The sequence below is a fragment of the Microcebus murinus genome, chromosome 21 (assembly GCF_040939455.1).
Source record: "Microcebus murinus isolate Inina chromosome 21, M.murinus_Inina_mat1.0, whole genome shotgun sequence".
Taxonomy (NCBI): Eukaryota; Metazoa; Chordata; class Mammalia; order Primates; family Cheirogaleidae; genus Microcebus; species Microcebus murinus.
In genome coordinates this window covers 16,540,898-16,813,154 of record NC_134124.1, presented here as the reverse complement: position 1 = coordinate 16,813,154, position 272,257 = coordinate 16,540,898, and the positions used below count along the sequence as shown (strand labels likewise).

The window sequence follows — 272,257 nt, the reverse complement described above, 5'->3', positions numbered from 1 at the left end:
CATTCCACAAAAATTTATTTATTTATTTATTTTGAGACAAAGTCTCACTTTGTTGCCCAGGCTAGAGTGAGTGCCATGGCATCAGCCTAGTTCACACCAACCTCAAACTCCTGGGCTCAAGCAATCCTACTGCCTCAGCCTCCCAAGTAGCTGGGACTATAGGCATGTGCCACCATGCCCGGCTAATTTTTTCTATATATATTAGTTGGCCAGTTAATTTCTTTCTATTTATAGTAGAGACGGGGTCTCACTCTTGCTCAGGCTGGTTTCGAACTCCTGACCTCGAGCAATCCACCTGGCTAGGCCTTCCAGAGTGATAGGATTACTGGCGTGAGCCACCGCGCCCGGCCATCCACAAAAATTTCTTAAGCTCCTATTACTATATTTCAGATACCATAAAAAGTCCTGGGGACATAGTGGGGACTGGAGATGATACGGTACTCTGGCTCATGAAGCCTTAAAATCTGGTGGGAGAGCTGTTAATGATAACAAGAACAGAAATAATATTAGGCGGCTTATTTATAAATGTTAAGATTGACGATGATGGCGGAGAGAGGGGATGGAGGCTTCCTGCAGGGGCTGGTGGGGAGGGGTGCAAGGGGGAGAGACTTAGGCGAGAGAATTGGCTGGGCTGGGAGGCAGATGGAGAGTGGGTGTGGAGGGAGAGGGAGGAGTCTCGGATGCAGCCCAGGCTCCTAGCTCTGGTGACAGAGTGATTTTGTTAATAGAGATCAGGGATAAATGGGAAGGAGCAGGTGTTCCGTGGAGCAGGGGGATGAGTTAGGGTTTTGGATTTCTGGGGGGGATGAGCAGCGGGCAGTTCCACTGGGGGCCTGGAGAGCAGGGCAAGGTGCCAGCTGGGGACAAAGGTTTAGAAATCATTTGTGCAAGCATAGGGTGGGGTCGACGAGATCGCCAGGGTGGGCGGATAGCACTTAAGACAGCTAATGGCCACTTCCACTTGGGAGGAAACCCTGGAATTAATGGATCTGACTTAAAGACTGGATCCCACCACTGCTTAGCTGTGTGAACTCAGGCAAGTGTGAACTCTCCTAATCTCGTTCATCCTATTGCAAAATGCGGAGAGAAGTACCCCCCACCCCCAACACACACACGCTGGCTTCCCATGGGCAGTAAGAATCCTGAACATTGTGCAAGTCTGTGGACATGAGTGACCCCGGGGACTGGACTGACCGCAGCCGCTGTGGTCATGCCTCCGCCCCCAGGCAGGGGTGAGACACCCCCCAGCGCAGCAGGCTGGTCAAGGCCCTGGCTTCTGGCTGGGGCTGTGCCAGGAGAGTGCCGCAGGCGGGCGGAGAGATAAGCGCATTACCAGGCCCCAGGGCAAGTCAGAGCCAACCAGGGGAAAGGCAAACAAGTGACAAGCGTCAGGATCAGAAAGATATCCTGGCACCTGTTCTATCAGCCTCAGCGGCAGGGAAATCAGGAAAATGAAGCCCACCTTCTGCCCGAGGGGAGGAAGAGGAGCTCACAGTACTGTGCACCTATTTCATCCTGGGCGCTCGCTCGGGTCACTGCAGCAAGTTCTCACAGCAACCCCGTGAGAGCAGTGCCTTGTTACTGCTCCATCGCAGTGCTGAGGAAGGAGAGGCTCAGATCGGTGAAGTCGCACAGCTAATGGCCGGGACTAACCTGGCTAACCTGGCTCTAACCTGGCTCTAACACCTTGACCTTGATGGTGGCCGCAGAGACATGGCAGAGACGGCTGCAGGCCCTCACTCCTCTCCAGGTGCTTCCTCACTCACCGGCTGCTGCCATTTGAGTTGCAAAGACTCTTAGACCCTCAGAGGAGCCAGTAGAAGTCTGAGAGACCTGACTGGCTGTGCAACCTGGGCAGGGCTCTCAGCACTCTGGAGTCAGCTCCCCGAGGGCACAATGGCAGTGCTGACCCAGACCATGCTGGGGGTCCATCCGACTCTGGCATTGCAGGACCCACGATGCTAAGCCAGCCCCCACTCCCAACCCCCACAGAGCCAGATGGCCAGAGGCAGACGAGTGGGCCTGGGGAGGGGGCAAGGCTCCTCCGAGTCCCCGCAGGGGCCTCGCCCCACTCTATCCCTGCTTCTGTTTTGCTGTATTTGACGGTGGCCACGGTTTCCAGGAAAGAAGAGAGAGGCGGAAAAGTTAACTTTCCGCCACCCACACAAATATTTTTGGCCGGCGTTGTCTTCACGTTGCCAAGCCAGGAGGGAGGGGTTGGCAGCAGCACCCTGATTCGAGGCTCCGTTCCAAGGAGGGAGGAGGACTCCCAACCCAGTGGGGGGCTGGGGCAGGCCCTGTGCAGGCCTGAGCCCCGGAGCACCCACCCCTGCCCGGGAGTTGTGGGTCTCTGGACCCACAGCAAAATCGGCAGCTGCCACCTACTGAGCACCTGATAGGTGCTGGGCTGAGCCCTTTCCCTGACACTCCTGCAAGGCATCCTATGACTGTAGTCTACAGATGGGGAAACTGAGGCACAGAGAGGTACCCACCATATCCAGAGTCACATGGGCGGTGAGTGGCAAATAGGATGTGAACTGAGACTGCTGGGGTCTGTGCGCTCACCCGCTGCTCTCAGCAGCTGCAGATTCGGGTTCCAGGGCCCCCCACAGACCCTGAGGCTGCTGAGCTCAACCACAGCGCAGACCACCGGCCCACGTGTGGGCAGATCTCCTCTGTGGGCAGAGCAGGGCCCACTCCAGCCTCCGCAGATGTGGGAGGGGATCTTGCAACACTCTATTGCATTTCCCCAAATGCATACTCCTCTCCTGGTCCCCAGCTCTAAACACCTAAGCTTTGGCAGGAAGAGCTGATAGACCCCATTAATCCCATGGTCCTCTGGAGAGGGGAAGGACTCAGGGTTGTATAACAAGTCAGAGGCAGGCATGGGACCGGGACCTGGGTACCCATACACTCCAGCTCTAGCTCCTCAGGTTAGCCCTGGTCCCCTGAGGGCTCAGCCTCCCCTAATCCCTCCCCTTCCCTCCCATGAGTCCAAGCAGGGTCCCCAGGCTACAGCCCAGCTGAGTGTCAGATGCTCTGCAGCCTGAAGGGCTGGCTGAGTCTTCCCAGGGCTCCTTCTGTTGTTGGCTTCTGCAATGGGTGGGCCCAGGGAGTGTGGCCTTGGGACCCTCCTGTCCCTTCTGCTGCTCTCTATGTGGATGAGGAAGGGCACTGGCTTTGGAATCAGATCTGGGTTCAAATTCTGACTCCACCGCCCAGTGGCTGCCTGACCCTGGGCAAGTCTCTGCTTTCTGAGCTTCAGTTGCACCATCTGCAAAACAGGGCTTAAAACAGGAGCTACTTCCTAGGGTTGTTTGTAGGGATTAATAGAGAAAATATAGGCTCATTTCTTCTCCCCGCAGGGAATGAGAGAGCACTGCTGTGTGCTGCTAGCCTGCTGGCTCTGCCAATGCTTGGGGAGCCTGCCATTCAGGGCCCCCATGCTTGGTGCACAGGCTGCAGTGAGTGTAAGGCACAGTCCAGCCTCGCTCTGATCCCCTGTTATCTTTAGTGTCCTCCCTGGCCAGAAGAGCCTGCCTTGTGGCTGTAGCAGAATGTAAAGGGAGTGAGGGGCGGCTCTGAGCCTCGGGGCTTAAGTAGGTACATTGCAGGGGTCAGGGCACAGGTCCTTATTTTGACTCTTCCATTGACTCATTGAGTCATGCTGGGGAGATCACGGGATCTGATTCTACAGTGGAAGGCTAACGTAGGCTGGGAGGGGAGATGTAGTACAGGAAGCTAGACCCTCATTCCTCCAAAGGCCCTTCTGGAAGAAGTCTTCCTATCTGGCCTTCCCACCTACAGTTTTCTTCCTGTCTCCATCCCATACAGAATCTGATCCATTTTCTTAAAGTGTTGCTCTGAATGTGTCACTCAGCTGCTCAAAAGCATTCCATGGCTCCCCATTGCTCACAGAATAAAGTAACGTTGCAAACATGGATTCGAAGGCAGACCTCATGATTCTTGGCTGAGGGGCATGAAGGGGGGGCTTCCTGGGGTAAGGATCCATCAAGGCCCAATGAAGGCAAGAAGGCGGGACCATTGAGGATGAATGTGAAGCACCCCAGGCTTGGATGGGCTGGGGTTAGGGCATGTATAGAAGGGCTAAAAGAGGTAAGACTGGGAGAAAATATCGTGATGGGCTTTTTTTTTGCCTGGATTCTCTCCTGCTGGGTGAAGACACAATTTGGGGGCAGCCCTGCAGGATTGGGGGAACCACCGCAAGGCCCAGCTCTGTGGTTGGGGCTGGAGGCAGCAAGGCCAGAGCAGGAGGCAGGAGACCGAAACAAGGGCTGGTACGCAGGAGTCCCTGTGGGGGAAGCATTTTGGAGCAATTGCCTCAGTGCCTGGCACAGTGCCAAGCACATAAAACAATAACAATGATAATAGCTGATGTTTATGAAGTGTTTATTATGACAGGTGCTATTTCAGACACTTAGCATGCATCAATTCATTTGATCCTCGCCACAACCCTATAAGGAAGGTGCTATTATTATCCCCATTCTACAGATAAGGAAATCGAGCTTATGTGACCTGCCAAGCTCTCACAGCTAGTCAGTGGCTGAGTCAGGGTTCACATCCTGATAGTCTAGCTCTGAATACCACTAATCTAAGAGGCTGTACTATCTCGGTAGTGTTGCGGAATAAAAGAATGAAAGGATGAATGAATGAAATAAAAGGATGGGAAGATGGAAGGATGGAAGGGAGGGAGGAAGGAGATTCTCCCTGATGCCTGGTACATTGCCTGGCACATTGCAGACACTCAATATTTATCAAGTGAAAACAATTTGAATGTGAAATGAACAAGGAATTAACTATAGATAGTCCACAGGCAAAATGGAGTTACCCTGGGGTGCAGATGGCTCAGGGGGTGCCTGCCCACCCCACCCCCGTGTGGCAGCCCTCTCAGCACTAGCGAGGCGTGGGGGTCATGTATGACCTGCCCAGAGCTGAGTCCTCCCTGACACTAGGAAGAGAGCTTCTGTTGTCCTCAAGAATCTGAGCTAAGAGTATGCTCCTGCCTTCGTGCCTCTCTCCAAGGAGACAAGGTAGGGGTTCCTTCCCCATGGCTCCAAGGCGGGGCAATCCCCAGCCCTTCCGACCTCCAGAGCCCGCGAACACGAGGAAGCCTGGCGTTTGCCATTGCCTTGCTATGCATTCTTGGAAGAATCACTTCCTTCTGCAACAGGGTCTCCGTGTCCCCAGCTGAAAAAGGCAGAGTGGTTGGTGGGAGTGGTAGCAGCCAAGGTTGATGCCACACCTGAATCCTCTCTGGACCTGCCCCGTCCCAGTGTTTCCAGTGGGCACAGTCAGTCCTGGGGGGATGTGCACTGTGGCCCCCACATGGCCCACCCCTCCCTCTAGTGCTGTGGGACGCACTGACCAGTCCCGGCCTCCTTCCTCCCTGTCTCGGCATCACCAGCCTGGCTGCCCGGCCTGTCTGACCTCGTCTCCTTCCTCCCTCCTTCTCTCCTCCCTCCCTCCCTGTGCACCCCCTGGCGCCGAGGGCCCGGTGTTGGGTGGTCACCAGATGGAGCAGAGGAGAGGTCTGGGAGCAGCAGGAAACTGTCCCTTGATACCAGGCAGTGGTGAGAGGCTGGGAAGATTTCCCAGCTGGGCAGTGGTCTCAGGAGAGAAAAGTATCAGCCAGGTCTCAGTTCAGCAGGTGCCCTTTGGGCAGAATGGAGACTCAGTCATTCATTTATTCATCTGTTCACTCAACACGTATTCACCGGACGCCCGCTATGTGCCGTCACTATTTTAAGTGCTGGCGGTACACAGTGAACAAAAGAGAAAGGAACCCTGCCCACGGGAAGCTCACATGTTAGCTGGGGTGGACAGATAATGAATAAATAAGAAAGTATGTCAGATGGTGCTAAATACAATGGAAAATTAAGCCAGAAAGGGGGCCAGGGAGTGCCATGCATCATTAAGATAGAGAAAACAGTGGTGTTCATATGAGAAACCTTGACAGATGCCATGTATGGCTTGTGTATTTCAAGTTCACTATTATGTTAAATTTTCATATGCAGTTATAAAAAACATAACATCAACATGAGGTGGCAAACTCAGAAACATAAGCCCTGCAAACCCCTGAGAGATATTTCTTATGCTAATATTCTGTTTACTCAGTGATTCTTCATTTTAGAACCTTCCGATTCCACAATGGCTATGTCTGCCAGTGAGGACCGAGTGTTTTTTGTTATCCTGTACATTAAAAAATATGATTTCCCATATTAGCATTATTTTTCGAAAACATTCTCTCCTAACTTCATTATATCGATAGAGCATCTCCTCGTCGTAAAATACGAGTCCGAGGATGATAATAGTGATGTCACGTGGTGGTTGTGAAGATTAAATAAAGTAACCAGTATAAGTGCTGGAAAAGATGCAGCTATTGTCATCATTATTATTTTTGTGGAGGGGTGACTGAGGACAGAATTAAAATGAAGGCTATCATTCATTGGACATTTAGCATGTGCCGGGCCCTGCACATGTACATGGGATTGATTACGATCTCATGTCCTCCTCACAATAACATTACAAGGCCAGCTCTTGCTGCTGTCCCAATGAACAGACGAGGAAAGGAAGGCTCAGGGAGGGTGAGTCTCTGCCCACAGTCCCAGAGCAGGAAAATGACCACGCTGGGACCTGGCAGGTGTTTGGGGTCTGGGACGGTCCCTGGAGGTTTCCCTAGGGTCCAGGAGAGGCCGTCTCATAGCGCAAAGAGCTGTTCATTCCAGCTCGGCTCTTGGGGCTTGGCGACCCCCACCACACAACCACAGGGCTGGGGATGGGGTCTCCAGGTGCTCTCCCAGCTCTGGATCGCCTGTGGACCCAGGACGCAGAGGGACTCCAGCCCCTTCTCAATGGACTTGCTGAATCCAGCCTGTTCCCAGCATCAGCCAAGTCTCCTGCACGTCACTTCTATTTCTGCCCTGCTGGGTTTATAAATACGCGGGCCAGGGAACCGGCTTCAGGGGAACTGGGGAGACTGAAATCACAGCTATAAATACAGGGCTGAGGCTGGCCGGGGTCGGGGGTGGGGTGGCAGGGCCAGGGCCAGCCTGGAAAGCCACAGCCCGCACACAGTCTGGAATCCTCTTGACCACACCAAGCAAATGGGGACCCAGATGGGGAGGGACTTGCCCAAGGCCACACAGCACAAGGCACCTGGCTATGGCGCTGTTCCTCACTGTCACCCACTATCCACATTCACAAGCTCCCCCCTCATCCTGCCCCGAGGGCTAGCCTCGTTTGAACAAGAGCATGATGTCATGGCTTACATTTATAAAATAAACTTACGCTGATAACATACTGCTTTTTTTTTTTTTTTTTTTGAGACAGGATCTTTCTCTGTTACCCGGGCTGGAGTGTAGTAACGTGCCCATAGCTTACCACAGCCTCAAACTCCTGGGCTCAAGAGATCCTCTCGCCTCAGCCTCCCAAGTAGCAAGGACTACAGGTGCACACCACCACACCTGGCTAATTTTTCTTATTTTTTGTAGAGACAGGGTCTTGCTATGTTGCCCAGGTTGGTTTCAAGCAGTCCTCCCAATCTCAGGCTCCCAAAGTGCTGGGATTACAGGCACGAGCCACCGTGCCCAGTCATGTTGCTTTTTATCTTTTGCATGAGTTGGGATTCTCAAATATTTCATTGGAGAAAGGGTTCTGGGACTGAAGATCCAGAAAATTCCTAATCATATCTACCTCCCACCCAATAGGACCCCCTCTTCACCATGCCAGCTGGGCCAGCCATGGGCTAATGTCAGCCATAATGACTCAGCCAATGTGCACACCCTTCCCCAGCTCTGCACTCAGGGATCTCAAGCTGGGGGCTTGAAATGGGCCATGGTGGAGCAGCAACACCATGGAAACAGGCAGAACGCTACAGATCAAGGCTCCCTGCCCAACCCCAGGAGCCAGTTAAACGTTAATCAGCACACCACTGGTTAAAACCGTGGCTACTGAATTCCCACCATGCCCGTTTCCTGGCTGTCTGAACTTGAGCCAGTTACTTTACTTCTGTGAGCCTCTGTTTTTTCATCTGCAAGCCCTAGCCACACCTGCATCATAGCTGCTGGGAGGGCTACGTGAGCCTGTGCCTCTCCTGGTTAGCACCATGGGTCCCAAACTTGGCCCACATTACAATCACCTGAAGATTGTTACATGCTCCAGAGACCCAGCCACACCCCAGGTGAATCACATCACAACCTCTGCAGGGAGGACCCGGGATCACTATATTTTGAAGCTTCCCACGCGATTCCTGTGTGCAGGTGGGTTTGGGAAGCACTGGCTCTTTGCAAGCACTATGTAGCTGTCCAGCAACCGGACAGGGATGTGGGCAGTGCAGACCCCTCATTCCTGCTCCTTTTTTTTTTTTTTTTGAGACAGGGTCTTGCTCTGCACACCCCCCCCCCCCCGCTACAGTGCAGTGGCGTCATCATAGCTCACTGCAACCTCAAAATCCTGGGCTCAAGTGATGTTCCTGCCTCAGCCTCCTGAGTAGTAGCTGGGACTACAGGTGCGCCACCATGCCCACCTAATTTTTCTATTTTTTGTAGAGACAGGGTCTTGCTGTTGCTCAGGCTGGTCTGGAATTCCTGAGCTCAAGCAATCCTCCCTGTCTTGGCCTCCCAGAGTGGTAGGATTACTCCCAGAGTGAGCCACCATGCTCGGCCCCTGCTCCATTTTTTAACTCACAGGGTTTCATAAAAAAAGAATTTGTATTAATACTGGCAGGAAGGGATATCTAGATCTGAGAAGGGAAAAAAAGAAAAAGAAACGGCAAAGTAAGAAAAATGGTACAGTTATGAGCTCTGGCCTGGACCTGCCTGAGTTCAAACCCTGACTCAGCCTCAAATATTCAATTCATCAAGACATTAAAAGAAATTATCTAACAGGGTTGCAATGACTGGATGAGGCCATGCATATAAGCAGAGAATAGAGCCTGGTACCTAGTTAGTATTCAAAAAATATTCCCTATTATTAAGAGAGCACATTCTTTATGGAAGTTGGGTGCAGACTCTGCTATGTACCTGCAAAGGACAAAACGCGGACCGAGAAAGGAGTTAATTTCAAGAGAAGGAGGAAATCAATAAAGTTTGAAAGTAAACTTGTGGGAAGAGAAGGAGAACGGTGGGTTTTGTTTGTTCGTTTCTCTGTTTAAAGGTCTCACCAGCCTAAAGAATGCAGGAACCCCAGAAGGGGCGGCCTCCCTCTCCCGTGCAGATGTGGGCCTGGCCGCCCACGCTGCGGAGCAGATGGGCCACGGGCTTTGAGACCCCAAGGAGGCCTCACTTCATGTGGTACCCAGCTGGCCAGCCAGGGACGTGGAGGGGCTTCAGCCTGGCCTCCCCTCCCCTCCTAGAGTGGGGGGCTCTTCTGGACCCACAGGCCAAAGGTTCATGAAGTTGGCTCAGCCAACTTGGAGGAACCGGATTAAGAATAGCGACATCAGTGCAAGCTTATGCCAAGGGCTTCTCCTTGGACCAACAACAACAACCAGTGACAAAAATAATCATACTAGGGGCTGACATTTATTGATTCTTCCTTATGCACCAGGATATACCCTAGTAAGCACCTTGACAGGCAGCATAGTATAGGACCATGCTGTCCAGCATGGCAGCCACCAGCCACATGCACTACCAAAGCACTTGAAACGTGGTTAGCCTAAGCTGAGATGTGCTATAAACAGAGAATACACACCAGATTTCCAAGACTTAGTACCCCCCCCAAAAAAAAGATGTCTCTTTAGCAAAACTTTCTTTTACATTTATTACATATTAACATGATGCTATTTGGAGTTTAAATAAATGCATTATTAAAATTGATTTCACGGGTTTCTTTTTTCCACCTGTTTCCTTTTACTTTTTTAGTGTAGCTGCTAGAAAATTTAAAATTACACATGTGCTCGCGTTACATTTCGACAGCGCTGGCGTAGCGGTCAGGAGGGCATGCTCTCCACTGCCGCGCTCCCAGGCCTCGCAGGATTCCTGCATGCTGCCCCTTGCCAGCCGTGAGACCTTGCACAAGCTATGTAACTCTCTGTCCCTCAGTTTCCTTATCTGTAATACTGGGACAGTAGTCGCGTCTACCTCTGATGGCGGTGGCGTGGGTTTATGTGGGCCTGGTCCAGAGAAACTGCTTAGTAAAGATCAGCTACCCCAACACCCTTTGGCACTGGGCTAAGTGATTTCCTTGCATTACCACATGCCTCTCGATATGTGTGCTGAGCTCCCTGTCACTGGTGGTGAACAAGCAGAGCCTGGGAAACTCCTCAGCAGGCTTCCCTGGAGGGAGTCCAAAACCTGAATGTGAGTGAGGGAGGCATTGGGTGGAATGGTCTTTGGCGATGGCTGTCAGCATGGGCGCTAGGTCTTACTGCCATCTGTCCCTTGCTTGGTGTTCTCCACGGATCCTCCCTCACCCACCGTGCACTCTTTTCCCTTCCCCAGTTCCCACTCGATCCAAGGGAAGGTCACAAACACTCACAGGGGCCCCCCAGGCCCACGTCGTGCAGGACACTGTGGGGGGGACAGAGGGAAAGCAGATGTGGCTCCTGCCTTCAGTGGATCTGGCATGGACAGGGGAAGGAGACACAAAGTGGGAGGTGGCAAAGGCCGTGAGGAGCTACCTAACTGCTTAGCCTCAATTTCCCCATCTGTCACACAGGGCCAAGGGTAGCACCCGCTCCGAGGCATGGCCGTGAGATGACATGGGAGAAGCACTGGACACCATGCCAGGCACGTGGATGGGCCCGGGAAGGGCGGGTTGCTGGGCGGCTGCAGAGGGCTGGGCTGTGTCAGTTTTGTTTGTCATTCACTTGTTCAGCAAGTAGTTTTGAACGCACACTGCCAGCCAGGACAGCTGTGGAAGCTGGGAGCGAGGGGGACAAGACACTCTCCTGCACTTGGAAGTGTTGAGAGTGGTGCAGAATGGGGCAGGGAGACGAATAAAAATGCCAGGTTATTTCAGACAATGGAAAGTGCTCTGAAGGTGACAGGGCGGGAGGAGACTGTCACCCCCTGCTCTAATGTGGCAGCCATTGCCTAGGGTCCTCTGTAATGCCTGGCATCCAGTAGGTGCCCAATAAATGCACACTGAACAGAATCTCCAATAAGAAACACTATGGGTTCTGGGCAAGAGCCTTCTCTGACTGGGGGAATCAGGTTTTCAGTCCATCCGTGACCTGGAGGACTGGGGAGGCAGGAGTTTAGGGTTGGAGCCCCGGGTTCAAGCCAGAGTTCTGATCTGCCACCTCCTATGAGCCCACTGACTTCAGGCAAACCATCCTCACTTGCCTCAGTTTACCCCTCCATAGAGTGAAGGAGTTGGACAAGATGCTTGCCAAGGCTTCCTCCAGCTCTGATAAGTCTGTGGATCCCCACTGTCTGATGTCCCGGTCCTACCTGGGGGTACTAGAAGGTGGGGGTTGAGGCTAACAGAGAGCATGGCAAGGCCATCACCTCCCTCATTCTGGGCATTCTACCTTTATTAATGCAGCCTTACATCAGATTAGCCTTTTTTTTTTTTTCCAACAGCTGCGTCCCTGTTGGATCTTACTATGCTTGTGGTCCACAAAGGCATCACTATACAACTGCTACTTGTGTGCCATATGGCCGCATCCTGTCCCTGTGCAGTTGATATTTTGAGCCCAGTGGAGGACCTGGGATTATCTAAATTAGTTTGGTCCCCAGCTGGCAAGGACTCTTGGTAAGGAGCAGAGCCAAGATGCAATCTATCGAAAGAAGATAATAACCCTCCTCCTACCACACACACGGGATGAAACAAAATTAACAGGAGGGAAATAGGTTTTGTCAACAATAACCCAGAATTTTTTTTTTGAGACAGAGTCTCACTTTGTTGCCCAACCTAGAGTGAGTGCTGTGACGTCAGCCTAGCTCACAGCAACCTCAAACTCCTGGGCTCAAGCGATCCTGCTGCCTCAGCCTCCCGAGTAGCTGGGACTACAGGCATGCGCCACCATGCCCGGCTAATTTTTTCTATATATATTAGTTGGCCAGTTAATTTCTTTCTATTTATAGTAGAGGCGGGGTCTCACTCTTGCTCAGGTTGGTTTCGAACTCCTGACCTCGAGCAATCCGCCCGCCTCGGCCTCCCAGAGAGCTAGGATTACAGGCATGAGCCACCGTGCCTGGCCGACCCAGAACTATTATTTTAAAAGTTCAGGATACACTGGTTGAGGCAACGGCTGGTGGAGGAACGGCGTGAGGGTGCGAGAGACAGGACAGGTGAGGTCTGAGGGACAGAGGTGCTGGAAGAGGAGGCTGGAGGGTGTCCAGCTGAACCCTGCAGCGCTGGCAGGCCGGCCAGCCCCAGCCCCGCCTCTGCTCCTCACTGCAGCCACGGCCCAGCACGCGCTCGGACGCCGGCCCTGCTCCCGCTCCCTGTGGCCGTGGCAGGTCACTTCCCCTCCCTGGGCCTGCGAAAAGGCAAAGTCATGTTGCTGCTTTGCTTGGCCTGGCAGTGGTGGAGGTGGCCTCACAGGCAGTGCGGGCGGCGGCCAGCCAGTGGGCCTGCTCCTGGGGCCTTCTTTGGAGTAGCCACTGCACACGCTGCGTGACCCAGGGCGGGTTGCTGCTCCTCTCTGAGCCTCCGTTTCCTCATCTGCAAACCAAGGCTGATCACAGCACCCACCTCACAGGGGGCTTGTGAGGATCAAACAAGTTAACGGAAGTAAAGAGCCTGTCCCACAGCCTGGCCCACAGCCTGGCCCACGGTGAGTGCTCCAAACGTGGCAGGTGGCGTTATTGTCACAGTGAGGCGCCCAGCTAGTGCGGGTGGTTGGGGCAGGGGGGAGGGAGGAGGTTGAGATCGAAGAAGCTTCAGAGACCCTCCATCCCAGCGCCTGCCTCCTGCGTGGGGCTTCCCTGCTGCATGTCTGTGCACGTGCGCGTGCGTCCGTGTCTGCGTATGTTTGTGTGTATATGCGTGCATCCGTGTGTGCGCATCTGTGTGTCTGTATGAGTCTCTGTGTGTCTGTGTGTATCTGTGTGCATCTATGTGTCTGTTCTCTATCTGTGTCTACGTCTGTGTGCATATATGTCTTCTCTGTGTGTCTGTGTGTCTGTGTGTCTCTTTGTATGTAGGTGTATATATATGTCTGTGTGTATACCTGTCTGTGTTCCTCTGTGTGCGTCTATGTGACTGTGTGTATGTATATGTATGTCTCTGGGTAAATATGTGTATATCTGTGTGTATGTTTGTCTCTGTGCATATCTGTCCATGTGTATATATGCATATCTCTCTGAGTGTGTGTGTGTCTATATGCCTGTGTGTTTGTGTCTGTGTCTGTGTGTATGTTTGTGTATGTCTATGTCTCTGAGTATGCACGTGTCTGTGTGTATACCTTTTGTGCATGTCTGTGTATCTCTATGTGTTTCTGTGTATATCTGTGTGTATTTGTGTGTATGTATGTCTCTATGTATGTCTGTCCATGTGTAATATGTGTATCTGTCTGCATGTGTTTGTGTGTCTGTCCGTGTGTGTGCAGCTATGTGTCTCTATCTCTCTGTATGCATGTGTGTTGTGTGTGCACGCACACGCAAATGCATGTGGCGGGCCACTGGGAGGGGCCCGGGAGGTGGCTGGGTCCGACCAAGCACCCCAGCAAGCCGCTCAGGCCTTCTCCTGTTTGCTTTTTCCTCTCCTTTCCGGCTCCCCTTTAACCCGTTGCTGCTTCCCGGGGAGCTGCAGGGAGGCCCCGCCGGGGCAGGTACTGGGGCCTCCCCTGCCCTCTCCCCGCAGGGTTGCCACCCTCTGGCCTCCACGCCCCAGCCCTGCCTCCCGGCCCCATGGCCCCGCGCAGGCCCTTCCCCTCTCGGAGCTCCTCCGTTTCCTGACTGTCCTCATTTCTCCAAACCCCCTTCAGGTATGAGACCACCACACTCTTCCTGCCGTCAGTGCCAAGGGAGCCACCGGTGCTGGCCACCCCCCGTCCCGGAGACTCAGGCAGAACGTTCCAGGAGGGGTCTAGTGGTGTTTGTGGCAAGATTGGAGACCAGCCGCTGGGGCAGAGCCCCTCATGGGCTCCAGGGCCCCTGGCCGCCTGGCCTGACCGCTCGCAAAGGCTGTGGCCCCACTGGGGACTAGAGGGAATATTGGAGGGGAGCAGCTTGGGGCAAAGGCTTCTGGTTTCCATTCAGCTGGAGTAGTCCTCACTGAGCACCTACTATGTGCCAGGAGCTTTGGGTTGGCTTATGTCATCTCCATAGCTGCCTGTGAGGTAGGTAGCATTCCTGCCCATTTTATAGACGAGGAAACTGAGACTGGGAGGGGTTAAGTAACCTGAAGTTGCAGAGCTAAGGGGGCAGGGGTGGGACTGGAACCCAGGCCTGGGAAGGAGTTGGTGTTCTTCCTCATCTCAGGGCCCATCACTCAGTGTCCTGCTCTGCCCTCTGTAAAGGGGAGACAATGACACCCCCTCCCTAAGTCAGCAGAGTTATCGGCAGGCCTGACAGATACCTTTGAACTACAATGTATCAGGTGCCAGCCGCAGTGTGTGCCAGGGCTTCTGCACTGGCATCTTGTGAAGCTCTGGGAAAACCCATTTTACAGACCAGGTAAGTAGAGCTGAAGAGATGCAATGATCCGGCAAGTTCCCACAGCTGCTGCAGGAGCAGAGCACCGGTTCACCTGACTTCTTTTCCTTCTTTTTCTTTTTCCTAACCCGACAGCAAACTTCAGTTTTCCCTTGCCTGAACGCTGTCACCAACAGACCTGGATGTGACTCTATAGGTAAACTGCTTTGTCACCACTTCCACACGCTGCCTCTGCCAAACCCAGGAATAAGAAGTCAAGGTGAAATCTAAGGAAGCGGAGAGCCCAGGGCATCACTGTCAGTGGTAAGCCAAGTTTATCTAGAACCCTCTGCCTCGATCCCAATCCCACTGCTAAGCCCACCAAGGGCGGCTTATGCAGACCTGGGTTGCATGACCGGTTTCATTTTCTAGATGAGAACGTTTCTTTGGGAAGGAGTTGCTCTTTAAGTTCATGTGCCACCTCCCACCCCCAGGTCGGGCGGGTCTCTCTGTAACGATGCCCGTACAGCTGCCCAGAGCATCCTGAAGCAGGACTCTGTTTGCCCTGGGCCTTGGGTGTAGCTACTAGTGGTTCAGCAGGACCCATAAGGACACTGAAGGCCAGTTAGGCTGCGACGAGTTCTGCAGGCAGGGACTGTGCCTCTGCCCCTGGCCAGTTGCTTTCCTAGGGGTTGAGACAGCTGGCCTAGGCCTCACGGACACCTAGACCCAAGGAGTATCCCAAGGAGAAGATTCCACGGGGCCCACCCCGCTGTAGGGAGCCCGACCCACAAACTCACAGAGTTCTTCCCCATAAAAAAAGGGCACCTTTCTGTAAGAACAAGAATCCCCTATGGCCGGGCGTGGTGGCTCACGCCTGTAATCCTAGCACTCTGGGAGGCCAAGGCGAGTGGATTGCTTGAGGTCAGGGGTTCGAAACCAGCCTGAGCAAGAGCGAGATCCCATCTCTACTATAAATAGAAATTAATTGGCCAACTAATACATATAGAAAAAAATTAGCCGAGCATGGTGGCGCATGCCTGTAGTCCCAGCTACTCGGGAGGCTGAGGCAGCAGGATTGCTTGAGTCCAGGAGTTTGAGGTTGCTGTGAGCTAGGCTGACGCCACGGCACTCACTCTTAGCCTAGGCAACAAAGTGAGACTGTCTCAAAAAAAAAAAAAAAAAAAAAAGAATCCCCTAGAAGTAGGATGTTGCTCCTCTCTAGGGCAGAGCTGGAGAATCACTTCAGTCTCATCAAGGACAAGCTCCTGGGGTAGAGAAGAGGAGGGCCAGAGAGGGCAAGGAGCTCGCCTAGGGTCGCACAGCACGTTAGTGTCAGGGCTCGATGGACCCAGCCCTGAGCTCCTTCCTCTGCACCTGCTGCCTCCCCAAGAAGGGGCCATGAGTTCATCCCCACCCAAGGACACTGTCCACATCCTTGAGCCAAAGCTCGGTACCCTCTGCCAGCTGCAGGCTGAGACAGGAAAGAACAACCCTGGAAGCTGCACTTCTTGCAACAGAGCCGGGTCAGGCTTCCCTAATAGTTGCTGATAAGGCAAATCACCCAGGAATATCCCCACAGAAGCACTTACCGTCACAGGTAACAGTAACGGCAACAGCAAACACGCAGGAAGACGGTGAGGGGTATGTCCCCAAGGATGCCAGTACTGACCAGCCCAGCCCGGAGAAGTCACTGGGGAGCTCGGCCAAGGGGATCCCCCCAAACCCCTGCATCCTCCCAGTGCACCCCTCCCGGGCCAGTCCCGGGCTGGCAGATAAAATGCAGCCAAGTGGCCACAAGCCAGAGCTGAATGGCAGGAAAGGCCAAGGCCAGGGTGGCCTCCCGCCTACGCCCCTACTCCGGTGATTCAGAGTGAGGCTGAGGCCAGACAAAGCACTTGAGAATGTCAGTGAGGAGACGAATCTCTTTCCCAAACTCCCTGCCCTTGACCTTGGCCATCCTGTCCTTATGTGGGCTAGGCTGATATTTTCCCCAGCTTTGCCCATTCTGTCCCGGCCCCCTCCCACATGGCACACACAGCGTGTGCACACGCGCGCACGCACACACACACACACACCACACACAGCCCACACACAGCCCAAGGTGGCAACTGGGCTTCCCACTCTGTAATCACAGAATTATAGGGCTGCTAGTTTGCAGGGGCCGAAAGATGGTCTACACAGCAGCTCACATCCTCGGGCCCTGGACAGCCAGAACCAACATGCTAATAAGCCTTTTAAAATGGTGGAAGCCCATTGTCAATGGACAGGACCCAGGGGTCTTCTACTGGTCCCACCTTTCATTCCTTTGGGGCAATTAGACCTTTATTCATTGGATATGCTATTTATACATCTTTCCCTAATGCAGGTAAAACCAACACCCAAGCTATCCACGTGGCACCCGTCCATGAGCCGCCAGAGGTATGCACACCACGTTTTGGGAAGGCTTATCCTGGCCCAACCTTGCCATTATAGGGACAGGGAAACTGAGGCCCAGAGGTGGGATGAGACCTGTCCAACATCCACAGCAAGAAAGTGGCAGGGCCGGCACAGGAACCCAGGGCCTGGCTGCCAGCAGGGCTCATTCTTTAGGGAGAGACAACCCAGGACTCAGATCACCTGAGCGCTGGAGGGGGCCTCATTTGCCATAGGACCTGAGAGTGGCCTCTGGCCTTTCCCCAAGGCCGACCCCATGGCCCGGCGTCTTCTGAGCCCCCTGGATGGGTCTGGACAGCCCCACCACCATCTCCCTGATGGCCACAGCCAAGCTGTCCCCGCGTTCAGGCTCGGTTTTCTTACCTTCCAGGGCTACGGTGACAATGCCCAGCTCCCGGAGGTGACTACTCCGAAAAGATGGAAACAGATGTGGGAGAAGGGACGTTACCACCTCCCCACTCTACTTCCCAGCGTGCCCCTCTGGGAGGTGGGGAGCGGATGTGCAGGTGCCAGAGACGGAGCTGGGCCGGAGAAGGAACAGAGGACGATGGTGGCCACGGGGAGTCTCAGCTTGGTGAGGACTGTCTCCCCACCCCAGGGGGCCCTCCCAGGAGGCGGCCAGACGGCCCCAAGCTCTGGGTGACAGCAGGAGTCCCCCGAGGGCTCTGGCCACAGGAGGCCAAGAGGGAGACCACAGCGAGCAGGGACACCGGACCTGCAGACGGGCTCACGCACAGACACAAACGCGCACGCACTCGCGCGGCGTGCGCACACGTGGGACTCAGGCGCCCGCTCACACTCTCCGACACACTCTCGCTTGCACCCATGAGAGTGACCCCAAGCCCTCCTGCATGGCCCCTCACCCGCCCGGGGCACGAGGCCGGGCCGGCCCGCATCTTTCCTCCCCCGGTCCCCAGCCCCAGGCTTGGCGGCGTGTCTGCCCCGCTGCCTGGGAGACACATGTGGTTTCAGTTAGCAGCAGAGCGGGCATTTCCGTCCCAGACAGCCGGGCCCTGCCAGGGCCCCGGCCCCACAGGCGCCCACAAGCAGGGCCACCTCCACCCCCACTCTCCCACTGGCCATCCCGGGGCCCCCGAGGCCCCTGTGCCCTGGAAGACGCCGGTCTCTCTCCCCGAGGTCGCCCCCTCACCTGGAGCCGGACACGGCACCCACTGACACAGGGCCCGGCTGCGCCCCGGCCCCGGCCGTCCGCGGCTGCCCGCTGCCCGCCGCCTGCCCGCTGCCGCCTCAGTCGCGCTCTGTCTCGAGCAGGCTGAGCGGGACGGGAGGAGGGCAGGGTGTCAGGGGGGCGGGCGGGAGGGAGGGGAGGGGGCGTGTGGAAATGAAACTTTAATAACAGAGCCCCTTTTGTTTCCGAGCATATGGGATATTTCATACATACTGAAGACATTAGCCGTCTATATTTTTAAGGGCTCGGGCTAAAGGATGAATAAATACAGCCCATGTTCTGCTCGGCAAACATAGGCGCGCAGAGCGCTGACTTCTGGAGCGTTTCAAAACCCAAAGAGAAAGCCCCCCGTGACACAGGACACTTAAAAGTAAATATGTGTCTAAAAGCTCAGGCTTGTCTCGCCTTCTCTCGGAGCCACCTGGAGGACGTGGGGCTCCTTTTCTCCCACGGCACGCCCCCACTGCCACCCCCTTCTGCGCTAGGGCGGGAAGCCAGTCCCCGGAATCCAGCCCCCCACGCCATTCCCGTTCCCAGGACCCCAGGCCCCAGTCGGATCCCAGAGGGTTAGAGTTCCAAAAGAGCTGGGACATCTCCTCTTGCAGAGACCCAGGGCCAGGGCCCAGAAAGGGGCAGGAACTTGCCTGAGGTCACACAGCAAGTCGGGATCTTGGGCCAAGAGAGAGTGCTGTCTTCTCTCAACAGGAGGGATCCCCCACTTCCTCACCTGGGGGTGGAGGCGGGGAGACCCCAGGGCCCCAGAGGGAGGGCCGGCATGTGGGCTGGGAGCGTGCCCGCCTGCCTTTCCCCTGGAGTGCAGCTCTGGGCACCCATCCAGCGGCGACGTCAGCAGGGCTGGGAACTGGGCCGGCCCCAGGAAATCCCCTTCGGGCCGGCAGATCCCAACAGGCCTGGAGGCCTCAGGTGCAGGAGCCTCCCTCCCTGACAGCTCAGCTCCCAGTCACCCTCTGCCCCCCATCTGTCCTCTGGGAACAAAAATAGAGGCCCAGAGAGGGCCAGGCCTCGGCCAGAGTCACACAGCAAGACGACAACAGAACAGAACATAGAACCCGGATCTTCTGAACCTGTGCCTGTTGGCGTGGCTCTGCCGCTGAGCTGTCCCCACTGCCTCCAGTCAGGGCCCCTTCCTCCTGGTCTGCGCGGTGTCCCCGAGGTGTCCGCTCATCCTCCAGAGGCAGCCTCAGCTCCCCTCTCGTGTCAGAATTCAGTCCTGGCCCCTGGCTGGCTAAGGTCCATCTGTTCGGTGGTTAGCACAGTGCAAACGATGCACCAGGATGATATTGACCGAGGCCCTGCCGCGCGCAAGCCGTGCCAGTACCCAGCTGCAGCCGTCACTGCGGGACAAGCCCATGCCCTCCCCGCGCTGCAGCACGACAAGAGCCTCCATCCTCACCGGCACAGCCTGCAGTCGGTGCCACAGTTGTCCCCATTTGAGGGCAACTGAGGCTCAGAGAGGTTCCGGTGCTTCCCCAGCCACACCGGTATTCAGCGGAGGGGCTGGTCCCCAGCCGGCGCGTGTGACCCTCGGGGGGCTCACTCACTGCTTGGCCCCAGCCCTGGGCCCCAAGACTGCCCAGCAGCCCATTGCCCTGAATGTCTCTGCATCTAATGACACTCTCCTGGCCCCACCAGGCAGACACCCCCAGACCCGCCATGAAAGGAGCACTGATACTGGAGCAGGAGACCCGAGTTCTTGGCCTTGCCCGGCCACTAACAAGCTGCGTGAGGGCCCTTCTCTGAGCACACAGCCTCTCACCTGGGAAGCAGAGATAACCGTTGCACTGAACCGTGAAGACCACGTGACATAAAGCATGTGAGAGGGGCTTCACGCAGGACGTGGTGATTTCCCCGTCTGGAATTTCATGCTGTGTCTGGATCCTGGCATTAAAGCCTGTCTGGGTCCCAGCAGGCCCTGACCCGCCTCCTTGCCTACGGGTGGCCCCGGCGTAACCTGTACCCGCACCTGCAGCCAGCTTCTGAGGAAGCCCTTCTGTCCCGACACCCCACAGGGGACCGACAGCAGTGCCCCACGCCACCCAGGGGGATAGAGGAGATCCAGTACCCCTGTGAGCCTGGCCCCCTTCATGTCCGCCTTCCTCCCCACCCCAGAACCTCCACCCGTGTTGGCCACCCCCTCGGGCCTCCGGGCACCCCTTCCCCGGGCCACACTCACAGCTGTCCCTTCCACTTCCTCGCCAGTTCGCCGATGACGAAGGTCTATGGGCTTTGGTGCACAGACGTGCACAGACATGGACCTCTCCACTGGTGACAGCTTGAGGCCTTTTTAGAAGCGGGGCTGCCTAGGAGTTCTGGGCTGGGCTCAGCATTAGGAAATCTCCCAGGTAGGTGCAAAGTTATCATCCAGATGTCAATTATTTCACAAAATACAAATAAAACTGCCCTTCGTGGAGCGTTTACTCTGTGCCGGGCACGGCACTGAGGGTTTCACATGTGTCACATGCTCGTTCGTGACAACCACATGAGGCTGGGTGGGAGACTGAACTGTTTGCCCAAAGCCCCCCCAGCCTGTCAGTGGCTCAGCCGGTACCCAAGTGTGGCTGTTGGCTCCAGCCTGTGCTCTAACCTGCTGCACAGACTGGCCCTGGGGCCTGTGTTTTCTATCCCCAGCGACAGCGCGAGCCCCTGGAGGAGTGAGACTCGGCCTCAGGCTTTCCTTCTCCCTGCAGCAGCGACAGGCACAGGGCCTTGTTCTGAACTTGCATTAGTGAGTACTGCCTGCATCGAACGCTAAGGTGGCCCTGGCTGGACTCTCAGGTGGAAGGAAGAGGGTGTCCGCAGGTGTGTGTGAGCTGCTTCCACAGCCTGGGAGGCTCTACCCAGCCTTCGTGGACCCCCGGACCGTGGTGTCGCCTGGAGGGCAGTGAAGGTGCACAGGTGGGACCCTACGGCTGACGAGCTTGAGGGTTTTGAGCCACTCTGTTTCTGATCCCGGCCAGTTCACCCGTTCATAGGTGACCTGGTGGTCTCCCACTCCCAGGAAGTCACTGCATGGACCCAAATGGTGGAGATCCAGTCAGCACAGCACACTCCGGCCCAGCACTTTGGGCTCAGTGACCCTCCCGTGCATGCTGACGCCGAGGGGTGGGGGCAGCAAGAAGGTGCTACATCCAAGAAAGCAGCACTTGAACAACGGGTGTGGAATAAGAGGCGTCGAGTGGAGACGTAAAGACACAGGAAGCCCCAAAGCCCACTCGCCAACTTGGCAGAAGCCACAGGAAGACAGCAGGATGATCCTGACTCCCTAAGGAGGGCTTACCAAGACACAGCACTCGCCCAAAGCCCCACTCACCTGCCGGCCCTACCACCCAGGCTCCCTGCTCTGCTCGGGTTCAGAATGCGGACAGAAGTCAGGAGGGCACCACCTTGTGCAGACTCCTTTGGTGGGGCGCTTGGTGGGCCAGGGGGTGTAATATTTATACACCATCATCCCTCACACTCCAGCCTCCCTCCATGCCCTGATTCAGGGCTTGGAATTGGGGCCCTAAGCCAGTGGAGCAGGGGACAGCTTCTCAGGGTCCCTTCCCCTTGCTAAGAGGATAAGAGCAGGACATGGCTCATTGGACCCCATCTCCCCAGGGACCTCAGGAAGGTCCCCTGGGCAGTGAGACGGGTGGAGAATTGCAGGCCCAGGAACCCCCATCTCTGGCAGAACAACCTTCACCAGGGCCCCCTCTGACACATGAGCCGTCCTGATCAGATCGCTGGTAATTGAGTTGCCTTGGGGGGTAAATTCCATCCAGATGTGGAGGGCGGGGTGGGCTTCCTGAGCAGAGCAGGGGCGGGGTACAGATGCATGGGAGCCATGCAGTCCACTCGCCAAGTACCCAGGAGGCCTGAGATGTGTTCTATCATCTTCTGAAAAAAGCCAGAGGGAGAATTTCAAGGCCAAGGTATCTGAGTCCAATCCCTTTCATGGGCAATTGGGGAAACTGAGGCCTAGAGAGTCTAGAGAGCAGAAGGGACTAGACCAACAGTGAGTGACTGGTAGATTTGTTGGGTCAGGATCCCAGATCTCCTCCCCGGCCAGATCTCTTCAGTCTGGGGGTCTTTACATGGAAGGAGGCAGGATAGCCCCCCACCCCAGGAATCCCCATCAACCTATGGATTAGGAGGTCAGGAAGTAGAAAATCTGCAGTTGGGGGAGGCCCTAATCACCTGCAGCTTAAACTCCCAAACCAGAGCAAGTTCCGTGCTCTGCTCCAAGACCAGGGTTGTGGGTGAAGGCACCAGGCCCCACCCCCACCTGCCCGCCCCACACAGCCTTGGCCGGGGCCTCTTTTCCCAGGGGACGCCCCTCCGTGCTCCCCTCCTTTGACCTGCGCTGGCCACATACCTTCCTGACTCCATTGGGCTGACTTACGGGAAGGCAGGAAGGGGCCAGCCAGCTGGGGGTGGGGGGGCATGAGAACTTGGAGAGAATGAGAGGAAACGAGGGGGGAGTAGACTCGGGTGGGGGGAGACTAAGAAGGGAATTTCTTTCCTCCTGCCTCATGTTTTGGCTGCCTTAGTGTGAACATGTCTAGGCGCCTTATCGCGGAGGCCAGCACAGTCTGCACGAGAAAGAAAATAGTGTCTGCAGCGGGAAAAATTACATCTTGATAAAATATCCCTTTGGAATGGCATTGTCGGTCTCTTATCAGCGAGTGGCTGGGCCCCACATACCTCTCGTCTGCCTGTCCCCAGGCCCCCACCCCTTCTTGCCTTCCCCCTCTCCTGCTCCCCTCCCCTGTTGCCTCCCCAGAAAGTGGCCCGTGCCTAAACTGTCAGGGAAGTCACAAAGACCCCAGTTCTAGTCCTGTCTCTGTCACTGATGCTGTGTGAACTAGGCCACAGTCCCTCCTCTCTCTGGGCCTCAGTTTCCCTTTAGTAAAGAGCAAGGATGGCCAGATGGGCCAGATGATTTCTAAAGATCCTTCCAAGGCCGGGCACAGTGGCTCACGCCTGTAATCCTAGCTCTCTGGGAGGCTGAAGTGGGAGGATGGCTTGAGCTCAGGAGTTCAAGACCAACCTGAGCCCTGAGCAAGAGCAAGACCCCATCTCTAAAACACACAAAAACATAAAATAAAATAATGATCCTTCCAGCATTAATATTTTGTGATGCTGACATTTTCATGCTTTGTGCTTCTATGTGTTTTGAAGTTTTCCTCCCACCACCCAGTGTTATCATGTGCTAAATGTCTCTGATGTGAGATGTGCAAATCCGCTTCATTTCCATTAGACACATGAAATTCTTCCTTAATCCAACCCAGAGCTTGCACAGCTCACAAGAGGGCCCACCTCAGCTTCCACCTGAGAGGTCCTGCAATAGAACATGGCTCTCAATTTTTTTAGACATACATAATTTTCCCTTAAAAGACTTCCTGCATGGAAATCCCTATAGAAAACAGGCAATGAAGCAATGGCACCTGCTCCTACCCATACCCCTCCTCCCAAACACTCTGCTCCTCCACAGCATCCGGGGTCCCACTGAAGCCCCTTGCAAACTTCTGGGGACGTGGATGGAGTCTGTGCAGCGGCAGGAGTCCCAGCTCAACTACTACCTCCCCATGGGACTGTCAAAGAGCCTTTCCCCCTCTCTGAGCCTCAATGTTATCATCTGAAAAAAACTGGAGGGCTGGGCATGGTGGCTCACGCCTGTAATCCCAGCACTTTGGGAGGCCGAGGCGGGAGGATCTCTTGAGGCCAGGAGTTGAGATCAGCTTGAGCAACATAGCCAGACCCTGTCCCTACAGAAAATGAAAAAATTAGCTGGGGTGTGGTGGTGCACACCTGTAGTCCCAGCTACTCTGGAGGCTGAGGTGAGAGGATCCACTTGAGCCCAGGTGTTTGGGGCTGCAGTGAGTTATAATCATGCCACTGTACTCCAACCTGGGTGATAGAGTGAGACTATGTCTCGAAAAAGTGAATAAATAAATGCTTGGAGGGATACTGCTCACCATGCCCACTCACCAGGTCATTGAGAGAGAAACTAAATGGTCACTATGAACATGCTCTGGAAACTGTAGGAGCATATTATGGTGATGATGAAGTCTGCAAATGTGAGACCTGGGACCAGCTACACAAATCCTTCCTCCTACAGTTGGGGAAATGGAGGCTCAGAGAGGGAAAGGGACTTGACAAAGGCCACGCAGTGAGACAGCAGCGGATCCAGGGGCAAAGGGAGGCCAGGGCGGTAGCGACACCCACTTCCACGGCCATCGGTCAGGAAGGCTGTCTGCAGGTGGAGGGAAAGACTGGGTGCTTTTCAGGGACCCTGCCCAGCTTGGACATTCAACAGGACCCCTCCGAGATACTCAGAGTCTGGGCTTTCCCCTCTTCCAGCCTCGCGGCCGTGCAAGTCAAAATTGGAAAGAAAGCCCCTTTATGCAGCAGCCAAGCCCCAGCTCTGACCCAAGTCTCTGTTCCCTAAAGAGCCTCCCTCTGGCAGGGAAGCCCCATCTGCAGGCGCCCGGCCCCACGCGGCTAGCCTCCCCTGAGCCCTCCACGCCCCCTCAAGCTGCGCCTGAGTCCTGGCTGCACGCAGGATCCCACAGAGCACCCCTGTCCTCCGGCCGTCTGGGTGGCAGGGTGGCAGCTAACACACGTCTGACCATCGGCAGGACAGCGCCAGGGGCAGCGCAGCCATGCCGGGCAGCCTCCTCCACCCAGCAGGGACACGCCCTACCCCAAATCTGACTTCGCGGACCACGTCATCTTGTGGCGCTTTGTCAGTCCAGAGCCACACGCTGCCAGAGCTGGCAGCCCCCTTGAGACCACGACAGGCACCTGCGCAGCTCCCAGACCACCGTTCCACTGGCCACACTGCCCGTGTTCCCTCCAAACCCAGATGCTGCCTCAGAATCCTTCTTAGCACGGAACTCCAGCCAGCACTGACCAACCGGAACAGACATGCACATTCTTCCCTGTAGGAATAGGCCGAGCCACTCACGGCATGTAAAACAGGCCCAGCAAGGAGAGGAGAGTCCCTGGAGTCCCAGAGCAAACGAGGGGCTGCACCGGGAACAGAACCCAGGGCTCCAGTCCCTGAAGACTGAGCATCCGCAAGCGAGGAGCTTCCCGCCCTGCCCGGGTCCTGTCCTGGCCCCAATCCCAGCGTTCCCATGGCCAGCCTCTTCCTCGCTCCCTGCCTGAAGACGCCACATGTGTCGGGGCCACCCCAGGTATGACCCAAGGCTAGGGTCGCAAGCCCCTTTCTCTGTGAAAGAGGAAGCCAGAGACCAGACCATAAGGGGTGCACTCCAAAGAGTTGGGTCTCCAGTGGGCTATCACCACGGCTGACAAACCTCTGAAGGACTGTCCTGGGGCAGAGCGGGGCACCCCGTTCAGAAGGCGGAAGTGAATCTACAGAGACACTACGGGAAGGTGGGTTTCTGTTCAGTCTAAGGAAGAGCTTTCTACGAGTCAAAGCTGCCCAGTCATGGAAAGCGATAGCTTGGTAGGTAGGGAGCACCCCATCACTGGAGGCAAGTTTTAGATTCCCACGTGGGGTGAGCAGAGGTGGGAGGAAATGTTAGAGGAGAAGCCTTCAAAAGCCCTTTTCTGTCCCGAGAGGGTGTGATCTGGACAAACACACAGAGTCACTCATGCTCACAAACCACAGTCATTCCAACACAAGCTCCTCTGTCCTCGGAGGGCAAGGTCAAGCCTTTATATCCAAGGAGTGTCCTCGGTCCCTCAGGCCATGGGTCAAAGAGGGGAAGGGTGCTCAGAACTTCGGGAGTGTTGCCTTGCGCTAGCTGACCTCCAGGGTCCAGCCCCAGCTCCGCCTTCTCCATCATGGAGCATTCAGAATCCCCCACCTGGAACACCCTTGCCTACCTCCAAATCCCCGAGCTAGTGCCTCGTTGGTCGAATTCCACCTTGAATCACAACAGTCATTCTCAAGATTTTTTTTTTTTTTTTTTTGGTGGCATAGAGACATCACATGGAAACATCTGATCTCTTCACAATGAAAAAATTGTCCCTTTAAAAACTCTTAAAAACTCTTCATTGATCAAAGGTAGGGTTGTCAGATTTAGAAAGTAAAAATACAGAATGCCTAGTTAAAGTTGAATCTCAGATAAACAACAAATAACCTTTTTTCAGTGTAAGTAGGGCCTATGCAGTATTTGGGACATACTTATACTAAAAAAATTATTCATTGTTTATCTGAAGTTCAAGTTTAACTGGATGTCTTACATTTGACCTGGCAAGCCTAATCAAGAAGAGAGTCTTAGTGGAGTGCTGGCCTGTCTTTAGCACGGCTCTCATACTTGTTAGTCTCCGTTTTGTATCAGAGAGTGAACCAGTCTCAGGCTCTCGGTAAAATTTAACAACGTGGTTTTGTTTTTATTGTCTTTTATATATATGGTTACTATGTATGGCAAGTGATAGTCAAGACACTCAAGTCTTCCCTTTAGAGTAGCAATATAAAGTTCCTTTTGAAATAATTGTAGTCAAGCTTTCAAAAGTGAACCAATATTTTAAAAATGTTACATAAGTCCTATCACAGGCTAAACACAGACATGACAAAAAGCAGGAAGGTGGAGGCCAGGAGGCCAAGGCTGGGGCTGTCTGAGAAGGCACTTCTCTCGTTCCCCATCTGTGAGCTCCCGGGTCCCCTCCTCCCCTGCCCTGTCCCTTGTCCCGCACTTGCTGGGCTACCGGAACTCTCCAGCCCGAGGGGCAGGCCTGCAGGAAGTGCGGGAGGCTCCGCGTGTTGCAATTCTGGGGGAGAGGTTTCGGCCGCTCCCCATCACCGAGGTCCCCAGAGCCCCTTTATACAAAACAGCCTCCCTGGCCCGGGCCCGACTTCAGAGAGGCCGTTTCTGAGGAGGCAGCCGCCAGGGACTTCTCAATGTGTTTCCAAGTCAAATCCAAGCCTTTTCAGCTTTGCCAAGAATCCCACCCCCCTTCCCCTCCGGCTGCCTCTGGAGTCAGGGCTGCAGGGCCGCGTCCTCCAGACACCCTCCCACCCACCAGACCTTCCGGTCCAGACACCAGTGGTGCACCCACCCCATGCCTGGCACCTTTTCCTCATCTGCCGCCCACCCCCTCTGAGCCCAACCCTCGGGCTCAGAGAGAGCCCTGGGATGAGAGGTGGCGGCTGGGAGGGGAGCAGAGAAGGAGCTAAGTCCCTGGGTTGCAGTGAAGGCCCAGCCCCCCAGACCAGGACCGGGGTGTGGGGGGGCGCCAGTGAGTGTCTGGTCACACGCCCCTTCTCCAGAAAGCCTTGCCCACTTCTTCTTCTTCAGCAAGAGCCACTCTTTCTGAGACTGTCCATAGAGCGGGCGCTGTCCTAAGTCCGTTCCATGAATCCTCTTATCCCACCCTCACAGGGACCCTCAGCGGTGGGACTTGCCATCGTCCAATCATGGAGAGGCTCGCATGTGTTAAGTGACTTTCCCACGATCACATAGCTAAAAGGGACAGAGCCCAGGATTTGAACCCAGGCAGGGCAGGGTGGCTGCAGACACCCGCACACAAGCACCACCCTCAGCTGCAGGGTGTCAGCACCCAGAGAGTTCTAGGACGTGACGGAGGGAAACCGAGAGACAGAGAGAAGCAAAGCTGCCTGCCAGGCTCTCCTTGCCCCTGGCAGAAATCCCTCTACGTCCCGCCCAGCATCTGATTGGCACCAGAGCTGGAGTGCTCTACCAACTTGCTGTGTGGCCTGGAGCAAACCCCCTTGCCCTCTCTGGGTCTCTGCAGCCCTGGGCTCTGTCATAGAGCCCTTTCAGCTTGCTCATGAGGTGGTGGTCCCTCCACCTCCCTCCAGGGGCCCGAGTCCCAGCCGGAGTGGAGCCAGGGGGACACACAGGGGGGCTGCGTGGGGACCATGGCAGGCTTCACTCCCCTCTTGCTCCTCAGCAGAGATGCTTCCCCCCAAGGCGGAGGCAGGCTCCAGCCCAGACATCAAAGGGCCTGCGCGGCTGGCGCTTTGATGGGAGCCTTGTAAAGTAATAGGAAACATGAGGATGACACTGTGCCCCAGCCCAAAGCACAAGGCTTGGAAAAATGAAAAGAGGAAACTCTTGGCAGCCCTCCGCGCGGGTTTTGGCTGAACTCGGCTCCTCGCAGCTGTCGGCAGCCTGTCCCCCCCCCCACTAGGCTGTTTGCAGCCACCCTAGGGGGATGCGGGTCCTTGCATGGCCCGTGAGCAGGGCACCTCTCCCCACAGCAAAGGAAGAGTCCTCTGGGGCCCCTCTGTCCCAGCCTCCAGAAAGCACCAGAGAGAGCACAGGAGCCGGGGGCTTGGAAAGGGCTCCCAGGGACTCAGAAGGAATCCTCATTTGAAGATCCTTTAGCCCATCTCAGTCCTCAAGACTGTGTGGCTCATAATCCAACAATTTGCTCTTTCCGCCCCCTGCCAAATGCATCAGCAGCAACTGACCAGACCTGGGAGGCCGCCTGTCACTGCCCTGCTCTGAGCCCTCTGAGGTGGCAACACGGTGCTACCCGCTGAGTTGCACGCACATGCCCTCCGGCCGGCATGCGCCGCTGGGAAGCTGCCCAGCTCGTGCACCAGCGCACGTGCTCGAAGGTGGATGCACCGGGATATATCTGTCGCACTTCTGTTTGCAGAAGCAAAAGCCTAGAAACGATGTCAATGTCCATCTCTAGGGACTGGTGACGAAGTATGGAGCGTCCATGAGCAGGACAGCAAGTGGGGCCAAACCCACAGGCAGACACACAGGAGCTGCTGAGAAAGGGTCTATGAAGCACACACCGGCACGGAGACCGGTGTGTTTAATATGCTACCACTTACGAAGGGAGGGGTGGGCACGCTGAACCAACATAGCGCAGGCCATTGCTCCAGGGGTACACAAGACCTGTCCACAGGGGTTGCTTCTGGGGGGGGAGGGAACTGGGGGAGGGAAAGGGACATTTATTTTTTATTGAACATTCAGTTGTACTGTTTGCTTTTTTTTTTATGATGAGCGTGCTATATGAATTTTTTAATGCCAAAAAAATACGCAAAAGCTTTTTAAAAAAAAATGGTTCTGTACTCTGTACAGGTTAAAGTCCAAAGGCCTCAGCCTGACTTTATGGCCCCTGGGAGCCCCTGGGAGCACTGCCCCAGCCTCCTCTTCTCTTCTCAGTCCCCATCTCCCCACCCCCCACCCCCACACCTCTGCCACATGGCATGGTTCTACTCCCCCCGCCCCATGCACAAGCGGAATGAGCCCCCTTCTCCCTGATGCTCACGGTCCTGTGTCTGGGCTCTGAGCGCAGTGGAGACCCGCTTCTTCCATGGCTGCCACGGAAGCCCCTCCCTCGCCAACAGTGGCCGACAGGCTGCTCGAGGCCGGCTCTGGGGGAGGTCTCCTCAGAGAACACCCCCAACAGCTTCAGGGCGTCAGGGCTGGGTTGCAGGAGTCCAGGGCTGTAAGGAAGTTCCAGGCAGGGCGTGTGGAGCCAGAAACTCACTGAGGGCCCCTTCCGCAGCCTGCACTCCAGGGCACTCCAGAGAGTGGAAAACCACGCGTGGAGACGCAGCTGGGGGTCAGGCTGGCTCGAGGGAGAGGGGAGGCTTGTCCTCTCCCCAAGATCGGTGCCTCACTTCACCCCCAGGGCCTGGTGCACCCCCAACAGCCCCACTGGGCTTTGAGAAAGGTGCAGGGGGCGTCTGCACCCGGGCCTGACAGAGCCCCCCGTGGGCCCGGCCTTCCCAGAATGCAAGGGAAATGCTAGGTTTGGGCCCTGGGGAAAGAGCCAGCCTTTTTCTTTTAAAGAGAAAATGGAGTCCCCAACAACATGTTCCAGGTCACATAGAAACCTCAGAAGAGACAGAACTAGACGGAGGGATTTCAAGCCCTTTCCCAGAGGCTGTTTCACACGGTGGTGAAAAAACAGGGATTTGGGGGTCACCTAATTTGCTTGTGCCCTTGGACAAATCTGTTTTGCTTCTCAGAGGCTATCTGCTCACCTCTTGTGAGAGGGAATTGTCCTTTCTAATTATAATGCTGAGCTACGTTTTAACAATATAATCAATAAAAAAGTATATGACTTTAGCATTCAAGAGCTTCATGATTATTGACATTCTACAAGTCTAACATTTTAAAACTCCATGCACACATCCAGCCAGCTCTCCATCCATCCACCCCCATCTACTCACCCACCTACTGACCCAGCATCCGCTCATCTACACCTTCTTCCACTCACCCACCCACCCATCCACCCACCATCCACCCACCCATCCACCCACCATCCATCCATCCATCCACCCACCATCCACCCATCCATCCACCCACCATCCACCCACCATCCATCCATCCACCCACCATCCATCCACCCATCCACCCACCATCCACCCACCCATCCACCCACCATCCATCCACCATCCACCCACCATCCACCCACCATCCACCCACCCATCCACCCACCATCCATCCATCCATCCACCCACCATCCACCCATCCATCCACCCACCATCCACCCACCCATCCACCCACCATCCATCCATCCATCCACCCACCATCCACCCATCCATCCACCCACCATCCACCCACCCACCCACCATCCATCCATCCATCCGTCCATCCGTCCGTCCATCCATCCATCCATACGTGCACACGTACGTACATCTACCCATCCATTTATCCATTTGTTCAACAGGGTCCAAGGCTGTTCTGGTGAACATGACAGACACATCTCCTCCCCTCTCAGAGCTTGCAGCTAGAAAGGGCACAATGTCCATCAAATAATCCCACGAATGGGTGAGTATATATAAGTGCAAACTATGATAGGAGAAGCCCCAGTTTTAGCGTGATGTTCTGGAGGAGTCTGACCCCATCTCCAGTTTGCAGCGGGGGAAGGGGCAGGCATCAGGGCAGGCTTCCCTGAGGAGGAGTCACCTGGGCTGAGGCCTGAAGGAGGAGGGGCATGTAGCTAGAAGAGGGGGAATGGGGTGGGAAGGGAGCCCGCGGGTGTGCTGAGGAGGGTCCTGCCTGAGTCTTTCACAGGCTCTGGTGCAGTGCGATTGGTTCAAAGCCCTGTGACTTTGGGATGTGATATCGCACATCGCAGGATTGACCTCAGCTTCCTAGAGCGAGACAACTGGCAGGGATGGGGTTTCCCTTCTCCTTCCCCATTTTCCAACCCCACCAGGTCTGCCAAGGACAAGGACAGCCTGTGCCTGGCACTCACCTCCGCCAGCCCTGCAGGCTAGCTTGCCGCTGCTCCGTACACCCGGGACCTTGACGCCAATGCAATGTGTCCTGAGGACCTTCAGAGCCTGGTGCCCATGCCGGCCCCTGGCAGCGTCCCTCTGTGGGGTGGCACAGCCACTAGGGGCCTCTCGGCTCCTCCTCTCATGGAGCCTGGTTTATGACGCTAAGAAGACCTTTGCCCAGCTCAGGGCGTCCCGGCGGCTCCTCTGGGGCCAGCCCTGGCAGAGTCTGCAAGGGCTCCCAGACCTGGGTACCTGGGCCAGGCTCACCTGTTGCTCCTTCCTCCAAGGAAAGATCTGAGGATGCCAAGCGCTCCCATGGCTTCCTTAGCCATAACCCCCCTGCCTGACTGCTCTGTCACCCCGGATTCACCAGGCACATGTCAGCCTCCATACCTTGGCTCCAACAGTGCCCACTTCCCAGAATGCCCCTCTCTCCTCCCATCGTTTTTCAGCGCTGCTCAAATCCCAGCTCCTTGCCAAAGCCTCATCGAAGGCCATGCATCCTGCTGGGAGAGCTGGGATTTTAGAGAACACAGACCTGGGTTTGAGTCTTGACTGGCTGTGAGCCTTGGTTTTTTTTTTTTATCTGTAAAACAAAGGACAGACGGTAATAATAGCATCTACTTGTTGTGTTATCAGGGATGGAAGAGATGCGTATAAAGTGCTGGCACACACACACACACACACACACACACACACACACATACACACCACATGGGAGAGGCTGACTCGTCCTGAGGATGGGGTCCTGGCTCCCCCCCACCAGGCACCCAGTGGGTGGGTAGGTCCTCAAGGTTGGCTCTGGGGAGCAAAGGGGCAAAGGGGAGGAGGCAGGGAGCGCGAGGGAGGGAAGGGGACAGGACTCAGCGAGATGGGGGTGGGCACTGCTGCCCCCATTCAGCTCAGGGCCTGGGGAAAAGTCTGGGTTCACATGAGAAGCCAGGAAGGTGGTTTACAGCCTGGATTTACTGCGTCTCCAGCTGCCTAAATCTGGACAAGCCAGGTCTGTTCGCCTGTGTACCAAGGGCCGGGCGCGGCACAGGGGGATTTATGTGGTAAGCTCTGAGCTGCCGCAGGCCGGGGTGGTGGCGGAGGGCGGAGGGTGTGTCTGAGTGCCTGCCAAGGGCGGGGCTCTTCTGCTCAGCACCTCTGTGACCTTAGGCTGGTGCCTTCACCTCGTCCATGCAATAGAGCTAGCAATGGGAGGATTAGACAATGCCTGGGAAGGGCCTGGCATATAGTAAATGCTCAATAATAGGGTATTACAATTATCATTATATTGTTACTATTGTGTGTCTGTGTGCGATCATGCTTGTGTGAGGCAATGAAAGTGCAGGCTCCTGTGTGTGTGTGTGTGTGTGTGTGTGTGTGTGTGTGTGTGTGTGTGTGTGTGAAGGGCAGAGAATGCTGCTGGCACTAGTTGACAAGCAGGTCTTCGTGCAAAGTTAAATGAGAGTGTATGCTCGGGAATGTCCCAAGAGATGCTGCGTCTGTGCAGCTGACAGGATCCTTGGGTTCCAGGAAGCCTCGTGAGGTCACCCCCAAGTCCACTGCCCTTCTCCAACCTTCTCTGAGCGGTTGCAGCTCGTGTTGCTTTGTCACACCTCCTTGTCCCCAAGGAGGAGCGGCCATGTCTTCCTTAGTAGCTCACTCCAGGGCTGAGCTGCTCTCACCCTGGAAGGCCTTCCCCGTGGCTGTCAGCGGGAAGCTGGTTTGTCATTGCACAGGCCTGTGCCTGGGGCCAGTGCCCGTGCCACAATGTCCTGCCCTCGTGCCCACCATAGTCTCTGTGCCAGTCACACAGCCCCTGCCACCGGGCTGATTGCAAAGGAGCTGCTGTCATTCATAGACCATACGAACTGATGAGGACAATGACTCTGGCTCCCCCAGTCACAGATGGGGACTCAGCCACGGTACCCTCCGTTCTAGTCCAGGACCTCCCCACCCCATGGTGTTCTCTAGAGAGGGAACAATAGGGAAGGGTGTGTTTTTGGCCTGCGGGCAGACTCCATCTGGCCAGAGTGCCACCGCAGCCACAGGTGAGGGACCCTGCCGGCACTACCAACCCCTTCCTCCAAAGTGGGGTCAGGGCCCAGCAGACATCCGGGCAGCTCCTGGGGTACAGACATGAGCAGAGCTGGGAGAACCAGGGCCCGTGTGTGAAATTAAATGAGTTCACATGACATACTCTTTGAGCAGTTCTACTTCTTGGAATTTATCCTACAGAAATAATCCACATGTGTGCAAAGGTGCAGGTACAAAGGGATTCAGTGCTGCATAGTCCATATTATGGAAATTTTCAAAATCACCTAACAGCCCTGCAGCATGGGGCAGCTACACACGGAAAAGCACTAGAAAGGGCAATGTAGATCCACTTTCCTAACATGGGCAGATGTGCACCATTGCTGTTGAGTGAAGAAGGCTACTTACAGAGCTAGGTATACATCATGAGCCCACTGTTTTGAAAAGTCTACCTACATAAATATAGAGAGAGACCCAGAATGTAAATAATAGGGAACTTACGCCAACCTATAAGCAGTGAGTCGTTTTACATGGGGAATCTTGGGTGATATTTAACTCTCTTTTTGGTTGTTCCATATATATTCTTTTCTTTTCTAGTTATTATGCGTTTAATAATAAAATCCTTGGAAGGGTCAGAGATGGTGCTGTGCAACTCTCTGCTACAACTGTGGCGTCTGAGAAGAGCTCCTGGGGCCACATCCCTCCATCTGTCTTAACGGGAGGAGCCTTCGCTGAGCAGCCCAGGGTCTGCTCCAGACCCTCCCCCCAAATCACAGATCCAAGGGCCTCGCCTGGATTTCCCTCCTCCATGGAGAGCTCAGGCCCTGGCCAGAATAATACAAGAAGCTTGGGCAGGTGGGACATTTTGCTCTTTGGAGCTGAAAGCCTTTCCTGGGCAGCTATGTGCGTCTCCCGGCAGTCCAGAGTGAGTCACGACCCCCATCCCCATGAACAGTCAAAGCCCGGGGGGACACGGCCCCTGGCCAAAGGTCTGCGGTGGAACCAAAGCCACCTGAGCCCAGCTGCTGAGAAGGAGGCAGAAAGGCTCAACATCTGGGCAGCTGCCCTCTGGCCCACGGCCGGCCTCCCCTGCCCCCATTCCAGCTCCCCAAAGGCCAGAACATCTGGCTGCTGGCCTAGCTCCAGGAGGGGTGAGCGAGGGGCCCAGCCTCCACCAGGCCTCCGCTGCTGTGGTGCAAGGCACATCAATCAAAGCTGCAGGCCTGGCTGGTGCTGGGAGAGCAGCCGGCTCCTTCCCCACCCCCTCCCCAGACATTCCTGCGTAATGGAATCTCCTTTCCTGTTCATTTATTACCAGCCACAGAACCCGAGCTGGTCTGCAGACTCAAGCCCCACTGGCCTTGCTGCCTGTTCCCAAGAAAGGGGCTCCCTGGAGGGAGGGACGTGGAGGGGGCACCAGACCCCCAACTCTCACTAGCACGACCCATTCCCACCGTGTCCGATCGAGCACTTGCCCAAGGGGCCAGCTCTGCTAAGCACCTCACACACTGGGCGGATCTGGAGTGCCCAAGGCTGTGACATGGGTACCCGCTCATTGCCCTCACACCGACGCGTGAGAACACTCAGGCTCAGAGGCACAAGGCCACTTGCTCAGAGTCGCACAGCGAGACAATGGCGGGTCGCACAGTGAGTCTGCCCGATGACCTCAAAGCCCAAGCTGTCTTGCCCTTCCCCTCTGTGGAAAACTCTATTCTTTTCCCCCACTGAATGGTCTTGGCACCCTTGTTGGAAATCAGTTGACCACAGATGGGTCTGTTTCTGGACTCAGTTCCATACCATCGACATACACACCCTTGTGCAAGTGCCACACCGTCACTGTGGCTTTGCAGTAATCTGAAAGTATGAATCCTCCTACCTTAATCTTCTTTTTCCAGGATTGTTTTGGCTTGAAATCCCTTGAAATTCCGTGTGAATTTAGAATCAGCTTGTCACGTTTTACAAAGACGTCACCTGGCATTTTGATAGTCACAGATGGGGACTCAGACAAGGTACCCTCCGTTCTAGTCCAGGACCTCCCACCCCATGGTGTTCTCTAAAGAGGCAACGATGGCGAAGGGTGTGTTTTTGGCCTGAGGGCAGACCCCATCTGGCCAGAGTGCCACCACAGCCACAGGTGAGGGACCCTGTGGGCACTGCCAACCACCTTCCTCCAAAGGTGGGGCTTTGAATCTGTAGATCACCTTGGGGAGTATTGCCATCTTAATGATGTTAATTGAGCCTTCCAGTCCATGAATATATGATTTTTCCATTTACTTAGAACCTTAATTTCTTTCAACAAATTTTGTAGTTTTCAAGAGTATAAATTTTTTACTTCTTTTGCTAAATTTATTTATGTGTGTTTTATTATTTCTAATGCTACTGTGAATGGAATTGTTTTCTTAATTTCTGGATTGTTCATGAAGAATGTAAAGAAATATGGCCGGGTGCAGTGGCTCACGCCTGTAATCGTAGCATTGTGGGAGGCCAAGGCGAGTGAATTGCTCAAGGTCAGGAGTTCGAAACCAGCCTGAGCAAGAGTGAGACCCCATCTCCACTAAAAATAGAAATAAATTAATTGGCCAACTAAAAATATATAGACATAATTAGCTGGGCATGGTGGCATGTCCCTGTAGTCTCAGCTACTCGGGAGGCTGAGGCAGAAGGATTGCTTGAGCCCAGGAGTTTGAGGTTGCTGTGAGCTAGGCTGATGCCGCAGCACTCTAGCCCAGGCAACAAAGTGAGACTCTGTCTCAAAAAAAAAAAAAAAATCAACTGATTATGGACTTTAATCACATCTACATGGTACCCTCGTAGCAACACCTAGATTAGTATCTAACTGAATATCTGGGGACTGTAGCCTAGCCAAGTTGGCACATAAAATGGACCATCACAACATGCGCCCAAAGTGATGACAAGCCTGTAGTCCCAGCTACTTGGGAGGCTGAGGCAGGAGGCTGGTTGCTTGAGCTCAGGAGTTCAAGACCAGTATGGCCAATATAGCAAGACCCTGTCTCTAAAAATCAAAATTAAAGAAAAAAAAAGTGATGGCAAGCCCATAACTACATATTAGCTAATTTGTTTCCCCAACAATACTATATGGCAAATTTTTAAAATTCTTTTTTTCTACAAGAATGGGACTTGCCCAAGGTCATAAAACTGGCAAGGGGAAAAGCTGGGGTTTAAACCCAGGTTGCCTCCAGAGCACACGCTTCGTCTGAGGCTCTGCATCACTAACTCATCTTCTCAGTCCTCACGGAGTCCCCTGCAGTGGGATTCTCTTCTCTGCTTTAGGAGGAGGACAGAGAGGCTCAGAGAGGGCAGGTGGCCACCCCAGTCACACAGCCCCGGCAGAGGCCGTCCCACACCAGCTCTGAGCCGCCTCCTCACGCACGACAGCCATCTGCTCACTCCCATCGCCCCAGCAGCCCACCATGAGGGGAAGTGCCGAGCTTGTGCTCACGGACTCTGGGTGACACGGCACCCCCGTCCTCCTGGACTCAGCCCTGTATAAGGAGGGGCAGGGCTCTTCCAGGTTTGATGTTGGAACACCTAGTATGCAAGGTAGGGTCTGGGGAACCCCTAACTCTAAGGAGCGCCCATCTGGGGGCTAGTCCCACCCTTGGAGAGGGTGCTGAGGCCATCCCATGAAAGCTGCCCAGTCAGGACCGAATGCCCTCAAACCGTCTCTCTCCCCAGCCTCATGCTGGAGCAGGCCTGAGTGGCCCATAAGAACACGCATTCCTTGGGAAACCAGGACGCCTTCTCAGAGACCAGGCCCCCGAAGGGTCCTGGCTCAGCCAAGCCTGCGGTCAGCGCCGGCCATGGCCTGGCCCACTCGCCCACCCCTTCCTGTGGGGGCCTCATTGCCTGGGGAGGCGGCCCTGTGAACAATGCCCCGCTCTGTTCTCCGCCTGGGTGGGGGTAGCTAATCCAGCTGCACCTCACGCCGGGCTGGGGGCCAACACTCCCCTGCTCAGCCCCACCAACCGGCACCTCCAAGCCTCAGAGAAAACCCAGACGCCCCTCGCACAGCACCCTCCCAGCTCACCGACAGGCCACAACTCAGAGGTCAGGAGTCAGGGCCAAAAGGACTTAGGGGCCCCAGGGCTAGGGGCCAGTGAGACCAACCATGAGCATCTCAAAGCCCACCCCTGGCCGGGCACAGTGGCTCGTGCTTATAATACCAGGACTTTGGGAGGCCAAAGCAGGAGGGATCTCTTGAGGCCAGGCGTCTGAGACCAGCCTGGGCAACACAGTAAGACTCTGTCTCTACGAATAAATAAATAAATAAAAATTTTAAAATAAATACATAAAATAAAAACCCACCCCAGCCAAAGTAGCTCCACCTTTGCTCAGCCACTCTGACCAGGCCTCTGCCATTATTTGGTGAATGAGGATGGGGGCTCAGGCAGGCCGGGCAGCTTGCCTCTGGTCACGCAGCCCAGGAGCAGCAGAAGTGGAACTCAGATCCAGGTCTGTGAGCCTTCAGAGCCCATGGCCTTCACCACTGCACCACACTGTCCTTTCAAAACCCTTAAGTGATCAGGAGTGCAAGGGCTGAGGGGCAGCCTGCGTAGATTTCAGCACGCATGCGTGCGAGTGGGCGCGCACGCGCGCGCATAGGAACCAAACCCTGTCGTCAGGGCCTGCCCTTCCCAGGCAGCCTTGGAAAGGGCCCTGCAAGGGCCTGCGGCGTTCCAAGCCTGGTTCCCACCCTCACCTGGAGGGGCCCTCTCTGCCTTCCATATCCCCAGCCCGGGCCCAGGAGTCAGGGTCCCAGTTCAGGGTCCCCTGGGTGTGTGCACATGGTAGGGGGAGGTCAGTCCTGCTCCAGAGCACCCCCAACCTGGCAGGCCTGGGGGTCAGCCGACCCCCTCCCCCAGCCGTCTCAGGGCCCACAGGGCCTGGGCCAGGCCTGGCTTCCGGAGCTGCCGCCACCTTGGCCGGCCACACCACACATGGTTTTAATCAGCAGCCTGCCTGGATGAATGGTGCCTTGTGAGCGCGCCGAGGGCTCACCTCCATGGCAGGGCCAGGGCGGGCCAGGTGGGGCAGGCTCGGGGAGGGAGGAATGCGAGGGGACCCCAGGCGGGGGCCAGGACAGCACAGCAGAGCAGTCACGAGCCAGGGCCTGTGGCCAGACAGACAGGGCTGGGGTCCTGGCCCTGCCACCCACGGTCTAAGTCTGTGCAAGTCACAGACCTCTGAGCCTGGCTGCAGCCTCCGGATCAGAGGAGGTGCCCAAGCCCCTCACTCAGGCCCGCGGGGACCCCGTGACGGGACTAGTGGCGCACTGTGGGCCTGGCACTCGGTATGCACTGGGTACCTGGAGGCTTGCCCACCTGTCGGGGCTCACAGCTCAACTTCCCGAGAGAGAGAGAGAGAGAGAGAGAGAGAGAGAGAGAGAGAGAGAGAGAGAGAGAGAGAGAGAGAGAGAGAGGAGAGCACTCAGCGTGGAGCAAGGGGGCTGCCTCCAAAGAGGTTGGGGCCAGCACCTGTGAAGGGGAGGCTGCAGGCGACTCTGGTGTCCCCAGCTCCTGGCCAGGGCCTCTGCAGCTCCCTCCACACGTCGAAGGGGCCTCACTCACAAAGAGAGCTGGAGCAGCGCCCTCAGCTCCAGGAAGGCCGCCACTCGGCCACTGCGGACGGACGGAGCTGCAGACAGGAGCAGCTGGTGTGTGCCGAGCACTCTGGGTGCTGCATTACGCACCCTACCTGATTTTATCCGCCCTCTTTTATCGTTGTTCCCATTGACATGTAACGAAATGACGGCTCAGACAGGGCAGGCAGGCAGGCTGCAGCCACACAGCGCAGGAGAGGTGGGGCTGGGATGTGCAGCCACGCACACTGCACCTTGGTGCCCCCACGCCGCCCCCTAAGGGGCAGCGCCCGCCCAGGTGGACGGAGAGCGCCTTCTCTCCCCTGCAACCCTGCTCGGCCTCCTTCCGCCCACAGAGCTTCCAAAGGCCCAGTCCCCAGCGCCCAGGCCCACGTCTACCCCCTGCCTCTCCCCCCCCCCCCCCCCGTCCGTCTGCACAGCCCAACACAGGGAAGGGGCTCGGGGTGTTTGAGAGCTCAGGGGAGGGAGGGAGGAGATGTCCGGGGAGGCCCGAACCTCCTCATGTCTCTCCTTACTGAACCAGAGTCGGGTCCCATCCCCGTGGGGTGAAGCGCTGACCCCCGTCCCCCCAGCCACGCCCACGCCACCCCTGCCCCTGACCTCCGCTCTGCAGGCCGAGGCTGTCCCGCCCTTAGTCCTTGGCAGCCGTGGCCCTCAGTCTCTCTCCCACCGCCAGGCTGGGCTCCTCTTTCCCCTGCCTGGAACCCTCTCCCGTCTACCCTGGGGAGCTAGTCCTCCGAGACTCGCCAAACAGCCCGTGCACCAGAACGACTAGGTTAGGCCCCCGTGGACCATCCCCACGAGTGCTTCCAGGAGCAGAGCCCCGGGACCTCTGGGAGCTGCCCCAGATTCAGAACCCATCTGCGCGGAGGAAGGAGCTGCATCCTCTTTCTTCTGTTGCAGGCAGAGACGCCGCCTTTTCAGACTGGTTTGCTGTTCTTCTTCTAACTGAACTGTCTGCAGGGCCGTGGCGGCCGCGCTCATATGTCTGCGTGGGCGTCGTGTGCACAGGGTCATCATGTCTGACTCCCAGCTGTTCCGTGGTTCTCCGCGCTCAGCCGAGAGACCGTTTCTGGAAGACTGCTTACCCAGGCCGTCCTGCTGCCTCCCACACAAACCAGGACGGCTCCCTCAAGCTGAGACTCCCCGGGCCCAGCTGAGAACTGGGTGCTCCTCCCCCCCCTGGGATAAAGTGGGATAATGGCTCGGTGAGGGCAGGAGGGAAAGCAGCCCTGCGGAAATAACCGCGGCCGTGCTCAAGGGTTAAGCCACAGAAATGTTCAGCATGGCTTTGTTTATGATGCTTAAAAAGTCTACAATAACCCACCTATTGGACAATTAAACAAAGTGTGGTCAGTTCTCAAAACTGAATCCATAAAGAAGAATATGTAACAACACCACCAGGAAATGGTCACAACGTCTCTCTAAGTGAGAAAAAAAAGCAGATCATAAAACCTTATGTTGGAGGAGAAAAAACTTCCAGAAAGCAGCTGAGGGTGTGGAGTGAGGGTTGCTTCAGAGCAGGGGAGACTCGGCCACCCTGCAGCCAGGAGACCGGGAGATCCACCAAACCTAGGAGGACAGAGGTGCGCCATTTATGCGACAGGAACTGTGCGGACCACGCCAGCCACTCGGCGCTGCAGGGGGAGGCGCAGCCCGGTCACCCCGTGAACATTACCAGCAGCAAACGTGGCCAGCACTCACTCCCACAGCATGGGGGATTTTCGTTTTCTTAAGCTTGCTTACCGGAAGTCTAAAATTTCTCTGCAGAGAATGTGCGTTATTTGTATTCATTTAAAAAGTAAGAGCAAACTGGACTTCGCCAGGAAACAGCCCGCTGGAACTCGGTCCTGTGTTTTCCGCCAGCACGCTGCTGAGGACATGGCTCCTGAGGCTGCCCTGCTGGGATCTTCTGGGAGAAGCCGATCTGCTCTTGGAACCAGGAGGCTTCCCCGGTCACACTGGCTGCTCCTGGGCTTCGAGCCGCAGCCGTGCACCTAACTCCAATGCCCAGCGCGAGGGGATCATTTCAACAAATGATGGCACAGCTGAACTGCGTGCACACGTTTGCAAGGAACACAGGAGAAGGTCTGAGGGACTCCCACCACAGAGTTAGAGTTATCCCGGAGACAGAGATGAGGGGGACACTTGTGCTTTTGATTTTGTTCACTAATTGATTGCAATCCTTTCACGATAATCTTGTATTACAATAAAAATGGAAATAACATAATTTAATGGAGTAGAAAAATATTTAATGCCATGTAAAGATGTTGACAATTTATTATTAGGTTTGTATAATAGAGTTTAGGCATAGTCTCCTTTTTGCAAAAACAACTTTGTATACCAGATAGAAAGCAAAAGTCCTAAAGCAGTGATTGTTGTGGGGTAGTGGGACACAGACATTTAAATTTTCTTCTTATGCGTCTGTATGTTCTAAAGTTTCCACAACGGACATTTATAACTTTTGTGATGGCAAAAAGTGTATTTTCTTAATAGGAAATATTTGGCCCAAGTTCTTGCCTGTCCTAAGTGCCTAAGTCACAGCTGACTGCATTTTTAGCCTTTTCCTTGTCTCTCTCCCTACCCATGTGAGTCTGTTTCTCATCAGCTCTTAACTGGGCACCATCTTGCTGTCCTTCCTGTGTCCTTGTGACAAGCCCGAAATCCTCATTGGAACCAGACGATGCAGAAGCCGGGGCCTGGGCCCAGCCCACTGCCCCCCGTCCCGTGGGCTCCCACCACCCCACGCCGCCTCTTGGGGCATTGTTCTAATTAGTGGGACGTGAAGCAGACCCGAAGGCGGAACTATAAACACCAGAGGCAGAGACCCATAAACAGCTGGGTAACCCACTCCAGCTGTGCAGATGGGCCCTGGCCCTCATTCACACTGGCGGCCGGATGGGGCTGAGGATTGCCCTCCGCCTCCCCTGCCCAGACCATGAGCTGCCATGAGCTAGACAGGCACCATGAGCCAGAGAACTGGGGGCAGAGCCAGGGAGAGGGGAGGCCTACACAAACCTGAGCGAGCTTATATGCAAGGGAGCAGGGCATGGGGCCAAGGATTCTCAGTCACCTGAGCCCCATTACCTGTGCACCTGGGCCTCAATTCACCTATCTGTGAAATGGGGAAGAGAGGAAGTAACAACACTAGATGGGCTTTCTCAGCTCTACCATGTCACAATTAACCCGTGAATCTATGCCTAAATGCCTGTAATATATCTAGCTGTAACATAATATAAATATATGACCGGCCGGGTGCAGAGTCTCACGCCTGTAATCCTAGCACTCTGGGAGGCCGAGGCAGGCAGATCGTTTGAGCTCAGGAGTTCGAGATCAGTCTGAGCAAGAGCAAGACCCCATCTCTACTAAAAAAAAAGAAAAAACAAATAGAAAGAAATTAGCTGGACAACTAAAAATATATAGAAAAAATTAGCTGGGCATAGTAGCACATGCCTATAGTCCCAGCTAGCTACTTGGGAGGCTGAAGCAAGAGTATCGCTTGAGCCCAGAAATTTGAGGTTTCTGAGAGCTAGGCTAATGCCATGGCACTCAATCCCAGCAACAGAGTGAGACTCCGTCTCAAAAAAGAAGAAAAAAAATATATATATATATATGCATGCCATATGATAACAGAAACATGTGCTAGAATAAAATTTCCTGTAATATAGCCCATACATATTATATGTCACTATATCATACCCCTTGCTATTCTATTTCTGTATTTGTGCTGACCGTCTATGGATGGCTGTGATCAGAGAGTATGCGGAGACAAGCCAGGAAGCCTTTCTGTAGGAAGGGAGATTTGAGGGCTGTGAATTCGACAGGCAGGGGAAGGAGCCTCCATAAAGGCCATAACGGAAGAGAAGGCAGAGATTTGAGAGTGAGGGGACTTACAGGGTCTTTGGAGAGTCGCCCAGGGAAGGGATCCACGTCCATATTCCACCCAGCGGCACCCAGGCTGGCGCGGTAGAGGGCAGGAGGAAAGCTCACTGGACTAACCTGGCTACACCACAGGACCTCCTAGGAACTTGGTAAAACACAGACTCCCGGGCCCTTCTGAGTCAGAATCTAGGGCAGAAAGGCCTGAGCATTGGAGCTTTTCGTAATTGCCTGGTGGATTCTGAGACTAGAAGGCCGGCACAGGTAGGTGTTCAGGCCCAGAGTTCCCAGTGTCTGTGGACAGAACATGGGGTGGGGGAGTCACCAGGACTTTCACATCCTGCCCTGTGTGCCATCAACCACCACAGGGCACAGGCACTGCCAGGCAGCCAGGTGCCACCCATGCCTGGGGCCTGAAGGGGCTGGGGGCCCTTGGAAAGCTCGTCACCTAGTAAGGGGTCCAGACCCCATGTCAGCCATCTGAGCTCAGTCCTGGACACCCCAGAGGAGGGAGAGCAGGGGTAGGAGAGAGGGGGCTGCAGAAGGCTTTCTGGAAAGGTACCCTGAAGGCTGAGAGGCTTCCGGTGGTAGGATGGGAAAGGAAAAACAGGCCAGGTGGAGGGAATCATGGAAGCAAAAACAAGGAGTGGAGATGCGGCAGCAGAGGGAAAACCACGTGGGGACCATTTTCTGGCCATGCAGTTTGTCAGGGGCTCTCCCTGCTGGGCACTGGGAAATGCAATGTGCCGGGTAGCCTGGGGCCAGGGGACCAGGCAGCACATGCCCCATATCACAGGCAGCAGGCCCGGGTCCCGGGGGGAGAAGCCAAGCCTGCAACTCCCCCACCTACCTGTGGACTCCCCCTTCCAGGCCCAGCCATGCGACTGGCCGGTTCCCCATCTAGGATCCCACGGGGCAGGGGAGAGATCTGTCCCCAAGATCAGAACCTCCTTCCCCAGAGGGGCCCCTAAAGCCAAGTCATCCCTGACCCAGGTCACACCTCCCCAAACCAACTCAGTTCCAATTGCCATTTCTACCCACACCCCTTGGTCATACTCTAAACATTTTCTATGTGATTATAAAAACAACAGAGTCAGATTGGAGACAATGCAAACCACAGAGCCTCACTGAAAACAGTTGAAGAGGGTGTAAATAAATGGAAAGACATCCCCTCTTCACGGCTTGGGGGACTTCGTGTTGTTAAGATATATGTTAAGACTCCCCAAATTGATCTACAGATTCAACTCAATCCCTATCAAAATCCCAGGTACCTTTTTTTTTTTTTTTGCAGAAATTGGCAAGCTGATCTAAAATTTTGTGTAGAAACGCAAGGAACTCAAAATAACCAAAACCATCTTGAAAAGGAAGGACAAATCTAGAGGACTCACGCTTCCCAATCTAAATACTTACTACAAAGTTACAGTAATCAAGACTGTCTAGAACTTGCTCAAGGACAAATAGATCAAGAGAACAGAACTGAGAGTGTATGTATATACTTATACTTATCATCAACTGATATTTGACAAGGGTGCCGTGACAATTCAATGGGGGAAAGAATAGTCTTTTTAACAAATGGTGGTGGGACAACTGGATATCCATACGCCACGCACAAAAATTAACTCGGAATGAAACAAAGACCTAATGATCTATCTGATAAGAGGCTAGTATCCAAAATACATAAAGAACTCTCATCAATACAAAAAGACAAACAACCCAATTCAAAAATGGGCAAAGGACTTGAATAAACAGTCTTCCAAAGAGATAAATAAATGGCCAAGGAACACATGAAGAGACAATCAGCATCATTAGTCATTAGGGAAATGCAAATCAAAACTATAGTGAGGTATCACTTCACATCCACTAGGATGGCTATAATAAAAAAAAAAAAAACGGAAAGTTTTGGGGGAGGATGCGGAGAAATTGGAACCCTTGCACATTGCTGGTGGGAATGCAAAATGATTCAACTGCTGTGGAAAAAAGTTTGGCGGTTCCTCACAAAGTCAAACCTAGAATTACCTTGTGACCCAGCACTTCCCTCCTGGGTATGTGCTGAAAAGAATGTCAAACAGATAGTGCACATCTGCAGTCCCCAGCGCCTGGGCTGTGGACCAGTATGAGCCTGTTAGGAACTGGGCGGCACAGCAGGTGAGCAGCAGGCCAGTGAGCCAAGCTGCATCTGTATCGACAGCTGCCCCCTGTTGTTGGCATCCCCGCCTGAGCTCCGCCTCCTGCCAGATCAGATTCACACAGGAGCGCGGACCCTACTGTGAACTGCACGTGCGGGGACCGAGGTTGCTGCTCCTTATGAGAACCTAATGCCTGACGATCTGAGGTTAGCTGAGGCGGGGATGCTAGCGCTGGGGAGCAGCTGCAAATACAGATCATCATTAGCAGGGAGGTTTGACTGCACAATAAATGCGATGCACTTGAATCATTGTATAACCGTCCCCACCCCCGATCCGTGGAAAAACTGTCTTCCATGAAACTGGTCCCTGGTGCCAAAAAGGTTGGGGGCGGCTGTAGTATATGAATGTTCATAGCAGCACTATTCACAATAGCCCAAAGTGGAAACAACTCAAAAGTCCACCAACTGATGAATGGATAAACAAAATATGCCATACAGCGGAATATTACTCAGCCATTAAAAATGAAGTATTGAGACATGCCACAACATGGATGGACCTTGAAAACATTATGCTGAGTAAAAAAAAAAAAAAAAGACACACAAGGCCACATATTGAAGGATTCCACGTATGTGATATGTCCAAAATAAGCAATCCATAGAAAGAGAAAGTAGTTTGGTGTTTACCGGGGGCTGAGAGAAAGGAAGAATGGGGAATAACTGCTAATGGATATGGAATTTTTTTTGACATGATGAAACGATCTGGAATTAGACAGTGGTCATGGTTGCACAACTTTGTGAATATTCTAATAACCTCTGAATTATACACTTTAAAACATTCTTTTATGGGGGCACGGTGGCTCACGCTTGTAATCCTAGCACTCTGGGAGGCCAAGGCGGGCGGATCACTCAAGGTCAGGAGTTCGAAACCAGCCTGAGCAAGAGTGAGACCGTGTCTCTACCATAAATAGAAAGAAATTAATTGGCCAAATAAAAATATATAGAGAAAAATTAGCCGGGCATGGTGGCACATTCCTGTAGTCCCAGCTACTCGGGAGGCTGAGGCAGAAGGATTGCTTGAGCCCAGGAGTTTGAGGTTGCTGTGAGCTAGGCTGACACCAAGGCACTCTAACCTGGGCAACAGAGTGAGCCTCTGTCTCAAAACAAACAAAAACATTCTTTTATGAATGTGAATTCTATCTCTAATTTTTAAAAACAGAGCTTCCTTGAATGCTGTATATGTATTTTTATTGTGGAAATACATGTAAAATTTGCCATGTAAACCATTTTTAAGTGTACAACTCAGTGGCATTGAGTACATTCACAGTATTATGCAACCATCACTTCCTTCTATTTTCAACATTTTCCATCACCCCTGAGGAAAACTCCAGGCTCATTAAGCAATAACCATTTTCCCTCTCCCCTGAGTCCTGGTAACCTCCGATCTACTTATTATCTCTGTGTTTGCCTATCCTAGTTATTTCACATAAGTGAAATCACACAATATTTGGGGTTTTGTGTCTGACTTATTTCACTTAGCATAATGTTTTTAAGGTTAATTTATGTTGTACCATATAACAGGACTTCATTCCTTTTTATTGGCTGAATAACATTCTATTGTATATTTATGCATATACCACATTTTGTTCATCCATTCATCTGTTGATGGAAAATTGGGGTTTTTTTTTTTACTTTTGGCTATTATGAATAATGTTTAACTTTTTGATGAACTGTCTGTTTTCCACAGCAACTGTACCATTTTATAGTCCCACCAGCAATGTATGAGGATTCCAATTTCTCCACATTCTCGCCAACATTTATTTTCCTTTTTAAAAAAATTATAGCCATCCTAGTAGGTGTGAAGTTATTTTGATTTGCATTTCTCTATGACTAATGATATTGAGCACCATTTCATGTGCTTATTGGCCCAGTATGTCTTCTTTAAAGAAAGGTCTATTCAAGTCCTCTGCTCATTTTTGAATTGGATTGTCTTTTTGTTCTTGTCTTTGTTGTTCTTTATATATTTTGGATATTAAACCCTGATGTGACATATGATTTGCAAATATTTTCTCCCATCCTGTGGATTTTTTCTTCACTCTCTTGATAGTGCCCTTTGATGCAGAAAAGTTTTAGAAATTTTAATAACCAATTTATCTATTTCTTTTCTTTTTGTTGCCTGTGTTTTTGGTGTCATATTAAGGAAACATTACCAAATCTATGAAGGTCTGTACCTATATTTTCTTCTAATAGTTTTATAGTTTAGCTCTTAAATTTAGGTCTTTGACCCATTTTTGAGTTAATCTTTGTATATGGTATAAGGTAAAAGTCCAACTTCATTCTTTTGCCTGTGATACCCAGATTTGGCAGTTTCATTTGTTGAAGAGACTATTCTTTCTCCAGTGAATGGTCTTGGACTCTTGCCTTTTAAATCAATCGACAATAGATGTGAGGGTTTGTTTCTGGGCTCTCAGTTCTATTCCATGATCTATATGTCTAACCCTATGCCAGTACATCACTGTTTTGATTACTGTAGATTATAATATGTTTTGAAACCAGAAAATGTGAGTCCTCCAACCCTGTTCTTCTTTTTCAAGATTGTTTTGACTAATCTTGGTCTCTTTAGATTCCATATGAATATTAAGATGGATTTTTTTCATTTCTGGGGGAAAAACCTTGTTGGGATTTTCATGGGAATTCTATTGAATCTGTATATTCCTTTGGGTAGTATTGTAATCTTCACAGTATTGTCTTCTAATCAAACATGGCATGTCTTTCCATTTTTATTTCGGTATTCTTTAATTTCTTTAAGCAATGTTTTGTAGTTTTGTAGTATACTGAAAGTATACTGAGAGTTTGAGAAGAATTGGTGTCAATTCTCCTTTAAATGTTTGGTAGAATTCACCAGTGAAACCATCTGGTGCTAGGCTTTTCTTTCCTGGGAGTTTTTTGATCACTGATTCAATCCCCTGACTTGTCATAGGGCTATTCAGATTTTTTTATTTCTTCCTACGTCAGTTTTGGTAGTTTGTGTACCCCTAGGAATTTTTAGGAATTCCATGTAGGTCATCCAATTTGTTGGTACACAGCTGCTCATAGTAATGTCTTGTGCTCCTCTTTTTTCTGTGAAGTCAGTAGTTGTGTGTGCATTTTGAAGGGTCATTCTCAGTGCCTAAGATCACACAACCGCTTCCATTTCAAGGCCCCAGGGGGAACAATCAGGTGTAATGAGTTTCCACGTTGGGTTGGGCCTCTTGGCCCCAGCCCATCTTCATCAGCCACAGGACAAAGATGGCAGTGCCACCCCCGGGCTCAGGTTCAGACGTGGGGGCTGCATGACACCCAGAACCAGAGCAGACCTCACTGAGCACTCACTGTGCAGCAGGCCCCTGCTGAGGGCTTCCCAACACTGTCTCCTTAGTCTTCAAGATGGGCCTGTCACCATCCCCATTTCACAAATGCGGAGACTGAGGCTCAGAGGTAGGAAGTACTTGCCCAAGGTCCCACAGCCAGTACGAGCCCAGATTTGAAACCGGATCTGCCCAGCTGTGTGCATTTTGACGACTGCGCTGTACAGCCTCAGTCTTCCCCAAGGGATAACACCCCAGAATGGGGCAAAGTTTGGGGAATTCAAGCTCCAGCTTCTCCCTCCCTCCCCGAAAGGTGTAACAGAGCAAAGCCTCCTGGAGAACCTGTGGCAGGGCAGCTCCCCATCTGCTGCCCGGCAAAGCAGCAAATAATTCTCCACCAGATGCCCAGAGACAGAACAGCCTGGAAGTCGTCGGGCTGTGGAGTCTCGTGGGCCAAAGGCTCCCAGCTGTGTGGTCCTGGCAGAGTTACTTACCCTCTCTGAGCCTCAGACTCATCGCCTATACAAGGGGAATGATGATGATACCTGCCTCAGAGAGTTGTTACAAGAATTAAGAGATGAGCAGAGTGCCTGCCTGACACAGAGTGAGAAATACTTTTTATTATTTATATTATTTATTGATTTTATTATTTATAACATTACCCCACCACCATTACCCAGCAGCCCAGTCTTTGGAGGGGAGGCGCATGCGACTATCCTGAGATAGGCTGGGTGATGGTGCCCCCTGGTGGACACAGTCTGGACTGCACCTGAGCAGGACCAATCTGACCCGCTAGAGAAAGAGCATGAGTCAAAATTCAGCTTCATTTCTTCCCATTTACCCCTAAATATTTCAGGGTGTACTTCATAGGAACAACGAGATCCTCTTACATAACAGTAAAATAATCAAAATCACAAAATGTAACACTTATAGAATACTATTATTTAATCCACACAGTCCAAATTCACACTTTGCCAGTTGTCCCTGTGGTGTCCTTTATAGCTATTTGCTGCCTGGTCCAGGATCCCTCCAAGCGTCACACATGGCATTTGATTACCTGGTTTCTTTAGTATCCTTTAATCGTGAACCCTTTCTCAGCTTTCCTGTATATTTCATGACCATGAGGTTGCTAGAGTTCAGGCCAGCTATTTTGCAAAATGTCCCTCGGTAAGAATTTCCCCCTGCCATTTCCCCCTGGCTAAATTCATGTTGTTTTTGTCAAAAAATTCCCAGGTGTTAGGCTGGGTCCTTCTGAGTGCATCACATCAGGCGACAGGTGGTGTCAGTCTGTCCCAGCACTGGTGATGCTAACTGTGAGCATGGGGAAGCTAAGCTCCTAGGGCCACAGAGGAGTCTACAGTCACCTGAAGGTCAGGCCCCTCCGCCCCGGGTCTTGACAAGTCCCAGGATAGACGTGGCAAGGCAAGAAACTGACCAGCACCGCTCTGGGCCTCCCGCACACCTTAGCTCTGGAAGACGTGTGAGTACAGCTGGGTACAGCAGGACTGGCCTTCATAGCATCAGCCCGTGAGTCTAGCCTGCAGTCCTCCTCTCTGCTGCCTCCATTATTATTGAAGATTTTTTTCATTTTATAAATGATACATGAATACATTATCCTTGTCTTGAAAAAAGAAAAAAAGTATTTCAGCCAAGGCTGAAGTCCCCTTTGAAACCTCCCCTTCTCACTGTTATCAGTTTGTTGTGAGATATATACATATCCCCAGGAAAAAAACATGCCCCGTAGTGCTCTCTTTCCACAATAGGCACAATGGTCATTCTTATAGAAATTTCCCTGGCGGGACATGGACAGTGAGCTAATTATTGTCAACTGCATCATGATGCTACAGCGGATGGGCACGCTGGCGGAGATTCAGCAGGTGCCCTGGGGACGGACATCTAAGTTGCTCCGGTGTCTTGCTGTTCTGAGACACGCTGCCCTAGGCACGTGGCCCGGGATGTCTCCGAGGGAGCCGCCCACCTCTAGAACCCAGAACTACTCCCGGTGTGCAGATTCCCGGGTGGACTCGTTGCTGTAGGGGATGAGGATGGGCTGAGGGACTTTTTATTCACTGAACCTATTATTAATAGAATTACAGGAATCTCGGGACCTCTCCGAGCAGCTGGGCTGGGTTTTCGAAATGTGTTTCAAGGAATCTGAGGGTTGGGCTAGACAGGATGCGCTAGAGGGAGGAGGTGAGCTGGTCAGAGCCTCGCCCCCACTCCAGCCAGAGCACCTGCACCTTCACCTGGTTTTCAATGAAGTGACTCTTTCAAAAAAGAATCTCAGCTGTTTTAAAAATTCAAGACACTCTGATGTAGTCTGGCCCCTCGGCTGGCACAGGTGTCCCTTCTGTATCATGCCTTGGCTAGAGCTTCCTGCCAATGCAGCCCCAGCTGTGTTCTGCCTGCCGGTGGCCACGTGACCTGCGCTGAGCTTCCAGCTGACAATCCCCAGAGTTCTCTGCAGGCACCACCCTTGGGCCACTGGGGCTGGCATTTTGCTATGTTCACTTTGGCCGCTCAGTCCACCCTCCTGGGTCCTGGGCCCACCCAGCTGTGTCTGCGGCAGCCCCTGCTCTGCCCGCACATTTCTGTGGACCTTCTCAGGCTCACACTTGGTGGCCTGATCCAGTGTTCCCAGATTTTCTTGAGCACCAGGGAGTTTGTTAAAGTACACAGTGCTGGGTCCCACTCCCAGAGTTTCTCAGGGAGTACATTTGGAGAGAGCCCAGCAATGTGCATGTTTTAAAGCTTCCCAAGGGACACTGAGAGAGCAGATCCCGACACGTGCGCTGCCCCCCACCCTGCAGGTAGGAGGGGAGGGGGGGGCTGGAAAGCCATTTGTTGTGCCCAAGGTTTTCTTGGACAATGGGGCTCTCCGCATTAATTACAACCCGTAGGAACCATCAATCTGAGCCCAGGTTTCCCAAAGTGGGGTGCCCCACCTGCCGGGGAGCTTGTTTCAAACGCAGATGCTTGCAAGGCCCCAGCCCACATCTGCTGGAGTTGAATCCCTGCATGTGGGCCTGGGAATCTGCATTTTGGGCAAGTTCTCCAGTTGAAGTCACTGAGTCCAACCCCCTCCACACCCCTAAAAGATGAGGGAAACTGAGGATCAGAAAGTAAAAAAAGGAACTTGCCCCCCATCCCCAAGTACCTTAGTGGCAGAAATGGTGCTTGCCCCTGAGTCCCCTCTCAGTCCAGTGCTCCGACCCTAGCACTTCTGACAATCCGGCTGCCCTGGGATATGCCTCTGCTATATCTGGAAAAGCTTCAATTTATAACTCAGTGGATCACAAAATAGATGGAGTTGTAAAAATTTAAAAAATAAATATATTAAATAAAGTTTTAAAAAATTTTTAAAAATATATATAACCCAGTGGAAATGATCTGATTTGACCAAATCACCGTGTGTGTGTGTGTGTGTGTGTGTGTGTGTGTGTGTGTGCGCGTGCACGTGGAGGATTAGGGGGAGACAAGTTTTGGCCATGCATGCAAACACTCCTATCTCCACCCTCCCCTGCAGGCCTTGCAAAAAAAGTCAGACACACAGACAGACAGGACCAATGTGTACAAACAGAACCCCACTTTATTAGCAGTTAGTTCAAGATTGTACATTAATGGAGGAAGGTTCTCACCTTTAACACAACCCAAAACGGCTGGTTTGAGAGCCCTCACAGGCGAGCTGGGTAGCACCCCCTCTCCACCCCTTTCCCCACCCCCCACAAGGGAAGGAAACCTCTGCCTGCTCCCCTAGCGTGCCCCCCTCCCTCTCCAGTCAGCCCTCTCCTCTCCCCAGGAAATGACATGAATTTCATGCACAAATTACAAAAGGAGCCCTCTTGCTGATAATAAAAGCTAGCACAGTCATAGAAAACCCTCTCCTCCCTCATTAGGGCCAGAAAGAGGAAGAAGAGCAGTAGGGATGAACTTCTTAGGATAACACACAGCCAGAGCCTCCCCCAAGCCCTTGGCATGGACCCCACATAAAGCCAATGCCCGTCGCTCGGAGTAACTAACACAATCTCTGGCCGTCTGAGCCAGCGAGAACATCTAGCTCAGAGATGGCAAAGCAGGGACCCAGCGCTGTCTTGAGGGCCCGGAGCGGGGTGCAGGTCTGGGCCCCCATCCTCACTTCAACCAGGGCAGAGCTGCTTCCTTCCTGCACTTGTGAAAACCCTGCTGCGGCTGTACCCCACCTGCCCGCTCACCCGGGAGCAGGGGCCTGGGAGGAAGATGGTGGGGCTGCTACTGAATGCACCCAGTGGGAGATTGCACAGCTCCTGCCTCCTGCAGCTGGGGGAGGCCTTTCCCTGGAGCGCCCCGAGGCCCAGCTCTGCTCCAGTGCACAGACCACAGGCCTCCGGGAAGCGAGAACCCTGGGACCAAAAAACAGACAGAGAAATGCTGTGTTTTTTGTGCCCTGTGGCCCATCCCCAGGGTCAAAGGGGGCAGCACAGGACTCTCAAGCCAGAGACGGCTCCTTCCCAGCAGGTTCCTTCCCCTTGCCTGGCCCAGCCTCCTTCCAGGGAGCCCTCCGTCCCTCCCCCCAGTCCCTCCCCCCAGGCCCAGCGTGACGTTGCCTTCTCCAGGGAGCCTCCCTGGCCCTCCCCTGGCTCCTCTGCTGGTTTGGCACTTGGTACAGGTGACAGTGGAGGCGCATCTTAGGCAGGAGTGAAGCTGTCAAGTCAGCGTGAAAGGCAAAAACCCACGTAGCCTGAATTACCCTTGAAAACACAGGGGACCGAGGAAGTGGTTGTGTGACACTATGAGGGAACAATCCCACAAATCCGGAACGTGGCACTTCCGACAGGACAGCGGGCCTGCTGGTCTCAAAAACAATGTCACTAAAAAACTCAAAGTGGGCAGAGGGAAGACTTTTTTGCCATTCAAGGAGATTTAAAAAACACAGCTAGAAAATTGCAGTGTGTGCACCTTGACTGGAGCCTGATTCCAAAACCAGGTCAAAGTTATTTGGGGGACAGTGGGGGACATTTGGATATAGACCGGATAGCAGTTGTCGTTAGGAAATGATGTGCTGTCTTGACTGCAATGTTGGACCAATAGGTGGGAAAATGCCTACCTCTTAGGAGATGCATTTAAAGGCAAAGTCCCACGACCTTTGCAACATACTTTTAAACCAGATCAGAAAAAAATATATAGATATGTACAGAAAGAGAGAGAAACAAATGTGACAAAATGTTAATAATTTTAAATCTAGATGCTGGGTAGCCGGAGTTCGTAGTAGAATGTCCGGTAAGACAATTTTGTACTTGCTCCTCCCTTTACCAGGCCTGTGGGCACGACTCCGTGTGGGGGCCACTAACCTCTGCGGTCAGTCCAGCTTCTTCAGCTGGGCCCAGAAGCACCGACTGCTTGTACACAGGGGCTCGGAAAAGGCCCATCTTTAAGCTTCACATTCATCCTCTGAGCAGCAAGGTGCTCACATCATGGAAGGTTCTAGAACCCAACAACTGAGGCTGCTGTAGGTGACGCCTCCCGCCTGCACCCTCCCAAGGCGAAGGCTCGTGGAGAGGGCTGCAGAGCGGATGGTGGAGTCACCTGCACAATTCAAGCTAGTTCTCTATTTTTTTGGCCAAACGCTTACAGTGAATTAGTGGACATTAAAGACTGACCGCACAGCCCCACTCATGTCTGGTCCCCTCTTCCCGGGCGGGGGCGTCTGTGTGCCTAGTCGCTGAGAGCCCCTAGGGCAGCTTGTCTCCCCCCCACACACACACACACACCCAATACCTGCAGGTCCCGGCTGTGTCTGGGCCTCGTGGGTCCTCAAGAAAGATCTGTTAGTGGGAAGGGAAGTAGCAGCAGGGCCCTAGACAGACGGATCTGGGACACGTGGCAAGTCCGGTCCCCAGGCTCCCGGAAGGTCCCGGGCGAAAATATCTCCTCTGCCATCACAGGATCCCGAACCTGCCCGCTTTGCCGAGGCCGGAGCACAGAGAGGAGCAGCCGCCTGCCCAGGCAGGGCCGGCCCAGGCCAGCTCGACTCTGCATCCCAAGCTCTGAGAGAAGGAAGCAGCCCCGCCCAGAGGGGGGATTTCAGAACTCGGGAGCGGCAAGGTCTTCAGGGATCACAGAGCCCACGCCCTCCCTGACAGATAAGGAGTAAAGCTGTCAAGTCGGCGTAAAAGGCAAGACCCGAGGAGCCTGAGTTTCCCGGGGCTTGCGCTGCGGAAGTCGCCGCCCCTCTCCGGGAGCCTGGCTCCACGGTGCGGCCAGGTCTTTCCGAGCGCACGAGGAGACATGCCACCCTGTCCTCAGACACCGCTCCTCGTCCCTGCCGGGCCAACGACGCCCGCGGCTCCCAGGCTTGCAGGCCCCACTGAGAATCGTGAGGGGACACTGCTCTCGACACGACGAGACTGCACGCGGCCAGTCCCCGAGAGTGTCCAACTTTCTTCTCCACCCCAGCGGAGAACGTGAGGAAAGGGCGTCGGTTCAGAAGGGATCCAGGCGCGCGCGGCCTGGGGCGGGACCTCCGGGCGGGGAGAAGACAGCAGGGCACACGCACACCTGGGGGTGGGGAGGCTCAAAGGCACCCTGGCTGGGAAGGAGTGGTTTGTCCCCATTTTCTGGAATGACCACGGTTGTGACTGAGGGAGGGACAGGAACCTGGCACAGAGCAGGGTCCCCAGAAGGGCTCAGAGGCAGTGTGGCATTGGAAGAAGAGCACTAGACTCGGAATCGGGAGCCTCGGGTTCAAGGCTCGGCCCTGCTCCCAGCCAGCTCCGTGACATCCCCCGAGCAGGCCAGCGCCCCTTGCTGGACCCGCTCCATACCCGTCAAAGGACCCGTCCAGCCCAAGATGCTAGCGTCTTCTGAACAAGACAGGCTCTCCAGAAAGCACTTCCTGGGTGTCGATTCAAAGCTGAACTGGCAGTTGGGAGGGGGCCGGGGAGAAGCACCCCAGCCTCAGTCACTTCACATTGTTAAGGGGGGAGAGGAGCAGACCCCAATCAGACATCAGCCCAGAAATCCCACTGTCTACAGGGGCCGGGAGCCAGTGCTGTGGGTGCCGGTGGGCACCCTAACTCCCAGAGCAGCTCCCAGCCTAGCACCATGTGAGGGAGAGGGGACGGGCCAGCTTGGGCCCCAGCTCTCCTACCGCAGCCCTGGCTGTTTGCTTTGGCCAAAATTTCCCCAGGGTCACTGGGCTTCATGAAGCCAGATTTCCTGGAGAGAGTGGGTCTCACCACCTCTGTCCACCTAGGGTAGCCCCAGGACAGCCATGGCACTGGGGAGAGTAAAGAGAGACCTCTCTGAGGGCACCTTCCTGCTGACTCCTTGAGGCCCAGACACATAAAGACACACCCTCCCTCCCTTCCATCTCCTTCTCTAGCACGAAGGTAAGACACCCCCTGAGACTGGGGCTTACCACCATTTTTTACGACTGAATTAAAAACAAACCCAACCAAAAAAAATATAATATATATATATACACATTATATATATATATATATATATATATAAAAAACACAGTGCGACCCCAGCACCCAGGGTATAAACTCTGGCACCAAGAAAAGAAAAAACAAAATATTAAAATACTTTAGCTTCTTAGTATTTGGGAGGTTAGGGGGGTCTCTGGAAACCCTCAGCCGCAGGAAGCTGGGGCAAAGCAGTGGCTGGCGTCTCACCAGCTCTGCCCACGTCTGCCGGGAGCCGAGGCTGGGTGGGTGGGGGCACGTCTGTACAGGGGAACATGTATACTGGCAGACTCCTGAACCGCCTCCGTCTTTTACCACAGGAAATACCACGCACGTCATACCCCAGGGTGAAGAAGGGGTCCAGCTGAGGCCTGGGTCCCTGGGCCCAAATGGCATGGCAGTGCTCCAGGGCCCTACAGGAGGCCTTGGGAACTGGGTGGATACTATAGGAACCAGAGATTCTTTCCCCCAAAAGGGAAGGTGAGATGTGAAGGTAGGAACCAGGTGTGGAGGTTCAGAGTTCTCTCGAGGTGGCCACCCTCACATCCAGCCTGGTGACTGACTCTGGGTATCCAGCTGACCCCTTTGAAGAGCCTGGCTTGAAACAAGTCAGGGAAGTGTCCAGTCTCTCTCCCTGGTTTGGCAAAAGGCCCGGCTGGGCTCTTCTCCCTCATTGTCAGTGGACAGGGAAAATATGGCAGCTAATACTGAGGGGATGCCCTGCTGGAGCAGGGCATGATGGGATGAAGGAGAGGGGATGGTTGGGAGAACACAGTGAGGAACAGAAAAGAGAGTTTGTGGACTTCCTCTACCAGGAAGTGGCCGTCCACCAACAGGAAGTGGCCATCCACCAACAGGAAGTGGCCTCCCCAGGAAAGGCTGTGAACAGAATGGACCTCTGGTGGTTGGGAGGTCCTGTTGGCCACAGACCCAGCAGTGGGTGTTCTGAGGCGCTTGTGGACCTGGCCGGGCTCTTCTCCTGGCCCCACACGGGCCTCAGCAGAGTATTGCTCATGTAAGTGCTTGGCTGGCTGCGGCCCGCTCCCGACTCCGCAGGTGGGTCTGGCTCAGCGTGCGGCGGGACGTCCCTGCCATCACTAACATTCAGTCTGGCTGTGGTGGCCACGGCTACCTGGTGTTCTGGAGGTCCTCCCGCAGCCAGGTGGGTAGCGTCTGGCCCATCTTGTACAGTAGCTTGGAGAGCTCGATGTTGTGGTCCCGGTAATAGTCCTTCAGGAAGGCTCGGGACTGTAACGGGAAGGAAAGCTCAGATCTCGGTGCTGCGCTGGCTCAAGAGTGACCCCCTCTTTAAAACCACCACTCTGTTGGCACCAAGCCATACACCTCTTAATGATTCACAATCGTCTTCTAAATGGTAGCTTCCAATAGAAAACTCCTGTATGGTAGGAGAGCACCAAAATATAGCTCACAAGGTCAAAATTCTTGTGACAGGGAGAAAAGAGAGAATTAATCAAAACCAGAAGCAAACAGGAAAAAGGGACCACCACAAGATTCACAGTCCATGACCTTTCCCCTATGTTTCTGCATATGCTGTTCTGAACTCAAGAATGGGCTATCACCCGATTCCATAGGTCCAAATCCTACGGGATGAACCCCATCTTTCCAGGCCCAACTGTGGAGACTGCCACCCCTCCTTTGAGAAGCCTTCTTTACCTCTCCCAGCTTCAAGTGACATCCCCTCGCTCTCAGTTCCCAGAGCACTTGTGTGCCTCTCTTACTGCTCGAAGCACTCTTTGCCTTGTATTCTATTAACCTCAGTGGCACGTGTGACTTCCCCCTCCTAGACTAGGAGTTCCTTGAAGCCAGAGACCATGTCTGACATCCTCACGACCCCCTTCTATGATCAGCCCACTGCGCTTCAGCCTGGGAGGCAGAGCGAGACCCTATCTCTAAAAAACAAAAGAAAACACTGACTCAAACTGTACAAAAGCCATACATGGAGCCTAAATATGTGTACCCCCCCCCCGTAATATTCTGAAATTATAAAAAAAAAACCAAAAAACTCACAGCACTCAGCCCTTAGAAGGTAATAAATACTTGTTTGACTGCATCAATTCTGTCCCACCATGTCCCAGCCCGTATTTCTTTCCTCCTCTTAAGAACACTGCCCAAGAAAAGGCTCCTCCCACTCACAGCCCCTTCCACTCATCCCGCTGCCATGGGCAGCGTGTCCGCCACTTACATCCAAGTCCATCTCTGGGTATTTCCGGCCCTTGCTTTTGCCCAGACACTTGGTTTTTCCTCCTTCGAGCAGTTGGCACCAGAATCCTTTCTTTGGATCAAACCTGCAGGGCGGGGGGAAGCCTCTGGGTGAGGGCTGGCCCGGCCCATCCTCTTCCCACCTTAGGGCAATGCTCCAGCTCCTCAGGAACGGCAGAGCCCAGTTCAGGGACTCTACTCCCCTACGCACACGGAACCCGTGCTCATCTAATCGGTGGGCTACTATTTGCCGTCTGTTGGCCCACACTTTTCCCTGGGCGACACCAAACACACCTGCCCTTCCACCCAGCAGAAGGCATCTCACATACTCTGGGGCTTCTCTGGGCTGTGCAGCCTTCTCTGATAGGAAATGAACTTTCCTATCCTTCATTATTCTGGGAAATCTTTTCCAAGCATTCTCTAATTTACTGGTAAGTAACATTTTTTTTTTTAACCCAAGAAGCCTTCTTTACCCCTCCCAGCTTCAAGTGACAACAGAGGAGAAAAAAAGCTCAATGAAGGTTCTTTTGCTTTTTAATAAACTGCATCTTTATCAAGAAATGCAATATCTGTCAATTTTTTATTTTATTTTTTTGGAGACAGAGTCTCATTCTGTTCCCCAGGCTAGAGTGCCGTGGCATCAGCCTGGCTCACAGCAACCTCAAACTCCTGGGTTTAAGTGATCCTCCTGCCTCAGACTCCTAAGTAGCTGGGACTACAGGCGTGCGCCACCACACCTGGCCCATTTTTTTTATTTTTAGTAGAGATGGAGGGGTCTCGCTCTTGCTCAGGCTGGTCTCAAACTCCTGACCTCAAGTGATCCTCCCGCCTCAGCCTCCCAGAGTGCAAAGATTATAGGCGTGAGCCACAGCCAAGCCCAGCCAAGAATGCAGTATCGGCAGCTGCACTTAAGCATGCCTATGATTTTTTGGAGTAACTTTAAGAAATGACGGAGCAAGACTGACTTCCATATCCAACATCATGCTACCTTCAAAGGCATTTTGGGGATATGAGATCTGAAGCTGTCACGGAGGGGAGGCATACTGGTATCAGAATCCAGCCCAGATCAGGAGCCACTAGGACATTCTTGAGCATGAGGACGTCAGGAAAACAGAATCAATCTTAAGGAAATGGATCTGGGATCCTAGTCCAGGCGTCCCTGACACCACAGCCCACACCCTTGGCAGGTGCCCCTTTCTGCCTCAAGGTGAAGAACTGATTTCCCTCCCTTCTCCACCTTCAACTTCCACGACAGTGAGAAAGGAAGGTTCTTGCTGCAAGGCTTTCCCAAGAATGGAGTCAGGGAGGCTGACTCCATTCCTCCTCCTCTTGAGGCTCCTCACCCGGCCTGACCTGTCACACAGCCCTGGAAGGGGCCTCTCCCCGCCCCGCGCCCCTGCAACGCAGGCGGCCGCCCACGCATCACGGGCGGGCATTTTCAGTGCGCTCATGCCAGGTTCTGAGTGAATGAGATCATTAGCCACAACAATTACATGTGTGGTTTCCTTTTCCTGAAATTATATTTAAGTCAAAATCTAATGCTGAGAAAGCCCGTGGGAATCGGGGCTGCTCACTGCTGGCCTAACTTATTTAGATAAAACACTCTAACAATGTTCAGCCCAGACTGAAGAGGACACCCCGGGGTGGGCTGACCTGAGTAGGACAGATTAATTACCTCCTTTTTTCTTAAGTGGATACCTTTATTAATATGACTTGAGTCATGTTAATAAAATTTCATACTTGCTAATGAACCTGCGTCTTTCCCATAATTATTCAAGCCTTTGACTTTCTGGCCCAGGTGCCTGATCAGGGAAATTGCCCTGCTGAAAGACCCAGGCGACACTCACGCCAAAGTTTTGTGGTAGTCAATGGTGTTGGTCACCCCAAGGAACTTCTGCACTGTGTCCATCACTTTGGCAGGTTCTGTTCGCAGCAGTTTGCCATCCAAGACCAGAATCTGGAAAGAAGGAAAAAGAGAAGGTGATCTGGACCTGCTCCCACTCCCACTCCAGCGGCAAACAGGGCAGTGGGCACAGCAGCAGGCACGGGCCTGCTTACAAACCTGGGACCCTGCACGCTCACCCTGCTTCTTCCTCTGCAGCTGGATAACAAGTATCTCCAAGCCTCGGTCCTCTGTGGGCTAACTCCCTGCCGGCTTCCCCTGCCCGATGTCATCCTCTCTTGGAATTTAAGCTATCACCAAAACCCTGTCTACCCCTCCTAGCCACACATCCCCCTTCCAGTCTCTCTCCGAGCTTCATGCCCATGTCTCCTGCTCAGATGCTCCAAGTGTTTCCCTAAAAGGCCTCATGTGATCTAACCCCTGCCTACCCCTCCAACCAGGCTCTCCCTCCCAGTCCCCTCGCTCCCAGCTGCCCACCCCAGGGATTTCTGGTCCCCTTAGGGCTCCAGAGCCTATGGTGATGGGACATGGGCGTGGGGAGTTCCCACGTATCAACCTGGGGATAAACAGAGCTAAAACCTTTTTAGAGACCCAAAGGTCTAACTCTCCAGTGAGGGCATTTGTAGCCCTGGGCCTGGCGAGAGAGGTTCTGGGCTCTCTGCTAGCTACAGCAAGCCAGCACTGTGACTGCCTCCCAAGGGCCAGGGACAGGCAGCTACCTGGTTGGCGTGAAAGGCGCTGAGCCAGCGCTCGATGTGAGTGGCGTACCAGCCGGGGACCAAGCAGCGGTTCTGGAGGGCGCGCAGCTTTGAGGACACATCGGGGCCGGCCGTGATCACCTCGTGGAAGGTGTACTTCAGGGCCACTGGGTCATCATGGGCTCGCTGGTGCTGCAGGCAAGGGGAGAAGGTCGGCATGTCACAGGGAAGGCACAAAAGAAGTGGCCTTTGGTGGGACACCATGAGGTGGACAGATCCTGGGCTGGAACCACGAGCTCTGGGTTCAAAGTCCTGGCTGTCTGGCCTCAGGGAAGCCACTGGCCCCAGAGGCCCCATTTCCCCATCTCTGCAAGACAGGAGTTGGACCAAATCAGGGCTTATAATAAACATCGGCCATTTGTACCCCATCTCTGTGTTTTCTGCCATATCCACAAACCACTTGTATGCGCCAATGTCAACATAATTCTCTTTATACTGACTCACCTTTCTTTTTCACAAAAATTTATTTCAAAAGAAAACTATCAGCTCCATAAATAGAAAACTAGGATCAGTTATCACCTACAGAATGCAACCATTCATAAATGCAGATAAACAAAGCAATGTTCTCAAACTCCAGTCGGATACAAATGTCTGCTACAGGCCCTGAACCCAAAGCCTGTACTCTCTTTATTGAAAACAGAGCTTAGTAGTGTTAGAAAGGACAAAAGAGCCACTTGAACCAAACTGAGCATTTTTTCTTTCTGAAATCAGAAGGATTGGGAAAGAACTGTAAACGGGAAAATGCTGAGTCTGAACCACCTCAACTAATGCCATGGGTCATGAGAATCTGCAGAATTTTCAAAGTCCAGGGTTTGGGCAAGACCCTCACCAGCCAACCCCCCTCCACGGAGGATCCCACACGGCCCAGGGCAGGGGCCATAACGGTGTACAGCAACCTCCTCTTCATCCTGACCTCCTTTTGAGACAGGCCACCACCATCCTTCCAGCATCTTCCTAGACCCTCCTGGTAGGAACTAGTCTCTTCTTATCTCCCTCACCCCTCTCGACCATGGACAGAAGAAAGAATAGGGTCTTAGATTTAGAAGGCCTGAATTCACAATGCCACCACGTGAAACTTGCTGAATGTTGGTTTTCTAATCTGCAAGAAGGGGACACACACACAAACCACCCCAGCAGATGGCTCTCTGCTCATCGCCAGGAGGTGGGGGCACACCTCCTGGTGTGCATGGCAGAAGAGACAAATGCCCTGTGCGTGTTTCTGAGGTTTTTTTTCCCCTAAATAAAAGGCCCATGGGAAAGGGCTCAGGGCATAAACAGAAGCCCTGAGGTGTAAGAGGAAGCGAGGGCTTCCTCATCCGGCTCCAGGAGTGGCAGGAGGGGGAGAGAGTCCTGTGGGACCAGGAGCAAAGAGCTTCTGCACCTGCCTCCTGCCAGCACTGCGGGGGACACAGTGACACCCCAGACAGGAGCAGCCACTAAAGTACCCAACTGAAGAGGCCCAGAGTGGGGCAGGGAGCTACCAGAAGTGGCCAAGCCTGAAGGAGCCTTCCTAACCCAGGACAGTGGGCACCTCCCAGGTAACTGTGGACTAAAGCCCAGGTGCCCCCAACACCAGGAAGATGCCTGGTCTGTTGGGTTGATGAGGATGGTCATGACTTTGGCCTTGGACAACAGGGCAGCTGCCTGCTAGGGTGCCACTTCTGAATCAAAATACTCGGCAGTGTGGCATAACCCCAGGAAGGCTGTCAGCCAGGGGAGGGACTTGCTCCCACCCCCACAAAAGTCCTGGAAGTGTTCCTGTAAGCCCAGAGGGCTGGCACTCAGAGTAAACTAATTCAGGCCATAGAAGTTAAAGAAAGTTCTGCTTCTTACGTGTCTCAAGTAGGGACTAGGAGTCATACCTCTATCATGTACTGAAGTCCAGGTGACCGCCTTACCCGATCAGGCGTCTGCATCCTCCACTAAGGTGGCAGGTCCTGTGTCCCATCCCCCGAGCTCCCACCCCACCTCACCAGTGTGCAGCAACCAGACCACTGCTCACCAAGTCTACGCTTCCTCAAGGTTCACCCAGACCCCACCTCTTGTCAGTGCCAGAATCAGGGACCACACGCGAAGCTTGGTGGGCAGGGTGGTTAACTGGCGGCTGGCTTTTGCCATCAATGTCTGCCTGTGTCCTCCACCAGGCTAGAAGCGCCATGGAGGTGGGGCTCTGTTCTCACCCAGCACCACGCTCCAGGTGCTTCACGCAGAGCCCACATACGGAAGGTGCTTAATAAAGATTTGTTGGCCGGGCGCAGTGGCTCACGCCTATAATCCTAGCAACTCTGGGAGGCCGAGGTGGGCGGATTGCTCGAGGTCAGGAGTTCAAAACCAGCCTGAGCAAGAATGAGACCCCATCTCTACTATTAAATAGAAAGAAATTAATTGGCCAACTAATATATATAGAAAAATTTAGCCAGGCATGGTGGCGCATGCCTGTAGTCCCAGCTACTCGGGAGGCTGAGGCAGAAGGATTGCTTGAGCCCAGGAGTTTGAGGTTGCTGTGACCTAGGCTGATGCCACGGCACTCTAGCTCAGGTAACACAGTGAGACTCTATCTTAAAAAATAAATAAATAAATAAATAAATAAATAAATAAATATTTGTTGAGTGAATTAGTAACTGAGTGTCAGACCGAGCGCTGCACCGCCCCCCCCCCCCAGAGAGACCAGCCCAGCCCCACTCACCTGGTACCAGGAATAGGCCCGGTCTGCTGGGTTGATGAGGATGGTCAGGACCTTGGCCTTGGGCAAAAGGGCTGCTGCCCGCCGGGGCGCCACTTCCGAGTCAAAGTAGTTGGCGCTTTTCTCAAAGTAGAAGTCGGAGGTGGTGTTGGAAGGGATGGGGAAGAACTCCATGTACCTGCAGGAAGCCCAGAGAGCGGGGCTCACAGGCCAGACCTGTGAGGAGGGGGCCTGGGGAATGTAGCGCGAGAGGGAGAGGGTCGCTGGGGGCAGCGCCCCCAGTCCCAGGAGGACTCGCTCTGGCGGGGATTCTAGTGGGGGATGGCCACTGGGCAGCCTCCCTGTTCCAAACCCATTCCTTCACAGGGGACGCTGTGGGGTCTGGAGGGTCTGAAGGCTCATAGGTGTGCCACAGGCTGCAGGGCACGGGAGGTGGGTTGTCATTCAGTCCTAAACCCCGGGATCCTGCCCGCCATCCCACTACGCTCCTGCGGCTACCTGGACAGGGCTCTAACTCCCTCTGCCTCCAGGGGGCGCACTGGGGCTTAGAGCCCAGCGCTGGCTGACCAGGGAGGACCAGCATGGGGAAGAGGGAGGCCCCCTTCTCCCTCCAGAAGGTGGGGGTTCTTTCCTGACCTGGGATGGCACTTTCTAGGCTGTCACTGTGGACCAGGAGACAAGAGGGGGTCACCTACTGCCATCCATATCGCCTCCCCAGCCTGCCATGGGTGAGCACCTGGAGTGATGGGTGGTGCATGGGCATTAGTACCCTCTGAAAGCAAAAACACTCTGGACCCTCCCGAGGGCACCTATTTATGCAAAATTCGGGTACAACTTCAGGGGGTTTGTGGGGAGCAAAGCCCACCCTAATTAAGGTTGTAGGATCCTTCCTCTATCCTGGGAAACAGAGTTCCCCAGGGTGACCCAAGGACCCCCTTCCTTTATCAGAGTCACCTGGGGGCTTGTTGGATTCCTGTGCCCACCTTAGACCTATCTACAAAATCAAAACCTCAGGAACGGGGCCAAGGAATCACACTCTCTCTCATCTTTCTGAATTGTCTTTGTATGTCCACAATCTTTCGCTTGGAATATCTAAACTGAGAAAACTCCAAAAACAGAAGCTTTGTTTCCTGAGTTTGTAGCAAAGCCATTTGGCAGCAAACCCCGAAATATTCATACACTTTGCTACATATTAAGGTATTCACTAATGGGTGCTGCCCCAGGCGCTGCTGAAGATGTTGCTAAATACATGGTTTCATACCATATTACTTCTCTAAAATGTGAAAAATGTTGACTTCCAATAACACACCTGGGCACAACGGGTTTTAGATAAAAGATTGTGGACATGTTAGAGATACAGATGGATGGATGGAAAGATGGATGGATGGATACATAGATAGACACACAGGCAGACAGACAGATTGATGGATGGAAAGACAGACAAAAGAGAAATGTGCACAGAAAATACCAAAAAACAAACAAATAGAAGGCCCACAATCTCTCCACCTAGGTAACCCACTGACGTAAAAGACAAACAGTAGAGAAAGATGCAAGCTGAGAAACTGGGAAGTAAAGCCATCTCTGCACTAGCCCCCGCACCCTTCAGGCAGCCTCTGCTAGCCGGTTCTGGTGGGAAGCGACCATTTTCACCACCTCCCTAGGTGACACCTTAAGGCTGGCGAGCTGCCTCAGAGGGACCCGCCAGGACGCCTGCTCCACCACCAGCCACGCGCAGGCTCCATGCAGTGGGAAAGGCCAGCTCACACAATGGAAAGGGCCAGACATTTGTGCTTTAGCCCCTGCTCTGTCCCCAGCAGACCTGGGGACCTTAGGCAAGTCCCTCTCCTCCCCTAGGACTCAGATGTTTCTATGCAAGAAAGGGAGGAATGGACTCAGGCCTCAGCAGTCTCTGGCCCCAGGTGACAAGGCAAAGGTGCAAAGGGCTTCCTCCTCAAGTGTCCTGTCCGTGACAACATTCTCATGCCATGACTCAGGGTCATCGTGCTTTGTCCCTGTTTACAGGAACTTCAGCTGCGTGTGAATAAGCACCAGCTGCTTCCTGCCGCGGCCACAGCCGGCCCCCTGGGAAGGCTCCATGATGGCCTTCCCATCCTGCTATGGACAGAAAGGCCCACTCACCAGTCGATGCCTTTGTGATAGTTGTGGCCGTTAAAAAACTGGATCTCCTCAAAGGTCTCTGAGCTGGGGTAGTTGCTGCTTAGGTCCGGGTGCATGCCCAGGAACAGGTAGAGAGCTGTGGTGCCTATGGGGAGGGGAGGCGGCTGAGACCCAGAGCCCAGCTCCCAACGAAAAGATGGAATCTGGGTTCTGGGCCTAGCTCTCCATTGTTCACTGGGAGATCCTGGGAAAGTTCCTTCCCTTCCCTGGGTCTTAGTTTCATCATCTGTACAACGAAGGAACTATACTAAATCCAGGATGGCAAACACAGAGCATGCATGTGAACACCCTAACTCCTGTACCCACTGCAGACATCACTAATCCATCAAAGCATTCTTCATCGCTAACCAAGGACTTGGCCTCAGAAACCTTCTCACCACTGCATTCCACAGCCATGCCAAGTTGATTGCTGTCTCCCCAGAATCCCTGAGCTGGATGCTCTCTGGTGGTCCTTTCCGGCTCTGAACCTCTGTCCTCTCTGGCACTTGGGAGGAGCTCAGGGAAAACCAAGCTCATGATCCTCCAGCTCTGTTCATGTGAACTTCTTGAAGACCTAAGAAATCTGGCTCCAATGTCTCCTATTTCGGGTGCCCCACCCACCCATCTCCTTGTCCTACCTCCTCCTCGGGTAGTTCATTCATTCCCTGCGGTGTGATGGTTTATATGTTATAATGAGAGGGCCTCAAAGAGAAAGAGGCTAGAGAGTTTGGCAATTAACAGTATACGCTCTGGGGTCACAGAGACCAGGGTTCAAGACCTGGAACTGCCATTACCTAACTAAATGTGTTAAGGGAAGTCACTTAACTTCTGTGAGCCTTGAGTTTCTTGACTATAAAATGGGAGTATCCATTTGTGCCTTGCAGGGTTGTGTGGATGGCAAACACTTAGCAATCATGTCAATACTTCTTCCCGTACCCCTGGTAGACATGAATAGTTGATCATAGTGCTCTTTGCAATGAACTACTTTTGCCTGGCACTGCTCAAACTTGCAGAGCAGCTGATCTGGACTTCTCTGCCTAGACTCAGAGACTCCCAGGAGGACACAGAGAAAGCTCCCCGAGGTTGCAATTCAGGGCAAATAGGAGAGTTCCATGCCCACCCTCCACCCCCTTCCCACCTCCATACTGAAAGGCAATTCACCCCAGCTTCACTCCCACTTCCTGGGAAAGAGGGAGCAGATTACTGGGCAGTGGGCAAGGGTGAGGTCTCTCCAGCCTTCTGTGGCTGAGACAGCAAGCAATGGGGGAAGTTGGCCCAAGAACAAGAAACCTACCTGTTTTCTGGGGGCCGATGATGAGGAGCTTCGGGAAGCGGTCACAAGTCTTCTCCTTGGACCAGATGTCTTTGTGGCGTTTGTCCTCGCAGGGATCCTAAAACAGTAGAAGGGAAGTGAGGGCGCCCAAGAACCCAGGGGATGGACTCCCATTGCACACAGATACGTGGCTCTGACAGCCCTGACCGGCATAATACCTACACTGGTCCTTGTCACAGCCCCACCTCCAGACGCTGAGTGGCTGACACGTCCCCCAAAGAGCCTAGAAAAATGCCCAGCCCTGTGCTTGACACATAATAGGAACTCATGAGCACTTGTTGAATTTAACTGAACAAGCTGCATCTGAGCCAGGGGTCTGCAAACTTTTCCTGTAGAGCTTAGTAAGTCTTTTAGTAAACGTTTAGGAAATGTTTTAGGCTTTGGCTACTACCCAGTTTCTATTGCAACCACCCAGCTCTGCTCCTGTAACAGGGCAGCAGCCACAGACAGTACACGCAAGAAGGAGCGTGGCTGTGCTCCAATAAACCTTTATTTACAAAACAGACCACATCCTGGATTTAGCCCATAAGTCATGGTTTGTGGGCCCCCTAGTCTGAACTGTGAGACCAATTTCAGCTTCTGCTCCCAGTTTTTAACTGTCCCTAGGCGCAGACTTTCCCAAGAACTATCTCCAAACCCTCCCCTTCCCAATAGCTCAGAGCCTGCTGGAGTTAGATGGGAGCAAAAGTGATTGGAAAGAGTCTAACGCAGGGCAGTCGCTTTCTACGTGTCACCTACACTGCGTTCACTCGGTTTTTTAACAGTTTTTCCCAAGGCTGTGCATGAGTGTGCATGCATGCAGGTCTGCATGGGGAGGTGTGCACACATATATACATGTTCACATATGTTTGCACAGGAGCAAGTGTGTCCACCTTGGTGAGCAAACATGCCCGAGTTTACATTCAAGGGAGAGTGTGAGGGCGTGGCGGCCGAGCCTTGAGCCTGTGCCCAGATCACGGGCATTCCATCCCAGCCACAAGGTGCCCAGGCTGCCTGGCCCCCCACCTGCCAGAGCGGGTCCTTCTCCTCAGAGAAGATCTGGAAGTACTTCTGGGCCAGCTGCACGGGGGGCAGCGTCTGCAGCCGGAGGTTGGTCCAGGAGTGCAGGAAGCGCACCAGGTGCTTGAAGGTGTACAGGCCCAGGCGGTCGTTCCCGTAGTTGGACAGGTGTGTCATGAAGATGCTGATCTGCTCCGGGGGATGGGAGAGGAGGGAGGCAGGGGCTGGTCAGCGTCTGAGCCACCCTCTCCCCACCTCTGACCCTTCTGACCCTACCTCAGCATGCAGGGCTGCCCAATGACAGGGCAAGGTACGCTGGGGCCACCAACAAACTTGCCATATGACCTTGGGCTGGACACAGCCAGGTGTGAACCCAGAAATGGGACGTGGATGTGGGAGCTGTTTGTGTTTTGTTCTGTAAATTGGGGGAGGGGGGGCAGGAAAGGGAACATGCACAAAAATGCTAACACTTCTGTATTAACATTAAAAAATGCAAGCTTGGATTCTTTAGCCAGGGTCACACGGCAGGGGCAGGACACGGCCAGGGCTGGGGAGAGCAGGTCTCCCAACTGCCGGGCCCTCCCTCGCGCCTCTCCGCCCTTTCCCGGCTCCGGGAAGCCTGCGTCGGACACAGACGGGCTGTCCAGCTGCTGTGGAGCACTCACAGGATTGAGGAGCACGGTGAGGAAGAGTTCGCCCCCGTTGATGATCTTGTCCAGCTCGCTGGAGCCGCCAGGGTACTCATTGTAGAAGATGGTGTGTGTGAAGAGGCCGCAGGTCTGCCTCGGGAGGACCTGGGGACGGGGCGGCAAGAGGAGCGATGGCATCTCCAGGCATGGACGGTGGTGGGAGGACCCTTCCTCAGGAGAAGGGCCAGGAGGGTGTCTCCTCAGAAAGGCAGCCTCCACGCGGCCGCCCAGCCCCCAAAGACTCTCCGTAGCCTTCCACATTCCCCCAGGCGAGCCACAGGCCCTCGCTGCTTTGCCAACTTCACTGCTATTCTCTGCACAAAAGGAGCAGGCCCCGAAGTAAGAGTGGGACTGTTGGACCGTTTGTAGCTAGGCTTCCTGGTCCTCTCTAAAGCAGCTCCTGGGTGCGCCCTACAAGTCCCCTCGCAGCATCCGAACCTCGCTGGCGGCCTCGTGGTCACGCTCAGGCTTAGTGTTTGCTGTCTGTCTTCCGGAATTGTGGGCTCCAAGGCAGCAGGGAGCCTGCCTTGTCACCACCTCATCCCTGGGGCTCACCCGAGTGCCCAGCACTGAGGGGGTCAGTGGGTGGGTGGCTGGCTGCACGAGGGCACAGACCTTCCCACGGCTGCCCACCCAACCGAGGACAACGCACCCTTCCAGCGCCTCAGGCTAAAATCCTCACAATCAACCTGGACTCCTCTCTCCCCCACACCCTGTCTATCTCCCACTCACCTAACCCATCGGCTCTAACCATCCCAAGTCCAGAATGTGACCACGCCCCAACGCTGTGCCCCAGGTCCAACTGCAGTGCTTCCTAACTGGTCCGCTGCTTCAATTCTCACCCCCAACAGTCTCTGCTCCACACGACAGCCAGAAGGATAGAAATCCTCTTAAAAGACCAGTCGGATCATGCTCCATCCAAACCCTTCCCATCTCAGACTAAAAGGTGAAGGCCATCCACTGGCTGGCCTTACATGGCCCTAACAATCTGGCACATCACCCCTCTGTCCTCAGCTACCCACCTCCCCTCACTCGCTAACTCCCAGCCATACTGACCTCCTAATTGGCCCTTGAACACACCCAGGCCAGCCTGCCTCGGGGCCTTTGCACTTGCTGTTTTCACTGCCTTGAGTGCTCTTCCTTATATAGCAGCATGGCTCATTCCCACAAAGGCCCTCCTAACCTCCTCATATAAAATAGCTTCTCCTAGCTGGGTGCAGTTGCTCATCCCTGTAATCCCAGCACTTTGGGAGGCCAAGGTGGGAAGATCGCTTGAGGACAGGAGTTCGAGGCTGCAGTGGGCTGTTATTATACCACTGTTCTCCCACCTAGGTGACAGCTCGAGACTCTGCTTCTAAAAAACACAAAATAGCCTCTCCTCTCCCCCGTCTTCTCTTCCCCCCCACGCACATACACTCCTTATCTCCCTTCCTGGCTGACCTCTCTGCATAGCACTTATGACCATGTAACCATACTTAGCACATGCATGAGCACACTGTCTGTCTCCTGCCCTAGCATGTCGGGTCTGCGAGGGGAGGAACTTTTCTCAGTTTTGTGTACTTCTATGTCCTCAGTGCCTAACACGTGGACAGATGCATAGTAACGGCTGGAGAAGTGACTTTAAATGAGCAAACAAATGAACGCAGCAGAGCCCTGAGCCACGTCCTCATCGGAAACCCCTTTCAAGTGCACTCACTTTGATCCTCTGTCACGAAAGCTAAGAAGGAGCTCATGAAAGGGGCCGGACTGGTGGCCCACCTTCCCTGGGGGGGAGAGCCACAGCGGCCAGAGGAGGCAGCAGACACTGGTCTGCAGCCCCTAGGCCACACTTCCCGGAACAGCGCGTGGGGACGCACATATACACAGGCGCGCGCACGCACACAGATGCACACGACAGGCTGTGCCCACCAACCTCCCACCCCGCTTACCATGATGCCGTTGTGGATGAAGCCGCGGCGGTATCGGGCTGGCTTCAGGTGGGGGTACTCCTCCGTGCTGGTCACGCGGATGCCCCACACCTGCTTCCAGGCCTCGTACAGCTGCACGTGCACGGGGTACACGCCCGAGTGGTGGGGCGCCACCGCGTAGCCCATGTCCGTGGGAATGCCGTGCTCCTGGGGAGAGGACGACAGGGCAAGATGAGCCTGGGGCCCTTCCCCTGGGGCCTTATTCCCCCTTGCAGAATGGGAGAGAAAAGTCAGAGGCCGGAGGGCAGGGCCGTCGTCCAAGCCCTTGTGGTACGGACTAGGAAGTGGAGGCCCGGGAGGGAAGGGACGTGCCCAGAGTCTCAGAGTGAGTGACTGGCAGACCTGGGACCCAGGTCTCCTGCCTCTTGGTCCAGCGCACAGGCCCTCCAGCGCAGAGGACTCAAGCACCCTGTAGCGAGGAAACAGGACGGGGCCTCTTCCTGCCTCTTTTTGCCTCTACTTGGCTGTGGGGCCCCGGCTAGCCTACCTGGCACTCAGGGCTCAGTCCCTCCTCATCGAGCACCTCTTCCAGCTTCCCGGAGCCTCCTGCCCTACTAAGAGCTTGGGCTCAGGAAACAAACAGGCCCAGGTTTAAGTCCTGGCTGGACCTCTCAGGACTGGTGTGACCCCGTTGAGCCTCAGTTTCTGCTCTGTAAAGTGGGGCTATTCTCTTGAGGCTTGGAGGAGACGGTGGCTACAAATGCAGCTCGCCCTGGGCCCTGGCACGGGGATGTCATTGAAAACCCATCAGAGCGAACTGCGACGGCAGTGAGAGGCCAGCAGTCCAGCCCCCCAGCCCGGCCCCTAGCCCGCCCGCCTCTGCCCGTAGGGAATCTTACTCACGACAGCGAACTTCTTGTTCAGGGCCATCTGCTCGGCCAGCACAGACTGGTTGTGGAAAAGGTGGGGCTGCATGTGGCTCCACATGTGGGGGAACCACCAGAACTCCTTCACGTACGACAGCAGCAGGTCGTCCCCTGCATCCTCGGCGTCGGTACCTGCAGCCGGCACAGGCAGCTCAGCCCAGCCCGCCGGCCGTGAGCCCTCCGACCTGGGCCTGCACCCAGGCAGGGCGGCACACGGCCACGGCCACCCAGGAGCTGCCTGGAGTGGCGGCTCTGAGCCGCAGCACTGGAGCAGACACAGCCCCAGGCCAGAGCCCCGAACTCTCGTCTAGAGCACGCTCTTGACTCAGTGAGGGACCTTGGCCAAGACCTTCTCCTCTCTGGGCCCCTGGGCCCCATCTGTGCCACATGGGGTTCAGAGTCGACCATCTCAAAGGTTTCTCCCATCTCTGATCTTATTCCAATGACCCAACCTGGGCCATTTGTCTTCTGCCTACCGATTCGTAGCAGCTCTTCATATGCATACAGGATGCTTAGCCCTCTGCCTCTTTTGTATAACCACAACCACCTCCAATGCGCTAAGGGTCACGAATATACAAATGCAGACAGACCACCAGTGCGCAATCACTCCTATTTGCCTCTGGGGCTGTGTTGCACATCTCCCTCCTCGGAACTGTGGACTAATACAGTTTTGCCTGGAGTTCAAGACAGGCTGTCCTCACAGCGGCCTGAGCAACAGGAATGGCCACTGCAGATGGCCAGCTCGGGGGCTGTTCCCTCTTGCACAGTCCCTGAAGGCAGCAGGTGAGGAAGCTGAGAGCCCGAAAGAGGAAGTAAGGCGTGAACCAAGCAACCCACAGCCATCAACCTCAACCCTATGGCTCTGCAATAAATTTAGGACACTTGTCATCCTGGGGTGGTTGTACAAGGCATTTTCACTTTCTGTGCTCTATATTTCTGTAATGTCCTTCAAATACAGCCGGTTTCATTCATTCATTCATTCATTTATTGAGACAGAGTCTCACTCTGTTGTCCAGGCTAGAGTGCCTAGCTCACAGCAACCTCCAACTCCTGGACTCAAGCGATCTTCCTGCCTCAGCCTCCCGAGTAGCTGGGACTACAGGCACACGCCACCATGCCCGGGTAATTTTTTCTATATATTTTTTAGTTGTCCAGATAATTTCTTTTGATTTATAGTAGAGATAGGGTCTCGCTCTTGCTCAGGCTGGTCTCGAACTCCTGCCCTTGAGCAATCTTCCCGCCTCAGCCTCCCAGAGTGCTAGGATTACAGGCGTGAGCCACTGCGCCCGGCCCAGTTTCTTTTATAAGAAGAAGGAATACGAATAATTGTAAAAGGTGGGTGGTGAGGAAGAGACGAGAGGGAGGAGGTGCCCCATGCAGGACACCACAGCCTGGAGGGCAGGGGAGGGGTGAGCAGAAACCCAGTTGTTGCTACAGCTGCTGTTATCCCCAGCTGCCTGGGGCTGTGAGTGCTCTCGCGGGCTGCTGGCTCAGGAGGCCCTCGTGCTACCCGTGTGGCATGGTGCTCTGCGGAGCCCGTGGGAGTTGCTAGCAAAGGCAGGGGCAGGCCCGCTTACCTGTGTGGAAGAATTTCCCTGAGTAGCCCAGGTTGAAGGTGAAGTTTGGGATGTGTGTGCGCAGCTCGTTCTGCGTGTCAAACAGGGCCTAGGCAAAGGAGAAAGGAGGGAGTGAAGGGAGGCCAGGAGCTCCCTGTGCTCCGGGACCAAGCTACAAAGCTTGCAGGGCCCAGTGAGAAATGAAACTATGGGACCCTTGTTCACAAATGATGACAAATGTCAAGAAGGCAAAAGCAGAGCATGAGCCCCTGCATGGGCCCTTCTCAGCACAGGGCTGTGTGACTGCAGAGGTTGCACCCCCATAATGCCACCCCCATTGTACTCTGGCGTTAGGACTGCGTGATTCACAAAGCTGCTAAGAAACCCCTAAGAGCCTGTTAGTAAGATACTTTGCAGACTGAAAGTCCTGGCCACGCACTGCCTAGGAGACCTCCACAACTTCAGCTGTGTCTCCTCCTCCACCAGGCCCCTGGCCAGAGGAGACCTGCACCTCTGCCTGCCTCTGCTATGGGTCATTGAAAAAGCTCTGTAACTTCTCTAGGCCTCGGTTTCCTCAGGTATAAAATAAGGATGATAGTATCTCCCTCCTGGGGCTCTTGGGAGAATTAAGTGAGATACTGCATGTACAACTGCTAACATTTAGTAAGCGATGGAAAACGGTTGCAATTGCTATTGGTCGCTGCCACGGTGAGCCTGTGTCTTCACCTGTCAAATGTGAAGGATTTCTCCTTGTTGGTGGAATGCAAGGCTGAGGTCAAAGGATCGTGACCTTTCCAAGCATGTACTGCGTGCCCAGCAATGCAATGCTCCCATGCACGGCACACCCAGCACTTTGCAAGTCAATGAAGGGATGTTGACACTTGTGAAACAAATGGACAATTGTACTCTGGGGTTAGGACTGCGTGATTCACAAAGCTGCTAAGAAACCCCTAAGAGCCTGTTAGTAGGGTACTTTGCAAACTGAAAGTCCTGGCCACGCACTGCCTAGGGGACCTGCACGCTCCAGCTGCGTGGCCTCGGGCAAGTTACTTCGCCTCCCGAGCCCAGTGCCCTGCTCTGTAAGATGGGATTCATGACAATACCCACCTCGCCAGGCTGCCGTGAGGACCAGCAAAGCGCAGAGAGGGCTGAGCGCAGGGCCTGGCGCCCACCACGCCCTGAATAAGCGGCTGCTGTTGGTTATTATTCAAATCGCGCTGCACAGCCAGGATTGTACAAGCTAATGAGGCGACATTCATGTCTCAGAAAGAAGGCTCAGTTGTAGCCTGTGCCTGGGATTAAAGAGGGAAACACTCTGCCCTTTCTGACTCACAAGGATGTTTAAGGCAAACGAGACCCTGGCTGCAGAAGCACTTTGCAGTCTGAACTGAGCTGGGCGCACGGAAGAGGGCGCCTCTGTTTGCATTTTTCTATTTGTATTCTATTTCTCTATTTATAGTTTCTATTCGTATGCTTCCTTAGAAATGGCTCCAAACTGCTATCATTCCTCACATTTTAAAAACGGGGAAAATCAGAAACCAAAGAGGGCAATCCAGGGTTCACACGGGACACGATAAGCCCCGCAGCCTGATTTCCCTGTGGGGTCAACCCAGGCCACAGTCTCACCTGGACTCCCCCTAGACAGGTAAGCAAGGGCCCGGGCTCTAGCAGGAGAGAGCAAGCTTGGGCCACTAGAAGAGAATCCTAAGTAGAAAACAGAGCGATCTGCTTTGCCACAGGTGGGTCGTGGCATTGCATGAAGACAGAGTTGGAAGGCTAAAATTTTCTTCAAACAGGAGAGCCCTTGGGGGAATGAAATTTCAGGAGGAAATACGACTCGTGAAAGCAGACCAGAGCAACACCGCCCTGTCCAGCTGAGGCAGGAGCCTGGAGGGCTGAGCCTGGCCCCCTAAACACCTCCTCACCCCTACCCTAGCTATCCAGCCACCTCTGGGAAAACCCTGGGCACCAGGAAAGACTGAGAACCTCCCATGGACCCTAGAGTGCTACAGCTGAGGCTCAAAAGCAGAAAGGGACTTGCCCAAGTCACCTAGTCAATCAGGGCCAAACTGGGACTTGACTCAAATTAGGTCTTGACTCCCCAGACAGTGGCTGCTCCCCGATACCATCCTCTCTGCTCTTCTGCTCCGGAGGACTGAGGCAGGCCAGAGTGTTCGCTCCTCACCAAGGCAGGGGACGAACCCCACCAGAACCTTCCTTCCAGGCCCCATGGCCAATCCCTACCAGTGATTTTAGGTGCACGGAGAACGCAGCACCCACAAGCCGGAAACACTCAGGGAGAAGAGCATGCCTCTTAGAAGTCTCTTTGTAAAGCCTCCTACCGACATCAAAGCGAAGTCTTGGTTTGGTGCTAATATGCTTCTAACGCTTGCTAATCTCCCATAAGAGAGAACAGGCTGTCAGCAGGCTGCAGAGTCTCCAGCATTTAATCCCCCGTTTTGTTTTCATTGGATTTATTGTTATGGTTGCCCTCTATTTATGGCAACCTATCCTGATTTCCCATTTACACCAGGATGCCAGCTCCTTTGCAAATAACTTTAAGTAACATGGTGAGTAGATGGAAACTGTTATTTTAAAGATTGCTTAATGGTCTTAATTTGGAAGCTTCTCTTTCACAGTCATAGTTCACATGTCTGTGAAATTTTGTGGTTTATAAAGTGCTTTTACATATAGTTTTGTTTGGTAAACACTTTTTGAGTGAGACACATGCATTCCACTATCTATATATATCTCAGTTAAAATATCCTTTATGTATGATTCAAGCTCTCATTCTTGTTTTAAGAGTTTTGCTCAGACATTTTTTTTTTTTTTTTTGGAGACAGAGTCTCACTGTTGCCCAGGCTAGAGTGCTGTGACATCAGCCTAGCTCACAGCAACCTCAAACTCCTGGGTTCAAGCGATCCTTCTGCCTCAGCCTCCCGAGTAGCTGGGACTACAGGCATGTGCCACCATGCCCGGCTAATTTTTTCTATATTTTCAGTTGTCCAGCTAATTTCTTTCTATTTTTAGTAGAGATGGGGTCTTGCTCTAGCTCAGACTGCCCTGGAACTCCTGACCTTGAGCGATCCTCCAGCCTCGGGAAACTCTGACATTAACATAAACATTTTCTTTTCCTTTTTTTTTTTAGAGACATTATCTCTCTCTGTCTCCCAGGCTGCAGTGCAGTGGTGCAATCATAGCTCACTGTAACCTTAAACTCCTGAGCTCAAAGGATCCTTCTGTCTCAGTCTCCCCAGTAGCTGGAATTACAGCTGGCTAATTTTTTTTTTTTTTTTTTTTTTAACTTTTTGTAGAGACAGGGTCTCACTAAGCCTGTCTAGAACTCCTGGCTTCAAGCAATCCTCCCACCACCGGGAGGATCACTCCCAAAGTGCTAGGATTACAGGCATGAGCCACTGCGCCTAGCCATAAACATTTTTAACAGTTAAAAACTGTATCTAAATTAAAAGGCGAATAATAACATTGCACAGCTCCCATCTTTCGGTGATTGGGTCTCTTCCTCCATAGATAAACTCTGCACCTCAGGTGCAAATATTCCTCTATATTGAATACTTAAATTTCAAGTAACTTACATTGTGCATATAATCCCAATAATAAAGATAAAAAAAAAATTTCAAGTAACACTTAAGACAATTAATAAAAACCAACTGGCCAGGGGAGGGAGTGGGGGCGGGGCTGTACCTTAAATGACTAACAACACAGGGGAGACACACACCAGGCAAAGGCATGGCGGCCTCAGCAAGGTCTGACACCCGCAAGGCCCTGCCTGACGCGGTCTGGCAGCCGCGGCCGTACCTTCACATCCTCCACCTTCATGCGCGTGCCTTCCTTGCCCACGAAGATGTCGTCGATGTCCACCAGGATGTAGCGGTCCAGAGGCAGCGAGAGGCGCTTCCCGGTGAGGAAGGCCACGGCGTCGACAAAGACCAGCTTGTGCAGCCAGAAGTTGAGGTTGTTGCCGAACAGCACGCGCTGGATGCCGTCGTGCAGGCCCAGGTCCTGGACCACGGTGGCGTGCAGCGCGGCGTGCAGGCCGGCGTCCGCGCCCAGGTGCGGGATGGACTCGGACGAGCGCGTCTTGGCCAGCAGCACCGGCTCGTAGGTGGAGTGGTTCGACTGGAACACGGTCCAGTCCTCGCCGGGCAGCACGCCCTTCTCCACCTCGCTGGGCCGCGTCACGTAGAGCAGCGGGGACTTGGGGTTGATGCTGCAGTCCTTCAGGCCCAGGTTCGAGTGCAGGAACAAGGGGAAGCCCTTGAGCTGCGCGCTCAGCAGGCTGTTCTCGTTGGCCTGCAGCCAGGGTGGGTGGCAGGAGCGGGGAGGGGAAGAGCCATCAGATGCAGAACCCCAAGGGACACAGACTCTCACACGTAGACCAGTAACGGCGACATCGACAATATTCGCCCGCATTCATGGAGGGCTCGCCATATCCCCAGCCCTGTGCTCCACCCTCCCACGGTGCTATACTGGCTATACTCACTTACCAAAGCCTGGCACTGGGTTCCGTGCACTTTGCATGCAGGAATGCTGTCAATCCTCCCAGTGACCCCACGACGGAGGCGCTGCTGTCATACCCATTTTACAGATGAGCAGACTGAGGCCTGGAGAGGCTGAATCACAGAGGAAAGTCTAGCAGTTGAGAGCATGGACTCTGCCAGACTGCCTGGCTTTTGGACAAGTTGTGTCACCTCTCTGTGCCTCAGTTTCCTCTGCTGTAAGATGTGGCTAAGAAAATACCTCTAGGGTGGTGGAGGATGATCAGTATTAGTGCTGGCAAAGTGCTTAGAACAGGGCCTATGGCATGATCAATCGCTCATTCAGTCTTTGTATCGGCCTGGTTATTCCCCCTCACAGGGAGGAAACTGAGGCTTGGAGGGAGCACTGCCCTCAGGAGCACGGCGGTCAGCAGGAGCCATGGCTCGCAGGCAGAAGGCCTGGCCCTGGTGCCCACGTACCTAACCACCAGGCTCAACTGCCTGGGGCTGCCGCACTGGCTTTGGCCACATAAACCTTTCTTTAGGAGAAATCTTATGTGGATAACAACATATTAATAGAAGATCAAAGAGGAGGTGTCTGCTGGGGGCTGGGGGAGCCCCACAGTAGCCCCAATTCCCCATATCTCCCTGAAGCCCCCAAGGCCACCCCCTCACAGAGTCTAGCTCCCATGCCCACCCAGTCACTGCTGGCCATGGTGAGGTCTCTGCCTCCCTTCTCCTCCCAGGGCCTGCTGCTGCCCAGCTCCTAGGGATCTGCAGACAGTGCCCACAGCCCCCCATCTCCTCTCCCTGGCTCATAGCCCGTTCCCTCATGCCCTTCCTCACCCTCCCAGCCCCTGCCTCTGGGATGGCAGTCTGTCCTTGCTCCATTCTGTCATCTTGGCCTAGCAAGCCCTGCTCATCCTTCAAAACCCAATGCATGTGCCCTCTTCTCTGCACTTGACTCCCTGAGACCTCTCTCTCTCTCTTTCTCTCTATTTTTTTACATTTATTTTTTTATTTCAGAATATTACAGGGGTATAAGCATTTAGGTTACATATATTGCCTTTGCACCGCCTGAGTAAGAGCTATAAGCCTGCCCATCCCCCACACAGTGCCCACTGCAGCCATTAGGTGTGAATGTACCCATCCCCTCCTCCCTCCCCCACCTGCCCGACACCAGACCCCGGGAGCACGTTAAAGCCTCGGCTGCAGCACTTCTCATTTCAGCTGCTGCATTATCTGCTCAGGGTCTCTCTCCCACCGGCCTGCAACCCCTAGAGGGCAGGGACCATGTCATTTCCACCTTTGGAGCCCTGGTGCCCAGCACAGGCTTGGTACCCAGTGGGAGCACACAGTTTGATGAGTAACTGGACTTTTTAAAAGAATGAAAGAGGAACAGACAGGTCCCCAGTACCTGGCACATGAAAGCTGTTCAGTACAGGTTTCGTCTGTTCGTCCCACAATTATTCACTGGGCGAGACACTGTATTAAGTGCCATTGATACAGTGAGAAAAAACAGGCACGGCCCCTGCCCTCATAAACCGTAAAGACAAGCAGGGAAGAGAAGCATCCATGAAAAATCCCAGGAATAAGGCCGGGCGTGGCAGCTCACGCCTGTAATCCTAGCACTTTGGGAGGCCGAGGTGGGCGGATTGCTCAAGGTCAGGAGTTCGAAACCAGCCTGAGCGAGACCCCGTCTCTACCAAAAATAGAAAGAAATTAATTGACCAACTAAAAATGTATATACAAAAAATTAGCCGGGCATGGTGGCACATGCCTATAGTCCCAGCTACTCGGGAGGCTGAGGCAGTAGGATCGCTGAGCCCAGGAGATTGAGGTTGCTGTGAGCCAGGCTGACGCCACGGCACTCACTCTAGCCTGGGCAACAAAGTGAGACTCTGTCTCAAAAAAAAAAAAAAAAAAATCCCAGGAATAAACACAGAACTGCAGTGTAGCACACGCTGCACAGAGGAGCTGTGTAGCTGTAGAAGAGTAGTAGGTTGCTGGGCACAGTCAGTTGGCTCAGAGGGCAACTGACCATACCTGGGACTTTTAAGCTAACATTTTAAGAACAAGTGAGCACCAACTAGGGCAAAGGTAGGGGAAAGTTTCAAGAACAGCAAGCGCAAAGGCCCTGAGGTACGAAAGGCCTCAGCATGATCAAGGAATAGCAAGAAGCCAGCAGAGTGATCAAGAGGGAGAGGAGGAGATGGGACAGAAAGATCAGCTGGGGCCAGACCTGCAGGACCCTGGAAGCTTTAAGTGGCAGCAGGAAGACATCAAAGACTTCATCAAAGGGTTCTGAGGCCTGGAGTAGCAGGTTCCAATTTGCATTTTTAAAAGATCCATGTGGGGTGGGGTAAAGCAAGAGTGGACAAAGGGCACAAAATGAGTTTGGAGAGGGATATAGGGTCATGTGCAGAGCCCTATGGAGAGCTACCCAAGGGAGCACTATACGCAGGCAGGGAGCACTATACATGGACCGGGAGCACTATGTATGGATGGGGAGCACTATGTATGGATGGGGAGCACTATATGAGGATGGGGAGCACTGCAGGAGGGTATGCAGCTGGGTGGTGAGCAGGGCAAAATCTCAGCTGAGCCTTGTGCCCAGGTACAGAGTTGCACCTGTCCAGAACAATGCCTTTTACTAATCTCCACGTGGAAGTGCTTTGTTCTAACTCCCAGAGAGGCTCTGCAGGGCCCTGACCCTGTAAACCGCAATAAGGAGCCTGCACATCACTCTCCAAACACAGGGGTACCTGCCAGCTCCCCACCCTGTCCCGAGCCAGCCTTGGGGTGAGGCCCAGTGCACAGCCCGACACTCAGAGGCTACCTCCCCTACCTCCAGGCATCCCATGACCCCAGGCCAGCACTGGCCAAGTATGGGAACTGCTCAGGCCATGTGGGGGCAAAAGCAGTGAGGGCCAGAGACATTTCAGTCCCTGCCTGTCACCTGCTGAGGCCTGGGATGCCACACTGGACCACAGGTACTGAGGGATCCCATTTCAAAGTCGCAACGCCGAGCTGACTGCCAGGCGCTGGCAGCCCAGCCAGCTGCCTGGCCATCGAGGAAGGGAGAAAGCCAAGTCACTGGCGGCCCACCCCAGCCGGGGCAGGGAGGAGGGAGGCCTGGCCTGGCAGAGGCCGGCTCCCATTGCAGGCCTCACCCCAGGAGGAGCACGGACATAGTCAGAGTGGAAGTCCCCCCAACTCCTAACCACTGAGGACCCACTCAGGAGATACCAAGTCTTCCAGTGGGGTCACCCAGGCAGAGGAAGGAACAGCCCCGATGTGGGAATGGGGAGGTAGCAGTCTCATCCAGCACAGGTTGAACTATTAACCACCTGGATGGCCTTAGGGACCCTGCATCTCCTCTCTGGGCCTCAGGCTGCCCATCGGTCAGTTTTCTCTCATATTGGGTTAGAAGCAACAAGCTTGATTATGAAATCCTAGCTCTATGACCTACTATAGATTGAGTGTCCCTAATGTGAAAATTCAAAAAGCTCCAAAATCCAAAATTTTTGAGCACCAATATAATACTCAAAGATCATGCTCAAAGAAAATGCTGATTGGAGCATTTCAAATTTCGAGTTTTCAGATTAGAGATGCTCAACCAGTAAGTAGAATGTAAATATTCCCAAATCTGAAACACTTCTGGGTCCCAAATATTTCAGATGAAATCTGTAGCTATGTCACTCTGGAAAGGCCATTTAACTTTTTGAGCTTCAGATCCTTACCTGAAAACGAAGCGCCTACTTCATGAGGTAGTTGTGAGAATTAAACAGGATAGCGTCTGAAAAGCAACAAGCTCAGTGTCTGGCATGCAATAAGTGCTCAAAGATAGAGGCCAGGTAGCCTCTGCAAGACCTCTGCCAGGTGTGCTCGGCCCCAGGGCACCCACAGTTGCAAGACTGAGGTGTGACAGTACCAAGAACTGAGGTTCCAGGTGAGGATGACCCCGTTCCAACCTCCAGGACCTCACAGGGTCACATGTTGGTCAGGGCCACAAGACAGCCAAGGGGCTAACCACCGGTGCTTTTGCTGAACTTGGAGATGACGAAGCATGATGGCTGCTGTCAACTGGTTCCAGGTACCAGGCACTGGGCTTAGCGCTTCCCACCTGCTGTCTTGTTTTATGTTCAATACCACCCAGCGAGGCAAGGGTTGTAATTGGCCCCATTTACGGATGGGTTGAGAATCCTGCCCAGAAGTCTGCTTCTAAGTGACAGGAAGATCGGGACCTTCCTGGACTTTTGAGCCCTTGCTCTCACATTGCCCTGGGAACCCGGCACCGGGGGAACTGGAAAATGAGTGTCTCCAGATCCCAGAGTTCACAAACAGTCCCCATCCGGCCAGCCCCACACACAGCGCCAAGGCTGGTCTTGCAAAGAGCCAAGAGAAGCGCCTTGACCACCAGGGGGCATGCACTGGAACAGAAAAGCACGGGCTGCTGCTCCAAACCAAGCATCTTATGCAACAGGGTAGGAAGAGCACCAAGTCCTGCAATTGCCATCGACCCCACAGTGAGACTCTGAGCATGTACCCAACCCTCCTGGGACTCTCTTGTTCATCTTCTGTAGAGCAAAGAACTGGGGCTAGATAGGGCCCAGGCCTCACTGTACCAACTGCCCAAGGCCCGCAGCCCTGGGCCCGGTCCCAGAGAGTGCGGGAGCCCCGAGCACTGCGTGCAGCCTCAGATGCGACTTCCCCTAAGTACATGGTACTCGAGGCTCCTGGAGTCATCACTCAGCAGTGAAGACTAAGACCTCTGGAGCCGGACTGCCTGGGTTCAAATCCTAGATCTGTACTTATTGGAGATGAGGGCTTGGGCACATTCCTTAAGCTCTCTTCAGCCAGGATGCTAGCCACCTGCCGCGCGGGGCAGTTGGCGTGCAGGGAGTTGACGCACAGAAAGCATGTAGACGGCGCATGGCACCGAATGAACACCCAATAAACCTCGGCCATCCTGACACGCTCCGGGCCTGGGGCTCTGGACCAAGCCTGATGGAGTTCATGGCAGGAGAGAGTACAGAGTCCAGGAGAAAAGAGAAAGACAGACAATGGAGACAGTCTGACTTGATGCCACTATAAAGCCACAAAACCAGGCCAGCGTTCCCCAAGGGTGCTCTGTGAAAGAAAGGGTTTGTGACCAAGCCAGGTGGGGGACAAATCTCAACGGGCTGCTCTACTGCAGGACTTCGAATGGACTTCGCTCTTGGCTCACGGCACCGTTCTAGTGGCAGGGCTCCCTGCTGCATTAGCGCGTGAGAGGACGTGCCGTGAGAAACCCTCCAGTACGCCAGCCCCTCCCGGCACCGAGCACGGGGCCCCGCGCAGTGTGCGGGAAGGTTCGGTGAGAGTGGGCACCCCGAGGCGGGCATGGGCAACCCCTGCCCATCTCCTGCTCCTCCTCTCCTCGCTCATGCCAAGCAAGAGGCTGCTTCGGGACCCGTGCACTTCCTGTTTCTTCTGCCTGGAAGGCTCCTCCCCGCTCTTCCTTCAGGTCACTTAGCAAAGACGACTTCCCTGGCTGTTCTATCAAAAATAGCGTCAAGCTCCCACACCCACTACCCCCTGCGCCCTTTCCCTGCTTTGTTTCCTTTTGTATTAATCACCACCTGCCACATCCTAGGTTTATTTGTTCACTGCCTGTCACCCACCCCACTCCCACTGCATTGAAATGCCAGCTCCATGAGAGCAGGGAATCTGCCCTTTCCGATCACCCCCGTGTCCCCGGCGCCTAGCACAGCACCGGGAACACTGGAAGCGCCCAGTAAACACTTGCAGAAGGAAGGGACCAAGGCCCTCCAGAGCACACAGCTAGCGTCCCAGCGAGCACCTGCTTCATCTTGCAGCTCACGGTTCTCCAACCACAGCCTCCGGGTGCCCCACCTACTGTCACAGCCTCCCCTCCCAAGGACAGAGTCTGCCCATGACACCCTTCAGCAAGCACCCCAGAGCAGCTCCCCACCCACCCAGTGGGATTTCTCTCTTCTTTCTCCCAGTGCAAAATGGCCCTGGGTCAGGAGGTGCACAAACTCCACACCCAGCTGCAGCCAAGAAGAACGAGCATGGGATGGAGAGCCCAAACCGTCTACACTGGCTTCAAATCTCAGCTTCCCCACTCACAGGCTGCATACTCTCAGATTAGTAACCTAACCCCCCTAAGCACTGGTTTGCTCATCTGCAACACAGAGACAAAAGCCCTTCTTGGGGAGGACTGCCGTGACAGTTTTGGGGTACCTAGCAGAGCATGCCCCTCCCATCTTGCACCCACCCCCAGGGCCTCCTTTAGGCAAGTGCCTGCTGTGTGCTGGACCCCATGTATGGCAGGCTGTCCCCTACTGTGCTCCCCTAATACTTCTAAAGCACTCACTGTGTGCTCCGAGTGCTTTGCACGTACCCCTTTAACTTTCCCAACAACCCCGGGAGGTGGCTGCTGCAGTTACACCCATTTCACAGATGAGAAGTCTGGCACTCGACTCACGAGCGCGGAGACGGGGCTCTGAACTGTCTGGGGCCCCTGCTCCCTGCGTACCTTGAAGAAGCCAATGATGCCCACGCCGTAGGCCACGCAGTACTTGTCCAGCAGCTCCCGGTTCCAGGCGTCCAGGTTGACGTACTTGAGGATGTTCTCGTAGATGATGAGGGCGAAGCGGCCGCGGCCCTTGTCCGTGAGCGTGGGCATGTCCCCCTTGCCCGGCGCAATCTCGGTTCTGTACTTGAAGCGGCTGGACTCCAGGATGGCCACCACCTCCTGGCCCAGCTGCGAGTAGAGGCTCTCCACGAACACCAGCACCAAAGGGTCCGTGCGGGAAGGGGCGGCCGCCTGCACGGGCTTGAGCGGCAGCAGGCGGCTGGGGGCCACGGGAGGGGGGTCCCCACAGTCGGACTCAGGGGCGTCCGCCGAGGGCTCCAGGCCCCGCTTCCAGCCATACAGGTAGTAGGCCGAGACGAAGACGCTGAACAGACAGAAGACGAACAGCAGGAAAAGGACGGCCTGCGGGGACACGTGCCGACACAACCTCCGGAGGCACGCCAGGGCAGGCATCCTGGCCCCCCCAGACCGCGGCCACCGGAGGCCTGGCCTGCCCTGGCCACCCCAAGCCCCCACACAGGAGGCACAAGAGTCGTCCGCTGGCCAAGCAATTCACAGAGACTTAGGAAGCGAGGCCCTCGGTGGGCAGTGGGGGTGGAGGGTCCGGGCCCCAGGCCCTTCCCCCCAGCCAGGGGCGCAGTCTGCAGGCTGGTCGCGCTCCTTCCTTCCTCTGCGCCCCTTTATGTCACCATGGCAAACCCCCTGGTGGTCCTGTGCAGAGCAGAAGTGCCCCAGGGCGTCAGGGCCTCCTGGGGGGTCTGGGCAGTGGGCCAGAGGACCCTGGGCAGGCCTGGGGATGTCGCATGACACTCACTCCGTGGGGCCCGCGGGGCCGAGGCTGTGGAGAGAACAGGAGAGTCAGAGCGCGGGCTCCGGGGATCAGCTCACTGAGGACACGCAGGACCCCACCCGGGCAGCCCACGCTCAAGTAGTGCCGCCCAAACTGGTGCATGACGTGGGACAAGCTCTTTAATTGCCCCGAGCCTCAGTGTCCCATTTGTGAAATGTGGCAAGCAAACAGTACCCACTCTCACAAGAGGTTGGATATTAAACAATGGATATAAACAATGTTTATAAATGACTTAGAGCAGGCTGGGCGCAGTGGCTCACGCCTGTAATCCCAGCACTCTGGGAGGCCGAGGCGGGCGGATCGCTCGAGGTCAGGACTTCGAGACCAGCCTGAGCAAGAGCGAGACCCCGTTTCTACCAAAAATAGAAAGAAATTAATTGACCAACTAAAATTATGTATAGAAAAAATTAGCCGGGCATGGTGGCGCATGCCTGAAGTCCCAGCTACTGGGGAGGCTGAGGCAGGAGGATCACTTGAGCCCAGGAGTTGGAGGTTGCTGTGACGTAAGCTGACGTAGGCTGACGCCATGGCACTCACTGTAGCCTGGGCAACAAAGTGAGACTCTGTCTCAAAAATAAATAAATAAATAAATAAATAAATAAATGACTTAGAGCAGTACCCAGCACCTGGTACCTACAAATGGTAGTTGCTATTATCAGAGTCTAAGACTGGGCCAAGAAAAATCCAGAAACGGGAAGGACAAAGAGAGACAATAAATACTTGCAAGGCCTGAGAGATAGACGTGGAATTCTAAATACTACCAAGCACCACGTCCTTGCCACCTTCCCTTCACTTCCTCATCCACTGCTCACCCTGAATGGGCCCAGCAGCCCCATCTGACAGACGAAAAGACTGAGTCTTTGGCGGAAGCAGCCAACCCAGGATTCACAGCCCTGGCCATGGGGCACCCGTGTCCCGGCCGTGCGAGAGGTGAGTCACTGCACCTCTCGGGCATCGGTGAGCTCCCCTGTAAGATCAGCACCCCGGCAGCACCGGCTGTGGCCGAGACTCACCGTATAAACGTGTCTGAGGAGCTTGGCACAAGAAACACTCAGAAATGGCAGCTGACACATTTGTCCCTAATGCAACCAGGCATTTGTCATCCTCAGGTGCACATGTCGGCCCAGGACGGCAAGTGACCAAACACCCTGTCCGAGGATTTCTAGCTTGCCATGAGATGGGTGGGGAAGCTTCCCCTGCATTGGGCCTTCTTCCGCCCTGGCAGCCAGAACTGTGGGTTCCAGCCTCCCCCTTCAGCCTGAACCCCCGACCCAGGCCATGCCACCTACACGCATCTCACCAGAAGGAGCCAATGAAGACCCACACACACACCGCACAAAGGCCCCAACTCCCTCACTCCAAACAGCAAGCCCAAGCACAGCCCTCCAGTCTCCCTTAAACACGAGTCAAAGCCGCAGGGATGAGGTTTCCCAGCAATCCCAGCACCTTCCTATCAGCCGTAGCTGCTGGAAGCCAGCAGGGGGGCTCCCCGGGACCAGAAAGGAAGGTGAGAGAAGCCAGGGTGGAAGGCAAGGCTCAGGCACAGCCCTGGGAGTAAAGACCTGTGAACTCCTGCCCAGCCCCTGGACTACACGGTGCGCTCCATGCTCGCCGTGGGCACGGCATGCTCCAGACTTCACAGGGGCACTTCTACAGATTCACCCTCCAGGTACTTACTGCGGAAGTGTGTAAAGGTTTCCCCACAGGAATACGAATCCCAGTGCTGTTTATAATAGCAAATGCCCGACAATAGGGGAACATCTTCAGAAATCACAACGCAAGCCTGTGATGGAATCTCAGGCAGCCATTTACAATATGTCGAAGAAGTACATTCACTGGCATAGAAATGTAATTACCATATATATTGTTAAAGCAGAAAACGTTTATAAAACAGTCTGTACGTATGTATGGTCATATTTTTGCTAAATGTTTTTGTGCATAGGCTAGAAACTGGTGCTCAACACAAAAAAAGCACTAACAGTGATTATCTCTGGGTGATTTCCATTTTCCGCCTTTTGCCTGATAAACGAGGAGATGGCCGGGACAGCAGGTCTGGTCCCAGCTCTGCCACGAGGCACCGTGTGACCTCAAGCGTACCCTATCGTCACTTCCTGCCTTTTAGCGGGGGGTTGGGGATGATTTCTGGGGGCTCTTCCACCTCTGATATTCTACATTTCAGTCCCCACTATGTGCCAACACCCCAGGGAAGCAGAGGCAGCCGAGAAAACAGGCATCTACAATGCAGGGGGACAGTGGGGGCAGGAAAGGGTGTTTGGGAGAACTGAGGGGTGCTTAACCCCTCTGGAGGGGGGAGGGGGGACTGGGAGGGCTTCCTGGAGGAGGTGGCATCTGAGCTGAACAGAACAAGAAGTAAGGGTTGACCAGGGGTAGGAAGAGGGAATGGCACATGCCCAGCTTGGGGATAAGGCAGCACTTTCCAGGGACTCCCTGCAATTCTAGCTGAGAAGAGGGCAAGAAGGTGCAGGTGTCCAGAGCAGATCCAGGAAGCCTGGGGTGACTGGTCCTACTTATGCACACCATGTTCCATTGGCCACTGATGAGGCAGCCTGTGGCCACAGCCGAGCCCCACCCCTCAGCCTGGGGCCAGGACAGAAGCACAGTGGTAGGGATGCCCTGATGCCCTGATGGTGCCCTGCCCACGCTGGCCACCAAACCCCACTACTCCCCGCAGGCCTGAGCATCGCAGTGGCTGGCCCACCAGCTGTCACAGTAACAGCCTATCAGCATGTTAACGATGCAATCCACTGAGGCCCAGGCGTCTGAGGGTCATAGACCCCTGTGGGAGTCCGACAAGATTTTTCAGATATAAAAAATATGCACATTAAAAAAGAAACGCCCAGCGTTGCCAGAGGTTGCAGGTTGGGGAGATGAATCAGTGAAGCAAGGAGCGATTGTTTGGCAGCGAAAGTCATGTTATTCTACGTTTGCCCAAGCCTGGAGGGTGCACGGCACCTAGAGGGGACCCTAACGTAAATTGTGGGCTCTGGGCAATAAGGCACCGTGTCAGTGTAGGTTTGACAGTTGTCACGGATGTACCACTCAGTGGGGCCAGGCGATAGTAGGGAGGCTGTGCGCGTTGGGGGCAGGAGCATATGGGAAATCTCTGTGCCTTCTTCCCTGTGATGCTGTGAACCTAGAACTGCTCCAAAACAATAAATCCCTTTTCTCACAGTAGTGAAGGATGGCATGTAAAATACACACATGCACACACACACACACACACACACACACATGCACATATACTGGAAAAAGTAACAATTTTAACAAGTTCAGAGCGCCCCTCAAGCCCACCCATGGACCTAAAGTCCTAGATTAACAGAGCTCACCAGTCACACGTGCAGAATGGAGCCCAGGGCTCCTTCTTTCAAACCCAAGCTCCGCCACCTAGTAGCTGTGTGATCTTGGGCAAGTTATTTAACTCCTCAGGGCCTCGGTATCCTGGTATTTAAAACAGGAAAGTTTTACATACTTCCCAAGGTTGTGAAGATTAAATGAGCTGATATATAAAATGCTCAGAACCAGGGCTGGCGCACAGCTGCTGTTATCACGTGCCCTCGTCGCTTATTTAGCGTGCTCACAACTGAGCTCACAGAGCACTTCCCTCTCGCTCACCCCTATGTCCGCAGCCCTGTGAGTCAGGCGGGAAGAGTGTGCTGGCTCCTGCCACAGACTGGGGGGGAGGGGGGCCTGCTCTTTACATGGGGGTACCCAGGTGGCCAAGAGCACCCCCTCCCCTCACTGCATGCCTGAAAACAAGCCTCCTCTCTGGAGGCCATGGCCTTCCCCAGGAGCTGGATGGATGGATCCACAGTCAGAAGCCAGGAGGCTTAGGGTAAGCTGCGGCAAAACTCAGGCCAGACAGAGCGCAGAGTAGCCCCTGTCCCCAGAGAAGGTGGAAGGAAAGCCGGTTGCTTTGTAAACAAAGTGCAGACCACCCAGCTTGCCAGCAAGGGGGGGCCTCCAGCACAGCCCCCTGCAACCCACCCCAGGCCTGTCGCCAGCGATCCAAGGCCCTCCCCACCCACCCGCACTCCCCTGTGGCTCAGGGCTAAAGAACTGGGGGGCTTCTAATCCCCCTGGAGCCACCAAGGCCTCAAGAACATCTGAGGCTGGGGCCTCAATGTCCCCTGCCACGCTGGCCTGCTGGGCCTTGCTGACATCACCACCCCTAGACTCCAGCCTCTCCCAGCCAGGCACCAATATCGGTCAAACGTCTGGGCCTTGCTGGTGGAGTTCCCATTGCCTGGAATGCCTCCCCCAACCCCCCTTGGGATACTTACTCATCCTTCAGGATCCCAGCTCCAAAGCCATCACCCTCTGAAGTCATCTCCAACCCCCGCCCCGGCTCCCACCCCCAGTCCCATTCCCGCCCCGCCCCCTCCCCCTCCCCGAAGTGCAGGACCCTGGGGCCAAAACAAAACGCAGATGTTTATGCGTTCTTTGGCTTACACGGCATTTTTCTATAATTTGGAATTTGTTATTAACATTTTAAAATTAGGAGATTTTATGCAGAGGTCAGAACTTCTAGCTCCTCTTTAAAGGGGGTATGCTCCGGTGACGCTGGGCACACGCCCTCCCCAGAGTGCCCGCCTCGCCATGCGTCAGAGTGCCCCTCGTCCTCCGGTTGGCACAACCTCCGTCCCTCTCTGTAGCCTCACAGCCAGCCTCCCCCCTGGCCTGGCTTCCTGCCCAGCCCCTGCGTGCACCTGAGCTTAGGGTCTGTGTGGCGTCTACGGGGGGCGTTTCTGCACACGGCTCTGCCTCCTGCTGCCCGTGGACCAGGACTGACCGATCTCTGCAGGGGAGGCCCTGCCCGGCACCCGGCACACAGAAGCCCGCAGCAAGTAAGTCTCCTTTCTTCCTCCTGACCCCAAGCCTGGGTGCCGCTCAAGGGCAGAGACCAAGACCAATTCAACATAGAGCTCCCACTTTTCCCAGGACCGTGTCCATACTGTGGATACAAATGAATAAGCAGCTTTAGTATTTACAAAGAGAGGAAGGCTCCAAAGTGAAGTGACTTGCCACAGTCACATGGAAGCTGCTTTTTTTTTTTTTTTTTTTTTTTGAGATGGAGTCTCACTCTATTACCCGGGCTAGATGCCATGGCATCAGCCTAGCTCACTGCAACCTCAAACTCCTGGGCTCAAGTGACCCTCCTGCCTCAGCTCCTGATAGCTGGGACTAAAGGCATATGCCACCATGCCCAGCTATTATTTTTTTTTGAGACAAAATCTCACTGTTACGTGGACTAGAGTGCCATGGTGTCAGCTTAGCTCACAGCAACCTCCGAGTCCTGGGCTCAAGCGATCCTCCTGCCTCAGCCTCCCGAGTAGCTGGGACTACAGGCATGCACCACCATGCCCGGCTAATTTTTTCTATATATTTTTAGTTGGCAAATTAATTTCTTTCTATGTATAGTAGAGATGGGGTCTCGCTCTTGCTCAGGTTGGTTTCAAACTGCTGACCTCAAGCAATCCTCCCACCTTAGCCCCCCAGAGTGCTAGGATTACAGGCGTAAGCCACTGTACCCAGCTTGAAACCACTAAATCTTGACTCAAACAGGTTTCCTTCCTGACTTTGTCTTTGATCTTTTAGTCCTCCATTAAACCCAGGGGTTTCTGTAATAAAAATAATAACAACACCATTATAATCATCATCATTATTAATACTGCTACCACTGTTAACCTGGCGCTGTGCTAAGCATCATCTCATTTAATCATTACAACTAATCCTGTCATTATCCACATATACAGTTGAGGAAAATGAGGCTCAGAGAGGTTAAGTCATTTGCCCAAAATCACAGAGTGGCAGAGCTGAAATTTGAACCCACACCCCGTGAGGAGGAGCCTGTGGGGGAACCCTGGCTGGGGGTAGGCAGGAGCATGAGGCAGAACCTCAGCCACCCAGAACCCCAGCGCTCCGCCAGGCTCCCACTGCACTCTTCCAGCCCTAGTCCCAGCTTTCCCTGCCAAGGTGCTGGGGATAATGAATGAGATGCTCTGGTTGTCATGGAGACGCCATGGCAATGCTGCACTTTCGGGAAATACCACGGTAACCGTGGCCATTGCTCTGGAGTTGAAAGTCACTCCCTATTCCACCTCCCCACCCGAAAATGCTCTGGTTCCCCACAATCCTCCCCAGGACCCACAAGAAAAAGGGGGCTGAAGTGCAAGGACCCTCTTACAGAGCAAGCTGTCCAGAGACTGAGGCCAGGAAAGGGGTCTAGGTTGGGCCCCGGATGAATGGGTGGGCTCCAGGAATGAGAATAAGAGTTGCCTGGGAGCAGAGACTACGCCAGCTGTGCCCAATAACCCAACTCACACGTACTTGGCGCCTACTGTGTGCCAGCAGACATCCTGGGAAGGGCTGTGTGCATCACGCTAGCTCACCCTAGCGTTGGCAGCTAGCATCACAGTTAAGGGCTCAACTGGAGCCAGCCTGCCTGGGCTTGAATCTTGGCTCCATAATTTACTAGCGCTATGCATGACCTTTGAGCAAATCTGTCAACCTCTCTGAGCCTCAGTTTGCCTAACTGTAAAATAGGGTTTACACTACTGAACTATCTCACAGGCCTGCTGCCAAGACAAAGAGAGATGATGTGTATAAAACAATGAGCTCAGTGCCTGGCTAATAAAATGATTATCCATTAACAGATTTGGAAACTGAGGCTCAGGAAGGAACTGGTCCAAACCACATATCAAATTAATAGTGGGTGGACAAAGAGAGAAGGAGGGAGGTCAGGCTGAAGCCAGCAGGGAAGACAAGAGAATGGGCTCCAGGAAGAAGTGAAATGTTTGAGATCACACTGGGAGTTGGGAACAAGCAAATGATCCACTCCCTGTTCCTTATTCTGCATTTATTGAGCACCACTAGGTACCAAGCACAGAAGTGGGCACTGAAAATGCAGTGGCCACCAAGACCTTCCCACAGTGGTTTCTAGAGGCCTTGGGGCTCCAGGGTTTTAGGTCTCTGGAGTGATGCTGCTGCGGGGTGGATGGGCGAGGTGCCCCAGCCCCAAATGCTCACCCAGCTCTCACATTTTATTTCCAGCCTGCATCCTTGCTGCCCATGCCCCTGCAGGCCACCCTCCTCCCATACCACACCACTCACACGCAAATGAATCCACAGGAAAACTCGCAGGGTAGTGACATGCTTAAATGGTGTTGTCACAGGCATTGGGACAACATGCACAGGGGCAAGGGGCAGGGGGTGGCCGAGAGGAGGCCAGCGCAGGAAGAGCCCTGCAAGCAGGCCCAGAAGCATGTGAATGGCACCCGGGCTCTGGCAGGGACTCTGGGCGGGGACTCGAGCAGGAGAGGAGGCAGTGGCGGCTGCAGGCCCAGGCACTGGTGGCCACATATACACCCAGGGCCACTCCCCACAGCTGGCCCAACCCCTCCCAGCCCGTCACACCCCCAGCACAGTCACACCACCCGCCCATCCAGGCACACCCACAGCTGCCCCACTCCGCAGCCACCCTGCCACGGCCTGGCCTGCCCCACCCACCAGGTCCAATGCAGCAAGGAAAATCCTCCACATTTGCTTCCCAGCTGTGCGGGAGTTTCTCCAGCCCAATTACACCCCAGGGAGGCCAGACCAGAAGCAAATCCCTTCCTCTGCTGGAATTCGCTGCATGCCCCTCCCCCACCACCCCTGCAGTGCCGCCTGGCTGGGTGCCAGGCTGCCGCCTGCCTGTCAGTCACCCCACCCTAAGTCCAGGGCCGCCACCCCAAGGGAGGGGCTGTCGGAAGTCTGGCTCAGAGTCGCAGGGCCACAGACAGCACAGTCCACCTTACAGTAAGCACATGGGGACGGGGGCCCAGAGAGGGGGAAGGCCTCCCTGCCCTTGCACTGGCCAGGCCGGCCCCACTCCCACCTCCTGCGGCCCATTTTCCTGTCTGTTAAAACCCTGCCACTCCTCCTGCAAGGCCAGCCTCAGCAGGGAGCTGGGCTCCGCTGGCCATGGATTTCAGAAGTCCCGGTCAGCTCTCCTGCTCTGCATCCCACCGTCCAGTGCCAGCTGTTAGCTGCTCTCACGACGACAACGACCAGAATGCCGGTCTCCAGCTTCACCGAAGGTCTTCCAAGGCACAAGCGGTCTCCTACCCACAGTAGGTGCTCCAAAGCGACATGCTTTTGCCAAGTTCATCCCCCTCTGTGAATCTGCTACCAGGCAGCTCCAAGCTAAATGCATTACTAATGTTAACTTCCACTTACCAGACACACTCTGTCTGTATTGCATGCTACTATTTCGCCCTTACCACAGCACCACAACCTGTATTCCCATTTCACAGATGAGGAACTGAGGCCCAGGGAGGGCCGGTGACTTGCCACATCCCACAGAGCTAATGAGGGGGTGAATGGCAATTTCAGCACAAACCCGGAGCCTGGGTGTCCGTCCCTCAGTCCCACAGCCTGACTGTGCTCACCTGGGACAGCTGACGCTGGCCGGGTGCCCCGCATATCCCATTCTCTGCTCCCTTCGAATAGTTCTCTCTGTTTTTGTTTTCGTCCACGTTATGTGTGTTTTAACATCCCAAGCAGCCTCTAATAGATCCTTCTTGGAAGCAGCCCCACAAATCACCCATCCATCGGCAAGCAGAGTATAAAGCGCTGGTTCACTCCCTGGTTCTCAACCGGGGCGCTGGTGCTGGGCTCCCTGGCAGGGAAGGCCCAGCAGAAAGCCTCGGGAACTTAGACCTCGCTTGTTGAGAATTTGTCTTTCTTCCAACAGGGCTTGGGTTGAGAGTTTACCTTTGTACCAGCTCTGAAGAAAAGGTTTACCCAGCAAACAAACCAGACAGCCTGAGGGGGAGGGGGCCGTGTGGGGACAGGGCAGGCCAGGAGCAGCCGCCCTCCAGGCCCAAGGACAAGCTCCCCCCGGCCCACCGAGCTCCTCACGCAGACCTGGGCTGTCAGGACCACAGCAGGGAATGCCACTCAGTGGCCCATGCAAGCCTCCCAAGAGAGGGCTTCCCTTTCCCCCCAAATGCCAAATCTGCCCACAACAGAGTCACATCCATCCCAAACTATTTTTCTTAGGCTCAGATCAAAATCGAAAGAAAGAAAACATTTCCCTACAAATGTCATAACCTCCCTCGCCGACACCAGCCAACACTGACTGAGCTCCCCCACCCTCAACTCTCCCACCCTGAGAGGCGGTGTCGCTGGCATGTGCACTGGACAGACAAGGAAATGGAAGTTCAGAGAGGGCAAGTAACTGACTCAAAGTCACACAGCTGGGCAGAACTGGTGTTAGGACACCCCTTCCAGCCCACCTCGGAGCCCCTGTTCATAACTCTTATACGGTCCTGCTGCCCAGCATCCCACACCCAGGAGAGAGGCTTCTTGCAGGTGACCAGCCCTGGGACTGCTGGGCCAGCTTCTCAAGCAACGGCAAGTTTCAGCCTCCTGGGAAAGCCTGCCCCAACAGAGTGGGACACCAGGGACCCCCAAAAAGGCAGTTCCTCAGCCAGAGAGACCCCCACAACAAACCCCATATAAGAAAGGGGTCTGTCCCCTGCCCCAGGGAGAAGTCTCAGCTAAGGAAGAAGGAGGAGGCAGGAGTGAGGGCCAGAAGCAGAAGACCTCAGCCAGCAGGCACAGCATACAGGACAATGGTGACCAGCATGCCTCGTGGGCTGGGTGCGTGCCAGGTGCGACCCCAAGCTCTCCCCAGTCCTTACTCGGTGTATTTGTCATTTATTCCTAATGAAGTAAAAACAACTGTATCACACCCTGAGCTTCTCCCCTGTCTGTGTCCCTGCTGACCAGCTGGGAAGCGCCGGTCACCACCAGCCCTGCCCCCCCCCTCGCACAGCCAACCCCAGGCCGCAGACGCCCCTGGGAGACCCCAAGGAGCAGGCAGACTCAGGGGCCCCCACCTCATGGATGCAGGAGCCAAACCCCACGTGAGCCTGGAATCCACATCGGCCTCCCAGCCCCTCCCCAGGCTCTGAACACTCGGGGGACGAGAGAGAAGTGTCCCCTCTGAGTCAAGCCCCATCACTCCCTGTGTGCAAGCCCCTGCCCTCTCTGTTTCCTCACCTGCAAGACGACGGGCGGGACTAGAGCAGGAGCGTGTGACCCTCTGGGGGTCACAGAAACCTCTGAGAATGTGATGACTGTTAGTGGACTCATGCCCCAGACACACAAATCCAGGGTGGCTGGGATCAGCCGCCGCCACCAAAAACCAAGTTAAGAGTGTGGAAACTTTCTTTGACAGGCCACAGCTCTCAGGGTCCATAGCATCTGGGTGCCCTGGGACCTCCCATTCCAGCATCCCCTGTGGGATTGTGAAGTCAATCCTTAACTCCTGGACCTGTTGGCTTCAGGTGGCTTTGTGGACTTGCCCCGCTGTCGGAGAAGCCGCAAGAGAAACGGAGCCCTTGCTCCCCGTCCCGCAGCCCCTCCTCCTCCTCCTCCACCAAGAACCGGCCAGGTCAGCAGCGGCCCCCGTTGTGGGGCAGCCAGGGGCCGGGACACTGGAGGAGCCTGCCCGTGACCCTGGGCACAGACAGGACCCAGCGCCCCGGTAGGCATGTGCATGCACACACACCACGCGCACGCACACTCAGACCAGGGCACCAGGGACAGTGGTCAGAGGGCCGGGAGCCGGGGAGAGAAGGCCAGACCTACCGGAGCTCGGGCGCCGGCTGCGTGGCTCCGCTCCCCTTCACTGCGTCCTCTCGGTGGCTGCACCTAATCCCAGAGCCAGGACAAATGGCATTACTGTCAGCCCAGTCCCCTCCCCAGGAGGGAGGGAAGGAAGGAGGGAGGGAGGGAGGGAGGTAGCCCCAGGGCACCCTGAGCCACCAACCACGTTCCCAGAAGCCTCCAGCCTCCCCCATCGCCACCTCCCTTGTCAGGGCGGCCAGCCCCTGCGGCCCACCTCCTTCATCTCAGAAAGATGTGCCCCCCCCCCCAGTTTTGCCCCACGCCCAAGGGTCCCCATAGCAGGCAAGGGCCCTGCATTGAGAGGCCGTCCCTGGAAGAGGAGAAGCATGTCCCTGACCCCATGCCAAGGGGTGCCCTGGTCCCTCTCAGGACAGGCGGGAGCCAGAATGGAGGAGCCCTTGCGGGCAATAATAAGGGTAACTGGGCTCTGGTTCCAGCCCTGCCTAACTTTCTATGCAACCTCACGGAAGGCCCTGCCTGCTCCTGACTTCAGTTTCCCCACCTGTCCTGGGGAAAAGAGTCGTCCTGATGCGCCCAGCTGATAGGATGCTGGCTTCTGGCCCCGCCCCCAGCCCAGCCCAGCTACCAGGCCCTTCCCATTGCCCCACCCTGCAGAGGAGGAAGAAGAGTGACGGACAAAGGTGTGGCGGGTGTTAGGATCCGTGCCAGAGTGTCAACATGCTAGAGTTGAACAGGGCCTCGAAAAGCCCAGGCCCAGACAGGAGAAGCGGCCTGGCCGCGGTGGCACGGCAAGCTGGCAGAGGGCCAGGCCAGCTGGGTTTGCGTCTTGACGTCTGTCTGTGTTCACTTAAAAGTGTCCACCTGAAAAGGCACTTGCCTTCTTAGAGGACGCCAGGGAAGCACAAGGCAATTTGCTAATGGTAGAATTTCAGGGCCCAAGAGCTGCAGTAGGGAAAAAATAGAAAGAAGAGTGGTGTGTTTATGTGTGGGGTGTTGAGGGATGGAGACCGGTCTGGCTGTCCAGGCACCTTGTGTCACCCCATAAGGGTGGCCAAGGGTCCCACCAGCCCCAGGGAAACCCTAGGAGCCCCTTCCAGGGATCAGCAGCCTTGGCCACCTCTTGAGAAGTGACCCGAGGCCCCGCAGTGGTGACAGGGAGACTTGCCCAGGTGGACACCCCAAGACCAGCACACGCCGGAAGATACCAAAGCCCCGGGAAAACCGAAAAGCCTTCAGGCGGTGGCCAGAGAGGAGGCAGTCGGGCGGGCTGGGGATGACACAGAGGAAGGGAAAAGCTTTGAGGGCCTTGGAGCCGCAGAAGCCCCCTAATCTCCCCGAGGCCTGGCGGGCAGGACAAGGGGCCTGCTGAGACCAAGGGGCTTCACCGAGGCCCACATGAAAGCAGCCTGTTCCCTGCAGACTCGCTGGGGCTTGTCGCTAGGACGAGAGCCTGCTGCCAACACACCTCGGGCGTGAGGGGCTCCACGCACTGACACGGAGGCGCAGCTGGCGGACGGAGGGGCGGGAGCCGGGGTAGGTGTGCAGGAGGCCTGGATTTCTCCAGAACACAGACAGCTAGAGAGCAGGCACACAGCAAAAAGCGCCCGGTGACCGACTTCACCCAGCCTCCTTTTAAAGGGCCCCACAGGCCTCGGTGAGACTCTAGAAGGTGCCTCACAGGGGTCCCGAACGGTTCACAGGGTCAGAAGACCTAGGTGAAGTTCAAGTCCCAGATGAAGCACTAACCCAGGTCTGCGCTCAGGCGCCTCCTGATTCTCTGCACCTAGATGCCCACAGGCACCTATGCCCCTATTCCCAGCCTCGCACCAGCTGCCTGAGACCGCAGGCAAGCACCACCCCTTTCTGGGCCTTGCTCTGTTCACATAAAATGGAATCACAATACTGGGCTTGGTGGCCCACACCTGTAATCCCAGCTCCTCGGGAGCCTGAGGCTGGAGGGCTGCTTGAGCCCAGGAGTTCAAGTCCAGCCTGGGCAACATAGCAAGACTCCATCCCTAAAAAAGGAAATTTTGGCTGGGCATAGTGGCTCACACCTATAATCCTAGCACTCTGTGAGGCCCAGGCAGGAGGATTGCTTGAGGTCAGGAATTCAAGATCAGCCTGAGAAAGAGAAAGATCCCATCTCTACTAAAAATAGAAAAATTAGCCGGGCATGGTGGCACACGCCTGTAGTCCCAGTTACTCAGGAGGCTGAGGCAGGAGGATCACTTGAGCCCAGGAGTCTGAGTTTGCTGTGAGCTAGGTTGATGCCACAGCACTCTAGCCCAGGCAACAGACTGAGACTCTCAAAACAATAACAACAACAACAAAAAAATAGTGATCTCAAAAATAAACAAATATTTAAAAATTTAAACAAGTAAAATTTATTTTAACTTTTTTTTTTTTTAGAGACAGGATCTTGCTCTGTCACCCAAACTGAAGTGCACTGGAGCATTCAAAGCTCACTGCAGCCTGAACTCCTGGTGATCCTCCTGCCTCAGCCTCCCAAAGTGCTGGGAGTATAGATGTGAGCCACAGCACCTTTTACTTTTGGCCGGGTGCCATGGTTCACACCTAGTATTCCCAGCACTTTGAGAGGCCAAGGCGAGAGGATCACTTTAGGTGAGGTGACAGGATCACTTGAGGTCAGGAGTTCAAAACCAGCCTGGGTGACATAGCAAGACTCTGTCTCTACAAAAAAAGTAAGAAAAAAATTAGCCGGGCCTGGTGGCCTGTACCTGTAGTCCCAGATACTCAGGAGGCTGAGATGGGAGGATCGATTGAACCTAGGAGTCTGAGGCTGCAGTGAGCTATGATCATGCCACTGCACTCCAGACTGGACAACAGAGACCCCATCTCAAAAAAATAAGTAAATAGAATAGAAAATTAATTAATTTAAAAAATGGAATTGTGCCAGATGATCCCATGGACCCTCCTAACTCAAAACTGGGTGATTCTGCGGGGAGCGTACCTGACCTCTGCAGCAACCCCCAGCAACAGGTACGACAGTCCCAGCTCCCTGCTGTGGATAAGCCCATCTGTCCCCGTGTTCCACGCCGAATGCACATTATACGACTACCCTATACCAGCATGTGCTGGGCCCTTTGCTAAATGCTTGCCCTCCCCTTCCTCGGGGCCTCATTTCACAAACGTGGAAACTGAGGTTCACAGAGGCTGGGCAACCTGCTCAGGCTCGCAGTTGGGAGGTGCTTAGCTGAGATTCGAACCAGCATCCGTCTGGCTCTTAATCCCCACATTCCCTGGCATCAGTCACAGATAGCCCAAAACCTACCGGGGCCAGGAAAATGCCATCGGCTCTTTGCACCTCCCACATGTCCCAGCATACAATGCCGAGGCTAGCGTGCAGGCAGGCTGGTGGCCAGGCGGGGACGGGGACATCTGCGGGGGCACTGAGCATTCCGCAGACTCACCGGCCTCCAGCCCGGCCCTCTGTCCGCAGCTGTGGCTACGACGCGCTCACTGCCAGCAGCACACCACAACCACCGCTGGGTCATTTCTAAATCGTTGCACAGATGTGAACGAAGCTTTTTCACAGGCGTTGCTTTGGTGTCACATGCCAATTTATAAAAGTGTAGTGGGGATTTCTTCCTCCTTTCTCAGAAGAGGAAAGTGGGCTTCCTGGAAGACAAGCGACTTCCCAAGAAGCACACAAGGAGGCACTGTCTGAGATGAACTTGGGGCCCACATCCTCTGCCTCCCTGCCCAGGGCTGCGCCTGCCCCTCCGTGCTCTCGACTTTCCAGGTCAACCAGCACTGGCTGGGCCTTTGGGACAACAATGACCATTTTTGGTCGTTTTTGGTCATTTTGAGAGTTTACTCAGTGCCAGGTATTGTACTCGGCACTTCACGTATTATCTCATTTAACCATCTCGACATCCCCGTAAATTCAGCACCGCACCTGTTTTCATTGCACAGACCAGAGACACGGAGGCTCAGCGATGTCAGGTATCATGTCCAGGGTCACCGCGCCAGAAGGGGCAGAGCTGGCATTCAAACCAAGCTCGGTGTGCCCCAGAGCCTGGGGCCTAAACCCCTGCGCTGTGCAGCTCTGTCTGGGAGACTGTCCCAGGCAGTTCCTGGAGGGGACAGGAGGCAGACACACCAAACAGCGTGTGTGCCTGGCAGGTTATGGCATGATTACGATAATGGAAGGACAAACAAAACTCTAAGGGAGCCCACAAGAGGGAAGCTGTTACAAACGTCCGGGCAGAAGGCCAGGAGTCTGAGCAAGGGACCTGGGAACAGAGGGAGGTGACAGATATGAGGGAGGCGGCCTTGTGAGACCTTGGTCAAGTATCTTGCTCTCTCTGGACCTCAATTTACCCGGCTGTTAAGAAAAGTCCCTGGAATATCTCCAAAACCCACTCCATCCCTAAAGACTCTAGGTCCCTGGGAAAACAGGCAATGCCTGGAGACGGCCTGGCTGTGAGCCCCGGGGACTCTGAAATGTCCTTGGCCGTCCTGGCACAGCTCGACTGCTTGGAAACAGGCTTGGAGAAGCAGAGGGCTTGGCTGGCATGCCTGGGCACCAGTGAAGTGTGGGTCCTGAGAGGGCCACATTCCGCCCATTGTCAACCTCTCCATGGCTCCACTGGAGCAAGCACCACCCGGCCTGGACCCAGCCCAGGAACCGGGGTCACGCCAAGTGCCCAGGGGAATGCCACTCCAGGCCCTGCCCTGCCCCGCCCCGCCAGCCCTGTCCAGAACCCTGCATGCAACTTCGGTCCACTCAATTCACCCACCCCCCTCCCAAGCCCTCACTCCCAATTCCCTGAAGGCCGGCCACTGGGATGCAGAGACAAGGAGTCCTATAGGAGACCTTAAGGACAATGACCACCCCCAGTCCCAAGGGCCCTGTGCAAGACAGAGGCTGCCCGTGCCAGGGCAGTGAGGACCTCGGCTGGGGCAGGGGACAGAGTCCATTTCAGCAGCCCTTAGCTCTCCTCTGCAAGGCAGAGGGTACAGGGACTTACTGAAAGCACTCAGCCCAAGTCCCCACACTCACAGCTGCCCCAGCGAACCACACGCCTGTTCACCAACCTGCCACCCACTGGGCAAGGCCCCCGAACCCGACCGGCCACACGGGTCACTGACACAGCCTCTGTTGACGGGGCGTGCCAATGCCTCGCTAAGTGCGTCATGGACATTTTCTCACGTAACCCTCACTGTAAACCTGTGAAGCAGCTCCTATAATTGGCCCATTTTTACAGACGAGAAATTATTGGCTCAGAGAGGTTACATCACTTGCCCAGAGTCTCACAGCCAAGGAGCATTCGCACTCACGCCTGCCTGACTCCACGCGCCTCCTCAAATGCTCCCTGCCACCCTTTGAACTCTGGAGCCGGCCCAACACTTCTATGTACAGGAGGGGAAACCAAGGCACAGAGCTCTCTCTGTTGGCAGCAGAGCCAGGATAAGGCCTGAGGTCTCCAGCCTCCCTTCCGTCCCCCCCTCCGCCCCGGAAGGAACTCCCGCCCACAAGACATGCCAGGCAGCAGGGCTGGGACGGGACCTCCCCTGTGACAATGGGAGACTCAGAATCTTCCTCCTCCTCTGTCCAGAAGGAAGGGGAAGCAGGGGGAGGTCTGCAGAGAGGAACAGGCACGTGAGGGAGCAGGACACGTTTGCTCCCAGCGTGGGGGTGCACCCTACGCACCACCCCCAGGCACCCTGCAGGAATAGCCCGGGCAGCAACAGGAAGAGGGAGGGCCCCGGCCCCATGTGCCCTCCCACCACCAGCGCAGGCCCCCACCTGACACAGCTGACCCGAAATCTCCATTTCTCTCCCCAAACCTGCCTGCCCTGCAGCCTTCCCTGTCTCAGTAAATAGCAACGCTGTCCTCGCGGTCAACACCCTCTCCTCCTCGCACCCCGTATCTAATCCACCAGCAAATCCCATCAGCTCATCCTGCAAAATAAATCCAGAGCCCAGCCCCAGTTTGCCTCCCCGCCGTCCCTGCCACGGGCCGGCCTGTCCTCCCTCGCGCTGCGAGTGCAGCAGCCTCCTGGCCGGTGGTCCCACGCCCACCCCTGCCACCCTCCACACGGTCTCTCTAAAATGTATGTCAGTCCTCAGACCCAAGCCCCCCACAGCTTCCTATCACTCAGACTTAAAAAACAGAGTCCTCTGGGTAAGCCAGGAAGCCTAGCCCGATCTGCTGCCCTGAGCCCTCGGCCCCATCTCTGACCCCATCTCTGACCACAGTGACTTACTCCTTCCACCCAGCCACCCCCGCCTCCTGGCTATTCCTCACGCCCCGCCCACGCCCTCCTGCCGGGACGCCTCTGCTGGCTGCGCCCTCTGCCTAGAAGCTCTTCCCAGATCCCCCCCCCCCCCACCAGGGACCTTCCCTGACCACCTGCCGTGGCAGGGCCACTCCCTCAAATCACACTTGCTACTCCCCCCATCCAGCTTTATGTTTCTTCCAGGCACGTCTGGGCACCTGAGGAACCGACATGTCTGCGGGTCTGCTGGTCCCGTCCCACCACTCGCATGTCAGCCCCACGTCCAACAGGGACTTGGTCTGTTTCGCTCACCACCATGTCCTAGTGCCTAGAGAAGGGCGGGGACCAAAGTGATGTTTAATAAGACTGCGGAATGAGGGACTATTCCTTCCCTCATCCAAACACACCTTTGGCCTCCGGAGATCAGGGTTAGCTGGGGGCGGGTGTGATACGCCACCTGCACCCGCTGAATCCGGAGGTCTCACATGACCAGCTCCCGGCCAAGTCCCCAGTCCTGTGCTGGGACAAATACCGTTGGGACCAATGGACAGGACTCTGCATTTGTCCCTGTCTGGGGCCTTTGCCCATCCTTTTGGCCATGGGAGGAGAACTTCTGGGTGCTGGCACCTGGGCCACTAGAGGGAACATGAACTGGGCTGCCACCATGCTCCCTGACAGCCCACCAGTGGCCGGGGCCTGGCATCTGCCCGTGGCTGCCTGCCCTGTGCTCCCAGCAAGAGGACGCAGAGGGGGGAGGCCGTGCCACGCCTGCCCTTGTCCTGTGGTCAGCAGGGCGGCCGTCAGAAGGAAGCTTTGTTCTTAGAATAAAGAGCATGAAGCCCAGTGCCAGGCAGAAGCGGGCACAGGGGCAGCGGGCCCATTAGAGACAGTTTAAGGAAAAACAAAAAAAGAGGCCGGGCGAGGTGGCTCACGCCTGTAATCCTTAGCTCTCTGGGAGGCCGAGGTGGGCGGATTGCTCAAGGTCAGGAGTTCAAAACCAGCCTGAGCCTGAGCGAGACCCCCGTCTCTACTATAAATAGAAAGAAATTAATTGGCCAACTGATATGTATATAAAAAATTAGCCGGGCATGGTGGCGCATGCCTGTAGTCCCAGCTACTCAGGAGGCTGAGGCAGAAGGATCGCTGGAGCCCAGGAGTGTGAGGTTGCTGTGAGCTAGGCTGACGCCACGGCACTCACTCTAGCCTGGACAACAAAGCGAGACTCTGTCTCAAAAAAAAAAAAAAAAAAGAGAGATGGAGGATGTCTGAGTGGTAATTTGCACACCCAACCGGTTTCGTGCCTCTAGGGTGGCTGTGACCATGGTTCACTCTTCCAGCTCTAACCAGGTGGTCACAGACAATCAGATGACTGTCCGCAGCTGGCCCTGCGGAGGGAGGTGGGGCCGGAGGAGCATGGCCTGGCCTGGTGTCGGAAGACCTGGGGTCCCAGCACGACTTTCCACATGCTCATGTGTGACATCAGGAGGGTCTCCTCCCTCTGTGTACCTCAGTTTACCCAGCTGTAAACAGCTTGTTCGGGCCCACCCTTGATGTCTCAGCCTACCGGCCACAGGACCACACAGCAGGGAGCCCCTCAGCCTGTAGCCAGGTCACTGAGCCACCCAGGTCACTGAGCCACCCAGGTCACTGAGCCACCCAGGCAAGGCCTGATACCTGGCACAGCCCCTGCCCACTTCGACCCGGGCGTCCAGCCTGCCCTGTCCCCTGGATCAGAGCACTCCTCTCCCAAGCTGTTACCCAGTGTGAACGTGAAACTCCTCTGGGCCTGGCCGGGTGGGGGCCAGGGCTGGGAGCACTCACCGCACCCAGACACCGGCACCTGCCCTGGGCCCTTCTGTTATCCTCCCCAAGGATGGCGCACAAGGCCCTCAGCCCAACAACCAGGAGGAGCCAGCATGTTAGCGCAGAGGGCGAAAAGAAGCCCAGAGACAGAAAGGGACATGCTGATGTCACGCCTGGGCTCTGTGCACGACGACAGGGTCCTCTGGCTCGGTCTACTGGCCCCCCTGATTCTGAATCTTCTGGGGAGCGGAGGCTCACCCTAGGCTGAAGGAATGGGGAGCTGCGAGGGGGGAACGGGACAGAAATCTGTGTGCGTTTTTTGCACGCTTCCCAGGCTCTTCTTGTACCCAGAACCACTGCAACCTCTCAGCTAAGATCTCTAGGAGGAACATCTTAGGCCTTGGGGGACAGTTACGATTTCAGTTAAAAGAGCCAAACAAACCTTGAAGGGTCAGACAGCCGGATGAAGGAGCTGGTGGATAAAGTAACACGCTCTAGGAGGAGAAGCAAGCTGAGAAAGGCCCACGGTCAGGAAGCCCAGACCAGCGACACCTGAACTGACCCACAACCCCCAGGACACACAGGTCTGGACCTGACAGTCTCTGAAGGCTGCCGAGCCCGGTCCTCCCCCTCCCCAAACTCCTCCAAGCCCCCTGTGAGAGGGAAACCTGGGGACAGGTGCAGGTGAAATGCTCCTCTCCTGTCATACTGCAGCGCGGGGACAACTTTCAGGCACTGTTTATCCGCAGCTTAAGAAGCTGCCTGGGTCAGTGGCTAAGCAGCCAGAGCTTATCTGCGGGGAGGATGCCAGGGCCACAGGGCAGGCTGATCCAGACACCTCTAGTAAATGGAACCCTCACGGCTGGCAGGACAGAGCACTGCCATGCCTTCCTTCACACAGGAAGCACTTATTATGCTCCTGTTCAGTACCCGGCCCTGAGCCTATGCACAATGCTTCCAGGTACACATAAGTGAGTCAGCCTCCGGCCCCCACTGCCCTCAAAGAGCCCACAAAGGAACAACACAGAAGAGAAAGTTGTCCACACCTTAAGCACAGGGCTGCAAACTCAGATGCCTCTCGGGACCTGAAAAATCATGGAAGTGTATGAAGTGGCTGGCTGGGGCCAGGGCTGGGGCTAGGGCAGAGTGGAGCTTAAGTGCCTCGTCTCCAGCAGTGGCCACTGAAGAGTATAGGCTCAAGGTTTTCCTATCTTCCAATTTTTTTTTTTTTTTTTGAGACAGGGTCTCACTTTGTTGCCCAAGCTAGAGTGAGTGCCGTGGCGTCAGCCTCGCTCACAGCAACCTCAAACTCCTGGGCTCAAGCAATCCTCTTGCCTCAGCCTCCCGAGTAGCTGGGACTACAGGCATGTGCCACCATGCCCGGCTAGTTTTTTCTATATATATCAGTTGGCCAATTAATTTCTTTCTATTTATAGTAGAGACGGGGTCTTGCTCTTGCTCAGGCTGGTCTAGAACTCCTGACCTCGAGCAATCCGCCCGCCTCGGCCTCCCAGAGTGCTAGGATTACAGGCGTGAGCCACCGCGCCCGGCCTATCTTCCAATTTTTGAAGTAAAGCCAGAAGTCTGGACTTTTATGTAAAACCTCCCATTGGCAACCAGCTCGATATTTGGCATGGGCCAAACAAAATCTGCCCATAGGGCAGAAGTGGCCTGCCAGTTTGTGGCCTCTGTTTTCTTAAGAGGATCAGAGTACACACTGTGGAGCTCAGTGGAGGCCAGCTTCCCTGCAGCTGAGGCATCAGGGAGGGCTTCCTGGGAGAGGAGGCACTGGTGCTGGGCTGCAAGCAGGGGTGGGAGTGGGCTGTACCACTGCGGCCACAGGGGCCATGGCGGGAGCCTCCTGGCCCTACCACCTGGCAGACTGGACCAAGAACCCAAGCCTTCTAGATGGCCTGCCTTTCCCCAAAACAAGGAGGCACAAAGGCATCAGCTCTGTTCTGTTTCCAGGTGGCACAAGGAGGGGCTGCCAGCCCAGCAAATCTCAGGACTAAATTGACTCGGTGGCAGAATAGCTGGGGTCCGGTTTCATCCCTGGAGCTTGAGGAATGGGTCAGCTAACAACAGCTCCACGGGGGGCCGGGAGGGAGGGCAAGAGCCAGTGGAGGGACAGAGGAGGCTGCGAATCCTGCCTGGCCAGGCTGGCTGGTTACATAACCCTGCCTCGGGACAAAGCCAGGGAGGGCCTGGGCTGGGGAGGCCCAGAATGCAGAAAGGATTCTCCTCCGTCCCCTGCCCGTCCCCTGCCCATCCCCGCTCTCCAACCTTGCCCTGCAGCTCCTGGAAAGCCCAAGACAGAGTGCAGAGCCAGGGTGGGGACTAAGACCCCACGATAAGGCATTTATTTACAGGACCACACAGCAAATGAGCAGCTGAGCTAGAAGTAATAATAATAGAAAGCTCTTACCACGTGATTACTTTGTACCAGGCACTGAGATAAGTCCTTTACACACATTATCTTATCTAAAAGCCTAACTGTAACCCCATGAGCTAAACATGATTATTGCCATTTTACAGATGAGGACATGGAAGCACAGGCAAAGTAACTTACCCAAGGCAAGTGGAGGAGCTGGCTTAGAAGCCAACAGCGGGTCTCCGAGACCACACCCCAAACCTCGATGCCACACTGCCAGCAGGCTACTTTCTGCTTGCACCTCGCTGCCACAGCCTCTCAAGCCTGCAGCCCCCGTCAGCACTCCCAGGGACACCCGGGCTTCTGACAACTTGATGGAACCCACAGACTCTGTCTTCGGAAAAGGCAAGCACAGAAATGCCTACTAAATGTTGCACCTGACTTCGGGCCCACAGACCTCTGCACTGGTGGGAAAGAACAGGTCAAGATCACGGGATACTCAAGAGACAGGCGGCGGTAGAGGGAAAAGACTCTCCCGGGCCCTGTGGGCCCCTCATTTCTGCAAACTCGGAGCCCAAACCCACAGCAGCCTGCATCCACGGGCGTGGGCATGAATCGAGGCTCAGGGCCTAGTCATCCCTTCAGGGCTGGGAGAACAGAATGAATCACGACACACAATGGCCTGCGCCTCTGTACCCACTGGGTGTGACTCACCGCTCCCAGCTGCTAGGCAGACGAGCACAGCTGGGCCCGGCATCTGGATGGGGGTGGCATCACCAAGCGCACCAGCTCGGGCTCTTCCCCACCAGGGGGCCCACCTCGCTGGAGACCAGACCCAGCCTTACCCCAACCCCAGCAGCTGCATGCGTTTCCAAAGGGGACCACCGCAGCCCCTGCCCAGCCTCCATGCCAGCGGGGGCCCTGGGGGGACTCAGTCAAGTTGAACAGCCCCCTGGCAAGCCTCACTGTGTGAGCCCAAACAGGCCCTCTCACCTCGAAGCTTCCACTTCACCAACCGTACAATGGGAGGCCACCCGCTCAGTCCTTCCCAGCGCCACAGCCCCAGTCCATAGACGCCCCCGACAAACTGCACAGAGCTCTGGGACCCTGCTTTCAGGAAGTTACATAAACATCCTTCAGAGAAACAAAAGTCAAACCTAAAGCCTCTACTTTTTTTCGTTGTTTAAGGATGTCAAGAAGCCCTTTGTATAGTCCAACTTCCCCCATCCCACTTCCATTGTTCCAAATATCCTCTCAGGACCTAGAAAATACATTTGGTTTCCGCCTGGGGTCCGGGCTTCTTGGTGTTCTTCCTCTTGAAGCTGCCCCACCCCTTCTTGGCAGCCTTCGCCCAGGGCACCCCCATCTCTGCCCCCAGAATGGCTCTGGGCCACCCTGAGGGCCTTGGCCACCCAGCCTGCCAAAGATGGGGTGGGGCAGAATCGCTTTTTGGGAAACAAACCCTACCCTGGGTCAGAACAGAGACGATTCTGGGCTCTGGGCTCAGTGTAACTCTGACTCGCTGTGGCCAGGGGCGTGTCCCTGCCCCTCTCTGGGCCTCAGTGCCCTAACTGAGAAATGCAGAGGTTCCTGCATTGTGTCAGGGAGGCCCTTGGCCTCCTAGGCAGTAGCCTGGGGACCCTTGGGCAGGAAAGAACAGCAGAGTGGACTTCAGGCTCTGATCTTGAACCTCACACCCCTTCCTGATAGAACCAAAGGAGATTCACTTTTCTGATTTGATCTCTCGCCCTAGCTACGGGACCTTGAACTCACCATTGAATCTCTTTTTTTTTTTTTTTGATGGAATCTCACTCTTTTCCCCCAGCGAGTGCCATGGCATCAGCCTAGCTCACAGCAACCTCAAACTCCTGGGCTCGGGCGATCCTCCTGCCTCAGCCTCCCAAGTAGCTGGGACTAAATGCATGTGCCACCATGCCCAGCTAATTTTTCTATTTTCAGTAAAGACAGGATCTCGCTCTTGCTCAGGCTGGTCTCGAACTCCTGATCTCAAGTGATCCTCCTGCCTTGGCCTCCCAAAGTACTAGGATTACAGGCACAGTGTCCGGCCTGAATCTCTTTGAGCCTCGTATGGCTCATCCACAAAACAGAATAACAATGCCTGCAGTGGAGGCACTAACTTGGAGGCTGGAGCCCGAACCACCCCAAAACAATCCCATCAGCCCTCCCCCAAAGCCTAATTCATGCATTTGATAGACTATGTTTGGGGACATCTCTAGAAAGCCAATCTAAGTTGTGCCTGCTACACAAGCCCTCCATGACAATCCCCCTTTGCCCTTCTCCCAATGAGAGCATGTTTCTAAGTACCCCTATGGAATTCCTAGATCTACCTCCATATAGCTGTCTGGCCTTGGTATTTCATCTATCAAATGGGCACAATAACAGTGCCTACCTTATGTGATTGCTCTGAGTTTACTCCACACAAGGTGGTATGGAAGGGCCTAGTAAGCATTTATACGCTGTCAATAAATGTGAGCAGTGAGTATAATCTTCATTATCAAAATTATTTATATGCGGCTGGGCGCGGTGGCTCACACCTGTAATTCCAGCACTCTGGGAGGCTGAGGCAGATGGATCGTTTGAGCTCAGGAGTTCTAGACCAGCCTGAGCAAGAGCAAGACCCCATCTGTACTAAAAAAATAGAAAATTGGCTGGACAACTAAAAATATATAGAAAAAAAATTAGCCAGGTATGGTGGTGCATGCCTGTAGTCCCAGCTACTTGGGAGGCTGAGGCAGGAGGATTGCTTAAGCCTAGGAGTTTGAGGTTGCTATGAGCTAGGCTGATGCCACGGCACTCTAGCCTAGGAAACAGAGTAAGACTCTGTCTCAAAATATATATATATATATATATATATATATTATTTAGATGCTTAAACCCACTGGACTGGGGATAGCTAAGGCCCCTCAACCCTCTCAGACCCCACCTGGCCACTGGACGCGCACATGCGTGCACTGGCACACACAGCCCAGCACACGGTTCTCTAAGGCAGGGCCCTCACTCTCTGCCTGGCCCCCTCCCAACACCAGCCCCAGAGCAGAGCTGGTGTGTTCCCAGAACCCCTTCCTGCCACCTACAAAACTTCCCTCACTCTTTAGGTCCCCAAACCTGCCCTACTCAAGTTGCCCCAGCAACATCTCCTGAAATCACGGTGGGGCTCTGTCGTAGCCATCACTGTGTCACAAGATCGTTTCCCGAGGCTCTTACAAGATGGTGGCTCCTTGAAGACAGGGTAGAGAGAAACTAGGCTTTCCTCTGTGTCCCCCGCATCTGCTGGGTGTCTGAATATGCTGAAAACAGGAGAGTCTAGGGAAAGATGCAGTGATTTTTTTTTATGCCCCAACCCAGTGTTTCTCAAATTTCAGCAAGCATCAGAATCACCTGGCTTCTTAAAACAGATTGCTGAATCCCACCTCCCGGAGTATCTGATTCAGTAGGTCAGGATACAGCCAATTTGCACGTCGACCTAGTTCCCAGGGAATGCTGATGCTACTGGTCCGGAACCCAACTTTGAGAACCACTGAGTCAGCCTGCAGGTGAAGCAGGTAGAGCTTCTGTGAACAGACGATGCTTATACTCCTATAAAAGCAGGAGCAGGGCCGGGCGCCGTGGCTCACGCCTGTAATCCTAGCACTCTGGGAGGCCGAGGCGGGAGGATCGCTCGAAGTCAGCAGTTCGAAACCAGCCTGAGCAGGAGCGAGACTCTGTCTCTACTATAAATAGAAACAAATTAATTGGCCAACTAATATATATAGAAAAAATAAGCCGGGCACGGTGGCTCATGCCTGTAGTCCCAGCTACTCGGGAGGCTGAGGCAGAAGGATTGTTTGAGCCCAGGAGTTTGAGGTTGCTGTGAGCTAGGCTGACGCCACGGCACTCACTCTAGCCTGGGCAACACAGTGAGACTCTGTCTCAAAAAAAATTTAAAAAAGAGCAGGAGCAGGAGTTGCCAGGTGCAAGGCAGGAGGGCACAGCATGAGTAAAGGCCCTGCCATGACGACATTCACTTCTCCTCACCTGGCCTCTGCCTGGGCAGGCAGCATTTGCAAGGCCGGTGGTGTAAGCGAGAGGTGGCTGCTGCTAGGCAATGACTAGAGCAAGCCTAACGCCACCCAGGACCTGCCCAGACAAGCAGATCTGTGGCCGGCCTCGGGAGGACGAGACTCCACAACGCCCTCCTGTACAGAGCCAGACCTCAGGGCTGAACGAGGCCGGAGTCTACACGGCATCTTAATCACATGAGCTTCTGCTCCCACCTCCAGAAACAGGGCGATCACTCCCTCCAGACACAACCCCTTCCACCTTGGCTGCTCTGATTTTGTCTAAGTTTCCTCATTCCACTGAGTTGAAGTTAGTCTCCCCCGGCCCATCTACCCATTGGATTTACCTCCCAGTGCCTCACAGAACAAGGCCACTTCCTCTGGCCAGAGCAGCCCCTCAGACAGCAGCAGACCCTGACTACGATCCCTGAGTCTAAACTTCAGGCTGACCCTCCCACCTCCCTATGCCTTCATCCCCACGCTGCTGAAAGAGGATACTCAGCGTGTCTAACCCTACTGCTATTGAGGGTTAAATGAGCTCCTTAGTCAATAATATCAACCACAATAATAACCATAACTAACATGGATTGGGCTCATAGTTAAGCATCTTCCCTGCATTACCCTTTTATATCTTGTGAGATGAGGATAATTATTATCCCCTTTGTACAGACGAAGAACTAAACAGCTGACCAGAGGTCCCACAAGTAGGAAGTTGCCCAGCATGGATTTGAACCCAGACCATCTGGCTGCAGAGCCTAATCCCAACCTTTGCTGTCTGAATCTCCTAGTCACCTGCCCCAAAACCAAGCCCTGCCACCTCTCCCTGCCACCATCCTCTCCCCCTTCCCTGGGAACTGGGGGGCTGGGTGGGAGGTCCCCTGAAACTCCAGCCCATACAGTCCAGGGTATGGGTCCCTAGGTATGAGGGTGGCTCCAGGGCCACCATCCCAAAGGGGCCTTCCAGCCAGCCCAATTTATCTGGCACATGCTTTAGACACCCTTCAACATGGTCACCAGGGAGGAGACTGAGCCAATGAAACTTTAGCACCTTAACCTTGATGACAGGAGGGAAGAGGAAAAAGAGAGGTGTAACAAACAGAGGAAATCCCGCCAGGCTTCCTAGATGAGGCCAGCAGCTCCAGCACACCATGCAAATGGCCCTTTCTCTCCCGGCCTCAGTTTCCTCATCTGTACAAGCCATCTCAGGTCACCGGGCAGAAAGTTCAGAAACAAATTCTGGAGAGCCTTCTCACAGATCACCTCCTAGCTATAAACAATATTCATAACCATCGTTATCTTTAAACAGCTTCTACTTACTGGGCTCTTAACTATGTCAAGCATTTATTTGCTCAAGCTCCCTGCCACAACACAACTATCATTATCCCACTGTGCAGATGAGGAAACCAACATGCAGAGAGATTTAGGTAATGTGCCCTAGATCACACAGCTAATGGTGGCAGAACTGGGATCTGAACCCAGGACTTTTGACTCCACTCGGCAGTGCTGCCCACGCTCTGGAAATGGGCCCCATGTAGCCCCTGCCTCCAGAGCAGAAGAGGTGAGCTGTGTCTTTAAGGAACCCCGGTTCACAGCCAGGAGTGGAAGGGCTCCCTGGGAGGTCCAGGCGACAGGTTTTGCACATGTGAAAGAGGGCATGCGCAGTGCCAGCTCTGGGGAATTAGAAGTGGCTGCATGGAAGAGATGACACCAGAACTGGGCACTGGCGGAAGAGGATTTGGGGTGGGTGAGGGGAAGTGAGTGGGCTGCAGCGTCCCAGCCATGAGCAGAGATGGAGGCAGGAAGGGCCAGGGGCACAGCCAGGGAGGAGGAAAGAGGCAGGTCCTGCTTGACAGGGGAGGAGGGAGGGAGATGGGGCCCTGTAGTCACACAGCAGGCACCTCCCTCACCTTGCCCTCAAATAAACAAGTGCTCACTCATCATGCACATCTTTAGATTAATTCAAGAAATAAGGCAGGTAGGAATTTAAAAGGCCAGGAGGCAACTGCGCACAAATTCTCCTCCATCTAGATAAGAGCTCTGATGGCCGACTGGCTTTAGCCCTGAGGTCACATGGTCCAACACCTCTGCCCCCAAAACATCCACCCCTTCCACAGAGCTGCAAAGAGCTCCAAACCTCCAAGACCCAAGACAAAAGCTGATGGGCAGAGTTTTGAAAGAGCCCCACAGGCGGAGAAAGCAGCTTTGCTGGTGACTCACGGAGACCAGGGGACTCTTCTTTAACCTCCACTGCAGGGAGGGAGGGGAACAACCTTGCCATCCCACTCCCACCCCCTGCTCTGCTCCTCACTTTCAAATTCACCACCCACCAGCCCTTTTCCCCAAACCCTACAGATTCAGCCTGATTCCTGATTCAGCCTTACTTCCTCACCGTTGACAAAGAGCCACTGACCCCATTTCCCAGATGTGGAAATGCAAGCAGAGGGTTCAAGTTCCCTGTGCAACCACAGTCCCCAGCAGCCCAGGCTCTGGCCACTGCTCCGGACATCCCCAAGGGGCCCCTCAAAGGCCAGCTGGGCCGAGTGTATCCCAAAGGGCGAGGACTCTCCCAGGCAGAGCTCTGCACGCCAGGCGGCACGAACTTTCCAAGATGCGCAGAAGTGACAGTGTAAGAGCTATGAGAAAAGCAGGGGATGAAAGCAGGCCAGGCACCACCCAAGAGCTGAGATTCTCGGGTAAAAAGGGAACTGAGAACAGTCACCCAGGCCTGACCCTGCTGGTACATCCTCCTGCACCCGCTACAATTCTCCAATCTCTTTGCATAACTGCAGCTTCCTCCCTAGGCAGCTTACTGCCCGGTTAGCTTCCCTGGAGCTGTCGCCCTTGCTGCTGTCTCTGCCCTTGGGAGCCCCCCAGGACAGGACCAAGCCCTCTGTCCACAGACAGCCTTTCAGGGATCTGAAAGCAGTCACACTGACCCTTAAGTGTCCTTCCCCAAACCTCAGCCCACCTGAGATGGCCCCAATCCCCAAGACAGTTACAAAGTCCTGCAGCCTCCCCGTCCTTGCCTCTCGATCCCACTCTTGAGTCAAACTTTGGTCAGCTCTCTGCTGGACCATGGTAAGCAGTGTCTCTGGGCTGGTCTCAACCTGCCCATCTTGCCACCATTTTTGGCTAAATGACTCCCAAGAGAAGCAACACTACAGGGCAGGCCTGGGTTCCAACTGCAGCTCTGCAAGTGATTCCACCCTCTGATCCTCCATTTCTCCATCTGAAAATGGGACAGAGGTTACCAGTGGCGGCGGCGGCAGCAGCAGCTACTTTGCAGGGTATTGTGAGATTTCAATGGAGTGTCTGTAAAGAGCCTGGCACAGTGCCTGACACAAGGCACAGTAACAGGCATCGTGTCAACAGGCTACTTACAACCCTCTGTCCTCTCTATCAGCTACAGAATAAAATCCAAACTCCCGAGCAGGACACCGCAGGCTCCCCACGACCCAATCTGATCACCCAATGCCCCCCTCCCACAGCCTCCATCCTGGCAAACATTTCCTCCTCTAGGATGCCGTGCTGACATTAACAACCGGAGAGCTTTTCCCTCCGCTGACCTTCCAAAGCCCATTTATCACGATCACATCCTGCCTCTCCACCATCACTTGGGTCATTGTCTTCCCTCCCCCGTCAGACCAGCAGCCTCTCCAGCCAGAATCCAGCAGCACCCTACCCCATTTCGTGTCCCCTGTCACCCCAGCCACAGACATTTTCCATACATATTTAACAAATTACCCCAACATTCCATTTCAAGTAAAGAATGTCCAAGTGCTCCAAACAGTCCAGACATTTCTAGCCATACCCCAAACCAAATTCCAAGCCAGTAGAAGTCTGCCCGGTCTCAAGAGACTTGCAGGCCTGGCTTTGGTCCCAAAGCCTGGAAGCGTGGCCAAAACACAGTCAAGTGGGTCCAAAATCCAGGGCAGAGAAAGCTTTGGGCAGCTGAGACCAGAGCTCGTTTCTAAGTTGCTGAGGTGCAGAGTTCAAATCCTTGATTTCAAAATCAACACATCCTCAACTTGTGACTGCAAAACTGTTCCTTGCATACCTCTTTGTGACAAGAGGCTCACTCTCCATCTTCTCTTGCAGGTTTCTCCTCCTACTCCAAACATAATAACAAGGAGAGTCTGACCACATGACAAGGAACAGCCCCATCCCTCAGGAACACTCGCAGCCTTCCAGCCCCTCTACATAATCCCCAGCTTTTCTGAGTCCCCTCAATGTCCAACTAAGTAGTGGAATTTCCACTCCTGTTCTTGCAAGCTGACAGTGAACTGTCAGCCCAGTAGGGCCCCCTCTTCCCAGGGCCCAGGAAAAGCCTACAAAGCCTGCAAATTCCAGACACAGCACTGGAACGGCCCTCAGAGCACTTAGGGCTATGGGCTATCATGCACAAACTCTCCTCCCCTAAGAACTTCTGTCATTACCTACCCCCACCCACCACTCTCTTCCTCGGCCCTAGGTTTTAAGGTATCATTAATTAAATAGCTGTATGCCTGTCTTCCAAGTGAAAAAAAAAGAATAATTAAATAGCAATTTGTTTTCCATTTTTAAAGTAATTACTTAAGGCCCCCAATCACAGCCTGATGAGTAGTCAAAAGATGTCACCCCCACCAAAAGGTTGGGCCGGCCCAGGGTGTGAAAGCCAGCGGAAGTCTGAGCCACCACAAACATTCACACATGGGACATTTACTGCTGGCCTATAGGGTGCCCAGCACTGTGCCCGCTGGACTCAGGATCCTGTACACACCTGTGGTCTCCATGAGGATTCTGCAATCCTGACACTGCTCAAAGTCCAGCCTCCATCTCTATCCTGAAGGACCTCTGGGGCTGAGGCATCTAGACCCACCCATTAGCTAGCAATGAGGGCCCTGCCAATGGCCAAGTCACATAAGAGCACCCCTACGGCATAAAGCCCTTGGCTTTAGAGCTCTCATCTGCCCAAAGGCTCCGCATCTCAGCCCCACCTCTGCCCCCTGCTGATGTGAAAGTGCCCTGGTCTGAATGGAAAGGAAAGGTTCTGCCATCCCTGGGTGCTAGGGAGAGGCATGTTGACAAAGCCACCAGCTGTCCCCAGTCAGAGCCAGGAGACGGGCTCCTCCCTGCACCACCCGCACCAGGAGAGCATTCCTGCCACGGACCCGGCCAGCAACAGAGCTTGGACCACCACGGAGCTCCGGGCCCAGGCTCACGCTGACATCCCCTCCTGCTCCAGCTGCCCACACTAACAAGAGCCAGGGCACAAGACCTCGCCCACAATAAGCACAGGGCAGAAGGGAGCATCATCTGGGGGTAAAGGTCATGGGGAGAGGGGCAGATGTCCATAGAACTGCAACTGAAAACGAAACCATGGCTAGGTCACAGCAAGTCCTTGCAGAGACCTCCGGCTAAGACACAGACTGGAAGAGGGAGGTCAAATCCCAGCTCCACCACTTCCTACCACTGTGATCTTTACCATTCTGTGCCTCGGTTTCCCCTCTGTAAAATGTGATTAATAGTAATGTCCCAGCCTGAACAAAAGTGAGTCTATATAAAAAAATAGAAAAATTATCCCAGCACGGTGGTGCTTGTCTGTGGTCCCAGCTACTCCGGGAATTTAAGGCAGGAGGATTGCTGCAGCCCAGGAGTTTGAGGTTGCAGTGAACTATGATGATGCCACTGCATTCTAGCCGAGGCGACAGAACAAGACCCTGTCTCGAAAAAGAAAAAAGTAATGTGAGAGAATTAAGTGAGACAATGTATGGAAAGCCATTAATTAGCCCAGTGCCTGGCACATAGTAAACATGCAATAAATACCTGTTGAATATAAGCAAGCCACTATTTACTGAGGTACCACAGACTAGTCTCATCCTCACCCTGGCAAATACTATATTTCCCCCATTTTACAGGTGAAGAAACTGAGGCTAGGGGAAGGTAAGGAACCAGCTCAAGGTCACACAACTGGGAAGTGACAAGCACTTGGGACTGTCTGAACCTCAGACCAGGGGACAATACAGTGCCAGGCCATTCTGAACGTTCTCCTGGGGCGGGAGGGGGACAATGGGGCGTGCAGGAGGTGGGGCTCTATCCCCTGAGCCTGGCTGGCACAGCTCCTGGCACGCTGAGGTGATCGAATCTGGGAAAGAGCCAGGTGGCCAGTCCCCAGATTCCCGGCCGCCCCCTCCGTCCCACCGGCGCCCCATCCTCACCCCTGTCCCAGGGCGTTAAAGAGCAGCGTTTAAAGGGGGGACTCCTTGCTCCCGAGAACCTAGGAAAGAGGGGAGTTAGAGACCAGGCCGCTCGGAACTCGGAGAAAACCGGTCCGGCTGCCTTACCCTTCCGGAAGCTGGGACCCGGCCTCTAACCCCCTCCCACACTAGACAAAAGTTTCCCCTGTTCGGGAGCGGGGGAGGGGGAGGGGGCATTCCTCGTGAGTGACATTATCCGTGACCTACAGCTGCCGCGCTGCCCTCGCCTGCACCCCGGCCTGCCCCGGCCCCGCGCGGCCCCCCACCCTTTGTCCTCCCACCCCCGCGCGCGGGGCCCCGCAGACTCCACCCGCCCGCCCGGCGCCCGCCCGCACCAAACTTGCGCCGGCGGCCGCTGGGGCCCCGCGCGGCCTGCACGCCGGGCTCGGGCCCCGCCGGCTCGGCGACGGGGGACTGGCAGGCCCCGGCCCTCCGGCCTCTTACCTGCTGCGGCTGGGGCGTCACCCGGGGAAGGGGCGCTCCCGGCGAGGAGCGGGACGCCCGGGTCCCCCGGGCCGTGCGTGCGCCTCTGGGCTCCGGCCCCGGCCGGGGTTAACCCCTTCGCGGCCGCTCCCGCCGCTCCCACCCCCGCCCCACGCCGCAGCCGCGGCCGCCCGCTCCGCCTCCCGCTCGCTCTCCTCCCCCGCCCCTCCCTCCCGGCGCCCAGCCCCCAGTCCCGGCCGGCGCTGCGCCCGGCAGCCCGCTGCTCCCCACGTCCCGGGTGGGGAGGGGGTCTCCCGAACACCAGAAGTTGGGGCGCGCTGCCTCGCCCCTCCGGCCTGCGCAGCACAGAGGGGCGTACCCGCGCGCCCAGGGCCCCCCAGCCGCTCTCCCCTGCCCCGCGTGCCCGCGCCTACCTCCCGAGTCGTGGCCGCTGGGAGCGGGGTTCGATCCCGTGATGGCGCGTGGGTGCGGGCCGGAGATGGGCTCCAGAGGCCGGGGCGGCCGGCGGGCGCGTGGCGAGCGCCCGGGGCGTGGGCCGGGGAGGCACCGGGCGCTGCTATCAGGGCTGGATTTCTCGGCTTCCACCCTGGTTCTCCCTCGGCTCTCCCGACCGATTCGGTGCTGCTCGGCGACCACGTGACGCGGGCTGCCTTTGACCCCAGTCTCCGAGCGGGTAGGGGGCGGGGGCCGGAGGGGGTGGCAGATGCGGGACCCACAAGGACCCTGGGCAGCTGCTGGGCGTCCCCGAGGCGGTGACCCCTGGGAAACAAAGCCTGGGGGAAACCAACAAGTTATTCGGGGTCAGCAAAGAAACAGCGAGGGGGGCTGAGAGCAGCAGCCGAGAGAATGTGGGAGACAAAGACCCGCGCCCGCTGCGCCTCGTGGGGCCCTGGCTGGGCCGGAGAGCACCTCCGACCTTGCCACCACTGCGTTTGTGACAACCCTCCAAGGCGTCCTGGGACGGCCCCCTACCCCCAACCAGTTCTCTGCCAAGTGACCCCTCCTGGGCAGACCCTCCCCCCAACACACACACCTTTGCCCTGACTCTCAAAACCCATTTATTTCCTTTATTGTGATTATCTGGTTCATTTACTGGTTTCATTGTTTGCTAGAATGCCATCTCCCCCAACAAGTTGTTCCCAGCTGAATCCCCCTGCCTGGTACATAACAGGCAGATGAAGAGGTAGATGACCTTGTGCAAATCTCTTCTCCCACTGAGCCTGTTTCCCCCTTCCTGTGTTATTCCAACCAGCCCAGGGGCCCTGCAAATTACGCAAGATTGCAGTGGTTGTCCCCATTGAACAGGTGGGAGCAATGAGAGCCACAGGGATGAGACGATTTGGGGGAGTCCCACACATAGCTGAGAGCCCTAGCTGGCACTCACATCCGACTGCTCCCAGCCTAGGGCTTTCTGCCATGCAGGAGCCAGCCTGCAAAATGAGCAGACTGGGGTGGGAGCAGTGAATCCCTTAAGGACCTTGCTAATGATGCAAAGCATCAGGCCCCTCCCCTGGAGACCCCGATTCTGTGGGTCTGGGGTAAAGCTGGGGCAAACTTGGAAAACAGGGGATTGATGGATTCCTAAGGACCTTCAGGGTCTCAAGATTATCCAACCACAGGAACAAAGCTCACAAACTATATCAGCAACCAGAGCAAAGAAAAAGAACAGAGAGAAGCTAAGCTAGACACATGAAGGTAGGGTAGACTCATCCTGTTTCCTGCCAAGGGTGACCTCCTTGTGCTGGGGAAGAGGGTTTTCATTCAGCCTGCTCAGCTGTCAGAGGGGGAAAAGTGTTGAGGCCTGAACAGGAGGACAGGCAGGGGGATGGGACGAGACTTCTGACTCCCATATGTACCCACCTTTGGATGGGTTATAGTCAGATAGGACTGAACCTCACGGTGGTGGCCACAAGCCTAAACTGCAGGCCACATACAAAGATAGGCTGTGACACCCTAGTACCTACTCCAGTCACCCCACCAGTCTGGCAAGGGGAATCAGCATGGCCCAGCAAATTCTCCTTGGTGATCTGTGTTCCTGCGGTGAGCAATCTAAAGTCCTTGGAGATGGTCTGGGTCTTGGACAGGTTAAACAAGCCCCTGGGATCCTACCCAGGCTGACCTCTGCTTTGGAAAGTCTGTCCATCTGCATGAGGCCCCGTGAGCATCTCCTCTGTGCCAGGCACTGTGCTCCTGGCAAGGGAGATGCAGAATCAAAAAAGGCATGCTCTTGTCCTCTCAAGAAATGCCCAGGCTTGTTTGGAGGTCACCTGCAGGTCCCTCCTCGTGCCCAGAGGCTGGTGGAGCTGAGTGCTGCGAGGGAGGTGCGGGGCAGCGCTGTGGCTCTGAGGGAGGAAGAGGAGAGCAAATGCAGGGAGCTGGAGGGAAGCCTTTGAGCAGGATTGGGAAGAATGGGTGGCATTGGGGTGGGGAGGTGGGCATTCCCAGCATGGAACAACCCGTGCAAGGGCCACGTGGGAAGGGCTCAGGAAAAGCAGAATGTTGCGTGGGGAGGGGGCATGGAGGAAGCAGGAAGGAAAGAATGAGCAAGAAAACTGGAGAGGAGGCTCGGGAGCAGGTGATGGGTGACCGTGTATGTAATCAGGCCCACGGACTAGACCTCATCCTGAGGGCCTGGTGCAGTGAGAAGTCTGTGAGCAAGAGAAGCAGGTGACAAGAGTTACCTGCGGGAGCATGGAGGGGAGGGGGGGGATTGGAAGCAAGGAGGTCAGTCGGATCAGGGGCTACCCTTCCTTACAGATCCAAAGCAGGCTCGCCCTCAGCGTTTGGGGACAGACTGTGAGTTGGGGTAACTCTGTATCTCTGATAGCTCTTACTACCCAAGTCTTCAAAGTTGCTGTTCAGTGAACTGGGCCCAGAGCCTTCCAGCTCTCGGTCATCCGCCTGGGGAGCCTACAAGGAGGTGACGCCCAGGCTCCACCCAGGGAGTTGGCCACCATAGGTCTAGGTGAAGCATAGGGCCTACATTTCTAACCGCACGTCTGGGAGGTTCCGAGGAAGACTGCCCTTGAGATGCCCTGCTCCTTCCTCCCCTCGAGAACTTCTTGCCCAGAGCTCTCCCCACCCCAGGTAGCCCCCACTGCCAACTTGACACCCTCCCTGGCTGCCCCAAAGTCAGCAAGTCAAAACTGAACTCACCAACCTGCTTCTCCCCCTCCTCCTGTGTGTCCAGTCCAGAAATCTGACACTACACCCTTGTCCCTCCATCCCATCCATGAGCCAGTCCCACTGGTCCTGCCTACAGTTTTTTCCGCTAACCCAGCCCCTTTTCTTCCTCATCAGTACCCTAGTCCAAGCCACCCTGCACCCTGAATGTCTCTGCCCTGACTCGTGTTAACAGTGCCATCCCTGCACTCTCTCCCTCCCTCTTTGTCTCTGATGAGACCTCATAGCACCTGATTCCTACTTAAAACCAATGGCTTCCCCTTGATCCCAGGATAAGTTTTCTGCTTTGCTGTCCAGTCTCATGGCTTCTTTGTCCTAAATGGTATATTTCACCTTCCCCTGGGTTTGAATCCTGACTCTACCACACATAAAACTATGTGACCTTGGGCCAGTTTTTTTGTTTTTTGTTTTTTTGGAGATGGGGTCTCACTCTGTAACCCAGGTGTGCTGGTGCAGTGGCATGATCACAGCTCTCTGTAACCTCTAACTTCCAGACTCAAGCAATCCTCTCACCTCAGCCTCCCGAGTAGCTGGGACTACAGGTGCATGACACCATACCTGGCTCATTTTTTCTATTTTTAGTAAAGATAGGGTCTCACTCTTGCTCAGGCTCCTGACCTCAAGTGATCCTCCCACCTTGGCCTCCCAGATGCTAGGATTATAGGCATGAGCTACCACCACCACCACCATACCTGACCTAGGTTTTAAATGTTTTTATAGAGTTAGGGTCTCACTATGTTGCCCAGGCTGGTCTTAAACTCCTGGGCTCAAGGGATCCTCCCACCCAGGCCTCTCAAAGTGCTGAAATTACAAGCATGAGCCACCATGCCTAACCCAGACCAGTTTTTCAAACTTTCTGTGCTCAGTATCCTCGTCTGTAAAGTGTGGATAATGATAGCATGTACCTCCTAAGGCCACTGTGAGAATTAAATGAGTTAACTATGTAAAGCCTTTAGTGTGACATCTGTCTCATGATAAGCACTATAGAGTCATCCCTCCTCAGCAGGGCATGGTTCCAGGACCTCCTGCAGATACCAAAATGAGTGGATGCCCAAGACCCTAATATGAAATGGCATATTATTTGCATGTAACCTGGGTATATCTGCCCATGTATACGTTTTGGGTTTTTTTTGAGTATGTCTTTTGCTGGACATAGATACTTTAAATCATCTCTGTTACTTATAATACCTAATGCAATGTAAATGTTATCTAAATAGTTTGCTATGCTGTATTATTTAGGGACTCATGACCCTGAAAAGTCTGTGCATGTTTAGTACAGACACAACTTTTTTCCAAATATTTTCCATCCATGATTGGTTGAACCCACAGACGCAGAGCAAGTGGATACAGAGGGCTGACCGTATAAATGTCAGCTAAGTGATCCAGTAGGACCCTTTAGGTCTCAGGTTAAACTTCATTTCCTCCGGGGCTTTCCTGCAGCTCCTAATCCAGATCAGGCCTGCTGGTACACATTTCACATCCCTGTCTTCTCCACCCTCGTAGTTACACTGTCTCTCTCTAGAGTGCCAGCCCTGTGCGGGCAGGGCTGCGTTTGTCTCGGACCCCGATGAGCCCCACACCCTGCCCAGCAGCAGGCACATTGTAGAAAACCACCACATGTTTGCTGAAAAACTTAGATGATAGATTCATGGCGAAACAGATGAAAATGTCTACCTAACAAAATGCCCATCTATGGTACTTCATTCCTTTATTCACTTGACATTTATTAGCGCCCCATCCACACACCATCCTGGTTGGGGAGGGGAAGTGGGAGACACAGAAAAGAAGAAGACATGCCGGGTGCAGTGGCTCACACGTGTAATCCTAGCACTCTGGGAGGCCGAGGTGGGCGGATCGCTCAAAGTCAGGAGTTCGAGACCAGCCTGAGCAAGAGCGAGACCCCGTCTCTACTAAAAATAGAAAGAAATTAGCTGGACAACTAAAAATATATAGAAAAAAAAATTAGCCAGGCATGATGGCTCATGCCTCTAGTCCTGGCTACCTGGGAAGCTGTGGCGGGAGGATTGCTTGAGCCCAGGAGTTAGAGGTTGCTGTGAGCTAGGCTGACGCCACAGCACTCTAGCCTGGGCAACAGAGGGAGACTCTGTCTCAAAAAAAAAAAAAAAAAGAAGAAGAAGAAAACATGAAGCCCCTGTGCTCAGCCCCTTGGGGTTTACAGACTTGTAAATACACAGAAAGATGCAATGCAATGTAACTTATAAATACACAGAAAGATACAATGCAATGTAACTTGTAAATACGCAGGAAGATACAATGTAACGAAACTTATAAATACACAGGAAGATTCAATGCAATGTAACTTACAAATACACAGGAAGATACAATGCAATGTAACTTGTAAATACGCAGGAAGATACAATGTAATGTAACCATGTTGTTTTAATGGTCTGTAACCATTTTGTTTCCCAGGAGGATAGGGTGGGTCTTTTAAACAAAGTGAAAAGTTAACTGAAAACAAACAGTGTTGGCTACTTTAGCGGCATCACTGGTTCCCAGCAAGGCTGTCCTTAGAGCAGGAAGAGTAGGTCCCGTCCCAAGGCCATTCAGGTCACCCCCTCTTTCTCTGCCTGGAGACCTCCTATTCAGCCTTCAAGGTCCCACTTCCGCAGGACTTCCTCTGGGAAACCTGCTCCTGCGGGAGGCCAGTAGTGCCCCAGTCACAGCTCTACTGATTCTCTGGAAATATGGTGGGATTTGTCAAGGACAATCCAAATTTCATGTCATTTGTTTCTTAAAAAAAAATAAAAGGTGATTCAATGAGTGTGTAACTACATGTGATTTCATGTTTGGACTTCACTGGAGGCAGAAAATAGCCTCTGTCAGACCATGTGACCTAATTTGTGGTTTGGAGAACATGTCCACCATAATTATAGCATTGACCACATGGTGTAACAGTTTCCTCTCTCTCTGTGTCTCTGTCTCTCTCTCTCTCACACACACACACACACACACACACACACTGAACTCTTCAAGGACAAGGACAATTTGCTTCCTGGCAGAGCTTGATATCTGTTAAACAAATGAGGGAGAAAACCTGTAAAATGGGCAGGTTACCCACGCCTGAGGTGAACAATGGATATAAGATGTTTTGGAAATCAAAGACTGTCTGAGACAGGGGAAGTAGACAATTAACAGCAATTAATCACTTATTCTGCTGCACGCCACCTGCTCTCTTCTGTTTGTTACTCGAGGACCAAGCTTCCTGTTTCAGACAGAGCCTAAGGATGCGTGGCGTGTCATGCCCAGACTGTCCCTCTCTCTCAGGGACAGGTAGTTCTCTTTCTGGATACTTTGTTTGTTTGTTTGTTTGGAGATAGGATCTCACTCTGTCACCTGGGCTAGAGTTCAGTGGCACAATCATAGCTCACAACAACCTTAAACCCCTGGGCTCAAGCGATCTTCCTACCTCAACCTCCCAAGTAGCTGGGCCACCTAATTGCCCTGTTAATTCTTTTTAATTTTTTATTTTTTGTAGAGACAGGTCCCACTCTCTTGCCCAGGCTGGTCTTGAACTGTTAGAGCTTCCCACCTCAGCCTCCCAAAGTGCTAGAATTACAGGGATGAGCCACCTCACTCAGCCACTTTTTCTGGTTTTTAGAAAGCATTTTCCCATTCTGTACACCAATTCCTGCAACCCCACAGCAGCGCTGAGAGATAGACACAGTGGAAATTTTTTTCACTCCCATTTTACAGAAGAGAAAATGAAGGTCTGGCCAACATGCAGGAGATCTTCTCAGCTTGCAAAAGAGCCAAGTTGCAGCTAAACTGGAATCTTCAGTCCCTAGAGGGTTCAAACTTGACCAAGGGAACTGGGATGGAGGGTGGAAAAGATCTGCAAACTCCTCACACAGGAAAGATAATGATTTCTGCAAACAAATGTAAATTGGTTAATTTCCCCCTTTCCCTGTTCATGGCAATGGCCAATTACAACCAGACAAAAGAAAAACACTCCCAAGCACAAGTGGTCCTTAAATAACCCTTATCAGCAACAGGCTCAAAGTCCCCGGAGGGTAAGGCCAGGTGGAGGCCCGGGCAGCAGAGTGCACCGCTCAGTTCGGGCAGGGCAGCAGGTACAAGGGCCATCCAGGGAATGCTCTTTCCCGCACTGGTCCTCATCCACTCTTCCACCATCTGAATTCCTCAGTCTACCATCTGACTGCCTCATTCTGCCAGTCTCTTCAGTTTAGAGCTAGCACTTTTAACAGCACTCAAATCAAAAGATTAGATTAACCAAAAATACAGGGAGGGTTCCTCCATATCAATCCCATCTGTCATTGCTTCTCCTCAGCTCTGCTGCAGGGTAGGGGTGAGGCAGGCAGCACACAAAAAAACCAAGGAGGCCGAGGCAGGCTGGGTAGTGGTGGCTCACACCTGTGACCCTAACACTCTGGGAGGCTGAGGAGGGCGGATTGTTTGAACTCAGTAGTTCAAGACCAGCCTGAGCAAGAGCCAGACCCCATCTCTACTAAAAATAGAATTAAATTATATATATATATAAAATTAGCTGGGCATGGTGGCTCACGCCTGTAATCCTAACACTCTGGGAGGCCGAGGTAGGAGGATTGCTCGAGGTCAGGAGTTCAAAACCAGCCTGAGCAAGAGCAAGACCCCATCTCTACTATAAATAGAAAGAAATTAATTGGCCAACTAATATATAGAGAAAAATTAGCCGGGCATGGTGGCGCATGCCTGTAGTCCCAGCTACTTGGGAGGCTGAGGCAGGAGGATTGCTTGAGCCCAGGAATTTGAGGTTGCTGTGAGCTAGGCTGACGCCACGGCACTCTAGCCCAGGCAACAGACTCTGTCTCAAAAACAAAACAAAACAAAACAAAACAAAACAAAACACTCCGGGCGCGGTGGCTCACGCCTGTAATCCTAGCTCTCTGGGAGGCCAAGGCGGGCGGATTGCTCGAGGTCAGGAGATCAAAACCAGCCTGAGCAAGAGCAAGACCCCATCTCTACTATAAATAGAAAGAAATTAATTGGCCAACTAACATATATACACACACACAAAAAAAATTAGCCGGGCATGGTGGCAAATGCCGGTAGTCCCAGCTACTTGGGAGGCTGAGGCAGCAGGATTGCTTGAGCCCAGGAGATTGAGGTTGCTGTGAGCTAGGCTGACGCCACGGCACTCACTCTGGCCTGGGCAACAAAGTGAGACTCTGTCTCAAAAAAAAAAACCAAAACAAAACAAAAACCAAGGCGGAAAGGTTAAGTGGCTGGCTCAGGGGCCCAGTGCCTCCACAGCAGAATCCAGAAAGGTTCCCACTGAACGAAGCAGGAAGGGGTGGTGGAGGTCACCTGGTCTGGACGTTGCCATCCTGGTCTCCCTGGTCCCCACCGCTCCATATGCACACACCCAGCGCACGACGTTCGTCTGCAGTGTTCTCCTGGCCCCTGTTGGCGTCTGGGTCTGGTCAAGGCCAGACACCACTCCTGGGTCCCCGAGAATGTACCAGCAGGGGAGTGGGGCAGTGCTGGCCCCGCGGGAGGTCGGCTCTGGGACTGGTGTGGCAGCCACCCCGTCTGGGGCTCTCTGCTCCAACACGCATGGACATGCTCGTCATTCCAAGGCCCTCTCTTCACTGCAACCTGTCTGCGCTGGGTCTGTGCTGAGACGCGGCTGGGGTGGGGGCGGGAAGAGCGAGGGAACGGCAGGGACGCCCCCCATGCACACGCGGCGCGCACTCACACTCAGACTCGGCACGACCCACACACACCCCACCAACCTGCCCCACACCCCCTCCGTCCAGCGCCTGGCTCTGGGCCAGACTGTCCTGTGCTGGAATCCAGGGTCAGCCCCCATTTGCTATCATTTAATGTGGCTTCAATTGTTTATTTGCAGAATGAGGATAACAGCACTTAGCTCCTAGGGATAGACACAGCTAGACACCCTAGCTCCTAGGGTTGCTCAGAGGATTAAATGAGATACTAGGAAATGGCTCAGCTGAGCAGCATGCCCGGCCTAGTTGTAGCTGCCGCCACTTTGACCCACGCTCCCTGCCCCCACGGCTTCACAACACCAACACCCACTCTCCATCAAGCCCGGGCTCCACTCTTATCTCCTCCAGGAAGGCTTCCCTGACCTCTAATCTGCTTCCCCTGTGCAGACGCCTCTGAGTGAGTCATTGCCACTCAGTGCTGCCTTGGAATTCCTGATTCTGCAAGTGAGAAAGCCTCTTCCTTCTTCCTCCCCACAGTCCCTGAGAATTGAAAAAAAGTGTTTTTCAGGCAGACTTGGGACTCCTTAAATCGATCTGTTGATTCCTGTGCCACCCCTGACCCCAGCACCTGTAGTCACTCACTGCACACCTGCCGGGACCCGGGAACAGGCAGGGTCTAGAAACCACAAGATGCAGGCCCCCCCCCAGATGGAGAGAAGGGATAATCCATCAGTACAAACTGGCAGAGGCTGGAAGGCCCCTGCTCCACTGCTGGGGACCCAGGAACAGTTCTGCTCAGGGATGGGGAAGCAGAGAGGGCTGTCAGGAGTTGAGGGTCCCGGTGGGGTCCCTGAAGGGGACCCCCCTTGTAGGGCCCCGTGTCAAGGTAGGCCCTGCAGCCTCTGGGGCAGTCACGGGAGAGGAAGGGGCAGGACCCAGACTCCCGCCTCTCCCGGGAGGAGAGTGCAGACCTGTCCGGGAGCCCAGGGAGGTGCTGTGGGACTCACCGCAGGGGTGGAAGAAGCTGCAGAAGCAGGTCCCACTCAACAGCCGGAACCCCCCACCAGCCATTCAGAAAGCCCAGCGGCCTTGGCCTTGTCCGGGTGAGTTCTCCACTTGGCAAAAGGCATCTGCTGCGTCAGCGCTGCTCAGGGTGGGCTAGAAGGATCCCTGCTTTGGGTGGGAGATGGATCAGGACCCTTGTCAAATTCTGTCAGGCTCTGGGAGTTACTGTCTAAAATTCAAGGTCAGTGATGTAAAGATCTGGAAATCTGGTTCTAAAATTTTGTCACTCTAAAGTTCTGAAATGTGACAATTTCACGATCCTGAGATTTTAAAATATGATTCTTAGGTTCTAGAACTACTCTGCCCATTAGAAATATAATGTGAGCTACATACGAGCTTTTACATTTTCCAGTGGCCACATTTTGAAAAGTAAAAAGAAGTGGGTGAGGCCGGGCGCGGTGGCTCACACCTGTAATCCTAGCACTCTGGGAGGCCAAGAGGTGGGAGGATCGCTCAAGGTCAGGAGTTGGAGACCAGCCTGAGCAAGAGCGAGACCCCGTCTCTACTATAAATAGAAAGAAATTAATTGGCCAACTAATATATATAGAAAAAATTAGCCGGGCATGGTGGCGCACGCCTGTAGTCCTGCAGGATCGCTTGAGCCCAGGAGTTTGAGGTTGCTGTGAGCTAGGCTGACGCCATGGCACTCACTCTAGCCTGGGCAACAGAGTGAGACTATGTCTCAAAAAAAAAAAAAAAAAAAAAAAAAAGAAGTGGGTGAAATTAATTTTAGAAATATATTATAGTTAACTCAACATACCCAACATGTTATCATTTGACATGTAATTATACAAAGAAATTATTAATGAAATGCTTTAAACTCTTTTGTACTAAATCTTCAAAATCCACTATGTATTGTATGTTCACAGCACATCTCAGTTCAAACTGATCACGCTCTAAGTCAGGGGTCCTCAAACTTTTTAAACAGGGGGCCAGTTCACTGTCCCTCAGACCATTGGAGGGCCGGACTATAGTTTAAAAAAAAAACAAAACTATGAACAAATTCCTATGCACACTGCACATATCTTATTTTGAATTAAAAAAACAAACGGGCAAAAACACCCACATGTGGCGCCACGGGCCGTAGTTTGAGGACGCCTGCTCCAAGTGCTTCATGGCCCCATGTGACTAGTGGCCAGTGTTGGACACCACAATTCACAAACCTAAAATCCTGTGACTCTTCTTTTCTTCCCTTCCCTTCCCTTCCCTTCCCTTCCCTTCCCTTCCCTTCCCTTCCCTTCCCTTCCCTTCCCTTCCCTTCCCTTCCCCTTCCTTCCTTCCTTCCTTCCTTCCTTCCTTCCTTCCTTCCTTCCTTCCTTCCTTCCTTTCTTTCTTTCTTTCTTTCTTTTTTCTTTCTCTTTTTGAGACAGAGTTTCACTCTCTTGCTCAGGCTAGAGTGAGTGCCATGGCATCAGCCTGGCTCACAGCAACCTCAAACTCCTGGGCTCAAGCAATCCTTCTGCCTCAGCCTCCCAAGTAGCTGGGACTACAGGCATGCGCCACCATGCCTGGCTAATTTTTTCTATATATGTTAGTTGGCCAATTAATTTTTTTCTATTTATAGTAGACATAGGGTCTCGCTCTTGCTCAGGCTGGTTTCAAACTCCTGACCTCGAGCAATCCTCCCACCTCGGCCTCCCTGAGTGCTAGGATTGCAGGCGTGAGCTACCGCGCCTGGCTTGTGACTCACTTTTCTAAAATTCCAGGATGCTGTGCCTCTGAGGTTCTAGGATTCTGCAGCATACCGAGGGTCTATAATACCACAACTGTGATCCGCCAGGTTCAAAGGTTTCGTGAGCCCCGAGTCTGCGTGTGGGGACGGCTTCTCCCCCCCCACATCTTTTGTGTGGAAAGAACCAGATCTCTGCAGAGCCTGTGGGGTGGACAGAGCAAAGAGCCCTCCCCCGGCCACCCGGCCATCTGGCCCGGCCTGTGGGAGGGAGTGGGCGCGCCCCCCACATGGAGCCGCCTCTCCGCCATTCCTCCCGAGCACGGCTTCTCTCTGTCCACGTGCCCTGGCCTGGGAGTGAGACCCCTGCCTTCCGGTCTCCTGGGGACAGGGCGTGCCCCTGCCTCCTCCCCTTGGTTTCTGTCCACTTGGAGAGCATCCGGGCCACAGCAGATGGGGCTGGGGAGCGAAAACCCCAGAATGAGTCTCCAGAGGGTGGGACTGGTCTCCACGTGCTAAAGGTTAAAGTCCCTGGGGTCTGGGGAGGGCAACATCAGAGGCCATGGCCTGGGGCTTGGAGACCCAGAAGGGCCCTCTGAGGGCATGTGACAGATGCCTCTCACAGTGCAGCTGGGGGGACTGAGACCCAAGGACAGAAGGGGTTTTCCAAGCTACGCACGAGGTGAGTGTTGTGCTCTGCCGGAAGGAATAACCGCCAGCTTCCTACCCCAAACTCCCTCTTCCATCCACCTGCGGGGCCAATCAAGGGCAAACCCGGCAAGACAGAATGACAGGCAGGCTGGGGGAAGGCCTGTGGGTGGTGTTATGTGCAGGTGAATGACTTCTTGGCTTTGGGAGGTGCCTTAGTCCATTCAAGCTGCTGTAACGAAATACCACAGACTGGGTACCTCAGAAACAACAGAAATGTGTTTCTCGTGGTTCTGAAGGCTGAGAAGTCCAAGATCAAGGCCCTGGCAGGTGTGGTGTGTGGTGAGCACCAGCTTCCTGGTTGATGGATGGCACAGTGCCCTCCCATGGTAGAAGGGGCGAAGGAGTTCCTTTGGGTCTCTTTTATAAGGGCACTAATCCCATGCATGAGGGCTGTGCCCTCCTGACCCGATTCCCCCAAAGGCCCCACCTCCTAATACCATCTCCTTGGAGGTTGGGATTCCAACATATGGGACTGGGGGCACACAGACATTGAGAACCATAGCAGCATGCTCCTGCCAGGCCCACAAACCTCCTGGCTGGAACCTTGCCCAGGACCATAGTCGTGCAGGGGTCTGAGGAAATGGGCTCGGCCTCGGGCAGCAGCGCAGGTGAGGCCTGAGCTGCAGCTGGGTGGTGAGGGCCTCAGCCGCAGCAGTCAGCCTCTGCACCTGCCCCACCATCCAGCTCTGCACTCGTTTTTGGGTTTTTGTTTTTTTTTTTTTTTTGAGACAGGGTCTTGCTTTGTTGCCCAGGCTAGAGTGGGGAGCCTAGCTCACAGCAACCTCAAACTCTTGAGCTCAAGCAATCCTTCTGCCTCAGCCTCCCTAGATGCTGGGACTACAGGCATGCACCACCATGCCCAGCTAATTTTTTCTATATATATTAGTCGGCCAATTAATTTCTTTCTATTTATAGTAGAGATGGGGGGTCTCGCTCTTGCTCAGGCTGGTTTCGAACTCCTGACCTTGAGCCATCCTCCCGCCTCGGCCTCCCAGAGTGCTGGGATTACAGGCGTGAGCCACCGCGCCCGGCCTCTGCACTCCATTTCCAAGTCCTTTTGAGGCCACAGTCCCATTTCATCCTCAGGAGAGGAAAAGCAGACTGGGGGCGGTGGGGACTGCTACCATCTCATAACGCCTGGCCCAGACACCGAGCAGAGGGTCACTGCTAGAACTATGTCACTGCTCTCCTTCTTTATAGGTGGGGACGCTGATGCCCAGAGAGGGCCTGTGACTCGTTTCAGCCCACAGGGCGGGGGAGGCAGCGTCCAGGCCCTGGGGAGGCAGTGGCTCAGCACCCATTGAGCGCGCCCCGCCCTGCTCTGCTCCTGGGGGCCTAGACACTTTGCAGGCCAGGAGACAAGCACCAGGAGCCACCACCGCCACTTTTTCCATGGGCTGCTTCCAGCCCGGGCTTCCCCTGTGAGGAAAGCCCCGAGGTTGTTCCGTGCGGTCAGGAGGACCGGGGAGGAAGTGACAAAGATCCTGCTATAGAGGGTGACAGAAAACAGCTGGCCTTTGGCCTCCAGGGAGCTGCCTCTGCCAAAGCAGGCGGGTTGGTGGGCTGGGAGGGAGAGCGGGGGCACGGCAGGAAGGGAGACCTGGAATCTGGATTTGAAAAAGCACAAATTTTGGAGTGAAGTGGCTTGGATTCAAGTGCCCAGAGCTGCTAATCGGTCGCTGTGTGATCTCGTGTCCATGGCTTCACTGGGGCTCTTTCCTCTGCTAACCGGGAATGCCCATTTCCAGACCAGTGCGAATCTGAGTGTATGTAAGCTGAACCCCTAGTTGCTAAATAAATGTTAGTTCTCACTCAGATGCCCCTCCGGGCACCAATCAGGTTCTAGGGCCTCCTATCTGCCACACTTTGCTGCCATAAATATACTCCATAAATATTTATTGAATAAACAAATGAATGAATGAATACTGCCAGCCCAAAATAAAGCAAAATAGAGGGAAGGCTTTGAACTAGTCTATCAGGAGATCTGACAGATTGTCACAACTTGCTGGGTGGCCTTTTTTAAAAGAACATAATAATAACTAACCTTTCTAAAGCACTCACTACGCATCAGGCTTTGCTAAGAACTTCAGAGCACTCCTTTCTCCCAGCAGCGCTATGGGAAGGTGTGACTATTATCCCTGTGCTCCAGGTGAGGAAACTGAGGCACGGAGAGCCCACACAGCCCCAAGATCACACCGCTGCTTTGCAGCAGAGCCTGGACTCGGTCCCAAGCAGCCTGACTCCAGAGCTCATGCTCCTCACTCCGGGATGGCTCCAAGCCCCTCTTAGCTGCTCCTCCCCACTTCTGGGGCAAGATTCCCATGGGGCAGGGGGCCTCCTTCTCAGGCTGGTGCTGCTAGGGCTTCCCATGAGTTTTGGAGGATCCTGTAAATTGGCCTTCGGGGTGTATGTGGGAGATGAAGTCTCTGCCCAGCCTGAGACTGCTGCCTGGGCCCTTTGTCAGACACTAATTCTCTGCAGCTTTCTGGCTGCTTCCTGCCGGAGCTAGGCAGGAAGCAAGGCCACCAGGGTATTTTGGCTCCAGCTCCTTTGTCTTCCCTTAGCTCAGCCTCCCCCTCCCCAACCCCAACTTCTGGACCTTCCCTTTTCTTTATTTTTGTTTTTTAAGACAAGGGCTTGCTGTGTTGCCCTGGATAGAGTGCAGCAGCATCAGCCTAGCTCACTGTAACCTCCAACTCCTGGGCTCAAGCGATCCTCTTGCCTCAGCCTCTCCAGTAGCTGGGACTACAGGCATGCGCCACTACACGCGCCTAATTTTTCTATTTGTGTAGAGATGGGGGTGTCACCCTTGCTCAGGCTGGTCTTGAACTCCCAGGTTCAAGCAATCCTCTCGCCTTGGCTTCCCAGAGTGCTAGGATTACTTAAGTGAGCCACTGTGCCCGGCCTGAACCTTCCTCTTTCTTGCCCAACCACAGACCTTGAACTTAAGGTTCACTCCCAGGCAGATTTTCCAACATGAAGGCAGCAACTCAGTGCTAAGAATCCAGGAACTGCCAAGAACTGAAGGGGCTTTTCTTTCTGGGTGGGCAGATTTGGAGAAAGCCTCCCCAAGATGGGGGAGATGGGGTCAGGAGTGTGCAAGGAACTCACACGTGCACATCAATTTACAAAGGTGCTCATGTTGGATGGCCCCGACCATCCTGGTTAGAGTTATCTTCCCAGTTTAACAGGAAAGGAAACTGAGGCCCAAGAGGATTAAGTGACTTGTTCATGATTATACAGACATTTAGGGGCAGAAGCAAATGTTTACCCAAATCTCTAGAGATTGTATGATAACAATAACTATTATTATTATTGCAAATATTTTCCAAGCTCTGACTCTGCCAAGAGCTTCCTCTTATTACCTTGTTTAATCCTCTCAACAGTTCTAAGAAGTAGTGATTCCCATTTTACAGATAAGGAAACTGAGGCTCAGAGAAGCAAATCACCAGCAGAAAGTTTACTTAGTCACATCCACTAATCAGAGTGGCAAAGCCCCCTTTGCACTCAAGTCCGCCTGGTTCTAAAATCTCAGGATTCACAGGCAAGACAGGGCCACTTCCACGTAAAGTATGGCTGGGTGCGGTGGCTCAGGCCTGTAATCCTAGCACTCTGGGCAGCTGAGGCGGTGGATAGCTCAAGGTCAAGAGTTCAAAACCAGCCTGTGCAAGAGTGAGACCCTATCTCAACTAAAAATAGAAAGAAATTAATTGGCCAAAAATGCATAGAAAAAATTAGCCGGGCATGGTGGCGCATGCCTGTAGCCCCAGCTACTCAGGAGGCTGAGGCAGAAGGATCGCTTGAGCCCAGGAGTTTGAGGTTGCTGTGAGCTAGGCTGATGCCATGGTACTCTAGCCACGGCACTCTAGCCGGGGGTAACAGAGTGAGACTCTGCCTAAAAATAAAAAAATAAATTAAAAAAAAATAATAAAGTAGAGGAGTCACCCTGTTTCCCAAAGCAGGGCCTGGGCCAAGCCTGGCCTCACCCACCTGTTCATGGTGCCACTTCAGTTCTGGTGCACACGGCACAGCCCTGCAGGCAGCAGGCCCTGGAAAATGCAGCAGGTACGGCAGGATGTGGGCCACCCTAGGGCCATCTGTTGGTGAGCCCTCTCTGCATAGCAGCAGCCCTCGGTCTAGGCTAACGTGGCCCTCTGACAGCCTGATAGATGAGCTCCACATGTGCACATACAGCTTCGTTCATTCACTCATTCATTCATTCACCTACCAAACACCAGCCAAGTGGCCCTCCCATTTCTACGCCCAGACACCCACTTCTTTAGCCAACCTCCCAACCCGGGCCAGCTACATAACTGGCAGGGCCCAGTGCAAAATTAAAATGCAAAAGTCCTTGTTTGAAAATTATTAAGAATTTCAGGACAGCAACTGCAGAGCATTTAACCAAGCACGGGGCCCTGTGTGGCTGCGGAGGCTGCATGCCCATGGCGCCAGGCCTGTTCCCCGCTCTTCTCGCTCCTGCTTCCTCGGGTTATCCCCCTGCAGCTTCAGTCTCCTTTCACGTCTCACTTGTGGGAAGCTCGGGGCTTTTGCAAAGGCTGTTTGTCCTATTAGGAACCCTGTTCCCAATCTTCCCTCATACCTGGGTCCTTCTCACCATTCAGGGCTCTGCCCAAATGTCACCTCGATGGTCGCTCAGTCTGAAGCAGCCACACAGATCTCTCTCCATCATATCTGCTATTTATTCCTTTCCAGTGTACCTATTTGTCAGTTCACTGTCCATCTTCCCTGCTAGAACACCTACTCTTGAGGGAAGGGCCAGCGTCTGTCCTGCTCAGCACTGAATCCCCTGCACCCAACACAGTGTTTGGCACACAGATGTGTTCAATAACTATTTGTAAAACTGAATGAATGAAGGGACACAGCCTAACACACACCTTCTTCCACCCTTATGTCTCCTCCCACTCTTCCTCTGCAAGCCAGACAAGCACGGTGTGTTCCCCGATGTCTTGGTGCCAGCGACATCCCGACAGAGACAGCTGTGGGAACCAAGAAAAGCAGGCAGGTCCCCAGGCCCTGACACAAGGACAGATGGAAGTGGCAAGGCTAGAGAAATAGAAAGAGGAATGGAGGAGGGAAAGAGGAAAGAAAAAGGAGCCCACAGGAAGGGGAGACGAGGTAGACAAAGAGGGGAGAACTTGTTGAGCGTGGTGGTAATCCCATTTCTTCTCTTTATTAGCGAAACTAATAATTACAATTAATACCTGGCCCCTCCCTGGCCCTTTCATCCAGGTTGGTGGGGAAGTTTTGAAGATGAAAGTCTGGGGGGCCTGTCAGATGCAGGCTCCAGGGATCCCCAACCACTAATTAAGTTTGGCAGCCCCCTCCGGTTCCCCCCAGTCCCCAGAGGTGCCTTGCCACCTGACTCAAAGCCCTTCCAGGTGGGAAAGCGGCAGGGAGCTGCTGCCCGGGCTGGGCCCTCCTCCCAGAGAGATGCTGAGTAGCTGCAGTTGCCAGGGTGGAGCTGGCAGGCAAGATAGTCATGGGGAAGGTGCCAGAAAGAGGAACCTCACACCAGGTGGCTGAAACTTAGGAGCTCTGCCCCCAGCTGAAATTACAGCCCCACCCCCCAGGCTGCCTGCACCCCCATCCCACCCCAGGGTCTGAGTCTCTGGGCCCTGCCAGATGGTGGTGGGGGAAGGGTGTCCCTGGGAAAGGAGATCTAACCAGACAAAGAGACAGAGTCAGCACGCCCAGCTCCTCCACGCGGCCCCAGGGGCCCCTGAGTCCCGGTCTCTGGCACCCTCAGGGTCCATTTTGTTCTGCCAGGCACACCTGTGATCCTAGCACTCTGGGAGGCCGAGGCATGAGGATTGCTTGAGGTTAGTTCGAGACCAGCCTGATCAATAGCAAGACCCCATCTCTATAAAATAATAATAATAATAAAAAGAACAATAAATATTTTGTTCCACCTTCTCTCAATGAAGCCTCCTCTCTCTAAGCCGCCATGACGGGCATCAGCCAGCTTCTCCCACAGGCCATACTGATGGGGCCTTCACTGCTTACTGTTGTAGAACGGCCCAGACTGCGGGCTGTCTGAAGCGATCTCATCTGATCCCTTGACACTAAATACAACCGAGAGGCTCCTGAAGTTATGTCTGCAGCCCCCGCCTTTCCAGTGAGCTCCAGCTGCCCATGCCATCTTTCCACCGGGACACCACGCAGATGGCTCCCAAAACAGCAGGGCGTGAGCTGGACTCCCACCCTCCACCCAAGCCGTGACCTCTCCCAGGCCTCCCGCCTTGGTCCACCCATTGCTCGTGCTTAGAACCCGGGTCATCTTTGCCCCGTAGGCAATTCATCTGAAAACACTGCAGACTCTACTTCCCAAGTATCTCTCAGATTGGGATGCTGCTGTCCGCCTACACACGAGCTGTCTTTTAGGGTCTGAGTCCCCGTCACCTCGCTCCTACCCTCCTGGACGACCTCACTGCCTACCCTCCTCCTGGTTCCAGCCCCAGCTCCTTGCAGTTCCTTAGGCTCTTCCCCATGGCGGCTTTCACACTAGCCGCTCCCTCTGTCCCAAACGCTGTGTCTCCAGCTCGCCTGGCAGCTGCGCCTTCTCATCCTTCAGAGCTCAGCTTCCACATGTCTTCCTGAGTCCTGTGCCTGCCTGCCCTGCCCTCCACGAGAGTGAGCCCACCCCTGTAGCCCTCTTGTGTCTGTCTGTTTCTGTCACCGCACTTGCCGCAATCTGTCATGTTTACCTGTATAACATCTGGCCGTCTCCTCCATTAGATTGCCCCTTCCATGGGGAAAGAGATCCGTCTGTATTATCCATTGCTTTATTGATCACCAGTGCCTGGCTCACAGTAGGTGCTCAATAAATGTGCTGAATGAACAAATGACTCAGGATCCATATCCTGGCACTGCCACTCCACTGGGGCCTGCGCTTCCCTTTGGAGGACTCGGAGCAGTCCTCTGCGGCGTGGCAAAGTGCACAGAGGCCTGGATGCAGTCTTTGCCCACCCACCCCACTCTGAACCTGTAGTGACCTCAGGACGCCCCTGACCTCCTGCTTCAGCTTCCCGCTCTGTAAAACTAGGATAATAATCTGGGCTCCGGCGGGGGAGGGTATGATGAGACACAAAAGGAGAGTGTGTACATCAAGGCGCGCGCGTGCACACACACACACACCCCCTTCTGGGCTCAGAAACTAAAGCACCACGTGCGCGCCCCCATCCCCGCCCCAGCCAAGGCCGGCCCTCCCGGGGCAGCACGGAGATCACGCGCCATCTAGCGGGCACTGCGGGCGCTGCGGCAGAGCGGGACTCTCCGCCCCGGTGTGCCCCTCGCCGCGGGTGGGGCCGCTCCCCACGACCTCCGACCTTCCTCCCAGGGCAGGGCTTTGCCTAGGATCAAACGCAGGGGCCGCCTCCGGCGGGTGAGGGGATGGAGGCCTCCCCTAGCAGCCCGAGGCCCACCCCCTGATCTTCCATCTCACCTCCCACCACTCCCGTCAGTCAGCCACAGGGAACTTCTCCCAAATGCCTGAAGGAGTTCCCTTTTCATTCAAGACCTTCCCACAGGCTGTTGTGTTAACCTGAGAATCCTCCCCACCGGGCCTGTGTTTCGATGGCACCTCCCCAGAGAGGCCCCTGACCAAGCTGGAGCTGCCCTCCGTGCCCCTGCTCCATATGCCATCACACTGCTCCTTCTGTCCCGTCCATGGTCGGGGAGACAGAGCCCCTTGGCAGCAGGCCCCACCTGTGCCTGCATGGGCAGCACCGAGAGGGTCCTGGGCCCCTACAGGGGTTCTGATGAGATGCATGAGACTGCAGGTGAGCACGGGGGCAGGCGGGTCCCAGCTGGTGGAGGATGGAAACTGGCAGGGTACAGGGCAGAGCCATCTCCAGACCCTTTGTAGCCTTCCTCCCCTAGGCTGTGCTCTGGCCTGACCCCCAACACACACAGCATGTGCTCGCCCTTGTTTCCCAGGACTCGCCAGGATCCTGGGGCTCAGACCAGCCACAGACTGGTGACCTCACAACAGCTTTGCAGGGGACAACACATTCCAGAAGGCCCTATCTCCAAGCCCCAGGGCAACTGGGCCACACTTGGTGTCAGACTCCTGGCTGTGTGTCTTAGTGAGTTAATGCACCCTCTCTGGGCCACATCTTCTTCTCCCGGCCCTTCCCTCTCTACCATTTGCATAACTGCTCTCCAAGGAAGGAGAGCATAGAGCTCATGGACAAATTAAAGTATGCACCGTTGCTGAGAGTGGGAAGTAAGGGGCTTCGCAGGCTGAGCCGGGAAAGGGCTTGGGCTCTGCTTCCTCCAAGCCAATTCCCTGCCCTTCCTTCATCCAATCAATAGATATTTAGAAAACCCCTGGATTACAACTGCTGGGGCTCTGGAGTCAGATTGCTTAGGCTCTGATCCTGGAGCCCCATGGACAGCTGTTGACCTTTTACCTGTTTCCTCAGTTGTAAAATGAAAGGAATAAAAGTTTTCTGCCTCATATGGTTATTGAGAGGAAGCTGCTTGCTTCCCACTTCCCTGGTGAGAACTTTCTCGTGCTCCTGCTGCCACATATGCCACCCTCTACGTCTTCCTTCCCCCATCAGCACCCAAGATGAGCTATCCACACTCCCGCCTAAATCTGATTCTTCCACCTGCACACTCAGGCCCCTCACCTATCACCTGCTCAAGGTCATGGCTCCAGCGACAGTTTTTCTCTCTCTGCCAGACCATTCCCATCAGTGTAAAATATCAGCTATTGATGCAATCTTTAAAAAGAAAAAAACCAAAGAACCTCTTGGCCAGGCATGTTGGCTCACACCTGTAATCCTAGCACTCTGGGAGGCCAAGGTGGGAGGATCCTTTGAGCTCAGGAGTTTGAGACCAGCCTGAGCAAGAGTGAGACTCCATCTCTAATAAAAAAAATAGAATGAAATTAGTTGGACAACTAAAAATATGTATAGAAAAAATTAGCCAGGCATGGTGGCATGTCCCCGTAGACCCAGCTACTCGGGAGGCTGAGGCAATAGGATAGCTTGAGCCCAGGAGTTTGAGGTTGCTGTGAGCTAGGCTGACACCACTGCACTCTAGCCCAGGCAACAGAGAGAGACTCTGTCTCAGAAAAAAAAAAAAAGACAGCTATTTCCTGTATGTAGCAGTAGATAAGACTCTTACTCCTTTCTTCTTGTTCTCCTTTCTACATGTTTCTGTTTTATGCATTTTCTGTGATTAATTTCTTTTGTAAAGGGGAAAGAGGGCACTACATTTTTTTTTTTATATATATATCAGTTGGCCAATTAGTTTCTTTCTATTTATAGTAGAGACGGGGTCTCACTCTTGCTCAGGCTAGTTTCGAACTCCTGACCTCGAGCAATCCGCCCGCCTCGGCCTCCCAGAGAGCTAGGATTACAGGCGTGAGCCACCGCGCCCGGCTTTTTTTTTTTTTTTTGAGACAGAGTGTTGCTTTGTTGCCCAGGCTAGAGTGAGTGCCGTGGCGTCAGCCTAGCTCACAGCAACCTCAAATTCCTGGGCTCAAGCAATCCTCCTGCCTCAGCCTCCCGAGTAGCTGGGACTACAGGCATGCGCCACCATGCCCGGCTAATTTTTTCTATATATATTAGTTGGCCAATTAATTTCTTTCTATTTATAGTAGAGACAGGGTCTCGCTCTTGCTCAGGCTGGTTTTTTTTTTTTTTTTTTTTTTTTTGAGACAGAGTCTCACTTTGTTGTCCAGGCTAGAGTGAGTGCCATGGCGTCAGCCTGGCTCACAGCAACCTCAATCTCTGGGGCTCAGCGATCCTACTGCCTCAGCCTCCCGAGTAGCTGGGACTACAGGCATGCACCACCATGCCCGGCTAATTTTTTGTATATATATTTTCAGTTGGTCAATTAATTTCTTTCTATTTTTGGTAGAGACAGGGTCTCACTCAGGCTGGTTTTGAACTCCTGACCTTGAGCAATCCGCCCGCCTCGGCCTCCCAAAGTGCTAGGATTACAGGCGTGAGCCACCACGCCCAGCCTCTTTTTCTTTTTTTAAAGACGAAATGTGGGCCGGGCGCGGTGGCTCACGCCTGTAATCCTAGCACTCTGGGAGGCTGAGGCGGGCACATCACTCGAGGTCAGGTGTTCGAAACCAGCCTGAGCAAGAGCGAGACCCCATCTCTACTATAAATAGAAAGAAATTAATTGGCCAACTAAAAATACATAGAAAAAACTAGCCAGGCATGGAGGCGCATACCTGTAGCCCCAGCTACTCAGGAGGCTGAGGCAGAAGGATCGCTGGAGCCCAGGAGTCTGAGGTTGCTGTGAGCTAGGCTGATGCCACAGCACTATAGCCCAGGCAACAGAGTGAGACTCTGACTCAAAAAAAAAAAAAAAAGAAAAGAAAAAGACGAAATGTGTGTGTGGGTGTGGGCGGCCTCTTTATGTTGTCCAGACCGGACTCACTGCAGGCTTGTGGGACCCTCCCACCTCAGCTTCGCCAGCAGGCTCAGGCCACCCGCCCAGCTTCAATCCCGGAGGTTTTGTTGTTGTTATTCCCCTCCGCAACACGAGGTGCGCTGCCGCTCCCAGGCTGCCAGGCCCAGAGTCAGGATGGCGGAAGTCTCTCTAGCCGCGGCCGCCGCCATATTGGAACACAGGCCCGCCTCACCCACCTGGTGCAGCCGCTTTGTGCACTCGCGTAGTCAGATCTGCTCGCAGCGACACCCAGCACCCTGCTTCCCTTCACTCTGCCTTAAATAAACTGTCTTTCACTAGGGCAAGTCTTAATCTCTTTGCAAGCAACAAAGGCAGCCTCTTCCGGGAGCCGGCCTTGCCCCGTGACCTCAGAGGAACACTTCCGGGACACGGAAGTGACCCGTCGCTCCGCCCTCTCCCACTCTTTCTTTCCGGTGCGGAGTCTGGAGACGACACGCAGGTAAGAGGCCGCGGCGCGGACAATCGGGTGGCATCCTTCAGCATAGGGGGCCCAGTGAGGCTAGGGGCGCGGGCCTGGGGTCTTTCCGCCGGAGCCGAGCCAGGTGCTGGGCGAGAGGCGCGCGTTTGGTCCACCGGATCCTGGCCTACCGGGGGTCAGGTTCGCGCCGGGTCTCGGAAGGCCGCCGTCTTGAGTCAGGGAAGAGCTTGTGAAGTGGGGGTGAGTGCGGGTCCACGTCTTAAGGCCTCGGCCCCGTGCTGCAGCCACGGCCACGGCTGAGCGACCGCAAAGCGTGGTTGGGGGAGCGGGAACGCCCTGGTCGACGTGGGCCCACCTCCAACCTCGCTAGTTTCCTTCTGGGTGAGCGCAGGCCCGCACCTACAAGTGAGTGTTTTCTTGTTAGCGAAATAGGCATGGCAGTAACACCAGTCTCGAGGTTGTAGTTATGGTTCAAGAAACAGATGCAGGGAAAACTCTGATGCTGTTTTGCATGCTTCCTGCATGTGGATGGTTCTTGACATCGCTGAAAGCACGTTGCAAGTTCTGGGTGCTCAGGGCCCAGCAGCAGTTGTTTGCTAAGCGCTTGCCATGCGTTTGTGTATCCCCGGATGACCCCTCTTCTTACTGCCACTTTTGGGTGACGTTAGGATTGGGAAACTGCAAATTAAATGAATGGCCACCATGTCAAAACTTCTATTCATGCTTACATAGTTGAGATCTACTGGAGCCTTTCTAGGCTTCTCCAGGCAGTACTTTGGGCTTCTCTTCTGTGGCACCTTCCTCACAGTAGTTAGTCCACTGGGTCATGTTCATTAGTCTAATTTGAGGGTAGGAACAGTTAACTTTGTACACCCAAGACCTACACTTCTAGTACTTACTGTGATCACATACTCACTAAATGTTACATAAGTAAGGCCTGGAGAAATCTGTGAACACTTGAGATAGACTTTCAGGTCTGGGGTAGTTATTTGTGGAATAGAGGCATTCTTGGCACCAGGCAAGAGTGTTGAACTGGAAGTTAAGACACTTTTTTAGCAAATTGTTGTGATGCCTGAGCCTGAGGAGGTTCAGAAGGCCTGGGGCTTTAGGCAGGAAGCAGTCCTCTACTGGCCTCTCCCCATTCTCATTCTCATCTACCTTTCTCCTGTCAGCATCTTCCTTACTCAGGTCTCATGACAGTATGATTATACTTACATTTTAGGCCATATCAGGTTATTAGAATTTTTTGGTTTCATAGACACATGTTATCTCTCAGATGGGTCTTTTCCATTAGTCTTCCTTTGGACATATTTTAGTACCTTTACTATTTGATTCTAGTAAAAATGTAAGGGATGTTTCAGATAGTTGTAGAAGGATGAATTGCCACAGGATAAGAGAGAGTCCTTAGATTGGCTTTTGGAAGCATCAGGTGGAACACAGGAAATAGGAGATGAGGCTTGAGGGCTGTACTGATAAGGGACCCTTGAATTCGTTGGTACAGAAGTTGAGTCAGGCAATGGATTTTTGGGTTGTTCCTCCCCCTTTTCTTGATAAGGGTCTTCAGAACAGTATTCATCAATACATGGGTCTGTGCTGGTCTTGGGCTGCTTCTTGCCTTTTGGGGTATTGTCTTTCAGGCTTCTTTGGCCTCACCTGTAAATGATATCTGGGGCTGGGAAACCCAGAAGCAATCCTGTTGTTGGAAGTGTTGTGTGTGGACTGAGAATCTCCTAACCTGGTTGATTTCTGTGCTGCAGCTGACTTTCTGTGTCACCCAGAACAAATGATAAAATCTTTCAGCTTATCTGTTGGAAATAATAAGGCCCAGAGAGGGGAACTGCATTTCCCTAGGTTTGCTAAGTTGATCTGAGAGGTCTCTAGAGACCTGTGCCAGTATGTTGTCTGTATTTGGAGGCCCACTGGGCAAAAGTTTTAGGGATGCTTAATGATCTGCTGCTCCATCCCTAAGCTTCTATCCTGTAGGTGTTGTGAGCTGTGTTTTTGGTAGTTGCTAGGGAAAGGTTACCTCATAGTACCTTGCTTTTTTTAGCCGCTAGGAGACACCCCCAAGTGTAGGGAGAAATGAGTTTTAGTGAGGCAGAGATGAGAGCATATAGCATAGTCTTGGATGGAGGGAAACAGGTGCAAAACTTAGGGATTCCTTTCCTAGGGAAAAGGGGTTCTGGGAACTTTTTGTCTGTTAACATTGAAGTTTTTTTCCGCTTCAGAAATGGCACCTCGCAAGGGGAAGGAAAAGAAGGAGGAACAGGTCATAAGCCTTGGACCTCAGGTGGCTGAAGGAGAGAATGTATTTGGTGTGTGCCACATCTTTGCATCCTTCAATGACACCTTTGTTCATGTCACTGATCTTTCTGGCAAGTGAGTATACCTGTGTAGAAAGGCACAAGAGGCTGGGGGAAGAAATGACGCTGGGACTGGGTAGCGGTTTAGGGGGGTTCTCTCTGAAGAATCACTGTGTTGTTCAGGTGAAAAAACATGCATGCTCATTTAGGCCATAAATGTGATTTCTGAGGATTTACAAGAGAGGAAACACATTCTGTTCTTAGAGTGTGGTAATATACAAAGTGTTAATATGAAATTTAGCAGTGCTCAGCCTTTCAACCCCACTAGACTGCGAACCCCATGAATGCAGAGCCCATGGTGGTCTTGTCTGGGATCAGTATTCATGTTCAAGTTGACCATCGTCCTTCCTCCTTTGTCATACCTGAGCTATGGTGCTCTTCACTCATTAGGGCATAAGCACTCAGTGGATCCCTGTTGGATGAGAAACAAATGACTCTGTGCTTTTGTCTGTCCCAGGGAAACCATCTGCCGAGTGACTGGTGGGATGAAGGTGAAGGCTGACCGTGATGAATCCTCACCATATGCTGCCATGTTGGCTGCCCAGGATGTGGCCCAGAGATGCAAGGAGCTGGGCATCACTGCCCTGCACATCAAACTCCGGGCCACCGGAGGAAATAGGTACGTCGGGGGGGAGGGGGGGGGCTGGGTGGGGATAAGTCCACTGGACTTGGGTGCCAGGGCACTTGGATTTTTTTGTTGTTGTGACCTTGAACAAGATATTTTGGTTGTGTGCATGTTTAATAGTTGGCCCCTTTGTGCACCCCGCCTCCAGGAACTTAGTGTTTATTGAGTACCCACTGCCTATCAGGTGCTGAGTTCTAGATACTAGAAAAGAATAACAGGTAAATAACAGGAATAACCTAGATACTGACTGCCCTCCTAGTGTGGCACTTATCTCAAACTCCAGTTTGTTTTTTTGTGGTTTTTTATTTTTTTGTGGAGGCCAGGTCTGGCTCTGTTGTCCTGGCATTTTTTATAGAGACACGGTCTCTCTCTTGTTCAGGCTGGTCTTCAACTCCTGACCTCAAGAAGTCCTCCCACTTCAGCCTTCCATAGTGCTAGGATTACAGGCATGAGCCTCTGTGCCCAGTCCCTAGTGTGGCACTTAAGCTGGTGGGACATCAAACTTTAAACAACAGAGTAGTGGGGGAGGGGTGGGTATGTGGTTTTCAATTGTGACAGATGCCAGGAAGCAAAAGTAAAGAGTTGGTGATAAAATATCATTAAAACTAAAGTTTGAATGAAGACTAGGAGTCCTTCCAGTGAAGGAGGGACAGGGGGAGGATATTCCAGCTAGAGTCGTGGTGAACTTGGGCACCTATGAAGGAAAGAGTGGCATAAAAAGTGATCAGAGGGGGAAAGGGTGGAGTCTCACTGGGTCTTGTAGGACAGGGTAAGGATATGGACTTTAGTTGGGGGTGAGGGGACATGAAAGCTAGAATAGCTGTCTGGCGCTTTACAGAAAGTTTGCAGATTTCCTAACTAGAGGGTTGTGGGATCTTAAAAGTCCCACTGACTTGGCCAATGGCCTTTCTCAAACTTTCATTTCCTAGGACCAAGACCCCTGGACCTGGAGCCCAGTCAGCCCTCAGAGCCCTGGCCCGCTCTGGTATGAAGATCGGGAGGATTGGTAAGTCCCCCTATCTCTCTAGCTAACACTTGGATTTATTTTGAAACATTGGGCCCAAAAGGCATGTGATGTGCGCAGTGGATGTAGGCACTGGTCTGGTGACTGACTGTTAGCACTTAGGTTTGTTTAAAGAGGCTGCAAGAGGCCGGGTGTGGTGGCTCACGCCTGTAATCCTAGCACTCTGGGAGGCCGAGGTGGGCAGATCGCTGGAGGTCAGGAGTTTGAAACCAGCCTGAGCAAGAGCGAGACCCCATCTCTACTAGAAATAGAAATTAATTGGCCAACTAATATATATAGAAAAAATTAGCCGGGCATGGTGGCGCATGCCTGTAGTCCCAGCTACTCGGGAGGCTGAGGCAGCAGGATTGCTTAAGCCCAGGAGTTCAAGGTTGCCATGAGCTAGGCTGATGCCACGGCACTCTATCCCGGGCAACAGAGCAAGACTCTCTCAAAAAAGAGAGAGAGAGGCTGCAAGAGGCACCTTGTGACTTAGGCTCTCTCTGAATATCTCTATCACTTTGATATGACTGTCCTTCTATCTGCATGGGGACAGCCTAGTTTTGTTTATGAATCTCTGCCCCACATTGCCTGGTGCAGGGGTTGAGACAGGCTGGTGACGACGATGGAAGATGAACTGTCCTTCCTAGTGTTTGTCAGGTGCATTGCTATTGGCGCTTTGTGTGTGCTGGTCTCCTGCATTGTGGGACATTCAGCAAGCACCCTTGGTTTCTGCCTGCTAAATATCAGTAGGGTGTGCTGGTTGTGACAACCACAAATGATTTGTGGGCGGCTAACAACTTCCATTAATACCCTCAAGTTTGTGATCTCCTGGCCCATTATAGCTCCTAGAAAGGAGGTATTAGCACTTCCCTATTGTTTCTGTGCGATTAGTAGCAATGTGTACTGATCCTTTATAGTCTTAAGTTCCAGCTGTCTGCTTGAATAATCTTTTTAGACTATTTTCAACATCCTTTTACTTATTGAAAAGGAGAGAGTTGCGGTTGCCCTGTTCAGGAGGATTAGGAGGAGACGGTCTCACTCTGTTGCCCAGGCTGGAGTATAGTGGTGCAGCATGCTCCCTGTATCCAGTGGGCTTTTCTGCTGGAGAGTTCAGTGAGTCCGTGTCAGAAACCTGGATTTGTCCTCTGCCTCTGACATTCTGTATACTGTCTTAGAGCCTGTTTCCCCTTCTATAGAAAGCGAGTTAAGGACCACATCAGGAAATTTGAGGAAACAGCAGGTGGGGCAGCTCCATGTCCATCTGTTACGTTCTGAGGAGTTATTCGGGGAGCACAGGATCCATGCTGATTGGCTAGGCCATTGGCCTCGGGGTTCTTCCCATGCAGCTCCAGGCAATGACACTGTCTTTTCCTCCCCACAGAGGACGTCACCCCCATCCCCTCCGACAGCACCCGCAGGAAGGGGGGTCGCCGTGGTCGCCGACTGTGAACTGGACTCCTCACAATATTTTCTGTTAATAAATTGCCTTCGTGTAAACTATTTCAACTCTTATATTTTCTCCTCCACTTAGGGATACTTGATTCCTTCCTCCTGTTTAGGTTTGATCAGGGAGTGGGGCTGACTTGAGGTCACAGGTGCGGTGGTGAAGCTGCAGGCAGGGCATACTGCTTCAGAGGGTGAAGATGACCTGTCAGGAGGGATTGTTTCAGCTCCTGACTTGGAACAGAGTGAGCCCATATTCTGTGAACTGGCCTGCGAGAAGGAGCCGGAGGAGAGCAGTTGGGTCTTTTTCACACTGCTTGTGGCATTAAGTTGCCTTGGTCATCTAAAGCAGACCAAGACCTTAGGGACCTTGTTTTGAAAGTAGAGATGGTTCTAAAAATGGACCAATTCTTAAAGAGCCAGAGCAGAGTGGGAACTGTTGATCCAAGTGTAGCCTGAGCAGAAGAGGAGCCTTCCAGACCCGAGCCATATATAAACACGTGTGGGTGTGTGTTCTCCCCCCACACCTTCTGTGCAAAATCTGTAGCTCACTCTACTGCATCTTGCTTTTTTTCACTTGGCACATCTTGGAGATTGTTCCACATCAGTACATAAAGTACATAAAGATTCACCCCACAAATACACACCAAGTCCTATTTTCATCAGTGATAAAGATAAAGTTCTTGCTTTCCGGAAGCTTGCACCAGCTCCACGGTCCCAGTGACACCAGATGGTACTGAGTGTTCAAAGGATTGCCATGGGACCCTGTGACGGGAGAGGCGGGACGGGCCGATGGATGAGCAGGATCAGCCAGGCCTGTGGAGGGGAGAGGATGCTGAGGGTCCTAGGCTGGAGGGGGAGGCATTGAGAACACAGGAATAAGTTCTTGAGGAAAGAATCAGTAAGGGGGAAGTTTAGGGGTCCTGTTACTTAGGGCAAACCTGTGGTGGCATGTTAGAGCAGAATGTTTCAGGCAAAAGGAATAAGCAAATGGAAAGGTCCTGGGAGAAGTGTGGGCTACTGGGATGCACTAGTTACGTGCTAGTTAGGCGTTTCAGTCATTTCACTGAATCTTAAGCCTGTTGGAAAAGGTACTGTCACCTCCAAAACTCAACTAAGAAAACCAGCACAGAAAGTAATTTGGCAAAGGCACAGTTTTTAAAAGGAGAGTTGTTCTGACTCCTGAGCTGCACTTTTTAAATAACAGCCTTATTGAAATATTTGTCAAAAGAAATTGACATACCATGCAAGTCATCTATTTAAAGTATACAGTTCAATGGTTTCTAGTATTACGTTAAGATTCAAATTGTGTGACAATCACCACAATCAATTTTAGAGCATTTTCACCCCCTTCCCCATGCACTGAAACAAACCCATTAGTAATCACTCCTTCCCCTGCCCTGGGCAATCTAATCCATCTATATAGCTCTGCCTATAATGGGCATTTCATGTACAGGTGTGCATTACTTAACTAAAGGGATGTGTTCTGAGAAACTCGTCAGGTAATTAGGTGATGTCCAGTTTGTGCAAAAATATTGTACTCACAAACCTAGATGGTGTAGCCTTTTGCTCCTAGGCTACTGCACTGAGTGCTGCGGGCAATTGCAACAATGGTAAGTATGTATCTAAACATAGGAAAGGTACAGTAGAAATAATGGTTTATGATCTTATGGGATCACATGGGGTATGAGAGTCTACATTATGTGGTCTTACGTGTAAGTTCTTTAACTTACCATAATGTTTTAAGGTTCATCCACGTTGAAGCATGAACCAATACTTCGTTCCTTTTTATTGCATAATGATACTGCGCTTCGTGTTTGCACAGACGCACTCTACAATCTTTTTTCTCCTTGGAAGAGCCCTGGAGTCCTGGGTCCTGAACTTACCCTGTGGTGTTAGACAAATCAACCCTTTGAATTTGTTTCTTCATCTTAAAAATGAAGAAGATACACATCTTCTGTATAAAAGAATTGTAAATAATCTAAGTAGATACTCTTCTAGTAAGTGGAACTCCCTTGCCCTTAGAGTGTGGGTTGGACTTAGTGTCTCTCTTTCCAAAGAGTAGAATATGGAAAAGGGAAATAGTAACTTTGTGGAGAAACCTAGCATATGCTAACTTAACCAAATTAAGGTTACTACTTGTGAAAAATCACCTCTGTAATAGTCTTTGTTAAAACCCATACATAACTCAGTCTAAACACAGGAAACCCATAATCCAAGCAGAGGACATGCTCCAAAATACTCCTTAAATTGTTAAAACTCATGAAAAACAAGAGCAGAGGAGATTAAGGAGACACAAAAACTAAATTCAATGTGGTATCCTGGACTGAATCCTGGAACCAAAAGAGGGTTCAGTGTAGAAAACTAGTGAAATCCAAATAAAGTCTAAAGGTCAACTAGTAACATACCAATGTTTGTGTCTTTTGACAAATGTATCATGGCAATGTAAGGTACGAATAGGGGAAAGTGGGTCTACAGAAATGTTATATTATCTGTGCAACTTTTAGTAAACTTAGAATTTTTCCCAAATCAAATTATTAGAAAAAAATGAGGGGTGCTTTCTGTCAGTCTGATTTCTAAAGCAGGATGGGGTGCATAGACCCAGAGGTTGACGTGCCTACATGAAAATCCTGTTCCACAGCTTCAGACTGTCCAACCTTAGTACTTAACCTTTCAGCCGTTTAGTGGGAGCCCCTGTGATGGTGGCTGCCTCCTAAGGGGTCACAAGACGAAAGTGTTTAGCACGGTGCCTGGCACCGGAGAAGCTGCTGCTATTCTTAATGCCTGCTCAGTTCCCGTGCCAAGCAGCATAAAGCTGCAGTGCCCAACCCTCACCCCATCCACTCTATGGAAAAACTGTCTTGCACGAAACCGGTCCCTGGTGTCAAAAAGGTTGGGGACTGCTGGCATGAAGGACAGGAGGCTGGAGTCCTGGTGCAGAAAGGCTGCCTGTTGCTGGTGCGTGTTTATTTCCTGTGGTGGGGCTTTGTGACTTGTCCTGCTGCTTCCTAGTAACCAGAGATGCAATCAGCTGGATCTTTGTGAAAGTTCTTTTCGGAGGTTGTGTTTGCAAGGAGAGCCAAGTTGTGGCGTGGCTCAGGTTGAGATGTAGCAGCCTACTCACCGCTGAGGCAGGCAGGACCGGGTGGGTGGGCTGTTACCCGAGAGATTGCAGACCCTGGACGCCCAGCCTGAGCAGATGAGCCCGAAGCTGGGGGCTGTCACTCTGCAGCAATGGCCAGGCCCCTAGAGATGTCCCTTCTCCCCTGGCTGCCTTCTCCCACCTGAGCTCCTGCCTTGCCTTCCTGTCTGGCCCCCGCATATCCCTAGGGGGCTCACACTGCAACCCTGTGATCCAAAACTGATGGCATGTGCCATTCCCCTGCATTTTATCAGTGCCCCACCCTGCTGCCTTCAGAATGGAACCCAGTGTCTTCGGTGACTCTACTCAGTGTTTTATCTTGCCCTTCACCCTCCTCCTACTCTCCTCAAGCTAAACCTGGTTCCTCTCTGGTATCCCGTGCTCCCACCCCTCGAGCCTTCCGCCTTGCCAGCGTGCTTCTGCCCCCAGTGTGGCTTGTTTAGCCTCTGCTCTCCCCCACTTGGCCTCACTAGCTCCTGCTCATCTGCTGGAATCGGTTTTTCATCCCACTCTCAAAGTTGTCTTCCTGGATGCTCCCCAGGGTGCCTCTCCACTGAATTCCCCTGACACCCCCATTCCCGCCTGTCCCATTGCTCCCGCTCCACCGCAGTAGCCTATTTCCCCCGAATCTGGGAGCTCTGGGAGGGCAGGAGGATGTCTTGTTCAATGTCTGCCGCCCCAGCACCTAGCCCAGTCTGCTCAAAGTAGGGGCTCTAAAGAGATTTATTTGATAAATCGTTGAGAGAAGGGATGAATGGACTCCCCCCTTCTATAGTTCAGCCAGCTGGATAAAGTCAGCCCTTTGTATCCTGGGATTCCACATCCATGAATTCAACCAACTGCAGATCAAAAATATTTGGCAAAAACAAAGCAATAACAGTACAGCAGAAAAAATAACCCAAATAATAATGCAGCATATAGCAACTATTTATATAGCATTTACGTTGTATTAGGTATTATAAGTAACCTAGAGATGCTTCACAGCACATGGGAGGATGTGTGTAGGGTACGTGTAAATACTACACTATTCTATAGTAGGGACTTGGGCATCGTGGATTTTGGTATGTTCAGGGGTCCTGGAACCAATCTCCCATGGACACGAAGGGATGACTGTAGTTTGAAGGGCTTTTTCTAGAGCCTGGATAAGTTCAAACAAAACATGCATTCCAGGACTCCAAAGAAGTGAAGGAAATCTCCAAGGGCTTTAAAGAAATGAGAAAGAAAAAGGACATCAGGATGAAGTAGATTAGAGGATGGAAAGCTGCAGGCAAGGAAGGGTGGGAGAGCCCTGAGAGTGGCCGCAGGTTAAGCCTAGGCTCTGTCCCCACCCCAAACCCAAGCCCAAAGTGAGGTAGCTGAACTTGGCATTCACATTAAGCCAGAAATATTCATATTTCTGGACTAACGTGGGCCCAGGCAAGAGTGTCCTTGAGCTCTGGGCAAAAGCAAAAGCAAATCCTCTCTGAGAAAAACCACAGTTTTTCTCTGGTTTCCCAGAGATTAGGTAAAACCAAATACGGGCCCACAAGAAAAAAATCAACACACACACAAGTAAGCCACCGCAGCAAGAGACAGCAGAAACAATAAACAGATTTAGGTCCCCCCAAAGACTTTGGATGGCATCAGAGTCAGAATATAAGATAACTACATATGAAATGTTTAAAGAAATATACAGTGGGGCCGCTGGGCATGGTGGCTCACACCTGTAATCCTAGCACTCTGGGAGGCCGAGATGGGTGGATCATTTGAGCTTAGGAGTTCGAGACCAGCCTGAGTAAGAGCAAGACCCCATCTCTACAAAAAAAATGAAAATAAATTAGCTGGACAACTAATATATATGTTTAGCCGGGCATGGTGGCACATGCCTGTAGTCCCAGCTACTCGGGAGGCTGAGACAGAAGGATTGCCTGAGCCCAGGAGTTTGAGGTTGCTGTGAGCTAGGCTGACGCCACAGCACTCACTCTAGCTGGGGCAACAGAGTGAGACTGTGTCTCAAAAAAAAAACCAAGAAAAAACAAAAAAAGGAGTTTCCTAAAATAGCTGCTAAAAGAGGCAATAAAACGGCTTCAGGAAATAGTGATCTCTCCATCTCTGGAGATATACAAGTGTAAATGAAACCCCAAAAGCTAGTTATGTGAGAAATGCATGTATATCACCAAGTCCAGTGGTTCTTAAACATGAGCACGCAGGCACATCAGAGTCAGATTTCTACGATGCACCCCCAGAGTTTCTGATTCAGTAGGTCTGGGATGGATGCCTGAAGATTTGCCTTTCTCTTTTCATCTCTTCTCTTTTCTTTCTTTTTCTTTTCTTCCTTTCTTTTCTTTCTTTCCTTTCGACAGGGTCTCGCTCTATTGCCCGGGCTAGAGCACAGTGGTGCCATCTTAGCCTCAAGCTCCTGGGCTCAAGTGATCCTCCCGCCTCAGCTTCCCAAGTAGCTGGGACTGCAGCCGCCACCACACTTGGCTAATTTTTCGATCTTGCTCAGGCTAGTCTCCAACGCCTAGCCATAAGCAATTCTCCTGCCTTAGTCTTCCAAAGTGCTAGGATTACAGGCATGAGCCACCGTGCTGGGCCGAGATTTGCATTCCTAATAAGTCTGATGGTGGTGGTCCAGAGACCACACTTGGAAGACCACTGGTCTTAGTGACTACTGGACTTGTCTGTTCAGGTCACTGCTGTATCCCAGCACCTGGAACAACACATACCTGGTGTTCTATAAACATTTGTTGACTCAAATTGCAAGTATTATTACCTCATTCAATCGCTTTGAGGTTAAGTACTACTATTATCTACATTTTACATGTGGGGAAACAGGGTCAGAGAGGTTAAGTGACTTGACTAGGGGCACACAGCTAGGAAGAATTCAAGCCTATGCTAGTCTGTAGCCACAGACTGTGCCCTTCGTCACCACATCACCCTGAAGGGATCCCAGCTGGGTGGGGTGTGCATCAGTCATACACGATTGGCCACCAGGTGGCAGCATTGTTCTGACAGGAAGTCGCCTGTTATGTTGGTGCCTTGGTTCTGATCTGGGTTCTGCCATCTGTAGTTCTGTGGCCCTTAGCATATCCTATGCCTCAGTTTCCTCATCTTTACAGAGGGGAGTTTGCATCTCTATGATCTCTAAAGAGCCGTTGCAGCTCAGATACTGTATGTAACAGAAAGGTGCAGCCAGTAAAATTCAAATGCCCCCAAACCAAATGTGCCATCTCTCTTCTCCCCTGCTGAGAAGCAACAAAAAAACCCCACTGGAGGCCGGGCGCGGTGGCTCACGCCTGTAATCCTAGCTCTCTGGGAGGCCGAGGCGGGCGGATTGCTCGAGGTCAGGAGTTCGAAACCAGCCTGAGCAAGAGCGAGACCCCGTCTCTACTATAAATAGAAAGAAATTAATTGGCCAAATAATATATATAGAAAAAATTAGCCGGGCATGGTGGCGCATGCCTGTAGTCCCAGCCACTTGGGAGGCTGAGGCAGAAGGATCGCTTGAGCCCAGGAGTTTGAGGTTGCTGTGAGCTAGGCTGATGCCACGGCACTCACTCTAGCCTGGGCAACAAAGCGAGACTCTGTCTCAAAAAAAAAAAAAAAAAAAAAAAAAAAACCCCACTGGAATTAGCACCAAAAGAAATATAATGCAAGCCACAAAAGTGAGCCATGTATGTAATTTCAGATTTTCTAGTAGCCATATAAATTACGTATAGCTTGACGTGGTGGTGGTCACATGTAGTCCCAACTACTCAGGAAGGTGAGGCAGGAGGATGGCTTGAGCCCAGAAGTTTGAGGCCAGCCTGGGCAACATAGCAAGATCCTGGCTCTAAAAAAAAAAAAAGTGATTCCCCCTAGGAGAAACTACTGTGTGTGTGTGGGGGGGAATAATAAAGTGCAAAAGAAGTGACATTAATTTTAATAACATACTTTATTTAACCCAATATATCCCAAATATTTTCATTTCAACATGTAATCAATGTAAACATTATTGTCAAGATGTTTTACTCTTTTTTTGTACTGAGTTTGAAATCCATTGTGCATTTTATACTTACAGCGCATTTCAATTTGGACTAGCCACATTTAAGGCGCTCAGCAATCACATGTGGCTAGTGGCTGCCATGTTAGACAGCACAGCCCTAGATATTAATATCAAACATTTATTTATTTATTTATTTTTGGCATATTATGGCGGTACAGATTTTAAGGTTTCAATAAATGCCCTTTCTCCCCCCTTCCCCCACAAGTCTGAGTCTCCAGCATGACCATCCCCCAAAAGCAAACATTTATTAAGGTAGGTACCATGCTGAGTGCTTTACACGCATTATTTTAATCAATCATCATAATAACTCACGAAGTAGGCAAGATTGTTCTTAGTCCCATTTTGCAGATGAGGAAACTGTGGCCTTCTGGATCCTTGAGTGCGGGCTTTTGACTGAATCCAAATTTTACAGAAAATCCTCTTAATAAAGGAAATTGTTCTGTGACGTTTGGAGGGGCCGCATGTAGCATTGAGGGGATCAGAAGGGCCACATGTAGCATTGAGGTTGCAGGTTCCCCACCCCTTAGCCAAGATCACCCAGCAGGTAAATGGAAGAGTCTGGATTTGAACCTAGCTCTGTCTGGCTCCAGAGTCTGGGCTGCTCATCATGACATAACGCTGTCCTGATGGGAGATGCTTGGGTGTGCATGTAGCGGGGCCCACTGATGGGTTCCAAACCCAGGGACTGCAAATCCTGGCAGCAAATAAGCAGGCCTGTAAGGGCAGGACCTGAGGCCTTGCAGCTACCATTCTCCTACCCCCAATTGTGTATTATTTGGCAAAGCTAAACTTGTTTGGCAAACAACCAGTGACTCTGTCATGATTTCTTGGGGAAATCATGTTTGCATGATGAAAAACTGAACTTGGAGAAAGAAAATCTGGCATCAGGAGAAAGTGAAAATTAAGAAATGAAGCACACTAGGAATAACGTGCAGATGAGTACAAAAGAGGGTAGCATTCCAGTGGACAGGGCTAGACCTAATCATGGAGGTTATAGGGAGGCCAGTTGTAGCTCCACTTCATGAAAAATAACAATAATGATAATGTTAGTAACTCAAATTTATTAAGCACTTACCAAGCAGTTTACATGTAGCACCTTATTTAACTCTCATAATCACACTAGGAAGTAGGTAGACTATTATTGTCATTTTACAGATGTGGAAAGTGAGGCACAGGGTGCTAGTAGGCAGGAGAGTTGATATTCAACCAAAGCAACTTGGATCAGAGTCCATGCTCAGAACTGTCATGCTGTCCTACTGCTAGAGTGGGTTGCTTGCTTATGGAGGTAGTGAGCTTTCTGTCTCTGGAGGGATGCAAGTAGACCATTAGAGGTGTGAGGAAATTCTCAAAAGCCATCATCCCTGGGTAGGACAGAGCCTGGTGGACTGATATTAAGCTTGTCTGGAGATTTATGGAGGTAGAAATTGCCCATATGAAATAATGATTGGGAAGGAATCTCATCTGCTTCCCTAACTCATCCCCATGGGAATAGAGGCTCACTGAGACTGCTCAAAACGGGCAAGAGGCCAGCGGGAGGCCGTGCAGCAGGGGGTCAAGAGAATGCACTCAGCTCGGTGTGCGTCTCTCGCCTGTACTTCAGGAGGCTGAGGCAGAGGGATGACTTCAGGCCAGGAGTTCAAGACAAGTCTGGGGAACATAGCAAGACCTCCATCTCTAAAAAAGTAAAATGTAAAATAAATTTTTTAAAAGAAAAGAAAATGCACTCTGCAGATAGCTCAGGCCTGGGTTCAAATTCTGGCTCTGCCACTTACTAGCACTTAGCTGGTGCTTGTGCAGCTCATCTGGTCCCTCTGAGACTCACAGGGCTTGTTGTGACAACATGACAAGCCACATGGGCATAATTCACATCAAACAGGTGAGGCAGAGCTGCCCCTGAGACGGGACGGAAGGCAGGAGCCGGGGCCCCTGTGTGAGATGGAAGTTGGGGGCTGTGGTGGCAGATTGAGGAAATGAGTGGCAGGCTGAGCAGAAGGTCTGAGTCCAGGGTCTGAGTCTGGGGGCTGGGGCAGGAACAAAGAAGGGTGACAGGAAGCTGGCCTGGCTGCTTGGAGAGGCCCCCCAGGGCCCTGCCCTCTGCCTCTGAGGGGCAGGACATCTTCTTTTTTGTGTCCCCTCCCACGAGTCATCGCACAGCAGACAGGACAGCGTGCTCGCACTCAGGCCTGCGCCCTGCCCCGCAGCTGCCCGTGTCTGCCCCTCACGGTGCTGCCCCACTCACCCCTGAACCCAGTCCCCACCCTGCCTTGTCAACGTCGCCGATGACCTCACTCGGCCAAGTCCACGGGCTTTTCTCTGCGCTCATCGGACGCAGCTGCCCACACCCTCCTCCCAGCCCTCGCTGGGGTCTGTGGTGGCCCTGCCGCCCGCTTCCCTCCCTCCTCACTGGTCAGGGCTGCCCCTTTAGCACTGAGGCCCTGCGGAGCTCGGCCCCAGTCCTGTGGTTTAAATGCCGGCTGCATGTTGGCAACTCACACATTCCATGTTCACCCTTTTTAAAGTGTCAGTCTGGTGTCCTCAGCCACCTATTTCATGTCTACACATGGTGTCACACGTCATTTGGCCAGAGCAAAACTCCGAGTCCACCTACACCAGAACCTGCTCCTCCCCCAGGGGTCCCCCTCCCAGTGGGGGCCACCACCGCGGGCCTGCAGCCCCGAGCCTGGCACTAACTTTGCCTCTCCTCCCTCACTGCCAGGGCAAGTCCTGACATTTCTTTTTTTTTTTTTTTTAAGACAGAGTCTCGCTTTGTTGCCCAGGCTAGAGTGAGTGCCATGGCGTCAGCCTAGCTCACAGCAACCTCAAACTCCTGGGCTCAAGCAATCCTGCCTCAGCCTCCCGAGTAGCTGGGACTACAGGCATGCGCCACCATGCCCAGCTAATTTTTTCTATATATATTAGTTGGCCAATTAATTCCTTTCTATTTATAGTAGAGATGGGGTCTCGCTCTTGCTCAGGCTGGTGGTTTCGAACTCCTGACCTTGAGCAATCCGCCCGCCTCAACCTCCCAGAGTGCTAGGATTACAGGCGTGAGCCACCGCGCCCGGCCAAGTCCTGACATTTCTACCTTCAACGTACTCTGGACTCGCCCCTCCTGTCCGTCTCCACCACCGTCTCTAACCACTTCCGCTCCTAACTAGTCTCCGGCTCCCACTGCTGCCCCCTTTAAATCTCTACGCCTCAAATCACTTCCAGACATAGGCCAGACTGGCACCTCGCTGCCAACCCTCCCTGGCTCCCCACTGCTCTTGGAATGATGTCCCAGAGGCTACTCGGCCTATGTGATCTGCCACCTGTCTCTTCAGCAAACACCTGAAACCCCTTGTCCCCACCCTTCAGTGAGGCACTGTGCTTCTTTCTGTTCCTCAGGGTGCTAACGCCTTCCTGTTTTTATGAGTGGCGTCATCTTCTCCATCCCCCCAGCAGGAAAGCTCAGCTGCGCCTGGGCCCCGCCCCTCTCTCCACACAGTCTGGCCTGATTGGTCCATTTCTCTGTCTCTTTTTCCCCTGACCTTTTGTGGTAGGAAGAGGGACTTCTGACTTCCGCAGCCTCCATCAGGCCTTGTCTCTCCAGTTTGACACCACAGCCTCCCGAAAGCCTTCCTGTCCTCAGCTGTGACCTGACCCCTGCCCCAGAGTGTCCCCAACCCCTAAGCCCAAGCCCAGCCACTGGCAGCCTGGTGTCCACCTAATACATGACCCCACCAGGGACAGGCTCAGCCCTCCCAGGTGTCTCCAAGTGCCTGGGGGTCCCGGCCCCTAGTCCAGATCCGTGCCTGGCCCATGACTGGTACTCAATAAACACTTGTGGAATGGGTGGACCTTCGGGGAGGACTCAGTCCTGTCTAGCCACACTAGCAGGCATCACGGGGCCAAAGCCACGCTGCTTACCCCTGCCAGATGGCGCCTGCCTGGGGGGGGGGGCGGGGAGTCCTAGGTCCTGAGCTGGGTGTAGAACACGTGCCCTGCATGCAAGTCATAAACCTCTCCGGGGGTCACCTGGCCCTTCAATGAGATGGGAATGACCAGAGCAGCTAGGCTGTTTCTCCCGGAAGCACTGGAGCCACACTCAGGGCCTTTCGTTGCAAAGTCCTTCCCCATCCGGCCTCCCCTTTGGCCTTCCCAGCAGTGCCACAAAGCAGGTGCTTAACCCAGCGGCAGAAGCCACCCTTTTAAAGCACTGGCTCCTCCGCACAAAGCCTCCCCATGGCTCCTGATTTCCCTCAGTGCAAGCCAAAGTCCAGTCGGTGGCCACAGGGTCTGGCTGCATGCCTCGCCGACCATGTGTCCCTCACTGTCCTTCTGGACGCTCCGTCCAGCCACACTGGCGACCCTGCTGTTCTCACCGTGCTGGGCACATGCCCACCGTGAGACTTTCGCTCTGGCTCTTCATCTGCCCAGAACACTCTTCCCACAGACATGGGCCAGGCCAACACTCGCCTCCTTCAAGCCTGTGCTCAAATGTCACCTTGCCAGTGAGGCCCACCCAACACCCTATTAGATACTGCGACCTGCCCCTATCCTGTTTCTCTAGCGACAACTTTCCTTTTTTCCATAGCACTTAGCCACTCTTTAACTAATTAGTAATATAATTTATGATTTGTATCCTACCACCAGAATGTAAATTCCAACAGGGATACTTGTTTGCTTTGTTCGTTCATATACCCCAAGCATCTAGAACAGTGCCTGGCACAACGTATATGCTCAATAAATCATTGCCGAATGAATGGATGAGCGAATGAGAGTATGCAGCTGTAGCAAATACAGGACTGGAGCCCAGGCCTGCTCCGTCCCTTGCAAAGAGCCCCCTTTCCAGCCCCTTGTTTAGGGCCAAGGTATACTGGGGTCCAAGGAGGCCCCACACAGAAAGGATGGGCCAGGCCATGTGGGATAGTGGACGGGGCTGGGCAGGCACTGCCTGCTTGCTACTCAGGGTGCCTCATCAGAGACTTAGGAGGAGACCAAGGAGGAGAACGGGGTGGGGGAGGGGGTTTCAGGAGACTCCACTGGCCTGGCTCACCCAGGGTGAGCTGCTAGGAACTCACAGCTTGGGGCCTGGAATGTGCAGACCAAAGGAGGACGAGCCTTTCAGGCAGTCACTTAGACCAGCTCGGGTGACGCCACAGGATGAGATTCCCAGGAAGGCCCAGAGAGGGAGGAGGAGGCTCCCTCTGGCTCTGCTGAGCAGCTCCAAATCTCTGCACACCCACAGGGGCCCAGATTCAGATGTAACAAGTTTGCAGAAAAAAAACACATCACTGAACTATTTAACATTTATCGCATCAATTGATGCATTGCATCAATTCATTCGATCCTTCCGACAAGCTGATGAGATGGTTCTGTTAGCGTGCTCCTTTCACAGGGGAGGAAACTGAGGCACAGCAGAGTTAAGTGACTTGCTCCAATCACACATCTGATAAGTGCTGGAGTGGGAATTTTTTTTCCTAGTAAAATAGAAAACTTTTGGTAGTTACTGAGAAATTTTGATGAAGATTAAAACATACACGATGTGCCTATGCTATGAAAGAGCCCTTGTTCCCACGAGTGTCCATGTAACAACAACGGGAACACAGTGTCTTCCCAGCAGCCGGGACAATCTCTGTGCAAAGGACATTGGATTGGTACACAGTTGCCTTAAAATTTTTTTCCGACCATTTATTATGAAGACTTTTAAACACAGAGAAAAGTTGATCATTCATATACTCACCACCTAGATTCAAGTATTGTTAATCTTCTCTCTTTTCTAATCAATTTGGAAATAAGTTGCAAACATCATGTCATGTCTCCTCCAAGTACTTCAGCCTTTGTCTCCTAAAAAAGAGATTCTCCTACCAGATTAAATTCCATTATCACACCTAACAGCAGCATTACTAATTCCCAAATGTCATCTGATACTCAAATTTCTCCAGCTTCTAAAAAATATCTATCTTTCATACCCTTTTAAAAACCATTTTGTCAAGATTTACAAGTGGCATTTGGTTTATTGTTTCTTTAATCTTTTGAAATGTAGAACCCTGGCCGGGCGCGGTGGCTCACGCCTGTAATCCTAGCACTCTGGGAGGCTGAGGCTGGTGGATCATTTGAGCTCAGGAGTTCGAGACCAGCCTGAGCAAGAGTGAGACCCCGTCTCTACTATAAATAGAAAGAAATTAATTGGCCAACTAAAAATATATAGAAAAAATTAGCCGGGCATAGTGGTGCATGCCTGTAGTCCCAGCTACTCGGGAGGCTAAGGCAGAAGGATCGCTTGAGCCCAGGAGTCTAAGGTTGTATTGAAGTTATGAATTCACACAGTTAAAGGAATCAAATACCTCTACAAGGATTACCATGAAAAATAGCAGATCCTCACCCTTCTTTTCACACCACTTTCAAAATTTTTCAGTCGATTCTTTTGGTACCTTCATATTTCTGAATAGCTTTTTAGTATTGTTTGTCACTTCCTGATGTTTCCACTTTAGACATTATCAGTTGGCTTTTCACTATGGAAGATGAACATTTAGCTCTCTTTCCTCCCCTACTTCCTGTGTTCCTTTTCCTGTCTTTTCATCCTCCTGTGTCTCCGTCATGGGTTTGGTCAATCGGCATGCAATGTTTACTATGTTATGACAATATAAATGCTATTCATAGCTGATCGACATAGTATACTAGGTTTACTACTCATTTCCTATATAACTTTTGTTTTCCCAAGAGTTAGTAGTGGCCTTAGTTTTTTGTTTGCTTAATTTTCTATGAAATTATCATCATTCAACCTCATACTCTCTAAAAATGATCTAAATTGCCTGTTGGTTTTCAGCTTCAGGTAGAAAGACTAAAAAAAAAAAATAAAATAAAATAAATTGCCTGTTGGTACATTAAGAGATATCAGATGTTTATCAATTTGATCTTATTGAAAAAATGTCTTTCCGAGCCCTGGGGCCTAATCCAGTCTGGACCTGCGGCTTCCCTCTCAGGGTTTCTCTTTATCAGAACCTGGGGCTCTCCATTCCCTCTCATGAGTTAAATTTTAGTTTCCTCTATTCTATGTCTTCCTTTTTTTTCTTAGTGAACTCCTTCATTTTGACGAAGCATACTTTCCAGAAGCTCTCTGAGAAAGGGCATTATGAAAGGAAATTTTTTTTTTTTTGAGACAGAGTCTCACTTTGTTGCCCAGGCTGGAGTGAGTGCTGTGGCGTCAGCCTAGTTCACAGCAACCTCAAACTCCTGGGCTCAAGCGATCCTCCTGCCTCAGCCTCCCGAGTAGCTGGGACTACAGGCATGCGCCACCATGCCCGGCTGATTTTTTGTATATATATATATTTTAGTTTGCCAATTAATTTCTTTCTATTTTTAGTAGAGATGGGGGTCTCACTCAGGCTGGTTTTAAACTCCTGACCTCAAGCAATCTACCCGCCTCAGCCTCCCAGAGTGTTAGGATTACAGGCGTGAGCCACCATGCCCGGCAGGAAAGGAAATTTTTTTGAGATACAGGATGTCTGAAAATCTTTAGTGATACCCTCATACCTATTTGATAATTTAGCTCAGTAAAGATTCTAGGGTGTAAATCATTTTTCCATAGAATTTTGGAGGCATTCCTCCATTATCTTCTGGTTTCTAGCACTACCGTTAAGAAGTCTAGAGTCATCCTGATTCCTTTGTGTATGTCTTGTTTTTTTCTTTCTGAAAATCTGCAGAATCTTCTCTTTGTCTTTATTTTTCTGAAACTAGGCGATGTGCCTTGCTGTGAAATGATTTTCGTACCTTGTCCTCGGTACTCACTGGGCCCTTTTGGTTTGGAAATTTATGTCTTTGAGTTCTGGGAATTGTGTTGAATTGTTTCACTGATGATTCCTTCCCCTCTAGTTTCTCTGTTCTCTATTTCTGGGACTCTCATATTTTGGCTGTTGGACCTCTCGGACTGGTATTTAATTCTCTTTTCTCTCTGATTTTTTTCTTTATCTTTGTTTGTAGTCTACTTTCTGGGAGCTTTAAAGAAAAACACTTTATCTTTTGCCTACTGATTGTTTAATATCTGCCCTCATATTTTAAATCTTCAAGAGCTGTTTTTGCTCTTTTACAGTATTTGTACCTTTCTATTAATAGCATTATATTCTTGTTTCATGGGTACAGTGTTGTCCTTTATCTCCCTAAGGTTATTAATGGTAATTTGTTTCCTCTGTGGTGCTTTTCCATTTGGGTATTTGTTTTGCTCACTCTCTTTTATGTTGAAGGCTTCCTTAGATGTCCCATAACTCTTTTTTGTTTTTTTTTTTTTGAGACAGAGTCTCACTCTGTTGCCTAGGCTAGAGTGAGTGCCATGGCGTCAGCCTAGCTCACAGCAACCTCAAACTCCTGGGCTCAAGCAATCCTGCTGCCTCAGCCTCCAGAGTAGCTGGCACTACAGGCATGAGCCACCACGCCTCAAACTCCTGGGCTCAAGCAATCCTCCTGCCTCAGCCTCCAGAGTAGCTGGCACTACAGGCATGAGCCACCACGCCTGGCTAATTTTATATATATATATTTTTTTAGTTGGCCAATTAATTTCTTTCTATTTATAGTAGAGACAGGGTCTCGCCCTTGCTCAGGCTGGTTTCGAACTCCTGACCTTGAGTGATCCACCTGTCTTGGCCTCCCAGAGTGCTAGGATTACAGGCGTGAGCCACCCCACCTGGCCCGTGATTCTCGATTGTCTAGGAAACCGAGTAGGAGCTGTGACCCGTGAGTAGGGTCCTACTGGGTTATCTGGCTGGGCTGCTCCACCAGGAAAGCCCCAGTGTCCGAATCTTCAGGGCTTTCCTCCTGGCATGGGCAAGCTCCACAGAGACGGTTCCTCCACTCTGTCGCCTGGTTGGAGGGGCCCTGGCTGTGACATTCGGGGACCGGACTGGGACTCTCAGGTTCAGCTTTACTGTGTCTGGGGAATAAACTTCCAGTCGTCTCTTGGGTGGTGGGGGGCACTCCGGGAGCGGGAGGACACGGGGTGCCAACTGCTCCGTAAACAGACTTCCAAACAGACCTCTTTTCAGTCTCACATCTACTCACCACCCAGGTACCTGACACACCAATTCCCGAGTCACATAACTGGGTGGCTTCTCAGCTCTTCTAGCTGCAGCTTTAGGATTTATCTTTTGGGGGTCTGCTCAGGAACTTAACACTAATCCACCTGCTCTACAGCTTTTAAAATGGGTTGTTTTCGCTTCTGTTCTCTTTGTTCTTATAGACTTACACTTAAAAAAAAGAAAAGCCACTGTGGGCTGGGCACGGTGGTTCATGCCTATAGTCCTAGCACTCTAGGAGGCTGAGGCAGGAGGATTGCTTGAGCTCAGAAGTTTGAGACCAGCCTGAGCAAGACCGAGACCCAGTCTCCACTAAAAATAAAAAAATTAGCCAGGTGTGGTGGGGCGCGCCTATAGTTCCAGCTGCTCAGGAGGCTCAGGGAGGAGGATCCCTTGAGCCTCGGAGTTTGAGGTTGCTGTGAGCTAGGGTGACGCCACAGCACTCTAGTCCAGGTGAAGGAATAAGACTTTCTCAAAACAAAAACAAAACCCAAAACACAAACCCACATTGTCCCTTTAGTGCCAGAAGCAAAGTAAGAGAGGAAGCAAAAGTAAATGTGTACTCTAGCCATCATTAAAATCTTTTAAAAAATTGAGGCTGGGTGTGGGTGGCTCATGCCTATAATCCCAACATTTTGGGAGGCCAAGGCAGGAGGATTGTTTGAGGCCGGGAGTTTAAGACCAGCCTAGGCAACATAACCAGACTCCATTGCTACAAAAAAAAAAAAAGAAAAATTAGCTGGCCATGGTGGCATGTGCCTGTAGTCCCAGCTACCAGCTACTCGGGAGGCTGAGGCAGGAGGATTGCCTGTGCATAGGAGTGAAGATTACAGTGAGCTATGATCACACCACTGCACTCCAGCCTGGATAATAGTGAGATTCTATCTCTTTTTTTTTTTTTTGGAGACAGAGTCTCACTCTGTTGCCCTGGTTAGAGTGCTGTAGTGTCAGCTCACGGCAACCTCAAACTCCTGAGCTCAAGTGATCCTACTGCCTCTGCCTCCTGAGTAGCTGGGTCTACAGGCATGCGCCACCACGCTCGGCTAATTTTTTCTATATATTTTTAGTTGGCCAATTAATTTCTTTCTATTTTTAGTAGAGACGGGGTCTCACTCTTGCTCAGGCTCGTTTCAAACTCCTGACCTTGAGCGATCCGCCTGCCTTGGCCTCCCAGAGTGCTAGGATTACAGGCGTGAGCCACCGTGCCCGGCCCTGAGATTCTATCTCTTAAAAAAAAAAATCAACATGTAATTCATGTGCCATAACATTCTCCCTTTTAAATTGTACAATTCAGCAGTTTTCTGTATATCCACAAAGTTGTGCAACCATCACCATTAATTCCGGAATATTTTCATCAACCAAAGGGAAACTCTATACCCATTAGCAACCACTCTCTGTTCCCTCCTCCCCCAGCCCCTGGCGACAACTAATCTACTTTCCGTCTCCATGGACTTGCCTATTTTGGACATTTCACATAAATGGAATCATATAATAATATGTGGCCTTTTGTGTCTGGCTTATTTCACTTAGCCAAATGTTTTCAAGGTTCATCTGTGTTGTAGCATGAATCGGTACTTTATTCCTTTTCATTAAAAAAACTGTCTTTTTGAGATATTCACTCCTGTTTATGGCAGAATAACATTCCATGGGAGGCATATTCCACATTTTGTTTACCCATTCATCAGCTGGTGGATATTTGTGTTGTTTTTACTTTTTGGATATTATGAATAAAGGTGCCACAGACATTCATTTGTGTGTAAGTTTTTGTGTGGTTATATGATTTCTTTTGTCTTAATCATCCAGAAAACTTTTTTTTTTTTTTTTTTTTGAGACAGAGTCTCACTTTTGTTGCCCAGGCTAGAGTGAGTGCCGTGGCGTCAGCCTAGCTCACAGCAACCTCAAACTCCTGGGCTCAAGCAATCCTCCTGCCTCAGCCTCCCGAGTAGCTGGGACTACAGGCATGCGCCACCATGCCTGGCTAATTTTTTTCTATATATATTAGTTGGCCAATTAATTTCTTTCTATTTATAGTAGAGACGGGGTCTCGCTCTTGCTCAGGCTGGTTTTGAACTCCTGACCTTGAGCAATCCTCCTGCCTCTGCCTCCCAGAGTGCTAGGATTACAGATGCAGAAAACATCTTAACAGTAAATATTTGAAGAGTAACAGTTTCATTTCTTGAGCATCTTCTATGGTATGAGCTATGTGTTAAATGCTTATTTATTTATTATTTATTTATGTTTTAGAGACAGGGTCTCATTCTGTCACCCAGGCTGGAATGCAGTGGTACGATCATAGCTCACTGCAACCTCGAACTCCTAGCCTCAAGTGATCCTCCTGCCACGCCTCCCAAAGTGCTAAGATTACAGGCATGAGCTACTGCACCCAGCCCCTAAATGCTTATTTAATCTAATAGCCCTGTGAGGTTCGTACTACCACCCTTATATTACAAAGGAGAAAACAAAGTCAGAGTGATTGAGGAACTGGCTCATCAGGAACTGGCTGAGGCCACACACCTAGGATGCTTCTGACTTGGGACTTGAACTCAGGTCTGGCTGCATCAAAGGCCATGTCTGTTCTTCCAAAATACATACACTATTAATATCTCCCTTGTCTCTCTTTTTGTTGTTGTTGTTGATTCTCTTTTTTCCCTTTTTAAAAAATTTTAATAGACTTAGGGGATACAAGTTGAATTCCATTACATGTATATATCGCACAGTGGTGGAGCCTGGGCTCTTGGTGTACCCATCTCTGGGTACCTGGGCCTGGGCTCTTGGTGTACCCATTGCCCGAGTAGTGCACATTGTACCCCGTAGGTAATTTGTCATCCCTCACCTTTCCCAACCTCCCCTCCTGTGAGTCTCCAATGTTCACTACTCTACTCTGTTCGCCCTTGTATGGCCATAGTCTAGCTCCCACTGATAATCCCTTGACTCTTGAAATCCAAGACTCATTGAATCTTAGAACCACAAAGTCTAAGTTTATTTAAAAAAAACACATTAGTGCAAACTTTTTTCTTTTTATTTACCAAGCATCCTACAATTCAGTTCCATCCTGACTGTCTATCTGGGCTTAGCGGCAGACCTTGCAGGTGCGGGGCTCAGCCCCACAAGGCTGCGCCACCTCAGATGCCAGCTGCAAGTCCCGGGCCTCCAGGACTTCTGACCGACGCCCCCCTCCTCATATTTGATAAAGTGGGATAATGGGTCACAGAACTCAGGGAAACACTTTACTGACTGTCACTGGTTTATTGTAAAGGGTACAGATGAACAGCCAGATGCAGAGGTACCTAGGGCAGGGGATGGGGAAGGGTTCTGAGCACAGGAGCTTCTGTCCCTGTGGAGTTGGGGTGTGCCCCACTCCTGGCACACGGATGTGCTCATTTACCCAAAAGGTCTCTAAACCCTGTCGTTTGGGGTTTTTATGTAGGTTCCATTACATAGACAGGATTGATTAAATCATTGGCCACAGGCGACTGAAGTCAATCTCCAGCCCCTCTGCCCACCCTGGACATCTCGGTGGGGTGAGTCAAGGGTGAGGGTCTGAAAGTCCCAACCTTCTCATCACATGGTTGGTTCCTCTGGCAACTGGCCCCCATCCTGAAGTTATCTGGGCACTTACGGCCACCAGTATCTGATGAGCATACAAAATGACACTCTTCTCACTCCCGAGATTCTGTGGGTGTTAGTCGTCAGGAACCAGGGGCAGAGACCAAATGTATGTCTTACGTCACAATATACAAGCCACAGAATGAGGCCACGACACCTTGCCCGCACTGTCAAATCTCCCCCCACACCTCTCCCAGGCCCTCCTCTGCCCTCCCTGCTGAGGCCTCCGTCCTCCGGGCTTTGAGCCACACGGTTCAAGCACTAGAAGGCAGATAAGCAGAGTGGTTAAAATCATGGGCCCTCCACTTCCTGGGTGTGTGACCCTGGGCAAGCACATAGCCTCTCAAAGCGTCAGTGTCCCTATCTGTAAACGGAGATGATAAAACACTCCTCAAAGGGTCACTGTAAACGTTACAGGAAACAAAGCATGTCAAATATAAAATGTGCGGACAAAGGAGGGCTTAGGAAACGATCTCACGGGTGTTACTACCAGAGCCTTAAAACATGGACTCCTAGGTTCTTACAATGCTAGAGTCAGAAGGGAGCAGAGAGAACCCCGACTCCAACCTTTCTTCCCAATTTTTGAGATGACATAACTGAGGCCAGAGAAGAGGACTTGTCCAAGCTCACAGAGGGGACACAGCCCCTTTCTGCACCCCCTCATTTACGGATGAGAAGGGGAGACAAACAAAGGCATTCTCTGCTTCCATGTGAGTTCCTGTCTAGGGAGTGGACATTTGCCTGTTTCTTGCAACATCTAAAGAGCCGTATGAATCCAAAGGTCTGCCCAGAAACAAGTGATGAGGGCCCTGGGCAGCCAATGGGACGGTGCTGGCTTTTCTACCTGCCTGCGTGGGGAGCGCCCCTTCCCCATCCTGCCCTGTGAAAGGCCGCTTTGCCCAAGTGGGGTATTTCCAGCTTTGTGGCTTTCACTTCCACATCTGCCAGGTGGGCGGAGTGTCCTCTTGTGGACGAATCAAATTCCTCCTCGGCACCAACTTCAAGAGGTGAGCCTGGGGTTCAGGGTCCCAGACACACAGGCAGCGGCAGCAGCAGCAGGAGCCTTGGGGAGGAGCCAGAGCCATGGATGACCAGCGCGACCTCATCTCCAACCATGAGCAAACGCCCATGCTGACCCAGCGCCCAGGGGCCCCAGAGAGGTACGTGTGAGCACCAGGGAAGCGCGCAGACCCTGGACTGCACACAGGTGGCGGGAGGCGGGAAGGGGGACTGCCGGGCAGTCACCGAAGGGACGTGTTCGGGCTCGACTCTAACACTTCTTGGGTGATTGTGAGCAAGTCTCTGGCCCACTCTGGGCTTCGGTTCCCTTCGAGCAGGGGTTTGGAACCTTCTTTGCATCAGGCCCCTCCTGAAAATCAGAAGTGAGCCCTACACTCTCTCCCTAGAGCTTTATAAAGTATCAGGAGCTTCACAGAAACCGTCCTCCAAGCTGAGCCAGGAGCCCTAGGTTAGAAACCTTGGATCGAATTTTGAAAATTTCTAGATCCCAACGGAAAAAGTTTCTCCAACGGACCGGTAGGAGCAGCTCTTCACAGAGGAGCTCCCTCCTAATCACCGGGAGTGGGCCTAGGTGTTTGTGCAAGCAGGTGTCTGTGGAGTGGAGCGAGACCGAGGGCTGCCTCACAGAGGGGATGGAGAGATGTTGGGGGTGGGCAAGAAAGGAGGGACGGGCTCTGGCTAAGAGTCTGGGGCCAAGGCTTGAAGTGGTTTGTGCTCCTCTCTGTGCCCTGCTCCCTGCAAGCAGGAGGCCAGAGGACCCCGGAACCCCTCTCCCAGCCCCCAAATGGCCTCACCCATGTGTTTCCTCCCAGAAGGGGCTAGAATACAGCTACCCCAATGCCCTGACTCCCCCAGTCTTCAAAAAGTCGTTTGTGATCTACAGGGACTTACAGCTATAGATGACACCAGCTGTTGCCAGGCAGAAAGGGGTTTGGGAGAGACACTCAGAGATGTCATGGGGAGCCGTGTTCTGGGGGACGAGGTAACCAGATACAGACTATTAGAGCAGCAGCCTGTGAAAACCCCGGGGAATCCCATGGCGAGGAGGGAAGACTCCCTTGTGAGGACTGGGTTCTGGTCCAGGTTCTGCTACTGTCATGTGTGACCTTGGATAAATCACTGCCTCTCCCTGAGTCTCAGTAATAACCACAACAACCATAGCCATACTAGTTCCCATCCACTGTGGACCTGTTGCTAGTCCTCAGTCACTGCTAGTTACTACTATGATTATTTGCCAGACACATAACTAAAGGCTAAACTCAATCTTAATTCTCACAGTCACCCTATGAGTCAGGTACTTTATCTCTTGTTACAGAGGAGGACATTGAGGCTCTTATTGGTAAGAGACTCACCCAAGTTATCACACCTGGTGAGTGCTGGGGGCAGAATTTGAACTCAGGACTAGTCTTATTTCAAAGTGTGAGCTCACTCTTCCATCTGGCCCCTTTTAGAGGTGTGATTTGTGGGGAGGGGAGGTGGGGACCCCTCTGAGCTCAGGTCACCCAGTGAGTTGCAGACCCAGTGGGCTCAGTGTTCAAAGAGGGTGCCCTCTTGTCAATTCCTCATCTGGTTCTCATTTAGTTCAGTTCTGCTTCTAAAATGGGCCCAGCACTGCGTGCTCAGGCCATTCCAGACTGGAGCCTGTTTGGGAGCCTTCTGTGAACACTTCTGCCTGGCAACATCTGTGTCATGATTCCTGCTAGTTCTGGTTGGCTCCTGACTTTGACCAATTACTTTTTTTTTTCTTTAAATATTTTAGGAGGCTGTGCAAAGGAGGAAATAAAGAGAGGGGGTGACAACAGTTGGCACTCTACCAAAACTAGGGGACATTCAAGATTCATAAAGAGGAAGAAACTGAGATGCTAAAGTTAACTATTAGCTCCCCTGAGAATAGTACTAAGGGTTATTTATTTATAGAGTGCTAACAGTGTGCTAGGTATGGAGCCAAGAGCTCTACCCTCCTTATCTTATTCAACAGCCTTAGAGTAGATGTGCTTATTCGTTTTACTCACATGGAGAGCTTGAACCCAGGTGAGACACAAGACGAGGGGTACTTTTCACCATCTTTACAGGCCTGGCCACCCATTCCTTGGAAAAGCCAAGAAGTAAAATTTGTTCTTCTTTCCTGTCTAGTTTCCTCCCTTTTCCCAGGAAGGGTTTTTGCTTTTTCCTTCCAGAATAGCTCTTCCTTGGGCTGGACCTTAGCTCAGAAAGCACGGGGTGGGGGGGAGGGGGAAGCAGAGAGCCAGTGAGAATAAGGCATGCCTGTGATGTCATTCGTTACTAGGCAGAAGGGTCTCCTGGAGTTTCCTAAGCCATCCTGGAGGGTTGCTGGAGTAAGCTGGGTGCAGTCTCATCCCGCCAATTTCCAATAGTGTCTGTCTTAGTCCTTTTTGTGCTGCTATATAGAACAGAATACCAGAGACAGGGTAACAGAAATTTGATTCTCATCGTTCTGGAGACTGGCAAGTCCAAGATCAAGGCTCTGGCACCTGGTGAAGGCTTTTTTTTTTCTTGCTGTGTTCGCACATGGCAGAAGGCAGAAGGGCAAGAGAGAACCAACTCCTCCATCAAACCCCCTTGGGAGGGCACCTAATTCCATTCATGACAAAGGAACCCTCACAGCCCAATTGCCCCTCAATAGCACCACCATGGCAACACCTGAATTTTGGAGGGGGCACATTCTAGCCATAGCAGCGTCCTAGTGGCCCCTCTGCTGGGGTAGGCTGAGAAACAGGTCAGGAACTCTGAGGGTCCTGGGATCCTTACATCCTCCATACTGTAACATGCACATGTGCCCCAAACAGCATCCAGTACCCACAGCTACAAGGACCCCTGAGGTCTGGCCACCCCTCATCGTGCACACGGCAAGCCCAGAGAGCCCAGAGAGAGAGTGAGAAAGTCACACAGGCATCTATACTCCTGTGGAAACCTGCCCCACACTGTGTGGATATTACCATTTGAGAACTTCTGTGGTCACAGTGAGGTCTGGCTTCAAAGAAGAAAGCACCAAATCCTAGAATCGCGGGGGTGAGGGGTACCCGTGTGAGAGACAAGGGAATAGAGGTGTGGAGACTGGCAGGGACTTGCTCAAAGACACGTGAAGAGTCTGGGACAGAGGATGTGCCACGGAGGGGGTGGTGCCTGGCCTGCTCCAGCGACATGGTCCAGCGTTCCCCCACCCCCACCCCCAAAATGTCAAGCCCACTTCTCCTTTTCAGGTGGGCCACACGCTCTGCTGTCCTGGTCCTACTTCCTTCCCCTTTCTCCTTAAATCTGATTCCACAGCCTGGGGGGCGCGGGGGTGGGGGGAAGGGCGGGTGGTGGTGGTGGTGGTTAGGTAGCGGGGTAAAAACCCCCTTTGTCCTTAAACAGTAAGTATATACAATTTTTTAAAGTCAATTAAAAAATAAAACAAGGCTGGGCACGGTGGCTTATGCCTGTATTCCTATCACTTTGGGAGGCTGAGGTGGGAGGATTGCTTGAGGCCAGATAAAGACCAACCTGAACAAGAGCGGAGATCCCATCTCCATAAAAAATAGAAAAATTAGCCAAGCATGGTGGCATGCACCTGTAGTCCCTGCTACTCGGGAGGCTGAGGCAGGAGGATCGCCTGAACCCAGGAGTTTGAGGTTGCAGTGAGCTAGAATGACGCTACTGCACTCTAGCCCAGGTGACAGAGCAAGACCCTATCTCAAAAAACAAAAAGCCCCCCAAACAAAATTCCTTCCCCTTGAAGGCAGTCCTGATCCTCAGGAGATCCCCACGGCAATGGGGACCTGGGGAGACCCTGCGTCTCAACCCCTCATTGCACAGGCAGGACACCAAGGCCCAGAGAGGACAAGGAACTGGTCTCTATTTAGTCTAGGCCCGGGGGGTGGGTGGGCAGAGCTATAGGGTTTCTATTGGGAGGACTTCGGCACGTTAGTGGTTGGAACGGGGGATTAGGGAATGACTTCAAGCTGCATTCCCGTAGCCAGCTTAACGTGTGATTGTTAGGGGTGCCTTAGGGGGCTGAAGGAGAGGGGGGTACGCTCCTCCACTCCCAGCCAACTCCTGGGGCAGCCACATCAGGGGATTCTCCTCTAACCCTTCCCCCCAACCCCCACCAGGAATTGCAACCGCGGAGCGCTGTACACAGGCTTTTCTGTCCTGGTGGCTCTGCTCCTGGCGGGCCAGGCCACCACCGCCTACTTCCTGTACCAGCAGCAGGGCCGGCTGGACAAGCTGACGGTCACCTCGCAGAACCTGCAGCTGGAGAGCCTGCGCATGAAGCTTCCCAAGCGTGCGTGCCCCACCTCCTTCCTGGCATCCCCCGCCCACCCCGCTGTCCCTCACCTTGGAGACCCCACTCTTGTACCCACTGGGCCCACTGTCCTCTGCCTCTAGTCTGAAATTCCAGCCCCTCACTTGGGTCTGGGATCTCAGCCCCTGGACCTGGATGCCCTTCTCCCTGGGCACCAGCACCACACCCAAGTTGTGCTCCCTGTCCCCACAGCTCCCAAGCCTATGAGCAAGATGCGCATGGCCACCCCCTTGATGATGCAGGCGCTGCCCATGGAAGGCCTGCCCCAGGGGGTAAGGACAGCCTGGGCGCTGGGAGGGGACATGCTGTCTAGTCTGCATGGAGGACAGGTGCTGGGGGTGGGGGCAGGGAGGTTCTCTAGGAAGAGCCTAGCTGGGGGGGTCCTGATTGCTGGGGAGGAGTAGGGCGCCCCTCAGGAAGGAGAGGGTACCCCACAGACAAAGAGCCTCTTGGGGCCAGCCCTGGGAGGAAGCCCAGCCCTCTACAGTTTACAAAGTGCTTCTCACTTCCCATAGCATCTTACTGTCCCCGCCCACTCCCAAGGCCCTTGATATCACACACGTCAGTTTTTCTGTTCACAAAACTGCTGTTGACAAAGCCCTGGGCAGGAAAGCTTATGCCAGTTTGACCAGTGAGGGCATTGAGGCAGGAAGGTAAAGGACTTGCTCACACTCATGTTTGGAAGCGGCAGAGATGGGCCCATCGAGTGCCCGGAACTGCAGGCTCTTACCCAGACCCCAGCCGTGGGCTCCCACTCTACACGCCCTCCTCCGAGGCCAGTGCTGGTAACTCTCTGTTCCTTCCTCCCACAGCCTAAGCAGAATGCCACCAAATACGGCAACATGACACAGGACCATGTGATGCACCTGCTCCTGGTAAGTGAGGGAGAGCCAGCCAGGCGGCCCTGCAGCCCCCACAGGGCCCCGGCAAGGCGATCTCCCAAGCCTCCACCACACCTGGCTCATGTAGACTTCAGCACGTGCTCTCTGGATTGTTGAAGGAAAGCAACGGTGGCCTTTAAATGTTATATGGATTCCAGCCTCCCCTCGTGTTTGAGATGGAGAAACTGAGGCCAAAAGCTTGAAAGTGCCTTAAGCAAGACACCCCTTTTGTCCTTCCTAAACTTTTACTACTTGTCTACTCTGCCAGGGACTGGCCCCAGCCCCTGAAGCCACAGGGATCTCAGGCTAGCGTGGGAGACAGACAAGCGACTAGGTGATGAGGGAGGTGCAGGGGGCTTTGTGAGGAAAGAGGCAGAGGACCCAATCTAGCTTGGAACAGCCAAGGAAGTCTTCCTGGAGGAGACCTGAAAGATGAGTAGGTATCTGCAGGGAGAAGCCTGAGGGTTACTGGTAGAGCTGGCCCTGGGTCTTGTGGCTGTGCAACTGAACTGCCCTTACCCTGCCCCTCTCCTCATGGCTGAGGTCCAGGGTCCAGGCTTGGTGCAGCTCGGGTCCACTCCTCAGAATGGAGAGCCAGGGGAATACAGCCTACACATTTCACCTTGCCTGCCGGGGAGCTCTTTTTAACCATGCTTCCTGCCCTGCCACCCTGCAGAGGGCCGACCCCCTGAAGGTGTACCCGCAGCTGAAGGGGAGCTTCCCAGAGAACCTGAAACACCTCAAGAGCACCATGGAGGGCCTGGACTGGAAGGTCAGCAGGTTCTCTGTACTGGAACCCTCTTTCTCCCAAAGTCCCGGGCAAGGCTGGGAAGAGGCGGGCTGAGGAAGCCATTCTCAGGAAGCTGGAGGGGCTTCCAGGACTCACAAAGCCCCAGGCAGCTAGGAGGGCTTGAAGTTGAGGAAATACCTGGACAACTCCCTTGGGTCTTTAAGGGGGAACCAGGCTGCAGCGGGACCCTGGGTTTGGGCCCCAGTCTGGCCCTCTCTTTCTGTCCCCAGGGGCAAAGCCAGGCAGGGCAGGGGCTTGGTGAAGGCTACTGAGCCTGACCCCCAACCTCTGCCCCGTTAGGTCTTTGAGAGCTGGATGCACCAGTGGCTCCTGTTTGAGCTAAGCAAGAACTCCATGGAGGAAAAGCCCACTGAGGTCCCGCCAAAAGGTACAGGGAGCGGGGAGCTTTGGGGTGCCAGGGCTTCTGGGAGCTCCTTCAGAGCTCTCCTGCAGCTGCAGCCGCTGGGCCTTCGGCACTCCCTGACTGAAGCACCGTGGGAACCTCCCATCCTCTCTCCGCTTTCACATCTGTCCCTCCTTCCTGTCCCTTCTTGGTTTGCTGCCCCCTGGGCCCCGTCTTGTCTGTGATCTGCTCTTGCGTGTTCGCTGTAAGGGCCCACGGGTAGAGGCCTCCCCTCGTGAGTGGAGTATGGCACCGCACAAGGCGGCCTGGAGCAAACCCAGCCTGAAACCCACCAGGCAGGAACCTTTGTAATTGCCTTTCCCAACACTAGTCCCACAACTGCAGTGAGGGGCTGAGTTCGCACAGACAGAGAGTAAAGGGGGCCTTGGCATTTCCCACCTCATGGAGAACGTATACCAGGATGTTCAAGGCCTAAACTGCAACCCCCACCCCCCTGCTTTTTTTAAAATGCTGCTATGGTCCAACACAAAGCGCTGTTTTCATCCTGGTGCTGCCTCCAAGTAGCTGTGCAACTCTGGGCAAGTCTCTTCCCTGGGCTTCCGTGTCCTGAAGTGGAGGTCAGAGGCCCACCCTGCCCTGGGCCTCCATTTCTCCATGAGGTTCAGAGAAGGCACCTCACATGTTATCCCGGTCAGCTCCCAGCTGATGCTTGGATCCCCTCCACGACAAATGGTAACCCCATTTCTACTTGGGAACTCCCAGTAACAGGAAGCAGACACACCAAGGCATCCATTGCTTTTCTCTAGAAATCATAATCAGGTACAATTCCAAATTTTGATGGGCTTTAAGTATCAGAAGAAATTGTCAAATTCTGGAGTGAATCAGACACATTGCCATTCACGTCCTCTTTGATCTTGGACCTTGTTGGGCTAGGCCTCAGGCCTCAGCTTTCCCATCTGTGTAATGGGTAGAGTGAGTAAAGCTACTTGGGCAGAAGGCATTAGGCCCACAGCAGTGGTGTGTGTGTCTCTGGCTCTGCTGAGACTGCAGTCCAGAGCCCACTCACTCACTGTGTCTTCATCATGCCTGTCGCTTCAGCACTGACCAAGTGCCAGGAAGAGGTCAGCCGCATCCCTGCCGTCCACCCAGGCATGTTCCGTCCCAAGTGCGACGAGAACGGCAACTATATGCCGCTCCAGTGCTATGGGAGCATCGGCTACTGCTGGTGCGTCTTCCCCAACGGCACCGAGGTCCCCCACACCAGGAGCCGCGGGCACCATAACTGCAGTGGTAAGCAGTGGCCACTGTGCTAGCGAGAGTCGGAGGACCAGACAGGACTAGGAAGGTTGAAGGGCAAGAGGTCCCCTCTGGAGCACATGGGACCAGGACACTTGGAATGGCAGCTCCCGGGGGACAGCCACCGTCAGCATGCGTCTAGCCCTTTGTCCATCCACTCACCAGCGCATTCCTCGTCTTGTCTCACATCCACGCTTGTCGACCTCATTTGTTCATTTATCCTCCAACCTTTCATCTGTGATCTTCGTTCTTCCACGCACCATCCTCCTGCATCCAGGAGTCCTACAGATCTGCACGTCTCCTTTCATCACCGCCTTCCTTGGCCTTGCTCTCCAGAGCCCCCAACCACACCTCTTCCTTGCAGCTGCAGGGGCTTCCTTCCCGGCCTGCTTTTCCAGGCACTAAGCTGCGCTAGTGTGGGAACTGCCCTCAGGCACCTTGGGTGGGGCAGGTGGCACCGCAGGGAATGATGGATTCACTGCTCCTTTGCAGAGCCACAGGACATGGAGGACCTGTCTTCCGGGCTGGGCCTGACCAAGCTGGAGCCGAACCTAGGTAAGGGCCCTGCAGAGAGGGATCTGGTGGCCAGCAGCTGATCCCCAGCGGGGCCGGTTCCCTCGCTGGCAGAAGAGGGAGCATGACCCCAGCCGTTCCCTGACATCCTTGGCAAAACCAATGCATAGATGAGGAACAGGGTTGTGGGGGGTACGTGAATCCATGAAGGTATTTGTCCTCGAACAGGGGGCAGTGGAGGGTGGACAGGCCTAGACTCTGCAGACCCAGGATGCTGGGAAGGGGCAGGGACAATGAACGGGTGACCCCAACCTCAACTTGCTGCTTCCCTCTCCACAGTCGTGGTGTGAGAACAACAGAGGCGGTCTCCAGTACCCAGCCAGCCCTGCGCGACCACAGCTTTCTTGTTCCCCTCTGCCCCCCAACTCTAGCCCCTCCCTCACTTCCCACCCTGCCACCCTGCCCCTCATTCCATGAGACTCTGGCGCCTGGCTCTCCGTCTTCCTCGGACATGACAAATCAAGTCACAACAGCACAGAGGCAGCAGGGCCCTGCTGCCCAACCCTCACCTGTCAACAGAGACACAAAGCCTGAGGTGGACTGAAAGCTAGGTAGACCCCCATTCCTGACATCACAGCAGCCTCCAACATGGGGCTCTGAGATCCCATGGACGAGGTGGAAAGGCACAGGGAAAAGGGACAACCCTACCCCCAACCCCAGGCTGGACACATTTGCTGCCCACCTGTCCCCTCTGGCCTCAGCTTTTCCAGCCTGGATGAGCTACCCTCTCCCCTCTCCCTGGCATCACTCCCCAAGGAGAGCTCAGCCTCTCCACCCACAACCCTCCTCACTCTCTGCCAACCCGAGTGCCCTCTGCTCAGCCAGCTTGTCATCACCCTCAGGGCCACAGCTCAAGTAACAATAAAAGGTAGTGAGTAGAACACTCTGGCTCTTGGCTCTTCCGTTGGTATCTGGATTGTTTGCCCCAAGGAGATACACAAAGGCCCCAAATTCAGTCATCTGGTGGGAGAACGCAGCCCAGGGAGCCCAGACAGAGATGTCCATGGGGCTGTAGTCTTTGGACAGACATATCTGGCTGCATGTTACACACACACACACACACACACACATACACACACACATACACACACACACACACAACACACACACACTCTCTTCACTCCCAAAAAGAAATAGGCTCTTGCCTACAGTGTTTTAAGCACAAGTTCCTCTTGGTCAAGCTTTCATTTTCCCATGTCCCCAATTTCATTTTCTATACTAAGAACGGTTCGAGTGGGATAACAGATGGCAACCGACGTGGGGCCCCCGTGTCAGGGACGGACAGGAAGTGGGGGACTGTGCAGAACCGGGTGCCCATGCCCGCCCGAGGGGCCGGCTGCTCTTCAGCTCTCACCGGCTGCTGCCGGGAGAAAGTGCAGGCCCTGTTGCCAGATTTGTTGACCTTTCGAGAGGAGCCAGAAATCCAGAATGTCAGTGAAATTGCTCCATTTTTAAGTTTAAAGACTTACTGTGAGTCAGTGAGGACACTACTCTGCAGCCTCTGTTCCAGACCAGCAGGCTCGCAGGGAGAGGCTACGGCGGGGAGGGCCCGGCCTACGGCCCTGGGTCGAGGGCGCAGCTGGAAGCGAGCGGGGTCTCCAGCCCAGCATTCTTTCTCTGCACTGCCCCGGCCGTCTCTAGCAAGGAGCTAAGAGCTTTGGAGAGAAATCTCCAGGACCTCTGGTAACTCCATACTGCTCTGGGCCCAGGGAAGCGAGCCTTTGCATTTTCAGGCTGGAACAGCAAGAGACACCCTTTGCTACCCCCTAGCCAGCTCCATCCACACCCAAGCCACCGCCAAGTCCTGTGGACATCACCTGACATGTCTTTCCAGCTCATCCCCGTCTCGCCCTCGCCACCGCAGAACCAGCGCTACTCCTCCCGGGCTTTCCTGCTGTTGCTGTGCCTGCCACAGCTACCCTCCCCCACGCGCCTCCAAAGCCGGCCCCCTAGGTGGCTTCTGATGTCCCCTTCCAGTTTTTGCCTCTGGGTGTTTGCATGACCTACTCTGGATTCGGAAGCCAACCGTGACCCTCCTTCAGTTCTCCTTTAGCTCAGATGCCACCTCTTCCAGGATGCCTTCCCCACCCATGCAGGACCCTGGGGGCCTCCCCTGTCTTTCTCTGGCAAACTGCCTGTCCCAGCTGCCACAGAATCCCAGAGCCTAGATATGCAGTCAAGAAGGAATCCTGGGCGCTGGCCAGACTGCCCGTTCCAAGAGCAAGCCACTGCAACGCGTTTGCCCCAGATGCACCGGAACTTGCACATCTCCCTCAAGTCTTTTATTTTCTGAGTTAAAAAAAAAAAAAAAAAAGCCAACACAACCGAAAAAACTGACAAAAGGAGGACAAAGCCTCGGGATGAGCCAGAGACCACATGGCAGGACACGAGCTGCAGGTCGGGCCTAGCTGGGTCTGCAGAGACTTCCTTGGGGGCCAAAGTCCCGAGGCCTTGGGCATTTGGGGTTTGCCAGGGGAGAGGTGTGTCATTTAAAAAAATATATATACTGTACACATCTATACGAAGCGCCCTGTGCTGGGGCAGGTGGGATCAAGGTCGCAGAAGCTGGGCCCACTTTCTTCTGGGACCAGCCTCCCTGCAGGCTTGCTGGCTTGGCCAGCACGGGGACCTGCAGCTGGCTGTCTTCTTCTCAGGGAAGGGAAGTTAAAAATTCAGTTCCAACCCATGGCGGGCAGAGGTAGGCCAAGGTCAGAGGCGTGGGATGGTCACCACTCGGCTAAGAGATCCCTGGGGGAAGGAAACACATTCAGATGTAAGATTTTTTGACCTTTTCCTCCATCAAGGACAATCAAACTTGGCATCTCCAATGCAGGGGAGGGGCATTCACTAACCACAGTGGCCACTGTTTAGCGCTTAGCACGCCCTGGGAATTGGGCTGAGCGCTTCAGTGTTCAGCGCTGCGTGAGCCCTACCACCAGCCCAGGGGGCAGGTTCTGTGTGAACCCCCATTTACAGGAGGCTGGGGGACACGGGCCAGCACAGCCAGTGGAGCAGCTAACTCTGTCACCACCACCTGGCGGGGCCTTTCCTCCATAGCCAAGCAGATCATTATGATGGCTCATCCCCAGCAAACCACCTTCCTTCCCGAGAGGAATGTCCCCAGGTTACAGGATGGTAAGGAGAGAAACCACCCGCTAAGGCAAGCACGGCGCCTTCACTTAGGGTACACTTGGCACTGATCGTTGCCCTTACAGTTCTGGATCCTTCTGCTGCTGCAGTGCCAGCTCCAGGTATCAGCCCACGGGCCCCACAGGAATGGAACCCCTTTCCCACCGATGAGGTCCGCCTGGCTCTCTGGGGCTGCCAGAGCTGCCCTCCCACCCCGGATGCCCAGGGATGGCCTGGACGCGTACCTGCGCCTGGTGCCTGCGCCCTCACACGGTCAGCTCTGCTGTCTTCTTCTGCGAGGAGAGAAGTGTGAGCGGCTCAGACCTGCAGCTCCTCCCACCCGCTGCTGCCCCCACCTCCTGAGTACTGGCGGCTCCCCCAGAACAGACACGGGGACTGCAGGGACCCTGGAGGGCAAGGCAGTGCCTCACGTGTCCTCCAGGAAGGAGCCCAGGGCTCGCAGCGAGAGGTGTTCAGCTCTGAACACAGCTGCAACCCTGCCGGCCAAGGTGACTTCAGCTGCGCCTACGGTGCCGGGCCCCGGGCTGGAAAGGCAGCCCCCGTTCAGAGCACCAGGCTTTGCCACCCATGCCGTGGACACGCGCACGTGTTCCTCCAGTGGGAAACCCTGCCAGGCGGGACACAGCCCAGGTAGGGTCTCCTCTCACCTGCAAACTGCAGGAGCCTACTGGTCTCCCTGTCCCTGGGACCTCTCCTCGCCCCGCCCCCGTCCCAACACCCTTCTTCCTCACACACAAGACACTTCCACATGCTCAGAGGAGGGGACATGCCTCTTTCCTAGTGTGTCACAACTCACGCGGGCCCCCACCAGACCCACAGCACGGAAAGTGAGCAGAGACTGGATCCGGCATGTGGCAAGAGCTAACATTCACCCTGGGGACTCGGTTTGGGTTCCTTTTCTGGCCTGAGGACCCCCCCCTCCACCCCCAAATCACTCTACCTTTTTCTTCTTTTTCTTCTGGAATGGTAATTCAGGGTCTTTGGTTGAGGTCTTTTTTGCTTTCTTCTTCTTTTCCTTTTTATCCTTATCTTTTTTTTCTGAGGGAAGAAGGTAAACTTCCTGAGCAACAGATGGTGGTCTTAAGTGTTGGCATCAATGTCAGGAGGCACCCTGGGGCAGGGCTCCAGGGACCCTACACCGCATCCTGCCAGCTCTGCCCACACCACGGGGAGCCATGCCATGGTGACCATCCCAAGGCCAGCATGCCTGCCCCTCGGAGGCCAGCCTCATGACTTCTGTCCCATCCATAGACCATATGGACAGGTACTATTTTTTTTTTTTTTTGAGACAGGGTCCCACTCTGTTGCCAGGGCTACAGTACAGTGGCATGATCATAACTCACTGCAGCCTTGAACTCCTAGGCTCAAGTGATCCTCCTGCCTCAGCCTCCCAATTAACTGGGACTACAGGCACACCCCACCACGCCTGGCCAATTTTTAAATTTTTTTTTGTAGAGGCAGAGTCTTGTTATGTTCCTCAGGCTGATGTCAAACTCTTGGCCTCCTGCTTCAGCCTCCCAAACTGGTAGGATGACAGGTGGGGACCATGGTGGCTGACTTGGATGGACTATCATTTTTATTTAAATTAACTCACTTCTAAAAACTCCTGCACATTTATTTAAAAATGACACTACCAGCAGGGTGTGGTGGTTCACACCTGTAATCCTAGCACTCTGGGAGGCTGAGGCGGGAGGATCGTTTGAGCTCAGGAGTTTGAGACCAGCCTGAGCAAGAGAGAGACTCTGTCTCTACTAAAAATAGAAAATTAGCCGGGCATGGTGGCACATGCCTGTAGTCCCAGCTACTCGGGAGGCTGAGGCAGCAGAATTGCTTGAGCCCAGGAGTTTGAGGTTGCTGTGATTGAGGCTGACGCCATGGCACTCTAACCACTCTAACCTGGGCAACAGAGTGAGACTGTCTGAAAAAAAAAAAAGGACACTACCTATCCATACTAGAAATGGGAATCTAGCACAGTTCTGAGCACCAAGGGGCTGCACGTCCTGCCCCAAGGGTGCCTGGCTCTCGCTCTAGAATGAGCTGATTCTCTGGGCATCTACGCAGCCTCATTTACCTCTTCACCACCACCCAGGGTAGTGCCCAGGTGCTGCCTACATCTGTGACTCTGAGCGCCTCTACTGCTGAACCATGGTTTTCTACCTAGAAAATGGGAATGAAAAATGACCTGCTGGACAGGGCTGGCATGAGCATTAAATGAGGGCCTACTATGTGCAGTCTGGCACAGAGCTCAGTAGGGGCCACTACTACTACTGAGGGAAAGGGAAACTGATGTCTAGAGAGGACAGGGCTCGGGATCAGGAGTCAGGCATTCTGGTTCCTGGTCCCTTGTGTACCCAGGGAGCTGGCGGAGAAGCAGGATCTCCCAGAATCTGCTGACTTGGCCTGAGGGGAGAGAGGACACGATTCCCTGTCCTTGCTTCGGCTACAGCCTGAGCTTGGGGCTTCCAAAAGCCTGAAGCTGAAAACGTGACTGCTGGGTGCCGAGAGTGAGCACGCTGGGCTCTGGGAGCAGGCCATGCTCTGGAGCCTCTGACGCGCTGGCCCAGACGCTCTGGAATCTGGCTCTGGCTCTGCCGCTAGCTGGCCCCTGGGCCTGGACAAACGACTGCTCAGCCTCTCCCTTCTATGAGAGGAAGGAGACCAGGTGCTGGCTGGGGGCCCTCCTGCACCAGTGGGGTACCCAGCAGCCCTTGGCATGGACTGGGGAAACGAAGTCACTTACTCTTGTCGGATTTCTTCTTCTCTTTCTTGGTCTTTGGGCTGCTTTGATCGCCACCCTCCACCTTCACCGCCCCCTTCGGAAGCTCCCCTTTTGGCTTGTCCTTGCCCCCCTGAGAGCCAGGAGACCCTTTCCCCTTCTTCTCCTTGACATCACCACTTGATTTGTCTTTCTTTGCTTTCCCCTTGGAAGTCACGGAGGCCTTTTCCGGGGACACAGCGCCCTCCCCGCCTTCCCCAGCGGCCAGCTGTTTCTTCTTCTTGCTCTTGGGGGCCTTGGTAGCCAACTGGTCTCCTGACGGCTTCCGTTTGCGGCCCTTCTTACTGCTCTCCTTGGTGGCATCTGTGGCCTTCTTCTTTTCCTGCTCTAGCAGCTCTGCGAGGACCTTCGCCACCGAGGCCTGCACCTGGGCCTCGCTGAGGGGCCAGGACTCTCCCAGGAGACGCTGGGTGATGTCGTTCTGCAATGCCAGCGTTGACGCCTGGGGGTTCCCCGCCCCCTTCTTGGGCTTTCGGGGCTTCTGAGATGTGGCGCCTGAAGTGGCCTCTTTTTTGCCTATGGAGAGAGAACTTGGGGTTACGGATCTGGGAGAGTTGGGGGACAGATCTTATGTTATGTGAGAGCTTAGGGGGAGCAGCTCCACCTTTTCCTACGGCGGCACAGATGGGGGGACAGCAAGGCCCAGCAGTCACTCTGCCCCACCCTGTCTCCTAAGCTCACACCTTTCTCCTAGCTGCACTCCCTGATCTCACTTCTAACTTAGAGCTTTTTCCTTCTGTCACCAAAAACTCCCCTTGAGTTAGGGTTGGGGACAGAAAACGACTCTAGAATGTGAATGAGAGCCTGAAATCTGTCAACAAGATGAAAGGTCAGGGAGATGGCGTCCAGAGCTGGGAGGAAGGGGACCTGGTTCTGCCAACTTGCCATGTGACTCTGGTCAGGACCCAGCTCCTCCCTGGGTCTCAGTTTCCCTGTATGCAAACTGAGAGTTAGATGAACAGGGAGGCCCCCTACTACACACGGTAGGTTTATAATCAAATGAAGGCCATGCAGACACTCAACTCATGCCCACCCACACGAGGCCCTCCTGGCTCGGGGTCCGGTGGGCTGGGGGCGCTGTGAGCAGTGCATATGCACAAGGTGGCTGACTAAGCAGGTTTGCTGCCTGCCAGAGCGGCTTCTGGTGCAGCCTTTGTTTAGAATTTTCCACGCCTCTGCTTGCCTTTGATAATTGTGTGCTGACTACGTGTGTAAAAAAAACCTTCCACAGCCCCCTCTAAAATGTCTCCTTGTCGCACCCGCCTCTCACAGAGAGCGCGCTGGGGAAGAAAGTGAGCAACGACTCCTCTTCTGACCCAGCACGGGGCAGGCCGCAGCCAAGAGCTCAGGACTGGGTCCCATCCCTGCCTTAACTTCCCAGGTGACCCAGGCAGGCATCTGCCCCTTTCTGGGCCTCAGGGCCACAAAGCTCCTACACAGCAGGCTCTGAAAGGTGGCCCAGTGCTTTGGCCCTGGAGGTGTTCGTCTTAAAGAGGGGCCCAGGTGGGCACTCCGTGTCACACAGGCTTGGGGCTGCTCCCTGCAATGTGCACTGAGCCTGACAGCGCCCCTCAGCACCGCGCAGGGTCTCCAGCAGCTTCTGGCTCCACAGCCATGGTGGACCAGGGGAAGTGGGCAGGGCAGGCTGAGCAGAGGGCCCCGGGATGGATGGAGGCCCAGTTCTGTCCTTTGGTGATTCCCCATGAGGGCAGGAGCTGTCTGGAGAGGGGATGGGGAGGGCACAGTTGGCCCTGGCAATCTCTTTCCCCAGAGCCCACTTCTCTGCTTCTTGTCTGCAAACACCCCAGGACACCAGGCTAGGGAACCTCTAGCGCTATCTCAGGTGTGCCCATTTGAGATACTTGTTTCTCAGCTCTGGCAAAATCAGGGGATAGTGGATGCCCCAGGCTGGGTGACTTGAGTACTCCAGTCTGCCCTCCAAATAGCATGTGACTATTTTCTATGCAGGCCATTCCTTGATACAGACTGGATGCACCAAACTCTGCTGTGTCTGGTTAAGACACAGAAGGCCCGGAGTGGCCAGGGGCTTGTCTAAGGCTTTACAGCGAGTCAGAACAGCCCTGGGGCCACTCCATTGCTGGCGTCTCTTCCATGTGCTGGAGATTCCTCCAAACATGGCTCTCAGCCTTTTGTCTGCTACCCTCCAAGTCCCCACACTGTGAGCCCATTCGCTGGGAAGAAAAGGTGACAAGGATGGCCAGAGAGAGCCAGGACCTACTGCACAAGCCAAGGTGCAGCTTCTGCTAAGGCAGGGGTTATCCTACCGGTAGACCAGCATCCCCAGGGGTGGATAAACGCCAGCCTCCAGCCTGTCCCGGACCATGGCAGCTGGACACCTGGGCGCGGGGCCCCACCTACACTTTGAGGAGCACCTCTGGGCCCAGTGCACAGCCATAGGTCTCACTCTCTCCAGCCAGACAGGACCACGTTGGTGGGACTGTTGCTTTGTCCCTCCATGGCCTGCTGTGTCCCTCTTACAGCCCTCAACTCACCTGTTTTAGGGGACGTGATGCCTGCTGCCTGTTGGGGCTCAGCCTCCCGCTTGCCATCTGGGTCGTCTTTGATAGCCGGAGCAGAGGAGACTGAGGGGTTGGAGTCTGGCCTGGGAGTGGCCTTTGAGGCCTGGGAATTGGCTGGGGTTAGTCCAGGGGTCACATAGCCTGAGAGGAGAGACTGAAGAAGCCCAGTGTGAAAGAGGCCGCAACCCCATCTCACCCCACCCAGCCCGAGGCGTAGTCTGCAGCGAAAAACAGGTAAGGGACTAGGATGGGTCCTGCCCAGTCAGTGCAGAGTGGGTGGGCACTTAGGCCCAGAGGGGGACCTCCTGAACTGTTTGAATTAATAAACTTTTTTTTTTGAGACAGAGTCTCACTTTGTTGCCCTGACTAGAGTGCCATGGCGTCAGCCTAGCTCACAGCAACCTCACACTCCTGGGCTCAAACGATCCTTCTGCCTCAGCCTCCCAAGTAGCTGGGACTACAGGCATGCACCCGACTTTTGGTAGAGATGAGGTCTCGCTCTTGCTCAGGCTGGTCTCAAATTCCTGAGCTCAAGCAATCCGCCCGCCTCAGCCTCCCAGAGTGCTAAGATTACAGGCGTGAGCCACCGTGCCTGGCCTGAATTAATGAACTTTTTAGAAAGACACATTTAAAAAGAAAATGTCTTATTATTAATGCAAACAGAAAATCACTAGTGCTTGCCACATATAGATACCTTAAGAGAAATCTGTTAAAGAATGTTTTTTGTAGGGTATCACCTAGAATCAAAGTCAATCCTTTCTACTGAGCCCCAGTGTTAAGTACTCAGAGGGTTAAAGTACTCGTGGCTCTACAATGAATAGAGCCCTGGAGGAGGAAACAGCTTGGCTGTATTCTTCTGGCTGAGCCACACCCAGTGCCCTGCAGACATGACCTTGCCCCAGGCTTCTGGGAAGAGGGAGGGCCCAGTCCCCTGACTTGAGGGACCAGGTGGATGGCAGCCGGGCCTGGTGCTCTAGCCCCAAGACTTTTGAGGTTGCCAGTCCTCTCCTTTGTAGTTACCTGGGAAGGTGCCACCACCTCATCCTCGCTGGAGTCTGTGGTCTCCTCCACCAACGTCTCCCTGCTGGAGGTGGCTGGACCTACAGGAGAAGCACAGGTATCCTGTTGGCAGTCTTAGGGCGCCCCTGCCAACTAGGCAGGGAAGACCCTTCAGGAGGGCTCCATGATGCCCCGGTCTCCCTGTAGGTTCCTCACCCTCCTGCCCAAGGCTTCTTATTGCTTCTCACAAAATTCAGTGCTGTTCTGTTCACAGCATTTTAGGTGAGACACCTGAATGCCAAAACCTTCATTTCTAATTCTCGAGGCCCTGCTTACATTTCCCTGCTCTCCCCTGCAGGGGAGGCAAGGCCCTGAAGCTTCGAGGAATCAGAGAAGGAAGCCTGGTATCAAAAAGCTGAGTGGCCACACAGCAAAGCCAGGTCTCTGAAACCATCTGGTCGGACTCCCGCACGGAGCTGCATGGGGGGAACTGGGGCCCAGGGCAGGAGGACCTGCCTAAGGTCGCAGAACAAATTGAGATGCAGAGCCGAGGCCAGAGCCCAGGGCCCCACCAGGCTGTGTCTCATCCCTCTCCTGGCACCCTCACCTGGCCGCTGGGCCGACTTGGCCATCTGGGGCCCTTCAGCATCCTCCTCGCTCCCTGAAGAGCTGTCGCTGTCCTCACTGTCATCTGAGCTCCCAGGGGCTTTGGCCTTGGGGTGGCCCAAGGGAGCAGTTGTGGCCTGCTGGCTGTCAGGAAGCTTGGGTTTTCTGGGATTGCTGGTCACTCCGGTCTGGACAGGGATGCTCTGGGAACCCATCACAGGGAATGTTCCTACAGCACTGTCAACCTCATTTAGTGAAAGGAGAGAGTGGAAAAATTAGGGTAAGAAAGTTCTGGTCCTTCCTGAACACTCCAATAGGGCTAGGCACCATGTTAGGCGCATCATACATTTGCTCCTTCTCACGTGACTCTCCAAGAGCATACTGTAAATTCCCTCACACAGACCAGGCCGCTGGGGCCTGGGCAGGTGAACCAAGTGCCAAGGTCACAGGCAGGCAGGTGGTGGTGCAGGGTTCAAGGCCATGCCTGTGCCTTTCCCTTCCATATTCTGCAGCAGGGCCAAAAGATGATCCCAGCCTGGCCTTCGGGAGCAGGGCAGGGTGGGCCTGCTTCCCCTAGCCCCCAAGCTCACCCCACTTGAAGCCTGGGTCCTGCCAATAGGAGGCTGGGACTCCTGGCTTCCTGGCAAGGACCTGGGTCAGGGGGAGGGAAGCTCGGTTCCTCTTTGTCACCTGTGGGCAGCAAGAGGCAGCCTTGAGACTCACGGGTTCCTGGGGCATGCCATCTATGCCATACCCTGGCCAGGTCCTGTCTGGGTAGCAGGAGCCATGAGGCTGGGATAGGGGACTGAAGGGCAGTCAAAGGGGCAATGTCACCACCTATGCAACAAAATTGGTGGCAGGCTTCAGGTTATGAGCAAATCACGTTGTTCTCAAAGAGTACAAAGACCCAGTGGAGGGAAGCAGCTTAGGCCCCACCGGGGCCACATCGCTCAATCTGAGTCTTCACTGGGGACAAATCTCTAGCCTGGTGGTCCCCCCGCTGGTGCCACTCCTACTTTATACCCACCAGTGTCAGGACAAAAGAAACCGGCGTGACCCCTCCCTGAGGGCCTCTGGGTCTCCCACTTCCCTGCAGATGTGGCGCAGCCCTCACTGTGGCCTGTGCCCTTCTCCTTGCTGCTCTAGCCAGCTGTTCCCCAAGTGTGTCTCTGAGGGCCCTGGCACCTGCCGCTTCCCTGCCTGGAGGGTGCCTGGCTCATCCTGTGACTGCTGCTTCCCCAGCTTCGCTGTCACCACCTTGGGAAGGCCTTCCTGCCCATCTTTCTAAAGCAAGTCACCCCTTTATTCTCTAGCGTACACCGCTTCCTTCAAAGCTCCTACCAGCTGTGAGTATTGTACTTATATTCTGGTTTCCCTGTGTAATGGCTGCCTCCCTGCTGGCCTGGGAACTCCACGAGGGCAGGGCCCTCCCTGTCTTATTGCTGCGGGTTCCCCAGTGCCCAGCAGGGACAGATGCTCAGCACCATCTGCTGGCTGCAGGGCCTAATGGACAGCCACGGCCCAGCCACCCACCCAGCTCTCAGGCTCCTACAAGCTCTTCTTGGGCTGGAGTGCGTGGTGCATGGATGGCACACCACCTCTCTGAGCAGGGGATGTCCGCCCCCCATTAATAGGGTTAATGGGCCATTAACCCTACCCTGTCCAGCTTTTAGATTTAGGCACAGAACAAATAAAAATGCACTGAACATGGTGAAGGCTAGGAAGAATGTTAAAGTCACTATTATAAATGCTAAACACGGCAACTTTTGCTCATGGCATTTCAAAACCAGGAGGAAAACAAAAATCAAAAAGCCCAACCATGTTGGAAAATCTGATGAGGGACTCAAGGTGCAGGGCTGGCTCCACTCGGAGGTTGTATTCCCAGATTTCTCTTCCTGACAACTCAAAGGCAATTCAGGAAGCTGGCACCAGGGCTGTAGCCAGAAGGCCAGGAGGGCCTCTGGCCACAGAGGTGACAGTGGTAGTAGTGGCCCTCCCTCGCCCAGCAGGTGGTACCTGAGTGGCCGGTCCCTGCTGTCTCTTGCCGTCTGATCCCCGGCTGGACTCCTTGCTGTTGCTGGCCCCAGCAATGTTGGCTTTGGGGTTTGTCCTTGGGTGAGTGGCGGACGCGGTCACGTTGGCTCTAATGGCTGCAATGGAGTAGGATGGCGGCACGTCAGGGCACAGAGGCCCCACAGCCACCTTAGCAGTGACAAAAACCTGATTTGCCAGCCCTTCCTGGGGACCTGGCACTGTGCTCAAGGCTACAGAGGTAGAAGCTTGTTTGTTTCCCTCCCCAAGCCTCCTGGGTAAGAGATGTCACCATTTGACAAGGCCCAGGGAGCTCAAGGGGCTGCTATGGCAGTGACCCCAGGCTTTCCCTTCCCCTTTCTCGGCTGGCCAGGCTGCTACTCCTGAGCCACAGGCTGGAGCACTGGTGCCAAATGACTCTCTCTGCAGTTAAAACAGTCTCTCCCGAGAGTCCCCTGGTTACCTGCAGAGGCTGTTACACCCGTGTTCACCAAACAATTTATAATGGCCCAAAACCCCCCAGAAACAAAACCCTCTGCTTCCTCAAACGGAGCACTGGCTAAATAAACTGTAGTATGTTCATGCAGAGGGCTTCTTTGTAGCCAGTATCACAATGTACCTAGTAAAGGTTACTGAGCATCATATACAGGATAGTCTCACTTTAAACATACACACGTAGGTTTTTGTACAGTTACCACTTGCCCAATGTTAACAGTAATTATTTGGGGCAGTGGGATTACAGGTGGTATTTTTTTCTTTTGCACTAATTTGTACTTTTAAATTATGCTACCAAGATCAGGTATGATTTCCTCTTAAAAGTGTTATAGTAATAATAGTACTATTAATCATTTTCCTGCTATCACTGGTAGAATCACGGATTCCCAGAATTCAAAGAACCCACTGATGGATGAAATCCCTCTCTGCAATGTCTCTGCTTAGATTACCTAACCTTTTTTTTTTTTAAATTTTTATTTATTTATTTATTTTGAGACAGAGTCTCGCTTTGTTGCCCAAGCTAGAGTGAGTGCCATGGCATCAGCCTAGCTCACAGCAACCTCAAACTCCTAGGCTCAAGCGATCCTCTGCCTCAGCCTTCCAAGTAGCTGGGACTACAGGCATGCGCCACCATGCCCGGCTGATTTTTTCTATATATATTAGTTGGCCAATTAATTTCTTTCTATTTTTAGTGGAGACGGGGTCTCGCTCTTGCTCAGGCTAGTTTCAAACTCCTGACCTCGAGCGATCCACCTGCCTCGGCCTCCCAGAGAGCTAGGATTACAGGCGTGAGCCACTGCGCCCGGCCCTACCTAACCCTTTTCACATGCCACCAAGGATGGGAAGCTCACTACCACCCTGCTAGGCTGCTCCACATTCAGTCAGTTGTTACAGAGCTTTCTTAGACTATGTAGGAACTTGGTCCCTGGAGCTTCCAGCCACTGGTCTGGGTTCCACGCTTGGAGCTGGCACGGAAAAGCCCTGGCAATGAGTCCCTCAGAACTGCAGGTCTGAGCCAGGCCCTTATCAGGATGGCCATTGCAGGGAGCAGAGATCTGGCCCCAAGCCCCACCTGACCAACACTTTGCTATGTGGCTTGGCCAGTGCCCTCTCCCTTCTGGGCCTCAATCTGGGGCAGTACTGGCAGCCCCCCAGCTGAGTCTGACAGGTACAGCAGAGTGACACTGTGTAGGGCCATGCTCACCAGGAGTCAAGCACTGTGTGGCGGGGATCACGTCCTCATCCTCGCTCTCGGAGGAGGAGCTCTTGGCTGTGCTCTCCGAGGCCCGGGCCTTCCCTGGGGTGCTTGCAGCCTGGGCTTGCGCGGGGGTAGCAGCTGGGCCAGCTGGACTACGATTAGGGTCGACAAAAATCAGAGGGGTTTTAATCACCTTGAAAAACAAAAACAAAACATACCCCCCCAGTGATTAAAGGCTTGGCCAGGGGAAGGAAAAGACAGGGGAGGGGAGGGTTTTATAAGGCAAGGGGTCCATAGAACTTGGGGGCAGTCAGAGGCCATTCCAGCTGCCCAGGGCTCTTCCAGCCCACGCACCTGCTAAGACCCAGCACCCCACCTGACCCTCACAGTGAACCATGGCCAGCAGCATCAGCGCCACTATACAGGTGGGAAAACGGCAGGTTCACAGCGAGGAAAGGGGGCTGCCCTAGGACACAGTCTACTGGAAGCAGAGCCAGGACCAGATTGTCCAATTTCACTGTCTTTACTCTGGCTGACTTCAGGGACACCCACCTGCTGGGAGGGGGGCTCTAAGCAGGGTTTCCCAAGGCTGCTTGGCCAGAAAATACGATTCACCCAGGGAGGTGTTTCCAGTCTAGTTGCCCCACCCCAGACACTGATGCAGCCCTCCTGAGACGTGGCCCAGGAGGCAGCTCCCCAGCTGCACCAACCCAGTTTCTGAGCAAATAAACTGCACATGGGAAACATGGGGAAGGTGGGTAGGAAAGAACCAATGGTTGAGACTTAAAGGACTAATAACTCAATGTAGCACCTGGCCTTTAATTGGACTCTTACTTGAAAACACCAAATAGAAAAGTACCCTTCAGGAGACAACGAGGAACTGGGGACACTGACTGGGTAGTTCGGTTTCTCAGGTGGGATATTATATCGCGGTTGTGCTTTAAAGAAAAAGTCCCTATCGTTTAGAGCTGCACACTGCAATCCTGGTGGTTGAAATGACACGCCTGAGACTGGATTCAAAGTAATCCAGGGGCGTTGGGAAACTGAGTGGAGGGTATGCATGAAACCAGCCTGCTCAGGAGTTTGTAACTGTTGCGGCTGAGGACAGTACGTGGTACGCGGGGGTTCTTTATATCATTCTATCTTTGGGTATGCTTTAAATTTTCCAATAGAACAGTAAAGGAAAGAGAGAGAGCAGCAGCAGCTCCCTGGTACCCTACAGGCCAGTGTGGTGGGGAATGGCAGCTCCCCGAACATGCTCACTGTATGCCCGGGGGACTCCACGTCAGTTTCCTTCCGAAAAGCCCCGGCTAATGAGTGTGTGTAGCTGGAAGCCAGGGAGCTGGGTGAGTCTACCTTCCACTCCCTAGACATCAGATCTGCTTGGAGTGCTGCTCCCTCTGGCCAGTGGGGAGGAGGAGGAGGGGGCTGCCCAAGGCCAAGGGAGGGGCAGGGGCAGGTCTAGGACCCAGCGTGTCTGCTGCGTCAGCTGTCCAACTCCTGAGCCTGACTTAGCACACCTTGTCCCCCAGGGGGCCGTGCAGAGAGGGGTGAAGTGAAAAGTAAAGCAGAAAGGCGCCCGCCTGAGGGGAAAGCTCTGCTGGGCTTAGGCCCTTCCTACCCTTGCCAAACAGCCTCCCCCGCGGCTGCTCTGATCTGCCACTTCCAGAGCCTTCCTTCCCACGTTATAAAAAAGAGAAGGATGGAAAGTGGGAGAAGGCTTACAGTTGAGGGAGGGGGGATCTATATATATGTGAGAAGACAGAGGAACAGATTGTCGGGACGAAGAGAGGCACCGAACCCACTGAGGCAAACAATAGCGTCTCGGGATGTTAAAAGCAGCTCAGCAGCGAAAGCCTCCCCCTGGCTCCACCTGCCCACGCCGCCCCGCCCGGCCTCGGGGCTGTGGGAGGGAGGTGGCGCAGGGGGCCTGGCTGCCGAGGGCAGGGGCGGGGCGCATGGGGACCACAGCCCAGCACTGCAGTGGTACAAGTGCAGGACAAAGTGTGCAGAGTTCAAAAGGCAGGCTGTGCTGCCCCAGGCTGGAGGACAAGACTCGCTTCTGATCCCACCTCGGCCTCCACTTCACTGTGCGGTCAAGCCCTGAGCTTCCTGAGCCTCAGTTTCCCACCCAATGAAAGCACTATTACCAATCCCAGCCTGGGCTCACTCACTGGAAGGTTCTGATGCACTCTGGGAGCTGCAAAGCACAGCACACACAGGGGTGTAATTCTGGGATTGGAAAAAACTTCTTGGAAGTGGAATGGTGAAACCATCACTCCCTGTAGGTGCTGGGCAGTGAGGATCCAGAGGGAATCCGGACCCTCTGCCTGCAGGACCAAATCTGGGGGCTTTCTGGACAATGCTCACTGTCCCCTGTCGAAGCCGGGCTCATCATAACTGTGTCCCTATTCCAGCAAGTCTGGGACAGAGTGGGAGTAGGGGACTAATGGCCCCATTTGCTGACCCCAGCAAGGGACATTGCCACAAAGACACTACTCCTCCAAGAGCCCCTCTCAGGACTGCCTGGGGGTTGGTTAAAGGTCCTGTTTGCACCTCAGGGGACTGAGAAAAAGGGAAGTGGCCTGGAACCTCAAGGCTCAAAAGCCCCTAGGGAGTCTGACCCTAGGACTTGAGGCTCAGAGAGGGCAAGTGGCCTTGCCCAAGGTGACCAGCAGACTGGTGCCAGAGCAGGGATTAGGAGTTAGTTCTCCAGGTACCAAACAAGAGCTCCTTCCAGGATCTTATGCCAGGCCCTGATTTAACACCCTAATTTAGCTTCTTATGAGGTTCTTTTGTCTCTGATTCAACCTAAAACTTTGGGGGTATGGCCTATGTCTTTTTCTTTTTTGGCAAAGTAATGGAAGAAGTGGTACTTTAAAAAATTATCTTTAATTGACAAGTAAAAATTATATATATTTATGGTATGCAACAAGATGTTTTGATGTATGTATACATTGTGGACTAGCTAAATTAAGCTATTTAACATATGCATACTTTGCATACCGATCATTACCCACCCCATTACCCACCCCAGGCCGCAGCACAGGCCTAGCCTGAGGCTAGTGCTCTGCACAACAGGGCTGCAGCGCAGTGAGGGCGTAGGCATGAAGCCAGTCTCCTCTCTGCCTCCCAGCCTGGGGCTCTGCCCACCGTCCTGGCACCCATCCCTTTCCCCCACTGATGGGCTAATAATAAAAACAGAGCGAAACTTGTCAATAGAGAAGTGCTCAATAAATGCACGATAATGATAATAATCATAATTAGTGAGCTGGGGATTAAGGAGCTGAAAACCCCCCAGTTAGGCGGAGGCTGCAGCTTCCCTGGGCTGTGCCCGTCTTCCCTGCATCCTCCTGGGGAAAATGTACAAACTGCTGATTTTTTCTCCTTCTGCTTCTTAAATAGGGACTCCAGAATCTTCAGGACTAACGTACCAATTAAATGGTTCAGTTTAAGCATGATGTTCATTTTAATTATGTTAGTCCGCCCCCGCAGAGAGGCAAAGCAGCCCCCTCTCCCCCCGCTGTTTAGAGCCTCAGAGAGGGAGGCGGCCTCACCAAGGCGCAGAGAGCCAGAGGGCAGTGCCCTGGCCCTGCAAAGGGGAGTGGTGAGGCAGCGCCAGGTAAGGTCAGAGCGTAGAAGGCCTGGGCTCAAACACCAGGTCTGTCCACTTGTCATCAGCCATGTGACACTGGGGCAGGTCACTCGACTTCTCTGAGCCTCATTTCCTCCTCCTTAAAATGGGAATAAAAAAAGGACCTTCCCTCATAGGGTGGTTGTGGGGATTAAACAGAACACAGATATAAGGCTAGCGCAGTGCCTGGCACAGGGGGAGTGACCAGCAATGTTAGTTGTCACTGTTCACCATTATTTTTGCGATCTGTGCTATTGAGAGGAGAGGGCAGTGAGCGCTCACTGGAGCACCGGTGTGCCAGCAGCATCCGATGTTACTGACAGATTGCTAAGAACCCAGTATGTGGCTGAGTGCGGTGGCTCACAACTGTAATCTCAGCACTTTGGGAGGCCAAGGTAGGAGGATCACTTGAGGCCAGGAATTTGAGACCAGCCTGGGCAACACAGTAAGACCCTGTCTCTACAAAATAGTAAAAAACTTAGCCAGGCATGGTGATGTGGCCTGCAGTCCTAGCTACTTAGGGGGCTGGGGCAGGAGGATCACTTGAGCCCAAAAGTTTGAGGTTGCAGTGAGCTGTGATCATGCCACTGCACTCCAGCCTGGGTGACAGAGTAAGAGCCCACCTCTCTGGGGGTAAAAAAAAAAAAGGACATGGTATGTGACATTTAAGGGAGATGGTTAAAAAAAAAGACCCCACTGGCCTGGGAGCTGTAAGACTTCAGCACCTCTGGTTAGGCCCTAGGAGGGGAACGCGTGCTCTGAGGGCCTGGCGGAAGCTTCTGGGATCTTGGGGCTGGAGGACAACAGGGCAGTGCTGTCTGATGGAAGAGCCTGGGTTCACGTGGAAGCTTGGACCACACCAGCATGGCTGACTTGGGGAGACAAGGTGGGCTTGGTCTCACTCTCGGGGAGGTAGCTGGGCAGGCCCATGGGCTTTGGGCTCTGGGAGCCGCAGAGCGTGTGACGGTGTGCCACAGGTGCCTCAGTCACAGTCTCAGGCGAGGTGCGCGGGTCGTGGGATTCTGACAAGCCCTGCGGAGAAGGGGCCGGTCCCAAACAGGAAACAGAGATACACAGGGAGCCAGGGGCCAGCGTCTGCACCGTCCTCAGCCTCCTATGAATCATGGGAACTCTCAGGGCCTCGATTCCTGACCTGTCACATGGGGTGACAGCACCTACCCTCCCGCCAGCAACAGGCACTCCTTATCAGGCAGGGACTGTGCTAAGTGCTACCTGTACTGGCACAAGGGCACAGAGAGGCGAGTGGCACCATTGTCCCTGCTTTACAGCTGGACACTGAGCCACAGAGGGGGGAGGCATTTGTCCAGGACCACGGAGCTGGCAGGTGGCGGAGCTGGGCTTCGCCCCTACACTGCCTGGCTCTGAAGCCTGTGTGCTCAAACGTGCTCTGCCGCCTGCCTCACAGGGTCACTGCTCAGATGACTGTCACAACAGAGGAAAGAGCTCTAGAAACTACGAAGTGCTGTCTAAATATGGAGAGACGTGGGAAAGACCCACCCTCCCCCACAGAAGGCCCCGGCCCAGCTGAGCCCGAGGCGTGTCCAGAAGGAAGGCAAGGCCTACCTGGCTCGCCGGCAGCTCTTCGTCACTGCTCTCTGAGGACCCCGCTGCCTTCTTGTCTGGGGTTGCCGGGGCCAGGGTCTTGCTTCTGGCAGTTTTCAGGTTACCATTCTTCTGAGGGGACAAGACCTGGACATGCACATGGTTGGGGAGAGGGGCATCAGCTGAGGGGAAACACGGCCAGCAGGCAAGGGCCCTCGTGCACTCTGGCTCTCCAGGAAGGCAGCGTGGTCCGTTCCTACACACACCCATGGACAGCTGCCGGTCCAGCATGCCCCGCAGCCACTGGAAACACACAGCTCCACCCTGCTTTCCTCCTTCCAGAGCTGACTCTGAACTTGGAATGGATATATGACTCAGATGCAGCTAAAACCCTAAGGCTGCAATGCTGCTGGCCCGCAGTCAGAATGAGACTGGGACAGCAGCTTGGGACAAGGTTGCAGGTGTGAGCCAGCGGTCCCAGCACAGCTCACATCTGGTTGTAACACATGCAGCTAAAAGCGGGAGCCACCCCTGCTGCCAGGCTGGGTATGAGGGGGCAGGCTTGCTGGGCACTGCAGTTGGAGGCTAGAGGACAGCTGTGTGTCCCTACTTGGGTAGAGGCGCCACCTTTTACCACTCACCCCAGCAAGAAAAGTGGGACTCAGGCTGCCTGACCTTCCAATTCCTCAAGAGAAGATAGATGATCCTGATTTGAACATGTCATTTCCTGATTTTTTTTTTTTTTTTTTTTTTGGAGACAGAGTCTCACTCTGTTGCCCGGGCTAGAGTGCCGTGGCATCAGCCTAGCTCACAGCAACCTCAAACTCCTGGGCTCAGGCAATCCTCCTGCCTCAGCCTCCTGAGTAGCTGGGACTACAGGCATGCGCCACCATGCCTAGGTAATTTTTTCTATATATATATATTTTTAGTTGGCCAATTAATTTCTTTCTATTTTTAGTAGAGACGGGGTCTCGCTCTTGCTCAGGCTGGTTTCGAACTCCTGACCTTGAGCGATCCGCCCACCTCGGCCTTCCAGAGTCATTTCCTGATTTTAAATGGGGCAGCTATAACACACACTGCTGGCTGTCTCCTCAATAGCCGTGCTCCCTTGTTTTCCTTGCTAACAACCCCCTGACTCTGTTCTGGTGGCCCCCACCAAACACTTGGGGGAGGGTGGCGCCTCCTCCCAGACAGCCATGGGAACTGCAGGCCCCTTATCAACAACTGGGGGGGGGGTGAGGGGGGAGGGACAGCACGTCTAACCCAAGGTCTGCATGAGACCTGAAGGGAAGTCTACTCCCAGCCCTTTAGGAGACGCTGCAGCCCTGCTGTGCCAGTGAAGCTGGTAGGGCATGGAGATGGAAAACATCTGGTCACCAATGATGCTGAGTTGCTGAAGGAACCACTTTTATAGCAGCTGGACCCTAGGACTTCATGTACTATGAGCTAATCAGTCCCCTTATCATGTAAGCTCTCTGGAATTGTGTTTTCTCTGTAGTTTAGGACACTGTGACTAATAGAAAAATTCACTAAAAACTTAAATACAAAAAAACTGTCCAGGCCACAACATGGCTGGCACCTGTGTCTTAGCCTGGCACCTGGAAGGGACTGTACCCTACAGGACAGTTGCCTTTGCTGACTACACGCCTGCATGCCCCGGCCCTTTGCACACACTGCTTCCCCCCGCCGGAAGGGCCCCTCTCCACTCTGGGTCTCATGAACGCCTGGTTTCCCTTCAAGTTCAGCTCAATCATCCTCTCTTCTAACCTCACAGAGACCTGTTCTCCCAGCTCCATCAGACAGCACCAGAATATTCTGTAGTCACCTGTCTTGCCCTATAAATGGTAAGCTCCTTGAGGGCAGGGCCAACGTCTTTCATCACTAGCAGTCAGTTTGATGTACCAAAGGCAGAGGTTAGTGCTACGAGCATTTAAGAGGGTTCTCAGTGCTTGCTTTTTTTTTTTTTTTTTTTTGGATACAAGGTCTCATTCTGTCTCCTGGGCCAGAGTGCAGTGGTGTCAGCATAACTCACAGTAACTTCAAACTGCTAGGCTCAAGCGATCCTCCTGCCTCAGCCTCCCAAGTAGCTGGGACTATAGGCACATGCCATGCATGATGCCCGGCTAATTTTTCTATTTTTTGTAGAGATGGGTCTCACTTTTGCTCAGGGTGGTCTTGAACTCCTGACCTCAAGTAATTCTCCTGCCTCGGCCTCTCAGAGTGTTAGGATTACAGGCATGAGCCACTGCGCCTGGCCAGAACCCCAGTTCTGACTGAGGAGGGGGTGGTGGTGGCTTGGAGGCCTGGTAGGTCTCACCTGGGCTGGGGTCACGGCTGCCGGGACCTCCCCGTCACTGTCCGACTCCTCGCTGCTGCTCTCTGAGTCCCCCTGCTTCCCCGCCTGGGCCTGGGTGGCTGCAGGCCCTGTCTTCCTAGGGGGCACTGAGGCAGCCCCTTTCCTCGGTGACTCCTTGGTAGCGGCCGAGGCAGCTCTGACTTGGAGGTTCTTCCCCAAAGGCTTTGCCTGGCGTGAGAAAGAGCGAGGGGAGAGCCCGGAGGGTGGACGTGTGAGGAGACACAGGAGACCGACGGGGCACACGTAGCTATGCCCCATGCAGGGGTGGGGCTGGGGCACGTCTGTGGCTCCCAGTAGGTGAGGAAAGCACGGGGCTGCCCTCTGGGCCTCACCGGAGCTGGCGCCTCCTCCTCACTGCTGTCTGAGTCCTCCTCTCCCGGCCCTGTCTGGGCCTGGGCTGCGGTGGCCCCCGCCTTCCCCACACTTGGCATCGGTGCCTGGGCCCTCACTGAGACGGCACTGTTCTGGAGGGTTCTCCCTGGTGGCTTCGTCTGCATTGCGAGATAACGGTATCAGGGATGGAAGCGGACAACGATCCCTTTCAGGTGAAGCTCCCCACCATGGTGTCATGTGGGAAGTCACCCCGCCCACGAGGGCCCTTGTCCAGGCGGGGGTCAGTGCCTGGTCCTCCTCTCCACCCCAACCCCGACACCTCCTGTGGCTTCTGGCCCCACGTGCCTTGACTGTGGACCCCTGTTTGGTTTGAGCAGTTACGGCGACACCTTTTCCGGGAGCTGACGTCCCTTTGGCTGAAGACACTCTGGTGGCAGCTGGGTTGGCTTTGGCCAGACACGCTTTCACCAAGGCCTTTACCTGGAAGGAGAAAAGGGAATTAGGGAGGGAGAGTGTGAGACACAGAGCACTAATTCAGCAGTCAGATGCCTGAGTTTAGATTCTGGTGCCTCCATTTAATAGCTGTGTGAACCCGAGCAAATCATTTGATCTTACTGGGCCTCAGTTTCCTCCTCTGTAAAATGGGGATAATAATGAGGCCTACCTATAGAGTTATTGTGAGGATTAAATAGGAGGTTCAGAGTTTAATACAGTACATAACACATAATAAGCACTCAAATAAACTTATTATGGTAGCCTTTTCTTAGCGTCAGCCAAGCACAAGACTACCCAGAACAAAGGTGTTTTCTAGGTTCCATTTCAGCCAGGTGGCCATGTCATTACATTCTGGCTACTAAATGTGAGTTGAGTGCCATAAAAGGAATCATATCACTTCCTCCTCCTGGCTGGGTGGAATGCTGAGCTAATCACTGGAGCTCAAGCAGCTACTTAAGACTATGAGGTGAAGCCAGGTAATGAGGATGGCAGAACAAGACAGAAAGCCATTGTTGCTTGAGGTTTTCTTCAGCTTAACCTAATCTTAACTGATATCCAGAGAATCCCCAAAAGGCCTGTCCGGGCCTCTAGCAAATATATACCTAGAGAAAGGAGAGCAAGCCCTGCTAATGTGAAACGGAATGAGGAACATGGCAGCATCTCAAGGCCTCTGCCTCACTCAGAGTTGTCATCTGGTCAGTGTCAGAAGATGCACCCTCCTCCTAGCATCCCTCATCCACATGAGGCCAGGTGAAACCAAGAGTCAGGACTTCAAGGAGAAACATTCCCTAAGGCTGGACTGTGTAACTGAGGCCGGATGCTCATCAGCATAGCCTTCAGTCATCCAGAGGGGAGTCAAGTCCTTTACACAGATGCGAGAGATCAAAGCAAAAGACACAAAGACTAACCTGACCTAACAAGTCTCTACACATAAAAAAGAACTAAAATGATACAAAGTATGTTCTCCAACCACAATGTGATTAAATTAGAAACCAACGACAAAATGAAACCTGGGTAATCCCAGATATTTGGAAATTAAACAACTCACTTCTAAATAACCCCTGGTTCAAAGAATAAAAAAACAAAACACCTACCTCATGGTACAGGTAGGAGGCTCAGATGGGAAGACAAATATTTAAGTGACCTGCACAATGAAAGCCTGTAAGGCACTGAGTCTGGAATGAGCCTGCCGGGCTGAGACTCTGGAGGGGCCCTACGTAGCTTAAAACCTCAGCAGAGGAATCCTGGGAACTTGGGTTCCGCAAGTCAACAGTGAGATGGGGACAAAAAAAAAAAAAAAAAAAAAAAAATCTGTAGCAATGTGTACTCTGGCACAGGGAAAAGAGAAATGACTAATTTGAGTGGTTATTGAAAAAAAAAGAATGACAATTAAAAATAATAAACAGTAGGTGGGTGAGCATAGGGAGTGAGCTATCTTCACTACCCTGGCTCTCCCAGGCTGGGAGAGCGGACTCTTGATTGTGCTCCAGTGGCCTGCCCACCCTCAGGCTGCCGGGGCAGCGTGCTGGCTGTGTGCAGGCCCCTTGCTGGGTGTGCAGGGGACATCCCACCCTAACCTACGGGGGCTGATTTCCACTCTGCAGAAGAATAAACAAAGGCTCCAAAGGATTACATCACGTGCCAGGACGTGGAGCTGGGACTCGATCCCAGGCAGTCTGCCTCCCAACCAACCCCTGCCATCCACCCCACCACCCGACAGTGTGATCCCACCAGAACGTGCTGTCTGTGGCAAGTCACCCGAGCCAGGCACTCTCCCATCCCCCAGCCTCGCACAGGCTGCTTTCTCTGCCCGCAACATGACACCAGGCCACCTTGTTCGGCCCACGGTGCAGACATCGCTTCTTCCAAAGGCCCTCGACACTCCCATCTGTCACCGCTCTGTGGCCCAGACGCACCCTAACTGCAAGCCCATCACACTGGAAGCACCTGTGCACCCAGTTATGTCCCTATTGAAGCAGGACCCCCCTGCGGGCCAGCGCCATAGCAGCCCTCAGCAGGGCAGCTCCCGGCAGTGGGAAAGCATTGGAAAGAGCATTGGAAAGCATTGGCAATCAGTGGGAGCTCAAAAAGCCACGAAGGGGACCCTGGAGCTCCAGAGGGCAAAGGAGACACGGAGCGACGAGTGGAGAATGAGGTTCTGCATGCTGGGTCAAGAGTGGCCCCAGACAAGCCATTCCTCAGCTCTGCATGGCACAGGTGTGGGGGGATGGGCTGGTGCCTCCCAGGCCTCACCTGTGCTGGAGTCATGGCCTTGTCCTCCTCACTGCTCTCGGAGTCTTCCTGCGCCTCTGCTTTGACTTGGGTGACTGCAAGTCCCATCCTCCCAGGGAGGACTGGGGCAGTCCCTGGCCCTGAGGGCCCTGAGGCAGCTTTTGCTTGGAGGCCTTTCCCCACAGACTTCGCCTGGGATGACAAGCGGAAGAGAAGTTTCTCACAGGAGCCCGAAGGACCATGTGGGGGCTGGCCAGCCCAGGAAACACAGGTCTCACCTGTCCCACTGCTGCCACGGGAGCCCTCTCTTCTTCCTCACTCTCTGACTCCTCGCTGCTTGAAGAGTCCTCTTCTGGTCTCTGGGCTGGAGGGGCCACCGCCCCTGCTTTCCAGGGGGCTGGAGTGCCCCCTCGCGCAGATGGCGTCTTGGCAGACGCGAGGGTACTGGGGGCGCCTTTCCTTGGGGAGGCCTTGGTCTGAGGGGTTTTCAGAGCTGGTTTTGCCTGAGGGGACACCGAAGATGGGCTGGAGAAGACTCTTGGATTCAGAGCCCCTTGTCCATCCATTCCGGGGTGGAGCCCCACTGCCATTCTTCTCCGCCAACCAGAACCCGTGCAGAGACTAAAGGGCAGCACAGCTCCCTGTGGGGCTGACGGTGACAGGTGTGGCAGCCTCCTCCCCCAGCCTCACCTGAGCGGAAGGCATGGCTGCTGGCGCCTCCTCCTCGCTGTCAGACGACTCCTCGCTGCTCTCTGAGTCTTCCTTAGACCTTTCAGCCTTGACCAGGGTGGCCACGGGCCCTGCCTTCTGAGGGCCCACTGGGACAGTCCCCTTTCCTGATGGCACCTTGGCAGGACTTGGGGCAGGTCTGACTTGGAGAATTTTTCCTAAGGGCTTTGCCTGGAAGGAAACGCACAGGATCAGGAGAGGGGCCCACACGGTGGACGTGTGCAGACACAGCGACTGCGAAGGCAGCCGGAGTCTCAGTGCGGAAAGAGGGCAGGCAGGTGGAGGCCACGTGGGGCTCTGCACTGACAGGGAAAGAAGAGCCTGACAGGACAGATGGGGCCTTACCTGGGCCGGGGCCCCGACCGTGGGCGCCTCCCCCTCGCTGTCTGACGACTCCTCGCTGCTGCTCGTTGGGTCCTCCTGCTTCCCCACCTGGGCACAGGGGGCCGTGGTCCCCGCCTTCCCAGGGAGTGCTGGGATGGCGCCTTTCCCAGAGGGCCTCACACCCACGGTGGAGGCAGGTCTCACCTGGGGGTTTTTCCCCAAGGGCTTTGCCTGGGAGTGACAAAGGACAAGATCAGGGGAGGGAGCCCAGAGGGAGCATGTGTGTGAAGACACAGGCAGTAGGAGGGCAAATGGAGCCGTACAGGCGCTAGGGACAGAGGGAAGGAAAGCCCACAGGCGGCTTTCCAGCCTCACCTGGGCCAGGCTCATGGCTGCTGGGGCCTCCCCATCACTGTCTGACTCCTCGCTGCTGCTCTCCGAGTCCTCCTCCTGCGTCCCCACCTGGGTGGCTGCAGGCCCTGTCTTCCCAGGGGTTGCTGGGGCAGCCCCTTTTCTTGGGGACTCCTTGGCAGGGGCTGAGGCAGCTCTGACCTGGGGGGTCTTCTCTGAGGGCCTCGCCTGTAGTGAGAAACAGAACAGAGCCCGGAGGGCAGACGTGTGAGAAGACACAGGAGAGCAGAGACACACGACCAGACAGTGAACGGCACCACACAGCGAGTGCAGAGTGCCTGGGGTCTCCTCCCTGGGCCTCACCGGAAGCGGGGCCTTGGCAGCCGGCGTCTCCTCCTCACTGTCCGACTCCTCCTCATTACTGCTCTCCGAGTCCTCCTCCGGCTTCCCTGCTTTGGCCTGGGTGGCTATGGGCCCTGCCTTCCCAGAAGGTGCTAGGGTGGGCCCTTTCCCAGGGGCCCCCTTGGTAGGGGCCGAGGCAGCTTTGACCTGAATAATTTTCTCGGAGGCTTTTACCTAGTAAAAGAGAAAGAGCAGTTGTTCTCCCGTCTCTGAGAACCCTCTGGGGATGCCTTCAGGCCAAAGGCCAGAGGCCTTCATGGACTCCTAAGACACCCTGCTCCTCTCCCACCCCCACCCTGCCTGGTGCTCCCGCCACACTCTGGTTCCTCAAAAATCCACCAGTGTCACGCTCTCACTCCAGGGGCCTCATTCCCCCTGCCCCATTCTATCTGGTCATAGTCTCCTCAGCCTCTCGGTCCCAGACAGCCACTACTTTTCCAGGGCAGCTCTCCCCGAGGCCCCTGGGCCGCCCTAGCACACAGGGTGGTTACGGCTTGTCCCCTGCTGGGTTCCCACCAGCTGGAGAGCTCTGTGGGCACAGGCATCGGCCTCTGGGAGCATACCTGGCTGGCTGGGGACGGGGTGCGGAGGTCGGAGGGAGGAGGCAGTGCGAATGTGCAGATGGGAATGGGGGAGGCCCTCCCTGGGCTCTGCAGGTGGAAAGCAGCAGGACCCCTGGGAAGCCCATCCTCAGCCTCACGGGCGAGGTCTCCGCCCTGGCCTCTTCACTATCTCTGCCTTGCTCTCTCAGGCTCTGCACTGCCTTGGGGCCTTGGCAAAAGGAGGGCCCGTCTTCCCTGGAAAGGCCCTGGCCACTCAGCCCTGAGACACCCCCCACCCCAGAAAATAGCAGCTCTGATCGTCTAAGAACCTTCCCGTGTAGAAGGTGCAGGCTGCTCAGACAGGCTGTGCTTGGCTTGCTTCTTTTTACACTGTTGAGTCAATGTGGGGAAAGCAGATTTTACATAAAAGTTCACATCTGCACTCCTGAAAGATGGATGCCCACACAACATCCGGTAGCCCTTGAGCACAGCAAACCTGACCAAGCTGAGGAGCAGTGGCCCCTGTGGGCAGGGTCTGCACGCTCTCTGCCACTCCTACTCTCACCTCTGGGCCTCACCTGGCTGGGGGTCCCCGCAGGGGCTTCCTCCTCACTTTCAGACGACTCCTCGCTACTCTCTGACTCCTCTTCTGGCTTCTTGGTTGTCCTAGCTGGGGTCAGGGCACCTGCTCTGACCTGGGGTGTCACATCCCCCACCTTCCCAGGGGCTGGGGCTGCCCTTCGTACTGGAAGCTCCTTGGCAGGGATGGACAAGGCTTTGACCTGGGCTGGTTTTACTGAGGGTTTTGCCTGGAACAAGAGGATGGAATTAGGAAATGAACAATAACTGTTTCTCCTTAGGTGTGTAAGGTGCTCCACAGGTTACGATTCTCAAACAACTTCCTGAGACAGATATTATCTTGTCCCATTTCCCAGAACAGAGGATTAAAGAGGTTAAATCACTCAAAATCAATATGAGGGACAGAGGCCTGATTGGAACCCGTGGCTATCTGGCTTTAGGGACAGAACTTTCAACTATCAAGCTTGTCCCCCCGTCTGGCAGACAGGGTTCAGCTGGGAGTGGGAGGCAGTCCCTCTCAATCAAGAGGGCTCATCCTTGTCTGTCCCTGAAACTCAAGTACCTGATCATGGCAGCCACCCTGAGGGCCAGGAGCCCAGGATTTGAACACCAGCCCTGCTGCTGGCTAGCTAGGCTTCCTCAGGCATACTCTTTCCTTCTCTGAGCTCTTTCCTAGACTCCCCACCCGGCCCTGGGTACTGGGGAATCCGTGTCCTCTTCACTTCTGCTGGAGGTCTGTGCAGCCTCTGGCCCACCGAGGTGTGTGGAAATGTGTTTAGGGGCTTGTTTCCCCGGGTCAGCAGCATGGTTATGGCTGGCGGTACCTAGGGCCTAAAGGTGAGGATGGAAGGTAGGGAACAGCCCATGGCCAGGTGTGGGGTAGATGGGGGCGAGGTCTCAACCTTCACAGGGTTGCTGGGTGAGGCAGGACAGGGAGTCCATCCCTCATACCTACTGGTTCTCCCTCTAAAAAATCCTGATGCCTTGGTCCCAGCCCCCAGTGTCTTTTGCCAGTATCACTCCAATAGCTCCTAAATGGTCTCGACCCAGGCCATAGCCAGCAATCTTTTGGAAACACAAATTAGACCATCATATCTCTGTGCCTGGAACTGTGCAATGCCTTGTCACAGCCTAGAATAAAACCCAAACCCCTCATGGAGGTCCTCAAGGTCAGGTGGTGGAACTGGCCCCTGCCTGTGACCTCATCTTGTATCACTTTGCCCCCAATCATGAAATTACAGACCAGTGTTTTATTTTTCTGTTTGTTTGTTTTTTTGAGACAGAGTCTTGCTCTGTTGCCCGGGCTAGAGTGTTATGGCGTCAGCCTAGCTCACAGTAACCTCGAACTCCTCGGCTGTCTCCGTCTCTACCCACACTGTCCCTTCTGCTTATGCCCACGCCTCGGTGTCCGGTTCCTGTGACTGTCCCTCATGGCTCTGTTCCCTTCACAGCAGCCATCGCCCCTGCTTTCTCCATGGCAGCATGAACCATGCCCATCTTGCTCACCACTGGACTGCCCAGGCCTGGCACTTCGTAGGTACACAATGAGGAATGACCTATGGGGACCTCTCCCAGGTCAAAGTTCAGAGAAGAGACAAAGCCACAGGTCCCATCCAACTCTGGTCAAGTGCCTCGGCCTGGCATTCACCAGTGGGCCTAGAACCTTCTCAGCAGCCTCAGTCCTGACCACACCACACGACAGTCACACTGCTGCCCCTGGGCCTTGCACCTCTTCCTGACTGGAACACCCTACCTCCCATCCCTTCCCAGTGACGCCAGCTGGGCTTCAAGGCCCTGTTCCAGGGCCACCTCTTCCAAGAAACCTTGCCTGGCCTCACAGGAAGGACGGCACCCTCTCCCACACCTGGTCCCGTCTCACGCTCGGAGTAAGGTGGGCAGCCCCAGAGTCCTTTCCCTCTCTCTCCTGGCCGCAGCCTTTCCAGCTCCTGGTCACCTGACACAGTGGCTGAACTAACCCGGGTCCACTGGCATCTGAAGCCTGGGTAGGCTCCTGGGAGGGAGAAAGGCTTGGAGAGGGCAACGCCCGAGGGGGGGGGGGCAGCAATTACCTCCACGTCTGTCTCATCGCTTGAACTGGAGGTGTCCTCGCTGGAGCTGTCGGCCTGGCCTGCTGACACCGTCCCTGAGGGATGGACGTGGAGGGGACTGAGGGACACCCTTTCCAGACTCACCTGCCCCTGCCCAGAACCCGCCCCCCCAATGCCAGCTGCTAATCAAAGCCGGGTGCTGGGAGCTCACCCTCATGTGCAGAGCTACAGACCCGCCCTCTCTGGAGCCCCCTTCTGAGATGGGGCCCACCATTCCCCGTTTGCCTGCACGTGTCTGAGGCCCTGGTAAGGGCCACAATAGGACCCAACAAATGTGCACCAGCACATGACAGTTTACAGCATCTCCCTCCGTTATCACATCCACTGAGGCAGGCACGGCAAGCACTGATTTTACGTAGAAATGGAGGTCAATTAAACCCAGGCCTTTCGGTTTAGTCTCTTAGACACCACAGTGGTCCTTGTCACCCACCAGAGTGTAATAAACCAGAAAATGCTCTATCCCCTACCCAGGATGCGAAGCCTGAGCTGGTATCCCTTCAGCTGATCTTCCCTCGTTTAGGAGAGAGGAAAGTGGCCTGAGGGCCAGGACCCTCACTGTCATGGAGACAAATCTTTGAACTCCAGAATGTCCCGGAGCTTGACAAAGCAGTGCCTAAGGCCTACTTTGTCAGCCCAGACTCTGGGCCTCGGCTCCTAGAGGTAGAGGATTCTCACCAGGCTTGGCGGCGGCTCCGAAGACTGGGACACTGCCCCCCTCCTCCTCCGTTTCTGAGGCCAAGACGGTATTTGCTGAGGGCTCCCCTGACCTCTTGGGTGACTTCCCAGACAGGAGGTGGGACACTGTCTTCATAGAGGCAGGGTTTGGCATGGAGTTCCCCATCTTGCTGGCTGTCTCTGTCTTTGTCTACAGAGAATAAGAGCGATAGACACATCTGGTATGGCATGGTGGATTAAGAGCACATGCCACCTGCATCTGAACCCAGTGCTACTATTAATACTTCCTAGCTGTATGAGTTTAGGCAAATTAACTCCCTAAGTTTCTGCTTCCCCCAAAACCGTATTGTCCCTCACAGAGGTGTTGAGAGAGGAAGTACAGTTCTCAGGACATAGTTGTTGCTTGCAACAGTTTTTGTGGATATTTTCATTATTTTATACGTTGTTACTAACACTCCAAGCAATTTCAGAGACAGAATCCTGCCTGTCTTTAGCACTGCTTTATGGATTATCAGAAAATGATACTGTACTTCCTAAGTAGTTTCTGGTTTAGAATATGCTTTTAGAGTTCCAGAACAACAGGTGTCTTGTTCAGTATGGTGTCTCCACGGCCCACACAGTGCCTGGGCTCAGCAGGTTTCGGTAAAGATCTATTGAATGGACGTAGGGAATGAAGGGGAAAGACACCGTGCTCCCTCAAGGTACACAATGTGCGTGGTGGCCCACTGTAGTAGAATTATTCTCCTCTTATAGAAAAGGAAACTGAGGCCTGGAGAGATGAAGGGACTCACCAAGATCCCACAGCTGGTGACAGGTTGAGATCGGAAATGAGGTTGGACAATTACTCACAACCCTATTCTTCTCTGACACAGGCAATTGCCTCCCCCGCCCCCCGCCCCACAGGGCACTTCAACTCCCATAGGCAACAGCTTGGAAAGAGGTCGCACTCACCTTGGCTTTTTCTTTCATGCTTGACAGCAAATCTGCCCCCATGGCTGAGGAGTTGGTACACGCTAGTCTTGGGGCTGCAAGACACAAACACCCGCCAGATGAGCTTTTCTCATCTGAGAATGGCAAACAGGTTTCATCTCACCTAATAACTCAGTTGGTATTGGCTGCCTGGTACCTGCACGAGGATTTGTGGCTGAGCCCAGACCTGTGGGAATGAGCTCTGGGATGCATCAGCCATGACCACCACGAGCAAGAGAGAAGAAAATGCGTCGGTATCCCTGATGGATTCCTAACTCCCCTGTAGCACGAGAAGTCGAGGCTCCCAGAGTGAGAAGGACTGCTCATGTTCCTGCTGTGTGCTACCACAAAGGCACTGCACAACTCCAGTGGTTCCACCCACACAAGCCACCACACTGTAGCCCTAAAAGTCCACAGCAAGAAGACAGCAGTCAGGTAGTCAGCTCTAGGGCCACAGAGCAAGCTGAACCACGAGACCTCAACCCAGTTAGATGTTGAGATTTATAGATTCTTGGTGCTGGTGCTTTTACACCAGGGTATTGTCTCCTTAAATCTGACTTCTTTTTTTTTGAGACAGAGTCTCACTCTATTGCCCGGGCTAGAGTGCCGTGGCTGGCGTCAGCCTAGCTCATAGCAACCTCAAACTCCTGGGCTCAAGTGATCCTCCTGCCTCAGCCTCCTGAGTAGCTGGGGCTACAGGCATGCCCCACCATATCCAGCTAATTTTTTCTGTATATTTTCAGTTGTCTAGCTAATTTCTTTCTATTTTATAGTAGAGATGGGGTCTTGCTCTTACTCAGGCTGGTCTCGAACTCCTGAGCTCAAACGATCCACCCACCTAGGCCTCCCGGAGTGCTAGAATTACAGGCGTGAGCTACCACGCCCAGCCTAAATCTCAGACTTCTTGTTGAAAAGAATGTTGCTGAGATGAATGGCATGATCTAATTCTTTTCCTGGCATTTACCTCCATCTCTCTCTTGGGAATTATGGAAAATTTTAAACATGTTCATAAGTAGAGAGGGAGTATCAACTTGCGGTCAATCCTATTTCATCTTTGTCTCACATACCCTTCCCCATCATGGGTTACTTGGGAGAAAATGCCAGACATCCTATCATGTTGCCCACAAATCCTTCAGCACGTTTCTCTCAATGAGGGCTCTTTAAAAAGTGTAATTACATACATGGGAGGCTGAGGTGAGAAGATTGCTTGAGGCCAGCCCGGGCAATAACAACAACATAGCAAGATTCCATTTCAAAAACTGCCCCTGCCCCCTAAAGCATAATACAATTCCATTATCACAGCTTAGAAACTTGATCAATATCAAACAGCCTGGCAGTATGACATTTTACCACTTCTGTTTCCCACAGTATGTAGGTCTATACACGTATGTGTATGGATACATACAGATATATATGCATACAGATGTAAAGGAGGGAGTTTTAAAGGCTACTTGCTGGGAGACACAGCTAGGGAATGAAAGGGGACAGGGTAGGAGAATACGTAATTTTCACATTTTCCTCTATATGATTTTGTACAGTTCAAAGTGAACTTGTTTTGCATCTATAATTTAAGCAAGATATAAAATATACATCTAGTATGATCTCAAACATCTTTAAAAGCAGGCTTAGGAAGCTGGGCGTGGTGATGCATGCCTGTAGTCCCAGCCACTCAGGAGGCTGGAAGGGAGGACTGCTTGAGCCCAGAAGTTCAAGGTTACAGTGCGCTATGATCATGCCTGTGAACAGCCACTGCACTCCAGCCTGGGCAACATAGAGAGACTTTGTCTCTTAAAAAAAAAAAAAAGGCTCAGGAAAAATAAGTGGAAGAATTATTTGCCAAATTGTAGGAATTGTCTTCCACGTGAGCAAAAAAGCAATAACACACTGCGTAGGAAAGAGATACCATGCGTAGGAGACACAGCGATTCTTCTGTGGAGTTACAGCTGCTGCTGAGCAAAGCTCAAGGAGCCCTGGGAACTCGGGAGCAAAAGGGGCTGTAAAGGCTTTGAGTGGGGTACCCCCGCCAATGCTCTAAAACCAGAGTGCCCCGTACAGCCCCCGGTGCTAATGTGCACACATCAAAAATGACAGGAAGGTCAGCAACTCCCTGAGCAGCCCACAGGCCCCACAGAAGAGGTGTCTGCTAGTTGCCTTCTGATATCTCCCTGGTAGGACTTTGAAAATGTGGTTGCCTTCTCTCTGGCTTTATCAGAATCACCTGGGAGCTTGCACAAAGGCAGCTCCTAGGCCACACTGCATGTACACCAAATAAGACTGTAAGGACCCATCTGGTTTTTCTGGTTCAGCTTTGGATACTCAGAGCCTGGGGACACAATGTCTGGCACGGAGGGAGGGCTCAAATAATTACTGAAGAAGATTCATGGTTCCCTCCCAATCTTCCCCTTAAAAGGTCCTGGTCTTCCCAGGGCTCGCTAAAGGGCAAGCTGGAGGAGGACTCTACCCTGGAATAATCCAATATCCCACAGCCTGTTCCCAAAGGTGCAGGGCCCTGGGCTGAGTCCCCACAAGCACCAATGAGGGGGGCCTGATCGGGAGGCCCAGGTCCCCCAGCAGTGACCAGCATGCAGTGCTCTTACTGGCTTTGGCGGTTTCAGCCTCTGCCTCCTCCTCTTCTGAGCTCTCTGAGCTGCTAATGGGGTCTGACACACGGGTCTTCTTAGCCAGTAGTTCCGCATCCACCTCTGCCTTTCGCTTCTGGCCAAGCTCTGATGTTCTGCAGGACAAGGGTGACTGTGACTGTCTGTACCAACTGGGTAACACAACAACTCAGGAGATCTCAATGGACAGATGTTCCCACATCCTCCCAGCCCCCAGAGGAAATGTGCATAGTGTTTCAACAGTGATCAAAACACAGTGTAGGTAAAATTTTGTATTCTGCATTTTCACTCATTTCATAAAGTGCTTTTACAATTCTCAATTATTCTTTAAGATAATCAGGAATGCTTGATAATGTTATATAACAGCAGTAGCTAACAGTCTTTAGTGACAGGTGCCAGCCCATGTGGCACTTCATAGAACCCTCCAGGCTCTTCCTCCTCCAGAATTTGCTATCTGTGGTGTGCCCTCTTCCTGGAAGACTCTGCCAGAGTCCTTGTCCTTCTTGTCTCAACTCTTAATGTGGCCTCCTCAGAGAGACGCTTGCTGATTGCCCCTCCCCCAATGCATTCTCTGCCCCATCTTTCTGTTTCGTTTTCCTGAGAGCACTTTTCTCTGGCTTCTGTTATTTTATTTACTTCCTGTCTGACTCCCCACCTACACAGAAAGGCCCCGGGGAGGCAGGGAGGTGGCAGCTCACTGCAATACCCTCAGTATGCTCAGTGCCTGGCACAAGTCAAAAAATAGGCAACTAAGTGACTTGCCCAGGACCAAAGTACATTTGGGGCACTGGTAGGATAAGCACCCAGACAGTGAAGTCCCCTGAACTTTCAAGTCTCGCCCCCTTTGAGCCCCCCTCCCACCCCCCAGAGAGTCACCCCCATGTTTTCTAGCTGGGATGGACACTGCTGTGCATGCAGTTTAGGATGTGATGCTCAGGTCCCCTATTTCCAGGAAGACCACTTGTCAGGAATCTTCTGCTAAAAACAGGTTTCATTTATTACATATATCAATTTATTTAGCCTCTCTCCTCCCAGTAGAATGTAAGTTTGACAAGAGCAGGAATTTTTCTCTAGTTTGTTCCCAACTATATTAAAAATAGTGCCTGGCTTGTAGTAGGTGCTCGGTAAATACTGGGGAGCAGGGGGAGGAGGTCTACAGGAGGTCTCATCTGTCTACAGATGAAGACACAGGTTCAGGGAGGCCAAGAAACTTGCTCAAGGTCAAGGTCATACAGCTAGTCGTGGGGTACTATTAGGCTAGGCTGCCCTTGGTGGGTGTGAGGTGCTTGTCCCACTCAGTAACCCTCACCCATAAAAGGGGCCAGTGGCAGGGAAGGGTGTGAGCAGCTCACTGAAGCAGTTTTCTGCAGAAGGAAGTATATGAATACCACTCACACATCTGGGCAAGTGAGATGGTGAGGAAGTACAGGTTGTGCCCTGCGCTCACCTGTGCGGCAGAGGACAGCCACGAACTGAGGGCTGGCAGGGTTTTCAAAGACCATAGCTCTCCACTAGAGCTTTCCACACTGTTCCTGCCTTTGCTTACATACCTCTAATGACAGGGAGCTCACCACTCACACTGTAGCCTACCTCATTTTTAGATGGTTCTTATGATCAAATGCTTACATTTAGAAGCTGAAACCTGTCTTCCTGAAGCAAGTACATAGGGGACCAACTTTTATCTTCCAGGACCTCAGAGAACATGCTACTCTCTTTGTCCTCAAAGATGTGTACACAGTGGTCCCTCACCTCCTCCCACCTGCCTCTTTTACATCAAGGACATTTCAGTATTCTCTACCATTCCTCATGCGACACATCTATAGGTCCTTTACTCCCCTAGTTGGCTGTGGTGAGGCCAGTGCACGGAAGGAACATGATCATGCCCTCCTTCATTCTTAAGCCACTTCTCTATTGATACATCCTTAGATTATTCCCCCTTGCTTGAAAAACACTTACATTTTAGTTGTTGCACAGGCATTTCACAGCCGACCTGTCCCTGAAATCCATCCCTCCAAACTGGGTTCCCTTCCAGCACTGTGCATGGACCCACCTTCCACCCAGGTGCACGAGCCAGACCTGTGAGTCAATTGGATACTTCCTCTCCCACCCACCCACAGATCCTGGTTTTGTCCCCTATTATTCTTGGAATCTACTGTCTGCCTCTTGTCCCTGTCTCAAGCCCCATCAGCTCTTGCCTGGATGATGATGCCCGAAGCTCTGACCAGACTTACAACGGTGCAGAGCGATCTCCTCCCTCACTGTTTCAGCCTTCCATGGCTCCTACTGCTCTTGGGTAAAGATGAAATTTCTCTCCTTGGATGACAGGGCCTTACCTGGGGTGGGCCCTGCCATCTGCCCAGCCTCATCTGTATTGTCCCCTGGCCACAGGCCTCAGCATTAGCAACCACCACTGCCAAGTACGCTCTGTCTGCCTCTCTACACCTATTGCCTAGTTTACTACCCCACTTCCTGCAGCTCTCAAGTCGAAGATCACCTCATTTCTGTGGCTGTGGCACCAGGTAACTTTCTTTCATAATCCTTACTACCACTGTAGTTTTACACTCAATGGTTTCACCCTTTGACTCATGCCTACCTCCTTGACTATACTGTCAGCAGCAGGAAAGAAGAAACCATGTCTGGCTCATTTTTGACATTTCCATACTGAGAACAGGACTTGGCATTTAGCAGGCACTCAATAAATGTTTGTTGACCAAATGAATAACAAGTTGGTGAGAAGCTTTTCTTCCTAAGAGATCACAGTTCTCAATGTCCCCTTCCACTACCTGATGTTCACACAGAAACACCCATATATGTGAGGCAACATGGTATCTGTAGTGGGCTAAGGGGACAGATCTTAGACTAGACTAAGATCCTAGCTTATTCCAAGCTGACTGCATGGGGTGTCCCCTCCTCCCCCCAGCCCCACCAGACTTACTGTTGCCAGTGCGTATAGATGTCCAGGAGGGTTACAGGCTGAGCCAGCAAGATTTTCTGCAGAGAAGTAAAGAGAGAGCCACAGTTAATTCCCCAGCACAGTAAAGGTCCTCCTTGGGCTCAACTCTCCCTGACCTCATGACTTGCACAAACAGGTGGTTCAGAAGATCTTTTTGTTCTGGGAAGTATATCTGCTTGGTCCTGCCAGTTCCATCCAAAACCTTCCAGAGGCAAGAAGGACAAGCAACTCCAGCTAAAACCTTTTAAGACATGTTGGTGTGCAGCACCACTGAGAAGCTGGAGTTGGAATGTTCCAAGTTAGCATTTATCCAGCCTCCCTAGCACTATCCACACTTAGGGCTTTTCCCACCCCTGACCTTTAAAACACCTTTCAAAGGCCTGGCTAGTCAATCTCCCCAAAGCACGAACCACAGCTCAGACACCAGAGAGGCAGTCAGGTGGCATGACCGCAGTGGTCCACTAGTCTGCTGGGAAGAGACTGGACTCAAATGGTGCCAATCTCTTGGCAGAATCAGAGGGAATCCAGTAGAATCTAGGCCATTTGAGCAGAGGCCAGAGGGCCCATTGTCTATGTAAATGTCAAAAGCTCTAAGGAGGGTGGGTAAGCAGTGTGTGGCAAGGGGAGAAGGTGTCAGGAACCTGGGCAGAGTGGCCAAGAGGGTACATCTGGAGTCAGGCAGCATTCCTCTGTTAACTGGCTGACTAATCTCTTCACCTCTTCAAACTTTAGTTTCCTTCTTTATAACAGGGGATAACAGCAATACCCACCCACGTTGCAGGTTGCTATCAGGCCTGAACAAAACAATCTATGTCAGTGCCCAGCACAAGTGAGCCAGTAACACTGAGACTTCGAGAGTTAGTTTCACTCTGCTCCACCCCAGGCATAGCGGCCTCCTCACTGTCCTCAGATGTGTCAGGCCACCCTGCCCCCAACAGGACCTTCTTATTCTTGCTGTCTAGAATGTTCTCTCCCCTACCAACCACACAGCTCACTTCCTCATTTCCTTCCAGTCTTTGCCCAATTGTCACCTTCTCAGTGAGGCTTCCTTGAGGACCCTACTTATAACTGAACCCTGATATTCCTAACCCCCCTTGCCTGCCTTATTCTTATACCTACCACCTACCATCACCATATAGACTGTATTACTAACTTATTATTATTATTATTTTTTGAGACAGAGTCTTACTCTGTTGCCTGGGCTAGAGTGCCGTGGCATCAGCTTAGCTCAAAGCAACCTCAAACTCCTGGGCTCAAGCAATCTTCTGCCTCAGCCTCCCGAGTAGCTGGGACTATAGGCATGCCCTGCTAATTTTTCCTATATTTTTAGTTGTCCAGCTAACTTCTTTCTATTTTTAGTAGAGATGTGGTCTTGCTCTTGCTCAAATTGGTCTCAAACTCCTGAGTTCAAACGATCCTCCTGCCTCGGCCTCCCAGAGTGCTAGGATTACAGGCATGAGCCACCATGCCCGGCCTAACATTAGTCACCTGTCTGCTCCTGCTAGAATGTACGCAGATACTTTTGCCTGGGCATATGCCCCAATGAACAGCTCGCAATGCACTTATCTGTTAAGCAATATGAATGGAGTAGGAAGGGCAATTGGGGTTCACAGAGGGTTGGTACAAGCAGAGGTAATGTCTCGGGGCCCTTCATCTTTCAGTTTCTTCAGGAGACCCCGAGACCAAGCATCAGGACCAGAGCCTACACCATGGCCAATGGGATACTGACTACTCAGGGTACTGTCTTACCAGCTTAAAACCCTCCAGTGGTTTACGACTGCTGTTTGGATGAAGACCAAACTGCCCCACCAGGCCACTCCAGGCAGCCCCTGCCTCCATTTCCCCATGGGCATCTAGAGTCCTTGTACTACACCCTTGAACCACGGTGGACTTTCCTGAGGCCAGCAAGCAAATGAACTCCCTCCCACCACAGGGCATTTGCATGTCAGCCTGGAATAGCCACCTCCCTTCTTTCAGATCTCTTTTTTTTTGAGACAGGGTCTCACTCTATTGCCCTGGGTAGAGTGCAGTGGCATCATCAAGGCTCGGTGCAACCTCAAACTCCTGAGCTCAAGCAATCATCCTGCCTCAGCCTCTCAAGTAGCTGGGAATACAACAGTGCCACCATGGTCAGCTAATTTTTGTATTTTTTGTAGAGATGAGGTCTCACTATGTTGTTCAGGCTGGTCTTGAACTCCTGATCTCAAGCAATCCTCCTGCCTCGGCCTTCCAAAGTGCTAGGATTACAGGCGTGAGCCACCACGCCCAGCCTCAGATCTCAAATCAAATGCCACTTTCTTTGTGAAGCAGTTCTGGATATCCCTGACAAGGACAGCCTGCCACATCCCTATGCCCTTTATTCTTAACACTTTCAAAGTAGTGTTAAGTGTACAGTCACTTTTGTGATTCTGTGATTTGTCCCCCTGACTAGACTATAAGCTCCAGGAAGGCTCACCAGAACCCCAAGCACCAGATTAACAGTTGCCAAATGAATGAATCAAGCAAGAAAAGACTGCACCACGAGTTTGAGTCCCAAATTTGTCCGTCTCAGTACAGAGGGTTGCTAAGGGCCTGAGTTCCGGTTCAACTGAGGGGCCACGGGACCCTTCTCTAGACGCTCCCCCATGGGACTGGCTGCAATCTACCCCTGAGACTCGCAGCAACCTCCTCGTCCCAGGGGTACTGCGCCGAGCCACGTGGTTGGAGACTTAGGAAACTTAAAACTGCCGCTATCCGCAAGGGGGTGGAGGTAAGGGGCGCGGGAATTACAAAGCCCTGCGCTCCAGATCACACGTCCCGTCCAGCCCACTGCACAGACAAGGAAACTGAGGCCCAGGGGGCTGGAAGTTGCAAGGGGAGAAGCAGGAGCTGTGGCTCCTCCGGCAGCCCTGGCCGGTGTCCTCGAGCACCGCAGGACCCGGCTCCCGGAGCCCGCCAGGTCCCCTGCAGAGGGGACAAGGGCAGCTAATCTCTAGATCTTGCATGCGGCCCTCGCACACGGCCCTCGAACGCCTACCTGGCCGCTCTGCTCCTTCACTTCCCGCGCCGCGCGCACAAAGCCCGCCCGCAGCAGATGGTGGTAGATCAGGGGAAGCAGCTCCCGCCGCTTCCTGGCCTCGGCCATGCCCGCGACCTCCGACCGGTCGGCTCACCTGCACGCCCCCCGTCAGTCCCCCGCCCGCCACTTCCCTCGCGCCCTTAGACCTCGCGCGTCCCACTTCCGGCTCCTCTTTCGCCCCGGCCGCGTGGCACGCCGGGAAATGTAGTATCATCTCCTGGAGTGGTAGGCCCCGCCCCGTCGGGCGAAAGGGGCGGGGACTCGGATGGCGACAAGACCGCCCATTGGGGCAGAGAGGGCGGGGTTAGGCCTGGACCCGCCCCCGGGGCCGCCGCGGTGGAAGTGACTCCATCTTTTTAATCCTTCAGGCTTGCTACTTGAAGAGATTTGTCTCCCATGTTAATTCTCTGACTGCTGCGACCGGTTTTACTCACCTATGAACTTTATAATCTGCATCTGTCTCTACACCTGATCCTCCAGTTATCCACTCATTTATTCATTTCACAAATTTGGGGGACCTAACGAACCAGGCACGAGTGGGTCACTAGTTTATGCATTCCTTCACTGATTTTTACTGAGCACCATACCTTGGCTACAACCTGGGGGGTCTGGGGGTGGGGGGGAGAGATGCATAAAACATGGCGGATGCCCTCAAAGCTCACCTGGGCCAGGGTGACAGTAACCAAACAACTATTGTCCAATGCCTGCTATGCATTGTCAGGGACCAGCATAGCCTATGGTAGCCCAAGGAGGAGGCACCTAACCCCCAAAAGACATCTAAGCTGAGGCATAAAGACAGAGTAGGAATTTCTAGGTGCAAAGGAGAAGACTGGCACACCAGGCAGAGGGCATTGCATGACGCATGAGAAACCACCCTGGCCTAGACTGGGAGCCCCAAACACAGAGCTCATCCTGTGCTGCTGGGCTGTAGAGTTGAGGGGAGAGGGAAGAAATAAGGACACGCGAGGATGGAGAAGTAGATAGGGCCTATGACCCTGTCCCTCCCCTCCCCCCATCTCCCTCAGAGTTTGTCCTTTGTTCTAAGGGCATTAGAAAGTCTCTGGCTTTATGAAGGAAGGTGAGCTGGGTTTGTGTTTTTAAAAGGTAGCTATGACCAAAGTATGGTGGACGAATTTGTGGAGAACTAAACTGGATGTGAGGTGGTGTAGTTGTTGAAGGAAGGCTGGCAAGGAAAGGGTGAGCTAGGCTGGGGAATATTTGAGTCAGCTGTTCTTCATGGACCCGCTGAGAATCTGATGACAGTGCAAACCAGCCAGCCCTTGCTCAAGAACGTGTTGAATGTGTACAGACACATAACATTTTCCTCCCAAGCTCAGGACACAGATAAACACATAAATGGACCTCCTAGGGTAAGGGACTCCTGCTCCAGGAAGAAACATGGGTAGGACCAGGTGACTAACTGAATGTGGTGGATGAGGAAGAGTGACTAAGTTACTTACATTCAGCCATTTAGCAAGCATTTATTGAGTACCTACTATTGGGGACGAAACAATCGTACTCCTATAGAGCTTACAGTCTAATGAGGGAGACACATGCTGAACAAACAGTCATACAATACACTGTTCCAAATGGTGAGTAAGTGCAGGAAGGAAAATTCTTTATATATATATATATATATATATATATATATTTTTTTTTTTTTTTTTTTTTTTTTTTTTTTTTGAGACAGAGTCTCACTCTGTCCGGGCTAGAGTGCCATGGAGACAGTCTAGCTCACAGCAACCTCAAACTCCTGGGCTTAGGTGATCCTCCTGCCTCACCCTCCCAAGTAGCTGGGACTACAGGCATGTGCCACCACGCCTGGCTAGTTTTTTCTCTATATTTTTAGTTGACCAGTTAATTTCTTTGTATTTTTAGTAGAGACGGGGTCTCGCTCTTGCTCAGGCTTGTCTCGACCTCCTGAGCTCAAACGATCCGCCCGCCTCAGTCTCCCAGAGTGCTAGGATTAGAGGTGTGAGCCACCGTGCCCGGCCCAGGAAGGAAAATTCTCATGAAATAATACAGTATTTAAAAGCTATACTGCAGTCACACAGCCTGGGTTCAAATTCTGTCTTTACCTCATTAACTAGGTGAACTTGGACAAGTTATATAACCCCTCTGTGACTCAGTTTCCTTATCTGTAAAATGGAGATAATTATAATTTCCACCAGGTAGGATTGTTAGGAGGAATGAGTTCTAAGCAGAAATGCTTAGAAAAGCTCCTAACAATAGTATTCCCAGTGTGTGTGTGTGTGTGTGTGTGTGTGTGTGTTAGTTATTATTGTGAATGCACTTAACAGAAAGGAGGGATCTATTTTTGGGGGGTGGTTAGGGAAGGATTCCCTGTGGAAGTGATGTTTGTGAGGAAACCTGAAGGGAGAGGGTGGGGGACAAGAAGCCTGGGCAGAGGTAAGAGCCTGTGCAAAGGGCCTGAGGCAGAAGGTACAGCTGAGAGAAGAGGCAAGGGAAGGCCTTTGTAGCAGGGCCCAGAGGGAGAGCAGAGGATTGGACAGTGCAGAAGGTGGGCAGAGGGCACAGTCCACATTAAGGATCTACCACATCAGGGTTTTTTGTCTTCATCCTAAGAGCAATTGGAAGCCACTGACAGTGTAAGCCCAAGAGGGATAGATGAAATCTGAATTTTAATGTGACCTATGCGAGTGCCCTGCGGAGAGTGGAGTGGGGGGTATAAGCAGATGTGGAAGACAAGTTAGGGTTAGGAGTGGAGGCAGGCATCCAGGGAGAAGAGGAGGGTGGTGTGCTAGTGGTAGTAGAGTTGGAGAGCAGCGGAAGGTTCCTAGAGTTAATCAGGAAGGAAAGTTGTCACAGTTATGTGTTGGGATGGGAGGGTAAGTGTCAGGATGGACTGTGAGGTTTCTGTGCGAACAGGTAGGCAGCACCTTTTGCTGAGATAGGAAGAACTGGAAGAGGACCGGGATGGTGGGTGGTTTGAGTGAGGAGGGGAGGGTGTGGAGGGGGAGAGGAAAGTAAAAGTTCTACTTTAGACAGGTTGAGCTTGAAGTGCCTTAGAGACGCCCAGTGCGCATGTCGAGTAGGTACTTGGAAACCTGGGTTTGGACACAGCATGGACATCTGGGCTGCAGAAAAAGATGGGAAGTTGTCAGCAGAGAGGTGACGATTGTGGCTGTGGGTGAAGACAAGCTTGCCCAGGGAGAGGAACTTGGGAGGAGAAGAGAGGTGGCCCAGGACGAAGCGCCGAGGCACACCCACAGGTTAGCACTGAGCAAAGAAGGATCTGCCTGCACAGCCGAGCGGGAGTGGCTGCAGAGGTGGGAGGGGACCCGGCAGTGTGGGCATATGGAAGGAGGCCAAGGGAAGCATTTCGGGGAGGTGGGAAGAGTTGACGGAGGATGAGGATGCAGCCCTGGGCTTCAGCTTGACAACAGGCAGGGAGATTGGTGGGGCCTTGAGTAGGACTGCTTGTGTGGCGTGATGGGGAGGGTCAGATGGCAGCGGTCCGATGTGCAGGAGGGATGAGGGAGGCACAGGTCTTTTGAGAAGCTTTAGCGTGAGGGGGAGGAGAGAGATGAAGCGATAGGGTCAGTGTGTGTGTTGGAGGAGGTGTGTTTTAACGTGAAACAGACTAGAGATTGTTTAAAGACTGATGGCAGATCTAGGGGAGAGAGATTAATCAAGGCTGCAGGAAATAGGGGAGACAGTGAGTAATGCTGGCGATTGTGCGAAGGGATGGGATCAGGCGTGTGGGTGGAGGGGTTGGTCTTGGGGGGAGGAGGGATGGCTTCTCTGGAACCCAAAAGTGGGAACAAAGATTGGATGGGTGCAGATGTAGATGTAGGTTTAAAGTGGGATGTTAAGGGAGATTTCATCTTGAGCTTCTATTTTTTTCTGCAAAGTGGGAGGCAAGGTCTTCTGCTGAGAGTAAGGAAGAGGTGGTGAACAGTTTGAAGGAAGGAGAATGATCATTCAGAGAGTTGAGAAGCAGTTTGCCCACAAAATCCCCAATCACCTGATGGTCTTGGCAACCCAGTTGAGGTTGGTGGTAATTAGTGTGTGTGTGTTCTGTCCTGCCGAGTGATTTCCGCCATCCGGGCTTTCCTACCCAGCTGCAGGCAGGGGGAAGTACTCGGTGGGGTCTATCTATGTTTATCTAGGGCTTTGCCACATGGGTGGGGGAAAAGGACACAGGGGTCTATAGTGTTGGCCAAGGAGAAGGTGAGTCTCTGGGCTCTGGGATCTAGGCTGGGCAGGTGGGGATCTAGCAAGGCAGATGGGGTCAGCGTTCAGGGGGATAGTGGAAGGCTTCATGGCCTGGGCCACTGTGAGGTTGGGAGCTAAGATTAGAGAGGCCTGGGAACTCCAATCAGGGATGGCACCCAGGTTTCTGCTTGGGTGACGAACGTATATGATGAGCACACAAACCATTGTAAGATCTCAGGATTTTTTCACCAACCCCCACCCCCAACACCAATTTTCATTCCCTCGAGGGCATTCCTACCCCATTTGAGGAAGCCTGGGTGAGTAGAATGCAGACGCCCTGAAAGCAGACTCGTGGTGGTCTTGTTGGTTGCATTATCTCCAACCTTTAGCACCCTGTCTGCACACAGCAGGCACTTAATAAATATTGGCAAATGCATGGATGCTTTCAGAACATTTCCTGAAGAAGAGGAGAGGGCAGAGCAGGCAGGGTGTTCACCTAAAGTATATGCCCGGAGGTGGGAATGTGGAAGGCTTCTAGAAGGCAGTGGAGAAGGAACTGAGTTGTGCATCCTTGTCTGACCCTGGAAGAAATGGAGAATTGGTATTAAATTAAAGAACAAAAATAAAACAAAATCAGGATGGTCTAATACCTTCTGTCTGGCAACAGGTTGTTTGTTTTTGTTTTGTTCCTAATAAAATTCATTGTCGGCGCTGATGCTTTGTCCCCGGCTCCTGGGAGGCTGGCTCTTCTGTGGACAATTTCTTTATTTCCTTGATTTTCCAAATCATACCCTTCACTGAATTGCCTTAGGGCCCAAGCACAAAATTAGAACATTAAACTGATAAAATATAACATGGCAACAATTAAGACACGAGCAAACAAAACAGTGCATTAAAAAAAATTAGCCTCTGAGCATTTCTCTACCAGTTAGGAAAAAAGATGTCTTTGTTAGTGGTAGAAGCTGGAAGCTTCCAGACCGCTCGACGGTGAGCGTCTCGTGGGCAAGCAGCAGGCCTTAGTCACCTTGCAGGGCACAGTGCGGGCACTCGGGACATGGGTGAAAGAAGAATGAGCAGCAGGAGGGCTCTCCACTCTCCTCCTAGCAGGAATGGTTCTGGCACAGAGGCGGCAGGTGGCGTGGTACAGAGGAGAGGCTACTGGGCCAGGAGTACTTGCCTTCAAGGCCAGTTTGCCTGTGTGGCCTTGGGCCAGTTTCTTGCCTTCTCTGGTCCTAGCATTCCCTTCTGTTAAATGAAGCTGTTGGACAAAGGCCCTGCCAGCGCTGGGCCTGTCAAGAGAAGGGCCCATCTGGGAAGGCTACCCTTGCCCCCTGCCTCCTTCATGCACTGTTAACAGTGGCCAGGTCACTTTGACCAGTAGATTTCCCACGGTTTCCTTCCCTCTTATGGGATGGCGATTTTTCTTTCTTTTTTCTTCCACCTCAAAGGAGTTCTTAAAGGTTTACAGGTTGGTACTGAAGCAAGAAGTTAAACAATTCCGAGATGTGCCGAGACAAAGTCTACTGTCTTTCCCTCCTTCTTCTCTATTTCTGGCCAACTTCCCCACGCGCTCCCCTCCCGCCCCAGCCAGTCTTAGGGGTCTGGCATTGGATGCCCTCACGTCCTCCCTCTGCCCAGCCGGACGCAGACATTCATCACACGGTGCTGGTCCTTCCTCCCCTTTCCCTTTCTCTTTCTTTTCTTTCTTATGAAAGGGGATCAGACTAAACGCGCAACCCTGAAACTCTCTTTTTTCACTTAATGACAGCATATCAGAGCCATTTCACAGCAGACACTTGGCTCTGCCACACCCTTTTGAATAATAGTAGCAGCTCACATTTGTAGAGTGGGTACAGTGAGCTGGAGCTGTGCTGCCAGGCTCACAATACTACCGGCTTAACCCCCACGGCACCCTATGAAGCATGCAAATGGTTATCAACCCCTGGTTGTAGATGAGGAAACCGAGGCTCAGACAGGATAAGGCCTGGGCCACGCAGCTCAGGCTCCAGCTGCTGGAGGCTTGGAACTCATCCCTGGGCAGGACCACTGACAGACAGACAGACAGAGATGGGAGACAGTGTGGTTTAGGCTACTCACTTCTAGGTTTTTGGCTAATACAACAGCGTTGCTCTAAATATCCTGGTAAATATATCCTTTTAGACTGGAACTTTCATTTTTGTAGGCTGCAATCAAGAGGGGTGCGTGTGTTTTATTTTTAATAGGTAAAGCCAGATGAACTGCCAAAGGGTCGTAGCACAATTCATAGCCTTATCAGCATAATTTCTCATTTTCGTGGTTTTATATCTTGGAGCTGGAAGGGTCCTTGGAGAGCATCTGGCCAGTGCTGTCCTCTTACTGACAAGGGAGCAGGCCCAGGGACAGGAAGTGACTTGGTAAGGTCCCCAGCGGACTAGAGGCAGGGGCCGGCCCTTGTGCCTTTTTGCCTGGGCCACTGCCACATCCTCTTCCCTGCAGGCTGCCCCTGCCGCCATTGTCTCTTGTCCCCGTTCACTGTCCACACTGTGTTTGGCATTGCATCACTCCCCTGCTTATCAAAGCTCCCCCGGCTGAACCACTGACCACAGGGTCGAGCTACATCTTCTTTACAAGCATTTAAAGCCCATCTCCCAGCCTGTTCCCTGGTGTGTCTTCTATCATCTGCAGCAGCCACTGGATCTTGAGTACGCTTTGTCCTTGGAACATCTCACTCCCTTCACACCATTTGGGTAGAATTGCCATTTTCCTCTTTGAAGTTTGACTGTTTCCTGTCCATCTCTCAAAGCCAAGTGCAAATGCCACCTCCTCAACGGTGCCTTCCTTGACTACCCGGGGCTTGCTACCTTGGGCAGAGTCAGACCCCTTTTCCGACTGCTCCTTCCTGCCAGGAGGACGTGTGTTGCGGGAGAACCAGCCAGGAGGGGGCAGTGCACAACCAAAGAAAGGTCTCCCGAAAGGTCAAGGTCACCAGGGTGGCGGGGCCTGACCAGTGTGGAAATACCTGGTTCAATCCCAGTAGCCGGGCCTTTGGCAAGCTCTGCCCCTCCCTGAGCCCCAGTCTGCATCTCTGTGAAGCCTCAGGGTTGGGTTAGTTCAGTGTTTCTGAAATCAAGATGCAAAGTGATTTCAAGAGATAAATAGATGGACATTTTAAAATGGAAATCATTATGTATTTGTATTAATGCGTATTAGACAAAAAAATAACTAGCACATCAAACCTGCTATTTTGCAGGTATTATTGCTTAGAATGGGACTAAAGTAGGCATTCAAGTAAAAAGCAGTGAGTCAATGTAAGAGAAAGTAGCAATTAAATAATATACAGGTGGTAAGACAGCAGTGAATGGCTGCATGGGGAAAACATTGGTCTGCCTTTGATGTTCTAGAATGCTGTGATTTGCAGTGACTCCTGCCTTTGTAGGGGTGGAGGCAGGGAGAAGGAGCTGTCCCAGGAGCCGGGGTGCTGGGCCTTGGGCAGAGGGGCAAGAATCCACCAGATAGGCCATGCTCCCCCACCCCAGACCCTCCTCCACCTGTGGAGGGGTACGAGTGCCGGCTCCCCCTCCCGCCTTCTTTCTCAGCTTCCCTGCGGTTACTAAGGAGTGGGAGGCTGAGAGGGGCCGCATTCTGGAAGCTCATCTGCTCCCTCATTCTCACCCAGCACCCTGCTTGGCATAAACTATTCAGGGTGATGATTAGCAAGGATGCAGAAAGGCACTGGGGATGGGGAGAGAAAATAGGCAGCGTGGACAGAGTTTTCTCGCATACGTGAATGTCCGACCTGGAATCGCGGTGTAATGATTCCCGAGCGTGGCTGTGCATTGGAATCCCCTGCTATGCAATGGAGCTGCAACCCCAAGGCCCCACCTCAGGCGATTCCAACCGAGGGGCCCTCGCATCTGCATTTTAAAAACCTCCCTAGTTGATTCTGAGGCTTCTAGGTTTGAAACCACCACGGTAGACCGCCACCTCTCTCAGTACACCTGTGGAGGCTCAGAGAGGTTGTGCCACTTACTCAAAGTCACCCAGCAAGTCAACAGCAGAGATCCTGACTCCCAGCTCAGTCCTTCTTACTGAGTGTCCCTTGTCGAGCCCAGTCCACGGTTAGCAAAGGGAACTCCGCTGACAAACGAGGTAGAGTTTCTTCGAGTCTCCTTTGCCTCTGGGTTTGTCAAGGAATTTCTACAGAGGAGAACATGCTTCATGAGCCGCCATCTGCTGAGAAGGCCGGAAGGGGTGGTGGGGGACGGCGGTGGAAGAGAGTGGAGGAAGACACCGTGGGGAGGTGGCTGGGAGATGCGGCCCCCTCTCAGTGAGTGGCCGGCCTGCTGAGGGCAGGAGCCGATTCCGTGCATGCCACCAATGTCAGGAACAGAGTCTCGGCCAAAGACCGGGAAGTTAATTCCAGAGGAAACTTTCAAACAGTGACCTGGGATAGAATGGGCCTTATGGCAATTGTCCAGCCCTCCGCTTTTTTTTTTAATCGTTTAAGATATTTGACATACGAAAAATGTAGGTACATGTACATACAGCTTCCATGTTCCCATGATCTACATTGTTAAAGAAGACATTTCAAATAGATAGCTTCTCTCAGCTCATTCCCCTCCATCCTGCTCAGACAATTCCCTGAAGTTGGCATGAGTCATTCCTGTGTGTGTATATATATATATATATATATGTGCTACATATATAATTCATAAAACATGCAAAGTGTTGCTTTGTAGCTTCAAACTTTTTGTAAATGACAGTGTTGTACACGGCTTTCTGCAACTTGCTTTTTTGCATTCAACATCATATATGCAATTTATGTGCACTGATGTGCAGAGCACTGGCACATATATTTCCGCCAGGCAATCTATTTCATTGTTTAAGTACGTGCCACAATTTATTGTCCATTCTCCTGTGGATGGGCATTTGACTGATTTCCAATTTTCCACAATAAAAACTTCACTGCTGTGGCCACCCTCGTATGCGTCTGGCGGGTGCCTGGGGGGGCATCGCTGGGCGTGTGCATGTCTCGGGGTCCCCGCCATTGCCTGGCTGTACCTGAAGCGCCAGCAATTGTCGAACTTGGGAATGTTTGCTACTCCGAAGGGGCCAAATGCCTTCCATTCCTGTTTTTAATTTGTTTTTCTCTGATCGGTGGGGGTGAAACGTTTTCATAATTGCACTGCTCGTTTGGATTTCCTCTCCTGTGAATTGCCTTTGAATCCTCTGCCCCTGTTTCCATGGGGTTGTGTCTTTCTTATTGATTTGCGGGAGCTCTAATCCTGTGGTCTTATCTTTTCCCTTTGTTTATGCAGTCTTTTGATGCACAAAGGCTTTAGATTTGAATATAACCAACAATGCCAAAGTCCTCCTCTGTGGTTTGGGGTTCTGCAGTCTGCGGCAAGCCGGCAAGCCGAGGCCGGTTTGCAGCATAGCGCCCTCCTCAGGAGGCTGCGACCCTCAGGCCGGGTGTTAGGAGCGTGGGCTCTAGGGGACTTGGGTTGAAATTCAGGCTGAGCGATTTAGAGGCTGGTGAACTTAGGGGAACGTTATTTTACCTCTGGGCCTCAGTGTCTTTACTTGCAAAGTAGGACGAGAACAATCCTGAGCTTCAGGCAGGCTGCAAGGATGGAAGGAGGAGGCCGACGTCCAGCAGGAAGCACTGGAAGTCCCCACGGAGAGGGGGATTTGCCGAGGAAAGTCTCCGGAGGAGCTGCCACCCGAGAGCCACCATGCAGTGTGAGTGTCCTCGTCCCGCCTGGCCCCAGTGGCTCAACACGACCTCTTCCATCTCCTAACCGCGTCTCACAGTGGGCCTGGGTCTCTGGAGGAGCTGGGTCTCCCCTCCCCCTTCCCGCCCACTCTCGGTCCTGGGTCCTGAGCAGCTCCTGAGCCCATGCTTGGTGACTTTGGAGGCAGGGACACGTGTGGAGTGGCATTCGTGATCTCTTGGGAAAGCCAGGAGAGGACAGAGCACGCGTCCCACAGCCCCGACACTCCACAGCTCTCAGAGCCGCCCAGTCACCGCTCCCCGACACCCCCGGCAGCAGGCTTGGGAGAGCATCTGATGACTCCAAGGAAAATATTTGTCTGGGGGGAGAAAAGGACACACGTGCCCAGTCACTTTCACTCATATGCGACCACACGCCAACCTACACAAACAGGTCTCCTGAGGCCACGGCAGGGGGGTGCCCCAGGCGCCTCTAAGCAGTTCATCCTGGGCACAGTGCGCACAGGGGCAAGCTGGGGGCGGGAGAGGTAGGCAGAGGCCTCTGGGGCCAGCAGCCTCTTGCACAAGGTCACAGAGCCCCCACGGCCATAGGGCTGAGAGATGCCTCCTTCTTCATTCCACTTACCCCAAATCACCCCACCGCCCCACCACCTCTGAGGGGTCAGCCCGCTCAAGTGGCCGGGGCACTGAATGGCAGTGAGGAATGTTGTTTAAAGCGGAAACTTATTTCTGGAGTAGGTGATACATACACATGATGCAAAAATACAAAAAGAGCACAGAGAAGAGCAAATCTCCCACCCTCCCACCCGCTGTGTTCCCCGGCTTCTCGGTTCTCATCTCAGGAGGAAGCAATGTCACCGGAGTTTAGATACAAATACATAGACATAGGGACATATTAAAATATTGACAGTGGCACATTACACACACTGCGGTAAACCTTGCTTGTTTTTTTTCTGCCTGACCTTCTCTCCCCCAAAGTTAGGGCCTGGAATATAACAGGCAGGAGGGAATAAAGAGTGGATGGATTAGTGGAGGGGATGGAGGGGGATGGATGCACAGAGTCCATCCAAGGTTAGGGTTTTTCTACTCTGTATTTCTAGACTCATCCCTGACCTTGGGAGGTTCCCCCTGGGTTGGCATGTCGCTGCAGGTGGGTAAACTCTGGCCTGCTTGACCCTGGCACAGAGCCATAACGGGGGAACTAAGTGAACCCGGCAGCTGAACGGCTTAATTGTCATTTCCACCAGCAGATGGTTGCCAGGGAAACTCAGAGACTGTTAGAATGGGGAGGGGTTTTCAGGCAATGTGGAGGCAGCGTGATAGAATCTCAGAATGGGGAGCGGGGAGGTTCAGACAAGTTCTTTAAGAGTTTGGTGTTTAATTTTCATTTCAGCGATAATCCAAAACTATTGAAAATTGTATTTTTGGGTCATTCGGACGATATAACGTTGCATGGCCACGTGGCTTTGGCGCCGTGCTGGTGTTCGCATTCGTGATCGCCTCGGTACGGGGATAATCAATGACTTCCCAGCCTCCTGAATAAATCGAGATTTTGCTGTAGATCACACGGAGCAGCAGGCTCTTAAATTTGGGTTCGTAGACCCTCAGATTCCCTGGACATATCCTTAGGATCGGTCAGAATTTTTTTTTAAGGTATGCATGCATTGCTCAAGTGCGAGAAACCCGAGTGAGGACGAAAGGACCCAGGCGAGGGTGGAGAGCCCGGACTCCGCTCCGGTTATTGGTTGGGTCACCGTGACTCCTCTGTCTCCTCTTCTGCTTTAATTTCTCCATCAATAAAATAGGGATCAAAACGCCTCCTTCACAGGATATTGCGAATGCCAAATGAGCCAGTGAATGTGAACGTTCTGGCTTTATAAGCGTGCTCAACCGTTTCATTTTATAAAGAAGGGAAGCGAGACTAGAAGGGGTGAAATGACTCTTACAACGTCACGCGTCGTTGGCAGAACTGGGCCGGAAGGTGGGCTCCTAAGCCCGCACTGCCCCCGGCACGCAGGCCACTAGCAGTAACGGTGCGACGCTAATTCCGGAAAGCATAATAATAACATCTCAGGTGGAGCCTGCCACCATTTGGGCAAACATACTATCTTTATTTTTATTTGCTTAAGAGATTAAATTAAGGAAGCCAAACAAATAAATAAGCACATTGAATTTCCCCACAGCTATACCTCTCCTCCCGGAGCAAAAACAAATTCTTCCTCCGGCGAAAGGTCAGACAAGAGGCACGCTGGGGATGAGACGCCCAAGCGCTTCAGTGCCAGGCACCTGGATTTGCCATGTTGCCCGGTTGAAGGGCCGCTGAGCAGTGCCGGGCTGTGCTGGGGAATGTGTTTCAGGGTTGGGGTGGCCCAGGACAGGCTTGAGCTCGAGGAAGCAGGACCATGCCTGATTGCTGCTGCTTCTCCCGAGCCTTGCCGTGCGGGTGCGCAGACAACATTTAAAGAATAAAGGAATAAACACAAATGAATGACCAGAGTCACGGTCTTTGTCTTTAAAGATTTGCAACGGTCTCAGAGAAGACGTGTCACACAAGTCCAGGTTCAAAACCAGGACGTCAAGAAACAAAGGAGGCCAGGAGCGGTGGCTCACGCCTGTAATCCTTGCACTCTGGGAGGCTGAGGCGGGCCGATCGCCCAAGGTCAGGAGTTCAAAACCAGCCTGAGCAAGAGCGAGACCCCCGTCTCTACTAAAAACTAGAAATAAGTTAATTGGCCAACTAAAAATATATAGAGAAAATCAGCCGGGCATGGTGGCGCATGCCTGTAGTCCTAGCTACTCAGAAGGCTGAAGCAAGAGGATCACTTGAGCCCAGGAGTCTGAGGTTGCTGTGAGCTAGGCCTATGCTATGGCACTCTAGCCTAGGCAACAGAGTGAGACTCTGTCTCAAAAAACAAAACAAAACAAAAAAACCCAATAAACAACCAGAATGGTAAGGGCCTGAGCCATCAGAATGAATGCTACAGGTATTCTGTGAGGCCAGGTGTTAAGCTTTTCGTTGCTGGATCATGAGGAAATTGGGAGGGTGCCCAGGGGAGGGGCTGGGGCAGCCGGAGCACAGGGGGTCACATGGTAAGGGGTGGGGGAGACTTACAATAGTAGCTATGTATGGACTGGCATGGAAATGTTTCAAAATTCTAATGACCAGTGTGGTCAAAATGGCAAGAACTGGTGTGTGCATGCCTGGGAGTCTATGGCGCCTGGGAGAGGAATTGCTAGGTCGCAGGGAAAGTAAATGATCCACTTTACAAGATGAGACTGGATTGTTTTCTAAATCACTTATGTCCACAGACGTTCCCTCCAGCAGTGTATAAGCATCTGGTTGATCCGCATCCTTGCCAACACTTGGTATTGTCAGGCTCCCTAATTTCTTGCCAATTTAGCAGGTACAAAAAGATATCTCATAATGGTCTTAATTTGCATTTCCCTGAATCCTAATAAAGGTTGAGTATCTTTTCATATGTTTATGGGCAAAGAGCACTTTGCTTAAAAGACTTGGGCCCTGTGTATATTAAGTAGGCACTGTTTTTTAATATCAATTACACCTCGACAAACCTGTTAAAAACAGAGACACAAAATCTAAGCAAAGATCTTTCATTTTTTCCCTAACACAATGGCTAACACTTAGTAGGTGCTCAGTAATACTGAATTGAATATGAAAAAAAAAAAAAAAAAGACATGGTTCCCTCACGCCACAGAGAATATCCCATCCACTGCATGCCTTGGACAACAGCAAGGTTGAGTGGTAAGAGCACTGGACGTGGGGCCAGGAGACCTGTGTTTCAGCCTCAGGATGGCCACATCCTTACTCTGTGGCCTTAGGCGAGGCACTTACCTTTCTTTTCTGAGCCTCCATTTTGCCATCCGCCAAGTTGGGGAGAGCCTCCGTCTGCTCACACGGAGAGCAGCTAGGGGTCAAGTGAGAGCACGGAAGTTAATGTGCTTTGGGTTCTGAAAAGTCCTGCGCAGGCAGGGCTCAGTGTTCCCTGTCAGAAGACAATTTAAGAAGGCTCTGGAACGCAGGGGAGCAGAGGCAGCCAGCCAGCCTCCTGGAAGCAGAGAACGCCAGCTCCAAGGTGCTAATGAACGTCGCCTTCCTTCACCCACCCCTCCTCCAGGCACCCGCCGGGCAGAGAAGGGACACACTCCATTAACTCCTGGCGTAAGCATGACTTAGGCCACCCTGAGGGGCGCTGGGAACCAAGACTTGTGCCAGAGTGCTCTCATGTGAAGATGGTGCCCTGTCCTCCAGGAAGCTGCCACTGCAGGCTGGCGGGCCAGCACACAGCCATGGGCTTAGCTGCCCAGGCCACAGTGCAGAGATGTGACCAAACCATGGTGCCTAATGCTTAGGTTCATGGCTCTTTCCTCGGTTCCTCCTGGCCTCACACCCCTCACCTGTTCCGTGGCAGGAGGGTTAGCCTCAGAGCATGTGCTGTGGGGCACTAACCACCATGGATGGTGCTTAAATTGGGGGGAAGTTTCTGCGGTCAGATTGAAACACTGAGTTAAATTATTTATGCAGCTAATGTTTGCTGGATGTGTCAGGCACCGGGCTGGGAATTTTATAACATTATCCGTTGACTTCTTACAGCCTTATGAGGCAGGTACTCTGACTGGTTCCATTTGATAAACGAGGAAACAGGCTTTGCAAGGTTAAATGACTTAGCTAAGGTCCCTCATCTGGTAAGTGGCAGAGGCATGATTCAAACCCAGGCAGCCTATCCCCAGATCTCTTGCTCTTAGCCAGGGCAAATGAGCAGGACTTGACTGACAGACGGTGGGGCCTGGGGAAGGAGACAGAACACTCGCATTCTCTCTCTCTGACTCAGCTCAGTGTCAGACTGTGTCCTGGCCGCTGGTGGAGGAAAATAATGAAGAAAATGGTCCCATCCTTGCCCTCCTGGAGACAACTTCAGGTACGGAGGTGGCTCGGCAGAGTGAGGAGGCACAGTGAGGTGGGCTTGAGGAGACAAGGCTTCTTAGCATGGTCTGTTCCAAGCCAGGACCACTGACCGCAGGAAGGGCCAGGGAAAGGGAGCAACAGGCAGAGGAGACAGCACCTGCAAAGGCCAGGAGCGGAGGGGAGAGCATTCTAGGTCTCGCGCACAGTTGATTGAGGGGAGGGGCATGGAGGTGAGGCCAGGGTATCAGCAGGAAAGTCACTCGAGGCCTCAACTTCGAGGCTTCTAGATTGGGGTGGGACAAAGGAGAGATGAGAACATCGAGCAAACCTACAGAGGGAAGAGCGGGGCTGTCGGCTGAAGCTGGGAACGTGGGCAGAGGAACGTGGAACAGGCATAGGGGTGGTGATAATGAGCTTGGCTTTGGCCTCCCAGATTTTGAGAGGGTCACTGCTAAGGTCTCTCCCGGTGCTGACCTTCTCATTGTCCCTGGAAGGAAGGGACATCTCGCTGCGGCCCCTCCACCCCCAAACATTCCGGGCAGGAAGAAGCGGGATCTGTTTTGTCAACGCAGCTTGCAATAAAGAGTCTCATTCAGGGAAGCAAACAGCTGCTTGACTATTAATAGGCAGGGGCCTCAGCCGCAGCCTGCTGGGAGGGCCTCAGCATGCCATTCTGGAAAGGTGAATCGGTTCCTTCTGCCTGTCTGGGTTTTGTACCCCATGGTGGGACAATTGGCCGGGTGCTATTTCTCAGAACATTGTCACCCCCAAGCGTTTTTGGGGGCAGGTGGGAGCTATGTGGCCTGGCCCTGCTGGAGTGCTGACTCTCTCCCTTTTATGCTGCACCCAGCCAGAGGGAGAGGGAGCCCAGAGGACCCAGAGCTGGCCAGAGAAGGAGGCATCCAGGGTGGACGGAGGGCGGGTGTCTGGGTGGGGTCTCTGCAGCTGCTCCTATGGAAGATCAGGCAGCCCTGGAGAGATCAGAGTTGGGTGGCTGGAAGGGAAGGGGGTCTGTCTAGAGACAAGAGGCCTGGCGAAAGGAACTGAGGTGAGCGAGCCTGGGGTCGCGGAGAACCATGGGGCATCCCTCATCTTGAGCCAGACCAGCCTGAGAAGGTGAGGCCCCCGGGGAAGGCCACAGGCTCCTTCTGGCCACCGCCACCACGATGCATGACCTCACCTCGGCCAGCCGGATCTCCCATCTGAACGAGCCTGCAGAGGGGGCGGCTGGCAGCAAGCTGGCCGAGACCCGACGGGCGCCCCGGGCTGCACCGGGGCCAAGTCTTGCCGAGCTAGAGGCCCCGTGGCTGCCGCCCAAGCGGGCGTGGGGCTCACAGGCTGGCGTTGTTGCCAGCCTCTCAGGTGGCTGCTTCAGGTGGTGGCCACTTCAAAGAAGCCCCATTTAAAACAGGGCCTCACTTCAAGTTTCCTAAGGGCCCTGTCCAGGCTAATGAGATCATTAAGAGGCTCCTTGTTAAATGGGTTTAAGTAGAGTTTGCCTGTAAGGCCTCTGGCTGAGCCCCACGCCCTGGCTGCGTGTGTTGTTTTTAATGTATGTGTGTTTGCATCCATGTATGTACTTAACAGTGTGCTGGAGGGTGTGGACTCTGGCCTCAGACTGCAGGGAACCTTGGCCCCAGTGCTTTCTGGTAGAGTGACCTCAGGCCAGTTGCCTAACCCCTCCCCAGTGCCTCAGTTTCCCCATCTGTAAAGGTAGGCTTATAACCATACTGTAGAATTGTGCTGCAGCATCCTCCAGTGGCTCCCCCTTGCCCTCAGGAGAGTACCCAAGCTCCTTACAGCGCTAGCTTTCCAGGGCCCACCTCGGCCCCTCACCATGCCTCTGCCTGTCACTTGCCACTCTGATCACGTGGACTGTGCTCCATCCAGCCTTGGTGTGTGCTGTTTATTCATCTCGCAATGTCCTTTCCCTTCACCGTTCCCTGCCTAACCTTTCTTCTCCTTCAGGTCTCAGCTACAGTACCTGCTCCCAGGAAGCCTGTGCTGATGGGTCACGCCAGTTCTGGTATGTCCCCATGACGGTGCCCACCACGCTGTACTGCAGTGCTCTGCCGGCTGGCTGGCTTTCCGTGCTAGACTGTAAACTCTGAGAGGGCTGGGACTGTGCCTTGAGCCTCACCCTATCCCCAAGTCCTAGCGTCTGCTGCTCCTGATCGTTTCTTAGTAAGTCTCTGTGGCTTACTTCCGGTTAACTTTAAGGATTAAGGCTGCTTCTGGGTCTCCTTCCATTAGCTGGTCCTTGAAGTTGCCCCCGGCCCTATCTCACCTTCTCACTGGCCTTGACTCAGAACCTGGCTGCAGCAAAGCTGGTACCAGGAAGGGGCAGAGGGAGGCCCAGACCCAGGCATCCAAGCTGAGCCCACCGGGGGCACACCGTCGTTTCCTCGTCAACACCACTGACCCCAACCCCTGGATCCAAGCCTGTCGAACACTCAGTTGGAACGCAGAGCCCTGTGGGTCTTTTCGATTGTTTCCCAGAGCCCCATCATGCCACAGGTGCCTAGATTGATCTATTCTTGTGGCCCTGGTAGGCAGGAAGGTAGGGACGCCTAGGGGGTGGTGCATAGCTCCAAGTGGGAGGTCCACGGGCCATCTGGCCAGCAGGTGTGGGGTCACGATCCCTGCTGAGGGGGAACAGCATTTTTCAAGTCAACGTGGTAAAGAAAAGGTAGACATGGGCAGCAGAGTAAGAAAACTACAGTTAGGGGCAGGGCATCCAGAGGGACCCAGAGCCAGCTTTAAGAAGCGAGTGGAGGCCAGTGGATCAGGACCAAGAGTGGGAACAGAGTGAAGGCTGCTCTGACTTGTGCTACGCTTGGGCGGAATACACATCTCCCCACTGGACCAGGAGCTCCTCATAGGGGTTGGGGACCATGGAGCTCCACATCTGTGACTCCTGTATTGCAGAATCAAACGCAGATTATTCCAGGCAGTCAGCACTTAATAGAAGGGCTTTTCTCCTCTGGGTGCTTGAAATTGATGATACTGCACCACTACTAATAAAACCAGATATCATTTGTTGATCTCTTACCACGCACCAGGCACTGTGCTAAATACTTTACATCCATCATCTCAAAGCCTGTCAGATCCACGGGAGCAGGAACTGGGTCTGCTTTTTCTCACCACTCTGCTCCCTAGCCCTAGCAGGAGCCTGACACATAGTAGATGCTTAATAGATATTTACTGAATACACAGGTAATCGTGCCTGCTCCCTATTTTGCAGATAAGGAGCTGAGTCTCACACAGGCTAAGGCTATTCAGGTAGTGGGATGGGGACGGCAGGGTTTGAACTCAGGCCTCTCGGACTCTAAACTTCATGGGGCTTAGCGAAGCTCTGTTGTCACCGCCATTCTCTTGGACCTCGCTCGCCAAGTGTGGCCTGTGAACCAGCATCCTGACATCACCTGGGAGCCTGCTGGAGATGCAGACTCTCAGCTGCATCCCAGACCTATTGAATCAGAATCCACACTGTGACAAGATGCCTGGTGAGTCAGACGTGCATCAGCGTGTGAGAAGTACCGGCCCCTCCAGTCATTCCACCCCCTCAGTCACTCAGGGGGTCTCCGTCCTTGCCTGCCAAGCAGCCTCAATCAAACCGTGCTTTGCCATCGGGTCCTTTGTCCTCTGCCGTGAGACTGCTGAGCGTAATTGTAGTGCTGACGGCTTTGGCCATGACCTTTAAAATTATTACCACTGAAGGATCAAAAGCGTGTTTTCACCTTTTCAATGCTAGATACCCCTCAGCTTTCTCCCACCCCAGGAACTCGTTTGTGAGAATGGAGGCAGAGTTTCCTAGCTGGTGGCCCTGCCTCCGAACAGGACCATCTCTGGTGGGGTCTCGCCCCCACAGGCTCCTTCTCCGTTCTTTGCTCATCTACATCCAGTCGTGGAGGTTGTGGATTCTCAGCCCCAGCCTCTGTTTATTATGAACAGATGATTTAATCCGATAATTATATTCACAAACAATTCCCCAATGATTTAAGAGGCTCTGCTTTTCATGTTTATGAAGCTCATGGGTTTGGTCTTCCAAAGCAGCGGAAAGAATTGCTTTGTCTAGCAGAAGAAACAAGAGAGGATGGCTCATGGTTTATTTCACCCACACTTCCTTGCCCCCTTTTCTCTCTGGTCCCCCAGGCCCCAAGGCCATTGACCTTGTGCGTCTCTAGTCTCTCCTGATAACTTGTGTGGTGTGGTTGTTCAAGAATTCCAATTAGGGATTTGCTCCAGACCCGCCCAAATTCTGCTTATGGGTTTATCTAAATCAGCACCAGTTCTTTACATAAGCAGAATATGCACGTGGACAGAAAAAAAATAAAAAAGATCTTAACCTTGATTAAGAACTGTGACGAGCTCTGTGAGATGAACTTGGAGGCTTGTGATCACTCAGAAATTGTATGTAAAACTTGGTACCTTTTGCATGGGGAGGACCTGTTATTCTCTCAGATTCTCAGTGGGTCTGTGACCCCTAAAAGAACTTTTCTTGCCTTTTACTGGCATCCTCCGCCTCTGAACTTTCAGGGTCCACATCTGTTTCTTTTATTGTACTCAAGTTGTTTGGATTACATCTTTACTAGACTGTAAGCTCCGTGTGAGTCAGGATGATGGCCAATGCCATTCACACCAGAGGACCTACCCTTTAAAGTATGAGACCCTCTTGCAGAGTGCATTAGCCTCCTCACTCCAACATACCTGACAGGAGTTGTAATTTCATGTATTATTCACAGATAATGCTTGATGAATGAATTACTTCCTATATCTCCTTAAAAAAATTCTGGTTCCCCTACACTAGAAATCTGTACTTCACAATGTAAGGCTTTGAACATAGATAATAATGAAACATCCTTAGATATTAACAAGCCCAACACCCTATTTTTTTTTTTTTTTTGAGACAGAGTCTCGGTTTGTTGTCCAGGCTAGAGTGAGTGCCGTGGCGTCAGCCTAGCTCACAGCAACCTCAAACTCCTGGGCTCAAGCGATCCTTCTGCCTCAGCCTCCCGAGTAGCTGGGACTACAGGCATGCGCCACCATGCCCGGCTAATTTTTTATATATATATCAGTTGGCCAATTAATTTCTTTCTATTTATAGTAGAGACGGGGTCTCGCTCTTGCTCAGGCTGGTTTTGAACTCCTGACCTTGAGCAATCCGCCCGCCTCGGCCTCCCAAGAGCTAGGATTACAGGCGTGAGCCACCGCGCCCGGCCCCAACACCCTATTTTACAGATGAGAACACTATGACTCGTAGAAGAGAAGCGACTTGCCTCTCAGGTCGCACAAAGATCTCCCGTCAGAGCTGGGCTCCCCAGATTCCATGCCTGCCCCTCACACCCTCTCTGGTGCCCCAGCTACAGAGACATTCTCAGGAAGTGTTTGTGAAATCAATGAATGACTATCGGGCAGGCTAAACAGCTGTTAAAAAGCCTAAGGATACCCATAGATTTGAAGTTTTCTCTAGTTGGCTAAAATAAGTTAATAGTTCAATCCCCCCGAACACCACTAGACTGGGCAAAGGCTGCAGTTTGAACCTGAAGGTTCAAAAAAAGAAAGAGGGGGCCTGCTCTCTTTGGAGCTTAAGGCCAAGGAGTGTTAACTTGATGCGTTTGGCTCCAACCTCAGTTTTCTAATAATGCTTATCGTTGAATGGTGGTTCAAGGGCACATATATTCATTGGGTAAATATCTGTTGAGCAACTTTTATCTGCTGAGCGCTCTGCAGGGCTGAGGGTGTGAGGATCCGTAAATACAGACACAGCCCCCATCCTCTGGTTGGTTGCCTACTGTCTGTGGATGAAGGCTATACCTCGTCCTCCTAGGCCACGGGGCAAGTTGTCCCCCTTCTGCTGACTGCAAATCTGATGGCGTCTTCATTGAGCCAAGGGAGTCCAAGCAGCCAGATCATTCCTTCTCATGGCGAGCACCACCGCATCTGCCATCCCCAGTGCCAAGGCTGGAAGGAACTTGGAGGTCAAACAGTTTAATCCCTTTATTTCATATGGGGAAACTGAGGCTTAGAGCAGCCAAGGCACTTACTCAAAGTAGTCAGAGCCCTGATTCTGGCTATCATGAAGAAGTTGTCACCAGGCCAGCTTTAGAAACTGAGCCCAGGCCAAGGATGGAAGCTGCCCTCAGGCACCAAAGGGCCTGGCAGGAAGTAAAGAAGAAGTATTATTATCAAGTTTATGGAGTTCTGTGTATGGGAGCATTTACATGGATTGCCCTGGTAATGAGAAAATTGTTGCCCATGCCACCCTTCCTCAAAGTATCATGAGGATCAAATAATAATTGTTATTGTTATAACAATAACAGCAGCTGCCATTTCTCTGCACGTGAACATGTGCCGAAGACAGAGTTGTGGGCCGGCGAGCAATCAGACACCACTGCTCCTCCACAGCCAGTCTGCGTGCACCCTGATCTTACAGCGAGGAAGTCGCGCCCCAGAGAAGAAGGGACTTACTCAAGGTCACATAGTGGACCAGCAATGTGTGGGATTAGAACTTGCGTCCTCTTGCTCACAGGTGAGGGCCTGTCCTGATACCACCCTGGCTCTACAGGCAGCCCCAGAGAGGGAGAGCCCAGCTCCAGTGGTGTGCTGGGTCACAGCAGCCTCTTCCTGCAGCCCCCACCCCTGGCTCTAGGGGGGGGGGCAGCACTGCAGGGGGTGTGCCAGCTCTCTCTGCCCCTCAGGCAAAGGCATCAGCTGCAGGCACAGCTGTCTGTCACCAGACTTGTGCTAAAGCAAGCATGATTCTCCCCGGCGGAGTCCTGTTGGTGGCTCCGGTGTCAGTCAAGTCTCCAAGTGATAGACTTGGAGAGTTTCTAGTCTGCCTTTTCTTATCCAGAGGGAGACCGGCGGAGGGAAGCCCCGGGCCTAGAGCCGAGGGCCTGGTTTTGCAATAATGCAATGCTTTCCAAAGCTTAGAAGGGAGGAAACCAACCGCACTTTTCTGGACAGTGTGTGTGTGGCCTGGGTGAGACGTTTCACCTACTGAAGGGACTTGCCCCTGCGGTGAGCGCAGGTGATGTCCAGCCACAGCACTGAACACCCCAGAACCACTTAATGGGAAAGAGATGGAAAGTTCACTTCTATTTCCAGACCTTCTCATTATATGGTTTCAATTTGATGCTAACCTGTCTTTAATACCTCCCTAAACCTTGCCTATATATATATATATATATATATATATATATATTTATTAAAAAACTTTTTTTTAAGAGCAAGCCTTGGGCTTGGAGCCTTTGGCAAGCAACAGTATCTAGTTAGAATTTAATAGCATTGTTTTTATTGTATTTATTTTTACTTTTAGCTCCTATTTATGGCAGGTGAGACCGGTTTTCCATTTGCAATAATGATATAAAGTTTCCATTTTAAAGACATTCATTTAAGTCAAAAAAGTGTCTATTTAAAGAAAAAGACTAAGTGCATAATAATACAGGTGGTGTGCAGACATAGCCCATGTGGTAAAGGCGGCGCGGGAATGAATGAAATCTGGGGAACACTGACATAGGCAATCATGGAACAAAAAGGTCATATATTCTGAGAATCAATGACCACTGAATTTCAGAAGCCCAGGATCCTAGAATCCAACAACACAGAATCTTAGCAACACAAACCCTAAAACGAACAATATAATATATGAGACACAGTAAAACATAGTCTCACAAAATATTAGCGTGTGGGAGAGGAAGGCCTGAAGCCATCTGTCCATTCAGTTCTCTTTCTGATGCGAAGAAACTGAGGCCCCACGAGATGAAGGATAGAACGAAATAACATATGGGAAAGAGCCTTTGAAAACATAATATGCTCTTCAAATATTAGGGACATGTGTGAAGGGCCCCCCGAAGTCACGGGCTTTCCAGCAGAGATCTGGAACCGAAACCCGCTTTCTCGACTCCTTTCCCTGCATCTGTTACTTTCCGGGGCCTCCTCGGCTTTGACGAAGCTCTTGAGGCTCTTTGGCCCAGGCCTGCCCTCTGCCGGAGCTGGGGGCAAATCCGTGGGCTGGGGGCGGCCCGCTGAGCCCCCTCCAGAGGCGGGAGCAGAGGGAGCGGAGGCCACGAGCCCGGTCCAGGGCAGCGGGCAGTGCCGTGTGGAGGGCATTTGGTCTCTGCTCTCCAAGCTACACGGAGAGTTCCCACTTCGTGAAACTAGCGTGTTGCCAAATAGCCTCCAAGGGAAAATCTGTTCTATACCTTGAACTCAGCTTTTCCTCAGGGCCTCAGTTTCTCCTTCTAACAGTCAAGCACCTAAGCACTCTTTTCCTGTTCCCCAGGGCTGCAAGCAGATTTCTGGGGTCTTTTCCATAAAAAGAGTAGGACTTCATTCCATGGGCATCTTGGGGAGTCTCAGTGGGGGCCGGGACATGAAGCCAGGCAAGGTCTTGAGAGCCGTTGATATGATGGAGGGAAAAGAAACCCATCAGTCTGTTGAGAAAGAGCCCTATGCCCCAGCTTCTATGAGCCTGGGCATTCCTCTGCGTACCTGGAAATTATGGGCTCTCCTTGGCCTGGAATCAGCTGCCCTGAAAATTTGGGCTCCAGGGTGTGGTTGGACCATGTGGTGAGGTCCGAGATGTTGTTCCAACTTGGTACTTCCAGGTACCTCAGCTTTTAGAATTGCCCACCTACCCACGGGCCCAAAGTGTGGCCCCACCCAGGGCCCAGGCCACATCTACCCTAAGGAGGGCAGAAGGGAGCCAAGGGACCCTTTATCCCGACAACCAGACTAAAGGGAACTCCTTCGACAAAGTCTCCAGGAGGTCTGAGGCCATGGAGCGGCCCCCTCCTTGTGGATGGCATCTTGTTTGCCAGGCCCAAATTTTCACACCCACTTCTGAAGTGTGTTCTCTCTCCCTGTCCCCCATGGGCCGTTTCATGTGGCTGGTGGGAGGGGAAATGCCATGGGTAGCTGCCTCTCTGGAGCTGCCTGGCTGGGACTGCGGCAGTCCCCTCTTCCTGAGGCTGCCCACAGGCTGCCTCCCGGGTGCCAGGGGCCTCGGGGGTGCAGTGATGTGGACTCCTGCGCGAGTTCCAGTCCAGGTGGCCCTGCAGCGGCCCCCACCAGCACGGCTGACCCTTCCCTGCCCGCCATCCTCCAGACAGGCGCCTGGGGAGGCGGAGGAAGAAAGGACCACTTCTCCTCGCCGGCCCTCAAAAGCGTCTAAGCCATTCTCTCCACATTAATCATGGAAAAGACGGCGCGTCTCGGCCTGGGAGGGAGAAAGCGCCTCTTTCATCTGTCTGGCTGCACGGGTCTCCACGCAGAGCTCCGCCCTGGCTGAGCTCCCGCTCCTGACAGCTGTCCTGCCACCTCCGACCCGTCTTACCCTCTGCCGCCCACATTCCCAAAGGGTAAAAGGATTAAGTCGATTCTGCTCTTCTGAGAAGATGATGGATAGCCCGTCTCCTCCTCTGTGCCCGGCGGGGGCCGGCTCGCAGCTCCTTGGCACCCGCCCGCGGGCTCCCCGCCCTGCCTGGCCGTCACCCCGGGCCGGGCCTGTTAAGTATTTCCTCATTAAAGCTCTGGCAGCTCACTTCATGTCTGCAAGCCAACACCAATAGTTACAACCGCCCCGGAATGTTTGGACAGATTTCTGCAGTTACGAGTTTACGCAGTTGAAAGGTTTTATGGATGGGGGACCGTGCCGGTGTTAAGGGAGCCCATGTCTCCAGGGACCCGAGCCCGCTGTCTTCAGATCCTAGCGGCAGGAAGGGGAGAGGAGGAGGCCAGAAGGAAAACGGGATGCCAGCCCACGGGCGGGAATAGCCGAGCCTGGCCGCCTGAGCCAAGGGCTCTGCTGAGTTAGGGACGCGGGTGCAGGAGCGGCCACCAAAGGGTTCCCTTGGCTCCAAACAAGGAAGCATAAACTTCACAAAGAGACAGCACCAAATCCCGAGCACTTCTTACAATCAAAGGAACAGCCATTTGATCTTCGTTGCTTTCCGTGGCCCAAACTGAAAACCTCTGAGCAAGATCAAGGGTTCTAGGGGAGGCTTCAAATTGGCTAGGGACCTCGTGTCCAAACTGAACGTGAGATTTTATGTAGGTGCTTTTTTGGGGAGAGGATCCCTAGATTTCATTATGTTTTAAAAGGCGTCTGTGGCCAGAACTACTGAGTTATACTTAACTACTCATCGTACTGATAGGCAAATGCAGGCCCATGCATTCATTCATCAAATACTTGTTGACGGTCTAAGCTCTGAGGACACAGTGGGGAGCCAGACAGAAGGTCCCTGCTGGCATGATGCTGGCTGTCACAGGGCTGGAGAGAGGGGGACGCACACAGTAGGGCTCAGGAATGGAAGGGGACGAAGCCAGCAGGATGCCCTTGGAGGGCTATGGCAGGGAGTTGGGGGTTTAATCTGGGGGCAGTTGGAAGGCATGGAGAGTCCGGAGCAGAGAGGACAGGTGTCCCATACTGCTCACTGGACTATCCCCAACTGAGAGTGTCTCTTTCCACTGTCCACACTGCCTCTCTCCAGACCACTGTGCTTCATTCACCCCTTTTCTGCTCCTTGTGGAAAAGGAGGAATCTCAAGACAGGGTCTCTATGGGTGGCATTACTTCCTTGACTATTTCAGTAATTGAGCTGTAGACGACACTGTGTAAAAAAGGACCCTGGTGCAACATCAAGCTCAGAGAGGGAAAGGGACTTGGCCAAGGCCACACAGCACATTCATGGCAGGGTATGACCCAGTTTCTGGTGCACCAGACCCGGTTTCTCTCCCAGCCTGTGGTCTCTCCGCTGGCCCACCAGCTCTGGTTGATCACAACATACTCCAGTCCTGACAGCCAGCTGTAGGCCAGGGCCAGGCTGGGGCCTTGAAGTGGGGAGGGTAGAGGTTCAAAGTCACAAGGGATGACAGGCAAAGAAGACCCAAGTGGCCCTGGAAGGAAATGGCCAGGAAACCTCACAATTCTTCCCCATCTTACAGGTAAAGCTACTAAAACACAACAAACACCACTTTTCTTTTTTTTTTTTTTAAAATTCATACTTATATTAAAAAGTAGTTATACAGAAAAGTAGGAAAAGTTCACCTATGGTATCACCCCCCAAATATGCCCATTAATGAATAATCTGGTATATTGTATATTATACTTGACTGAAAGGTATACTGTAGATTTTACTGAATAGATAATTCTAGGTTTTGCTTCTTCTGTTTAACTTAACTCCACCGTCTAATGGGAAGCCGTGGCATGTAAAAAAAAGAGCTGGACTCCCAGGCGCAGAAGCAGGGCCAGTGTCATGAGTGTGCAACCTGAGTCACTGCACCGGTCCCACCCTCGGAAGGGCCACATGCTTGGTTGAATAGCCTGCTGTCACCATTTTAAGATTCTTAAGAACTTATGAGCAAGGCCCCCTCATTTCCATCTCATACAGGGTGTACCAATCATGCAGTTGGTCTTGCCGAGCAGTCAGGGTGAGCACCCCTGCGTGCTGCGTGGTCTTGTACGTGACTGCGAACTTACTGTGCCTCAGTTTCCTCGGGTGTCAGAGGGCGATAATGGGAGCCTGTTCCATGCAGGGTGGTGGGGTGAAGTAGATGAAATTGGCTTCTGGGGGAGCCCGTGGACAAGCAGGTGTCCTCTGGGCGCAGTTGTGCTCCTCCCTCCACAGCTTTGCTCATTTCCTTCCCTCTCTCCGGAGCTCTCTTTGGCCCTGGGTGTGACGCGGCACCTGCCCTTCACGGCCCAGGATCCGCCCCTGCGGCGGCCTCCCCTGAGCCCCCTCTGCGCTGCGGTGGTGTCTCAGGTGCCCATCTCTGTCTTCCTCTTCAACTGTGGTCTCAGAAATGAGATTTCCCAAACCAGAACCCGGCCAAAAAAAGCAAGAACTGGGAGACTGGGATCGAATTGCCAGCTATTTTCTTTCCCCAAAGTACTTTTAATATGAAGTGTTTTACATTGTTTAATATAGTGACAATTTCCTTAAAGAAAGGATGTTTGACGTCAGACAAAGCAGGAAGGGCATAATCCCTGGGTACAAGACAATCCTTTTGACAGAGGGAGAGGAGCTTCTAGAACATCTACTGTGTTCTCACTGTCTCTTAGCCACAGAGCTATGAAAACACCCCCTGGGCCAGCACTCGGGGCTGTTCCTTGGGGGACTCTGCCTAAGGAGACCCCCAGCTCGGCTCCCCGTGGGTTTTTCCCCCGGGCCCCCCGCAGCTGTGATATTCAAGGAAGGGGTTATATATTTATTTATTTATTTTCACCTTGAAAGAGCAGCAGGCTGCACGGATTCCAAAAACTGTACTTAATCCTTAAAACATTCATGTTCCAACCAAAACGTGGACATGCTTTTGAATGTTTGCACTGCCTCCCGCTCCCTCTCAGCTTTCGGGACGTGAGGACCTCAAAGGCTATTTTCTTGCCGAAATAAACACCGGGGCTGGAGGGAGGGGAGAAAAACACGGGCTTGTTGAGCGGAAAAGAAAATTGCATTTTCTTCTAGGAGGGATCCAGGCCCATCCCCGTATAAAGGGCCTTTCGTCTGGGGAACGAACGTTCCGAAGGCTGAGGACGAGGGCTCGGGCTGCGTGTGGGATGTGATGACGGCTCCTTTGTCCTTGCGTGCTCCGAGGCTGGGTGGGGGCGCCTGGGCAGTGCTGTGCACAGAGAGCTGTGTGGGTGACCGAGAAACGCGCCGTCAGAGCTGGACTCTGCAGCCCGCTGCGCGCAGTGCGGCCCCGTCACTTAGTAGCTGCGCGGACGCAACCTTTTCATGCTTCAGTCTCCTTATCTGTAAAGTGACGATGACGGTTTTTGTGAGGATTAGGCTGGTTAAAGTATGTGTAATTGCTTAGAACGGAGCGTGGTACACAGTAAGCGCCCGATAAATGTCAGCTCTTGTAATTATTGATATTTATGAGAGCATCCAGAGGACAGCATCCCTCTCTCTTTCCCTTCTCCGAAGTCTTGCCCAAGCATGAAAAGTTCTGTGACTCTAATCCCCTCCCAACCCTATCCCACAGCTCATTAGAGGAAACAGCTGGATTCTCGGGAAAAGGAGCGGGCCCTTGGCTCACTCGGTGGCCCTGGGGACCCTCCCCCCCGACTGAGGCTGGCGTGGAGAGGTTGCACAGAGGGTGTGGCATGCACTCCCGGGCTGGGGGCCCCTGCTCAGCTGCTGACTGCGGTGAGTGTCACGGGCCTTCATCTGTAAAGTGGGACTAATGAGGGGGTCCTCGCGAGGGTGCGATGAGCTGACGTGTGGCACAGGGACAGGATTATGGTTCTGATTAAGTGGAGCCCGCCTGAAAACGGCCACCCTGGATGTCATGCAAAGTCACCTGGGCTGGGCCAGGTCCCGGCTCTGGGAAGAAATGTGGGGCTGTGCCTGAGCCTCAGGGGAAGGGGTACCGTGATTAAGGAGAGGAGGAGGAGGAGGAGGAAGCCAGGCATCGTGGCTCACACGTATGATATTGGCACTTTGGGAAGCTGAGGCAGGAGGATTGCTTGAGGCCAAGATTTCCAGAAAGGAGAGGCACGAGAGAGTGCACTTGGGGCCCAGGAGAAAGACTCCTCGTCTGTGCACAGGTGTCCAAACTGCAAAGCCCCTTCATGTTCCCTACCTTATTTGGGTCTCCCAAGAACCTTGTTGGGGGGCGGGGTGGGACATTTTTCCTCATCTGACCATGAAGAAGATTGAGGCCCAGAGAAAGGGGAACTGCCAAGGTCATGCTGGGAGCTGAAAGCAGAAATCTGGTGTCCTGGTCCCCAGGCCAGAGCTCCCTTGCCCCCCTCCCCCTTCTACTTTCATGGCCCCCGTGGGGGAAGCCAGAGGTCAAGGGTCCTTGTCTCCCGACTCCTGGTGTTATATGGGCTGCACTGCATCCCCCCAAAAGATATGTCGCAGCCCTAACTCCCGTGCCGGCGAATGTGACATTACCGTCTCGTGCCGCCTAATGACGTCCGGTCAACGAGGGACTGCACGTGCAATGGTGGTTCCGTGAGTTGTGATGGCAATGAGAAATCCCCATCCCCTAGTGACGCTGCAGCCACCGTGATGCCGTGCGTAGCGCGTTACTCGTGTGTTGGTGGTGGCGCTGGTGTAAGCTGGCTCACTGCGCCGCCTGTCATGTGGAAGTGTGGCGCATACAGTTACGTACGGCCCGTAATGCTGGATGATGATACACAGCTATGTTCCTGGTGTATGGGCTTATTACACCATCCTTTCTATTGTTATTTTTGGGTGTTCTCCCTCTACTTATTAAAAAAGTTAGCTGTAAAACAGCCTCAGGCAGGTCCTTCAGGAGGTGTCCAGAAGGCATTGGAGGTGACAGCTCCAGATGTGTCACTGTCCCTGAAGACCTTCCACTGAGGCAAGACGTGGAGGTGGAAGACAGTGGTGGTGATGGTCCGGCCCTGGGTAGGCCTAGGCTAATGCGTATGTTTGTGTCTTAGTTTTAACAAAAAAGTTTTTAAAAAAAAATTTAGGCCGGGCACGGTGGCTCACGCCTATAATCCTAGCACTCTGGAAGTCCAAGGCAGGCGGATCGCTCAAGGTCAGGAGTTCGAAACCAGCCTGAGCAAGAGCGAGACCCCGTCTCTACTAAAAATAGAAGGAAATTGATTGACCAACTAAAAACATATAGAAAAAAATTAGCCGGGCATGGTGGCGCATGCCTGTAGTCCCAGCTACTCGGGAGGCTGAGGCAAGAGGATCGCTTGAGCCCAGGAGTTGGAGGTTGCTGTGAGCTAGGCTGAGGCCACGGCACTCACTCTAGCCTGGGCAACAGAGGGAGACTCTGTCTCAAAAAAAAAAAAAAGAAAGAAAATATTTTTGTACAATTGTACAATGTGGTTGTGTTTTAAACCACGTGTTATTACAAAAGAGTAAAAAAATCAAAAATAACTTAGAAGTTTATGAAGTAAAAAAAAAGTTACAATGAGTTAAAGCTAATTTATTATTGAAGAAAGAAAAATATTAAAAATAAACGGAACGAAGGTGAGTTGTGCTGGATGGTGGACGGAAGGCTAATCCGGCATGATTGGCGTCCCTACCAGAAGAGAGCAGACGCACACAGAGAACACCAGGTGACAACAGAGGCAGAGACTGGAGCCATGCGTCCACAAGCCGAGGACCCACGGCCACCACCGGAAACTAGGAAGAGGCAAGGAAGACGTCTGCGCGGAGTTCCGGGGCGGCACGGCCCTACTGACGCCCGGGTGCCGGACTTCCAGCCTCCAGAGCTGAGAGAGCAAACTACTACTGTTTTAAGCCACTCAGTCTGTCACGGCCGCCCTGGGGAACGACTACAACTGGCATCCAAAGTGGCACTCCAGGAATAAGGGAGAGGGCCCCTGGCTCTTGATGCCCTGGCTTGATGAGACGCCCCCCCCCCCAGAGGCAAGGCCAAGACGCAGGGGCTTCTCATCCCCGCGGGAACCTCCCTGATGCCCGAGGCACCCCTCCCTACCCCGGCCCGAGCCAGTTCAGTGCAACCACCGTTCCCCGGTCTCACCGAGTGCACGGCCACGTGCTGGCACTGTGCAGCCAGGCCGTAGAGGCAGATGGTAAGGACGTGATTCTGCCCCAGCAGCTTACAACCTGGGGCAGTGGAGGCGCCGTGCAACTTGCCCCGAGAGTGAGCAGACAGTGGAAGGATTCGTGGAAATGATGACATACATGTGCGCTGGGCCCCAAAAGGCAGGCGGGATTTCAACAAGCAGGGATAATGCTGATGATTTAATGCTTATAAAAGCTCTACTATGAGCCAGACATCGTTCTAGGTGCCTTCCATATATTAACACACTGAATCCTCACAACAGCTCTAGGAGCGGTAGAGTCAGGACTACCTCCATTTTATAGATTAGGAAACTGGTCAAGAGAGGTTAAGTGACTAGCCTGAGATCACACAGCTGGCAAATAGCAGAGCTCAGATCCAAACACAGGCCGTCTGTGTCTTTACCCATGACTGGTGGGGGCAGAGATGGAGGCGTGCGTCATTCCCGGCAGAGAGGAAAGCGTAGGCAGAGGTCCGAGATGGGGAGGTCGATGGCACGTTGGAGAAATGGGTAGTTTTCCAAGGGCAGGAGACAACAGGAAGGGTAAGCACATTCTACAGGGATCATGAGGGCTTTGCTTCAGTCGTGGCTTGGCCAATGTCTCGCACGGCACAGTAATTAAGACTGCGGGCTCTGAAACGGGGGGCTGCGTCTTTAATACGATCCCGGATGGCATGCTGTTTGAGTCAGGGTAGCTTAGGTTATACTGCGGTTAATAAACACCTCAAGTCTCCATGGCTTAGAACATCCAAGCTTTCTTGCTCGTGTTACATAATCATCGTGGCTGAGCCACGGTGCACTCTCTCCTCCGCGCTGTCCCTCTCTGGGACCCCGGCTCTGGAAAAGAGAGTGCTGGCTGGCCTCCCATCAGGAATTAAATGTTATAGCCCAGAAGTAATTTGCCATTTAGAAAGGGCAGAACTGGTCACGTGGCCCCGCCCTATCACAAAGGGACCCGGAGGTGTCAACCTTCCGCATGGCCGAGCGAAAGCCAGGAATGTTTGCTGGACAGCACTAATGAAGACCACACAGCTAAGCTGCATTAGACAACAGTGAGGCACTCAGTGAAAAACTCATTACCTTTTCAATCCCATTTTAGCCTTCCACGTATTTCAGCTTATTGCAAGGAGAAAGCCTCCGTTCTGGGCCCGTGGATCATCGACACCTTTCCAACATGCGTTGATCTCTCCTTCCCATCAGTTGAGAAGAGGTCTCAGACTTAGGTCTTTGAACAGCAACAGGATCTAGCTAGAATTTACTAACTGTATTTGGTTTTCATTGCTTTTATTTTTACCTTTGGGTTTTCCATGAACAGTAGTAATAAGAAGTTTCCTTTGAGAAAAAAAAATTAATATAAGTAAATAAAACAGTATGAAAAACAGAGTGAACTTTAGAGCCAGAAGGCCTGGGTTCAAATCCTGATTCCTCTGCTTAGTAGTTGCTTGCCCTTGGGCATGCCGTTGAACCTCTCAAAGCCTCAGTTTCCTCATCTGTAAAATGGCAGTAAGACCAGTGACCACTCCATAGGGTTGTTGTGAAATGTTGGTCAAGCTCTTCCCGTACTGCCCGGCCCATAGTGAGTTCTATGTCAGCAATTATTAACCGGCAATTACTATTATCCTCTCTGGCTTCAGGAGAGGCTCTAAGGCAGGCTGTCACCCCTGCTTAGGTAGCTGCACGACCTTGAGTGCCAGCATGACTAACTTTGGAGGCAGGGAGAGGACCCAGCAAGCCTGGGCAGCCCCCTCGCCTCCCCTGCCCGGCCCTCCCCGCAGGTGCTGTGCGGGGCCTCTGGCTGACAGCTGTGTTTTCTCTGCTTAGCAAAGGCCTTAACCATAAAGAGCAGAAATCAGGTGACCCCCAGCCCCTGGAAAGCCTCACTCCAGGGCCCTGCGCAAGAACAGGCTCCTCGTGTCTCTGGTAGGAGTAGGCTCCGCACTCTTCAGGTCCAAACCGTTTTTGGGCAGATTTGCTCCTGGAATGCAGCTGCGGCTGCGTGGAGCGGCTTTGTGTGGCCTCTCCTCTCGCTCTGGGGAGGGGTCACCTTCAAGGTTCCCGCTGGTGCCGGGAGGACTGAGGGTCACAGCAGTCTGGACAGGGCGTGGCTCCCCCTTGCAAAAATGGTCAGGCTCCTCCCAGCTTAGTTCTTTTTTTTGAGACAGAGTCTCACTTTGTCGCCCAGGCTAGAGTGAGTGCCGTGGTGTCAGCCTAGTTCACAGCAACCTCAAACTCCTGGGCTCAAGCAATCCTTCTACCTCAGCCTCGAGTAGCTGGGACTACAGGCATGCGCCACCATGCCCGGCTAATTTTTTCTATATGTATTTTTTTTTTTTTTTTTTTGAGACAGAGTCTCACTTTGTTGTCCAGGCTAGAGTGAGTGCCGTGGCGTCAGCCTAGCTCACAGCAACCTCAAACTCCTGGGCTCGAGTGATCCTTCTGCCTCAGCCTCCCGAGTAGTTGGGACTACAGGCATGCGCCACCATGCCCGGCTAATTTTTTATATATATATCAGTTGGCCAATTAATTTCTTTCTATTTATAGTAGAGACGGGGTCTCGCTCTTGCTCAGGCTGGTTTTGAACTCCTGACCTTGAGCAATCCGCCCGCCTCGGCCTCCCAAGAGCTAGGATTACAGGCGTGAGCCACAGCGCCCGGCCCTATATGTATTTTTAGTTGGTCAATTAATTTCTTTCTGCTTTTACTAGAGACGGGGTCTCACTCTTGCTCAGGCTGGTTTCGAACTCCTGACCTTGAGCCATCCCCCCCCCCCCCCCCCCGGCCTCCCAGAGTGCTAGGATTATAGGCGTGAGCCACCGCGCCCGGCCCCCAGCTTAGTTCTGACTCGGGCATTCGAGGGTCTGGCTCTGGAGCTCAGCCTGCGAGGCGTGGTCTTGCATTCAGAAAGAAATGAACACGTTTTAACATGGCCCGAAAGGTCCTGCCGCTCCCCTCCCACCGCAGTCCTGGCTTGCCCTGGCACCGGCGCCTGGAACATTCCTGCTGCCTCCTCACCAGCCTGGCTGCCCCTCACGGCTCAGCCCTCACGTCTCGGGAAACATCACCTCCTCAGAGAGGCCGCCGGCCACGCCATCGGTGGTGGCCTCTCCCGTCACCTCCGTCGTGTCTGTCGTTTCCTGGCTCGTTACCCATCTGTCTGTTTATTGTCTCACTTTCCCCCCTAGAATAGAAGTCCCACGATGGCAGAAGCCATGTCTGTCGGCATCTGTGTCTTCCCTGCTCAGCGAAGGCCTCACCCATGAGCCTCAGCAACTGGGACTGGTGACCCCGGTGCCCGGAAAGTGCTGTTCTTAGCTCGTGCCCCCGCCCCAACCCATAGGTGCTCAGTAAATGAATGAACGAGTGAATGAATGGATGAACAAACAAGAGGATATTGCGAGAAGAGACCTTGGATAATATTACCTATTATCTTAATAACAGATACCAGTTCCTGAGAGCTTTCTGTGCCCTATGCAGTGCTAAGTGCATCGCATACATTATCTCATTTAGTTCTGCAATAACAGGTCCTGTTTTTCCTATTTTCCCATTTTCAGAGGCCCGGAGAAGCTAAGCCACTTGCTAAGATCACACAGTAAGCGGCAGAGTTGGGACTCCAACCGCAACCTAGGCTTGTCTCCTGGCAAAACCCGTGCTAGAGGTGGGGAGGGACTCGCTCAAAAAGGGGTGCTGAGGGGAGCACCAGGCAGCCTTCTCACTGCCTCCCACCATCCTCTCCCAGCCCAGACTGTGGCTGGCACCTTCCACGCTGCGCAGAGAGCACTCGGGGTCAGCGTCCAGCTTCCGGACAGCTCAGAGGCAAGCTGGGGTTTCTCTGAGTCACCTGAATCCCTGCGGACACCCCCAGGTCAGCTCCCAGGCTGTCAGGTCGTGACCCGAGGCCGCGCATCCGGCTGACTCCGCGAAGTCTAGCTTAGCTGGAGGAAGTGCCAGGCTCACCCGGGTACATGGGAAGGGCCCTGAGGCTGAGCTGTGCTGCTCTCAGCCACGAAGAATGCTGCTGACTCACAGCAGCAGGCAGGCCGAGGTGACTCAGGGGTCACGCGGGCACAGCCCCTTGGGAGAAGGGGAGGAGGCAGGGGGGAGAGGGTCTCCTGGTAGAATGCAGGCCAGCCCCGGCTCTCTCCACGCCAGCCAGCGCCAGCGATTGCTGCTGTCTAGTTCAAAGGCTTAGACAGCCCTTCCCCTCCATGGGCCTCTGTTCTGCCTGTGCATGGAGCACCTGCAGAGGGTGGTCCAGGATGGGCTGTGACCTGGGATTAAGATAACGAAAGTGGCCTCGCTTCCATCATTAATAGGAAAAAAAAAAAAAAAAGAGGAAAAACAAAGTAAAAAGAAGACAATGACAGTGGGTGAGACCCAGGTGATGCAGGGCTTTGAATGCCAATGTGAAGAATCAAGACTGGACTTTGTAGAGGCCAAAGCCCAGGACTGAGAGTTGGGAGTCCTGAGTTCAAGTTCTGCCCTTTGACACTGGCTCACCGAGTAACCTTGGTGGCATTACCTGGCATCTCTGAGCCCCAATTCCTGCATCTATCAAAGGCCAGCTGCTGATGGGCAGAGTGTTCTGTCACTGACTTGACTTTGTCTGCACCCTGCCCTCTGCAGAGAATGCGCTGGCCACCATCTCCGCCTCCTGATTGCAAGGGCCTGTTTAAATGCCACTTCATCAAAGAAGCCTTTTGGAATCTTCCATTCAGAACGAATCTCTCACAGATATTGAAATGATGGCATGAATCTACATTTGATGGCATAAAAAATGTCGAAGATATATTAAGTGAAAAAAAAGCAGGAGACATAATAAAATGCATAAAATGTGTTTGTATCCATATATGTGTGTCTATAAGTGGAAATGCATAGGAAAAAATATCCTACTAGGATATATATAAATGTTAACTATGACAATCTCTGAGTCATGGAAATTATGTTGATCTTTATTTTTTTCTTAATATTTTCCCAGATTTTCTAAATTGCATGCGACAGGCATGTTTTTATAAACGGCGAGACAATAGAGCTTCTGTTTAATTAAAAACCTCATCTCCACTTATCCTAAACCCAGGCCTGCATGTTGGTTCTGGCTGTGGCCCTAAACTGTCGCGTATGTTTATGTAAGTCCGTTGTTATCTCCAGACCTCATTTTTCTCACTAATAAAATGAAAGGGGTCATACTCTGCAATCTCTAAGTTAATGCTCTCCCACAGAACTTTCTGTGATGATGGAAAAGTTCTATATTTTTGCCTCCCAATGTGGTACCACTAACTAGCTCTTGAAAGATAGCTACTGCTATTTAGGGACTGAATTAATTTAAATTTAAATAGCCGCAGGTTGCTAGTGGCCACCATGTTAATGGAATCGTTCTAAATTCTCTCCTAGCTCTGATGTTTGATTGGATCGCATCTTATTAAACTAAAGCTTCATTTTTCCCAGCAAAGAACTGTGTCTGTCGCTCACTCTTCAGGTATGATCATGGGACCCCAATGGGGGCAGCCCTTTCTTTTGTAGATCCCACCCCTAGACCCTGTTAATTGGCCAAGGTGAGCGTCAGACCCCAGATCAGCCAATCAGAGCTCCTCTCTGGAACTTATCAATTTTATTGTGGTGAAATTCACATAACCTAAAATTAACCATTTCGAGCAAACAAATTCAATGGTGTTTAGTACCTTAACAATGTTGAGCAACCACCACTTCTGCCTACTTCCAAAACCTTTTCACTATCCCCAAAGGAATCCTCCTCTATTCCCCCTTTTCCCCAGATCCTGCAACCACCAGTCTGCGTTCTAGTCATATCTCTATGGATTTACTTATTATACTGGATATTTCACCAAAATGGAATCACTGTATGAACTTTTGTGTGTAGTTGCTTTCACTTAGTATAAAGTTTCTGAAGTTTATCTGGTTGGAGCATATATCAGGACTTCATTTATTTTTGTGGTTGAGTACTCCATTGTGTGCATTTACTACAATTTTTTTATTCATTTATCCATTGAAAGAACATTTGGGCTGTTTCCACCTTTTGGGGGTTGTGAATAATGCTACTGTGAACATTCACATATGAGTATCTGAGTCCCTGTTGTCAACTCTTCTGGGCATATACCTAGGAGCGGAATTGCTGGGCCATGTGGTCATTCTCTGCCTAACTTTGTGAGGAGTCACCAAGCTGTTTCCATCAGCAATGTAGGAGTTCTCTGGTATGTGTTAGTTTGGACCCAGGGAGTGGGTCTTCCTGGTCATCCTGAGGGATGCTTGTCTGGAAGAATGACAGTATCACTCAAAGAGGGGTAAGGGTAAAAGAAGAGTTCCAGTCATCTCTGAAGCTTTACTCTATCCTGTCTTTTTCCTTGTGGCTACACACATCGGGGAAGTCCTCCTTCTTGCCTAAGCTGGCAGGGTGGGTTTCTGTCACCCAAATGCTCCTGACCGATGCCCTGTTAGTGCTGGCCTCGGAATCTCGATGGCTCAGGTTGCATTTGAGGGTGCTCTAGCTAGAACCCTCCACAACACCAGCCACCACTTCCCAGCCTGGACCCTGTCACTGAATCACGTTTGGGTCCCTCCGCTCCTCCCTGGCCCCTGAGCCAAGAGCTCCAGACAGAATCCTAAGAAAAACTAGACCCTTGGTGGTCACTTGACCACAGAGTCAGCCAGGGAAGCTGGTGGTAAAGGCGGAAAGGCAGGCGGGAGGGGGGGCGGTAGAAGGAGGAGAGGGCTGGGGTTCCTCTGAGGACACTGTGGAGCAAGGAAAACAAAAGAGAGGCTGGAGGCCAGGCCAGGGGGGAGGAGGAGGAAAAGGTGGAAAGAAAAACCCAGCGGAATGGCCAATGTTTAGATGGCCTTTCACAGGGTAATTAGGCGGTTCATCTGTTCGTGGCCAAATGTGAAGGCAACATCCTTGCAGGTTCTGAGCAGAAATAACTCTGATTTCATTTTCTACATGGAGGGAAGGAATGGAAAGTGATGGAGAGGGCAGTTTTGGAGGTAGAGTTCAGGCCACTCTGCCTCCTCAATTCTTTAGAGCCTCAAATCCGAGTCTGGGCCTACAGGAGCAGAGCCCTGCCAGCTATTTTTTTTAAAAAGTAGAACCTGGGGAGCACACACAGGCCCCAGGGGAGGGAAGTCCTGGCAGCAGAGGATGGAAGAAAGGCCCAGAGGGCAGAAGCAGTGTGGAGGACCAGGACAGGCCACGAGTGCCATCTTAGGGATACTCTCGATAGGAAGAGGTTTTGTAATCATTTTCTATACATAGCATGGAAAGATAATCCAGCCTTTCCTCTTGCATAGTTAATTGAATTTTCCTTTTACATTTTTGATGGCTGGAATGCATAAAACATGAGACTTCACATACACATATACTCACTGTTTGTGCTACTGCTGCAGGTTTGTGGCCTATAGACACAGGTCTTCTGATTCATTCTATTTCGCGTGAGTATTAGTTTGCTAGGGCTGCCACGACAAAGCACCACAGACTGGGTGGCCTAAACAATAGAAAGGTATTGCCTCCCATTTCTAAAGGCTTGAAGTTCAAGATCAAGGCGTCGGCAGGGCTGGGTGCTTCTGAGAGCTGTGAGGGAGAATCTGTTCCATGCCTCGCTCCTGGCTTCTGGTGGTTGCTGGCAATCTTTGGTGTTCCTTGGCTCATAGATGCACCACCCCAATCTCCACTGTCATCTTCACAAGGTGTCCTCCCTCTGTGTATCTGTCTCTGTGTCCAAATTTCCTTTTTAATAAAGGTCCACCCCAATGACTTCATTTTAATCTCATCACCTCTATAAAAACCCTGTTTTCTTTTTTCTTTTTTTTTTTTGGGAGAGAGACAGATCCATTCACTCACTCATTCACTCACCCACCCACTCACCGCCCCCTCTCTCCCTGACCCTGTTTTCAAGTAAGCTCACATTCGGAGGTAGTTGGGGTTAAGGCTTCAGCATATCTTTTTCAGGGGTGAAGGGGGGAAGTACCCCAAACAACATGATACCCATCAGAAAGGAAAAAAAAGGTTATGGTGCATTTATAATGGTACGCACCGTATTATAGAGAATATTTCTTACAGGAAATCATTCCCATTTTATTTAGGCATCCCTGAGCACCGAGTCCTCTGCTTGCAATTTTACAGGTCTGATAATTAGAAGAATTTTCTGCAGCCTAGCTCCTGGCTCCCTAGAGTTGCAATTGTCTCTCTTCTCCAACACTCATGTTTCTATTGCCGGGTGCCGGAAGACACGTTGACATGGCATTCAAGCTCTGAGCCTGCACCTTTGTGTCATTATGCCAGGGGAGTCGGCCCAGTGGACAGCAAGAGTCCTGGAAGACATGTCTATCCCGAGACAGCTGACTTAACTGTTCCTTTATCCCCAATTTGACACCCCCTGAGTCAGATCCCCCAAAATGCCAGGGGCTCTTCTAAAGCTATCTGACACGAGGGAAAATGACATGAAAACTGACAGTGGTCAGAGTGAAGAGTCATTGATCACAGCTGATTGCAGTTAATGACTTGCTCGGATTGCACAGAAGCGCAGGATCGCACGAACACATGGCTGGGGCTCCTCGCAGGGTGTAGAGAGGGGCCCGTGCCAGGGAGGGGTCTGGATGCTTAAGCTGCACTAGTTTCATGGTCAATCTGCCTCGGGCTGAGCGCCTGTCCTCATCTTAAAAAATCCCACAGACGTTCGTGAGAGAAAGGCTTACTCATCCACCATATGCCAGGCCCTGTGCTAGGAGCTGAGGAGGCAGCGACAAACGCAGCAAGCTGAGTGCAAATCCCACTTCTAGACATCACAACCTCCCCGAGGGGCCTGGCCCTGGGGAGGCTGGTTCTCCCAAGGATGGCTCATCATCAGGTGAAGGAAAAAACTAGCCTCAAGTTAGGCTCCGAAATGCGGCCTTTCGCGTTGACAAGTGTTTTGAAAGCTCCGGCGAGAAGAAGCCTCCTTCCGGGAGAGTCTTGATGCTGGAGCACCCATTAACACTCAGAATTCCAGGCCAAAGGGAGAGTCCATCCATTAAGCCAGGAGCATGGGAACCGACGCCCTCAATGAGACCTCGGAGCCAGGCTGCTCCCAGGAATCGATCCCCTGCCTGGAGTCCTGGACCCGAGGGACTAGAGCCTCAGCCTCCAGGTCCAACCTCCAGCCTTGACCTGGAAGCTTCCAGCTGAGCAGAAAGTCACTAGCCCCTAAACCAGCCCTTCCTGCCAGTGTCCAACCAATCCCAGCCGCCTGCCTCAGCTCCCAGCTCACTCGGGCCCACAGCACTCCCGCTCATGTGAAGGACTCATATTTCGGGGCATCCTCTCTGAGCCTCCGTATCTTCATGTGTCAAGGGGGTGGTGGTGGTGACAATGGACCATCCATTCCAGGAGGGCCAGGTGGTTTATCTTGTCCACCCCTCAGCCCAGGGGAGTGGAAGGCCCTAAACAGTTGCTCAATGAGAACTCGTCCTTGACTCCACATGCCGTGTGGAGGAAACAGCATGCTCGCAGCAGCTGATGCTCATTCCGCAGCGAGTGACAGACACCAGCACAAACTGGCGTAAGATAGAAGGAATGCATCGGTTCACCTAACTAAAGTCCCTGAGTGGCTCTAGCTTCAGGTATGATTAAAAAGGACTCACCTGCTCAAATGACATTATTAGGGACCTGTCTCCACCCTCTCGCTTTGCTTCACAGTGTGCCCCAGGCAGGTCCAGGCTTCTAATCTTTCTCCAAGTCCAGCAGAAAAAGAGACAATCTTGTTCTCAAAAATTCATGTAGGCTGGGCACGGTGGCTCACGCCTGTAATCCTAGCATTCTGGGAGGCCGAGGCAGGAGGATCGCTCAAGGTCAGGAGTTTGAAACCAGCCTGAGCAAGAGCAAGACCCCGTCTCTACTAAAAAAAAATAGAAAGAAATTAATTGGCCAACTAAAAATATATAGAAAAAAAATGAGCCAGGCATGGTGGTGCATGCCTGTGGTCCCAGCTACTTGGGAGGCTGAGGCAGGAGGATCGCTTGAACCCAGGAGTTGCTGTGAGCTAGGCTGACGCAACGGGACTCTAGGTTGGGCAACAGGGTGAGACTAAAAAAAAAAAAAAAATTCATACAAAAATCTAAGAGTCAAGTCTCACTGGACAGCCTTGGGCCACTCCTTCATTACTGAACGAATCACTGTGGCCAGGGACATGGGAGGCTCTGATTGTCCGAACCTGCCCCTGGAGTCCACCCACCCTCGGGGAAGAGTAGTTCTTCAAGGGAAATCTGGGTTCTGTCACCAGAAAAGGGCAGAAAGCAGGTGCCTACCATAGCATTTGGCTAAAGTCTGAATATTTAGGCAAATCTTAACCTCGCTGAGCCCCAGCCTTTTCATATGTCACTGATGACAATAGTGACACTAACAAAATCCATCTTTTCTTCACGTCCCAGAGCTTTTGGGAGGTCCAGATGAGACCATGAGTTACAATGACAGCTAACATTTATTGAGGGATCGCTAGGCATCTGGCTCTGTGCTAAGTAAACTCTTTACACTTTTATTTTAATCTTTACAGCGATCCGTCTTCCTGATGAGAAGCAGGTTGGGAGAGGTTACAGGGCTTGCGCACTGTCACGCGGCTAGGAAGGGTGGAGCTGGGGTTTAAAGCAGTGCCCTCAAGCATGCAGCTATATATAAACTGTAAATAATTTTACAAGCGTAAGGGATTATTAGTAACGGTCTGTACTGTTAATAATAGTAATTTTTAAAAACCCTGAAAGGGAAATTCAAATAAATTCAAACAAATGTTTGTTTAGCACCTACTATGGGCCGATCAGTCACCAGGGGCTCAGAAGGAGACATATAAATAACTGTGAAACAGGCAGACTGTGATCTAATAGAGCCATAAACATGCCTCCGGGGAGTGTGGGGAGCAAGAGATTGACTCCTTGTGGGAGGGGAGGGGAGGGAAGGGGGGTCTGGAAAGTTCTCTTGGAAGAGGTGGGATTTGAGCAGGGCTTTAAAGATTAAAGGACTTCAACAAAGGGTTGGGAGAGAGAAAATAAACTTTTAAGGGACCTGGAAGGGTCTAAAGACCCAGAACAGAGTTCTTGGATAAGGGCTCAGCACTTCCATGCAAAATAACTTTCACACCAACAGGAGCTTCAAAAGTGATTGACTAAGCAGAGCGCAGCAGTTGCCATGGGAACAGAGGCAAGCCTCATCCCTGTTATTAGTGAGCATCCCTGGCTTCAAGCAGTCTAGCCAAGGCCAGGAGGCAGTGGGGGCTGGGCTGCACTGTCCCTCAGAAGAAAAGCCCAGCAAGGTTGCTGCCCTGGGAAACTGCTCTGGTTTCACAAGGAGGGAAAGCTGACAGGTGACACCTGAGTCTCAGAAGATAGCCAGAGGAAGTCTGTGCCTCGAACAGACTTTGGGACATCCTTAAGCTATTAGAGCAGGCAGTGGGGCCTCGGGGAGGGAATGGGAAGGGCAGGGGACAGGCCTGAGAGCTGCTTCCAAGAGGGATCAATTCCCACTCTGTCCCCGAGGAGGGAGCAGTGCTGCAGGCAGCCCTGGCCAGGACGCCAGCTCAGCGGTGGTGGTGGCGGGTCTCCCAGAGCACCCACGAGCATCCATGTCATTTCTAGGCCCACTATACCTTCCAGGGCCTCTGGGGGCTGCCAGGGCATTCCGGTGCACTGGGAGTGTTGGCATCTAACCACTTAAGAGCAGAGGAAACCCCGTTCACAGGCTCAGCAACAGGAGAGCAAATGGTGGGGTCTTCAATACGGCAGGCATTAGGTCTGGGACCTAGGTTCAAATCCTGACTTTGACACTGTCTAGCTGTGTGACCTTGGGCAAATTCCTTATCCTTTCTGTGTCTCTCAGTTTCTCCATCTGTGAGATGTAGAAGATAACAATTTTACCCATCTCACAGGACTGTGTGGGAATTAAGTGCAATAAAGGACATAAAGAGTTGTGCATGGAATCTGGCATAGTAGATGGTCAATAAATGCAAGCTATTATATTATCATTATGACTGCTTTCAAATTTTAATTTGATATCAATTCAGGGTTTCTTTTTTTTTCTTTTTCTTTTTCTTTTTTTTCAGGCAGGGTCTTCGTCTCATTAGTGCTAAAAGCCAGCTTCTCCAAGTGCAGTAGGTGGTGACAATGACAACAGTAACAGTAGTGATGGGACCCATTTGCCTTCCATGTGTCCGGTAACTATTATCAGAAAGAAGGAAGGTGACATTCTGGTGCCAAAAGCCAGGCTAAGGAGCTTATCCTTTTTATTGCAGGCAGCTGCAAATTTTGGAGGAGAAGAATGACTTGATCAGGGGGAATGTAGATTTTTGTCCTGAGGCTATACACTAGTAGAAATAGAATCTAAGTATAATGACAATAGAATCCGAGTATGATAACAATAATAACAATAGCCTCGTTTTGAGAGAGCTTGTTACATACCAGGCACTGTGCTAAGAGCTTCCCATGACTTGTGTGTTGCAATCCTCACAACCACCTTATGAGGTTATATATTATTATTATTATTATTCCCATTTTACAAATAAGCAGAGAGGTTAACTCAGGTAGCTAAGTGACTACACAGCTAGCAAATGGCAGAGCTGGGCTGCAGCACAGGCAATCTGGTTCTAAAGGTCTCACATTTAACCAGGACACACTTTTTCCTTCCCTGCACCTTCAAAGGCCCTCAGGGTGGGGGCTGGGGGGGGGATGGGCTGGAGGGCAGCCTGCCATCCTCACTTTTGAGAGTCCCTCCATCTGTCTGCATCTTAGCACCCCCACCGAGTCTCCGGGACTTCACCTTTTTCTTTGGAAGCGTGTGTGTGTGTGTGTGTGTGTGCGCGCGCGTGTGCGTGCGTGCGCGTGTGTGTGTGTGTGTGTGTGTGTGTGTGTTTAAGGGAGAAACCTCCGCTGAGCGGTGAGGACAGAAGCCTCCGACATCAAAGTGGGCAAGCCCCGGATGGACGGGCTGGAGGCAGGCCTGGGTCCCATTAGGCTAATTCCTCCCAAGGCTGGCAGAGGCCACGGTGGGAACTTCTGAGAACATGGAGAAAAGTCCTTTCATACTGCCTGGCCTGTCTTTGAGCCGGCCGCGGGGTGGGGCCGGGGTCGGGTGGGTGGAGGGTGGGGAGCGTGCGGAGAGGTGAGGCCGCAGTCAGGCTGGGCAAACAGATTGGGCAGCGGCTGTGAGCACAGAGCGCCCATTGTGTACCTGGAGCTCTGCTTTCAATAATCTGCTTGGAAGAATGTTTCATTGAGCGCCAGAGAAAGGAGCCATTGAAATGCCCAGGGCTGGGCCCCATGAAGAGTTAAAGGCAAGGGGCTATGGGTGCCCGGGCTCTTGCCACTCCTGGCTCGAGGCTTTGCCTGATACGGGGAACCTGACCACTGAGACATGGGGCACGCAGCGAGACCACCCAGAGGGCCGGAAGCAGGAGTCGGAGGGGATGCATGTCCGCCCCCCCCAAATGATAAAGGGGATGGCCCAGCACCAAAGAGGAAATTCTCTTTTCTCCCAGAACCGTTTTGCCCAAGTGATGTCCAGCCAGAATCGGGCATCAAATACCCGCTGAGCCCGCCTGCGGGGGAGGGCGACCCCTCCAGGCAGGCGCGTCTCCACCTGGCCTTTCCACGCCGACCTCTAACCCGGGCCCCTGCAGTCCGTTCCCCATAGTGCAGCCAGTCTGCCTTTCTTAAACACCTCTGGCCTTTCCATTCATTATCAATTAATAAGAATTAATCATGCACTGCTAGACAGCATGGGAGTTACCGTAAGAACCAGTGGTCACTAAACTAGGTGATCAACGGGCACCGAGGAGCTTCTCTCTCGGGGTTCTTTTGCAAATAGAGGAGCTGCTCGCGGAGAGGATGTGGCCCAGCGGCCTGAGAGGGCACCAGAGCGGGATTCTGTGCTCCCACACCGAGTGCCACACGCCTTGTCCCGCTACAGAGGCCCGTGGGGCTCGAAGCGTGGACGACACCGTGCTGGATCTGTGGGCTGCCGGGAGGAGGCGCGGGGTGGACGAGGTGGGCCTGCCCCCCGGGCAGAGCGTGTGCTCTTGTTGCATTGCTGAGAATGAGCCCCGGTGTCACAGTCCCTGTCACCACGGAACCTGCTGAGAACGGCACCGCCTTCTCGCGCCTGCGTCTGCGGTGAGGGTGTCCTAGAACTGAAGCGTAGCTTACACCGGGAACCTTTCAAAGTAACCATGTTGGACGGAAACCTAAAAATCAGATGATGTCTCTCTTAAATAGAGGATCCTGATCAGGATTTGGACTCTGGAACGTGACCCATCATTGACTTCTGTGCGGGGCTGTGATTTGCTGATGCCCTTCCGTCTGGTCAGGTGGATACGGCTCTTCGCTCCTGCACCAAATAGCGCTAAACCCCCAGGCTTTTGGAATTCATCAGTCTGATTTTTATGTGTATTCTTTTATTTCTCCCTAATGTTTTCACTATGAAACGCATAAACATATTGTACTATAAAGTAGGCAATTGCTTCAAGCCACCTTCTTTTTTATTCCCTCTGAACTGCTTGTAATGTTCTTGGACTGGGAAATGAAACGATTAACCTTGCACGAATTGTGTGTGAAGTAAGACTCACTAGGCTTAGAGTGAGGAAGACCTGAGGAGCTCTCATCTGAGTCACGGGATTGAACTCTGTGATATTTTTGACTGTTCAGAAGCCTTATGTGTTTTCTTATATGTCTTCGATTTGGTCTAGCCTAGACAAATTGACCTTCAGAGAGAGGATGACAGCATGTGAATCTGTGCATAAGGTCTTTGCCAAGGGCAATAAGGCAGAAGGAAATAATATCTGTACTAATTTTAGTGCAAAGATGATCAAACATACATATATACCTACCCACTCATGTGCACACACACACACACACACACACACACACACTCATATAGCAATGAAAGATGAAGCCACAAAACAGACTCAATCAGTTTTTCACTTTTGTATCTCCATTTTCTAAAAGTTGTCTGGGAACAAATAATTAGAATCATGACACTTTCAAATGGGAAGGAACTTTCAAGGTCCTTTAGTTTTGCTCCCCATTTTAGTTCAGGAATCTCTTCTATGGCCTCCTGGACAGATGGGCACATTGTCCCCTTCTTGCATGGACCCAGGGATGGGAGCCCAGTACTTTAAAAATTTTTTTTTAATTTTAGTGTATTATGGGGGTACAAGTGTTAAGGTTACATATATTGCCCATGCCTCCTGCCCCCCTCGATTAAGAGCTTCAAGCGTGTCCATCCCCCAAGCGTTGCACATCTTACTCGTTTAGTTGTATATACCCATCCCTTCCTCCCTGCTCAGTACTTTTTGGAGTCTGATTTCATTAATGGAAAGCTCTGACAGGAAGTAACAGAACTACACTCCCTGCCACATCTGATCTGCATTTTGTGTGCAGATATTAGGTTTCTTGTGTTTTCATGTGGCTGTCCTTTGGGAGAAGAGCACACCTGTGTGAATAGGGGGACAGATTTTTCCTGTAATGGGTGGACATTACTCGTGTCAATCATCGTGGCAACAGCTGGGGCCTGAGACAGAACTGAAAAGGCTGATTTATCCTGGCTGAAGAGGGGACGCCTGTTTCTCTGAGCCTTATTTCTAGGGCTTGAACTTGAGACATTTTGGAGTTTTGAGAGTCTGCTTGGATGGCAGTAGGGCTGATGGACATCGTCCCAGGGAAGAAGGCAGGCAAGCACCTTGCAGAGCAGCAGTCCCCAACCTTCTGGCACCAGGGACGGGTTTCCTGGAAGACAATTTTTCCAGGGACACGGGGCAGGGACAGGGAGCTTAAGCGGTGATTTGAGCAACAGAGAGCGGCTGTAAATACAGACGAAGCTTCATTAGCTCACCTCCTGCTGTGCAGCCCAGTTCCTAACAGGCCAGGGACCAGTACTGGACCAGGGGTTGGGGACTGCAGTTGTAGAGAACATAAAGGGAAGATAAGTGAGCCAGTCTTGAAAGCTATATGACCTGGATTCACATTATACTCTGTGTTTATTTCCCCCATCCCTGAGCCTTTGGAATGTGTAGTTTAAATGTTTCAGCCTGGCCCAGCTGTGCAGTGGCACTAAAGGAATTGCTGAGGGTCAGTGTTTATTTCCCTAGAACGTAAGAGGGGGAATGGTGCTCTCTGAGCCCCTGTGGGCTTTGGTGATTACGAGAGACTCTTAAAAGAAATGCGAATATTGGGAAAGAAGAGCTGGGACCAAGAGGTCCACTCCCTCTTCTCTACACGGTGACTCACTGATCACTGCCATCCTTTCTTTTATTAAACAGGCTGCCAGATTTCCTACAAAAGTAATCCCCGAAATTGGCCTGAAATCTCTCTTTCTGCAACTTTCACTCACAAGACTTAGTCCCTTCTCTCAAAAGCACAGAGAACAACTCATAACTGTTCCCATTCATTGACTGTGTACTCTGTGCTGGGCACTTCACTGAGCATTGTACTGTATCTCATTTATATCATTATTCCATTTCACAGGTGAAGAAATTGAAGCTGAGGGAGGTAAAATAACTTTTCCAAGGCCAGACCCCTAATAAGTGGCAGGATTTGAACTCAGGCAGTCTGATGTCAGAGCCCACAGTCTTAAACTCTGAAATACTACCTGTCTTGTCCCTGTGACCGCCCCAAGGAGATCTGCAGCTTGGGATCTTGGTCCAGGCAGAATTGACACCCCACCCCTGCTGTTTCCCTTTGTGCATGGAGTAGGGGGAGGGCAGCCCTGCTCAGTTCCTCCTGACCAAGGTCTGTGACAATGGAAAGAATGCAAAGCCCAAGTCCCTCTGACCCTTGGTGACTTGTTCAGGACAACCTCAGCAGAAGCCTCTGGAAGCACCATTTTAGCAGCCTTCCCCTCAGGAGGCTGTATTTTTCCTGTCCTCAACATTTCTTCTGCCAGAACAACAGGCTCCGTTTTCCCTTCTGATAAATCCGGTCACCCTAAATATGGGGCTTTGAGCAAACAGGAGCGGCTGGCCCCACGCAGCCCTCATTTCGAAATGCAGATCCACACGGGCTGCTATTTTGGAGGTCTGGTTTCTTTCCCCACACATAGTGGTTTTAAGTAAGAGGGAAGGGATCATGACAGAATCTTGGCAGGGGAAAGACGCTAGGAGAGTAGATGCACCTGGGCAGTCTTTGTCTCCCAAAGTTCCTAAACCCCTGCTCTGCAAGAAGCTCTGGGGAAAAGAGGGTCCTTGGTCACATAACATTGGGAAAAATGCACCTTAACCACCCCCTCCTGGAGGTCGGCAGTGTGCACGTTAAACATTTGAAGTCCTAGCAGTAAAGAAGTCTAACTGCTTTTGTTTAGCCCAGTTTTTCCATTTAAAAATGCAGCCTAGTAAAATTTTGGAAAACAGTAGTGCAGAGCAGAGGTTGCAAACCAGCACCAGTGGCCTAATAAAGTCCTCGGATAGGTTTGATGTGGCCTACAAAGTGCTTAAATTTTGCTTTAAATTAGTGACTAACATTTAAAAACTGGAGTATGTCTCATAATAACCTGAATTTGGGTGTTCCTCTTGAACAGTCAGAAGATTTGGAAACACGGGTCCACATTCTTGCATGACCACGGTCAGCTGGAAACAAGGCTGTGGTCTTTCACCTGCGGTAGCCCCTGAGCCTCCCTAGGGCCGTGCAGCTGCACCCCGCCTTACTCATGTATGAAGTTTGCCTTCTCTGGTGTGGAGGTTTCCTTGGGTGGGAGTTGACGGGGGTGACCCTCCAGGCCCATTCATCCATCCATTCATGCAAGGGACATTGATTGAGCTCATATGTGTGCCGGGGCCTACGGATTCAAGATGAACAGGACCGCCCCTGCCCTCTGGATTCCAGCGCTGGCATTTGAAGATTCTAGTGGAGAATTGCAGAGTGCGCAAGAGGGAGGAGTTGAGGAGAGGGGAGCTGGCAAGTCCGGAGCCTAGTTTCCTGATTCCCAGCTCCTGGCGCTAGCCAAAGTGCTTGCCATTCTCCACTGAGGACTCTGCTGGCTCACAGAAGGAGCTGCCACTGAAACAGCCTCTGTGAGCCCAGGGAAGAAGCCACTAACTTGCTATGCTACTTAGAGGCGTTCCCCTCTCATCTCAGGGCCTCAGTTTCTCCGTCTGTGGAATGTCCCCGTTGGACTAGAAAATTACGCGCGTAGCTTCCAGGGCTGGCACTCAGAGATGCTAAGACTCCATGATCTAGGAATGTCTGACCCGGCCGCCCCGAGCTGTTCCGTCGAATTCCAAGCAGCCCCCCTCCCTCCCTTCCCCAGTCCCCGCGGGGCGGGCGCGGGAGCCAGAGGGCCGAGAGGGCCTGGGCTTCCCGCCCGGGGGCGGAGCCGCTGCGGCGTCCCGCCCCTCCACCTGGGGCTCGGCCGGCAGATGTTACAACTTTTCGAATTCTCTCCCGCGGTGTCTCCTCAGACCCGCCCAACCCGTGCCTCCCTCCCCTTCCCCTCTGGGGTCCTGCCCACCGCCCCGCGGGGAGCCCGACTGTTCTAGGACTCCAGGCGGGGCGAGAGGCCGGGCTGGGGGCTGGAGGGTAGGGGGGAGGAGAAAAGGAAAGCAGAGGCGAGAGAAATTAGGAGGCGGGAGAAATCCAGGGCAAGAAGGAAGAGGAGAGGCAGAGGATGGTGGGGAGCACCTTTTGGAAGCCACCACGCCGCGTCTCCGGCTGTCCGGGCTGAGCTGGGGGAGAGGGGCGCGGGCGGCGCAGGGTGGGCGCGCAGGTAGAGGGAGGCCGCTGGCGCGGGCCTGACCTCCCCAGAGCGCCCCGCTGCGGCCGCGCAGGTCCGGCCCCGCCGTCCGGCCGGCGGCCCCGCACCAGACTCTGGACCGCCCGGGGAGCGCTGAGCGCTCTCGCAGCATCCAGGCGGCCGGGCTGGCCGTGCGCCCTGGGCGCGCGAGGTGGTGAAGCCCCGGGAGCCCTGCGCGCCGCGTCGCGCGGGCCGGCTTGGCGATGCACGCCCTCACCGGCTTCTCTCTGGTCAGCCTGCTCAGCTTCGGCTACCTGTCCTGGGACTGGGCCAAGCCGAGCCTCGTGGCCGACGGGCCCGGGGAGGCCGGCGAGCAGCCCTCGGCCGCTCCACCTCAGCCTCCCCACATCATCTTCATCCTCACCGACGACCAGGGCTACCACGACGTGGGCTACCATGGTTCGGATATCGAGACCCCTACGCTGGACCGGCTGGCGGCGGAGGGCGTCAAGTTGGAGAATTATTACATCCAGCCCATCTGCACGCCTTCGCGGAGCCAGCTCCTCACTGGCAGGTAGGCATGGCCCAGGCCTTGTGGCTGGCCATCCAAGTCCCAGATAAACCCAGTGATAGATTTCCCTTGCCAGTACAACCCCATGCTGGGCCCCGGGAAACCAGGGCTCAGGGCTAATTCTGCCTTCAGTTGGCTGTGTGAAACTTAGTAAGTCCCTTACCCTCTCTGGGCCTCTATTTCCCTACCCTTGCACTGAATGGATTCCGTCATCTTTGAGGTCTTCTCACTGTGATGTTCCAGGACACTCACATTCCACACAATGTGGAGGAGACATCCGGTCATCCCTTTGTTAGAGAGACCTGGCAGTCTCTGACACTTATTTTGAATGCTGCTTCTGTTTACAGGCCCTGAGACCCAGAGCAAAGCGCCCCATTGGCTGAGAAGTCATTTAACGTCTCTAAGCCTCAGTTTTCTTGCTTCCATAAAATGGAGCAAAGAACAGATTTTATCTTGAAAAAGTGGTGAAGGTGCAATGAGTAGTGTGTAACCTCCTTGGCTGTCAATAAATGGCAGCCCCTATGTCACCAGAGGGATTCAGGTCCCCAAGCTGTTTGATGGCTATAAGGAGTTGGTAGGTGGAAGAGAAAGACACACACAGGAGGCCATGGCCTGTGTGGCCTTAGGCTGGTTGCTTCATTTCTCTGAGCCTCTGCTGTTTCATCCGAAAGATCCTCCCAGGTTGGCTGGGAGCCCCAAGGAGACGTGCTGCTTTCTCTGTAAGGAGTTGTCCACAGTCGAGGCAGCAGGATTATAGGATTAAAAGAGCAGGGAAACTGGAGGTGGGGGTGTGGAAGGCAAACTCTGGCCACTTAGGAGAAAATCCTTTTGGCAGGGCTGAAGCTAATCCTCCCTGGATGGGGTCCAAGGCATGCTTTCTCCCAAGTTCCACCCAAGAGCTGCTAGTGTGATCTCAGGAACCAGAATCTTAATCTTCCTGTTTCCTGGATGGGAGAAACTGAGGCATGGATTCAGGGAGGGCCCAGCTTGGGGCCTGTGCCCAACTTCAGGGTCTGTAGGAGAGGGGCCTGAGAGGCCAGGCGCTTGGCAGGGGTCCTGGAGCTGGGGATCAAATGGTGCCCTCCTTTCCTTCAGTCTGGCACTGAGCAGTCTGGCATGCAGCGTGTAGATCCAGGAACTAGGAAGAGAACACGGGAAAGAGGGAGGGGGTGGGGTGTGCCTGTGTTGTGGGGTGTTGGGGGGTGACAGTGGTGAAGACCAAACTTCTGCCTGCGGAGGGAGGAGGCATCTGCATTCCTGAGAGCTGTGCACAAGCTAGCATTTCTCTCCTGAGAGGTGACTTTCGCTTTTAGCAGAGGAATGAGCAGACAGCAGGGCAGTGCTCCAGCCCCTGATCTGCGAAGTTAGCAGAGTGTGGCCGGCCACACTGTGCCCTCCACCCGCTGCAGCTGGCTCCGTCCCACCGCTGCTTACTGCTCTCATTAGTGTTTGTTAACACGTCCAGTGGCGGGGCGTGGGGAAGTAGAGAAAGCCAGAGTGCATCGCGTTACTCCCGTGCCGCTGGGCTGCGGGACTCACCCCCTGTACAAAGCAGTGCTCCACGGGGCCCCACCCGTGAGCAGAGAGGCTCAGCTGGGATCAGGGCCCTGGGGTGCTTCTCCTGTCAACTCCAAACATTTATTAGCTTGACTGAAGCCCGGAAAGGCCATGTCACTGAAGGATTTTAAGTGTGAATAGAGTAGTCCTGGGTTCAAAGCTCTGCTCCGCTGCTTGTCAGCTGTCTGATGTTGGGCCAGTTGCTGCACTTTTGGGAGCCTCGGTTTCATCCTCCGTAGAATGGGGGTGATAATAGTCTTCCCTATAAATATCTAAAACGAAGATTAAATGAGATTTAAAATGTGTGTGTGACACATGGTGTTAAAAGTGGCAATAGCAGCTAATATAGCTAACAACAATAACAGCTTTAAGATAAGGAAACCAAAACAGAGAAACCCACTCTAGTGTTTTCAGGTTAAAGGTGTCAAGTTTTCAGGACTTAGTTCAACTCAGGTGCCTGGAGGGTGAGAAAAAGGTGTGGAGTTCTAACACACTTGTGAAGTTCCAGGCTTCTTGTTTACTCTGGGATTTGTAAGAGTTGCTAAAGGCAGGAGCCATAAGCAGATCACATGGGAGCTTTGACCACAGAAGATGGGATGTGAATGAGTCAGTGAGGAATTCAGGATTCTGCTGACGGGTTGGTTAGTCCTGCCCTGGGGCGTTGGCTTGTGTGAGTGCCCTGGATTAAGGGCACATGAGCTCACAGGCAGGCACACGGGAGCTGGTCTCCAAAAATTTGGGAGCTGGACAAGTCTTAGAGATTTCCCATTTCAACCAACTCCCTCCTACACACGAGCAAACTGAGGCCTTCATATGAGAAGAGACAGCCTAGTTTGCTGAAAAAGAGTCCCTGCTTGGACTTATGTTCAAGTCCTGGCTCTGCTCCTCACCACTGAGTCACCCTGGGCAAAGCCCTTCGCCGCCCCTTAAAAACGCCTTAGTTGCTGTTTAAGATGAGGGAGATAAACTGGAAGATGAGTTGGGTCCCTTCTGGCTCTAAGTCCCTCTGAGTATCATTCTTCATTCATTCATGCATGCATTCCATAAGTAATTGAATGTCTTCTACACATCACTTGGGTGCTAGGTATACAAGGTTCAGTAAAGGACAGTGCCATCACATGTCACTGGGCCTGAGAGCATGCACAGCTGAGTAGAATCCCAGGGCCAACTAGGGGCAATGATGGTGTGCACTAAACGCTGGGGGGACCCGGAAGCAAAAGCGACTCATTCTGTGGGAGAGTTGTGACAGACTTTACAGCGGGGTAACATTTAGGCTGGGCTTTGCAGAGCGAGTAAGAGTTTGCCTGAGAGAGCGGGACCTGCTCTAGGCCCCCTAGCAAGTGAGTGGCTTAGAGTTCAGGGACTCTGAAGTCTGGAGGGAGCCACACTGCCTGGGCTATACATCCCGCTCCAACTGCTAGTCGTATGAATCACTGGGCAAGCAATTTAACTGGCTAAGCCTCAGTTTCCGTATTTGGGAAATGGGAATAATAGCATGCACTTCCTAGTTTGAGGAGAGGATTCAGCGAGGTAATCCACATAAGGGGCGTAGCACAATGTCAGGCACACAGCGCGTGCTTCACAGTGGCTACTATTGTTGTCATTAGTAACCTGGCTTCAACCCGTAACCCCCCAGCTTCCTAGCTGTGTGATCCTGGGCAAGTGGCTTAACCATTCTGAGCTTCAGTCTCCTCATCTGTGGAATGACCGTAATCTCTGCTTCAGCTGATTTTGAGGATTCAATGAGTTAATGCATTTGAGGTGCTTAGCACGTTAGATAATACCTGCTATTAATAGTAATACCGTTACCATTGTTGCTGGCAGTGCTGGGACCAGGGCCCACCCCAGAGTGGCACTGGGGGTCAGGGGACCAGAGCAGTGGTCTGTAGCTAACGTGTGCCTTCTATGCCCTCCCCTGCCCCGAGCCAGGTACCAGATCCACACAGGACTCCAGCATTCCATCATCCGCCCGCGGCAGCCCAACTGCCTGCCCCTGGACCAGGTGACACTGCCCCAGAAGCTGCAGGAGGCAGGTTACTCCACCCACATGGTGGGCAAGTGGCACCTGGGCTTCTACCGGAAGGAGTGTTTGCCCACCCGCCGGGGCTTTGACACCTTCCTGGGCTCGCTCACGGGCAACGTGGACTACTACACCTATGACAACTGCGACGGCCCGGGCGTGTGCGGCTTTGACCTGCACGAGGGCGAGAGTGTGGCCTGGGGGCTCAGCGGCCAGTACTCTACCATGCTGTACGCCCAGCGTGCCAGCCACATCCTGGCCAGCCACAGCCCCCAGCGGCCCCTCTTCCTCTACGTGGCCTTCCAGGCAGTACACACGCCCCTGCAGTCCCCCCGTGAGTACCTGTACCGCTACCGCGCCATGGGCAACGTGGCCCGGCGGAAGTACGCGGCCATGGTGACCTGCATGGATGAGGCCGTGCACAACATCACCTGGGCCCTCAAGCGCTACGGCTTCTACAACAACAGTGTCATCATCTTCTCCAGCGACAATGGCGGCCAGACTTTCTCGGGGGGCAGCAACTGGCCGCTCCGAGGACGCAAGGGCACCTACTGGGAAGGCGGCGTGCGGGGCCTGGGCTTCGTCCACAGCCCCCTGCTCAAGCGGAAGCGACGGACCAGCCGGGCGCTGGTGCACATCACCGACTGGTACCCGACGCTGGTGGGTCTGGCGGGTGGCACCGCCTCAGCCGCCGACGGGCTGGACGGCTACGACGTGTGGCCGGCCATCAGCGAGGGCCGGGCCTCGCCACGCACGGAGATCCTGCACAACATCGACCCGCTGTACAACCACGCCCGGCACGGCTCGCTGGAGGGCGGCTTCGGCATCTGGAACACGGCCGTGCAGGCCGCCATCCGCGTGGGCGAGTGGAAGCTGCTGACGGGAGACCCCGGCTATGGAGACTGGATCCCGCCACAGACCCTGGCTGCCTTCCCCGGCAGCTGGTGGAACCTGGAGCGAATGGCCAGCGTTCGCCAGGCCGTGTGGCTCTTCAACATCAGTGCCGACCCTTACGAGCGGGAGGACCTGGCCGGCCAGCGGCCTGATGTGGTCCGCGCCCTGCTGGCCCGCCTGGCTGACTACAACCGCACGGCCATCCCCGTGCGCTACCCGGCCGAGAACCCCCGCGCCCATCCTGACTTTAATGGGGGTGCTTGGGGGCCCTGGGCCAGCGACGAGGAAGAGGAGGAAGAGGAGGAAGGGGAAGGCAGGGCTCGAAGCTTCTCCCGGGGTCGCCGCAAGAAAAAATGCAAGATTTGCAAGCTTCGATCCTTTTTCCGTAAACTCAACACCAGACTCATGTCCCATCGCATCTGACGGGGGGCAGAGCGGGGACCTCTGTTCCCCACGTGTTCTTCCCCACTCAGGCCCTGCCCCTTCTCAGGGAGAAAGAAGCCTGAGGTCCGGCGTCCATCTGCAGGGACAAGGAGGGCACAGAGCCCCTCGGTTGGTTGAACAGGGTGGGGAACTTGGTTGTGGGTTGGGAGTGAACCAGACTGGGGTGCCTGGGTGTCGGTCCTGCCTCTTCACGGACTTACTCTGTGACCTCAGGTGACCTGCACTAGCTTTTAGCCGCGGTTTCCTCATCTGTAAAATGAGCTCTAATGACTTGCGACTCTGTGGTGTACACCTGGAGCCTGGGGATATGGCGGGCTTCCTGGCCGACCTCACCCTTAACTCTGATCTCTGTGGTGCTGTCTGGGTGAGGGGCCACACAGAGGCGGCCCCAGGCCGGACCCCAGCTGAAGCGGATCCCCTGGGCGCTGAGGGTGGAGGTGCAAGGGCCGGGGTTGACCTCCCTGGGTGTTCACATGGCCTGGGCCAGGCTGGTATTGGGGTGGTGGTGCCAAGGTGTTCTTCCCGTGCCCGCCACCCGGCACCCAGAGCAAGTGGTGTGGCCCTTGGCTGCTGCAGTGTCCAGGGTGGTGGAGACATCTGTGAAAAGAGCCCCCAAAGCAACACTCAGGACACCTGGGTTCTCCTTTGAGCTTGGGGACAGTCCTTCTCCGCTGGGCCTTGATTTCCCCACCTGCAAATGGGGCTGCTGGCCCTGGCCCTGCCTCCCGCACGGGGCTGTGGAAGACTGGCCGAGGCAGGGGTTGTGGGGGACCCTGTGAGCTCGATTAAAGTGCCATGACACGGAAGTGACGGCCGTGGCACTGTCTGTGAGCAAGCGTGGGTGTGTGCACGCGCGACCTGGGGCAGGTGGGAGCCCACAGCTGGCGAGTGAGCAGCAGAGGAGGTGGGCAGCCCGGCTGGGCGGCAGAACACACGGGACTCCCGCCGTAGACCCACTGTGTGGCCCCAGGCAAGTTCCTGGGCCCCTCTGCGCCCCAGCGTCCACCTGTGCACCGCAGACGGATGGTCCAGGAGCCCTTCCCGTTGGGCAGATCCGGGTGCCCCTGCGCCTGCGGCTGGCGGGGCGCGGCTGGCGAGGGGCGCGGGGGTGCGACGCCTGCTCGCTGCAGAGCGCGCCTCCATCCGCACACTGCGTTCTGCATCTCTCCCTTCAGGTTCCAGTCGGCGCAGTGTGTGTAGGCGAAAGCCCTGCTGTGAATTTTGAAAATAGTTATTTTTGTCTCTGGCAAAGGAGGCCTGTTAGGACTCGTCAGCTTGTGGATGAGCAGGATGGGTGGGGTGGGGTGGGCGAGGGGTTCGGGCACTGGCTACGGAGCTGCATCCCCTCTGCAGAGGGGCCCGAGTCCAGCAGTGGGGGTCTGGCTGGGGCTGCTGGGTGGAGGTGACCACCTGTGTCCCACCTGGCCCCTTCCCCTGCCTCTGTGATGCGGGTGCCGGGCTGCGGTGCGGCAGGGGCCGGGACGGGCAGAGGCCTCTGGATTCTGGCCACCTTCAGCCTTTCACTTGCTCAGGAGGGAGGCTCTGAAGAAGTCACCATTAGGACAGCGTCCTGGGTCCGGCATATCCCAGGGGATGCGCTGTCCATAGTCTGCCCATTACTCAGGATACTCCAGCTCTGTTGGGTGCTTGTCCCAGCTGTGTGGGCTGGGCCTTTCCAGGGTGGCGCGGAGCCAGGGCTTCCCTGCGGCTCCAGGCTTGCACGCGCCGTTCGGAGGCCTCTCCTGTGCCTGCTGAGTCAGCCCTGCCCGAGGCCCACCCTCCAGCTCCAGCCCCTGCTTCTCTGCCTGCGGCCCCTGCCCTTTGTGGTCTCAAGTACAGGACCCTAGATGGCCCTTTCTGCTGTCCCTTAGGCCCCAAGATCTACTCTCTCTGGCCAAGCTGGCCCCAAACCAAGAGAGACCAGCTGGGGAGGGGACTGGCACTGCTCCTGCTGAGAAGGAAGCTCGGCCTGGGTCTCGGGCCAGTCTCAACCCCAGCCCAGAGCTTGCCTAGCTCAGAGTCCTGCCCAACCCAGCACCCAGCAAACAGCCAGGGGGCCCCTGCAAGCTTCAGCCTGCAACCTGGCCCAGGCCCCAGACTGGTGGAGGGTCTCGGGCTCTGCCATGAGAGGCTCTGCATGCTGTGGCTTCAGTTCTTCCCAGCAATCAGCATGGCTCCCGCCTGCCCCTCTTGCCTCTTGCGGCACGAGTTCCCTCCAGCCAGGGCATGCGGATCTGGACCCTTGGCCAGGCTGCTGATGTGATGGCACTGCCAGGCGGGTGCTTATACCACTTGAGCCCGTGTGGTGGGGGGAGGACAGGGAGGGCAGACCCAAGGCAGCCCCAGCCCCTCGGGCCATGGGTCTGGGGGAGTGGAGCCCAGACGTGCTTGGGGACCACCCCCGTTTCTCCCTTGGCTGGACCAGGTGGCAGCAAGTCTGCTGGCTACAGGGCAGAGAGCCAGGGCAGCCTGTCCAAGCTGGGCCCTGCCTGTGGAGTCCTGGGCCACAACGGCCCTCCCGCCAGGGCTAGGAGAGAGCCCCACACCTGGCTCAAGGGGCGGAGCTCTGGAGGCCCCACTGGGGAAAAGACCTGCAGCAAGCTCTCCCAGGACTCAAACTCGGGTCCTCTAACCGCAGGTCGTGCTGTGCAGACCTTGTTCTCTGTGCCGTGGCTCTCTGCGGCACTCTGCCCTGCAAGGAGTGCCTCCTGTGGGACACCTGGGTGGCAGCGCTGCTCCCTGCCCCGCCTTCCCTCCCTCTGCATGTGGGCCTGGCGTTACCACGATGAATGAACTCACTGCCCTCCAGCCAGACCCTCGGCAGGATCGGTCCTCTCTTGGCCCACTTTCTGCTCGTTCTGCCCCCCACGCTCGCTGCCCTTAGTGGGACAGGCCCCGTGGGGACCCTTCGGCTGGCACGCTTTCTCTGGTGCCTGCCCAGGCCCTGCAGGACCCTGAGGCACTCGGGCATGTGCATGTGAGCACGTGTGTGGGCTGCAGAAGGTGGGATTTGAGTCAGCTGTCACAATGCCGCTGGGGCTGCGATCACCCTCCCAGGAACCTGGCCCTGGTCTCCTCTCATGCCTCCCGGCTCCATGGGGTGCTGCCTGTGTGCATGTGCCAAGCCCCATTCCGGCATGTCAGGGCTGTGTTCAGCAACCCCCAGAGCTCCCACCCCTGGACACCAGCCCATAGCATGCGGGCCTGCTCTTGAGCACCACATGCGTGTTGCAGATGGGCACACGTGCTGGCGCTCATGCCTGCCATGGCCCTGGGGAGTGGGGAGCTTGGCAGGAACAATCCCCCTGATGCAATCATCGGCTCATTCTCTCAGCGCCACAGAGGCACGGCTGGCTCCTCGCTGCCCGCTGCCACCGGGCACAGCTGCCAGCCTCGTGGGCACAGGGGAGGCAGTGCATTAGCAGTTGTGCCTTCTCAGCAGAGTGGCACTTACACTCAGGATGGGGGTGCCCATCCAAGGCAATGCCCACACCCCTGAGCCAGGCTCTGGAAGGTTCAGAGGGGTGTGGGTGCACGTGTAAGAGAGACTTGCTGAGGAGACCCCTTTCTCTTCTCCTCTTCCCCACCCCCCCAGCCATCTCTCCTGCAGCCTGGGACCTGCCCATCCGCTAGTAGACATGCACCGTCTGGGCC

At 53.3% G+C, this 272,257-nt stretch overlaps 5 protein-coding genes across 10 annotated transcripts; 3 read left to right on the top strand and 2 right to left on the bottom strand.

Moving 5' to 3' along the window:
- Positions 1-51,927: 51,927 nt before the first annotated feature.
- NDST1 (N-deacetylase and N-sulfotransferase 1) lies at positions 51,928-117,308 on the bottom strand. Of its 5 annotated transcripts, none has more exons than XM_012791059.3 (16): positions 117,113-117,308; positions 95,542-95,604; positions 83,973-84,870; positions 76,749-77,243; positions 72,954-73,041; positions 71,354-71,508; positions 70,472-70,657; positions 68,520-68,648; positions 67,861-68,043; positions 66,817-66,913; positions 65,505-65,628; positions 63,369-63,543; positions 60,644-60,814; positions 59,869-59,978; positions 58,005-58,107; positions 51,928-57,049 (listed from the first exon to the last, which is right to left on the bottom strand). In XM_012791059.3, exons 3-16 carry the CDS (start codon positions 84,483-84,485, stop codon positions 56,930-56,932), a joined length of 2,649 nt encoding a protein of 882 aa, XP_012646513.2. In that variant the 5' UTR covers positions 84,486-84,870; positions 95,542-95,604; positions 117,113-117,308; the 3' UTR covers positions 51,928-56,929. The 5 variants fall into 5 exon arrangements, with proteins under 5 accessions (XP_012646513.2, XP_012646491.2, XP_012646529.2 ...); XM_012791037.3 differs by lacking the exon at positions 117,113-117,308 and adding an exon at positions 116,700-116,848; XM_012791075.3 differs by lacking the exon at positions 95,542-95,604.
- A 22,448-nt stretch (positions 117,309-139,756) lies between these two features.
- On the top strand, positions 139,757-145,384 carry RPS14 (ribosomal protein S14). The gene is made up of 5 exons (XM_012791013.3): positions 139,757-139,911; positions 142,119-142,269; positions 142,711-142,872; positions 143,808-143,884; positions 145,266-145,384. The coding sequence occupies exons 2-5, from the start codon at positions 142,121-142,123 to the stop codon at positions 145,331-145,333; spliced, it is 456 nt and encodes a 151-aa protein (XP_012646467.1). The 5' UTR covers positions 139,757-139,911; positions 142,119-142,120; the 3' UTR covers positions 145,334-145,384.
- A 20,639-nt stretch (positions 145,385-166,023) lies between these two features.
- On the top strand, positions 166,024-175,263 carry CD74 (CD74 molecule). 2 transcript variants are annotated; one of them, XM_012791004.2, is made up of 9 exons: positions 166,024-166,312; positions 170,285-170,457; positions 170,671-170,750; positions 171,291-171,353; positions 172,036-172,131; positions 172,450-172,537; positions 173,612-173,803; positions 174,302-174,364; positions 174,662-175,263. In XM_012791004.2, the coding sequence occupies exons 1-9, from the start codon at positions 166,236-166,238 to the stop codon at positions 174,670-174,672; spliced, it is 843 nt and encodes a 280-aa protein (XP_012646458.1). In that variant the 5' UTR covers positions 166,024-166,235; the 3' UTR covers positions 174,673-175,263. The 2 variants fall into 2 exon arrangements, with proteins under 2 accessions (XP_012646458.1, XP_012646462.1); XM_012791008.3 differs by lacking the exon at positions 173,612-173,803.
- TCOF1 (treacle ribosome biogenesis factor 1) lies at positions 175,103-214,224 on the bottom strand. The gene is made up of 25 exons (XM_012790976.3): positions 214,057-214,224; positions 211,023-211,078; positions 208,067-208,203; positions 205,452-205,525; positions 204,501-204,690; positions 203,787-203,860; positions 201,717-201,947; positions 200,219-200,770; positions 199,865-200,074; positions 199,481-199,690; positions 199,069-199,293; positions 198,812-198,982; positions 196,409-196,543; positions 196,063-196,221; positions 195,692-195,898; positions 193,396-193,521; positions 188,184-188,370; positions 186,470-186,603; positions 184,455-184,698; positions 183,869-183,948; positions 182,822-183,002; positions 180,273-180,824; positions 178,473-178,570; positions 177,757-177,804; positions 175,103-177,130 (listed from the first exon to the last, which is right to left on the bottom strand). The coding sequence occupies exons 1-24, from the start codon at positions 214,162-214,164 to the stop codon at positions 177,778-177,780; spliced, it is 4,368 nt and encodes a 1,455-aa protein (XP_012646430.2). The 5' UTR covers positions 214,165-214,224; the 3' UTR covers positions 175,103-177,130; positions 177,757-177,777.
- A 48,685-nt stretch (positions 214,225-262,909) lies between these two features.
- On the top strand, positions 262,910-269,395 carry ARSI (arylsulfatase family member I). The gene is made up of 2 exons (XM_012790966.3): positions 262,910-263,691; positions 267,175-269,395. The coding sequence occupies exons 1-2, from the start codon at positions 263,381-263,383 to the stop codon at positions 268,580-268,582; spliced, it is 1,719 nt and encodes a 572-aa protein (XP_012646420.1). The 5' UTR covers positions 262,910-263,380; the 3' UTR covers positions 268,583-269,395.
- The last annotated feature ends 2,862 nt before the right edge of the window (positions 269,396-272,257 follow it).

Bases quoted from the DNA above. Each gene is read 5' to 3' on its own strand.
- ARSI (XM_012790966.3), top strand. From the start codon at position 263,381: ATGCACGCCCTCACCGGCTTCTCTCTGGTCAGCCTGCTCAGCTTCGGC. The intron at 263,692-267,174 runs GTAGGCATGGCC...GCCCCGAGCCAG, and splicing joins AGCCAGCTCCTCACTGGCAG to GTACCAGATCCACACAGGAC.
- RPS14 (XM_012791013.3), top strand. From the start codon at position 142,121: ATGGCACCTCGCAAGGGGAAGGAAAAGAAGGAGGAACAGGTCATAAGC. The intron at 142,270-142,710 runs GTGAGTATACCT...TGTCTGTCCCAG, and splicing joins GTCACTGATCTTTCTGGCAA to GGAAACCATCTGCCGAGTGA. The intron at 142,873-143,807 runs GTACGTCGGGGG...TTCATTTCCTAG, and splicing joins CGGGCCACCGGAGGAAATAG to GACCAAGACCCCTGGACCTG.
- TCOF1 (XM_012790976.3), bottom strand. From the start codon at position 214,164: ATGGCCGAGGCCAGGAAGCGGCGGGAGCTGCTTCCCCTGATCTACCAC. The intron at 201,948-203,786 runs GTAATTGCTGCC...CTCTTGTTCCAG, and splicing joins GCGATGAGACAGACGTGGAG to GCAAAACCCTCAGTAAAACC. The intron at 178,571-180,272 runs GTAAGTGACTTC...TTCTTCCCTCAG, and splicing joins GAAGAAGAAATCCGACAAGA to AAAAAAAAGATAAGGATAAA.
- CD74 (XM_012791004.2), top strand. From the start codon at position 166,236: ATGGATGACCAGCGCGACCTCATCTCCAACCATGAGCAAACGCCCATG. The intron at 172,132-172,449 runs GTCAGCAGGTTC...CTGCCCCGTTAG, and splicing joins TGGAGGGCCTGGACTGGAAG to GTCTTTGAGAGCTGGATGCA. The intron at 172,538-173,611 runs GTACAGGGAGCG...CTGTCGCTTCAG, and splicing joins CACTGAGGTCCCGCCAAAAG to CACTGACCAAGTGCCAGGAA.
- NDST1 (XM_012791059.3), bottom strand. From the start codon at position 84,485: ATGCCTGCCCTGGCGTGCCTCCGGAGGTTGTGTCGGCACGTGTCCCCG. The intron at 60,815-63,368 runs GTGAGTGGGGCT...CCTTGCCTGCAG, and splicing joins GGGCCTATTCCTGGTACCAG to CACCAGCGAGCCCATGATGA. The intron at 58,108-59,868 runs GTGAGTGTCGCC...CCCGCCCTGCAG, and splicing joins GACTACCACAAAACTTTGGC to GTTTGATCCAAAGAAAGGAT.